Below are 286,995 nucleotides of genomic sequence, written 5' to 3'. Positions count from 1 at the left end.
AACAGCAAGTGCCAAAGCTGCCTGTTGGCACCAGGAGAGGATTAGGTACCCCCTCATCCTCCATTTTGCAGGAGAAGCTGGGGATGTACATACATGCATTCAGTCACCTGCTTCAGCCCTGTGTGGTTTCCTCTGGAACACTAAGATTGTCTTGTAAACAAGAAAGGCGTTGCAATGTGGATTTAATAACCCAAATTTGCACTTTAACTGTGAGCCCATGCTCCTGTAGATTTAAGCCTTGAAACTAGGACAATTGTTGTGATGTGGGTAGAATAAGCCCCAATCTCTTATGGTAAAATGCTTAGAGCAGTAAATATTTACTATTAAGCTAGCCAGGATCCATTTCCTCTAATTAAAACATTTTTATCCTGGTGCTGTTTCATCCCTTACCACCAAATGAAAAATGTATTGAAGTCAGCACTGCTCCTGAAAGTGATCCCATTGAGCTGGAAGACTACAACTTCCCTGGACTGTAAAATCAATCAGAGATCATCTCCTGAGGGGCAGCTGATGATACAAGCCCCATAGTGTGCCAGGGAGCAGTGAAGTTCCTTGGATAAGGACTGAAGTACCTACATGGGAGGAAAATGAAAGCAGGTCCATTTTTTCTTGAATTTACCACTTGGCTTCCAAGCTCAAAGCTCCAGCAGGATTTTTTTGCCCCTAGCTTTAAATTTGTTGCTGCTATAAAAGATGTTCTTGGGGTTGGAATTGAACATATTAAACTTCTTCATATAGCTCAGGAGCTTAGAGCCTATCCTTGCACCTCTTCATGAATGAAGTCCTGCCAAGTCAGTAACTACAAGCAGGACACAGAGACACGGTGTTTTTTACAATTTCTTTTCATTGCTCATGTCCTACCCAATGCCTGCAGTGATGAAGAGCACCCTTAGCTGGCTGTATTACTCCACCAGACACCACCATATTATATAATGGGAAGCAAAAATAATACAATTTAAATACAGGATATTGCATAAGGAACAGCTAATGCTGCACGCCTCTGAATTTATGGTGCCTGATTTCCTGTAGCTTCCTCTGCTGTGGAGTTTACAGTGTTTACTAATGCAGCTCGGGCACACTGCAGCCTTCCTCTCTCTATGGGCACCAATTCTTTTCCAGCAGCTGCCTTTTGCCAAGGAAATTGCATAATGGCAGTTCTGCAGCTTTGACAAAGGTGACTGAGGTTAGTCACACAGCTAAAACATAATTTTTGTAAGAGAAAAAGTGAACCAAACTCATTGACTCAGGAAATGAGTGTGCTGATGTCATTTTTGTGTCCCCCCAAAGGCGTTTATGTACTTTTTGTACCACTTTAAGTGGTATTTCCCAGCTACTTCTAAAAAAAAAAAACAGGAGGAAATTCCCATAGAAGTTGAAAATAATTTTTCTGTTAACTTCATCTGTTTATTTCATTGCAGCTAGGATTTCTCCTCTGATTTCTGCCGTATGCAGAAATTCAGTACAAACTGAAGATGGACACTTGTAACTTGCCCTCCAATTCACATGCAAGGTTTGTAAGGAGTTAACCAGATTGTGGCCACCAAGAAGTGAGTGAGTGACAATACTTGAAAGTCAAGTGAACAAACACATCAAAAGCACCCACCAAAAAGCAACTGAAGAGAACAAAGCTACTTGATATTTGGGAAGAGAAATATGACATGAACAAAAGACATGTAAAAGTGAAATACTTCAACCACAACTGAAAAAAATGGCCTGGCTAAGGCAGGGAATGCAAGGTGAAGAGACAAAAATCATGGAGCCAGGGACTAGGAGGGAACGAGAAACGTTTTTTATATGGAGCTGGAGGAGAAGTCACCAACACTGGGACTGGCCCCAGCTGACCAGAACTTGAATTGTGCATTAACCAGCATAGATCCTTCTTCTCCCTTCTGCCTTCCATGAGATGCACTTGCTATTTGCTTGAAAGGCTTTTTTTAAACCTCATTTTAAGGACTTAGGGTGGAGTTCCTACTTTCCCACCATGTTTATCATGCCAAGTTCCATGCCAATGTAATTTTTACAGTAAATTCTAAGTGCTGGTACAATAAACAGTAGTGAGCTACAAGGGATATGGGTCACATGAGGGAAATAGCAGACAAAAATCATTCTACCTGCCAGACTTCTGGCTAAATTGAGGTACTTTTAAGAGCTCAGGGAACATGGGAGTAAAAAGAACAAGATATAACTGGGATGCAACGCTGAGTTTTGGGCAGTCAGGAAAACAGTTGTCCAGTCATATAGAGAAAGCTCAGGAGGAGTTAAGCAGCAATGTAAACCACAAATGAAAAATCTGTGGCATCCCAGTGCCATGCTAGTGCAACACCACAGAGAGGCACATTGAAAGATGAGGTTGTGAACCTTCAGTGCATTTGTTTACAACATTATTTAAAATCAAGTTTACCCTCAAAACATATAGCCCCTGTAGATATAACGAAATTAGATTTCTTTCCCAATGCATTGAAATGTTACTTGTTACAAAAATTGAAATGGTTTACTTTTGATTCAACAGTTCATGTCATCCACTGCAAAATCTGTGTGTTTTGAACAATTTTTTTCTTCACGGTACAGGAAAAAAAAAGAGATAAAACCAGCTAAATGCCTATCATGAAAATACAATTTTATTCCAAATTTAAACCTGGAAGTAAACTTACATTTTCACTCATGAATGAAGAAAGTTTAAGCATACAGTAAAGGCCAAATATATTTCCTTTTTTTTTCTCTAGAAACCAAAAGTTGGGATTTGAGGGCTGGCACAGACTTAAAATAATAAAGAAACCCCACCTCTGAAACACAGATTTATAAAAGCTAGAAAAAATATTATTTCCCAGGTCAACACTTGCTTGGGAAACAAAGCAGATGATGACTTTCATACCACAGTTTGTATGCTTGCATAGTAGCACAAGGCAAAGAAAAGGAGACTTTGCAACAAATCAGTGGAAACCTTCTGGCAATACTTCAATTGGTCCAACACCTTCTAAAATGTGTCTTCCAAAACGAGCCATGTTTGATCCGTTCCCTGATGAAGGAGTGACATGTTCTGTATTTTGAAGAAGACAAAGACTTCTGTGGAAGATGTAAATGACAAAGATGTGTCGGTGAGTTATGCAAGTTATCTGAAACAAGGGCCAAAATTCCTTTTACTGAATCATCACACACTCTGCATATTAGCTTCCTATAACCCTGGTTATATATACATCTCCCAGCCTTGCACAAAGGAGAAAGTAAAAGCTATTTTAGAAGTAATTTAGGAAGCTTAAAAACCAGCCAGTCACAGTGAAATTTATTAGCATCTTTTCTACGCCTCACTTCAACTGCCACTTTATTGAAAAGTGTTATTCTAGTAAAATCCTTAAAAGGAATGTCTCGAGGCTTTCAATGACTACAAAGGACACTTGTAAAGTTAGCTGTTCTCATTAGTATACAGGGGCTAGGGTTTGGGGAGGAGGAAGGGGGGGAGGGAAAGGAGATGCAAAATCGATGCATAATTATCAGTGGCAAAAAGTTCAAGTCAAACTCGCCAGCTTTCAGAATTCCAGCTGACCCCCACCCATATATTTTTAACCATAATTAACTATTCAGGCTCCACCAGCTATGCCCAGCTTTTAGCATGTTTCCTCCAGCTTTTTTTAGTAATTAAACTACTCATCCCAGGGTTCAAATTCAGCATCTACACAGCAAATACCTACCTCCCTGAGCATCTAAAGGACAAATACAAGAATAACTAGTTCTTCAATTGTGGCTAGTGGTTATATTCTTTGTATCTGCTGTTGAACTTTTTTTCCTGGAGAAAGAAACAAGAAAATTGCAAATAAAAATTCATTTGAAGGATAACCTACACAGTACATTATTGTATTAGAGAGCAAGAACTAATGGCAGATCTGAATCTTTTCCAAGTTGTGCAAAATGCCACGAAAGCAGCCCAAGTTATGAGAAAAAGGACTTCAGATGTTAGTAATTAAGGAGGTTCTAAAATGCACTGAACTTCTTTTTTTTTTTTGCATTTTACATGCTTTGATATGGAAAAACTGCATTCAACTTATAAATTAGTCTAGATAAAGCTAATAATAACAACACATACTGGTCCTAATGCAAGAGGAATTCAATGAGACATCATAAAATGCTTCAGCATCAGTTTCTAGTAGCAGCTGTGGCAGAGAAAGAAATCTAAAATATTTTGTGGATTTAATGTATTCATAAAAGAACTAATCACACAAGTAAACATAGCTGCTCAAATTGCTCTCTTGGACAAAGGCAAACATCTTCCATTTTCTTTCATGTGGGATTGCTACCTTCTTCAAAGGAGAAGCTTTTACCTCAAATTGAGTGGGGGTTGGGAGATTGTTAAGCTCCAGTCTGCCTGATGTGCTCAGTTCTCATCTTGAAGCTCAATGACTCCTAAAAACCCAACACAGGATTTTACAAAGGAAGCTATTCATAATAGGTATTCAAACTTAATGACCAGCATCGAATTATCAAATTCTGGTTTACAGATTTAAAAAAAAAATTTGATTGCTGCCTAGACCTTTTCTCGAGTCTTTTTCCCCCCTCTATCCTCAGAGAAAGAAAAAAAAAAATTAATCAAAACAACCCGAACAAATGACCAACACAAACCACGTTCCTTCCCCAGGACAAAATGCCTAATTTTTGTTTCGGTATGATTTGACTTATAAATTCCAACAGCCACATTCTGGGCTGCTCAAGGGGCGTCTCATGGCTCACGAATGAACGCTGCTGGCAAACAAAGGGGCTCAGTTGCATCTCTGTGCATTAATAACCGGTGTCCCACTGCATCAGACTATGCGGATTGTTGTGGGGATTTTTTTTTTTTTTTTTTTTTTGCTTGCAAAATGGAGATCTTACAACCGAAAGAAGACCAAGGGGGAACGAGCCTACACAGTTTTGTTCTCAGGAACCAGAATTCATTTCCCCTTAACAATGAGACACAGACCCAAAAATAAAAACAAGACCACGTTTATTCAATACAGACAGGTTAATTAAGACAGTAAGTCCTGTAAATCAGGAACACATTTCAAACGCTCCGGTACGAAGTGCATATATTTAAAATCAACAGCTGCATCTTGTACTTGAGCCATTGAGTTTGTCAGGGAAGGGTGGATTCAGGGTTTTTCTTTTTGGTAGAAAAAACTTGTTTCGGCTACCTTATGTGAACAATGCATCTCAGGCTCCATTCACTCATTTGTTATTAAGTCCAGCTGCCTTCCAGCTTTGATATTCACATTTTTTAAAACTGCTTCATACAGTCACAACGAGAAATAATAACAATAAACGTTAAAATAACAACAAATAAACCCCCAACAAAAAACCAAACCAGCCCGGGAGGGGAAAGGAAACACCTCCCGCCGGGGTCAGCGAGGATTATTGCAAATGGCTCCTGGGAGACGGAGCAGCTCCGCGGCAGCGGGGACCGGCGGCGGGGGGGTCCGCGGCCCCGGCCGGGCTGCCCCGGCGGGGGGAGGAGAAGGAGGAGCTCCCGGGGAAGGCAGACGAGGGAGGGGGCACAACAACAGCTCGGGGCGGGCGGCTCGGGGCTCCACGGGCTCCGCGCCGCGGGTGACCTTGGGGCGGGGGGGCTCGGGCACCCTCCCGCCCGAACCGGCACCGGCCGGGGGGGCCCCGCCGCCGGGACACACTTACATCCTGGCGGAGCCCGCACCGCGCTCCCGCGGCCCGCCCGGCGGGGGCTCCGCCGCCGCGCTCCTTCGCCCCGGTCACCGCCGCCGCTCGTCCCCGCCGGCTACTGCAGGGGCTGCACCGCCGCCGCCGCCGCCTCGCCGTCCGCGCCGCCGCTCCCCGCCGAGGTGCTGCCGCTGCCACTGGAGGCCGCGGATGCCGCCGCTGCCGCCGCCGCCGCCGCCAGTTGCAGCCGCCGGACGGCTTCTTTGATGAGGTTGCCGGAAAGGATGAGCTGCTGCAGGAGCCGGTGTGGGTCCTCCTCCTCCGCCGGCCCGTCGCCCGGCCCCGGCGGAGGCTGCTTCCTCCGGCGGGCGGCGCTCCGCAGCCAGCCCCGTCCGCACAGCTGCTTGGTCACCCGCTGCTGCCCGCTCCGGTCCGGCCGCGGAGGCTCAACGTGTTGCGAGTGGGCTTGCGGCGGGGCCGGTCCCCGCGGCGCCAGCAGCCCGGCCCCAGCGCCGCTGCAGCACCGCGGCGAGTAGGGAGCGGCGCGGTCGCGGGCGCTGCCCGGCCCCAGGTGCTTGGGGGCGCGGGGCGGCGGCGGCGCCCGCTGGGCGCTCAGCTGCAGCACCTCGCCCAGCTTGGCCACCAGCGCGTCCACCTCCTTAGAGCCCGCCTGTCCCACGGCGACCGGGCGCTCCAGCAGCAGGAAGCGCTCGCCCGGGCGGCACGGCATCTCTGCCGGGTCCCCGCCGTGCCGCAGCCGCCGCAGCGGGACCGGGGCCGCCGCCCGCCCGCCGCCCCGCGCGCGCGCGAGCACACGCGGCTCCGGCGCTGCGGTCGCGGCTGGAGCTCGGCCCGCTGGCGTTGGTTTGTAAACAATGGGTGACGCGCGCACCCGGGCGCCTCCCACTGCGCCGGCCGGGGGGGGGAAGGGGGGCGGCCCTCCGGACCAACCGCTCGCCGGCCGCTCCCGGGGCCGATACCCCGCGCGGAGAGGGCTCGGCCAACAGCGCGGGGGCGGCTGCCGTCGGCCGGGCGAGGCCGCCCCGCGACCACCGAGTGCGACGGCGCCTTCCCGTCCCCTTCCCCCCCCCCGTCTGCGCGCCGCGTGGACCGGCCCGCTTTCAAACCCCGCACCTCGGGTCTCGGGGGCGGGGCCGATGTGATTGGCAGGAGGGGGCGGGGCGCGCGGCGGAGGGTCCCGCGCCGCCTCGGGACGATCGCTTGGAGGGGGCACGTGGGGCACGGGGGAGCGCGAGCGGCGCCCGGTGAGGGCCCGGTGAGCGCCCGGTGAGGGCCCGGCCGGCGCCGCTCCCGCCCCGCCGTTAACCGCCCCGGGGCGCCGGTGCGGGCGCGCGCCGGTGCCCCCGTGAGCGCCCGGCGGTTCCGCGCGTGCGGCTCTGCCGCGGTACCGCGCGCCTGGAAGCGGAGCTGGCGCTTCCCAGCGGAGCGCGACCGGCCCGCGCCGGGAGCGGCCGCGGCTCTGCGGGTAGTCCCCATTGGCCTGCGCCGTCTCCCGCACGGTTCTGTGCCGGGATCGCGGCGCGTTCGTTCCGCAGCGCCCGGCTCTGACCGCTCGGCTCGCGTCTCTGCCCTGCTTGCTGTGCCCGCTGTGTGCCCGCAGCCGGCAGCGCTTTGGTTCGGGGTTTAGTTCCTTGACACAGAAATGCCTTCGGAGCCTTCCTTTGTATTTGCACACGTGCAGCAACTCTGTGCAGGTGTTCCTCAGCCTGCGGTTTACTTCATCACCTGCATCGAGGCTCTGCCCTGTCTCTTCATGTCCCAGTCCCATTCCTTCCCTTGCTTCTGTCACTGCATCATTCAAGCAGAGACTGAAATTTCTATGATGAGCCTTAGAAAAGGTTTTCTGGGTGTTAGAACTCTGGGGACGTAGTCCAGAACACGCTTATTCACGTGACGGGGCATGCGGTCGGTTCCGCTGGGAGCAGCTTGTAAAGTGTGAGTTGCTCATACACATAACTGCTCTCACCACTGTGCCCTTGATTAATCAGTAAGCGGTTGGCAAAGGAGAGGCCGTGTCCTTTGGTCCGTTTGTCCTCATGTCCTCCTGAGCTACTTCCACTCGCTGTGGAGAGCAGGAGACCCTGTGCATCACTGCGCGTGTTTGTGAGCGTGCCTGCTGTCTGCACGTGGTACTGGTCACTCCAGCCTGGGCCTCCAAGCCCATTGCTACATCCCCTGCCAGGATTTGTATCACTGGGCGTAAATCATGTTACCTAACTGCATATTATTTATTCATGTGCGTACTTAAGATACCGAGATTTTCTTAATTTCAGCACCTTTTTGGTAACTGTCAATTAAAACTCTGATCACATTTTTCTACGGATGATAAAAAAGTGAGATTTTGTTGCCTCCTGCCTGCTCCCAAATATTTTTAAGAAAACACTTTCACCTTTTTTCCTTATTTATGCGGTAGCTATTCAAAAGCAATAGAAGCAGGCCAACATAGATGCAGTGGATGGATCTACTTCAACTCAAGGGAGATCTATATTCAGATCACTTCTGAGTAGGTAATCTGGTATTCTATACAAGCAAAACTGCAATAAACCAGTACAGCTTATTCCAGCCTTTTCTTCTCCCACAAAAGCAAAATAAGCGATACCAGCAAAAGCTCAGTGCTGCTTGTGATTACATCTACACCTGGGGCTTTCATGAGCCCGGGAATGATAATCACAAATCGTGCTTCACTGCATCCCTAACCAACGGTAGTGCTGGGAAAAGCTTGCAGGATCCTGCAGATCAGTGCCACAGATAGGGAGGGAAGAGCGCAGTCATTGGCAGAATCCTGATGTCCTCAGATCTTTTTAAATGCAAAATTTTAGTGGTCACTCGTTGACAATGGACTGAGTATCTGCTGAGGGTTTTAGGACTAAACATACTGCAAATGTTTACACTGAATGCTATTGATCAGGTTACCAGCTGAACAAAATGAGATTTGTGGACATTCAGGAGAAGAGTGTTTCAGATTGTCCTCCTAGAGGAACTGGGAATCTCAGCCATTACTTAGGTACTATCTACTCTTTTCACTGGATGATGAGAGAAAAGCTAAAATGCTGGAGAAGATCATATATCCTATATCTGTGGTTCTCCCTCAAAGATTTGTTTATGTGGGAAAACTGTACCAAAGAGGGCTCAATATGAATTTACATCATAATCGTATCTGTGGAATGGATCTCAGTCTGTCAGCACCCAGAGACCTTTCTGGGACTAAACCCCAGTCCATGCCAGGGCCAGATCTAAACTGTCTGCAGCCATTGTCGGGTGTTCCTGGCAGAAACACCACAGCTGTTTGCTAGTGCCTCTCCAAAGAAATGAGAACAACTTCAACTAATAAAGGGCTGTCATAGGTGTCCTGGTGTGGAGCTTGTGAGCATAAGTGGCAGGGTTGGCTGCCAGGTCAGCCCCAAAGAAGCTGAGCCTCGTCAGTTCCAGCTCTCAGGTCATTTGGCCAAGTCCTGAGTAAGCTATAGCTTACTCACTGTGTTCTCTTTTTAATTAGGAGAATCACAGCCTGGTTATCATACTTGGTCTTCTACTGCTGGAGATGAGCTCTGCAACACTGCTTTTACTTTAGCAGTTTACCAATTAAAAAAATCTCCAAAACCCCAGAGCATAGAACACTAAGGATAGGGGCAGGTTCTTTTTAAAATGAAAGTATAAAAGGAATTGCAAAACTGTTGACAAAATTTTTCTGACCCCTGACAGTATTTTTCTGAGCAGAAAATGACCATTGCTGCTATTCTTTTTTTTTTCCCCAGATGCATTTCTGTGTATGGTCTGCTGGGATTGCCAAAATTCTCATGGCAACTTGTTGTCTAAGTTATTCTATTAGCAAGATATTACAGTTGAGAGTAGTCATTGGTCCCTATTTATGATTATTGTTCACTTGCACTCTCACTTTATCTGTTCAAATGTTTAGAAAACAGTCTTTAAGATACTTTTAGTAATACTTGTCTTTCAGATATTCCTAGCAGAGGACAAAATCTGAGTTTCATAAACAAGTACTAATTATATTAATTATGTGTCCATCTATAAAAATTCGATGTCATTTTATCGTGTTTCCTGAGGATACATTTTAATTTCAGAATATAAAGGTCAATTTATATATTTTACCTTTTATACTGATCCTGACAACATGGTTGTGCATTCAGAGCTTTAAACCTGTTAAAGACAAAGAAAGAAAACCCTTAAATCCTTTAAAGTCTGCATTCCAGTGTAATCTCAGTCCTTTGACTACATGTTCAGGATCATGCACATGTTCTAATCTGTTATGGAGACCCTGTAACCCAGTCAATGTGAAAATTATAAATAATAGTTCATTTATGCAGGTGTTTACATTTCAAACCCTTTTGCTGGAGCTGCAGACTTTGGCGTGTGTAGAAATGAATCAGGTTGATAAATTCATGATAGAGACTATGTAGTGTTGCATCACAGTGTTCAAGTATTTATAGTGTTGTTTACAAAACAGTAAGACAGCTTTGAACTGGGTGAACCCAGTGACTAGCAGTTCTTTCCAGTCCTTTCTTTCTCCAGGCGTTTCTCACATCCTTTATTTTCTACAGAAACTTCTGTAATATTTGTTTAATATGCAGAGTTTCTCTTCATAACAATAGTGTCAGTGAAGGGTGCTTGTGCAAAGTAAATTATTTTCCTGTGCACAGTTCAAATGCAGAATGCAGAGAGGCCAGAACACCATCCAAATAAGACAAATTTAGATTCCCCAATAATTGTTTTGTAATCTGCATTTATAATAGATTTCCAAGAACAAAAGACATTCCTGTAGAAACAACTGAGGTTGCTAAGTGACACAAATGTATTTACTGTGTCATAACTTGCAAAAGCCAAGGACATTAAAACAAGAGCTTTAATAAGCAGCAGTGTCATGAATCTCACCTTGACTCCCAGGGTAAATATAAACCTGTTGGCCAACAGCTTTGCATGGTTTGGGATGCCCAGTCTGAGACCTTAATGGAAACAGGAAACATTAGTTGTTTTGGAAAATACAGACTTTCATTCTTAAGGAATTGAAATATGCATACTTTGTCCCAGTGGATGTTTGGGATTTGTTTCTTTTGTGTATTGTTTCTGTTTGTCCTCATTCAATTACCTAAGAATTTGCATGTAGGGATACTGCTTCCTAACAAGGCTGGAAACTGCAGTCACTTGTGAGGCTGAGTTACTTCTTTTTGCTGAAGTTATCACTGTTTCTTATATCTTTTAGACACAAAAAACCCTCTCCAGTCATTTGGGGACAGCAAAAAGCTGGCACCTTCTTTTGTCTTCTCACCTTCTTCTCATGTCTGACACAGCAAACTGCTGTATTTCAGCTTGTCCAGGCAGTCAGAACGCAGGGCCCCTTTGGAGGGACCACAGTAACATTCCTTTGGCCTGATAAGCTGATGCTTCTCTTTCCCTAAGCTGCAAAACCTCTTTTTCCTCCTCTGATGCACACAAGCTGCAGTGGATGCCCTGTGCCTGCAGCAAATGTGCAGCAGTGGACAGTGCAGGACTTGTACCTGGTCATTAGGAGCTGCCAGGCTGCCTTGCACGACAGCCTCTGCTAGTTCAGGAATGAGACAGGAGGCGTGGGAAAGGAGCCTGCAGACGTCTCAGGGATGCACCAAACTACAGGGCAACCAAGTCTTTGTTTGTTTATTCAAATAATTGACTCACTTCCAGCTTTCCTAATAACTGGAATACATTTTAATGGTAACCTGTATTATAAGTAACAAGCCTGTGTAATCCATTGTGTGGGCTCTCATAGGTTTTCCATATAGGCAATATTCCTGAGAATAATTTCATTTTGTTCAATCTTTACAAATATTGAAATACAGAAAGCAGAGATGAAAACAATGTATTGAACCACTCCTAAAATGTCATTAAATGGACTTTAAGAACATCTCTTAAAAAATACCAGATTCAAGAGAAATTACCAGATTCAAGAGAAATGCCCTTTCATCTTTTGTCAAAATACCCTGCACATTTCTGTATATCCTGGCAAAATCCCTGTGCTTGTTTCTATACCTTCAATTGGTAATTGTTTGTTAACCAGACACATCTCTTGACAGTTCTGTTAAAACAAGCCTCTCTACAGTGAATACTGAAAAGGCACGATCAATAAACTAGTATATAATGATTACAAGTAATGCGTCTCACTCAGCATGTAGGGCAAAAAAGAAAAAAAAAAGACTCCTGTCTAATTATATTTGAAGTAGACTTGTCTAAAATTAAGGGAGCACTTGTCCCACAAGGACTGCAGCCAATTCCACTGAATCAATGGAACCTGGGCAGGACTGCCAACTTTCCTCATTGAAATTCCTCCTTCAAGCATACTCTTGGCATTAAGCCATTAGAAAAAGATGACTGTTACTTAAAAAGAAAAATGAAGACCAGGCACTACCTGAGATTTGACAGCTCCTTCTTGTTTTGAGTCTGAACTGTGCTCTTAGTGCAACTTAGGCCCTGGATTTGCTCCTCACAGAAGCATGATCAACCTTCAGGTAAGAAACCTCTTGGGGCAGCTACAGTGGTTATAGATGTGGTCACATTTCCTTCTCTTGCTCCCTGACCACAGGAAGCTCACTTTTTTTCTTCTTCTTTTTTTTTTTCTTCTTTTTTTTTTGGGTGGGGGGGGTGGTATTACTCATCTCATTGTGAATTCCTCAGTTTTCCTTCTTAATCTAATCCTGCAGAGTACTGTGAGGTTCACTTGTGGTACTCAGTATGATATTTAATGTCTGCCATTTTTCCTTGTGAGAGAGATTAGTAAAAGATTTTAAAATCAACAAATTTCATTTTTCTCAAGACTTATTGGTCCTTTATAACAAGACAGATAGATCCAGCTTCTTGAAACACCTTTCCTTCTTCTCTCTAAAAATATTATGTCCATGACAGCCTGATTCCACTGCACATGCTCCTTTCTGTTTTACCTAAAATAGTCCTTTTGATCTGTTTACAGTCATTTTTTTCTTTTTTTTTTTCTTTCTCCAGTAACTTGTATGTATCCAAACACATTTCATAGAATCGTGTAATGGTTTGGGTTGGAATAGACCTTAAAGATCATCTAGTTCCAGCCCCCCTACTGTGGGCAGGAGCACCTTCCACTAGATCTGGTTGCTCAGAGTTCCATGCAACCTGGCCTTGAACACTTCCAGGGATGGTAATCCATTGTGTGGGCTCATTCTTGAACACTTCCAGGGATGGTAATCCATTGTGTGGGCCCATTCTTGAACACTTCCAGGGATGGTAATCCATTGTGTGGGCCCATTCTTGAACACTTCCAGGGATGGTAATCCATTGTGTGGGCCCATTCTTGAACACTTCCAGGGATGGTGCATCCACAACTTCTCTGGGTAACCTGTGCCAGTGCATCGCCACCCTCACTGTAAAGAATTTCTTCCTAGTATCCAATCTAAATCTGCTCTCTTTCAGTTTAAAGCCATTCTCCCTTGTCCTGTCACTACATACCCTGGTCAGATGTCCCTCTCCAACCTTCTTTTAGCCCCCCTTGAGGTACTGAAAGGCAGCTCTCTCAGCCTGTCCTCACAGGAGAGGTGCTCAAGCCCTCCAGCCATGTTTATGACCCACCTCTGGACTTGCTTCAACAGGTCTGCATCTTCCTTGTGCTGGGGGGCCTGGAGCTGGATGCTGTACCCTAGGTGGGATCTCACAACAGTGGAGTAGAGGGGCAGAATCACCTTCCTCAACCTGCTGGTCAGAGTGTGAAGAAGTATCCTATTTTGAGAGGTTTGGGATTTTTGTTCTGCTATCTGTGTATTTTATCTTCCAACCATCTATTAGGTTAGCCTGATTTTTCCCTTTTTAAAATCAAGCCTATATATTTAGACAGTGAATTTCCCAACAGCAAAGTCAACAAACAACACCCATAAATTATTACACAGTAATAATTCCCATCACATTAACAACTGTGTTTTCCTGTATCTTTTTTTAGTGCTAAATTCACCCTCAGTGGATGAAGAAAAACAGCCCTTTATGTTGCAAACCTTTCAGCATATAATGTTCATCACAATAGATTTCATTATATCCTTGGGTGCTATTATACATGCATAATTTAGAGTAAGTATCACAGGTCATGTTACTTACCTCCTTCTGGTGTAGGGTTCTCAAGACTTTTGTGTAAAAAAAGGTCTTTGGCTCACAATAAAAGACACGGAGAATGTTCCTGCCTCATTCCATTTTCCTCTCTCCAGGGTCCTGCTGAACCACCACAGTTCACAGCCAGGGGCATGCACAAAAACTGGCCATGATTTTAAATTGCAGAATCATAGAATACAGGTTGGAAAGAACTGACCTCAAGGAACATTTCATCCAACTATCTTGTTTAAAGCACAATCTAGACAAGATGGCCCAGCACACTGGCAGCCAAATCTCAGGAGTGTACAGTATTGGGGATCCACCACTTCCCTGGGGACATTATTGTGAACAATGGCTGATTGTTCTCATTGTGAAAAGTTTTCATTGTGTGAGTAGCTGTAACATCCCCAGGAGTAACTTGTACCCAATACCCCCTGTCTTTTTCATGTGACTCCTTGTAAAAAGGGAGTCTCCATCTTTGCAGCCACCCATAAAATAGTGATCAAATAGTGGAACATGGTGATAAGGTCTCCCCTAAGCCCTCTTTCCTCAAGGCTGAACAAACTCTCTCAGCCTTTGCCCCTGTCACAGGCTTCCCAGTCATTTGATCATCTTTGTGGCTCTTCTCTGGACCCTCTCCAGCCTGTCCACATCTTTTCTGCACAGCAGGGACCAAAACTGTGCACAGTATTCCAGTGTGGCCTGGTGAGCACTGAGCAGAGTGAGACAATGACTTCTGGATCTCTGCTGGTGATGCCCTGTTGGATGCATCAGCCTGGATTTTTTGTGCCCATGGCTGGGGGCCCAGCAGTGCTGGTGCAGACAGAGGTGAAGGAAGCGTTGAGAACCTCTGCCTTTTCAGCATTGTCAGTGACAAACTCACCTCTCTTATCAGTGGGACAGTATTTTCTTTCTCTTCTGCTTGTTTATGTATCTGGGGAACTGTTTCTTTTAGTTTTGAGCAGACTCAGAAGCATGCAGTTAACCTGAATTTTAATTTTCCTTTGTAGCAAGGCTTAGATTTGTGGCAGTTCTGTAGTTGCAGAGGAGCAGACTGAGTTGCCCCTGAAGCAGGAGAACTGGGCAGTGCAGAAGTGGTGGGGAGAGGCTCTTTCAGCCATCTCAGTGAGAGCTTTGCCTTCCCACTTGGGTTTGGAGGGCTGTGCTCAGATTGAGTGGAGACCTCTGGAATGAAGATTTACAGGTAAATCCTTAGGGGAGCCCCTGCTTTTTTTTGCATGATCTGAATTGTTCTTGTTGGACTCCCACTGTTGCTTTAGATAAATGTGCTCTTCTACCTTTGAAAACATTCAACACTTTGTAAAAATTCCCTCTCTTTCTTCTGTATAGCATCTCTTAGAGCAGCAAACCAAAATTCCTTCCAACTATGAAGAAAGTTTTTTTACACTTTAGAACCAAATATCTACAACTTTCCTGTCTCACTTTGTGTTTCCTCTTCCCCACACTGCTTGCTACAAGACAACTATGATTGGACATTTTGATTCCTGTATTCCTGTGTTACATCCTTTTTGCTGAAAGATATGACTGTATCTCAAAGGAGTGAGTTATGGGGATTAAAGTGGGTTTCAGGAAAATTACAGCTGGCTGCATTTTTGGGGGATTTAGAAGTGTTCTATGTGCTCTTGCATTAGGTTCCTCAAGTCTCTTGCTAGTTTATGAAGGGGCATTTGCAGCCTCTGCCCTTGGAGCATGTCTTTATACCTTCCCTTGTGTCTCCTGCAGTTGTCACAGCTTCACAATGCCACATGTTTTTGTTTTAAGCTTTCTGACCCTGCATGCCCCCTGCCATGCCCATGTTGCAGCCCTCATCGTTGTGCTGGAGAGGTGTCTTGTGCCACACCAGGAGCCACTGAGCTGGTCTTTAGAAATGTATCTTTTTCAGTACTCCAAAAATACTGGATCAGCAGAAATGAACAATGCAGGGGTAGAGGAGGGCAGGACTGAGGAATGATGTTGAAATGGGAGCACTAAAAGCAGGTTCTACCCTTAAAAAACTTCACAAACCCATGCCCCAGGATTTCTGCCAGCCTTAAAGGTTCCTCGCAGTACCACAAGCTGGTGGTGCTGTTCATTCTGAGGCAGGCATGGGCAGGAGGCCTCTGGCAATAAAGGAGGAGGAATGGAAAGGCATTGGAGGAATAACATCATTCAAGTGGTGGAAAAATGTCCTCATAGGACAGAGTAGCTGACAAGGCAGACACTTCAGTATCAGTCTTTATCCTCCTATTAAACTGGCTGCCTCAAATCAAAAGCAAACACGGGCTTGAGTTTCATATTTTTTGTATAGAAAGGATTCCAGTTATACCTGGAATAACTTACAACTCAGGTTAACTTTGCAGTGAAATTGAGTTTAAAGAGCTTATAAACAGAATTCTTGACTGCAAAATTGCTTTCAAACTGTATAAAGTAGTTCTGTTGGCACTATGCTATTTTAGCAAGGATGACAGGACCCCTAAGGCCGACATTTCTAATGCAATTTGTCCAAGAAAGAAACTCTTTTCAGTTAATGAACCACTTTATAAAGAACTTAATATTGTTAGCTTTCACTATAACTTTCCTGTAAAATACATCTTCAGCTAGGAAGTCATCCCTTAGATTATGTACCATTGGCATAATGAGTTCATATATTTTAGAAGTTCCCTCCTTTACTGTTTTCACAAATTTACCTTCATGATCCATTTCCAAATGGTCCCTACCTAAAGTTTATGTTTCTTACTGAATGTCAAGCTGCAATAAGAAAATTCCACCGCATTTACCAAAATTCGTTGGTGTTGCAGCCTGGTGGCTTTTATTACTTTCCTTTAACGTTCATTTGAATGCGATAGCAAATTGGGCAAAGCAGTACTAAAACCAGAAGTTGCAACATGGTTTGTGAGGACACAAACTTAAAAATGATCAACAAGCCAGCAACCAGGGAAACTAGATATCATCTGTCTACATGCTTGAGTATACCTTTCTTCTACTTCAAAATCACACCTGACTTGAAAGACACTCACACAGCAACAACAAAAAAATTAAAATATCAAAACAGTAAACAACCATGGCAGTTCCAGCTAAGTGATTACTTTCTTCCTCATGGCCTCCCTGCTCTTCATCTTTATCAGCACTGGGCATTGCAGTCTGCTACAGCAAATTGTGGTACATCAGAGTAGGAATTGCACTGCAGAAAATAAAATGTTAATGATGATGATTAAAGCTTTCCTGGGATTCCCATATGCACTCATTATCACTGCTGCCATCATTCACTCTGTGCTGTGCTCATTGAAGGCTCTGCAACTGACGTAGGTAGGATATAATGAAACTGAAATCATTTCTTGAAAACAATGTGAATCTAAATTCCTCTTCCTTCACAGAATAATTCTGAAAGAACAGTGCAGTCCCAAAATCCCAAAAGAAAACCTCTTCTAAGATACCAAAAGAGGAATTTGGTTGCATTGCTCAATAAGAAACCCCTTGAAAATGACAAGCAGAAGGGAGTGACCACATGAATATTTCCTGTGCTGAGGTATCCCAGCTTTTGCAGGGGTGTTGTAAGGTGACTTGTGTAACTTGTGGCTAGTCTGGATGGCACCTCATCCTGGAGATGGCATTTGATAATGACCAAACCTGACTAAGCCAACATAATGCCCAGCTGCCTTTGAAAGCCCTTCCCCACCTGCTTGCCTTTCTGCGTTTCTGACACATCCCTTGTGCTGTCTCTGGTGCTCTTTGGAGCTACAGGCAGTCAGATCAGAGGGTCCAGACAGCAGAAAACTAGGCCTGCAAAAAAGCATCGAGTTATAGATCAGTTTAGCCTTCTGCTCTGGATTATTTATGGTTTGATGTACATCCCTAGCAAACAGCTTGCAGAAAGCCTGGCTGGCAGATAGGAGAGGGAGGGGGACTTCTTTCAGCTACTAAGTCTGGTTTACCTGAATCATAAACCTGCAGGAGGAGTCTCCCCAGTACACTGACTTTGGTAGTGAAGCTGTTTCAAACAGTGCCTGCCATGCTCCAGGCCCAGCTGACTGCTTTGCTTTTGCTGAAATTCATCACCTCTCCAGGTGTGTCTGTGAAATCAATCTCTGTGGAGCTAGACTATAAACTGGGCTGTGGCTCAAGGTACATAACTTCTGATGCAACAGCAGAGGTGATGAGCTGTGGTGTAACACCAGGAGTGAGTGGCTGGAGGTCATAGGCAGGAACTTTACCCACGTGGTCTCTGCAGCCAGTCTCTCATGAAACTGCATTTGGAGTGGTCTCAATGGCTCATGTTCCTTGCACTCATCAGCACCTGCAAGTCCTCTGTGCTTTTCAATTAAAGAAGATGCTCTGTGTGGCAGCTACACTAGTGGATTGAGTGTTTTTCCCAGAAAACAATCTGCTGAGGGAACAAATTACCACATAGCAATTGTAGCATGGCATTGTGGGTCTTGTATAGGACAAGCTGGTTATCCATAATTCAGTGTTGCAGCATAGACAGGCATGGCAGAGAGGACACCACTACAACAGCAGTGCAGTTACTGGGGCTTACTGGTGTCACAGGTCTCCTTTGCAGAATGGAGCCAGGCAGATCTGCTCAATCTAGACTCATCAGCTGACACTACAGACTGTCAAAATCCATTGCTTTTACCATCATTAAGGAATAAAAAGAAACCAAATTTATTCAATGCTAGCAACAAACATAGGTTATGTTTAGGATAAAAAACACCTTAAGAGTGCCTATATTTAGCCTTGGTCCAAAGTGCCTGAAGACCTGGTCTTCATGGGTGGTCTCACTGTTTCACTGGAGTTTGCATGCAGTCAAGTCTCCAAAAAAGTGTGATTCTCTATGCAACCATATGACTTGCAGAAGTGGTGTCAGAGGCAAGGACCAGTCACAATAAAGATCTCTCTCTGTTGTGGCTGGTGTAAGGGATGAGTAAACTTTTTGGACTTCTGCGTCTGAGAAAACATTGTAAAATGCTTTACTTAGAATACATTTTCTTCTTGGAAAGTGTGTCAAAGTTCAAACTGCTTGTCCACTATGAGAGAACTCTTTCTTTTGAGTGAACTCCTTGGCTCTTTGAATTGTCCAGCACCCAGTGGATGCCTTCTCTTATTACAGCCAGGACAAAATGTGTAATGGATTTTAGCAGATCCCCTCCCACCCCTGCCAATAGGTAAAGGAGGCTAATACTGCTTGTGAAAAAAAAAAAAAAATCATGCACATAGTTTCTCATTCTGATCACAAGGCAAAGCCAAGTATGATGGAAGCATTTGCATTTTCCCTCTGAACTGATTTGTTGTATATATATTACTGTTTGCAGCAACAAAGATGCCATTGTAATGTAAAAATGTCAGTCATCAGGTTGAATTTGTAGTTGCAGTTATCTGATTATATAAAAAGAAATGCTGAAGAACTATAAAACTCTCAAATATTTATTCAGCAAAAAAGCTGAATCCCATAGACTCTTCCTTCACCATGCCATGTGCATGTTTCTTGTATACTATTCAGTGTGTACTGCTTTTTATAGCATAGTTTGTGTAATTTGTTAGTTTGATTTACTGTATTATTTCCTGTGTATGGAACTATCCTGAAGTAAGTGCCATTTTGTGGGTAGCAAAGTATTTGAGTGCATCTCACCACCTCCAATGTGTCAGCTAGATCTATTGCACAACTATTAATGGCATGTTCAGAAGAACTTTTACACTAATATTGAAATTCTTTTAAGACCATATTTAGCTTTGGCAAATGTTTCCCACATGTCTTTGAGAGGCAGTCCATCTTTTGATGTTTATATTTGCCATCTGGATATGTCAGCTTTGTGCAACAGAAGTATGAAATGGTGCAAGTAAATCTCAAGAAGTGGAAAGAACATTTTAAAAGGTTTACAAACAAATGTACCCATAAATAGTATAGAAAAATGAATGCATAATGGTGTGGACATACTTTTTTGGCAAGTCACTCTACAGTCTGAATTTTTAAAAAATCTTATTGCTACAGATATCCCAAAAGGAATTTTAAGGAAATTTTATAAGAGAAAGAATATACATTGTAGCTTTTTGTTTGTTAATTTTATGCATATGATCATATGTTCTGTATGATCAAGCTCACATTTCTTCCAGTACTTCTTATAAAGAGGCAGATTTCCTGATTTTCATACATTTTCCCACACAACTTTTGTGGAAAATATTTGAACAAAGGATAAACTACATATAAAACATTAAAAAATCCTTGGTTCCTCAGACAGGCAAATGCAAGAGTTATGCATTATGCTGTTGCCATTACTCTTTGTACTTACAAGAACTGAATGCAGAATCTGTTTTCCTTGTACTCAGCTACAACTCAGATAAGCATCAGGAGGGATTAAATACAACCGTGTAAAGGACGTAACCTCCTGTTACGCTGCAGTAGGTTTGTTTTGCCACCAGCTACTGCAGGATAACATGAAATAACAGGTAGAACACATCCAGTTGAACTTCATAATTTCTGTAATGTGGAATATTTGAAGCCATAGCCATGTTAAGTATAATTAGATGCAACCAATGGTTGTACACCACACAACAATTAGCTTGCAGAAAGCCTGGCTGGCTTTCACTAGAAATGTGTTAAAGTTCTTTCCAGTTATTTATGCTGTTGAGATAGGCAGAGCCATATACAGTTCTCAGAAGTGATATGCATTCATCTGTGTTTATATCATCAGGAAAGGCACTGCCATCTGCCCTTAGCAATTCTCTCTCTACTCTTTGCTCTTTGTAAGATGAGCCCAGCTTCAATGTCATGTTACAATTTATTGCTAGTGATCTGCTTTGAGTTGTTTTCTGGTCACCAGTAGTTTGTTTGGATTCCATTTTTTCTTGTATGTTGCCTGGTGTCACTCTGGGACTTGGGCTTGTCAGACTTATTTTATACATCATTAGCTCAGCAGTGCAGGGGATGATTACTTTCTCATAAACAAGTAATTCTTTCTCGGAAGACATGTGTAAATCTTGGCTGTTGAGACAGTGCTTTTTGCAAATTTCCTTGAAAGTCAAAAACTCAGGATTTTATTCTTCATTGCCTCACACCTCTCGCTGTCATTTAAACTCCTGCCAAAGAACATCACTGAAGCAGCAGCTCTGCACTCTGCATCTTCAACCTTTGAGACTGCTGCTTTGTAATCTTGATGTCCTTGTACACAAGTCTTGTTTACTTTTCTTATGTCATCCCAAGTTCATTTCCTTTAATGATCAAAAGTCCATGGCACGGTTTAGCCCTGAAAAGGACTGATACTACAGCCCTTGCTGCATTGCTCAGTGTAACTAGAGCAGAGGCCAGCTGGGCAGCAGCCAGTGCCTGGCTCCAGCATTTGAGAGCTGGGAAGCTCTAAGGTGAAACATTATTGGACACACTTGAGAACTAGAGGCTGTAAATAGAATAAAGCAAATAAAAACATTCAGAAAAATGAGAGCCGCAAGAACTGGGCTCTTTCCAAACACTCTTCCTTTTTTGTTTTTTTACAAAGTCTTCATTTCATTTGTAGGGTAATACAAGTTCTAGATCTTGGCTCTGCCCTTTCCACAGCACAACATGTGCTCAATTCTTCTTCTGTCCTATTTCTTCTTGTGATATAGTTTGCTGAAAGGCTCTGGTATGTAGCTGTTAAAGTTCATAACAAAGTGGCTGGTGGGTCAGGACACAGCAATTTTACAAGTGTATTTGGTGGGCCTCAGTGGTCATCTGCCATTTGTGCCCCAGGGGACTCATTTTCATAATTTGAGAGCTGCTCTGTCATTGAAACTTATAAGAACTTGGAGCATTCACTGCTGCTCCATATTTCTCCAAAGAGAAACAATCAAAGTTTATTGTAGAATAATTTCTCCAAAGTCCTGTTCTGTTCCTGTTTTGCTGGTGTTCTCCTACTACAGCAGTGTCTGCTGTTAATAGGGAACCCAGGCTCACAGGGAAACAGGTACATTGTGGCAGCAGCAAAATTGTCAACCATCACTCCACAATCCAAACTCGTCAACAAGCTTGTATTAACCAAGCTGTCAGCCTGACTCAAAGCCTTTTCCATTCAATTTTTATGTCTTCTTAATTTCCCAACTTCATTTTTCCACAATGAGCTCTCGCCGTCATTATCAAGAGCAGCACTTCCTGGAGTAATCTGGAAGAAACTTTGTGATTCCTTTGCCTTCCATTTATAACATTTTATTTTAATAAAAACTTGATTTTTTTTTTCAATCTCCCTTCACTGTAGCAATATCATTGAAGGAATGTGTGTTCTACTCATGTAAGGGAAAATTGTTCCTCCTGTCATTTATTTGTGAAATTCCAATAGTGTTTGCTTTATTTAATGGCTGCACAAATTACCTCCCAGGGGAGGCTGCAGATTTAATAAATCTTATGTCCCTTGGCATAATTAGCTTCTCTCTTGGCTTCTTGTTAGCCATTCATCCTTGTGCAAGGTGTATATCCACTTTTAGAAGGAGTATATATTTGGGATTCAGAAGCATTTCACCTTCATGCACAAAAACTTACAGTGACCCTAAAGTCATGCCAGCAACACTGCACTTCTGGCCAAAGCTGTCTTTTGGTGTGACCCACTTGCAGAGGTGACTGGCATACCTGCAGTGTAGAACTACACAACCCTTCCAGATGTGCACTGGCCCTGCAGGAATAGACAAGTCATGATGGAGAATCAAAATCCTTACCAGTGGAGACCAAGCTGGTAATCCCTAGAGCAACACTTCCACAAGCACTTCAGAGAAGTTTACACCCTTAGGTCCCCATAAAGCACTTTTGTGGCTGAGATTTTGAAGGGGACAGAGAGTCCCTTGGTGGAATTGTGTGGGAGTGAGCATACATCATAGCCAGTGGGTTCCTACTGTGATGGAAACAGGTCTCAGACCACGACTCCATGAAAGGAATCATCAAGGCACTGATAACTGCAGGTATTTGCATCTCTGACATTTGTCTCTGTCCCTGCCAGTGCTGCTGCAGGCTGGCCCTTTGGTCTACCAGCTTAAAAAAGCAATTCTGGGGGTAAATAATGTGCTGACTTTTCAAAGCTGGACCAGTTTTTCAATCACTCCCACAAAGAGCTGGATTGGCTTCCCAATGGAGTGTTGCATTGTAATTTGGGGACTGGAGACTTGTGATCAAGATGGATAGAGAAGGATAGAGAGGGGCTCTGTGGTTTTGCAGCCCATCTTCTTGGTGGTTATGTTCCAGATATGGAAACATATTCTTACTGAAGCAGATTTACTGGGGTGCTCAAGAGAGAATGACTGTTCTGCAGTCTGTGTGTAAGGGTGAGCTACCACATAACATGCACAGGAACTACAAAATGAAATATCCAAATGTATGACTGCCTCTGTTCATGCTTAAAAACACACTTTAAAATATTACTTCATGAGAGGCTGCAAGAAAGAAGCCAGAGCAAAAGGAAAAACTGGAATAATTCACAACTGTCAGTTAGAAAGTGATGCAGTATGTCAAAAAAGTAGAGACTTTATGAAAGCCAACTACGCACTGCAGTCATTTATGCTTAGTAAAGCTTGTAACTATTGCTGTACATAGAAGGATAGCAAATAATTAACATAAAACTGGTTAGTTATTACTTGGGCATGGAGCCAAAGCATGTTATGGCTGATTTACTGTAAAGGCTTATCTGCACTCGAGCTGTTCCCGCCCTTGTTCTGGTACCAGCATGGCTTCACTTGTGGCTGCAATTGCAGGAGCTCTTGTTGGACCAGGCAGGGGCACTTTTACTGCCATGTGGCCCAATCTGCTTGTGCAGCCATGTGTGCAGAGAGCAGTGCACGGGTCTGTGTTTTACAGCCTTTCCTTTAGTATGCACACCAACAGTCAGCACATAAAAATAATTTCCATCAAGTGATTTGGGGATATAGGAAAGACAGATTTCAAGGCTTGTTATTATGCTACTGTGATGGGCTTTAAAAAGGAAACATTTTTCCTAGCATGTTATAAATATCTCATCATGCCATTATGATCAAAGACTAGGAAACCATCACGGCTGTGCGTGAGAAAGGCAACATTGCAGTAACATAAAATCTCTCACTCTCTTTTGTTTTCCTGGTGGATTGTTGCAAGAAGGAAAACTTGCTAATGTCCAGACATTTTCTTGCCCTATTTTAAAAATCCGATTTTTTTTCTTGTTTACCTTAGAAACTGGGGCTTTGTTTATGGTGTGTTCTGTGCTGTGAAGCACATGGAAATACATGCAGTCCCTGCTTGAGCAGGCTCCTTACTCACTGATCTACTCTAAGGCTATATACCCACAGGGGAACCTGGGCTTGGGTTTGGTGATAAAGCAACACATGTACGTGTCTCAGAGGACTCAGGCATTTGAGAACATAAGCTTAAGTTTCTAAAAGTAAGCAAGGAGTTAAACAATAAACCATATCAAGTAGCCTGTTTATTACCACATGGCCGTTTCCACTGCTGTTCTCCATAAAGTTGTGCCAGCACTTTCATTTTAAACATTGTTTTTCATTAGTTTATATAATACAGCTGTAAATATTGTTTCAGGCTCAAACTTGGAATTTAAAGGGAGAAACTAGGAAAAAACCACACCCCTAACTACTCTGCATTTGAATGATATAAAAGTGAAACTGCTGGGAGTATTGCATGGGATGGGTATGTCCATGCCAATAAAAGCTTTGGATAAACAAGTGGAGGATGTACAAAGCCATCTCTGCAGATGTCCTCTATGAGGCAGATGTCCCAGAAAAGACCAGGGAATGAGCCTGTATGTTGAATCTTGAACTAGAATGGAAGAGCTCAGTAAACAAAATACCAACACAGTAATGCTGAAGGAATATAATTAGTCACCACATTCTTGACTTGTGCTCTCTGGTATTTCCATTGTAAACATGGATTGTTTTCATCAAGCATAAGGACAACCGTGGATACAGCTGTGTGTCCTTGTGTAAGTGGCAAGCATCAAGGATCTGATCACTGAGGCTGACATCATACAAGACAACTAAACCATCGAACAGCCCAGTAGGAACCTAGCCTCTTCTTTACCCAGCCTGCCTAGTTTCTACCAGGCTAGTGAGCTCAGTTACTCTGGTGAAGCCTCCAAATGCTAGAGCCAACACAAGTGAAATGGCTCAAGCAAAGACCCTCTTGACAGCACCTACTGATGTAGCTCAGCTTCTTTGCATCACCAACCTGGGGACATCTTCCAAGGGGGACATTTTGTTGGTAGCAGTGCTGAGCAGCTGTTTCCCCTTGCCCTGCACCCCGTGCCACCTGTCTGAGGGGCTGGCACAGCTGTTTGTGCAGCCAGGCAGTGAGCTGTGCCAGGGAACATCCCTGTGCTGGCTGTTTCCTAAGGCACTTTACTGCATGGTTACACAAATTGTCGGGCTGGTGCAACTCAGGAGGCTGCAGGGAGGCACGACTGATCAGCTGATGGGGACAGGGTAAACAGCAACTGCTAGAGCCAGTTCCAAAGCAGTAGTGAGACCAAAAGCCAAACCACAGGCTCAAGTTATTTACAGTCCTTTCCATTGGCTTCAGTGAACAACAGTTAGTCCACCTGTTGCAACATCAAATCCCAGTAAGACTGAAATCAGTGAACAATCCTTTTCCCTATGATTTCAATTGATCTATACTTAGAGTAAAAAACTTACTGAAGTTTTGATGTGATCTGTAAAGGTCCCATCTGAGGGCATTTGGAGTGGGTACTAAAAGATCGTTTGGGTAGCAACCCATAGATTTTTATCCCACTTCCTGGCTCATTCACCATGGTCTCTGTTGTGACTAGGGATGATGTAAAATAATATGAAAGCAAGTTCCTTCAATCTCAACCATAGGGGAAATAAAAAAACATGGCTGACAGAGGCTCCTATGCATCCAGCTCAGCTGAGAACACAGGCTGGGAAAAAAAGCACCTGATATGTGGGACATGTCCACTGAAAGAGAGCATCCAGTCTTCCTCATGCTAGGCCACATACTCTGTGATGGTGTTGTTTTAGCAGTTGTGCAGAGAAAGTCCCATGCGGGGTCCCTAAAAGCCATCATGGACTTGACCACCTGGGTAGGTCAGTACATTAATAAAAAGCCTCTTGCATTAAACTGAAATGAAGAGCAGCTCTCCAAATCCATCAAAGGAAGCCCAACACATGGGTGTTAAAACAATGGGCCCTTTAGGTGCATAGCTCTTGTCTACAGCAGGATTACTAAACCTCATTTATTTTTGACTTGTTTTGAATCTAGGTGCCCACTATCCAGGGCAAGTATTAAAGTTTTGGCCAGGAACGCCCTAGGTGTGGAGATACCAAATTATAATTCCTGCATCAGCCTGTGAGGGCTTGGTTCTTTAGAAGGAGGTTTCAAGCACCCCTAGAAAAAAATCAGAGAAAACAACTTGATGTCTTTGGCAGGAAGATTTGTTTTGCAGTCCCATTTTTCCCATCTGAAAAATGCCTACAATTACACCTAACCTATCAGAAAAGCTCTGAGGCTTGATTAGTGTGTGCAAAGCCCATCAGTGTGTACATGGAGAAGTCTGTAGCCCTGAGAAAGGAAGGAATGAGGTGGCCCAATAACTCTGCAGTGAGTCAGTAACATTACCTAATCTATAGTACAGCTGTGGCACACAGGATACTCTCCATAAACACACTGCCTTATCACCTGCTTGTTGGGAAGGGTGAGCTGGTTCAGCTAAAATAAGAACAGGAATAAACCTGTGTCCAACAGCACTCCCATCTTACCTCCGGTTATGCTCCAGTGCTCCCTGTCCTGAGTGAAATGAACTCCCAGAGGTTTTTTTTCCTTTAGGTATTAATTATTTCATTGAACAAAAGGAGGGAGGATGAAAATAACCCAGAGAAATGGATGTTTGTGCAGTGTTTACGCCAAGGTTTCCAAGCTGATATACAGCAATAAATATCAGGGACCAGCTGCTTCCTTTCTTACGAGTCCACGTGGAGATGGCGACTCCCTCCAGATCTCCCCTGGGAAACACTGGATCAAAGCATTATTTTAAAAAAGAAATAAAGGATGTCAGCAAACAGAGGTGGACTTTGCATTATTCCTGTCTTGTTTTCCCTTTTATAGTCCACCAAGTTCCATGGCTGCATTCATGGGGACTCATGAAACCATCTGGCCCACGGAGGCTTTGCCTCCACTGGAGTTATGTCCTGCTTCCCACCACGCTGTGGAAAGAAGGGGACCAAACATTGAAGCACAGCACAAGGGCTCAGCAGATGTTGGTTCTCAAGTCTGTAGGGATATGTTATGTGTCCTGTGTCACATCACTGTAGCTCATGTGTGGTGTGAGGGTAAGAGCACCTTGTCACCTCTGAAGGATGCTCCAAATTCCTTAGAGCTGGGTAGGTGGATGATCACAGAGAGAGATGCTTAGGAAGTGCACGACTCCAGACATCTTAAGCCTGCAGGCAACGAGTGCTTTATGTATTATTTTGATTACTATATGGCATTTTATATTGCAGGAGTGATCAGATGTGCTAGAAATTATACAAACTGATAGGGTAGTACGGTCTCTGTCACTAGGGAACATTTTTAAAAAATAAAAGAGATGAGTCTGGGGGAAGGTAATACTCTGTCTTACAAATACGTATCAGAGTAATGATGAGAGTTCTTGCACTTGCTCATAGATCTCACCCAGAAAAATATACTTGTAGCAGAATTGTTAATCTTGGCTTTCCTGCTGGGATCTGTTTTGTTTAGAAATCCAGTTTTTTAATCAGAAACAGATCATCAGAATAGAAATGAGAAGGAGAGGAAGGGCTAACTAGTAAGGGTATAAGAAAATAAGAAAATGGGAATAAGGAAGGAACAGAAAGAAAGAAGATGAGTGCAAGAGGAATAGAAAAGCTTTTCATTTGAGAACATTAGCATAGGGAAATTACAGAGTACAGAGTTAGGAAAGGTGCAGTGTAAAGTAGGGACAATTGCCATTGGTAGTTTAGGAAAAAAATTAAAAATAGCCAGAATTTTAAACATGTGTAAATGGTGGCTTCATGAGCTCTAGAGGCATCAGAAAAAAAACTGGTGACCACTGGGACTAAGACTGGGGCACTACCTGAGCAAGGACAGAAGAGGATGCTGCTACCCCTTCCCACACTGCTTCCCATCAGCAGCACCCTTTTGTTAAGTCTATTCTTAGAGTAGTTGCTCCTAAGACCACCTGTCTTGATCCAAGCAGTCTTGCACCCCAGTGCTGAGAAATGTGCAAAATACAAAGTAAATCCATTTGCAGTTGTCCTTCATTTCAGTGAAGTCCCAAACCAAATCTGGGTCTATGCTTGAGTTTTAAGAGGAACTGATGCCAGGGACAAGCATTTCTTAGGTGCAGTTTTCCTCACTTACTGAATAGCTCTCCAAAGTCATTTTTCCCTGAGCAGTGCTCAAGAAAGCCAGGCCTGTCCTTCCATAAAACACCACTCCCAAATCTTAGTTTCCTTCTTACTTCCACTAGAAATGACATACCATCTCTTCTCTGATTTTTCTCCTTTCTTTCCATTTCCTATGCACATGCACCCTTCAGTCTGCAAAGAGTCCTAAAAAAGCTCTTTGTACTCAGTGATGCCTCCTGCTTGGGTCACTCTGCATCCCCACTGCCACTTCAGAGGTATCAACCATCAAGAAGGAATAGGAAACTGCTCCAGGTGTAAAGCAATACGCTGAACCTGGGAGACTGGGAGAGGGGGAAGGAGAAGCACGGTCATTTTTAACCTGGATTGATTCCCTTGCCCACTTCATGCTGCAGCCTCACAGGCACTTGCATCAGTGGAGCAGGCAATGGCATGGAATTGGTGGGTGGGGGATCTGTGCTGCTGGATGTTCCTTGCCAAAAAGACAAAGGTGGCACATGGACGTGCTCTGCCCTGCTCAGCCCATCCCTGCTGGCCGGTGGCTTCTGTTGCGCTTCTCCAAAACGAACCCTTCCTTCCTCCTTTCACGTGGGGAGTTCATGGCAGCTGGAGTTGAGAGTTTTTAATTCCCACAGAACACCAGGGGTGTATAAGCTCAAGGTGACACTGTTTTAGCTGAGTTGTGTTGGCCCATCACACAGATGAGGGTGTGGTTGACTGTGCTGACTGCTCTTACAGCATTATCTTAAGTTTTGTCACATCAGGTGATGTTGGTAGGGGGCAGTTGTTGAAATCAGATGATCATATGTTAATCCCAGCTTTCTTTTTCCTTTCTTAAAGCAAGCTTGTGGCAGCAAAATAAGGGAAGCCTGACAGCATGGCACAAAGCCTGAAACATTTGAAGACCCATAAAACACATTTCAAATGAACACATTTTGTAAAATCTCATTAGTTTTTGAGGCTTGATTCATGACAGCTGAATCCTCAGGACTGGCAATATTCATATAATGTAAAAGAGCTATAAACATTAAAGAAGTAAAAATGCACAAAGCTTCTACATCAGTCACCAGCTGCAGCCAAGCTATGGCTCATTGGAATTTATTGCAGCGTCTTCAAGCGGAGCAAGTGGTGAAGTGCTGCTATTACTTCTGATTACAAATGGACTGGGTAAGAGCACTGGTGCTATAAACACCCCATTACAGAATGGGCTGCACAGTACAACACCTACTATATTAATAACATTCACTTCTTCAGATTCAAAAATAGTGCTCTTAGGAAGAAAAGCAATTGCATTCTAGTCTGACACCTAAAAGGAAATGTGGGAAGGAAATAACTGTAACTGGCACAGCTAATAATGGATTATGATGTTACCCTCCTGGGAACTGGAGGGAATTGTCCTGCACTTTAGATTGGAACTAGCCTGCTTTCTAAAACATAAATCTGTGTTAATCCTTCTAAAAGCTAAAAAAAAAAAAAAAAAAGCCCAGGTGAGCTTTTGGTTCCCATGGAGCTCCTCTGTGCCATTTTGATGAAAGAAAAGGATCAGAAAGCTGCCACTGTGGTTCATCTGAAAGCACCCCTCTGACAAGAGAACCAGAGACATCCCTGCTACCTCCCCCCCACACAGTGTCTCCACACCTGCTGACAACAAGAAGAGGCTGGAGCAACATGCCCTTTGGTAGGCTTTACCTAACACAATGATCCCTCAAGGCCTTTGGCAATTCCAAGATTAGAGGGCTCGGTTGAACACAGAAGCTGCACCAATTTAACTTATATCATGGCTTTGATTTGCATTCCCAGAGCCAGCTCAAGGTGTGGTTTCACAGATTCCTCTGTTCCCATCCCCTTGCCAGAGGTCTGTCTCTCCCAGCAGAGCTGGTGGCCATGGCCCTGGGTGCTCATCTCAGCTGGTTTTGTGCAAAAAACCCCACAAACCTTCCCACACACCTGCCTTCATCAGCCACCCGTGGGAGGGCACTGGACTTTTGCCCTGGAGGAACTGGGGCACAGGGAGGCTCGTTTCTGCCAGCTCACAGCACGATGATGATGACGGCAGCACAAGCGCTGAGTAAACACCTGAGGAGGGGACTCCTCCAACATAGCAGCAAGGGTTGTCAGACTTTGTAAGTCAGCACAGCTGCTCCACAGCCCCTGGGAGTTCAAACCCTTCCTCTCCCACACCCCAGCATCATGCCAGGCCACATGACTGTGGGATAGCAGGAGAGGAAGGGAATGCTCTCTGTCTCATCCCATGATTCTTTAACTGCTGAAATTCAGGCAGGAGGAGCAAAGTGAGGCTTTAGGTATCACTTCCCACTGGTGGATCTCAAAGGGGTTTTGGAAGTAGATAGTTTTAAACCCATTGCATAGACACTGCACCAATGGCATTGAGCAGATGGCTGATGTGATGAAGGCCATCTAGCAAGCAAATTACAGAGCTGGGAAAAAATGTTACCTTAGACCCTTTCCAGTAACCCACTTACTTCACAGAGCCTCCAGCTATGAACTCCTCTGGCAGAGACAGAATAGTTAAATACTTGCATCTCCCTCCTGTCCCCTATCCAGGCATCAGCCTTTAACCAAACCTGCCCTATCCTTGCCTAGGCCCCCTTCCACCACCCAGATCATGCACAAGGGGCCTTACATGACTGCACTCACCCTCATACACCCTGGAGGAGTGGGACGGGACATATTCATGCTTTTAGACACACCAGTTTATTCATCCCAGACCAACCTTGCATATTTGGTTAAATTGATGAGACATTATACATGGGCTACAACAAAAAACCCCATAACCTCTGGGAAATAAAATGGCTGAAGAGAGGCCTAAAGGTTTGTTTAAACCTTTGTCCTGTCATTTTTTCAGACTAAGTAGTGCATGAGCACAGCTGAAGATCCAGCCTATTTTGTAGCAAGTGTAGATTTAATAAATCTGTCTCAACTCCAGTTGTACAATGAGAAGCTGTTATAATAGGAGGAAATCAGCTGAGCTCATATTCTTCCCTGAGACAAAAGTTCTGGGCATAGCTAGATGAGAAAATAGCTACAGCTTTTTCTAAAGAGCCAGTGAAATAAAATCACCAGAGGAAGTACTCCAAAACCCTTCAATACAGCAAACTATGTAGGTAAGCAGTACAAACAAAGATTACATCATTGCCAGAAACAACCAAATAGCCCCATCAAGGTAATTACAAAGTATGAGGCAAACAGCTGGATCAGGGTATGAGTAAATATTGCTAAACCAGAATACTGAACATGTTATCCTGGAGAACAGAATGGGAGCATTTCAAGGCATATGTTAATTCATCAGCTCTCACCAGTATGCTTGATCAGAAGTGCTTGTGTTTCCATAGTGCCTTGGGAAGCTGTGAACATCAAAGCCCAGACATACACACACATCCAGGTCCACCAGCTCTACCAGGCAGGGATGAATCTCCAGCAAGCAGATGATAACAAATAGCAGGAAGCCCATGAAAATACATCTTAAGCTAGCTCTGGGAACAGGAATCAAAGCCACAGTTTAAGTTACTTTGATTCAGCCTCTGTGTAGAGACTAGAAACTGAAATCAAAGTGGGGCTTGGTACCTTTTTAAAGGAGCCAATTCATCACAGCCTAAATGAAAAGAGTTAGTAGCTCCCACAGAAGTGCAGGTACAATTCTCAGCTGAGATGTGAGAAGCTCTTTTCTCTTTTCAGAGCTGGTTACACAAAGAAATTTACTTTGAAACATGTGGTGCCTCAATGTAATTGCTTCACATAAACCAGTGTGCAGGAGCAGCCTCCAAATGAACACAGGGCTTCTTCCCGAGTCATTGTTTCTGCTTGGAGAAAAAGAGCGAGGATGCTTCAGCTGGGCACCAGGGTACCTGGTGGAGTAGCTAGGTGTGGGATAGCTACAGTGGCACCCAGTGGGGCAGGTGACAGGGCATAGCCAGAAGTCACAAATTTCCACCCAGATGTTCACACCATCAAATCTCTGTGATTCACCTTCTGGGTGTTGTCATTGTTCAAGTTACCAACAAATCCCTATGAAGAAACCAGCTCTCCCCAGAGTAACTGGGGGTGGTGGCCATCACTGTGGGGACACTTGGCATACCAGTGGCAGACAGCTGCAAGTTTTCCAGACAGGCACTACTCTTCCATATAATTTTAGCTGCCATTTTCCCAGCTTCATCTTCCTCACCCAGCAGCAGTGCCACAAGTACAAGGATGCAGAGGAGAAGCAGAAGGAGTTCAATACAGTTCTCTTCTGGTACAAGTGCATTTCATATGTCTTCCCTCCTTGTTGTGAGCTTGGGAGAATGGAGAGGAGTATGCTGAGGGCCACCACTGACCCACAGAGCGTGCTTCAAGGTGTGAAAAGGCACTTTTCTCTTGTATTTGCAGGGTTCCCCAGATGGAGGAGGAATGATGCATCTGACTCCATGTTCTTAAAAGGCTAATTTATTATTTTATGATACTATATTATATTAAAGAATACTATACTAAACTGTACTAAAAAATACAGAAAGGATCTTACAGAAGGCTAGAAAGATAATAATGAAAACTCGTAACTCCTTCCAGAGTCCCAACACAGCTTGACTGTGATTGGTCATTAAGTCAAAACAAATCACATGAAACCAATCAAACAACCAGCTGTTGGATAAACAATCTCCAAACACATTCCAAAGCAGCAAAACACAGGAGAAGCAAATGAGATAATCTTGTTTTCCTTTTTCTCTGAGGCTTCTCAGCTTCCCAGGAGAAGAATCCTGGGCAAGGGGATTTTTCCAGAAAATATGACAGTGACACTTTTCCACATGCAGTTACCTGAGAGATATTGCATCAGACTGTCTACTCAAAAGAACACAGCCATCACTATCCAGAAAGGTGGTGTCAAGGCAGCATGTGGAAATCCCCAGGTCTTGGAGTATTGTTTGTGTCACCTGTGAGGGTCCCTAATTTCACTGGCCTGGCACAGCCCTTGCTGTTGTTATGCCTGAGCCAAGGCTTGCTCTTACCAAATACAACCAGGTGCAGGTATCTGGGTGCAGCCCTGGCCTCGATGGGGCAGACCACCCAAGAACAGGATCATTCCTGCCTCCCTGGACCAGCCCCGTCTTGGGCTATACCACTGATGATACCTCAAGCCCCACAGCTTTCCAGTACAACTTCATGTGGGAGTTGTCTGCTCTGCTTCAGGCCTTCTGAAAACCTCAAAAGAGGTCTTGGCTTTACAGTGTATGCAATTCACCAGATTGTCACCTGACTCCACTGCTGGAAAAAAAGAGGACTGACATCCCACCTAAAAGTGTCATTAGCACTGCCAGGGTTTCTTCTTTAGTTTTAGAAGGTTCTGTGAACACCCTCTATGTGTGGCTCAGTAAGGTGTTGGTGGGACATCTGGGCCATAGAAAAACCCATTTAATGACTGCAGGAGCAGTGACAGGCCAGCAGCACAGTGCAGTTCCCCACCACTACAAGCTGTGTGGAGACCCCAGCCAGGCTCCATGAGCTGAGGGTGATTGCTCCCCTCACTGCACCAGAGAGAGAGGGACTGGCCTCAGCTGGAGGCCAGGGTTTAGATGCTATGAGGCTGGCTTAGCAGCCTGTGTTCATCCATCAGAGTGGCACTTTCCAGAGCATGTGTCAGACAGCCCTCCTCCACTGATGCTGAGAGCAACACCTTGGATACAGGCCTGTCATAATACTGGGAATATTTGTCATGATTTATGGTATGCAGTGTCACTAATACAGGGACATAAACTGATGAGCTCTGTGAGACCTCTCCTTTGCTATGATGTGCAAGTTCTGCATGCTTGGCAAGCTTTTATTATTTTTAAATAAAATGGGGGATGTCAATTAACTGTGGGAAATATGTCAGCCTTTGTTAATGCACTTTGTACTCCTTTATTAATTTTTCATACTGCCATGGATGCAAGTCTGCTTGGGGAAATACCAGTCCTACACAGTGCATTTCCCTGCAGGGTCCTGTGTTGGGAGGAGGGAGTGGAGAAGAGGGGGAGGCTCTCTGTTATTGCTCAGTAAGACTTTCAAAGTGCCTGTGTACACTCATGGGTGTATAAAACTGTGCAACTTGTGCATAATCAGTTTGAGTGCCTGAGTCCTGGCCTGTGGGGCCTCTCTCCCTGCCTGCAGCATCATTCCAAAAGCTTAGGTTCTTTTCTAGGTCATGATCAATTTTATATATTGGATTACATGTTGGATAATGCTGGTGCATTAAAAAAAAAGTAAAATTCAGCTTTAAAATTACAAATATTAGAAAAAAGTTTATTCTCCCTGGAAAGTGCGGTGCTTTAATGCTGGGCAAACAGAGCAAAGGCAAGGGGCTTAATAAAGGACAAAGGAGATTCTGGTATAAGAGCTGAGTGCTCTTGACATGCTATGGGGAGTCCTGCAGTGTGTGTGACCAGCTTTCTTTTCCAGGAATTTTGGAAACATGTGGCATGGTGTGACGTGGCTCTGTAATCTGCTCACAACATCAAAGGTGGATCCACCTCCATGAACAGTTTTTGCACTGGTTCTTTGACAAGGGGGAGATCTTTCTTTCATTCCCTGGACTCTGCTCCTCCCAGAGCATCACACCCCTGTCCTGCACATTTCCACATTTCTCTGGGCTCAGATAAGGTCACCAAATATTTCTTTCTTTGTTTTTCCCTTTCTTCATTCTCAGGTCCTCTCAGGCCCAGATCTTGAGATCTGTGATCTCAAGGAGTGTGAGCCTGGAAAGGAGCAAAGTCAAAACCCTGAATTTTGCAAGAGTGAACATCCAGCTCTTTAAGGACTTGGTGAATAAGATTCACTGGGAAACTGTCCTTAAGGACATAGGTGATGACCAGTGCTGGCAGCTCTTCAAGGCCCCTTTTCTTAGAGTGCAGAAGTGCTCTTCCAGTGTGTAGGAAATAAGGCAAGGCAGGCCAGAAACTGACATGGATTAGCTCCTCAGACTGAGGTGTAAGAAAGAAATGCACTGCCAGTGGAAGCAGAGACAAGTGACCTGGGGAGAGTACAGGGACACGGTTCATATGTCTAGGAATGGGGTCAGGACAGCCAAGGCAAAGCTGGAACAGGACTTGGCAAGAGATGTAAGGAATTACAAGAAGGGATTCCATAAGGACATAGGTCAGAAAAGAAAAGGCCAAGGAGAGTGTAGCCCCTGTGATAAGCAAAAAGGGTGACAGTGTTATGGAGAAGGCTGAGGTAGTCCATGAGTTGTCTCAATCTTCACTGACAGTCAGGCTTCCCACTTCTCTCCAATCCCTGACCCTCTGGGTGGGTAGGAGGGAGTGAAGCCCCTCCCTGTATAAGTGAAGAGCAGTTCAGGATCACTCAATGAAGCTGAATAGCCACAAATCTACAGGATCTGAGGGGATGCATCTCAGGGTCCTGAAGGAACTGGTCAATGTTGTTGCTAACCACTCTCCATCATATTTGAAAACTCATGGTGGTCAGGTGAAGTCCTTGGTGACCAGAAAACTGGAGTCATCACTCCCATTTTTAAAAATGGGAAAAGGAAGATCCAGGGAGCTACAGAGCAGCTGATCCTGGGAACACCATGGTGCAGAACCTCCTAGACAATCTGCTAAAGCACATAAAAAAGAAGGAGGTGTCAGCCAGCACATCTCTACTGAGAGCAAATCACGCCTGATCAATCTGGTGGCCTGTGTTGGAGTGATGGCAAGAGTTGATAAGAGAAGACCAAAAGACATCAGTTATGTAGTCTTCTGTTAGGCCTTTGGTATGGTCCAACATGATTTCTTTATCTCCAAATTGAAGAGACATGGATTTGATGGGTGTACCATTGAGTGGATAAGGAATTGGCTGGATGAATGCAGCCAGAGAGTTGTGATCAATGGCTTTGTGTCTAGGAGGAGGCCAGCAAGGAGCTGTGTCCCTCAGGGCCCTGTCTTGGGACCAGTGCTCCTCAGCATCTTCATCAGTGACACAGACAGTGAGGTCAAGCGCACCTTCATCATGTTTGCAGATGAGCTGAAGCTGAGCACTACAGATGACCCAAAAGAAGGACAGGGTCACTTCCATGGAGACCTGGACAGACTCGAGAAGTGGCCCATGAGAACTTCCTGAAATTCAACGAGTCCAAATGCAAAGGGCTGCACCTGGTTCAGAGCAATCCCAGATTTAAGCACAGATTGGAAGAAGTCATTGAGATCAGTCCCACAGCAAAGGACTTGGATGTTCTCAGGGATGAAAGCTGGGCATGAGCCAAGAGTGTGTGCTCACAGCCCAGAAAGCTGACAGCATCCTGGGCTACCTCAAAGGAAGTGTGGCCAGCACATCAAGGGAGGCAGTTCTCCCCTTCTACCCTGCCCCACAAGGTCACCACCTGGAGTACAGCTGAGAAGAAAGATATGGACCTGTTAGAGTGGGTCTAGAGAAGGGCCATGAATATGGTCAGAGGAATGGAGTACCTCTACTACAAGGACAGGCTGATGTTCTGCCTCAGCAGAAGGAGATAGTAAAAAATTGGGGAACCCAGAGAAGGCACTGTGCTTTGGGCACCTGAAATGCTGCCTGCCTCCCTTGCAGCCCTGCTCTGAGTCCAAATGGCCTTTAATGCTGTTTTTTCATGAATCTAAAGGCTCATGGAAGTAACCTTATCAAAGCCTTACCAACAGGACTCTGCAGTGTATGTCCTACTTGGACTCCCTACACTTCTTCTGAGAGAGAAATATCACTTAAAAATTGTTAGCAATAGGTAAATGGCATGACAGGACAATGAGACAGCTCAGGAGGGTGAATGCCAGAGTGCAGGATTCAGCTTTAACACAACATGGAGGTATGGGAGGAGGCCCACAGGGAACCACCAGTTGCCACAGGGCAACTTATCCTGGAGGGTTATTCAGGGTTCTCTGAGTTGCAGTGCTCTCTGTAGGTGTAGATGCCCTCCTGGCCCCAAATTAAATGTGTATCCGTAAAAATACTGTGCATTTCATAGGTGACATTGCTGTAAGGAATCATGCCTTTCAGTGTTGTGCAGTGTTTGGATAGCCTAGACACCTGAGAGATGCTGCACAGCCTGCTCTGTGAGGGCTTTGTGGCAAGATCTTTAAATGTCCTGGCCTCCCCACGCTGGTATTTAAAGGTCAGTTGTATTCTGAAAAGTTACCTTGATAGGCATAGTGAAAATTTGTCTTTCTAATCATCAAATTTCCCTAGCTAACAACAGAATATGTTAATTTCCAGATGTGCCAGTTCAGGGTAAGTTCAGCAGAGAAAGCCAGAGCAGCTTTTTCTGCGTCCTCAGTAGTAAGGTCTGTGTAAAAAAGGCTTCCAATTCTGCAAATGTGACTGGAGTAGAAATGTGCTATCTTGGGTGAAGAAGTTCTGCAGCCTTAGCTGGCATAAAATGTAGCAAATCCTTATTTTAGCGAGTGAATTCCCCAGATGTGCCTGGGAACAAGTCAACTGACTACAAAAGATCTATTTATCCACCATGACTATTTAGAGTAAAACTGCACTTTGAAGTTTGGTAGGCACTTCTGCAATAGAGGGGTTTGCCCTGATGTCCTTGGCCAAAAATAGTGGCTTATTTTTGTCCTGCTAACACATGCCAGCTGGCTGCCACCCTCCATTCCTGACGCAGCTGCATTTCAGTTCTGCTGTTTATGTAAAGTTTGTGCAGTGTGATTTAGGGTCCTTTGGGATGAAATGTACTATGTAAATATAAACTCTTATTTCCAATGCCTTTCTGTAGCCATTGAGGGCCTTATTCATCCCACCACGCAGGGGTTTACACCAAGACTTGGCCCAACAGATGCAGATCCCAGCATTGTCTGGCACCCAGTGGTTCAGTGTCTGGGGGAAGCTCCCCTGAGCAGCTTCTGGAAACACCACGGGGCTGCTCAGTGTCCCAGCACCCAGCCCCAGCTTGGCCCAGGATTTGGAGCATCCAAGTGGAAAACTCTTTTGAAGACAAGGGTTTTGTTTGGCATTTTACTACATAAGCTTGTTGTTTGCTAACAGATTAGAATCTCGATTTGAAGCTTTGCATATTCCTTCACACTAGGCTGTAGGATAGTTTGGATTCATGTGGTTAATTTACCAATACAGCTGAGCAAGTGTTAAGGAATAGGGTAGGCTACAGCCATGTAAGTGCTTCTCTTGCAAGGTCAGATATCCCCATAATTGGGAATAGTGTGCAAATATATTGCTTTCAAGCAAATAAACAAAGAAACATGCCCTGCTGAGGAATTGGAAGAACTGTGAACCTGGTCCAGTTTGATTATATCTTGCCATCTCTTGACAAGTATGGGCCTATCCCAGACTACATGCAACACATATCCATAATTCACACTACACAATACCAAATGCAACATTTGCAACATAGCAAAGCAGATAATCTGCAAGATATAGCTGCCTATTTAAATAGTGTCCTGAATATTTATCCATAAGAATTTCCATGTCACTTCAGCTGTAGAGAGAGTGGAAAAATGTGGGAAAAAAAAAAAAGGCAAAGCTTGAAAGAAAGTCCAGGATGGAAAACTCAGGGGTCTAGGATCACCTGCCTAACACAGCCTTCCAGCAGTTTAGTCAGGGATGTTCAGCATCCCCTGACTGCAGCAGAAATTACTTTGAATAACAAGAGATTTCCCATAGATTTTAGAAGCTACAAAACATGGAGCAAACTTCATGTGACTTAACAGCAGGTGAAGTTGAAATTTCACCTGTGCCCAGCCAGCACCAACTTCTACCAGTCCAGACAGAGCCTGTGACATGAAATCACATCCCCATATTTGTGAGTTGATAAGCAGAATGGTTTTCAGACTTCCAGCTACACCTCCTGCAGATGATTCAACTCCGGTGAATGTCTCTGCCTCCAAGAGCAGCAGAGTGGGGCAAACCTGAAAGTGGGCCTCTTTCCCCATAAGTCTCTCTCCTTTGTAATGAATTCAGTTTTCACATGTGCAATAGCAGCAGCACATACTCTCAGGCTGAGCCTTTCATGTGCACTTTGAATTGGCACTGCAGCCACACAAAGGGCAGGAAAGGGGAGCTGCCTCAGACAGAGGCTGCTGAGGATCTCCTTGTCAAAACTCAAACATGAAAGGACACTTGTGGACTTCTGTCCTAGGCAAGAAAAATTACAGTCAGAAGGAGCTTGCTATGCCTGGTACAAAATGCTGATATTTGCTCATTAGAGCAGGGAGGTGAGGTCTCCTGCTTGCTTCTGGGAACACCTTGGTCACCCACAAAGCTCCTTGTAAGCATTGGGACACCATTTTGAAGATGACCAGACACCTTTTTCAGACAGGCTACTGGGACTTCACAAAGCAGGTGGGAATACTGCACCAAGAATTAAAACCTGGAGCGGCTGAATTTACAACAACCAGTAAGATTACACTGAACATTGAAAATGCAGAGTAAATATAATCCAGATCTCCAAGCCAGAGATGCCATCCTGCTGCATTTATGGGATGATGCAGCCCACTCCAGCAGAACCTGTCCCCCTCCTGGAGACGGACTCACTTGTCTAAAGGCAGAGATGCCATGCCCATCAAACCTGGATCAACCCCATCCCCAACTCCACCTGCTGTCAAGTCCCACCAAAGCCCATGTAATCACCTTTTGCAGTTTCCTTGAGCCTGACTGGATTCCCATTGGCTCCCACAGTATGTGCTGGAAGTGAGATCTGCTCCCTGTGCTATTCTCCACCAGCAGGACACACTGTGTCTTGTTTCCCCCTTGCAAATTCAGGGAAAGAGGGAAATTATTGGATTTCTTCAAAGGTGCCCATGACTGTTTGAGTGGTCCCTCAAGGGAAAAAGATGGAAGTGTTCTGTACCCTTTCCCATTTTTCTCTGTATCTCCATTGCTGCACCAATCTTTGAGCATATTAGCTAAAAAGGAATTGCAGAGGAGCTTAGGAGACTATTTTGAGTCGAAATGAGCTCAGAACAGTGAGGAGCAGACACTGGCTGCAATGGTGATGCTCACAGACCTCCAGGACTGGGGTGACTATGACCCCCATGCTGGTCCTTTGGCTTTAATCTGGTACTGTGAAATGTCAACCTGTCCTTCAGACAAAAATAAAATTAAGTATTGCCAGAACCCTGTCATATCCAGAGAGAGATGAAAGACTGTACTGCATATTACCTGTGCCTTCCTGCTACAGAGGTTCACAGTGAGCACATCACCATCACTGAAATACAGGACTGGTGCCAACATGACACATTTTTAGCAGAAGTGCACAAAAGGGAATTACCTCTTTTAAAAAACCCCTCTTCCTCTCCCAGGAGCAATCCTAGCTCATTTTTTGTCTCCAGGATTCCCTCTCCTCCTTACACTCACAATGTTTTTAGCTTTTTTTTTCCCCTGTTTGGCAAAGAAGAGTTGTTAATCCTCATGGGAGTTACAGGGCAGCAGAAGGTGTACCAGAGGCTGCCGAAGGGGCAGTGGTGTGTAGTTTGCCTGTCTCTGGTGTCAGCTGGGTTTGGGATGAGTCAGGAAGATAAGTTAGGTAACAAACAAGTGGGAGAGCTAATAGACCAGTTGGTAGCAGCAAGGGTGCGTCCGCTGCTGACTCAGAGACCTAATCAATGTCTTATCATTTCTCACGCCTTCCAGCTCCAGCCTCAAACCTCCAAGGGTTCTCATCAGGGCATTAATTCCTCCTTCTCATCTTCATCAGGAGCATGCACTCGAGCCCTCTGCGTGGGAAACAGACACATCTTCTCCATGAGACAGAAACACCCAGCCATTGGTTGCACCCATCAGCTAATGGATGGACAATATCCCAGCCAGTTGTACCTAGGTACAGAATGCAGATTTATTATCCCCAGTTGCAAGCACTATCAGGAGCCCAAGGAATTATTTGATATATTTTATAATGAAATAAAGAGATTGTAAGGGAAATGGAACCTCAAAGGAAGAAGTTCAGACATCCTGAAGACAACAAGCAGAGGTACCTAGGAGGATGCATATTATGCTTAAACACAAGTCCGTCAGAGGCAGCTGAGTCCCGTGACACAGAATAAGATCACCTCTTATCACACACCTTGGTGTCATTCTAGGAGAGCTGTGAAGATTCACCTGAAGATCCATTGTGAAGGCTGGAAGTCATGTTGTCAAAAGACTTGTCCTGAGAAGAAAGACACAGGATGAATTCTAACCCAGTGCTGTGCACGTGAACCTTCTTGTCTGGAAGGGAGCCATGCTGCAAGACTCCCCAGCACCAGGCTCAAGTAGGGCCCTCTTTGGCTCCTTGGTGGCACACATGGGCACCTCCTCAGGCTCTTTTCTTGCCCCTGTCTTTTTCCTCACCTGCTCTCTGTGGCCCTTCACTCTGGGCAGGGTTGTGATGGTTGCTGATTGCTGCTGGTCATTTCAGTCCTTTTAGTTCCCTCAATGTGTCTGACCCTGCCCTATCCTGGACACGGCTATGAATTATGTTCCTTCTTCATATGTTGCCCCAGCTTTAGTTCTATTTTCTCTCCCTCTCCCTCAGTCTCCAAAGTGCTTGGCATATGTCTTTCATCTACCTGGTGTGGGCTCCATGGGTATGCAATGGGCACAGAAGCTAATTAGTGACTGATGGGTTTTAAATTTAACCTCATGGTGCAGCCATGCCTTGAATGTAAATGAGGCACGTGCTTTTGGGTGAACATGTGGGGTCCTTTGAGAGCACTTCAGAGGAGACCGACCTGCTGCTCAGGACAGGTAAGACCTTTGCAAAAAACCTCTGAAATACTCAGAAGACTTAATGTGTGCTACTCACACACTGCTCTGAAAACTTCCCTCTGTGCTCAGCTACTTGCAGCAGAAGTGCATGAAAATGTGAAAAGTGAAAAATTTACTATGAATCTTTAGAAAGGGATCTATGGGCAAATTTGGAGGAGTTGGTCGAGCTTTTAGATGTCATCCATTTCTGACCCCCCTCTGGCCCTATTTACTCAAAGAAATTGAGTTTGAACAAAGGGAGTAAAATCAAGGAAAAGATGCTTCTAAAGTGAAGCTATTAACAATAAATAAAAATGAGAAACCAAATCAGAATAAAGTAAGTGCATCAAGATGATCTCAATAATCTCAACACAAAACCAGTTAATCCTTCTAAGCGTTAAGAGAGGCTCTTCAGGAAGCAGCTGTCCCTTTGGTTACAAACACACTAGAGTCAATTTAGCATGGAAACTGGAGCTGCTTAAATAGTTTACTTTTGAGACATTACTATCTAATGTTCACATCACAGAGCCAGTTATAAAGCTCCCGTCTTAGATTTCCGTTCTCACATGGAAGGTAACCCTTTCCTCCCCTCTGCCAGCAGATTCCAACAAATGACAGATTGCAACAGAACAACTCTAATAAACAGATTTTTGACAGGTCATATTAGCCAGAAACTATCTGGGGCAATGGCAAGGGCTCTTTTAGCACAAAATAATTTTTCTTTATGTGCCAACATTTAAATCTAAAATATTTTCGTCAGAGTACAGGTTTTAGGGACAGACACATGCATGCATGCATGCACACAGCAATGCTTTCATGGCATAGAGTGAAGTCTAAGAAAGTCCAGAAATTTCCCAGACATCAAACACACAGAGCAAACATTGATAAAGAAGCCACTTCCCAGAGGACTGGGCCTGGAGCTGCAGTCATGGACACAGCAGATGTCCTCTTGGCTCAGTGCTTCTCCTGCACAGACCTTGTTTGGGCACTGAGGAGTCAGGGACAACACAGTCAGCAGAGTTTTGACAATGTCTCTTTAAAACAACTGTATTTGGGGGGACTGGAGATCCACTCTTCTCTCAACAGGCTCATTGGCCTTAAAGGTGAGATATCCCAGCCTGGCCCTTTGGGCTGGTGAACTTTGCTTCCTCGGCCTGGTGACACCTCCCTCCCCTGGCTGCAAGCAGATCTGCTGCAAGGACTGATTTGGAGCTACCCCAGATTTGAACTTAGCAAGTGGCAGGTTGGGGAAAATCCCATTTACATCCACAGAATAAAAAGCATTTGCTGCCTTATAGAGCAGACACTGCACGTCTGCAAACAATTCCCTTCCCTAAGCCTTCGTTTCCCTCTCTCTCCCCTGTTTTGTAATTAAAACAAATTGACATGCAAGATGTTTCCTGAAGATTTTGGCATAGTCTTATCTGGATAAAAGGTCTCATGATGACTCTGTTGCCAACTTATAGAAATTTCAACACAAAACTATTCTATAAAAATAGCTGCTTGCCAGGGTTTGTTTGTTTTCATCCCAACCACTGCTTGACATTCCCTCATCTGCAAAAATAAACGTGTACAATTTATTACTTCTGTCATCATTCTTCTCCTAAAGAAGGCAACTTACAGTCAGCGTTCTATTTTGGAAACAAGCTAGAAGTCAAGCACTTTGTCTCTTGTACACTTTGAGAGTAGCAAAACTTGCTAGTTATTTCTTTGCTGACTTAGCCACTGAGCAGTCTTGGGCAGGCTGCCTGAAGCTTCCACAGCTGATTCCAAAACCTCTTGTACCCCACCAAGAGGTACAGCAGCAGCCCTTTGCAGAAGGAGTGGCCTTGGGGTTTCCAAGGGGCTGGGATCTTACCACCATCCCCTGAGGAGACTGGCCTGGCTGAAGGGCAAGGGACAGGGGGCAGGGGCTGAGCCCTGAGAGCCTTGCCCAAGGGCGATGCTTCCTATTCCTGAGCACAGCCCTGCTGATGGGCACTGAGCAGCAGTGATGCAGTGTCACCCTGTACCATATCCTGGGGAAAGGCAGAGAGAGAGAACAGAGCCATCATGTTTCCCCCTCCACAGCTGGCTGCCCTTCTTTCCCACATTTTGGAGAAGCAGTGATGATAGCACCACTCCAATACTGTTATTATACTACAATATAATAAAAATGTTTATTCTGTGCTCTGGAATCCTACATTCTTGGCCTTGCCCTGCAGGATAGAATCCTTGTCTCTCATCCAGACACTTTGGAATCTGAGGGTGAACAATTCAGTGGGTGTGGGTGGACTCACTTTTCTGTCCTCCATCACAGACTTGTTTTGTGACAAGGAAAAGATGTTCAGAGCTACAGAGCCCAGTTGGCTCATCCTTTGAAAACCAGACCCTAAACCTCTTGGGCCTGAGCTCTCCATCTTCAGTTAGTGAAAGAAACACTTCCCTGTGTCCTGTTGAGAAATGTATTCAAGACTGAGGAGCACTTGGTGGTGGGGACAGATGCTCCCTGTAACCTGGGGTTTACTGCCTTAGGGTGTCTGGGTGCTCTTGGTGGGTCAGGACCACCCCCACTGGTGGACCCTGAGCCCCTGCTGCCACTCTGGCTTTGTGGGGCCACGAGGAGCAGAGGGATTTGGTGGGTGAAGCAAGGGGCTGGAGGTGAGCTTCACCCAGGGCTCATGGCAAGGGCAGCCCCAGCAAGAGGAAGCAGGCCCACAGCTTCCTCACACCAAAGAGGAGGGAAAGAGAAGATTCAGACCCAGTCACCTGCTATAAACATTAAAGGGATTTTGCATGTTTATGGTTTTTTTCCTCAGAGGAAAATTATGCTGCTTTAGGTTGCCATGGTTTCTGGTTTCCCTGGTTACCTCTCAGTATGGAGTAGGGGATGAGAGATGAGGGGAGGGAAGGAGGAGCCAAAAAGACAGGGGCCAATTACAAAGATCCTGAGCAAGGCAGATGATGTCAGCAGGCCTTTTTTCCCGGGAAAAAGAACAAAAAGAATGGATGTTTCTCGGCAAGGATGGTGGCTGTGTTTTGTACCCTTTGATGTTTTATAATTCAAAAGGGGGAGAAGATTATACAACAAAATTAATCACCAGTGAAAACCTACAGCCTAGTGTTTAGTACCTCCTTAAACTTAGAAGCAAGAGGATCATTGGTGAGAGAACCGTGATGGAAAATAAGAAATCACAGCAATGGGAGTACCTGGGACCATGTGCAGACCGGCAGGCAAGGCCAGGCTGCTGGTAATGGCTTTTGCAATGAACCATTGCAGCCAGGCAGGAGAAAAGTGTTAATGCAACTCCAGCTCCAGAGAGCTCCAGCACAGCACTCCTGGCCAGCCCCACCTGCAGAGCCTCATGCAGATCATCTCCTTCCAAAAATCAACAGGACAATGTATGCAAGAAAGGCTTCCTTACATGGCCAAGTCCCCAGTCCTTAGTGAAAGTCCCTTGCTGCTTTCAAGTGGTCAAACTTTGAGTAAGGACTAAACCAAGCCTGTGTAAACCCTCTTTATACAACCACATGTTTCAGTGGCTGGACAAGAAATCCAATCTGATCCCAGTGGCAGGATGCCAATAATCCTCTCACCTTTCTCTTAATATCCTGTGACTCAGTGATATATGTCAGGCCATTTAAGCCCCAGCAGCAGAGTTCAGGTGCTGTGCCAATTATATTGAGTGGATGGGGAGATATGCTAGTTGAACAAGAAATAGGTCAGAGGAACGATTTGGCTAATAAATTATATTAATGAAAAGTTCTTTTGGGAGCTGTTTGGTTTGTAGTTCTGCAGAGGAGAAGAGGGTCAGCAGGAGCAAAGAGAAAAATGGGAGGACCTGGCAGTAGACCTCAGCAGAGCAATGAATGGGCAACGGAGAAGATGGGAAATAGGATGAACTGAGCACATCTGGTCCTTGTGGCACAGACCCTGCTATAATGGCACTGAACAGTCTCCACAGGGCACAGAGGTGCTTGGGCTAGCTTGTGTTGAGGGCAAAACTGCTGCCCTAACTGAGCTTCTCTGCCCAGGCCAAAATAGACCGTTTCTCATCAAGGCTACTTAACTGGGATTCAGTGTCTAACCAGCACAAGCAATATGGGCCTCCAGCCCAGGCACTGTCTCACTTAGCACAGGGCATCTTTGTACAGCGCTTCATTCACCCCATAGAAACATCTACATCCCTGTCCAAAATCTGCTCATGTCAAGTCTTTCCAGTGCTGGGCTTTGAATCAAATCCAAGTCTGGTGTCTAGATATAGAGTTAGAAAAACTGAAATAGCTGCCAGGAGCACATAGAATCCTTAGGTTGCCTTCATCAGCAGCTCATTTTGAAATGATTCCTAAGGACTGCTCTGTTGTGTTCTAATTGATGGGGTTTGGAAGTGCAGGAGAGAGTTTCTCTGCAGACTCCTGTGGCTGTTTGTGTTCTACCTGTAGATAAACCAGGACAAAACACACCTTCCAAAGGTACTAATGGCAATCTATTGAAGGTCCTACAGGGAGGACAAAATGTTGGACAAAAATTACAAAAATTAATAAAAAAGGTATCTTTGGAGTTTCAAAGTTATGTTGTCATCACCACAAAAGAAAGAGTAGAGATTAGTGACATCTAATTTTAGGTGTTTTGAAGTTAGATGACTGCTGCCAACATTGAGAGGAGGGCAGCCGGGACTGTGCACCTTCGAGCTGTCTCTCCTGGGCACCTCTTGTAGATTGGGATAAAGCCTCTCCTGCTGGTGCCTGTTTCTTTCCACCATTTTCAGACAAAGCCCAGCAAACTGATTTTAGTTATCTGATGTTGAGTGCACCATGTCAGATGTACAAGGTCCACCTGTACATTCTGTGATGGCTGTTGACAAAGGAGCGTCCCCTGTCCCCAGAGCTCCTGCTGATTATGCCCAGGCCTGAAACTCCTCCTGGCAACCAGGGAGAAAACTGATGCTAGCAGGAGATGGGCAGGGAAAGGACCACCTCCATACAGAGAAGATAGTCTGGATTTCTAGTTTCTCATTTCTGTCTGCCATACAGCATCCAGTCCACAAAGTTTATTGCATATTGTTGGTGAATTTAATTTAGGGCTGATGCTGAGTGAACCACAGAAACAGAGGCTTCATCAGAGCACTTATTTTTGTAGTGAGATTTGAAGAAGTAGTTTGAAAAATAATCTCCAGCATTCATGAGCTGTTATAAATTGGTTCTTTTATGTATTAGAGACAGGGCAATAAATGCCAAAGGGGATTTACTGGTTATTGCTGCTCTGATAAAAGGGTCATTAAGAGTTGTAAAAGCCTAAACGATAATGGGGAGATGTTGTAAATGCTGTAAGTGAATAGAATGAAAGAACATGATATACCCGTCAGCTGAGGTCACTTCCTAATAGTTTATAACCCTCCTCCAAACACTGAAGAGAAATCTGGGTTTGTCCAGGCAGGCAACTGAAAATTCCCATCAGTCACCCCAAGCTGAGCTCCTGGAGCTTCCTAAGCAGCAGCTGACTGACAAGCATCCTGAAAAAGCCCAAGGCTGCAGAGTAAGTCTCTATACCTTGTGGGAACTGCTCTCTGAAAGGGCAAGTATGGGGCATGGGGGTGTGTCATATGTGGTACAGCACCAGGGGCTGTTCTGAGAAAGGCCCTAAAATGGTCGTGTGGAAGAACAGACCTACATGCCCCAAATCTTCACCTCTGATGCAGACAAGCCTCATCCTCCTCTTAACCAGCAGGTCTGCCAGCTATTTGCTTCATCTGCTCTGCACACAGCATCTAACCAATAAATCCCATCAAAATTTAAATGTGAAAATCGTTTTAAAATGAACACCATCAATTCCCACAGCTTGTTATTAGCAGCACTGCTGAAAGCATCTGTTATTAAGGCCTTCAGCATGTCCCTTAGGAGCCTTGTTTTCTGTTGTTTATGATTTTGTCAAACTTGAACTAAATTTTTTCATTCTGAATCTCTGTCTCCTGCTGAATTACTGTCGAACATTTCAGACAGAACACTACAGCTGTGAGGCTAGAGGAAAAGACATCATTTTGTCTGTGTTAAAGTAAGACACTAGGTGACTTTTTCTTTGAGGAGGGCTAATTTCTCTGTACTCAGAAGTCTGTCATGATAGCATGATTTATTTTCAGTAATCTGCTTTTCTGCAATTTCACAGGGAAATCAGGGAAATTATGTTCTTTGGCAGTTAAAAAAATCAGCAGTACATGACATCTGATTTCCTGGGTGTGCTCCAGCCCAAGGTGGCCATGACCTTACCTGCAGGTACAGTAGAGAATGTCAGTCCAGCAAGGGCTAGATGTCAGATCTAAGGGGAGATTGTAATTTTAGATCCCTAATACAAGCTGTGAATGTAGCCATAAAGAAGAAGTCGCCCAGTATGAATGCAGAGCTGTGAGAGATGATTTACATCTCTCTGATTTACAGAATATAGGTGGGATAAGTTGTGAGGAGAGATAAAGGAAGTTTACATCAGGGCAAGAAATTGTGGATGGAGATGGAGAGTCTGTGCAGGAGGCTTTGAATTTGCTGGTGAGTTGGGTGGGCTTCTCTGCAGTAGCACCCGAGGGAACTGCCCTTGGTTTGCCCTCCCCACTCCCTTGTGTGGGTAAACCACCCCCTCTCCTACCCCTTGGGAGTGTTATTGCAATTGTCAGGTCAAACAGCTGCAGATGGGAAATGATGAGGACTCTGCACATCTTGTATTTTGCTGAGCTACTCCAGCAATACAATCATATGAAAAATCCTGATAGGAATAAGTAGCAGTCTCCAAAGCAGGGTTTGAAGAGTGTACACTAACCAAGGGCTGGGCACACTCATCACAGAGTAAACAAACAGCTCATCCTGAGCACCAGGGCAGGAGAAAACACCAGTGGGTGATCATGTGGCTAGAGATAAATATATCATAAATCATTTGCTACCAGGAAACAAATGTCAGTTGAGTAAGCATCCTAATTCTGGCATTTCTTAAATTTTCAGTGTTTGCCTTTGCAACCTAATCATGCTTTTGGCTTCTGTGATACATTTGATATCACTGCATGTTGAGACACTGCAGACTGTCTCTGACCTAGTAAGTGAGGCACGTCAGATTTATTCCCATAACAAGCCTTGAGCAGGCACACTGCAGACCTGTTCTCTGCAGCAGATGAGCTAAGGAGCTTGGCATTTCACCTGGCCTTAATTCCCCCAGACCAGTCAAGGCTCCTTGTGACACCTGATGGAATGCAGAAACTCTCTGGAGCCCAGCTTGGTTAGTAACTTGTGTGCTCTGGGAGGTACTGTAAGTACCTTGAAATATCGATTTCACACACGTAAACTAATCTGAAGAGGATTAAAAGATTGGTTGGCATTTGAGCAAACAAGAAGGATAGTTTTTTCCTAGGGGGATCTATGAGTCATCTTTTATTTGACAAGACAGACAACTTTCAGATATTACAATACATCTTGAAAATACTTTTAAACCCTTGATTTATTTTAATCCAAAGAGAACTGTTGTTGACTAAACCTGGTCTTAAAATCTTTTCATGTTTTGGTCAGGAGCAAGTACAATGATGCATTTTACAGCTTCACTATAGAATATAAGGAATAAATAATTGCTGAATGTCACATGAAATGAGAAGTTATTCTTTGAATTATTTACAGAATACTCACAAATAAGGAATTTGTGTAGAGAAAATAGGGACAACTATGCATACACAATAGGGGAAAAGTTTGTCAATAAAATAGTATGAACAGCTATAAATTGTAAACAACTGTAAACAACATTTTAAAAACAAGTAACAGTATCAGAGGTTTCTCAGACAAATATCTTCAAGTAATTGACTAATTATGACATTAGTCAGAAAAAAATCAGACCAGTCCCAGCCCAGCAAATTATCAGCATCCTCAGATATGATAGCCTCATTTCCAGGGCACCACTGAGAACAGCCAAACAAGTTGGTTCTGTTTTACATTTAAATTTTGTTTTCTTGTTGTTATAAATTGTATGCTGTTGATTTGGTTTTCAGCGCTTATGGTTACGTTACTTACAAGCAGCATGACTGTAACTTCATCCAAGAAAATGATTGTGGATTTATTTACAAGATATTCATTTACACTTGTGTAATTGAGTAGAGAATTCTCCTCCAACCTGTATGTTCTCACCTGGCATTCTTCCTGTTTGCTTGCTTTTAATTACTTCTAATATGCATACTAATGCTCTTAATAACTTGGCTCATGAAATCTACATCTGCAGTGGGCTTTTAATTTACAGCTTGAGTGGTATTGTTTTAATTTCCTTCTTTCCAATAACAAAGCAGCTACTGATGCTTCAGATGTGATCAGAGGATTAAAACATTCCTTGGGTGTGCAATGGGGTGCTCGTTGCTGTACCAGTACCTTTCCTGGAGTGAGGCTGGAGCACACACAGGACAACCCTGCACTTGTAGTGGTCAGCACTTCATCCACTGACAAGCCCTGGGAGTCCTTTGTGCATAAATGAACCTTGTTCCAACAGCTGTTCTCTTTATCATGTATGCTTCTTGACTCCTGTGTGCCTTTCCTTTTCCACATTTAAAACAATCTCACAACCTTCATGGAAAGCCATCCACCACCTCTGCCCCAAGCCCTGCCTGTGGCTGCTGTTTGTCCCTTTACTCAGGTGGCAGTGTGGCTTTCACAGCCCACAGCATAGCAGGAGCTTCCCAGGCACCAAGGAACCTCTCATCTGGGCATTGGCTTAGAAGGCAGGAGTGTAACATAATGGGGATACATTTGCTTTCATGGTTTCAAGTCTTTCCAAGTTTCTATCTAATCATGAAGGTTGGGAATTTGCTTGCATTTCTTTTTTTTTTTTTTTTAAACAGAAGGCAAATCAGAAGTATAACTGAGATTATTCACCAGGCACGTGACTTCTGGAATGTGAGTTAAAAGCAAAACATAAAATGAATATAATGCTTCAGAAGTCAAGAGAAGTAGAACCACTGCAAAGAATAATTTGTGGATTACTTTTATTGTGTTACACAAAAAATAATCAATAAAAGTAAATGAATTCTGAGGTCACATAACAAATAATGATTGTGACAGATAATCTACACTGTAAAAAGTTCTAGGTTTGGTCCAGATTTTTAAATATAAACTAGTTTTCTGAGAAACAATGTTTTATATACATGCACTTTAAAAGCTCTTTAACTCTGCTGTACTATGTGGAGTAAATAAAAATCAGGCTCTGTATTTACATACACTGAATGTGCACAGTAATGTGTTTTGAGAGTTAATAATGCATGAAGGGTGCTCAGGGTAGAGGTAGAAGCTTGGCCTCTGGTTGCTGAAAACTTCTGAGATGCAAAGGGAGTCATGCAGGTTTAACTGTTACCTGAGAGCTTCTTCTGGGGTTTGCTGGTTTGTTATTTAAAAATAAAACAATTTTAAAAAGTTTTTTAGAAAGCAAAGTGAGAGAAAGGTTTCAAGTGAAACAAATACCAGCTTAAAGAAAGATTATACCACAATGTAACAAATTTATATTTATTTTCCTTCTACATTAAATATATTGTAATTAAATAAAATAAATCTCTTAAACTACTGAGAAGATGTTCATAGAAGCTTTGTGAACTACTCCATCAATAACATACTAGACAATGCATGCTGTATAATCTCCTTAGCCCCCTATGTACCCTTGACCAGCAATCTGTGCTTGCTGGTGTTAAGTCTTTTTCTCTCTTTTTAAGCCCCGAAGTTGTGTTCCTCAGGCACAATTCACGTGGTTCCTCGCACTTTTGCCAGCCAGCTCCCTCAGAACGGGGTGAATGACTCCCAGGAAACTCCTGTCCCTCTCCATTTGCTCAGGGGGAGCCGGGATGATGCGCTGGAGCAGCACACAGGCACTCAGGATAGGAGAGAGGAATCCTACCCCTCCTCCCAGTAACTCTCATTTCCTGGTTTTCCCAGGATTAAACAGTGCTGAACTGTTTGGCCCCAGAGGAAGAAGGAGGAAACAGAACAACAAAGGAGAAATCTGATTCCAGTGGGAGCTGTTGATGAAAAGCATTTAGGCAGAGCTTTAAAAGGGAGGTAGAAATACTCACTTGTGTCTCATTTCAAGTGACACACATCAATAAAGCAGTGCAAAAGCAAAGAGATCTGCTGACCTTCAGAGCAGAGCTTCCATGGGAAACACATTTTCTGATTTGGCTCAGGTATGTCAGGAGTCATTAAATCAGGAAATTATAAAACTGAAGGCTGGTGCTGTTGGGAATCAGAAGGGAGCACAAAAATGGAGGAATTCTGTACTGATCAATTTAATAAAAAATAGTTGCAGTTTGAGAGCTGACAAGCAATCAAATAAGATCAAAGTTCTCCCACAATGGCTAGCATCAGATGGGGCATGGAGTTTGCTAGGTGGGGAAGGCTGCCCTGCCCTTCTCCACCAGGAACATGTTTGTTGACAAATATATTAATTCAAGGTCCCAAATGACTTCAGTATTTCAGGCCACTAGCCTGATCCTCAACTCCTGTTGAAGCTTTGTTTATCAGTGCTAACAATCTGTTTTGCAAGGCCAGCCTTTATTTTGGCTGATATACTGTATTCCCAAAGGCTGATGTAACATGGGTCACAAATGTCTGGTGACAAATCTCTTCCATCCTCTCTAATTTCCATGTGAAATCAATTTACATGTATCTCAGATTATATACAGCCAAGCAAGGAGACGGTGTCTTGGCACAAGCACGTTTAAATCCCCCAGGTGCAAGGAAGGAGAAACACAGATTCATTAGAGTAATAATGTTTCAGCCTTCTAGGGATGAGGTCAAATGAGAGCAGCAGAGCCCTGGCTAACAGGAGAGCAGATCTTATGTACACAGGAGCTATCACTAAGCCTTCTGACATGTGTCTGTTGAGGGAAAATATCCACCTTATCACTGAACATTTCACAGGGCAAGAAATGTTCATTGGACAGTGTCGCATGAGTAGGATTTTATTTTTTTCAGTCTAAATTTGCTTTCTTAGCTTATTTACCTTTGAACCTGGTCAGCAAGTAGTGAGTTCTGTCAATCTGTATGTTTACTCCAATTGAAAAATGCTGTATTATTTTGGCACTTAGCAATTTTGTATTTACTGAGAATCCTTTCTTTGTAATGATGGAAATTCAGTGTTTAGGGTAGGAACTGTTCACTGGAATCAAGCCTGGAAACTGCAAGGGTGCATGCCAGAATGCTGCCCACTTCTTTAGAGTCAATGAAAATGTGCATTCTCCTTAATACACTACCACACATTAGTATGGTTTTTATAGACTAAAAGCTGCTGCTGAAAATGACAAAGCAAACTGAAAAGTGCCTCTAATATCTAGGTTGGAACGTGTTGCCAGAACATTCCTGAGAAACTGGAGCCTCCTGGGAGCAGTGTAGGTGGCATTTACTCACTTTGGAGCCCCAGTGTTTACACCAAATTGCATTTCCTTGCCACTGCGCATGCCAGAGCCTGCCTTAATTTAGACTCTGCCCTCATAAGACCCTGAACTCCCTCCACTGCTCCCTATTGCAGGCACAAGCAGCAGCCAGAATCTTTCAGGACTGGTCTCAAAAGCCTCTTTCCCCTTCACTCAATTCAGCAGAATTTCATGACATATACATTAACTTGGATTTAATTTGATACTTCTCCAAATGCCAACTGCAAAAACAGGGCTGAGGAGGAGGAGGAGGGAAGAAAACTCCACAAGCAAGTGTGATACCTGCAGGCCAACAGTTCCATTAACCTTCCCAGGCACTCTTGTTTTCTAGCAGTCTATCAGTTTTCTCCCTATTTATATGTACTCTTTGCCTGGGTCATAAAGTGTCTAAATGAAAATTTGTCGTAGGGACTGGCTATTGATTTGCAATCCTGCACATCTGGAAGACATGACCCTAAAAGAATGTCCATTCTTTGAACTAATGAAAATTTAAACTCTTGCATAAAATAAATTGTTTCAGGATAAAATTACCTGACATTTTGAATGAACACCGGGTTTGTTTTATAGGTAAATCCTCTTTACAAAATACACCAGAGAAGTTTCAGTGATATTTGTGGGGCTGATTGATTGAATTCAGTGAAGCCACACTGGAGGCTTACAGCAATTAATGACACCCTCCTAAGTATATTGCAGAGAATGGTTACATGACAGCTGCTTCTCAGGGTCCCTGATGCCAATGGGATGGATACTATAGTAGTCTCTCTTAAGATCCAGAATTTTTTCTGTGAATGAAACAAGCTAGTCCATGACCGAGCAATTCAAGTAAACTCTCCCTCTGGGAGGGAGTCCAGGTTTCTCCCTCTGTCACTTTGTGTTTCATTCAGTCAAATCTCTGCCAAAACCACAGAGTTCAAGGACTAAGCGTAAATTTCCTGTCAATTCCTGTCCAAGTCGTTGCTGCTGACATCATGACTCACTGAAAAGGAAGATATTATCTACCTTTGTCAACAAACATCATTCTTCTTGCAATTCCTAGGGCAGGACCAACTCTTCTCCTGTAAAGTCAGAGTTATGTAAAGTTGGGAAGGATATTTAACAAATTACTTTAACATGATGTACACAGGAAAAAAAACAGTGCAGCCAGCTAAGGCCAACTACAAAGCCTGGTTTCATCAGATTCTCCCATCACAAGAACCATACAAACATTTGGCACTTTCACTAGCACTGTGCACCAACATGTTGACTCTTTGCTCATCTGAACTGTACATAAATTAATTTCTCCATGAGTTTCTGTCCTAGGCTGACGTCATGATGCTTGTATCCCCATTCATGTGTTCTGTTTATGCTGGATATCATGTTCTGTGCCTTCAAGACTGGCTCTGAAGAGTGAAAGTTTTGTTTTGGTTTCTTATCAGCCGCTCCCCCACGGCTGGCGAGACACAGAGACGGGGCAGTACATAGTGCTGCTTTTGCTTTTTTGCTTTTGCTTTTTGCTTTGCTCTCTCTCTCACTCTTGCTTCTGCTTTGCTTCTGCTTGCTCTTGCTTCTGATTATTAGCTAGTTTAGCTAAACAGTCCAAATTTCTTCCTGGACTGTTTCTCCTTTCCTTTTTCTGGACCTACTCCAACCTGCTCCAGACTGGGACCTGGGAACACCGAGCGTTTGCACCCTGTGGCTGCAGCAGCTGCCCCAGCGCCGGAGGGACTGAGAACAGAGCGACCACCCCCAAGAGAGACTTTCTGAATTTGTCATCTTTTTCAGAGTGGTGAAAGAGTGGTGTCATCTGGTACTGTTCATTTTGTGTGCTGGGGGGTGCTGTTAAATAAACAGGTTCTTTCCACTTCCCTCCAAGGAATTCTTCCCGAACCGGTTGTGGGGAGGGGCCATGTAGGTTTGCTTTCTGGTGGGCCCCCCCGCCCTCCCCCTTTGCAGATTCTCTCCTAAATTTGCCCTAAACCAGGACAGTTTCTTAATGATACATCTTGTAGAAGCTCAAGAAGAAATATGCAACTGCAAAAATGAGCCCAAGGTGAGTGGCATAAAGGGAAGGAGGGGGATACTTCACATGGAGGAGGAATAAAAGAGTCAAATCATGGTTTGTATGCACAGATTTGTTACCCCAACTGATAAAAATGCATCTTTCAAGAAGAGGATGAATCAGTCTGCAAACAAGCTAGTGATATTCTAGTAACACTGTGAGACTTGACAAGTGGAGTAAATCATTCCACTTCTTCAGACAACCCAGTTTTATCACTGGATCTATCCCTCATCTTCATTAATTACTATTGAAATTGCAGGCAGTAATCCATTTACATAGAACAAGCAGGAAGCTGAGTATTCAAAGTGTGATGAATCAGTGCTTTAACTAGCCAAAACATGACAGGCAAAGCTTGCTGCCGTCACTGGTGATTCCCAAGAAAAGCATCTATGTAACTGAACAGTTATACATAATTACACAGTGACAGGCATCCTGCTCACACACTAGGTCTGTTTGTTCTCTGCATTTCTCATAGTGCCCCGTGTCTCATAAAAGCAGTTGTACAGGCTGATACCGGTAAAATTAATAATTTCAAATGGGGTCATTCAACTCAGACAACTCCTGGCTTGGAAAGCATCAGCTCTGGAAATGAAGTCAAGGCTTGGCAATGCTGGCTGGGATTGAAAAAAAGCTGAGGAAACTGAACTGCCCTTCTAGAGGAATCACACTTCTCTGTAACAAATGGCCTGGCTTATGTTTCCTCCTTGGAAAATTACAGCTGGGATTATCAGAGCTGCTTCAGAGTCAAGAATCTGCATCCCAGATGGAAGTTGCGCTCTCCCATCCCTTGCCAAGTATAGTCCCATTCACTTCTTTTTCTGCTGTCTAGGAAATCCTAGCAGACAAGCAGTAGCTTGGTAATAGCTAACCTGCCTGGTAGGAGTGCATTTTGCCTGTGCTGGAGTCATTTCTACTCACTCCAGTGAAAAGCAGCACCAGCTGCAAAGGGCTGCTTCAGCCCAAGCTGTTTTAATAACACTAGATGCAGCTTTTGAGAAGGGATCTCGTGTCTGCTTAGTGTTTGGACTATGACTTGTATTACTGATTTATAATCTTCAAGTATCAGGCCAAATTGCTTCCTGCTTAAAGTTGGAAACCCATCAAAAGCAGTGACATCGCCCTTTCTTCTGCCAGCTGTAACATGGTCAGACAAGAATGTGGGGCTAAGACTGCTGGTTGCTATGTTGGGATAGGAGATGTGCCTGACCAGAGTATTTAGTAAGACATTAAGATATATTAAAGATCATATTGCTCCACTTCTCTGAAAAATACTTATATAAAAAAGGCCAGCACAATATTTCAAGAGCAATTTCCTAGATGCAATCAGTCATTCCTGCTGATGTCAGTACCAGGGATGGGGTTTCAGTGACTCCAGTCATGCTAGGCCTGCCCTTCAGGGACAAGAGTGGCTGAAAAGAGGCCTGAATTCTGGTGCTAGCTTTGTACCAGCTGAAGTGTTTGCTAAGCCCTCATCATCAGCACCTGTGTGATGACACCAACTCTCTGCCATCACTCAAGGTGTGTTACCACTGGAAGCTGGGGAATGTGCTGCTCCTGGTCAAGCAGCTGATGAATGGTGAGGATGCTGCACAGGGAGGCAAGGGATGAGGCTGCCTTTCCATGTTGGCAGGGCAGGCTGTGTGGGGACCAGCACCTTCACCCTCAGAAATGCAGCCCAAACAGCTGGGCACCAGAGACAAAAGAGCCTCCAGACTCTGAAATCTGCAGGGGATGTTTAAAAAAACAAAGAGTATCAAACCCGGGAAGAGTGAGAAAGGGGAAATACAGCTCTGACCAATCATAGAGAAAACAAGCATAGCTCTGACTCAGCAGAAATTACAGTGAAATCAAAGATGTGGGCAGCAAGGGTTGTTGTCATTAGTAATAAAAAAAAACCTAAGTGCAGTTTAGTAAGAGCTGACCAATATACTAGGTGGCAAAGTATGAGTCAAAGCAAGTGCAGAGCTGTGAGTCATCCACCTCAAAGGGCTTTATCCTTGGATAAAAGTCAAAGAGACAGTTCAGGGAGAAAAAAGGAGTGTAGGAAAGGACAGAGACAATTGCAGAGCAATGGGCTTCCTCACAGAGCAGAGGCCACGTGGAGGGCAAGGCAGCTATCAGCCAGTAATGCTTCCTTACTGTTATTTCTGTATACGTTTCACAAATACAGGGGTCAGCCTCCTTCTCTGGGGAACTTCACCTGCAGCACAAACAAGAAGTAGAGCAAGATCAGAAAGAGGGAAGTGGTACAGAAAGCAAGTCACATCACTAAGGGTGTGTGTTTGTGTCTGTGTGTGTTTGAAGGAACAAACATTTATCAGGACTTTTCTCCTGCAGTCCATTTACCAAGACTTTATTACTGATACAGTGCTCTGCAGGAGCAATACAGCAATTAGTCAGCTGACATGGCTTTGTCTTATAAAGTAAGATGAAAAGCAAGAAACTAAATTACAGGTCAGATAAAGGCAACTGTGATAAGGATCAATGCCATTTAAGAGGGTGAAAACACAGAGAAGGAACTCTTTCAGGTGGGATGGAGAGAGGAAAAAAAAGGGATGGAGAAGATGATGAGATGGTTAGAAGGACGTAGAAGAGAAAGTGCACAGGATGAGAGGCTGTCGAGCATCACACATGTCTAAACACAGGGTGACATGAGTTAGTTCTAGATTACAGGGAAGCACAAGGAGTGACAGGAAGAAGCAAAGAAAATGAATATGCAGGATCTCATGCTGCTTCAAGGACAGTAAATACAAGAGGCAGGGTAGAAAGAACAGGAAGATGGTCATGGCAATCACATCTGTAGTGTCTTCCATCTGCGGAGGGACTGTTTAAAGAAATTCCAAAGGCCTTAGGAGAAAACAAAACACAGATTTACCACCAGAGGATTGAAGCTAAGAGAGAATTGAGACAAAGCATGTTTCCATGTCCACAGCTCAGTTTCAGAGTCCAAATCTAAATCAGCTCCCTTGATTTAATGGGTATTTTCCATGTTTTACAATACAGCAGATGACCATAGAACCTGGCTCACTTACATCCTAGGCAAGGCAGGCATGAACTCAAGCAATCAAAACCAATGGAGGCTGTGCTGAAATAAGATAGGAAAAAAATTAAATAGGTGGGGAAAAATCCCAAAGGTTCTATATATTTTGTGTAACTTAATTTTCTTAAGACTTCCTAGGTCCAGTTTTCAGTAATGCTTCCACATTATCACTATCCCTCAATATCCCCTCACTTATTCCCTTGCAGTCCCTGTATCAGGTGGGAGCGCACACCTTTCCAACTTTAAGCAAAATTCTGGTCCCACAAACACTTTTGTAGGCAGTACTTTTTTACACTTTGATAGAAGATATACAGCTTTGGGGAGAGAAGAATGTGAAATAATTAAAATAAGGAAAATCTTTGGATACTGAGAATCCAGAACCGTAAGTTAGCAGCCTGAAAATTAACCCTACAAAAGGCTGAAATTAGTAGAATGGGTGAAATATCCACAGTTGTTACCTGATTATTGAAACTTTACAAATATTTTTAGGCACGGGATTTTTAACATACAAAAATATAACCTGGTTTGTTTACAAAATAAACAACTACATATTTTTAAAAAATTCTGTGTAATAACAAACATGCCCAGTATTAATGCATTACACTAAGGTCTGTATCTGTCTCCTGCCAACAATCTCTAAAGGAGAGAAAGAATGATTGTTAAACTGGAAAGCATCAGTACCATGAACTTGTAAATAAAAAGGAAAATTATGTCTGCAGGGCTTAGAAATAATATGTAAACAGAGAACAAATGCCATCATGCAGATACATGATGCATGTTTGTACAGAGAAAGCTTAGAAAAAGAACACAACATCCTCGTATTTATTCATTGTAATGTATTACAGCACAATGTTTAGGCCACATAATAAGCTGTCAAATGAAATAACTTTCATATATTAGTTGAGGAACGTATTTTGGAAGATTGAAGTGCAACAGTAATAACATTTTCAACATTACCTTAACAATCATTTCAGCATGTGCATTCTGGGAGAAAGAAACTTGCATGAAAAATGATTTTTGATTCTCCCACCTTCAAATGTGCAATTTTTTTCCTTAGGAAAAAAGGAAAATTGAGTGAGCAGGCTGGATTTTTCACTTCTCTGCTAACTATGCATGTAAATAACTTGATATGCATTTATAATTTTACTGAAATCAAGGTGTGGGATGATCCATATTGGAGCATCAGAAGAAAACTGAAGTTGCACAATAAATGCAACAAGGTACACTATAAAACAACAGGTACAAAGAAGGCGTAAGAAAAAACATCTAGAGGACAATGGAGCAATTGTTTATTTTATGTCTGTCCATGTACTGATGGTCTGAGCACAAATATTTGAAACAATTACTGTTCTTTTCATTGCAATGATTATGGTTGCTTATTCCAGTAACTTTAAAAAACCCTACACAAACAAACAAAAAACCCAGCTTGAACATGATGCATTAGAAATGCAATGGATAATTTGTGGATCATTAAAAACATAAGCAACTCCTTTCACTATTCAATAAATCAACAACTGCAGAAGTATTTTAGATTTTATTAAAAAATCCAGGAAACTTATAAATCTCATTTTACACTCCAACAGGACACACATATTGGTTTAGTTTTTCCTTGCAGCTGCCAGACAAGCAATCAGTTTTCCAGCAGCTGCTCAGCCATTGGCCTGACTGTAGGTCAGGAGACATGCAGCATCCAAGGGGCAATTCCCACAAACCTCCAAGGGACAACTCCCACAGACCTCCAAGGGACAATTCCCACAAACCTCTTCCATAGAAGAGTGACCAGTTCTTTAATCACAGAATCAATTAGTTTTGAAAAGGCCTCTGAGATCATCGAGACCAATCTCTGACCAAACACCACCATGTCAACTAGACCCGGGCACCAAGTGCCCCGTCCAGTCCTTCCTTACACACCTCCAGGGACACTGATTCCACCACGTCCTAGGCAGCCCGTTCTAATGTCTAATCAGCCTTTTTGTGAAAAATTTCCTCCAGATGTCCAACCTAAACCTTCTCTGGCACAGCTTGAGGCCCTGTCCTCTCCTCCTACCCCTGCCCGGGAAAAGACGCTTCCATGGCTACAACCTCCTTTCAGGCACCCGTAGAGAGCCTTAGGGTCACCCCGAGCCTCCTCTTGGCAACGCTCTCTGGAGGCCCGGTCCCTCTGGAGCGGCACCAACCGCGGCGGTTGGGGCTGCGCGGCGGGGCGGGCGGCGGTGCCGCGGAGCTCCCGCACGGGAGCCCTGAGGCCGCCCGGCAGCGCCCCGGTGCGCCCCTGCACGTCCGCTGTGCCCGCTGTGCCCCGGAACGCCCGGTGCGCCCGCTGTGCCCCCGTACATTCGCTGTGCCCCGGTGCAGAGGGGCCCGGCGCGCCCGCTGTGGCCCTGAACGTTCGCTGCGTCCCGGTGCGCCGCCGCTCGGCTCCGGCCGCCCGCCGCGCTCCGCAGCCGCAGTTCCGGCGGTGGGAGGAAGCGCGGGGCCGCTCCGCTCCGCTCCGCTCGCCGGGGGATGCGGGAGCGCTCCCGCCCCCGCGGCCGGCGGGAGGCGGGCGGCGGCGCGGGCGGGGCGGACGCGTCGCCCCGCAGAGAGCGGCGGGGGGAGCCAGCGGCGGGCTGCGGGCACGGGCCGGCCATGGAGGAAGGTGAGGGGCGGCTCCTCAGGCCGCGGAGCCGGAGCCGGGCGGAGGCGGTCGGGGACAGGCCAGGCCGCGGGCTCGGGCCGGCGGTGTGGCCGCCCCTCGCGGTTTGTGCCAGGGCACGGACGGAGCTGAAGCACTGGGCTGCAGGACACAGGCGGCCTCCCGGGCCCAGCCCGCCCCGGCGGCCCCTCGGGCCCCAGCCCAGCCCGAGGCAGCCCGTCCTTTGCAGCCCCAAGAGGGAGGCCGGGCCGCTCTCTGGTGGACTTGGGGTCTTTTTCTCTTCCCTCGCCTGGCATTGTCTGTGGGCAGAGCGCCCGGGGCAGCATCTCTGGGCTCCGTGGATGCTTCCGTTAGTGTGCTTTCTCTTTGGGCATCCTTCCGTATGTTTTAGTCAGTCTTCTTTCTCGTTTCGTTAAGTATTAGAGAGCATCCAAAAGAGGGCTGCGAAGGTGGTGAAGGGCCTTGAGGGGAAGCTGTATGAGGAGCAGCTGAAGTCACTTGGTTTGGTCAGACTGGAGAAGACTGACGGAGACCTCCAGCTTGCTCAGGAGGGGAAGAGGAGGGGCAGATACTGATCTCTTTTCTGTGGTGACGAGTGACAGGACCCGAGGGAATGGCCTGAAGCTGCGGATGGAGGGTTTAGGTTGGTAATTAGGAAGAGGTTCTTTACCCAGGGGCGGTTGGGCGCTGGAACAGGCTCCCCAGGGAAGTGGACGCAACACTAAGCCTGATAGAGTGCAAGAAGCGCTTTGACAGTGCTCTCAGGCACATGGTGTGATGATTGAGGTGTCCTGTGCAGGGTTAAGAAGTGGACTTGGATCATCTTCGCAGGTACCTTCCAATTCAGTGCATTCTGAGATTCTGTTTCATTTTAAGCCCCTACACAAACATTTTTCTCCATGTCTTTTCAGTGCAAACCCCCTTTTTAGGGGTTATGAGATGGCATTTAGTTTTCTTGGAGAAATCAGCAGAAATAAAACTGTTAATAGGTACTCAGAAAAATGCAGAAGCAAAACAAGCATATGCAAATCTGTCCCATGGCATATTCCAGCCTCCCAGCTGTTCTCAGCAGGGGTACTTTCTGAGTTGCACATGGTTTCTGTATGTTTAGGAGTCTCCAGCTGCTTGTCCTCCACAACTGTGTCCGTATTCTTATGAATCTGTGCAAACTCTTGGTTTACAGAACATTCTTTCAGTAGGAGTGTTCTGCGTGAAGGTGATGTGCAATGAGCTGGTTCTTTTTAGCATGACTCATTAGGTTTGTTTGAGAACTTTTTGTATTAGAAAAGGTGAATCACTGCTCTCTATTCAGTGTGTTTGTGCACTTCACTAACTAGTAGACGTCTGGCATGTTTGTGTTGGTCATCCTCTTTTCTAGACTGAGGCATCTTCAATTTGCTTCCTTGTTCCTTGTATGGAAGCCATTGCACAACTTAAATCACCCTCATGGCCTTTCTCTGAATGTTTCCCAGCTCTATCTTACCATTCTTTAAATGAGAAGACAAAAATTACAGACAGTGCTCAATTAGTAGGTGGAAAGTAGATAAGTATAGTAGCACAAAGTAGGAATGAGTTATGTTTTTCTGCAATAGAAACACAAAAATAAGTGGAATGCATGTTTTCTGAACAAGAACTTGTTCAAACTGGGGACTTACAGGGAACTGTAAGTTCCCTGTAAGCAGATGAGAAGCAGATGAAAAATTATGTGCTGGATAGAGAGTTACTAGAGGCTGTGTCATCAGTTCAAAATTCTAGATAATTCTTAGTTGTTACCTTGTTTGACTTTCATATCACTCTGTTTGAAGGATTTGTTGAAGTGAAAACAGTGTTTTTCTTGTTTGTGGCAGCAGCAAGAAACAGAAGTAACTCACATCTTTTTGTGTTATTGCTTTGAGGCAGAATATGTTGAGCAGTCTTCAAAACCGAGGTGAAGATCTTTTGCTGATTGAGATGTTGTTTCAGAAGTAGAATTTTAAACTGTTACTTCCTTGGGAGCTTTCTCTTACTGCTTGAAATGCTATACTTTATAAGTTTGTTACACTTCTGCTATGGTTCACTTCTCTGCCAGAGAAGCAAAGGCCTTTTCCTCCAGTGTTCTCAGTGCTGTTGCTTTGGTCATAACTAGAATGACAGGGGCACTCACTTGTCGTTCCAAGCACATATCTGCCCACTTTTGTGATCTAGGATTTTCTTCCAGTGTGCTTTATTTTGCATGGTACAAATGATTTTTAACTGCAGTGCACTTGGTGTTTGCATTGCTGATAAACTTCTCATATACATGTCATGAAGAGATGCTGGTGTACGTTTCATTTTGGATTGGCATGAAGATAAATGTGATACTGAACACCCTAAGCCTTGTGTTGTTTAGACTCTTTCCAGTTCTTGTCTTGTTTAAGAAGGTAGACATTTTCTGTTCATTCATGAAAATGTTACCATTGAGATCTTGGTTTGCTCAGAATGATTTATAATTTGCTCTGTTAAGACACTGGTGTCCTATAGAGGCAGACATCACTTTAACCATTTATATTTCTCTCTCTAGTTTCTAACTTTTAGATTTAATAGCCGGGAATTAAAAGTAAACTGAATTAGAATTGAAGTAATTAATATACAACCAGAGTACTTAAAAGCTTTGTTGTGGGGTGTGGAGATTGACACTTCAAGTTTGAAATTGGATGGATTTATGAAGGAGCTGTGTTAAGTCCAGAGGAAAATTGGTGGCTGCAAAATTTCAAGCAATGTTGGACAGTAGGTCAAGCAGGAGAGCTAAAAATTCTGCAGCGTGAATTACAGTTAAATCTTTACATTACACTTCCAGAATGATGTAAATGTTGTGGAATATCTTTAATATAGGAATTATAAAATACTTTTTGCAATGAGTCTTTTTGTATTCACAGACCTGCAGTCAGTGAATTAGCCTCATTGCCTTTCAGACTGTAAAATAAATGGACCAGGACTTCAAATTGCTGCTGCTGCTGCTCACAAAAAAGTGAACAGAAGCCCTTGGTCTTGTGATGTGATCTATGTGACTGAACTAACTGGGCTTTTAAATTATGTGTTAGACTAAATATTCGTAAATCTGCTTAGTTCCAGTAGATCCAAAAGCAGGAAAAAAGTGATATTACATTTACTTTATAAAAGCCTTTGCCATATAAATAATAGGCATCTCAATTTAAAAGTAATGGACTAGTCAGTTTTTGTATTACACTGCTACAGCTGCAGAAAAACTAGGATGAGGAATTGGCACCAGTTTCTCCCAGTGTCTGCATCAACTTATCTAAACTACTGATTTTCTTCATTTGTGTTCACCAAATGGAATAAACCAGTTAGCTTCCAGTTTGGCTTTTGGGTAATCCCAGAGTGTGGCCTCAAGAGAATACTGTCGTTTTTTCTAAGGAATAACATAAGAATTGATTTCTATGGTGTTATATTATTATTTTAGTTGGGCATATGACGTCCTTTAATTGAGTCTTTGTCACATATATCATCCATGGGATTGAATCAGTAGCAGCAACTGGCTGCTACCTGCTGCTGTGTGGATTTCCCAGTGTGATTTTATGTATTGTGTTGCAATAACTTAAAAAAAATGTCTTCAGGGGCAGCAGACCTGCGACAGAGAAAGAAACAAAACTGCACAGAATCTGACAAAATGGCTCCAGAGGAGAGAAACAAAGAAAATTCAAAGCTGGGAAGGTCGCCAAAATGTAAGCTACAGAATTTTTAGCTGACTTTTGATTGTTTTTTTCATTATTCTCTTACATTTTATGGGAAGATATTTGTAGCACAGTAATTTATAACACACTTACTTTGAATTAGGTTTTTGAATATTTTGAGGGAAAACAGGCATGCACATTGGAGTTCTTTAATAATGACATTTTATGCGTTGGAGGGTGAAATGGTAGTCTTGGACTGTTTCAGGCTTGAGGAGGTAGAGGCAGGGGAGTTAAGAAATTTATTATTACTATTTGCATACAAATAAATATTTTTATTGTTTCTGGAATGATCTTCTGGTTGGAAGCTGATACCATGAAGTAATGGTACTGAAACAAGAACAGACAAAAAGTCCTTAGAGCTTTTCAAGAAACAGAACTAAAACTAGGTATAATTTTAGGCAAGTGCTCACCAAACTACCAAAAGCTTTTATGTTAAAAGTACATACTAACTCAAAGGAGATACAGGTGTAGTAGACACCCTTTGAATGAGTTTGGTAAAATTCAGATCCGTTTGTTCTTATATTCAAAAACAGAATGGAAAATAGAATGTCTCAGAAATTATGTTAGATGCAGTATACCACCTCTGTCTGTTAATGTCTTTAAGAAGTTTGTGGTGTTTTGGGTAGAATCTAGAGTTTGCTCTGTTTATCTGGAAGAGGCTTTTCCTTCTTGGAATTCATTTGACAACAAAGCTTGCTGGAGAAAATTTGCAGTGTAGTGTGTTGAATATTTTGTCTGTGAAATGATAACAACTGGGAAAGAAAACTACAGGACGGGAGTAACAAACCAGTTTTCAATGTATCTGTGCTGCTGATGGTATGATAATTCTCATGCCAGTAAGTTCACTTGTTGTTCAGAAGTAAGAGTCGTGTTTAGGCTGTGCTGTTTGTTTCTCAGTGCTCTGGACTATTTTATCTTTCCCACTGTTCATTTTCAGATATGTTAATCCAGCGTTTTGCAAAGCTTTTCTTTGGCTGTCTCGCGGCAGTCACCAGTGGGATGATGTATGCTGTGTACCTCTCCACATATCATGAACGGAAATTCTGGTTTTCCAGCAGGCAGGTAAAGATAAACTACTGAAACAAAAGTCAAATTGTGTCCTTGAAATCAAATCTGATCCATGTCATGTTGAAACTACTTGCAGTCCTGTGTCCTTCTGCTGAGGCCTCTGTCTTTGAAACAGCTTCTATTTGTCTTCTTTATTTTCTTTTTTTTTTTCCTCCTGCTAACAGTTGTCATAGTTTGTCATGCTTTTGTATGTTTTTCCATGTCACCCTTTATCCTTAAAATACCTTTCTAAAATATAAAAAAGTAACTGAAGCATACTGGGATTGCAGAAGCTACTCAACAGGAATATGTGTTGGGCTTTTTGGGGTGTTTTTTGTTTTGTTTTGTTTTTGGGGGATTTTTTGTGTTTTATGGTTGGTTGGTTTGGTTTGATTTGGTTTTCTTAAGAACTCCATTATTAAGTGAAGTATAGAAAGTTGAATGAAATTTGAGCTTGTGAATATGAAAAGATCCTGTGGATTTTGTGCTGACTTACAATGTGGATTTGAGTTGCTCTGATTCCAAGCATGTTTGCTAAGTTACAGAGAGTATTATGTACCTGGTAGAAATGCTGTGAAGATTAATGTTTTGTGGAATATTTTGAAGATGTACAGTGAAGTCATAACCATGTACCATGTTACAAAACTGGTCTATCTGGAAATATATTGTCTTTGGAAAGAGATTGCAGGAGATTAATTTCTTTTTTTTTTTTCTAGGAACTTGAACGAGAAATTACATTTCAGGGTGACAGTGCCATTTATTACTCATTCTATAAAGAACTGCTAAAGGCTCCTTCCTTTGAAAGAGGTACAAAACTCATTTGTTTTATTAGCTTTGAAAAGTCCTGTTCACTTTGAAGACAGTAAAAAACTCCTGCAGACTGGGGAGACTAATTTTATTCTCTTATGTAGGTATATTGGTCAGATAAATGAAAAACCACACACTGTCCTAACTTTTCAGTGCCTTTTCAAAAGCAGTATTTAACTATCCTGTATTCCAGCAGATTGCCTTTAATTGATACTCTAGGATAGGGTTAATAATACTCTTATTATGCCCTGTGTCAGAATTATCATTGGGTTTGCCTGTGTCACAATAGTGGATTTTTCTGCCATGTAAATATAATTTATGTTGAATTTGGGAATGAGGGATGAAAATAACTGTTTTCCATCCTCTGTCAGAAGACAGAACAGTTTCTGTCACAAGCTGATCCGCTCCATCCTGTCCCTGCCAGAAGTTTTTAATCTTGTCAGCTGTGATGGATAGATGCTGATGAGCACTGAGTGGTGGGGACAGAAAGGAACAGGAAGGAGAACAGACTGGGTGACAATGATCTCTCCTTCCTTTGTGCTCCTGCTCTTTACCCTGCACTGGGTAAAGAGCTCTGGGGCTCTCTGGCCCTGGGTCCCTATACCAAAAGGAAACTAAAACAGTGAAAAGAAAGAGCACTTCCATGCTTGTTCAGTGAGTTCAGAATGCAGTGCACTAGCATGGGACTGGAGCTCAGGAGAGAAGAGGATGGACTGCCCTATCTTGCAGTGGTCTGCCACTGAATTAGTTCAGTCCTTTTGTGAAACCTCACTGAAGCCAGTAAAACTAAACTTTGTGGTTAGTGTTTTATTGGTTGAACAGTTTCCCAGCTGAAATGTAGCACATCAGCAATATCTGAAGTCTTTGGTACACTGAGTGCCTCATGTCCTCTGGGGATATTGCCCATGCTGTGAGTGGGTGGACTGCAGGCCTCATTCAGGGATGCTGTCTCTGCAAACAGGTAGACTCGTGAACCCAGTTGTAAATCCTGAAAGACCTGGTTTGGCCTACAGAGAACCAGCTGCAGACCATACACCAAGATAGGCTCAGAGCTGGAAACAGTTGTCTGTCTGACTATTGTATTGTTTTTGAGGCTTTTGTTCTCCTCCCCCATATCTTGATTTGGGTTGGTTTTGCTCTTCTCTCTATTGTTCTAAGTATTGACAAGTCTTTTCTTTATTTATAACATTTTGAAATGATCTTGGAATGATCCTTCAAGTATGGCAGCTTCAATTCCACCTTAACCCCATAGAAAGGCACATTGTGTTTGGTGAAGGATTCTTAGAAATCTCAGAAATGCCGAGCTGAAAGGGGTGATGAGGCCATCATACCTCACATCCTTCTGGAGACAGGTTTAACACATCCTGCTCATCCCTGTTAGATCTCCTTAAGGTCTTCCTGTGAAGGTGATCTCTAGGAATGTAGTTCCAGGTCTGCATCAATGTGTTACTGAAAAGGCTGTGCTTCAGATGATAAGTTTTGGGCCTTCTATTTAAGGACTAGATGAAAAAAGGGTAATAGCTTTCTAGCTAGATCAGTAGGTGGAATGACATCTAACACAGAAGTTTCTCCTTCCTTTTAAACTAGGTGTGGTGAATCAGTCCCTGCCTTTGAATACACTTTAGCCTCTTTTAGGAACAGCAGTAGTAAGTGATTCCAGGAATAATTTTTTTTTGTCTGTAGGTGTTTATGAATTGACGCACAACAATAAGACAATATCACTGAAGACCATAAATGCTGTCCAGCAAATGACTTTGTACCCAGAGTTGATTGCCAGTGTTTTATATCAAGCATCTGGTAGCGAAGTATGTGCATTTTTCCTACTTTCTGTACTTGCATTATGATTGTGTCTCTATGTGTGTGTATGAGACTTTCTGTGCTGTATCCAACTAATACATACATTTTTTGTTGAATGAGTTGAGCTAAGGCTCTCACCAGGTCCAGATTCTCCTCAGTCTCAATTCTGATCAGTCTCTGGCATAGGACTTTGGGGGTTTAACACTAAGCAGTAACTTTTTCTCCTATTCTTTACTTCTACAGACTGCTTAGAAATGTCAGGAGTATTTGTGCTATCCATTAAAAACAGGAAAGTTAGTTAACTCCTTTGGAGTACAGAATTCTGTTAATAGTGGTACCTGTCTGCCCATTCTCATAGGGAAAAACACTTCTGTAGATGAACCTTTTGTCAGTTTCTACTCTACTCAGGCTTTGTTCTGCTTATGCTGTGTACTTGTGTCCGCTCTCATTATCTTTCCTTTTTTATTATTTACTTTTTTTGGAATCATTTTTGCCACATCTTTACTTCTTCAAGTTCTTCCCTTTTATAACTTCTACTAGTAGTCCTCTGAACTTCATATCCCACTGTAGGCATAGATTTATTAAATCTGACACATAGAGTGTTCAAGCTAAAGCAAATTCAAAAATCATGGCACTGGCAAGCTGAGTCCTGAAGTGTGCACTTAATTCACACTGCTTTGTTCTTCCCCATGTTTTATTTGAACCCCAAATAAAGGCATGCCCAGTACTTTTCTAAAATAGGAGGCATCTCTTACCTGTTTGTAAAGCACCTAGCACATTGTTAGCAGTAACAAATTGTAAATAGTAATAATTTCCAGCTTCAGCTCAGTTGCCACTATGTCTCTTCGTTTTTATTTGTAATTTCAGGAAGTTATTGAACCAGTGTATTTCTACATTGGTATAGTTTTTGGACTGCAGGGAATTTATGTGACTGCATTGTTTGTAACCAGTTGGGTTATGAGTGGGACTTGGCTGGCAGGAATGCTGACTGTAGCATGGTTCATTATTAACAGGTAAGAAAAACATCTTTATACAATCTAGTTTGTCAATAAGGAATTTTAAAATATTAGTGGATTGAAGTGATTTTAATTAGTGGATTGAATTGCTTTTATTAAGCTTTGTGTTCTCACTGTGAGAGCAAAATCTTATGGTGAATAGAAAACATTTCTAAGAGATTAATTGATTCTCATGATGATTTTTTTAATGGAAAGGCCTCCTGTTGTCCAAACCATCCACATTACCAGTTGAACTGACTTTATGTATGTGTGTGAATACAGGAGTATTCACGTACAATTTCATTTTTCAAAAATATTCCTCAGAAGGTTTAGTTTTGTGCTGATGAAGAATGAAGACAAATACCCAAAACAGCTGTAAAACAGAGCTGCACTCTCTGGCCAGCTCTAAATGTTGTGGCAGTTTTCTGGTAGCATAGAAAGAAATGATCAAGTTGCATTTTTTTGGTAAAGAATATTTGATTTTTTCAAAATCTTCTTTTTGTAGTGGGTTTTTCCTGCAAAATGATATTTTCTTAGATAATCTTAATATCAAGACTTTTTTATTTTAAAACAACTCACTTGGAATTCCCCTTATGAAGCCCCACAATAATAAGGAGCCTCATTTGAGCAATGAAAACCTATGTTCATGCTCTTGATTTGTCACCATGGAGCTCTGGGGCTTTCTGTGAACTTGAGAGCACTTGAAATAAAAGAACTATGGAGCAAAATGTTAAAGATATACCTTTAAAGTTGAACTGTTGGGAAGCATCTTCTAGGAGTGTGAAGTCATCATGACAGAATCTGTGATTAGTAGCTGAAAATACTGTTCATCAAGCTGGTGTGAACAGTGGAAAGTAGGAAAAATGGTGAATAAATCTGTAATTTTTTTCAGCAGTGAATAAGATTAAACAGTGTCAACAAAATGAAAGGTTTAGTAGTTAAAAAAGCTTTGAATATGCCTCTGTAAGAGGCTTCAGAGGAAAAAATGAAAGGTAATGCTTTTAAATACCTAAATGATAAAGGAGCTTGAGGCTCCTTTTTAAAGGCATAGTAGACACAAAGCAGACTGTGTACCTCTGAGACTGGTGCTTTTGAGTACATTTGAAGCGTGGCTTGTGCTTCTGAGTCACTTTAGCACTTTTAAAAACTTTCATCTACACCTCTAATTGTGTGGATACTGTCAAGTCATTCCATTAGAAAACCCTGCATGCTCCCCATCCGTCTATCTCTTGTTTTGCTGGGCAGAATTTTTCCCTTTAGACAAAATATTTGCTGCTGCTGCTGTGAGGGAGCACCAGTTTGTATCTTGTGTTGTGCTCAACTACCTAAATCACTTGTTTAAAACATATTGTATAAGAAATGAAAGGAATCTATTCTCTCAGTTATGAGCTGATTTTCATTGCAGGTCAGAAAAGGCTTGAGGCAGATTGTTTTGCCTTCAGTCCTAAAAATGCCAGCTAACATGGAAACCTGCTAAATGGATGAGTAAAGATTGGGCCTTTCATGCTGTTAATAAATTGGTGAACTGTATCAGCAGCAAAATTGTGTCAGTGTTACTTTGCACCAAAATCAGGAAAAGTTTGCTTGCAAGGCCACATTTACAACTAGAAGTGGCATTTAGGCTTTCCTTGATATTCTTGTACAACAAATATTTTAATATTTTTGTTTCTTTGTACTTTATTCTAGAACAGACACAACAAGAATTGATTATTCCATACCATCAAGAGAAAATTGGGCTTTGCCATATTTTGCATGTCAAGTAGCAGCTCTCACAGGCTATTTAAAAAAGAACCTAAACTGTTCTGCTGAGGTAAAGCAAAATTAGTTTTTTAATAAAGAGCTGTGGGTAAAACTGTACTCTAGGTTAGTTACTTCTGCTATTGTTGCCCTTCTGGGCAGAAAACAGTAGAAGTTTTGTTTCTTCTTTTCAAAAAAGCCAGTTGGATTTCACCTAGGCATGTGCAGTTTTTGCTAAACAACTTGTGCCCTACCTTATTATGTCCCCAGGAGGGTTCAGAGAGAACAGTGTGGTAATGGGCCATGTGCTGCTTGTTTTTGAATAAACAGAGGCAGAATTTTTCTCATGTAAACTGCTTTTTTTGAAAAAGATGGTTGTTACTTTCTTACCTCGACTCTGTCTTTAAAATATTTCTTCTGATTGGCTTGAAATGTTTTTGAATATTTCAGTAATTACTTTCTTCCATCTGAAAGTTAAGCATGTCCAAAGTCAGTGTTTTAATTATTTCCCAAAACAATAATTAATTTCTGTAGTTTATGTTTTAATGATCTCTCAGTTACTTGACAGACATGCATGGGTACAAAATTAATGCTTTTTCTTTTCTTTTTTTCCTTCTAGAAGTTTTGTTATCTTCTGGTGAATGCCTCAACATACACCTTCATGATGATGTGGGAATACAGTCATTATCTCCTGTTTGTCCAGGCTGTTTCTCTTTTCCTGCTAGACAGCTTTGCCCTAGCACAGACAGAGAAGGTATTGGAACTTTTCAGCCTCCTGACAGCTGGGGACTTAGAGGCAGCCTCTGAGGTGCCTGCCATTCCTACTGCACAAGGCTGAGTGACGAGTGTCTTGCAGCCTGGGCCCAGCTGAAGTGCATGTGATATCCATCAGAAGAATAAAATAACTTCAAACTAAGTCTCTTTTGGACTGCTGTGTTTGGGATAGAAGCTAAACAAAGCTTCTGAGACCTAAAGCATCCTTGGAGAGCTAAAGAGTGATGAATGATATTCCTCCATTTTGGGCTAGCTGCCTCTTCTTTCTCCTATTCACAGGAGGGTGGGCAGACCAAAGATGTTCTTTGTTGGCTCTGTGCAGTTAAAGGGCTCATTTTCACCCTCAGTGGCCTGTCCTGCACTGCTTTGCCAATAAATAGATTTGACAGATGTTGAGGGAAAATTGATTTTTTTGAATACAAGAAAGTATTTAAATTTATTCTGCAAAATGGCTCTTAGAAATGTTGCAACAATAAGGTGTTCTTATGCTGCCTGTTGCAGTTGTAAATATGCTGTTTTGTACATGCATGCTTTTTGGTTTTGTTAGATATCAAACTGCATGCAATTCTAATTCTTCACCTCTTCTTTCAGTTTCTTTTTATTCTGTTCCTCAGCAGTGGGAAATGTTTGATCTATTGTAGTTCAAAGCAGAACATATAAGGGAAAAAATGGGTATTTTGGTAAAAGTCTGAAGAATCAAGCATCAAGTTTTATAACATCTGCTTATCAAGTAGTAAATAACAGCAAGTATAGATAACAGTCTGAGAATTCATTCCTGAGACAGGTTAATGAACAAGTTATTTTGAGGGCAAGAAAACCACCTGTTTACAGATGAGCTCTGTCACAAACTGTGTGTTCTTACTGGTGCATTGTAGTTACTGCTTTGTGTGCTTCATTACTGGATGGGGAGACCTCCTAAAATACTCCTGCTTATGGTGTTTTTACAGAATTACTGTGAAGTGATTGTCCTTTAGTTAGTGAGGCTGACCAGGATCATTTTGATGTGCAATGCTTTCCAGAGCCCTGCTAGATTCATGAGTTGAAGGATTGAGATCCATTAATCTCCTGATTAACAGGGGAAGTGAGCTATCTACTGGTCTAAAAAATAGGATTTATATCCACTGTAGTTTTATCTTATTGTTTCTTTTTTTCTTCAACAGGTGCACGAGGTATACAGAATCTACCTGTTTTCTGTCATTGTGGGGTACCTTCTGCAGTTTGAAAATTCAGCCTTACTAGTGTCACCATTACTGAGTCTTGTGGTAGCTTTAATGCTCTCCAAATCCCTTCAGGTAAGTAGACTTTCTTCTAACGGTGAGTCTAGTTTTAAAATTTAAACTGAACTCCAAAATTATACAGCATTCTTTAAATATTTTTGCAGATGAATATGAAAAAAAGCACATTTGTGTCAAGATTGCTGAAAATAATGTATATTTATTTGGTACTTACAGTAGCAGTGACACTAAACTTCTTATTAAAGGTAAGATTCCTCTGAAAAATTGATTTTAATTTCAGAATCTAAATTAAAAGTTGCAGATACATCTTGAAAAAATATTTTGAAATGTTGCTTACCTTATTGATATGACAGTTCATAGCTTAATTCATAGTTAGTATGAGTCCTAAAAATTGAATCATTTTGTAGCAACTCAAACAGCTTCGTCTTGTTGTGGTTTTGGTCTTCTGGGTTGAAACAGTTTAGAAATACTCTTTTAAAGGACATTTTATCTGTTTCATAAATAAACTTGAATGGCCTCTACAGACTAGTCTGAATATTAAAACAATATTCTTGGGCATGGTGACACAATAGCCAGGAGCAAGTATGAGTGGTCCTAGGGCAGATATTAGTTTTCAAGTACATTTCAAGTAGAACATGGGAGCAGAGGCTTTCCCTTTGTGTAGGGGTCAGTTAGGAATTGAGATTACACAGTGGGATTTTAGCCTGGTCTTGTATTTTGATTAGCAATTCCCTCTTGCTGACCTTTTACACATATTATTGTGTTTTTCTTCTATGCCTCAAACTCATCATGGTTGTGTTAATTAACAGTATGAACTTAAAAGTAAAGAAACTACTGAACCCTAGAAGGCTTGAAAGAATGCTCACATGTAATTATTTTCCTCTGCCATTCAGAATGACTAGCCTTGCTGTATCTCCAGGAAAATAAAATCCAACCTTGAAAAATAGGAGCTAAATTACGGTTTTGAGTAAGAGGAGTAAGTTACAGAACTTTAGGCAGCTCAGACAGTCTGTGTGAAGATTACAAATGCTCATGACTTCTGCTCAGCTGCAGTTTTATTTTCTAGTGGAGCCAAGCACAGCACTCTTAGGCTTGCTTGGGAGTAAGTCTGGGCCTGTTTTTCATGATCCTTTTTACACTGCTCAGTAGTCTTTTGACAACTTATTGGCAGCTTTTCACTTGTCCTCCTGATGTGGTATGGGAGTGGAATGAAGGGAATAATATTCTCAAGGAAACCCTAAATGTAGATTTATTGAAGATTACAATGCTATACCAGTACCTTAGTTAGCACACTTAATCAATTTTGTTAGTTTTAACTAAATCTTGAATAGTTGATTGTTACCTGACGTTTTGTAATTTGAATGACTGTGAAAACTGTTTCCAGCATTTTGTGTGATTTTTCTCTGCTAAATTAATTTTCAGATGTTCATTCCTCATAAAGAAAATGGGCATTTGCTGAAGTTCATTGAAGTAAAACTTGGCTTAAACACAACTAAGTAAGTTTATTTAAACTCTTTACACTTCCCAAGATATCAAAACTTTTGAAACTGCTCTGAGAAGTGTAACATTTCAGTGGCTTGTGAGAGTTTTATAGAGGAGCTAGGGAAATAGTTTAGTTATTTGTTGTCTGGTTTTAAGATTGAAGTAAAAAAATATGCACATACAGAATTTACTTAGGGTATTGAGGTTTCTGAGGCACTTCAGTATTTTTCATGCCTTAGGGTGAAAGCATTTCATGGATTTTTGTTCTCTTGTGATGTTGAAGAATGAAAACTTTCTGTATCCTGTCTAGTGTTTCTAATAAGACTTGAAAGCAAAGATAATAGGGTAAAGGTGGCAGTATGAGCTTTTTATAGCCTGGAAAAAAGGCTCTGGAAAGAGTCATGAACTATTGATACTATCTCAAAAGAGGCTTGTGTTGTGGGTACCCCCAATATTCCCTTTATGTTTTGGAAGAAATTAGGACAAGGGACATCTTAATAGTCAGAGGGAATTGTGATTCTAAGAAAAAACATTAGTATCTGTAAAAGAGTTGGATGTTGGACTGCAAGATGTCATGGCAACAGATTTTCTGGAAAACTTCCAGTGGAGTGTTAGTAAGGACTGACACACTCCTGGACCCAAGCCAAGATTTGCAATTCCATGCAGGAATTGGAACTCTCTCTGAAGAACTGCATCTCTCTTACAAAAAGCTACTTCACAGCCTTTCAGGGGAGCAAGTGGAAAATGACATCACACCCAACTGAAACTGTTGGGGAACTTTTGGAGGACAAGATGTAGGGATGTTGACTGTGATGCATCGTTTATCACACACACATACTCATTCTTAAGTGTTTTGCAAGAAAACAAAGAACTCCTGGTCAGAATTTCAGTTTATTCAGCTCCCAGGTATTAATAGATTTTCCTCTTTTTCCCCCTGGGGCCTTGCTAATATCACTTTTCAGACTCTGCAGTGAAGCCAGAGACTGAGACAAACTGGGTGCCTTTACGCCTGGAACACTGTGTAACTATGTATTGGAATTATGATTTGCAGCACAAGAGCTTCAAGATCTCTCTTTTAAGGCCAGCTGGGACATGCCCACCTGTTAATCTTTAAACTGATTCTGTCTAATTGAAAGTGGTTCTGTCCTCTAGTCTTCCCTTGGGAGATAATGAAAGAGGGAGGGAAGCAAAACACAGTAAGACAAGAATGCATTCCCAGCACTGCGTGCTGCACCAGTTCCAGTTGAGAATACACACTGACAGTGCTTCTGAGCAGAGGGTATTATCTTCCTGCTTGCTAACTGAGGAAGAAGAATGATGAAGTGGCTTCAGCTACAGAACTAGAATTTCAACATTAAAGATTTTATTCCTGGCAGTGTCTCAGGCTTCTTTGTGATCTCAGATGACCACTTTCCTTTCTTTGTCTCCTTGTTTGGAATGAGGACAAGCATACCTTCTTGCATCAATATCTCTAAAATCTTAATCCACGGTGACAACAAGATTCTTTTGGTCCCCATAATGGAGTTACGTAGGAGGTTGGGCTTTTGTGATATAAAGGATTTGTAGTCTGGTCTCTTCAGATCACAGATACTTTTTGGGAAGATGGACTTTTGGCAGTTACTTTAAAGAGTATTTGCAAAGCAGTTTCAAATGATAAAAAGATAACGTCAAAGATGAATTTCAGGTAGTTTCCTATGACATGAATAGGTTAAACTGCAATTGTTTTGCGCTGGGTTGTTGGGGTTTTTTTCCTAATCTATGGGATATTATTATTGGTTTTAATGGAATGTTTTTGCCTTACTAGGAATTTTACAATGAATTGGCTCCTTTGTCAAGAATCTCTTCAGGCACCCTCCCAAGACTTTTTTTTGCGACTAACACAGTCATCACTGTTGCCTTTTTATATTTTAGTATTAATTATCTGCCTTTTTTCTGTAACTCAGGTCATTTTTAGGAGAATTTGGTAAGTAACTTGTTTATGTGAAAAATAAGTTAAAAATAAGAGGCTCCTGGATGCCTCAGGGAATGGTCATCATGTTTGTTGCTCCAAAGTTTATTTTACCACTGAACTTGTCAGGGTGTGAGTGCCAGTGGGAAGGCCCACAAGAGCCTCTTAAAGAAAAGCCTTTTAGTGAGGAGGTTCTTGAGCAACCCTCCTGTCAGGACAGGGAGTTGTCATTGGTTTGTTTCCCTGCAGATGTAATTCCTGCTGAGCTCTGGCTAATGTTTGCTGATGTGTTTGTCTCTTCCCACTGACAGAGAAATATGTTATATCTGTAATTCTCATTCCAACAGCAAAGTTATCCAATTGTTGCTAGAATTTGTTTTTCTGTTTTTCATTTGGGATTTTTGGGTTTTTTTTCAAGTTTACATGTTGAGAAAGATGAGATGGGTGGAGCTGAGAGGGCTTTGGATTTCTAATGCTTCACTGTTGGTTTTTAAAAACACTTGTTTACTGTGATAAAATCCACTAGCCTTTGCTGCTTGGAACAGAACTGAAGTAAAACTGACTCAATTAGTTTTAGCTTCACAGTGATTCACAGTTGCCTTGAGAGGAGGGGTAGTGGAACTGTCCTTGTAAAAAGACTAAGAATACCAACACTGTAGATCCTAGTATAATTTGTCTTGGAAACTCAGTGGTTAGGAAATTATCTCTTCCCGGTAGAAGATGAATGGTGTAACTTCTCAGATACTGGAACGAATTTCTCACTTGTCTGCAGCAAAAATCAATAGGTTTATTTCAAGGATGAAGGCTTCTAACAGATAAAGATTATGCTGCTGTAAATGAAAATGTTTGTCAGGTTGGATGTGTGATAGGATATTCAGAACAACGGAGCAAACTTCTTATTGTTTGCTAGTGGTTGAAATAACTATTTATTACTTTGTAATGAGCAGTGACTACATTATGTCCAACACCTTTTTAAAGAAAATCTTAAAATAAACCTTTTCCTCTCTCTTTTTTTTTTTAATTTTTGAATCAGTTAATAATCTCAAAATATAATTTCTAATTTTCATAAGGAAGCTTATTATAAAAATGTAAACAGAAATCACATCATAGTAGAAGGAAGTGTTATTTATTCTATGCCTTGCTATCTTGTTAGTAGAAAACCTTTCACTGCAAGATTTTGGCTATGATTTTTATTTATTATATATAATTAGACTTTATAATAATGTGACTATAAGCTACTTTTGTTGTCTTTGTTGTACACACATTCCATACACAATTATCATCCTGCAGATTCTATAATTCTTTACCGTGCTATTGGTAAGAAGGAGTGTGAAATGCATGTTCAGCATGATTTGTCTAAATGTTTGTAGAGTGTACATGCTCTTATATTAGACTGTCTCTTGGTGCTGGATTACCTTAAAGTAAGATTTGTAGTCATAAGCAGTGATCCCATTGTATTAATTGACAGCCATTGCTTCAGAGAGGTTGCAATCTAAATCAAGGGACAGTGGGTACTGATAGGTCAGTGATCAAGAACAAAAAGCAAGTGAACAGTGCAATAATATTAGATGCTATGATATGGAATGATCTCAGTGCACTGCTGACTTAAAAGTATTTTTATTGGCACCTTTTCCTGGGATAATATCTGAATTAAGTGATGTCTCATTTTCTCCAACTGCAGTGGTGAACCACTGAAAGAGACAGTTAAACTTGAGGATGGTCGAATTGGAGAGAGGCCAGAAATAGTTTATCATGTAATTCACACAATTTTGCTTGGTTGTCTAGCGATGTGTTTGGAAGGGTAAGTCTGATTTTGATGTATCTCTTTTGAAATCAACAGAGTTCCTTGCTGGACATGATGCACTGTTTACCCCTTTGAAATCACCCTTTTTCAGAAATAATTTTGGCATAGAGTGATACTACTAAGGAGTAGTCAAAATAATTTTGATTATAAATTTGATATGGCTATATGAACACTTGTGCTTGATCTCTTGAACATGTTTTCCGAGCTTTTATGCAGCCAAGGTCCAAGACATTAATTGAATCACATTTAAATCACTTTCCTTATGGTATTTAGTATAGAACTGTGCTGTAATTATTTTTAGCAAGAACTTGTGTAGTGTTTTGATGAACAGAATAGTGCTGGAATATTGGGACGTGGAAGATTCCTTATCCATCTTCTTGTGTGTAGGCTACCACGAAGTGTACCTCTGCTTGACATGTTAAAGCAGTAGCAGAACTAGTTTCAAAAGTATTGTGTTAGTCCTTAAAGCTAGAGAATCTGATGTTTGGAAGACATTGTTGTTCTAGTCTTTTTATCAGCTTAATCAGCTTGAAGATGTCAGACTTGTGTTTTTATTAGGCTCCTCATCTTAAAATCTAAATATTCACAAATGTTGCCTAAAGTGAGCAGACTGTTTTGTTATCCTGTAGTTTTTCTAAGTTGACTAGTCTACGCTTAAGAGTTAATTAAATATTTTCCTTTCCTTTCTTCAGGAAGTCCCTTATAGTACATTGTCTGTACAGCTTTGTCAAATAGCTGCTTTTTATCCCTTCTTGGCTGGAAAACCAGCCTAGTGACTCTACTATTCTCTTTGTTTTTCTTTCATCCTCCCCTGAGCTCTGTGAAGGATTTTGTCATCTTTTACCTTGGATCTTGCTCCTCCATCTCACAGCAGATAATCAGGTGCCAGCTCTTCTGCTAGAGATTTCTTGGTTTACCCTCCAGTACCATCAAAGTTGACCTCAGATTGTCTGAACATCCAGACTGTTACTGGCATGAGAAAAAAATCAGAATGTTTTTATAATAGTTTGAGTACAGAGGCATACACAGGGTCCCAACTAAGTTATTGCAGTGTTTTCCAGAATGAAATATCTATGGACACCTTATGTTTGTATGCTTGCTGCATTTGGTGTGTGTTCTCCTGAACTTTGGATGACGCTTTTCAAGTGGCTTCGACTGAAAGCTGTGCACCCAATACTGCTGGTGAGTTGCTGTTGCCAAAGTCGTGGAAAATACAGCTAGCAGGTATATAGCTTGGCAAACAAGAAGTACCTAAGACCCATGAAAGAACCCATGAAAGCAACAGGTTGTTCTGTGAGCAGTGGATTGCATATGGTCTGCTTTTTCTGTCTTTTCTTCTTAGTGTCACTTGCTCTCTGGTACCTGGTGATAAAGTTGCGTTCACACTACAACCTTTCCTCATAAAAAGCAGAGCTGTCTTCATCTGCCTTTCACTCTTCTCAATTTCTTTTAGCAAATATTTGAGACCTCAATCTCTCTTTCATATCTAGTTGGGATTGGTTAAGAAGGTCATGCACTTTTTAGGAGGAATGCAGGAGAAAAAGTACTGGTGCACAGGGAAGGCGTAAGCTTTGTTTCACTGAGAAATGGGTCTTTAAATGGTGTAGTAAGGTGAATATAACTGCTGAGAGTAAACTGCTTCACAAGAAATGGTAAGTTGAATTACTTTGTATAAGATTTGTTCATGTATGGCCATTATAGAGAAGTGTTGTGACTGAAGATAAGCTTGTGTTACAGAGCAAACAACTCCCCTGCTTCCAACCCTAGCTTTATTCTCAATATGACAAAAGTTGCTTTGTGTGATTTTTAGCAGATTTGTGCATTGGTTTTAATAATAAAATAGGGATAGGATATTGTTTACCCTAAATTCAAGAGGCTTATAGGAATAAATATATTACACTTAGATGTTCATTATGTCTCCTGTGAAAATACCATACACTGCTATATCAGAAACATTGACTGTGTTCTTTCAGTCAAGGAGTAACAATATGTTCAGCTACATGGTAAGCACATTCTTTTATATACTTTGTGTTTTCTGTGATGTAGACCTGTTTTTTCACTATTAACACAGTAGATGTGTTAGTAGCTTAATATCAAAGGAATGTCTTGTGTGCATTCCTTACCAAATGTTTCTGTACCATAGAAGCTATTTTCTCCTTGCAAAGCAAAAATTGCATCAGCTAGAATGATGGTATGCTGAGAGATGGGTTTCTGGGTCTTGCATATCAATAATGCTAATCTGAACAAGATCAGAGGTTTGAAATGCTTGGTTTCATAGCATTTGAATGTGAGGTGTTTACCTTCTTCTGTTCCCTACGTCACGTGCACATGGAATCATTGTTAATTACTTCAGTAGTAATTAACTGTCCCTAAAGTTGATGGTAAAGTTTTTGTGAGTCAAATGAAGCCTTCCATGGTAAATTAGGCAAAATCTTGTTTGAGGAAATTTTTTTGCCTGATAGAAAACCACAAAGATTCACCTACTGTCACTCTGAGGTTTCAGGCATAAATATTGCTATAAATATTGCTCACTGAATGAGCAGAATCAACAGACACCTCAGAGCTGGAGAGTGGTGCATAATCCATTTTCTCTAACATGTACTTTCTAGGCTCTTATTCTGAGTATGGCAGTTCCCACTATAATTGGATTCAGCTTGTGGAAAGAGGTAAGAAAAGTTCCTTTGTGGAGTTTTCTTTGTATGTTGGCACAATATGAGTCAAAATGATGAGCAAATATAATGAAATGTACTCAGTGAAATTAAATATATGTGAGGAAATTGAAGGTGTCATCCCTTGAAAATATGTTTCATTAAAAAAAAAAAAACTTCACTTTTTTCAGTATAAGGTATTTGACAGTTTAATTTTTTAATGATCGCTTATTGTAATTAAATTTAAATGAAGACTTTATTATAGTCAGCTGTTAAACTTTGGATGTATAAACTGACTCAACAAAGAAAATGCTGCCAAATGAAAACTCAGGATATTGAAAACTATGTTGCCTCAATCTTAGTTTTAGTGAAAAGGCATAAAGTTAGATGAAGTAAAATTACAGGAGGCTATATGCAAATAAACTGTTTGCAAAGCTCCCATCAAATTATAACGGAGTTAAATTCTTTGTGCAGACCATTCTGTCGAGGTATGTACCTACTACAATACAGGGGAAGAAAAGACACAGATGTTTCCACGTTTAAAATGAATACTTTATTGCAAGTCACAGACAGACTGGGAGTGGAGTATTCGGAAATTATTTTTTAAGCTCCTGTGAGTGCAAAAAATATGTGAAACGTCCCATGAAGTGTAATCCTCTGCTATACTGGCACAGCTTTAAAATAGTTTGACTAGTCTGAGAATTCATATATAGAAGCCAGTATTGCCCGACAGTATTTTAACAGATTTTGCAACATCTATCTTACACTGCAACTAAATTTTCTATTGTAGCCTGACTTTTTACATGTTTTTGATGAAGCAATAGATACTGTCTGTAAAAAAAGCTAGAGTTGCTCAAAAGAGTTATGAAATCTATTACAATAGAGGAAACGAGTGTAGTTACCCAAGTAATTCCTTTCCAGATTGTTTTAATTAAAGCAGTAGCAGTGTGGGCTTTTGGACTCTAGAGGGCTTCATCCATTGTTGATCCAGCTTCTGCTTTTAAGCAGTGGTGGACAGTTTGCTCTCCAGGCTCACAACTCGTCCCTGTGGTTGGGAATGTTGATTACAAGTAACAGAGCAGCAAAAATGCCTTGAGCATGATCTGTTACCGTGGCTATACAAGGCTGTCTGTATAGCTCAGTATCTTTTTGCTTGGCTGCCTTCTGTCTGTGTCTGCCATAGTCCCTCCTCTAACTAGGTTTTTCCAGGTGCTGTGATGAGTGAAGCAGGTTCTCCTTGGGGTGGCAGTAGCAGTTCCTCTTTCCATCCCTCTGTTCTGGGAGTAGTTCCAGTGTATGTGTAACAGCAGTGCTGTTTGTCCCTGACACAAACCTGTGGCAGGTCTTCTTGTGCTGATTGTAGACTGCTGCCACTTGAGAGCTGAGTTGTCCAGGTAATGGGGGTGGAAAGTCCTCAGTTAAAAGCAGGCTCCCACTTCTGTCTGTCCACTGTGGCTGTCCCAATGTAAGTTGTCTCTTTAATATGGCAGAGCCTGTAAACTTCATTCTCTTCCAAAAGAGCTGACATCCAGAACTTAGCATTTACAACAGCATGTACATGTACCTGTTCCAGCCCCTCAAGGCTGGCCAGTTTCCAGCCATGGCTTTTTCAGATAAATGCACTAAATGGCTCAAGGACTTACAAAATTTCCCATCTTAGTAAAGAAGGACCTCAAACCTGACAGGGTAGGGAAGCCATGATGCAGGGCTGCAAGCTGGCCTGGTTTGAAAGAGGTGGTATTCTATCTCACAGAATCCCTCCTTTTCCCAAAATGTTTTTCAAGAGCATAAACTGAGATATCCCACTTCACACTATGTAATGTGCTCGTCTTCACTGCAGTGATTGAAGTCAGAAGCGAGTCTGGGCACATTACCAGGGCTCTTCTAGGAAGTTTCTTCTCTTCTCTCTTGCTTGCATAACACCTTTCCTTCAAGTCACAATAGTCCAATCCTTCCTGCTCAGGCAAGTTTACCATGAGAGATTTATCATCTTCTTGGTTTAGTGCCCTTATTTGTAGGCATTTGCATATGACCACCTGAACTATGGTTTTGATGCATTTAAGGCCTCTTGATGTTCATGAAGGTTGTTGCTGCTACTTATTTATTTATTTTTAATTATAAGTATTCTAATGAAAGAGAGAGAGAGAGATGAGAACTTTGGTTTAACATACTTATTTTGGAGAGGGACTTCTGCTGTCAGGTAAGTAAATGTAAGCTGAGTTTTGCAAAATACTCAAGCAAAAGTACCAGTCAGGGGAAAAACTGTTGAAACCCATTTCTGTTGTGTCAATTAAAGCCTTAATGTAATGTGATGCTCTGTAGAGAATTTTTTAAACTGTAAGTAACCAAAAACATTTCCATCAGTTTTTCCCTAGAATAATGACAGAGCTTACAGAACTGCAAGAATTCTATGATCCTGATACAGTAGAACTTATGACATGGATAAGGTAAGCATAGAGTCCAACATTTCTATTTTACTGCTTTTTGTAAGGGTATTTTTATCTCAGCAGTTTGTGGAGCTACCTGTGTCAAGCTGGGTTTTCCCTTGGCATTCAATGATGCATGGGGGAACAAGTTTTCTATTTTAAGTGTGGTATTGTTCCCATAAAAGAAACTGGAGTTTATTATGGATTACAAGAGAAGATCCTGGAACACACAAGCAAGTCACGTTTAATGTTGTTGCAGACCTAGTTTCTAAATAGCAGGATCTTAGATCTTGCTAACATTTAATTAGATTACAGGATTCATGTTGATTGTAATGCCAAAAGCCCTGAGATGTTATGTGCCTGAGCCAATAAAATGAAATGGCTGAATGTGAGGATTTAGAGACTTTTGTCAGGATACTTGTGTTATTCAGACTTCCCCTTTGACCACAGCTAGTATGGAGCTATGTTATACAGCTCATACTGAGCATATACACAGCTAATGGCAAGTCAAGTTATTTTCACAGATTTATTTTTTTTACCACCAAAGGTTTCAGAATTGCATTCTGCCTCATTCAATTTAACTTCAAACTATGTCATTAGGAACTGTGCTTTTCTGAAAATTAGATCCCTTGTGTTCAGATAACTTAGCTTTAACTGTATTTTTTAGAATATTGCTTTCTATATTTATGTAGTCTTTAATGTCAACCTGTTCATCTTCACAAAAGGCAGGGCTGGTAGTGTTCCAGCCAATTTCTTCTTCTTGTTGTAGTAGTGTATGTTGTTTGTCACTGCTGTAGCTCTTCAAGGCAGCAAGTGGAATAATGCCAAGTACCTAATGGCTTTTATGTTAGTCTGCATATACTTCAAGTACGTAATTAATCATGGTGAATTTCATTGAGATTCACTCGGCTACAAGCAATTTGACTACCCTTATCTGTAGCAGCTGTTCTTATTTTTAAACAAAATAAGGATTTTTTTTTCTTATGGATATACTTAGCTATCCACATTGAAATTTTAATTCAATGTCATTATTACAGTATATTTTCTCAAAGTCTTCTCTCTGATAATACAAATTTAATTTGAATTTTCTCTACAGAAGTTGCTAAAGTCTGTAATAAAGTGTGACAATGACTGTTTTCTTTCACTAATACAGAAATACAAATAGTCAAAAAATACCAAACCCAGAAACCTGATTACTGTAGACATTATTCTGCATGCTGACATTATTTTCTCATAGATGATGAAATACATGATCAGAGCTTACATATTAAATACATACTAGAGGTCAAGTTACAACAATCACAAATCATTCCTTTACAAGATAACATCATGTTGTTTCTCCTTGTACCTACCCCCTCTCTCCCAAGCTTGTTTTGTCACGAGTTGGCAGCCATTCAGAAAAGCAGAACTTGGATCCATTCCAGGACCACTCTGAATGGTGCTCAGTGGATTGCATGAGGGGAGAACAACCATGAGCCCTTGCCCCAGCAGGAGCCCCTCCTTTCAAACTCCTATTGCTGCAGGTCTGCCCTTTCCCTCGCAGAAAAAGCACTGCCACAGCAACACCATCACCAGCTGTAATGAGAGTCCCAGTGATACTTTCACCTGCTGCAGTTCATTCTGCAGCCCCCGGCAGATCCCACACACAGTTGATAAAGTTGTTGGATGAGTGCATGCAGTACTCAGGTTGTGTTGGTGTTGCTTTTGCAGACGCCAGGCTCCCGTGGCTGCTGTGTTTGCAGGCAGCCCACAGCTCATGGGTGTGATTAAGCTCTGTACAGGATGGATGGTGTCGAGCCTGCCTTTGTATAATGATGATGATCTTCTGAAAAGAAATGAGAATGTGAGTATCCAATTCCATAAATGTGGCATCTCACAGGAACTGTCTTCCTCTTCACTCAAATATAATGCAAAAAAATCGAATGTATTAGAAGGGAAGAGGACATAGGAGTCCTGTGGACATGGAAGGGATTATCAAGTATATTATCAGTGCTTCACTCTGCACAGAAACAAATCATTATCAAAATATCATTTCTGAAGACTTTTCAGACCACTTGGAGTATGTAAGATGAGAACTTGCCATCATCAGAGATAAATACTTCCCATTCAGCTGGCCATTGCCTCACTGATTTCAAAACCAGTCTTTTTATAGCTTGTGTACATACAGTTTGTCATTGCAGATAGGTCATTTTTGGGGGGTGTGTGTGTCCCAGTGTTTAAGGTATTGCTGATTTTTGCATTGCATGAACATGTTTTCTTAATTTATAGATTTATCAGATCTATTCAAAGAGGTCAGCAGAGGATATTTATAAGATACTCACATCTTACAAAGCCAACTTTCTGGTTATTGAAGATTCAATTTGCAATGAAGTGGGACCTGTAAGAGGATGTAGAGTTAAAGATCTGTTGGATATTGCTAATGGTCATGTAAGTATTGGTGAGAAGAAATGAATGTTTGAATGCATAAATAATTAAATTGAAAATAAATCTTATAATGCTGGTCTTATTTTTCTTATTGTAATTGACATGTAGACAAAACTCAAGTTTTAAAGGTGATCAGTTAAGTTTTGGATTGTCTATAACTTGTAATCTTACCTGATTCTATTAACTGCCCTAATCCCTCCTAACACATGAGTATCTAGCTCTGCTCCTTTTCTGACAATCAGTAAATACCATTTAACTATATATAAATATTCAAGACTGACACCTGAATAGGTTGTTACAAAAGCAGTGAAGTCCTGCCTCAGAAGGCCTTCTTTAGTAGCTTTGAAGATGAAATTTGGATAAACTAAAATGGATAAACTCAGTTCTTCTAAAACTGGCTGGCATTAGAACCAGCCTGCCATTTAGTTCAGTACAGACTGTTTGGTTCTGATGAGGGTGCAAGTCTATTCAGTTCAGCCTTGCAGATGGGTTAGCACACCAACAGATAGTTTAAACTACATCTGCTAGAAAGGCTGGTTGAATAAACTGCACCATGAATGCTGCTTCAGTCATTGACATGTTCTGTCTCTCTGGATGTTGGTAGTGCTGCTCTTGCTGCTTAAATAGGGAGTAGGATGGGGTTTATAAGGTGATCTTACTGCCACTTGTTCATTGGCTTCTTGGAAATCCAGAAAAAATTTTGGTTTTATAAAGGCAGGGGGTGGCCTTAAACTCACTTAGAATTTCATTGCTCATTCTCACATCAACAAGAAAGAGGGAGTTGCCAGTTACCTCTAAGCAATATAGGAGTGGTATGTTATTAGGGGGTTACTCTATATTTCCCCAGGAATCTACAGCTGGTGTCAGTTTCATTTCTAGGTTTCCTAACTACTTTATCCATGAAGGATATTGTCCCCATTTTTCTTTTAACTTCCTTACCATTGCTGAAATCTATTATTTCTTTCCTAGTCTTGCTGCTAAAATCATGTATGCTGTGATTATTGCTGCTAAAATCATGTATGCTGTGATTATTCCAGGATATATCCAATATACTGTACCATAACTGTGTGTGTCTGAATAACCTCCATGTTTGTTAATCTGCATGTTACCTCTCAGTTTCTTCTCAGATCTGTGTTTGCATGAGTAAGTTCCTGTTTCCTCAGGATTCCATGCCCACATACTCCTGCATCTCTCATCTCCATGCTTCCTGCATGCTTCTCTCTCACACATAAGCTTGATAATCCTTCTTTTGTTTTTTGTTGTGGTTTTTGTTTTTGTTTTTGTGGGGAGTGGTTGGTTTGGGTATATTCGGGTATTTTTCAGAAAACTGACATAATTTGTTCTGTAAAGTTAATAAAGTTTATTGTCTCAGGAAGCTTTAAACAAATCTCTCAGTTTGCTTGCTAACAAAATTTGTTTGAGTCATATTGGAAAATTATCAAGATACTCCAAAGTAGTGGAAGCTAGTGAATACATATTTGGAAACTGCAGTGCAGCATTTACTTACTCCCAAAGTAGGTGAGACAGTGGGCAGACAGTGTGTTGACAGGTCTGTGGATGTGTTTTGAATTGCTGTGTTTAAGAAGATAAGTACTGCTTTATAGCTTGTGCTACATCCTGTAGTCCTAGTCCAATATCTTGTTTCTGACACTGGCTGAGAGCACAGGTTTACTGATAGGGAAAGACAAATGTTTTCCAGCAGTCTGTTGCTGAAGGACTGTAGCTCAGGGCAATTATCTTTGTGTTTGGAAGCCACTGGTGGATTTTTCTTCATGAGTTTGTCCTACCACGTTTTTTTTTAAACTGTGTAAATTTGTGGCATCAGAAGGAATAATGAAGGGATTTCTTCAGGGATATCAGACAGTAGATCCTAGAATGCAGTTTGCTTCCAAGTCGCTTGGTTGGAAATTGTAGGGAGATGTGTGTGTGTGTCTTTGGTCTTTATTAGGTATGTCAAACTTACTGGGCCTGGGAAAGGTAATTGGGATTTTAGTTTCCTTCATACTGGTATGCCCTGTGCAGGTCAGGTTTGAACTACTGGGAAAACAGGGCACGTGCATAATTTCCACTGCTGTTTTCTTTATAATATGAACCAAGTACACTGGTTTTAATGTCTGCTACCTTGACAAAGGGATTAATTCCTTTGTCAAGGTAGCAGACATTAAAACCAGTGTACTTGGTTCATATGATAAAGGCTTTTTTGCGTGGTTAAACAAATTACAGGGGAATATGTTTTCAGTTTATTGGAACTGTACAATGTGGAAATTAATTGTCTATCATAAATGAAATTTACAGAATACAAAAGTTAATTAAATGTACATGATTACATTCTGTAATCACTTATCTTCAGTACTGTAATTAGGTCTTTTTCTTTCTGACAGGTGGTTTGTGAGGAAGGTGACAACTATGCCTACTCAAAATATGGACGATTTTGTCATGAAATCAAAATGAACTATTCTCCATATGTGAATTACTTCACTCGAGTATACTGGAATAGATCCTACTTTGTATATAGAATCAACACTGTGATATCCTTCCAGTCCTGAAAAAGCATGCAAGCTTCTTTCTGAGGATTGATTGTGAATGAATTTCAGTTGGAAAAGTTCCTTTTGAGCAAGGAAGTCTATTTTTGCAGATAGATGTGTACACATACAGTGTACTGACAACTTTACTCTACCAAACTGAAATTCTTTGATCTACAGATCAGCTGACACATATACCATCCTTGAAGGAAACGGGAACATTTATCAGTTTTACAGTCTCTACAATGTGCTACAGTCTTCCATGTTTTTACGTTTTTCTTCCCATTAGAAATCATCTTAATCTTCATGTAAATGCGATTTCTAACTTTAGCGTTAGAGAGTTGATATGCAGAGACATCAGTAAATACAGAAAAATTATTTAAAGAGCTTGTTACAGTCATATAGCTTTTAATTTTTAGCAAGAAAGCAATCACTATCCCAAGTCTTTTCATGTAAGTGTTTGGATTTTTAGTTTGGGGTTTCTTTTTGTTTTGTTTTAATTCTTCCTGTCTTCCATGATAAACATTTCTGTGTTTCTCAAACACACATTTATACATCTTATTTGTAGCTATATAGTTTTTATAAATCATATAAGGAAGATTTTACTTAAACCACACTTCACTGATTAAGGCACTGATCTCTACATTGTTGTCTCTGTTGTCTACAGAGACATGTTGGTGGAAATGCTAGGAATTAGACCTAGCAATGGGAGCCAACAAGCTCAGATCTTCAGTTTGGAAAGAACTTGTCTTCAGCATTTCTCTACACTTAAGTGTTTGTGTGTGTATGCATAAGTGTGTCTTTCTTAGCAGCCACCAGAATGGGCCAGTATACCACAGTATGCCACACTTGTTTTCAGGCAAGTGTAGCAGGACAACCAGGTTTGCTACTGAGACTTCTGCACTTCACTTTCACCCCCTGTGTGTGTGCTGGTGTGTGCGTGTGTGTGTGTGTGGACAGACGGGTGATACTCATTTCATTCAACTTATTATGCAATAGCTATATTAAGATTGTGCCATAACTGTCATTTAATCTACTATAATCACCACCATTAATAAATAATGGTACAGGTGTTCATAGCTATTTTTATATCAATTATGCAAATACACAGATCTTTGAAAATTTGGCAAAGTATTCTGCGGTTTTGCTTTCCTCTAAAATTTGTTCTATGCCCCTCTTTGCCTCTACAACTCCTTTTCTTAACAAATGATCTGTTCATCCTGTTTGTTGCTGGCTGATAGACTTTCAAGAAAATGAATGATGTTATAATTACAAGTCTGGGCCTAAACCTAGTGTTGAGAATGGAAACTCCAATAAAAGGTAACAGTAGCTTTGCTTAATGTAGGTGTAACTGGACAAAAAGACAGGACTAAGTTTTGGAAGAAGTTGCTCACCCCTTAGGAGTTACCTGCAGTTACAAATTAATGTAACACCTGGCCCAGTGACCAGTCTATCAGGCATGTGGGAATGATTCTTTGGAGCCCAGATGTCTTTAATGAAGGATCTGGGAAAATAGGATGAACCCTCAGCTGAAAAATCTGCAAACCATTCTGCAAGTGGAAGCTGCAAAACAATCCTTAGTGCAAATTGGAGATTTTAACTCTGAAATTATTAGGAACTGCAGCATGTTGTTGTATGTGCATGATTCTTCTCTGCTCTATGCAGATACACTTGCTTATTTTACACTGACACATAGTGCTGAGATTTTTTTAAAACTTGTTATCACTTTTAGAGTGATTTTAAAGAAAAAAGCTTTATTGTTGTAAAAGCCAACATGTCTGTAATCTGTTTTTTACTTTCAGTTGTATTTTTAGGCGTATGAGTCTTGACAAAATGTTAAATTATGCATTTTATTTCAAAGAATAGATAAATCCATCGACTATATGGGATGTCACTGAGAGAAACACTTATCCATATAACTGAGTTACAAGTTATAAGTAAATATCCTTTCTGGGCATACAGACATCATGTTGGAGATAGTGTGTACCTGTGTGTCTGCTGGAGTGCAGGCTGCATGTATTTGCTTGTGCACAAGTGCATGTTTTACTGCACTGGGCTGTTTCAGACTGCTCAGTTATCATATACCAACAGAAGCTTATGTATTAACTTGAGCTATGGCAGGCCTGCAGGAACCCCTTCTGTATGTGTGGATATAGATATAATATTTGAATGTAAGTTTACAGTTCCTTTTCCAGTTTAGGTTTATTTGAATCACTGTCAAGATATTACATGTCTGTGTGTTGGTCATTTAATCTCTTGAAGTTAGAAATTCATGAATATCACTTCATATCAGCAATAAGGCATTCCAGGTGCAAACTTCAGGATTACAACTGTACTTGGGTAGATGAAGTTGCAGAACTTCTGGCTTCATGCCTTAGACTGCCATGCTGAGATGTAACATTCAGCTGTCCTTGGCTGCCTGTTGTGTTTCACTGCAATGTTGTGTGTGTTACCATGTAGAACATAGTTTGAACACATACATGTAGAGCACACATATTAAGAAAACCACAACTGAGGCCACCCACACATCTAAACAAAACTGTCTTGTATCATGTTGGCCTTTATACATGTTTAAATGAATGAGTTGAACTTTATTTGAACTGTGACATAATTACTGTTATTAATTTTGTCATAGTTTTTAAGATGTATTCTTGATACTTCAATTGATTCTGCTTTAGGAGAATCATTTAAGATTTTTACCTTGCTTTTTATATTAGAGAAAATTATATTGCAGCACCATTGGCACAGCAGCCTTAAGTAACAGAAGGAGCCTTTTATTTAGGACAGCATTGTGGTTGTTCCTGTAAAAAGGTATAATTAAAACAAGTGACTGAAAGAATCATATTTTACAAAGAAAGTGAATTAATTTCTTATCCAGCCATGGACTAGCAAAAATACTGTCTAATCTCTGGCTTCTGTGAAAAATAATAATCCTCAGTGGGATAGGGCAAAAAAACAATAGGGCATAATTACACCAGACTTGTGCAGACAACCCTGGCTTGGTTTTCAACCAGAACACAAGTTTAACTCCCTGAAAGAGTTATGGGAAAGTTTTACAAATTTTGATCTGCTTTGCTGTAGATGTTGCAATTCAGTTGAAACATGTGCCTTGCAAGCTTTTATTAAACAAACAAAAACCTCAATTCATGTTTCTTTTTGTGAAGATTTTTTTTAAAATTCCTGTCCCTCTGATTTCTAGAGTTTCTGTTGTGTCTTAATATGCCAGCCTCTGAGGATGCCCAGGTGATGCAGCTGGGATGTGTTCCAGCCATCTAACAGCTGTTCACTGGGAAGAATGAGAATTGGAATAGCAGTTTGTGTGACTGTTCTGCTGGCTTATTTCCTCCTTCACATTTCCACTTTCTGATATACTTGATCTTAGTAAATGCAACAAAATTACCTTGAAAAAATAAATTAGTATAGTATTTTCAGGCACCCACCTGTTATCCTTAGACTTGTGAATCAAAGTTTGACCAACCCACAGCTAAACTAACATACACAGTTTGGTCTTAATCTTAAAAAAATGCTCTTTCACTTCCTAAATTACCACATACTTGAACTCAGATTTGACAGGAGATGCTTGAGACTAAGGAAAGGTATTTCTGAGCATAAACTTCTATTCATATTATTTTAAAAAACATTGATTTAATTTCTTCCAAAGTAAATGGAAATGCAATTTAATACAACACAATCTTAAATACATTTTCCATGGGGGTTTGGGAATAAGGAGAAGATACACAAATGTGGAAGAAAGAGGGCCAAAAGGTTTCACAGGCATTGAAAATTCTTCCAACTGTTTGCTCTGGTGGCATTACTATATACTGAAAGGTATATAGTAGGCTAGGGACCAAATCTTGTTCTTACCACCTTAATTTCACTAAGTCATCTTCAAGTGTCCAGACCTTGTGACATTCCATCACCTTTTCCATGTGATTCACATGAAAAGGAGCTGCAAGATGAGGTTGTAGGGATTGTTAGTTATCCTTGAAATACTTATTAAAACTTCATATAAGCTGTCCTTCAACCAAAACTCCAACAGGAGAAGGTGTAGGCTGTGCTTGTGAATGCCTGGGCGTGTGCACACATGATGTGTTTGCATCTATAGGTGTCTCTTTTACTGTTGTGTTTTGGAGATGGAATGAGGAACTTCTCTTATCCCTAATGGGGATTGAATCTGTAAGTCTGGTAAATATTGATGGGCAGGTGGACTCTGGAGTAGTGTGGTATTGGAGATGAAAGAGAAGCAGAACTTTATTCCAACACAAGCAATATTTTCATGTGAAGTAATACCTCAACATAAATCTGCAGAATCATGCTTTAATATTCTTTTTAAAACCTAACTTTAGAGGGGAAGAGTGGGAATTCTAAGACATGCCTTGTGTGTTATCTTAATCTTTTCTACTTCATCAGTACAGCTAAAAAACACCATTATGTTGCTGCACTCTATGCCAAATGCAGAGCTAGTGATGCCTAAAGGTCTTCTGAATTGTATTGTACCTCAACAGTGTGTTTAAATGTAATTAATCTGGCAATGGTTTTGGTTTCAGCACAGTTAAATGTATGTATTTCTGCCTTTCAAGTGATGTTTAAGGTTACCTATTTATTTGAGGGGACAGAAGGTTTAATGCCTTTCAAAGATTCAAACTTGTTTACTTCAGTAATGCAGAGGAATTATTGGTGGTGCTTTACTTGTTCACAGTGACGTTCAGCAGTAATGTATGTGGCATATGGACTCATCTATGTGCAGCTATTTAATAACAAGTCTAAGGAATACAATTGCTTTTATCCTGTTTGTTGTCTTGGACAGTTTTTTATCAAAATAATGTATACATAGTAAATATTTTTCTCTTGTAACAATTTTTTTTTTCTGTAGAAAAAAAAATTCAATAAAAGCCAAGTCCAGAAAGTATGGATTGTTTGGGACACAAACCATTTTATCCTTTGAGAAATCAAGGGAAGACTGTGCAACATGGCTCAAAAGTCTGTCTTGACAGGCATCATAAACAGTCTTGCAGCTCTTGAGGACAAGCAGCCTGCTCAGACTGGATCCATATGTCGTGCTGACTGTGGCTGCCTGTTGAGACATACTTGTGTGACGATGAACAGCAAAATGTGAGCTGCTTCATATGGAATTATTGAACTCTGTGACTTTCTCTCTAAAGATCTTCCTACAGCAAGCACGTCACCTGGAAATAAAGTGCTATGCAATGTCACATGCTTACTGATTTAATTTTTTTTAATCTACTAATGTATTATCTGCCTTGAATTTTTACAGATCATGATTACATATTTTAGAGCCCTCTAGTGTTTTATACAATATTATTAGTAGGAATCTTTGAATGAATATTACTTTGTAATAATTTAGCATGTAATGATACAAAATCTTGATTTTTTTTTTTAGTTAAATTCTAAAGACGGTACAAATACCCTACAGAGCATATCTCCAAAACCAGATCATTTAGCACCTGAAAAAGAATCACATATTTACATCTTTAATTTATAATGATTCTGAGTTTGAGCATTTATCAGACTGCTTTGTTTTAGGCTAGTCAGGAAATGAGCTGATGTTGAAGTATCCAAGTTTAGCCATTCAAGTAACAGGCTCTATGGTTGCTTAGCTCAAAGGGGAATGGAGCTTCCTGGCAGCAGGAAATTCATGTTGGTATCTGTGTACTTTTCTGTGCCTTTATGCAAAACTGAGACTGTAGTTACTAGCTGTGAAACAGAGAACATTCTGTTACATATAATACAATTTGTATTGGTATATGTCTATAAATAGATGTTTTATGTGAGTCTGTATCTCTGTACAAAATACATATTCTGTTTATAATCAGTGATTCAGAGGTATTAGGTAAAAGTACTGTTGGTTTGGATTATTTTCCACCTAAATAGTGGTTCTGGAATCTGTTTGTTGGACCTAGTTTCCCAGATTTTTCAACTTTTGCAGTGACCCAGCCTATCATACTTCAACCCTTGTATGCTTTCAGGTTGCTTAGGTAATAAATGTCATGGATGTTTTTTAATGGTGATGAGATGCATCTTGTTATGGATTAAACTGCATATATAGAATATACCAACATTAAGCAATCCTGAGAATTACAGAGCTATTCAGTGGGTTGTAACACACCATCAGTACATTTGCTTTCAGAACCTTGAACAGCTTTACAATGCCTTAGAATTCTTCTGTTTCACAGTTACACTGTACTGTCTGCTGTCAAGCCATGACTCCTGCTGCTGCTGTACTGACTGGGAATGGAAAGATCCAAAACATGTTAAGATTGACTTTATTTTTAAACTGCAATAAATACCAGAGAATTCTGTAAGGTGAGGGTGAATGTAAAGTGATGCCTTAAGCTATTCTCCACTCTGAAGCAAGTTGGAAAAGGACAGGTAAGAATGCAGCTCCATTCTTCACTGCCTCATGTTACACTCTCCATGAGACTCTGAGCACAGAGGCTGTGGTCTCCCTGGAGTTAACTGCTGGGTGCACCTCTGGTTTCCCTGGCTGATCCAACTTCAGCTCTGGGCAGTAAGACAAAATCAATGCAGCAGAAGTGACTAAACCATTTATGCAATTTTGGAAAGGTACATTAAAATCAAGCCTGTTTTTAATTTCATCATGAAAACCTCTTCCTGAAACACACACAGTCCTGAAACATTAACAGTCATTTTCATCTATTTCAGCATTGTTAACGCATTGATAAATGCTGCTCCTTTCTTTTTTCCTTTCCTTTTTTTTTTTTTCTCTCCTCCCAAGTTGGCCCATTTTATGACAATCTGAGCTGCAGTCTGAACTGCTGGCTGTATTCCAGGGGCTTGTCCCAGCTGTGAGGCAGGGACAGAGAAAGGCTGTTGGGCTTGCTGATGTTTTGGCCTCAGAATGGCAGTACTTAGATTTAGTGATTGCAGGTCACAGTACTCAGTTCACTAGATCAGCTTTGTTTAAGAAGAACCCTAAAACTAAATTTCACTATGATTCTTTGGCAATAGAAGCTGACACTGTCCTGAAGGTATCTGTGTTGTTTCAGACAATATCTAAGGAGCTTATTTATTTGTATTTATTTCTTTTCTATATTGTTTCCTATTGAAGCCAAGAACCATCTCCACTGTCTTTATTGAAAAGTTCTTTTGGATTAACTGTGGATCAGTCTCTGTGGATTCTGCTTCAGTTTTGCAGGAAGAGACAAGTTCCTTTAGAAAACACTCAAGTGTGTTTGCATCTCTTTAAATGGCAGGGTAGGATCTGTGGCCACAAATATCTGTACATTTGTTTTGTTGTCACACAGGTTTTGTGTAACTGGATGTCAAAAATAACACAATTGTGCTAGTGAGTATCCACAAGGTGAGCTTGGCTCTGGTTGTGCTCTGTGAGGTGTGCCCTAAATTCTGGCAATGGGAGTGACATGCAGGAAAAGCCTGAAATTCCATCACCAAAAGGCTGTGTTAATGTATTAGAAATACATTGAGTTCATAGGGTGGGAGGGAATACTGTGAATAAAATATAGTTTATATCTTCCCAGGCTGTAGGGGAAAGTGCATGTTTCTACATGCTTGAATAGAAGAGAATAGAAAAGGTAGTGTGTCCTGTAATGTAGGCTAAAAACAGGAACTTGATTTTGAAAGGATTTAATTTGCTTATAGAAAGTTGTGTAAGGTTGAAACGCACTTGAGGAGAGGGAATGCTATGCTGTGTCTCCATACAGAGCTAAGCTTGTCCTAAACTGAACGCTTGTTTGCATGGTCTGGCTAGCTCATTAAGTGTTTTAAATTAATGAGCTTCTAGTGCCTTTGTGAAGGAAGGAATTAGGGCACAAAGAGCAACCTTAGCATACTCAAAGCTTGCTACAGCACATTGACCAGGTAGGGCTCTGGATGGTTATTTTCATGTTGTTACTGGTAAACCATTCTATAAAACTGTTTAGTTTTACTTTTTGCCTTCCCAGTCTGAAATCTTGCATTGTGCCACATTTTAGAAACTGTCATCCTTGAGGGGGTAAAAAATAAAGGTTGGCAGTTTGTAATAATGGGATGTGATCTCCCAACAATTACCTCTCCTTAAAACTGGTAATTCCCCAGGTGGCACAGGTGCAGGTCTAGCAGTTGGTTGTCACCTTTGACTGTTTCCTGTAATATTTGACTAAAGACAAGTGAAATGGATTCTGGCTTTCTTGAGCAGAGCTTCACCTCCAGCCTAGATAGGTCACCTCTGAAGTTATAACACAGCTGGTAACACCTCTGCCTTCCTTACAACCTTCTGGTAAAACTAGCGAGCCTGCTCAAAGCAGGAAGAGGGAGCATTTCTGATGGAACAACACCTAACACAGTTTGACCAGCTGGATGTGGAGCCTGCACAAAAGGCTGCTCCTGAGCTGTTACCATCACTGTGTGAAGGGAGATACTCTTGTTTATTAACAGGAAGATGCTGCTGCTTGGAGTGATGAGAAAATGAGTACTGTTTGGTTTGATGAGCAGTGGTTGACACTGCAGTAGTCTGGCTTGTATTCACACTGCCATTGATCACAGACTAACCAGAGTGATGAGTTCCATGCCCAGATTGTTTTTTGCATATTTAGTGGGACTGATGTGTTTGCTCAGTACATTCAGAAGGAACATTTCAGTCTTGCTCTCAACAACAGCACACACTGTTATTGTCCCAAAAATATTGCATCTTTCCTAAGGAGCAGCAACCTGAATGTGCACTTCTGAGAGGCTGTGCTTCCAAGACAAACCCAGTTTATGACAGAGGAGCATGTCTGCTGAGTGATAACTACTCTTATAATTCAAGGTCCTCTCTCCTTTAGGCAATAGTGCCTTTTTCCTCTGTTTCTTTTATGGTGGTTCTTGTAGCTTGGCTGAGTGGATTTTTTTCATACAGCCTCAGGAGAGGGGGGGAGATTGCCCATTTTCCCCCAGGTCACTCCCCCGGGAAGTGTAGTTCGTCCTGTGTCTGCTCAGCTTGCAGAAGACCTGGAGGGAGCAGCTGGATGCATGTGGTGGTTAGACCTCCGTTGAATGGCAGGCACCCATCAAAGCTGCTCTGTCACTCCCCTCTGCAACTGGACAGAGGAGAGAAAATACAACAAAAAGTTCACGAGTCGAAACAAGGACAGGGAGAGATCATTGACCCTCACGGGCAGTGTGAAATGGGGGAAGATGAGGCATTTGCCAAGCAACATTGCGCGCTTTGCCACAGAATAGGAGAAAGTGAGGAATTTGCGCTTCAGTGTTGCGCGCTTTGCCACGGGCGGGTTCCCCGCTCGACCAGGCGGGGCGGGCTCGGTCCGTCCCCGCCCACGGCCGTGAGTGGCTGCGGGACGGGCCGGGCTGCCCGTGCCGTGTGTGCCCGCGGCGGGAGCGGCGCAGAGCCGGGCTGCGCTGCCCTGCGCTGCGCTGCGCTCGGCGGGATGGGCAGGGCGCGGCGGAGCGGCTGCGGGCTGCTCCCGCTCCTGCTGCTGCTGCTCGCCGGGGCGGCGGGGCTGGAGTGCGGTGTCTCCCCCCGCCTGCTGCGCTTCTCCGGGCAGGTGCCCGAGAACAGCCCGGCGGGGACGCGGGTGCGGGGTTTGCAGGTGCCGCTGCGGAGGCTGCTGGGCCCCGGGGAGCCGGCCGGGGAGTGGGCGCTGGAAGGCGACGGCGCCTCCCGCTTCTCCCTGCAGCGGCGGCCGGGCGGCGGCGGGGGGCTGCTGCTTCTCCGCACCGCCGAGCCCCTGGACCGGGAGGCGCAGCCCGAGTACGGGCTCCGGCTGCGGCGGCGAGCGGGACGGCCCCCCCGGGAGGCGCTGCTGCGGGTTCGGGTCCTGGACCGCAACGACCACCGGCCCCGGCTGCCGCCGGTGCGGCCGCTGGAGGTGGACGAGCTGGTGCCGCTGGGCACGGAGGTGGCCCGGCTCCGCGCCTCGGACGGCGACGAGGGCGCCAACGCGCGCCTCACCTACCGGCCCTGGCCGCCGGGCGCCGGCAGCCACCTGCTCTTCGTGGTGCCCCGCAGCGGGCAGGTGCTGACCGTGGGCTCGCTGCTGGGGCTGCGCCGGCTCCGCCTCTGCGTGGCGGCTCTGGACCACGGGCGGCCGCGGCCGCTGCGCAGCCCCGCGCGGTGCCTGCGCCTGGCCGTGCGCGGACGGGGGGCGGCGGGCGGCGCGGGGCGGCGGCGGGGGCCGCGCTCGCTGCAGCCGCCGGGGGCCGGGGCCCGGCGCTACACGGCCCGCCTGGCCCCCGGAGCGCGGGTGGGCGACACCGTCTTCACCGTCCCGAGGAGCCGAGAGCGGGCGGCGGGCGGCTGGTTCGAGCTGGCCTCTCCCGGTGCCACCCCCGTGGGGATCGACAGGACGTCGGGGCGGCTCTACCTGCGGCGGGAGCTGCGAGCGGGCGGCCGGGCGGAGGTGCTGGTCAAGGTGCACCGCGGCGGCGGAGGAGGTAGCGGTCCGGGAGGGGTCGGCGAGGGTGGCCGGGATGGGGTCGGTTCTCCCCGCGGCGCTGCCGCGAGTGGGTCGGGATGGCCGCAGAAGGAACGGATGGGCATGAAGGGCTGCCCCGAAGGAGGGGGATGCTGACCAGGCACAGCCGTGCCGGGTATTTGCCGTTCGAGGAAATGAAGCCGCGGTGATGCTGCCCTCCGTGGGGCGCGCAGAGCCTCAGGCGGCTGCGGGAGCTGCCCCCCGGCTGTGGGAGCTCGGAGGGTGGCGTGGGAATGTGCTGGCTCTTCCCCGGTACCGCCCGCAGAGCTTCGGCTCCTTGCCTTTGAAGGAGCAGCTGGAAATGAAGGGAATGGTGTTTTGGTTATGCTGTCTTGTAAGGAATTGTTGTCACAGTAGGTTCACTTTTGTGGGACCAGAGGCGTCTGCTCGGGGATTAACAAGCAATTGGGGCCCGGTAAAGAAGGGGCCACGCCACAACAGAGGGCTGGTTTCGTAGTGGGGGCAGCCAGCAGGGAGCCTCTCCTGCCGCTCTGGTTCTGCTGGAAGGAGCTGGGAAGGAGGAGGTGACGCTGTCCTGGGTCTGGGCACTCAGACATGCCACCCTGAACCGCACGGAACGATGCTGGGAGTCAGGCACAGCACTGGAGAGCAGCGCACGGGAAGGGGAAGGACTCGTTACAAAAGAGATGTCAACGAGCCTAGGACAAGAAAAAGAAAAATAAATCTGAATCAGGAATCCTAGGGGTTGGTGTAGAGAACTAAATGGAGATACTGTAGTTACACCTGTATGTCAAGCGTTCATATACTGTTGTGTACGGTTTTCCCAGTAGGACAGCAAAGAGAATGGCTAGACTTGATAAAATTCTTAAATCACATTAAGCTTGAGGTGTATTATGGTTGCAAGAGCCATCCCTTCCATGTTTTCCTTTCATCTTAGAGTAAGATTTAGAGTGCGTTTGTTAGTGCAGCTCAGGTCTCTAATAACGTAACGGGTTATCATTGGCTTGGGTTTATTTTGTATTGTTTGCTTGTCTTTTTTCTTCAATGCTTGCAACTAAAAGAGGGAGTATTTACCAAATTGCATCAATGAATTTTACAGTCTAGTGCTCAGGAAATGTGAAACATAGAGCTGGGAGGAAAACAAATGTGTTGCAGCATGCTGGGGACTGTGATCTTCACCAGACTGCTGTGTGCAATCTGTGAGCCCAGAGCTGCCTGACAGAGAAACTTACTCTTGCAGCAATGGGATGTGCTGTGCAAGTGACAAACATTTAACACTAGAAAAACTCTGCACAGTATTTCCAGCTACTAACTTTAAACAAATCACCTTATGTTTGAAGTAGAACTTCTCATTCAAGCTAAAGATGGAGCTGGAAAGGGGACACACAGCTTGACTGTCTTGCTAATTTATAATGAAAGCAAATAACCTTGTGAACAGTGTTCAACATATGATTGTGTTGTCCTCTCCAATCTGGTGGTGCACTTCATGTTTTTACCACTGTCTGTGTGCTAATAATGTATTGACAACAGATGAGCCTCAGGGAGAAAGGAATTCAATGATCAAGTGGGACAAGGTCATTTAGGCACTCCTTTAAGCTACTTTGAAAATCAAAACTCTCTCATAACTTTGTACAGCAACAAACTTGGGATATCTTCCTGTCTGCTTATTTTACACAAGTATGGTGAAATGGTGAAAGGATTTGAGCATCCATTTTTTTAATCTGAAGAGACCTGGTGAACTGCCAAAAGTCAAACAGAATTGACTTTGGTCTGCTCCTCATTTCTCCTCATGTCTCTTACTAAATGTAATTAAAAATCACTCACAAAGCAATCAATATTATGGAACATGTGCCAAACTTTTAATAACCTCTTTAATTGAAAAACAAAGCTCTCAGACCTTTTTTAATTGCCATCTCTTATGTAAAAAACATGAATGGACTTAGGCATTTCACAGGTGCTGCTTCTCCAGGGAAGTGTGTGTCCTGGGGATTTGGATGCATTTGCCTTTTTTTTTTTCAAGAAAAGAACAGCTTTTTAAAAAATAAGCTTTAAAAAAATTAAACAGTAGGTCACATAGTAACTTAGAGCACTGTTTCCTGCAACAGCAGTCCTAGGAAGACAAGGTATGTCTGTGTGCAGTTGAAATACTGAAATAAAGCTGAGTGCAGAGTACAAAAACCTTCTGAATCTTCCCAGCTGCTCAGTAGCACACACAGCAGTGATAGGGAGGGGGCTGCCATCTGTTTTGTGGGGACCCTGTAGCAGGCACTGTGAAAACACAGCTGTTCTCCCATTGAATATACACATGGTACGTGGACTGTGAATGGTAAAGATGTTGGCACAACTTCTGTGGCTTGTCTTATTTACCTCCACAGAGCAGTTTGCATCTTCCTTAGGAATCTGGCAGCCTCCATCTGCCTGTCAAACCCTTGCTGTTCTGGGCTCTGTGCATGGATAGTTATGGATTGGACCTGGAGTTTAAACAAGAAGTCCCATCCTCCTAGATTGCTTTCTTCAATTCACCATTGTTTACACTTTTTGGGCCCAAAGCTGCAATGGTGTCCTTGGTTCTCAGGTTGGAAAAGGATTGTTTTCTCTAACTAAACTGTGAGGAGAACTTGCTAACACTTTATATGAAGTTCACAGTTATACAATAAAGCAGTACAGAATCTGAAAAATATGAAAATATGAAGAATCTGAAAAATATGAATCTGAAAAATATGAAAGCTAAATCTTAAGGCATCAATACAAAGGTATGAGTTGCAGACCCAACATTTCTCATCCAGATTTTCTTTTGGGACATTTCACATCCTGGAAACACTGACTGCACCATCAGAACAGTGGGTGGCCAGAGCATGGAAAGCTGGAGGAAGAGTTGAAGCTCCCTTTCTCTCCCATGTCTCTCTCTGTTCATGCACACCTACAAGTACCTACACAGGTTTTCATCCTTCTCATACCAACTTTCACAGGGTGGGATGTGCAGATGCTGTTTTCTCTTCTGCCCCCTAAGCTGCCCTCTCTGATGCTGACAATAGGTACTGGTGCACACTGTGTAGAATTTTGAGGTTTAGGACTTTGTCTATCATGCTTCATACCCCTGTTCTCCAACTCTAGAAGACTTATAGTTCTCTCTTTGGTTTGGTTTGGGGGTTTTCTGGTGTTTTCTTTTTTGGTTTGGTTTTTTGTTTATTTTGGTTTTTGTTTGTTTGGTTTGGTTTTTTGTTTCTTTAAACTTAAGAGCCTGTCACAAAGGGCTTACAGAGTGCACACTGCCTTGGCTTGGAGTAGTGAGCCCCAGTGGGAGATGTCCATGTCCCTGCACACACTCACACTGCAGATACACCCCACATGCTCTCTAACTGAAAACAACTGTGTAAGAAGTCCATTATCTACAGAGGGTAATTTTGTTTGGCAACAGTAGGAACTCAAAAAAGCATGGCAAGACAAATCTCTTCCCCTCCCATGTGTGTGCAGTGCACTGAAAGGTTAAAGGGTCAGTGTTAGCAGCCCTTTCACTCTGGGATGCCTCAGGACATCAGAGAGGGGTGAACACCACAGGTAGTTTTAGACTGAAGTGAGTAAAACAGTTGCAACTGTTCAGTATTTTCCTGGCTTTGGAGGTGAGATGGATACCTCATTCCCTGCTCTCTTTCAGGTGGGATAGCAACTGTTTACTACTGTGAGTGAATTCCAAGGAGATGGATCTTAAATCTGACTGAGGAGGCTGTAGCATGGTGCAGTTCCTTCAGTGCAGTGTCTTATGGTAGAATATGAGCAGTGCTGAGCTCTAAGGACTCACTGGAAGCAAACTGCATTTTAAAAAGGCTCCTGTCAGATCTTGACATTCCTTTAAATACTGCACATGGAAAGAATATGTGGTTTGAGTCCCTCCTACTTTCTTAGGAAACTTCCACCAGGATGCCTGCTGGGATGAGAACCCTTTCAGTCCATGTAATACAGCTTTTGTAAAAGCTGACAAGTAATTAATGTATGTTGCTGGCTGTGATTTCAAAACAAGACATAGCTTAGGTTTGGGGATCTTTTTTATTTTTTCTTTTTTCAACAGACCCAGAAATGTCCCACTGCTTCCTGGCACCTCCTGACATTTTTAGAAAATAAGTCTCACTCCAGAAACACAAACTTGACTTGATCAGCCATTGAGGTCACATTATATGCTGCCTTTTTTTTTTTTTTTTTTTTTTTTCCTGGGTGTCAGGGGGGTGTTTCCTCCTGGTATCAGACTGATTAAAACCATCTGTGGATGCCATTAGTGTGCCTCCAAATTCAGGACCAACAGAAAAAGCTTGCTTCACTTAACCCATGAAACCACTTTAATGGCCAGGGCTCACTGGATGAAAGAGCAAGCTCTGGGATGAAGGTATGAAGGTTGTTACTTTACCATGTCTGCAAATATCTTTGGGAAAACCTTGCTGTTAAAAAAAAAAAAAAAAAAAGAAAAAAGTAAACATGCATAATGATGCAGAGGCTATAAATTAGTCTTAAGAATGTCTGACAAAGTCATTAATTTTGAGAAGCCTACAAAATGCTTAGAACTGGAGAGGTAAATGTAAAGCTTATGTTACAAGTATTCTTGTAAGTTACACAAGCTATTTAAACCATGAGAAAACCTCTATCATAACAAATTTGAGAGAAAAGCAGTGGGAAAACTTAAAAATAGAACATTCAGCCCTTTATTCTTGAGATTAGCATCTTGAATCCTTTTATACAGACTATGATTTAGTATTTCTGAGTTTCATTACATTTCAACAGCAGGAAGGCATTTAAAAATCTGGTTTTAGACCCAGACCAAAGCTGCACCATGCCAGAAACAGCCCTGCATGCTCCTGGTGCTGTCTCACACTCCAGGAGCACTGTGAAGTGCCCAGCAATATTTGATTTTCATTTACTGGCAGGAGCCAGCTGACCTGGGGCTGCCTTTACACACCTGCCTTTCACATGGGAGGCCCAAAATTCACACATACCACGTTTGCTCAGGCACTGTATCCATATTAGCAGGGAGAATGTGCACAAAGCCCCCTCTTTGGGACCACGACTGAAGTGGAATTGAGCTTCCTCCTGCTCGTGTGTCCCCAGTGGGCTTGGAAAGCTCTGTCCTCCCCAGAGGGCAGTGGCTTCCCAGCTGCTGCTTTGGGGCAGGCACTGGGGGCTCCTTGCAGTACTGCAGGCTGAGCACTGAGGCTGGCCTGATGCTGGAAACTGCCCAGAAGTTAAGAACATGTTAAAGCAGAAAGTTTAAGAAAAGCCTTTAAAAACCTGACCTGATGGTGGAAAGGACTTGGAATTCTGCTTCTGCTGTGATTGTTGCTGATGGAATGCCCTAAAAGCAGTGCTTGATGATAACAAAGTAAGGAGCCATTGGTTCCTGTGGGTGGACACCCCGTGTGGCATAGACACTGATCTGGGAGAGAGAAGCAGCAAAGTGCCAAATGGCCATGCCTGTGGAAGAGGATCTGTTTAGAATCTAGAATAAAAGGAGAAGTGGAAGGTAATCTAGCAAGTTCTCATTTCTGAGGGCACAGCAGAGCAGCCAGCAGAGAGCTCCTTTGGGGGCTGCTGCTCCAAACACCCCAGTGGGTGCTGCTGCCCAGCCTCACCAAAGGGGCTCATGCTGGGGGTCTGAGCTGCTCCTCACAACTGCACCCAGGGGGGTTAAAGGGGTAAAGCTAATATTGCAAAGCTCTTTGGCACCTTTTTGTACATATCAAACACATTTGCTGTCCTAAAATGATTGTATTTTGCTGGTGGCATGAACTTTTTAAGTGTTTGGAAAGAAGTTAATAGATTTTAAGCATGGTCATAGGAATAGCTCTTACTGCATGAAGCCTCAGCAAGCTACTTTTTATTTTAAAAATGTTTGAAAAACCTTCAGGGAGAAGAGACTTAACTATGTTAAAGGACAGCTGATAAATGCCTGTAGTTTTTCCACAGGAAAACTGAACATCAAAGCAAAATGATTCCTAACCACTGAAGCAATCAGACTCTGCTACAGCCTCTCAGGAACAAAGATGTTTTTTATGTCCCACACAAAATACTTTAAACTTAATAAGTGCCACTTGAATGAGGAAAAGCAGGTGCTGTGCTGGGTAGGATGACAAGAAGACATGATTGTAGCTGTGTCTTACTGCACTTTCCTTCTTCAAAAGCCATAAAAAATCCCCCAAATGCCCTCTGTGCTGTTCACTCCTCGGCTGTTCTTACTATGTTGGTGTGATCTGACTTCCTCATCAACTGATGTGCCTGCAAATAATAAATTTTTTATAGTATTTAATAACATTTTTACTGAGGATTATTCAGCTGTGAACATGGCAAACTGTAATAAAAACTTGTTTTATGTGGAATTCTGCTATATGGAAGCTTTTGAGATCCTGTAAATTGTTGTGTCTCCTACCTTCTCTGTGTCTCTAATTCTCCTGATTTTGTGGTAAGGAGCAGCTCTTGGCAGATACAGTGGATTTAAGGGTTGAGGCAGAAATGCTACTTCTATAATCACAGGTCTGAGAGTGCTTCAGAGCTTTCCTCTGGAAACAGACAACAAAATTAAAACAGATTTGAAAAACTAGAGGAGGGCACCACAGGCAAGATGATGTGATAGCAGTAAAAATACAATGGATTTTGAAGGCCTGCTCCTATAACTGCCTGCAGCTCTTCCTGTGGTGTACAGCCTGAGGAAATGATCTTTGCTGCCTGACAAATGCTGTGGTTCTCAGACACCCCATGTGAGGGAGGTACCCACTGCAGCTTGCACTCACACAGAAAGGGAAAAATTGGCTGAAGATTTTCCTTTGCTGTCCATGTGTGCAGTGGCACCTGCAGTTGCCTTTCAGCCTGCTGGTCCCACTGGGTGAGTCCACAGGTAGCACTGAGAAAAGCAAGACCTTGCCTCCTAAGCTGGGTGAGGATGTGTGTACATAGAAAATGTGTCCCAGTGCTGGTGTCTATTAAGAAACATGTAATAGATACAATGCAAAATGATCTCTGCAGGCTGCTTTTTCAAGCTTGCTGGTTGTGGTTAACTGAGGAGAGGAAATGGAAAGCTTCAGCTGGGGCAGCTGGCACAGTCCCATTGCCCAGGTGTGCTGTGCCTGTGGGCTCTTTACCCCAGGCTGCTGCAGGGGTTTGTGAACTTCCAAGGGAATAAAGAGTCCTATTTCCAGAACTGATGGTGAGGGTATTGCCTTGCCTTCAGGACACAGTACTCACTGCTTGGTCCAACATGAGTCCAGTCAGTGCCCTCATTTGTTGCAAAGGAATGTGTTACTCCTGGGCATTGTACCCAAACCTCAGGAGTACTTGTGAGACACCAAATCTGTTAATTAATGAAAGCATCACAGCCAGGAATCTCTCATCAATGTTTCAGTTGGAGGTGACCCATCATGTTCATGACAGCAGACTAGCTGTACTAAAGATGCTCCCATACAACTTTTCTTAAGGGAGTTGGGGAAAAGAACTTAATAAAAGTAAGCCTTCGTTTTTGAGGTGGAGATCTGTGTTGTGAAGGCTGTCCCCACTGTGAGAGCTTCTTCATGCCCCTGCACTTCTCCCACATGCTGTAGCTGGGGCACAGGCACGAGCATCATGGGTGCTGCTGACTGGATTAGTCCTCAAGACCAAGTTAAAGCTGCTTTCTCTTCTCCTTTACCTCATACCTTTATTGGGAGTGCTCATCTTCGGGCCAGCTGCTGATGTTTGAGCTTGTAGGAATAATTTACCACCAGATTTGAAAGCCCCTTGGGCAGGACAGAGTGGCACAGTGGACAGCATAACTGTGGAAATGTCACTAATGATATCATTAAAATGCAGGGGAAAAAAAGCATTTCTGAAAGTGATGATAAATTCTGGTTAAAGACCAAGTATTGCCACAAGGAATTTTGGTTTAAGTTTAAATATGCCCAGGTAGATTAGCCAATGGTCCTGAAGATGACAAGGGGGGGTTTAGCATTTAAGCATTTCTCAGGTGGAGATTTCCTGGCCATGGTTCAATGATGAGCCAAAGCTCCTGATGTCCTGCCCTGCACTGAGGACTCGTGCTGTGGCCTGAGTGGGGGCTTTCTAGGCATCCCACCTTGGACTTCTGTTTCAGGCACTGCAGACGCTTCTTCACATACCACACTCTCTCTTTTTAATTCAAATGATTCTTTTTGCCTGAGGGGGTAGAAATAAAATATAAACTACCATTTTTTTATGCACACTTTTTAGTTTTTAATTTTCCAGCATTAGTCCCCTCAAACCCACATCAGTCAGTGCAGCTCTAATTGTAATCTTAGGAAAAGACATTTCTCTTCTCTTCTCTTCTCTTCTCTTCTCTTCTCTTCTCTTCTCTTCTCTTCTCTTCTCTTCTCTTCTCTTCTCATGTTTCTTCTTCTGGTGAGGGAGGAAATGAAATGATCAAAGGAGTGAAATTGATACAGGCTTGCAAGAACAGCCACTTGCCGTTTCAAAACCCTTTCCAGTTCTTTCTTTTCTTTCATATTATTGTCCAAGGAAGGTGTGGGTGTATGTGCTCTGATCTGCTGAATAATGTTTAGCCCTCCAAGACACAAACTTAGCATCTCTTCATTCCCTCACTCTTGCACTTGCTACATCCTAACATTTTACTTAAGGTGCTCTCAACTGGTGATTGATTGACATCCCTTTTGTTGACATATCTTTTTTAGATGTAAGCAGGAGGTAAAGCTGAAGCCTTGGGGATACACCAGTATCAGGAAAATCAGCACTCCTTAGTGTTCTCTTCCAGACTGACCTTACCAAGACTCTTTCCAATGTGTAGTGCAGAGGCCAGGCCATCCTGTTGATAGTCTGGTTTCCTGATTATTTCCTTCCTTGCAGTGGATAATTCATATTGACAAAATTGGGTGAACTGCAACATCGCTGGGTGATGTTGCATTCTGATTTAATAGGATGCTGTGGTTGTGTCAGGAACAAAATAAACCACTATTGATTTCAGAGGCTTGATCTGTTAATGCCTTTGCAGCTATGACAGTTGAAAACCCAATGCATTCCTGGGGAAAAACTCTACTTTGTCAAGGCTGGTTTTGTTTCACTGACTTGTTTCAAGACAGTGTGATAATTTTACACAGTGTCTGATTGCCATGAGTCTGAAACACCTTAAAATCCTTGAGTTTCTCACACCTGGTGTGTGTGCAAAGGGGAGTGACCAGAACAGAAATGTCCCTACTCATAGTGCTGCTTCTGAGCAGCCCTTTCTGCATGATAGGGGAAATTAGGGAAATTAGGGTTAATCAGTGCTGTTTGTCTGACCTCCTGTCAGTTTCAAGACCATGTTCAACACTGCTTTTTTAGGGTTTTGGATTTGAATTGATAAAACCTGTTCTTTGTAACTATATTTTCTTCCATTTATGCCTTGCTAGAATTAGAGCTCTGATCTATATAGATATAACCTGGACTGTTTTGTCAGCATGCTTGCAGGTTACTTCAATTTAAATTTTGTTACTTGCATGGAGAAAACAGCTTTAAGTCTGAAAATCTGAAATAAATGCTGAGGGCCTAAGGGAGTGAGCCAGGTCTCAGCTGCAGAAAGATATTCCACCCTATAGCTGAAGTTTATTACCCCTGCTGCTGTACTACAGCCCTCCAGGCTTAGCTTCATCCCATGTTTTTCCTTTCATGTGTGGTGCTGGATGTTTCTAGACTGCCATTCACTCCTTTTCTCACTTCTTACCCTTAAGCAAACAGCAAAGATAAAACACAAAGTCCAAAGAATGTTTATGTTAGAAGTTCCTTGAAGCTGCAGGGGAATGAGTGACATGTGGACATATATGCCTCAAAAATCAATGAGATGCAAAAGCTGAAGGGCAGGGAGATTATTGTGTGATGGAAAGGATTTAACAGTCTTGCTGGTTCTGTGCCCCTGCCTAGGGGCAGGTTTTGTCACAACAAAGTGATTGCCAGCAGATATTTGTCTAGTCAGGTCCTAAAGATCTCAGTGCTGGAGGCTGTCTCACCTCTCAGGCCACTATCAAGGGCTCCATTGTCCTTACAATTAAAAACATGCTGAGGGATTCTGTGCCCAACATCTAATGCCAGTCTTTTCCTTCAGAATGAGAGCTAGTTATTTTTTGGTTTGCAGGTTACAGAACAGCTGGCTGACTTCATACCTTAGTCCTTAAGCCTCTTATATCACTGTTTGCATGTCTCTTGCAGTCTCCTGAAAATCTCCAGGTCTTTTCACCTCTCTTGAAGGGCATTCTTTCTGGTTATGCTCTTGGCTTTTCTCTGGACACTTGCCAGCTGGTCCATGTCTTTCTTGAAATCCAGCTCCTAGAACTTTAGTTCACTGGATTGCCCAGGGAGGTTTTGGAGTCTTCTTCCTTGGAGATATTCAGAAGCCTTGTGGATGTTTTTCTGAGCAGCCAGCTCTGGGTAGCCCAGCTTGAGCTGAGTGGTTGGACCAGATGACCTCCAGAGGTCCTGCCACCTTCACCCATCCCATCAGTCTGTGATCTGAGGCTTTGCTAAGTGTCACGGTTTTACCAAGGTCCAGTGAGGGCTGAACATGAGCCAGCAGTGCCCAGGTGCCCAAGAAGGGCAATGGCATCCTGGCCTGGATCAGCAATAGTGTGGCCAGCAGGAGCAGGGCAGGGATTGTCCCCTGTACTGGGCACTGGTGAGGCCACACCTCAAGTGCTGTGTCCAGTTCTGGGCCCTCACTACAAGAAGGACATTGAGGGGCTGGAGTGTGTCCAGAGGAGGGAAACAGAGCTGGGGAAGGGCCTGGAGCACAAGTCCTGTGAGGAGAGGCTGAGGGAGCTGGGGGTGTTTAGCCTGGAGAAAAGGCTCAGGGGTCACCATATTGCTCTCTGCAACTGCCTGAAAGGAGATTGTGGCCAGGAGTGGCTCGGTCTCCTCTCCCAAGTAACAAGTGATAGCACAAGAGGAAATGGCCCCAAGTTGTGCCAGGGGAGGGTTAGATTCAATATTAGGGGGAAAATTTCTCACAGAAAGGGTTGCCAAGCATTAGAACAGGCTGTCCAGGGAAGTGGTTGAGTCACCATCCTGGAGGTATTTGAAAGACATGTGGATGTGGCATTTAGGGACATGGTTTCATGGAATTGTAGAATTCTTAAGGTCCAAAAAGACCTTTAGGATGATCAAGTCTGACTGTCAACCTAGCACCAGCACCATGTTCACCATTCAATCATGTCCTCAAGTGCCATGTGCACATGCTTTTTCAACATTTCCAGGGATGGTGAATCCCAGGTTTAGTTGTTAAGTTGGCAGTACCAGGTTAATGATTGGACTTGATGATCTTAGAGTCTTTTTCAATCTAAATTCTTCTATGTTTCTATTTAAATACACCTTTCATAGAGAGGTAAGGTGAAGTGTTTGTAAAAGTACAGAAAATTATGGTTAATTTGAGCAATACAAATATTTTCCCTGACATGCTGTCCTGAACTCAGTGAAATTTGTTCCCATGTCTGTCTTTTTTAAATCATAAATCTCTGTTTTACTGCTGACTTTTGGTGGGTTTTACAATACCTGCAGCAGGTTTAGGACCTCATTATTCATTGGTACTTAAAAATTGGATCACCTACATGGAGCAATATTAAGAAAAATCTGTATAATTACAATTTTTTAAATAATTCTCCATGTTTCACTATATGGGAAAAATACTTGACTAGATATTCAGTCTCTGCAGAAATTAGAACTGCCTGAATTAGACGAATAAATGAACAAAATATCTTTAAATGCTCATGCCTACAAGTTTTCATCCCTTTACTAGCAAAATAACACTGTCTGTAACAGGCTGAATTAGGACATGTATTTGTCAACCCTCCTTCTTGGCTATAGATAAAATAGTGACTGCTCCAGCTGCTCTTATGAGCTACTACCTCATGCTATGGGTTGTGCCTTGTCCTACACAGCAATACAGAGAAAACAAAAAGTGAACCAATGTTCTCCTGTATGAAGTGCTGGAGAAAACCAGAAACCATGTAATCTAAGAAAACTAAGGAAGCCATGTCTTAAATGATTTTAAATACTATAAAACCCTGCAAAAATTCAGTAAAGTTTTTTCCTTCCTGGGAATGATTATCTCTGGGAAATTTGTCTAGCATGTATTTTTACTGCGGGGTAAGGCTGCTTGTAAGTACAGGTCTGGTGGGTCAGGGAATGTCTGTCTGTGGGTAGCCTTTTATTTAGTATCACATCCCTGAGACACACACCTAAAATTGTTTGGAATTTCTGGCTTTTGGTGCTGGTTTTGTCCACGTGCTCCTGCCTTCTTCCATCCTGTGTGAAATGGCCTTCTTGAAGGCAGAGTTGAAGGGTTTCCTGTATGAGACACACATACACCTGGGTGGATCTTTCATTGTGTCGTGATGTAGCCCTTAACAGACCTGCAACCTCAGTGCAGTTTGTTGAAGTATGTGATCATATTTTAACAGGCAGAAAACGTACATTTCTCCTATGTACCTTTCTACATACCCCCTTTCTACATGTAGTTTCTCTTTTTATTCAACTTTATTCCCTACATTCCATAATATATTCTTTTTAATTTGTAGTCAAATCTTAAGGCCGCTTTTAGAACACAAATGTTCTTAGGAAAATTTCTTCAAGAAGCCCATATATAACTGTTAGTGACTTGCTGTGAATTAAAAAGGCTTGAAAATAGGTCTCCCTAGAGGTGAAAAATAGTGTGATTAAATCTCTACATGTCCTTTGCAGTGGAAGCTTCCTTCTCAGATACTAATGGATAAGATCTTAACGTTAAGCTGGTGACCAAGCTGTCTAGAAATGGGTGTGTGTTTTGCAGATGATGACTGGTACCTGTGCCACGTGACTCTCCTTGCCCCGGAGGAGGAGCTGCTGTCCTGGGCCATGTACCCGTACCCGTACCTGGCGCGCGTCGACCCCGATGCGCGCAAGGGCGCGCTCGTCTACCAGCTCACGGCACGTTGCAGCAGCCCTGGAAACACCTCTGCTGCCATAACCTACACTCTCATTGCAGGTAGGGCTGGTCTGAACACAAAAGGTGAAATTCTCTTCAGTTGCAAATGTTTCTTACCAAGTTTACAATTTCATGGGTAAATTTTTCCCTTGGGGAATCCTTAAAGATACAACAAGTACAGCAAACAGAAGCTGGAAATGCTGTAAGTAAAAGTTACATGGATGGGAATCTTTCTTCTTGCCATTTTCTTTGCTTATTTTGAAATTGATGGCAGCTTTACTGTTAGCTTAAGGCTCCATTTCTTATTTGTTCTTGTCTCTGTTACACTGCTGGTCAACAAAACAGTATGTGTGAAAGATAAGGTGGACAACTGGAAAGGTAAAAAGAAGTGCATACAAGGACAGAGGTGGATGAGTTGAGGATGGCTTACTTTGAAATGGTGGAGGTGCCAATGTTCTTGCTGTGGGGCATGTCTCAGAGCAGCTTTGTGCATGTGTTGGTAGGTGGTGACGAGCGATTCCGAGTGGATAAAGACACTGGCATGATCATGACCACTGGTCTGCCTTTGACGTGGAACAAGGAGTATGTGGTGACTGTGGAAGCCTCTGATGAGCAGGGCAACAGAAGCCCCTACGCCTCTGTTTCCATCCTGGCCGGCTCCCGCCCTCCACAGTTCACAAACATGTCCTACAGCGTGTTTGTCCCTGAAAACACTCCAGCAGGAGAAAAGTGAGTTGGACTTGGTTGGGTGACTCCCTCCCTGCAGTCTGAGAGGAGCTTCACAGAGCACAAGAGGGTGAAACTGTTGTGATTTGCTTCTTAGGGCCATGCATATGCATTTGTCTATCACACTTTAAAAATAATGTTGTGTTTTCTAAAAGAAATTATGCCTCTTTTGATGTTTCTCCAGTATGACATGAGTCTCCATGTGTCACATGTAGTCTGGGATGCTGGAATTATTTTAATGCTTTTGGGATTTTAGTGCATTGCATCATGAATTAGAACAGCCGAACTACTGGCTATGCATCTCCTAGGGATTTAAACAAATGCTTGAAAAATAGTCTTTTAATTAACCAGATCTGGAGTTGTTTGTGTCCTGTTTGACTTGTATTTAAATTTCTAGAAAGACAAGTCATTTCCAGAGACTTGAGATAACAGCAGCAGTGTGAAGTACAAAGAGATAAAGCTCAGTCTCCAAGGGGCTCTGCTGTTGCATGGAGAGTGGCTAAGCCAAGCCACAGTGGGGAGATGCTCTCAAGCTGGCTCTGGGTTTATTGCCACTGTTCAGCTACTTGAGAGCAGAATGGGCTTTAAGGCCTTAAGGAGCAGGTGGAACAGTGCCATAAGGCCTCTAAGGAGCAGGAAACCTCAAAATAAACTGATGACCTAGGAAAAAATTGCTGGAGATGTGCCACTAATCCTTAAGAGAGACTGAATGAGAAGGAGGAGGGAAATTTCTCTACTTCGCAGGAGCTTTCAGTGAGATGAGCTAAAAGTGTGTTGTGCTGGTGAAAGACTGGTGTGAGAGGTGGAGCTTCAAAACATAAGTCACAGCAGGGAGGCAAATATTCCTTTGATATCCTGCCAAGGTGGACAGCAGGATCTGGAAAGCTCTGTGCTCCATGGGTTTCCCATCCATGTCTAAACCCATTTCTTTTCTAAATAAACAACTACAGAGAAACTCAGAAGTATAGTAGATCACTTATTTCTGAATAACTGAGAAACTGGCGGTAAACTAGTAACTGCTGTCAAGTATTTAAAAGGCTACAATAGGAAAGAAAAAAGCGTTTTATTGTTAGTGGGGGTTGAAATGGGTTGTTATTTCAGCACTGCTATGCCAGTGAGTAAGTTTGGTGAGAGAAGAGAAGGTAGATGGGCTCCCTGTAGCAAAAGGGGTTTCCAGTCTGGATACAAAACTGAGCCAAACATTGACAGAGAGTGAGCAAGACAGCTTTCTTCATCCTATGCTCCTCTAGGTGCTGAGGAGACAGCTTTTGTTGTTAATGTTTTGAAGCAAAGGGTTGTTCTCTCGTTCTTTGCAGAGTAGCAGTTGTTGAGGCTGTTTCTTTCCAGAGCCAGCCTCTTTCCTACACTCTCCTGACAAACCCCTCTGGGCTGTTCCGGGTGAGGCAAGAGAGTGGAGAGCTCAGCCTGACCCACCCCGTGGACTACGAGAGCGAGCACCACCTCTACCACCTCCTTCTGAGAGCCATGGAAGCTGAGAGCACTCTCAGCAGTGTGACTGAGGTACAGGAATCTCTTCACTCCTACCCATGGTCTGCAACCCCTTGATCCAGGACCAGTTACACAGATGGATAGCCCAGTGAGGATGCTGGGCAGGGGGGAGCCTTGTAGTACAGGCAGAAATCTGGGTTCACATCTGGGCTCTGCAAATACCTCTCGTATTACTTTTTGGCTTTCAGTCCCATCTTGAGAGTGGAGGAGAACACACTTCTCTGTGTGTTACAGGAGTAGTGTGAGAAGAATAGCATCAGAGGTGTAAGGATGGGACAGCAGCAAAAGCACTGAGTGCCACTGCAGTGTCCAGAAAGAGGTGCTCCTCTAGCAGTGTAGGAGCTAAAATCCACTCTCAGTGTGTCCTTTCTCCTTAGGTCATGGTCCATATCACCGATGAAAATGACTGTTCTCCTGAGTTCCAGCGCTCCATTTACAGCAGGGACAACGTTCCTGAAACCATTCCCGTTGGCACATCTGTTCTGCAAGGTGGGGACCATCCTGTCATCTCTCACCTCAGTCCTGCCACAGACCTGCTAGTTTGTTGCCTTTCCATGTTCTGGCCATGAGGAAGCGCTCTCTTCCACAGGCACTGCCTTGGTAAGGTGTGGATGGCAGCTTTCCTGGCACTCTGTGGATGACTTTTAGCTAGCCTGGAAGTAGAGCTGTGAGTGTCTTCAGGTGAGGATCACTGCACTGTGCCCAAGGAGAGATCCTGTGGTATCCAAGGGCAGTTAAAGCAGCTGATAGGAAGTGACTTCATTTCCTTTAAATGTTGTAGCTGTCTTTTAACTCATCTTGGTAATCTTTTTGTGTGCCAGAAGCAGCTACAATTAGTTTTACTTTCCTTAATGTGTTAAGAAAAAAAACTGGGCTTTTTAAAATGGGCAGCTAGTTTTGTCAAATAGGCATTAATGCTGTATAACTGACTTGCAAAGTGTTAAAGAAAAAATATTTTGAAAGCTTGTGAACTTAAATTTATGGTTGTGGCTTACCAGTCATCATCCCATGTTTGTTTTTAACACGGCCATGTGTCACTTGCATATAAATCCTGAGTGCACAGGTGACATTTTTAGAGGCTAAAATAGTATGCTAATAAAAGACTTCAGGGGGTATGGACTCTGAGAAATGAGTATGTGCCAAGGCAAGATACTTAGCAAAAAGATGAAAATATAAATTTCCCAAAGCTGGAGCGGAACTCTGCAGGTTGCAGAGGTGATAAGAAGTCTAGCTTCCCTTGTGTAAGGGGGCTGCAGGGCCTGCTTTCTCTAAACATTTGCAAAGAGAGTTCAGAGCTTGTCAGACTTAATTTTTAGATTTAATTGCTCTTGGGAAGAAAGAAATTGATCAGAATAACCAAATCCTAAAATTCCTAAGCATGTGATTCTCCTTAAAGAGATGAATATCCTTCTGTCCAGAGGACTTGTAAAGCTCATCAAAATTCTACTTGTGGGGGAAAAAATTTATGCCTCATGTCCAAAGAAAGCAGAATGTCAAAGCTGTGCAATTGCATCCCACGTTGTTGTCTTGCCACATGGTGTACATTTCAAGAGGAACAGCCATCTTAGAAAAGAAAATGTGAGGTGGAAGTATAGTGGCAGTCAGTGGAAATGGGTGTGTGAAGACTCACTTGCTGTGGAAGGGCTGAGCAGGGTTGTTAGTGGCTGCAAGGGAGCTGTACCTTGTGCAGATGAGACCTGGGCCACTAACTCTGACTGCCAAGGCAAGTGCCTCAGGAAAAAAAGACAAAGATCTCTTACTCTCACTATAGCTCCTTGAGGGATGGGATGTTGCAGCCTCAGAATGACCCACAAACAGAAATAAATGCAAATATGAGAGCTTTTGCCATTCTGGGCCTGCCTGTATCTGTTGGTGGCAGTGAAAAAGGTAGTGTGATAAATGCTTTTGTTAAAACTGTGAGTGATACCAATGTAGGTTTCAGTTTTCAGCTGCTTTTATTCTAGCACACTCAAAGTCTGGAGCATGGAGGGTGCTCTCAGAAGGACCCTCAGCCTTCAGCTGCACCACTGTGCCAGCAGAACAAGGCTTGGAGCTGTAGCTGGCAGCTCAGTCAGCTTTTGAGCCAGAGTTAGCTTGCACTAAGCTAGTTCAGAACATGTGCAAAGCCAGCACAGAGCTGCTTGTGCCTGGCATATGAGCCTTAAAATATCCTTTGCAAGGCACACCAGTTTCCAGGATGGAATGAAATGGAGGGGAATGGGATTCCCAGGTGCTATTGGGAAGTAAGGCACATTTCTGTCATGTACAAATAAGTGCCACATTCCCTATTTGCCAGAAAACGTCTGGGGGAAAAGAAGCATATCGTTAAGCACATAGAATATATTTCTGTGAGTGGTTAAATGGCTCACTAATGGCTGTAGATTAAATCTGAATTTTTCAAATCAAAAAAGTTTTTCACATTCTGCATGCCTTTCTAAAAACAATACTTAACCACTATATTAAGCAGATTTAAATCACTGTCATTTTAGTCTTTGCATTTTTAATATATTTTGTCTATCAGTGCAGCAAGAGAGTGATTAACACTAAAGCCCTCGATTTTGTAGTCTGTAACACAAACATTTATTCACAGCAGTATTTGGAGAGATTTTGAACAAAATGTTACAACCACTCTAAATATCCTTGTAAACAATGACACAGACAGATGCAGTCAAAATTTTTTGCAACTAAGTAGAACAGTTCTTCAGTGTACTTTTGAAATCATTCTCTGCTCCTTTCATATTTTGAGTTAGTATTCTGATAGAGACAGGTTGTTTCTGCCACCCCTCTGTGAATGATGCTGCAGCTGTTTGCTGGGGTGTCCACGCACTGCAATCACTGTTCTGCTTCCACAAGGCTGTGTGCTACCGCAGTGGCTGCATCTGGATCCTACTGGTAGAATAAGGAGTTTGTTTATTACCAGTGTGGGAATTATGTGAAGCCTCATTGTTAGGCTAGAAAAATTGCAAGGTAATTGGAGAGGTGAGCTTCTGCTTTTAAAAATCACTTTTGATGCTTTATTGTGCTGGTTTGCTGCTCCTGAGCAGATGGGATACTCAGTGTACTGAATAAACACTTACTGGGGAAGAATGCTTAATCACTCTTCGTACCTTGAAGCACCAGGTAATTAAAAAGTATATAACTAGCTGGGAGCTAATTAAATTTGAACATAGCATTCCTGGGACAAGTGAGGAACCAGTTTATGACTGATAATGTTAACCAACATGCATACTGACTGTGTGCTAATTACCAGTGTTGACTGCTATTTGTGCAAAGCATTTTGTGCAGTGCTGGGATCACAGCTCTTGCAAATTCACCTGACTGAGATCACTCGGGCTGGGTTGGAGCAGAGGGAAGAGTTGTTTTGATTTTTCACTCCCAGCCTCCTGCTAAGTTCCCAGATGCTAACCACAAAAAACAACAACAACGCAAAAACAAAACAACAAAAAAAGACTTTTATGGATGAAACAGATTTAGGTGATGCCTGTTCTCAAAAACTAACAAAAAACCAGAGTTGGCTTGGTGGTAAACAGCATAACCAAACCTCCTTTGCAGTATGACCATTCTGTTAAATGTGTTCTCTAACAGTGCTTGCAACAGACTGCGACTCTGGCTCCAACTCTGAGATCTCTTACTTCATCCAGAGCACTGATTTTTCCATCACACGTCACGGGGTCGTCAATTCTAACCAGAGGCTGAACTTTGAGCAAGCCGACCACATGTACGAGTTTGTGGTGATCGCTGTGGACAGAGGACACCCCCCTCGCACGGGGACGGCATCCGTGCGCATCCGCATGGCCAACGTCAATGACGAGGCTCCCGTCTTCTCCCAGGCCCTGTAAGCACCCTCAGCACCTGCTCTGCTCGGAAATGATGCTGTTCTGACACGTAACCTTATAGCACTTGGCTAAAGGGTCACTACTTGTTTTGTGCAACTGTAAATACCGGTGAAATTGAAGGGTAATTTCTATACAGAAAGGCTTTAGGAGTTGGACTTTCATTTCTAGATTGTATCTAAAAAAATACATCATTTGTGATACCAGTATATTGACTTTATAGAGAGAGAACAGAATGAATCAAAGACCTATCTATACAGGGAATGATTTTGACTGTCTTGACTCCTAGGTCTCAAAGTGATTACCCATGTATAAATAGGTGACAAATAAATATGGTAGATAGCAAACTACTACCAAAATTAAATTTTAGCACCAAAAGACTGTATTGTAAGCTAATTTCATGAGCCCCTGCTTCTTTAAGACTCCCTTTTCTTTCCTGTCCTCAATCAAGACAATTTCTATTCTTTGCACAATTTTGAAGTCTGAACATATTTTAAATACAAAACATACATATATTTATTTACAAAATTAAATACTTTTTTACATTTCATCTCTGTAGTATCTGATGCTTTCCATTAATATATAGGGGCATAAGAAACACTGCATGGCAGATACTAGTCCTTTTACTCAAATTTAGTAGATAGATGATCCTGTTTTACAGTACAACATATTATGGTGCACATTGTTATCCTCCAAAGGCTCCTTCAAAATTATGTATACCAAAAGTACAGGATTACAATCCTAAAATAAGTACCAAATATTGAACAAAGAAGACCTAAGTCATCTCTTGAACCAATTTAAGATTCCATGATTTGCATGCCCAAAGCTTTAAAAAGCCATTCATAATGAGTTCATACTGTTGCTGATGGTTATTCTGATACTTTGTGTGCTGCCATTGCTCCCTTGTGTCCATCAGTTACAGGACCTTCCTTTCAGAAGATGCTGGTCCTGGCACCTTGGTGGCGACTGTTCGGGCAGAGGACCCTGATGGAGACGGGCTGCTCTATCTGATCACAGGGGGCAATGAGGAGGGCAACTTTGAGCTGGATAGCCAGAAAGGTAAGGAAAGAGGGTACAGAACTCAGGTATTTACTGTCTAATATCTATTGACTCTGCCCCACCTGTATGTCAAGAACCATAAGAAAGCTCCATATTTATATAATCTGCAGATGGGAATGCTTTGTATCAGTGAGCATTAGTTCTTTGATATGATGGTGTTGTTCTTCTATTATTTCTCTAGAGACTTATAATGATATTATCAGATTTCTAAAGTCCATACCTCTTTGGTGTATTCTTACAGCTGCCAATCTTCACTGACTCCTTCTGCTGCATGCTGTTCTCTCTCAGGCCAGGGCTCCTCCAAGACTCTCCCTGACTAGCTAACCCACCCCCCCTTTTATCCCAGTCATCTTCATTGGTCACAGCTGCAGCCCAATTAAGGACATCACAGCTGCAGCCCATCAAGGGCAACCGGGACCTCTGGGGCAAAGCCTCTATACAGATATTCAAATACATTTCCTCTACTATATGATGGTTGCTCTTTAACTATCAGCCAAAACTTGGGATCCTGGTCCAAGCCTGTGCAGACTAACATGAACAGTTACTGTGCTTTGCTACCAAAATACAAACTGAGCCAGCAATACAGTGACAGAGAAATGTGATGCTCACTTGATTTTGTGTGTTTACAGAGTAAATTAACATGACACTTTATGCTTCCAAATTCAGGTATCATTAAACTCCGCAGAAACCCACCACCCAGTCTGAAAGGGCCACAGTACACCCTGAATGTCACGGCCATAGATGACAATGCCTCAGGGGGACCCACTCCTCTGAGCAGTTTTGCTGAGGTTATTGTAGGAATTAATGACGTTAATAACAACAAGCCTGTCTTTAGAGAGGTAAGATGTCTTCCTGCAGATACTCTTTTCCCATCAAAACTATAACTGGGGTAATAGTCTCTATTGCTACTGGTGGCTGCTGGTGGGCTGAAGGTTCTGTATGTGCAGAGCAGAATGAACTTGTAAGTGAACAGAAGACAGTTCTCTTCCTAGAGGAAGTGTAAAATCTTCATCCTCCTTTTTCCTTCCTCTCCCTTAGAGATTGATTTCTTTGTGTGCATAAGTAAGAGTAGTGATTTCCTTCCAAGTTTTTCCCAGACCTGCTGGAAGAAATATTGACACTGTGCAGCAGATTCACGTGACTCTGTGTAATATTTAGGGTCGGATGTTTGGGTGTGTTTTTAGTGTGCTTACTACAGTGACAGCACCTGGGTTCTGGAGAACCAGCCTCCAGGCACGCGCGTGCTGCAGGTGGAAGCCTATGATGCAGACCTTGGCATCAATGGAGAGGTGAAGTATGGGCTCATGCACCGAGATGGAGCTTCCCTTGGCTTCAGCATTGACCCAGACACAGGTCAGTAGCTTCAGGTTACTGAGAAAAAATGAAAATGACATGGTATTGTAATGAAAAGGCTGCTGTATCAGTATGTTCATGTGGGCTCATGCTTAACCATGTAACTGCAGGGTGAGCTGTGACAGTTGATAGGATAAACACTGGTAAATGCTCAGGGTATGTAAATACCCCTGCACATAGATTAGATAGGATTGGATTAGATTAGATTTAATGAAGGTTGTAGTGATTCAAATCATAGTATCATAGAATGGTTTGGGTTGGAAAAGACCTAAAAGATTATTTATTTCCAACACCCCTGCTGTGAGCAGGGACATCTTCCACTAGACCAGGTTGCCCAATGCCTCATCCAACCTGGCCTTGGACACTTCCAGGGGTGGGGCTTCCACAGCTTCCCTGGGCAACTTGTGTTGGGCAGTGTCTCACCACCCTCACAGTAAAGAATTTCTTCCTAATCCAAACCTGTTCTCCCTCAGTTTAAAGCCATTACCATTTGTCATATCACTATATGCCCACAGACCCTCTCCAGATCTTGTGTAAGCCACCTTTAGGTACTGGAAGGAGCTGTAAGGTCTCCCTAGAACCCTCTCTTCTCCAGGCTGAAAAATCCCAGCTCAGTCTGTCTTCACAGGAGAGGTTTCCAACCCTCTGATCATCTTCATGTCCCTCTTCTGGATTCACAGATCCACATCCTTCTTATATTGAGGGTTCCAAATGCAAATTAAATAGGGAAACCAATCCCAGTTCAATAAGAAGATAAAAATGTGTTCCGTATCACTTACCTTCTTATTTGGATCAAGGGTAGCTATAAAAATGCAGAGCAGAAAGTGTGATTTTTACAGGTTAAGTTTATTCTTCCCTATGATGTGGCCACAGTTTATTTCTCATTTCATGCACAAATAGGAAATCCAGTGCACTGCAGGGAAAACCCTTATACCAGAACAGGGCAATGATGTATTTATATACAATTTATTTCAAATGAAGATGTTATGTAGTTGTTGATGTTTCTATAGTCAAAATAGGATAATGGGATATTGTTATCTCCAGGACTGTGCAGGAGATTGGAAAGGACTACAACAGAGCTGAAGAACTCTGAGTATAGGAGAAAAATAAGTCTAGAAGTGGCCTCAAGAAGGTCAGTTTGAAATCTGCTAACCAGAAGAAAATAGCTGAGGTAGGGAGAGACTTGATTAGTAGGGAGGAAAACCTGAATATTTGGAGAAAATGGTTTGATTTATCTGCTATATGATTTTACCCAATTTTAATCTGCTCAATGAGACAGCCTCCAACTCCTGTAGCAGAGGTTACTTTGGTCATATCACTTGTGTCTTCTGTGGTGTGACTCTTCCTCAAGTAATAATTAACTGATTCAGTTACTTGGACTAAACCTAGAGAGGCCCTTCAATGAGAAGGAGAAAGTCCTGTGCTCCATGAACCATGAGATAACAAGATACTCAGACTGAGCTTCTTATCAGGGCAGCAGGAAAAAGGTGGCATGTGAGGAGAGGAGAAGCAAGAGAACTGGAGTTGGTCTAGTCCAAGAATGCCTTGCAGGGTCGGTGAGGATTGAGCTTCATGGCTGTGCTGCACGTAGTCAGAGCTTCCTTTTGTGCAGGAGATGTGCAGGTTGGTCTCTGCAGATTCAGTCCTGAGGCTGTGGCAGGCAGCACAGGAGGTGTCTGTGTTGGCAGGGGTCATCACCACCACGCAGAGTTTCGACCGGGAGAAGCAGCGGGAGCACACTCTGTCAGTCACTGCCACGGACCAGGCGCCGGAGCCGCTGATCGGCGTGTGCCAGCTCACCGTGCTCATCGCCGACCTCAACGACAACGAGCCCACGTTTGAGAACAGCCGCTACCAGTGTGAGTGCCAGGCACTGCCTGTCCCAGCGCTGCCGCGGGAATTTGTTAGCAGGTTATTCCTTGTAACAGTGGTCAGTCTGTGAGGTCACCGATCTTCCTTTGTTGCCCGCTAAGCCAGCTACTGTTTAACCCATCATCAGTAGAAAGGAGCAGAATTAACCAGTGCTCCTTAGTCACTGCAGTTCTCTTAAAAACATTTACATACTCACTCCTACAGATGAGGCAGGTCTGATCCCTTCTCTTTGCGGCTTTTCTCTGCCCAGCTTTTTTCCACGCTAAATTTTTATTTGATGTCCCAAAACAAAACATGACATACTAGCTCAGAAATCATCAACCCTGACTAGAAGTACAATTGTCATCTGTGTCTCTGTAGCATGGTATCTCTGTTTGAATAGACTGAAGTGGCATTTATGTCTTGTCAAACAGCACAGAATCCTTGGTTTCTAGGCTGCCTTTGGCTGGGAGCCAATGCCTGCTGTGTCTGTCCTGCTGAGCTAGCTTTTCCCATTTGACCTGGTGACATTCCCTTTTTCATCCCCACATGATATGCTTTATATCAGTCTTTTGTTTAATTTGACTGGATGCTTCTCCAGTAGAATCCTGCATTTCATTACACTTGGACTCTCTACATTAAATGTCATACTCAGTCATGAGTATAATCTCTAGCTGTTGGACTGGAACAGGTCCTTCCTTGCATAATTGCTTGAAAATGGAAAAAAAAATTGTTGCTGCTGCATCTGCCAACAATTTAATGTTGGAGTTTTTTTGCCACTTGTGTGGAAATGTCATGGAGGGCAAAGCAGTGACCAATGCCCTATTAAAATGAAGATGGCTTATAAGAAAATTGTCTTTAATATCACAGATGCCAGCATTTTAGAAGGATTCAAAAATAAGTTGGATGTTTGTATTTTAGGAGTTTAACAAGAAGTGACCTGCTGAGAAATATGCTAAATATACATCCACACTTCAAAGTTATGTACAAAGACAGAAGGAAAATTGTGTTGCACCTTTTAAAGTATCTTGTAGTGACTAATTCTAAGTGCCAAATTCATTAAAATGTGTAGATTTGTAATAGCCATTTCTACAGTCTTACCAGTGTCTTCTGCAAACCTGGCCAAAGCAGCACTGAGAAGTTGAGTAGGAATGTTCTTTCTGGAGAGAAATATTTTTGAGTGGAGCAGACAATTCCTGAGGTAGAGGTAATGTTTGTGCAAAGATGAACCTTTCCATTCCATCATCACACGTGTCCTTCAGGTGAAACTGCCCAGGATTCTTTTTCAAAAGCTGTGAAGCTGAGAGGTTGCATTTGTAATTATGTTGGCTGCAGCACTTTGAGAAACAGGCAGGTTTTTTTTTTTCTTTTTTTCATGAATAGAGGGTACTGGCAAAGGTTCTGAAGAGAGGCAGCTTTTTGAGATGGCAAACCTGCAGATAATGAGGTCACCTTATGCCTAGCACTTTCCCAGTGTCTCTACATAAGTAATCAATGCTTGAACGTCACAGAATTAAAAATAGCTTTTTCCCTAACAAGATCAAAGGCCATTAGTCATAGGTTTCTATTCATCCGGGAAACTGCTGGTTCTTTACTCTCAGCACTAGGATGTTGGTTAAATTCCTGATTTAGCCATGCATCTTATCATCTGTCTGCAAAACAGACATTAAAGAAATGCTAAACTGTAGTAGGAAGGCTACAGTAAATGTTACAGTTGTGTCAGAAGCAAGCAAAGCACCTGAAATGAGAGACTACCACCCTTCCAAGTAACTTTGTCTTTTTATTACAATGCAATTTAACTGAATTTGGCTGTTAAAGACAGCATAAATACACAAACACACACACACACACACACACACAAGCCTAAACACAAAAAAGGAGAATTTTACAGTGATTTATGGCAGTTAATTCAATTTTCATTAATCTATCTTAGTGCTGGTAAATCTCTTGTGAGATTTGTTTGTTACTTGTCTGTTACTGACCTACCGAAGACAAGAATCCCAGGACAATTAAATGACACAGGGACAAGTGAAGCCAATTAAATCTCAAATTACTGCTCATAGAGGAAGTGGTTGCTGCTGTTTAAAGTTGTACTGCTCCACTACTACACACTGTAGGCATTAAAGGAGAAGACCAAAACAGAAAACATGACTGCTCCATAAGTAGTGTGCAGTTCTGATTATCCCACATCAAAAATGCTAAAGGACACACATATAAGGGAGATCAAAGATATGAAATAGTTTCTGGACAAGACACAAATGAACAGACTGACTGGGTTGCCTCAACCCAACTGCAACAGCCTTCCCACTGTCAGTTTTAATACACTGAGCTGGTGGAGCCTTAGTACAAGGAAACAGCTCAAAAACACAATCAGGCAAGCACACATAGCTACTTGAAAGAGGAATTGGCACTGGATGGCTGAGGATAGAGGGAAGAGCTGGACCAAAAATCAGTGTAATGTAAAGATGAGTGTGGAAGATAGCAGGGATGTGATAGTTTCATATGAAACTGTGCTTCACAGAGTGGAGGGGAGCAGAAAATGACTGCTCATGATTTCCCATCATTTTGTTGGTGTCCCTTCCAGAAATCAGGCCTTAGGAAGACAAAAATAATTATTCTTCTGTGCAGTGGGCTCTTCAAATGCCTGACTTTGCCACCAGATTTTTAGATGACAATTATGTGAGCAAGTTCAAAGAAGGATTGGTTTCTCTAGAACTACAGGCAGAAAGACACGATCTCTGACACAGGTGGATTTCTGGGAACAGGGAGTGAAACTTAAGGAAAGACACATACATAAAATGATCCTTGCCCTTGCCCTGGGCAGCTTTTCCAAAACACTGTGGGGCTGGAGGCATTTCTTCTGTGACCTGAGTCTTTGTGCTTTGCAATTACCTAGTGTCTCCCACTGGCAGTGCTGCTGGCACCACTCATATTCAAGACTAATTCAATTCACACAGAATTCCCTTTGATACCAACCTGCTTTTATCATTAGCTGAGCCCAGCAGGCTGGGCTGTGATCCAAAGCAGTGGGCATGTGAGCTGCTGTGGAGCTTGCCAGCACCACCCTGGAATGGCACCCGTGCTGGCAGCAGCAGTGTCAGTAAATCTGCATCACCAGCAGCTCACTTAACAACCCAGCGTGGCAGGGGAGAGGGAAGGGGAAGCTGAAAGAGAACTATAGACACTGTTGGTGACAGTACTTTACAACCTGTTTCAGTACAGAAACATTTAATCTCCCATGAAGGGAACAATGATGTTTTACCGGGGTATTTCTTTACAAATACAGCCTGCTAAACCAGAGCAGACCTGCTGACAGTATCTTTGTCTTTTCAAAGACTTCCTCAGCGAAGACACTCCGGTGGGGACGAGTTTCCTCCGAGTTGCAGCTCACGACAGTGACCAGGGTGTGAATGCTGCTGTCACATACTCAATGTTAGAGCATCAGCTGGAATACTTCCAGATCAACCCCAGCACAGGCTGGGTGTACGTGAATTGCCCACTACCCCAGGTAATGTGAGAGTCCAACCCCTCAAATCCATTGCAGAGGGTTAATTGCAATAGTTTTCAAGCATCCTGTGCCTCTGTTTCCCAGACAATGCTCATCAGCCGCTATATTGTAGCGACAGACGGCGGGAACAGAAGCAGCAGCGTGGAGCTGACGGTGACTGTCACCAGTGCACTGAGCCAGCCACCCCGCTGGGAGCAGAGCTCATACTGGGTAACCATCCCCGAAAACACCATCCGTGACACCAAGATTGTGGTATGTTAAAAGCTTGATTACTTCCCTCCCTCTTCATTTCCACTTCTTCCTCTGTTGTGCTCTAAGTCAGAAGTTCACAGATGCCTGCTCTGCAGCCTTACTGCATTGCACTGTGCCCTTATGAGCCTTCACTGCCCTGTACCCATTAAAGTTGCTCAGGTGTACCTGTCACAGAGTAGGGTGGCATTTCAGCTGGCAGCAGTTTTCCCAGTGAATTCTTACATTAATGGCCCTCAAGGTGTGCTTCCACAGGAGCAAGACTTATGTGCTGCCAGAGAAGGAAATTCTTGTGTGTTCCCGCCAAGAGCCAGCTCCTCACTCCTCCATCCTCATCCTCAGCGAGCTATGCTATTTGCTTGTGTCTTTCTTAAAGCTTTAAACTAAGTTTAGCACAAGAGTGTGGAGTGACATAGTTTGCTTTGGACTCTTCTAACTCAAACCAATTCCTTTTTAACCCATAGAGACTTAGTCTTTAAGGACAAAAGACTTAGTCTGCTATATATTGCCACATAATTCCTGCCTTCCTCCTCCTGCATGCAATATTCAAGCACTTGGAAATAATTTAGGGTTTGAGTTGTTCTTCTGTAACTTGCTGAGTAAAATGTACAATTCAGTGGAGAAATTGTCTCCTTATCCATCAGTCTTGCTTTGGAAGGAGGAGAGAGGAGGGATTTCCTATAGCTCTGCTGCAGTTCTGACTTGGAACATTTACAGGCAGATGAATTTCCTGTTGATTAAATACCTGCACCAAACCTAGATATTGTAAAATAAAACTCAGCTCTGTAAATGTTTCTATTTTGTCTGTTACCCGAGTCATACAGGCGAGTATGTTCTTGGAGAACATACACGTGTGTATGTTTCTGCCATCAAACTCAACACCTAACACTTGCAACCCCGTGCTTCATGAATGTATGTGGTGGCTCTTTTCTTCTTCAGACCATCAAAGCCACATCCCCTCTTGGTGATCCCAGGGTTACGTATAACCTGGAGGAGGGTCAAGTGCCAGAGACTAACATGCCAGTTCGTTTCTATCTGAAGCCAAACAGAGCTGATGGATCTGCTTCTCTTCTAGTCGCTGAGCCACTTGACTTTGAGACTACTAAGTTTTTCACCCTGACAGTCCGGGCACAAAATGTAGCAATGACTCCTTTAGCTTCCTTTGCCACTGTTTGTGTGAATATAACAGGTAAGCTTTGCTGCTGTTCAGAAAAATATTCGTATTATTTTTAGTATAATGCCATGAATTAAGGTAACATCCATGAAATGCCAAGCCACCTCAGAATGCTTTGTACATTTCTATGCTGTAAATAGTTCTGCAGTCATTAAAGAGGTCTGTCTGAGGCAATTCCTAAGTACAGCCATCAAATGTGGAGATGTGATAGTGCAAAAATGAGCTGTTTGAATGTTTAGGCAGCACTGTTCCTGGTTCTGTAAAGGTACTTAGAAAGATTTTCTTTTGAAAGGAGGAAAAATCTAGTACTTGTTCCCAAGCTATTGAAAGGAGATGAGTATTACTGGAAATACTCTGTGCTATAGAAAGAGAAACAGCTCAAATAGGCTGGGTTTGTGTTGGATATCTGTTTAGGGGATTTTGTTACATTCTGTATTTTCCATTGCATACTGAGATTACAAGTACAGAAACAAAACTGCAAGCATCCTTATGATAAGTGCAATTTTCAAAAATTTGATCCAAACCTCCTCATAGTAGGATCTTTTTGTAAGGTTCTGTTCCAGTAGATCCACATAAAACTATAAATCTGATACTAATTCCTGCTTTTTGCAGGATTAGTGGAGTTACTTTTGTTAGGCAAACATTCAGATGAAAATAAGAATAAATGAAGTCTCCAGCAAAAACATTTGTCTTGCCCACCACCATGGAAATGAGAATGGGGTAGTAATTTGAAAGGGAATCCAACTTTCCTGCTTCACTTTATCCCAGCATTGTCCTGTCTTTCACAATCCACCAATGCAAAACCCCTCCAAGCTGTAGAGCAGGGTCTGAGCCTCATTGTAGGTTATGGACCCTGTCCCAAAAGGTTTTTCCTGTAGTGCAATTTGGCAGCAACTTTATTCTGCTCGCAAGAAAAAAATCCTTTTTTTACTAATTTAGCTGTGGATGAAAGCCCTCCTGGTCCTGGCATTCATGGACTTAGTAAATCTCTGGTCAAATCATTAGCCACTATCTCAGCTGGGATTAGGCCACTGTTTCCCAGAAACTGCCCAGTGTCTATAAAATGTCTCCTGACTGCTACCATGAGAATGGGAAAACCCAGAGCAGGATTGCTTATTACTATAATCAATGTAAGTTCTTCCTCCAAGCAAAATACAACTGTGGGGAAAATACCAAAAAAACACAGTAAACAAAAAAGTTTTAAAATATTTTCTTACCATGATCCTCATCACCTCCTTTTTCAGATGTCAATGACAATGTTCCTTTCTTCATGTCTTCTAACTACGAGGTGTCTGTGCCAGAAGGAGCAGATGTTGGCACGTCCGTGGTTCAGGTGTTAGCTATGGACTTGGATTCTGGCCTACATGGAGAGGTTTGACCTTAATCCAGTTCTTTTCCTCACCATACTCAAGTTGTGGTCCTGTAATTAGTGAGAATGGGCAGGGTAATGAGCCACCAGCAGTTCTTACAGCACTTGTCAAGCATTTGTGTGTCTTATGGCTGGTGTGCATCTCACGGGATGCAGGCGGCGAAGATGCCAGCAGTGACCTCAGGGTCCTGCAGCGTGGCAGCTCATCCTGATCCAGCAACCATGACAAAGCACTGCTGCATGATTCTCAGGGCTGCTCCCATCACAAGACCAGTGGATATGGCTGCAGGACATGTTTTCAAACTCCTGCCTCTTTAGCTCATTTTTTAATTCACCATCAGTGATTATTGTCAGTTATTTTCAGCCTTTTAAATACGGTTGATTAAACACCATCATTGGTCAAACCAGCATTTGACCATCATAGTAATAATGACCCAAACCTAGGAAAAAGCAGAATTCTGAAGGGAATTGCTCATTTTCTTTGCATTTTCCTGAGCCATTCTAAAAATCCTACTAGCTCTTCTGTGAAGAAACTCTAGCTAGAGGAGACTCTGGGAACTCTGCTGTTCTGGAACTGTCATTTTGTAGCTTCTGAAGAGCAACCTGTGTGGTAGAACAGCTGGTGCTGCTCTGGGCATAACTTGGGAGTGGGGATGGAACTGGTTTTTTTTCAGAGAATGACTTTTAATAAAGGGAAAAATGTGAATAGCTTTCATTGGTGGAGGTTTTCATTTATTCAGTCTCATTGAACAGGACCCAAATTATTAGCTTGTTTGGTTAGTTGGTTGGTTTTGTTTTGTGGGGGGTTTTGTTGTTGTTGTTTTGGGGTTTTTGGGGTTGTTTTTTTTTTTTTTTTTTTGAAATCAGAAGCACAGTGAATTACTAGAAGCTGAGGAGACACCAGGGAAAATGCCAGTCCATACATTCTCTCTCCTTCTGTTATTCATGATCTTTCTTAACTGCTCCTACTGGCCACTGTTGGAGATTAGATACTGGGCTTGATGGGCCTTGATATCACTGGTACAGATGTTCTTCTGTTTGAGAATTCTGCACTTTTTATATAAAAATAAACAAAAGACTTAGAAAAAATTTGTTCAGGTGATCTGTCTTTCCTCAGAGTGTTGCTACTTTGCAGACACAACCAGGAGGCTACTGAGGAAGGGGGAGGTCACAGCACTTGGACATACAAATGAAAATTGAAAATGTAACCTCTTTTAACGATTTCCTTTTCAGGTTCACTACTTAATATTAAAAGATGCTAATGAGGATTATCAGTTCTTCACCATTGAACCTGAGACAGGAATTATTTACACCCAGGCATCTTTTGACAGAGAGAAAAGAGCCTCTTACTTGATTGAAGTGCAGTCTCAGGACTTATCAGAATCTGCTAGACCTGGTGTTCATGGGCAGCCCAACACAGGTAAAACTAAGAAGGAATTCTGTATTGGGCTTTTTAACTTTCACAGGCTTGGCAGGTATGTGAGCTGTTTGGAATAATGCAAGGTATTCCACCTCTGCCATTTCTACTCTGTGTGTTCCTCTTGCATGTCCTTCTCAGACACAGCCTACGTGAGGATTTTTGTCAGCGATGTGAACGACAACGCCCCGGCATTTCCTCAGTCAGTGTATGAGGTCAGCATGGATGAGGACAGGGACGTGGGAAGTCCTGTTGTGACAGCAACAGCAGATGATGAAGATGAGGGTGAGTGGCCCCTGCATGTCCTTTTAAGTCCTGTTCATGTTAATGTATGTTTGTGTGAAGGGCTACATCCTACATGGTCAAACAGCTCTCTGCACTCAGGAGATAATTCCACATTTCAAACATTTGGAAAAGTGGGGAGAGAAGTTCTGGGTGTATGTGAGTGTTTTCTTTAATTAGATGCTGAGGTTTGTAGTGCAAAGGTTAAGTTAGCTGGCAATGTCTTTGGGGCAGAATGAAATCAGCTGGAATCACAGCACTGCTGTAACTTTGTGCTCACTCTTTCCAGAGCACATGCTTGCTTTTTGGTGACTCCTGTGCTTTCTTTAATTAGCTCCCTAGGAGTCAGTTCTATTTAGCACTATTGTAAAAAAAAATCAAATGTGTGCTTTTTGGTGTGTTAGTGTGTTTAATATGCTTGTGGAGGAATCTGACAAACAGTGGAAAATGTGGGATGGCATGGCCAGAAATGAAGTCAGGAAGAAAGGGAAAGTCAGACCTTCCATTTGGGCTCACCCTGACACCAGCTCTGATGGTGTGAAGCTGCCCCTACAGTGTGGTGAGACCAGATGGACAGAGCCAGTCCAACAGCATGTACAACATGCTGACAACACTCAGTCCCTGTCTTAGCATTTTGGTTGCTTTTGTGAGCTGGTCCAGCTCAACTTGCTGAAGAGAAACAAATCTGGTTAAAAGAAGGCAAGCTGGTGACAGAGCCCAGATGAGAGCCAGAGGGACGTGTTTCTGGGAGCAGGTGAGAGCTGGCTGTTCCTTTCAGTGACAGTGCTGCAAAGCCTTTTCACTTTCTAGCATCCATGTTGCTCTAGTCTTGTCATCCACAGCTGACTCACAACTTAAAAAGCTGGATGTTCTTTTTGCTCCTAGCAGCTCACCTATTTAATTTAGGAAATGACTTTGTATACTGGAATGTAATTTTTTTTTACCTTTCCAAATAAGTAAACAGGAAGCACTAAACTATTTGTTGTTGTTCATAAAAGTTTTGCAGCAAACAAAGAGCTGTTGTTGCACAGGTGGAATGTTGGAAGATGAATTCTTGCTCAAAATAGAGGACTTCTGTTATATTTTAGCACCACCCAGTGGTTTAAAAAAAGTTAAGGAATACTGGCATTTGAAATGAGAGGCTTAGGAAACATTGAGTAAAAATAGCTTCTTGTATTTTCAGAGTATGTTACTTTTTTATTATTGGCAAATGAGTGCACGATAATTTAGAGGTACACAATCTCTCCATTATCAATCAATAAGTGCTTGTCTGTGTCTGTAAATTATACTTGTAAATATAAATGCAAACCTAGCCTCCTATCTACCATACACAAAACCTTCAAATTACATACACAGATCATTCTGTGTGTGTTTTTATGCTTTATCTGCACAACAATCTTGGAAAATAAGGTTTTTCTTGGATACATGTCCATCGTGCATAGCTGGATTGAGCATTTCATAGAGAGAACAGGGGCGAATTGTTTCTTTCTCTGATAGGTGCAAATGCCAAACTAAGGTATCAGATCACTTCAGGAAATGTGAAAGGGGTTTTTGATGTGGAACCTGAGATTGGAACTGTATTCATTGCTCAGCCTTTGGATTATGAACAAGAACAACATTATGAGCTCCGGCTTGTAGCTTCTGATGGAAAATGGGAAAACCACACCCTTATCATCATCAATGTTGTCAATAAGAATGATGAAGCACCAGTCTTCACTCAGAATGAATACCAGGGCAGTGTCTTGGAGGAGCTCACTGATCTGCCAGTACTTGTTCTAAAGGTAAAGCAATTTCCACAAAGCAGGGCAAAACCTGGCTTTGTGTTCAGCTCAATCCCATCCATTCACACAAATCCAAAAAGATAGTACATTTAGGGTGGGTGAGGTCTGGTATTAGAATGTAGCTAGCAACTTTCTGTAAAGACTAGAATAAAGTAAACCTGGTAATTTTTCGTTGTGGACTTGTTCTCTTCACCTACATAAATAGCGACTGGTTTTGATTTTAAGGGTTTTTCAAACTGATTTCTAATTATTGAAAAATGTGATAATTTCCTTTACAAAGAAGATTTGGCACATTTTGAGTAACTGTATAAGCACAGAATGGTTGGCATGTGTACTTCATGCATGTAATGGTTAAATTTATGCTACCAAATAAATTACCAGGGATTGTTCTTTGACTTCAGCTCAGTCATCTTCATTGTTTTGTTGTTAGAGCAGCTCTTGGTAGGCCCAACTAGCAATCTCCTAAACAATCCCTGGATGCAAATCAGGAGCTGGGAGCTCTCTCTGGCCTATGCTGATCATCAGCTTGGATGTATGGCCTGTTTTCACAGCAGTCTGTAAACTCAGAGAGAATCAGCCTCTGCTTGCCTTTGTATTCCAGCTCAAAAACTTTCATAAGAAATATTTGCTCAGCAGAACTGTTATTATTTTCACTAGATTATTCCTACAGTTTTTTCTCTTTCCAAAATAAACAGGGAAGTAGAATGTATTAGTCTGTGGAAATGTCCTGGTTTTGTTTCTCTAGGCTGTCCATAATATTTATTGAAAGAGTACCTGAATGACTCAAGCCAATAGATGCTTGCTGTTAAAATTCACACTGTTCATTTAGCCTGCACTGTAGCAGCTGCCATCAATGAGAGAAGTGTGATTTCCCTTTTTTTAAACATAAACACTTGCCTGCTGTGGCTTGTTCCAGGTTTCTGCAATGGATCCCGACCAAGCAGCAAATCAAGCTGCCATTAGCTACTCCCTGCACGGGCAGGGAGCTGGCAGCGAATTCAGCATCGATGAGAGCACAGGTGAGATCAGAGCACACACCAGGCTGGACCGGGAGAAGCGATCCACGTGGCGCTTCCTCGTTCTTGCCACGGATGAGGGCGGAGAGGGCCTGACGGGCTTTGCAGACGTGATCATAGAAGTGAGGGACGTGAACGACAACGCACCCCTTTTCCTCTGTGTGTCGGATGGCTGTTTCACAGGCCTCATTCCTGAGGGCTCTCCAGCTGACACTCCTATCATGGAAATGACAGCAGTGGACCTCGATGACCCCAAGGCTGGTATAAATGCTGTGCTAACATACAGTATCATTCAGAACGTCAAGAACGAAATTAATTTGAACTTGTTCTCAATTGATTCAGTTAGTGGCACCATCTCTACAGTGCTTGGGTCCCTGGACCGTGAGAAGGAAGACAAATACCTAGTGGTGGTTGAGGCCAGAGATGGAGGAGGGCTCACTGGGACAGGCACTGCCACTATTTTGGTGACTGACGTGAACGATCATGCTCCAGTCTTCCAGCAAAGGATCTACACAGCATTTGTCTCCGAGAATGCGAGTATTAACACTGAGGTGGCAGTGGTGTCTGCTGTGGACAGAGATGAGGGAGAAAATGCCATGGTGACATTCAGCATCGTTGATGGGGACAGTGACCGCAAGTTCTCCATAGAGACAGATGAACTCAACAACTGTGGGTTTATCCGACTACGCAAACGGGTCGACTTTGAGAAGCCTCATGAGAGGGTATTCAATTTGACTGTGAAAGCAGAGGACATGGATTTCTTCAGCATCACTCACTGTGTGATTTATGTGGAGGACTCCAATGATCATGCTCCTGTCTTCTATCCCCAGTTCTATGAAGTGGCTGCACTTGGGGAAGATGTACCAGTTGGCACCAAAATTATTCAGGTTTCTGCTGTGGACTTGGATTCTGGCCTGAATGGGAGGTTTTCTTTCCACCTGCTAAACAAGTCCGATCCAGGTGGCCAGTTCTCTTTGGCTAGTGATGGGTGGCTGATGGTTGCAGGATTGCTGGATTATGAGACGGTGGCTCAGTACCAACTCATTGTGATTGCCACTGATATGGGACAGCCCCCTCTGACTGGCAGTGCCACTGTTTTGGTGACTCTGCAGGATGTAAATGACAATGGGCCAGAGTTCGAGGCACATTATAACCCAGTGGTCTGGGAAAACACAGCTTCTCCACAGGTTGTCCAAATGAATGAGACCTCCACACTGCTGTATGCCAAGGATCGGGACACTGCTGTGAACGGAGCCCCTTTCTCCTTTCGCCTCCTCAGTGATTTGGATAGCCTGACCAGCTTCAGCCTGCAGGACCTCCACAACGGCAGTGCCGTGCTCACCGCCCTGCGCACCTTTGACAGGGAGGTGCACAAGGCGTTCTACCTGCCCATCCTGATCACAGACAGCGGGATCCCGCCCATGAGCTCCACCAACACGCTGACCGTCAACATCGGGGACCAAAATGACCACCCGCATTCTGCTGGCTACATGGAGTCTCTCATTTACAGCTATGATGGTAAATCACTCCCTGCTGTTTGCTTCCAAGTGTGGCACAAGGCCAAAAGAGGCAGCTTTAAGTTTTACAGGAAGACTCTGTCCTGTTCCACGTTAGCTGTTAGTAGAGGTGCTACTGAAGTTTGCTTAAACCCCAACAGAGAGCAGTAGGTATGTGGGGCACAGGTCTCTGGGCCGCTTGATTTGTAGAAGAAAGTGAGCCAGCCTTGAAGAAGGAGCATAACTGGCTGCTTTTCTTGGCACTTTTCTGTCAAAATCTGGTTTCAGATACAGTTTTTCAGCAGCATTAACATATCAGGGGAGAAAAAATTACCAAAGTTCATAATGTTGCTGAGAAACGATGAGTCTGAATGCTGAGAACCTTTTTTCTCCTCCTTAAACCATTTTCCTTCTCCAGACTGCATTGAATTTTAATGAATATGCTTAAACTGAACTCATATGTAAACTGCTGAAACATTCATCTAAGTCTTCAGCTGGAAGATGCTGTTATGGGGGAATTTTCTGTGAATGCTGGCTGCATGCAGTGTGAGAGAAGCCTTCTTTCCCTTCTTGCTTTGGCAATTAGGCAGCAGTATTCTTGTGATCTGGTGCCCCCCATAATAAGCCCATCAGGAAAATAAAACACACAGGTAAAAATATTTTGGGATGCTTGCATCCATGTTGGCTCAGGGCATTCCTTCCTCTTCTACTCTGCTTTGTGTTGTATGGTTTGATAGCACATTAAATAGATTATCTGTTGTGGCACAGTAGGAACTACTTCTGAGTAGATGCTGTTTATTTGTACTGAAGCCTTGTACTGCCTGTTGCATAATTACTCCAGTTCAGCTTCTTGTTAAATTGAAACCAAGTCTGTTTCTGTTTGCTGAGAAACTCTGCCTGTAGCTTAAATACCAAACATTTTCATTCAAGCCTGAATTCCATTTTAGTTGTTTCTTTCATCGGTACATCGGTTAATTTCTGAGAGGGACTATTCAAGACCTCAGATCTTTGATTAATTAAAATATAAAGGAGAGACAGAATCAAAAGGCTACTATCACATTGTATGTTACATTCATATCCTGTGGGAATCAAACACCAGGGCATCCTGCATACTGTCTCCTGCAAAATATCCAGTGAATTTTGCCACAGTTGCTAGAGGTACAGTTTCCTCTCCTTGCATTCAGTTCCTCGGTTGTCAGGGTCTGTGCTGCTCCTTGTCATACGGTGAACTCCTGCATTTATCCTTTTTGTGTATCCTTGATTCTTTACCCAGTAGGTTTATGAATTCAGAAAACTATTTCCTTCAGAAGTAAGGAGGAACCTTTCCTTTAGAAGTAAGTTTTGTAAATCCAGAAAATATTAATTTGTCAGTTTTGCTGAGAGGATGCAAAACAAGCAGAACACATACTGCTTTTCATCTCACCCCAGTCTCACCATTTACTCAAAATAAGCCTGGCCACTGTATTTTGGGCATCCTCTCTATCTTGCTGTAATTTCTATCTTGTAATTGCTACTGTTTTTGCCCTTTATAACCCAGTCTGCATTTTGGTTTTTTGTCCTGCCAAACACCAATTCCTGTCTAAATCACTTTGTAAGATGGTTGAATAATGCAGATAAAATAGTGAAAATTCTCAGAGGTGGCTTTTCTTTTTAAATTCCCATTGCTTTTCATTTCAGTCACCTGTGGAATGAAATCGATGTAGTCATACAGCAAACATGTGACAATCAGGGCACCATGTAGCATTTGCAAACCAGTGTATATCTCTTAGAACTCTCTTGAGAACTACCACAACTGTTTTTGTAGAGGTCTTAGGCTTAGACCATGTGCTTAGACACATGTGCTTAGACCAGAACATGTCTGTGTACATGTGAGAGCTCTGACTGTGCCACTTGTGTGCTATGTTGTTCCAGGTATTCTCCCAACGACTGTGCTAGGCCAGGTCAGTGCCCCTGATGCTGATGACTGGGATCGCAAAATCTACCAATTTGAAGGGAAGACATCAAGGTATTTGGAGAGAAAAATGGAAGTTGCATAAATTTTATGGGGAAATTGAGCGCATACAAAATCATAGCAAGTTTTTACACTGACTCTTTTTTGAAAACATGAGTATAAAATAATTTTGTTGGTTAGATACTTCAGTGTGCAGATCTCCAAAAGCCCTTCTGAGTGTGAGGCTGCAATAAATAACACTGAATGCCTAACCAGTCTGCTGCCCATTGCCTCATGGGCCAGAATTCTGAATTCCTGTTCACAGTCATTCTCACAGTCTGTATCAGTGAGCCGCTACAGGAAACATACCTACTAACTTCTAAATTCCTTCATCCAAGTTCCTGGTGTTTCCATGTCACCATTGGTTTCAAGACCTTTTTTATACTAGATGTACAGACTTGGGAGTGTCTGGAGTGTGACTGGAGCTGAGATGTCCATGTGCCATTCAGAGGTTTTGACAGAGGTGTCACTCTCAGTGAATGTATCTACACTAGAGTTTGCAATATTTCCAAAGTTATGGCTATTGCAGCTTAAGTTTTCCTACACAGTTAATACAGCATAGTAGCAGGACAAAACCTTCATGATACACTGGTGAAGAGTCATTAGAAGCCACAGGAGACAATGTAAAAAAGTTATGTTCTGCTCTGTCCCTTCATGAGAGAACACATCTGCTTTCTTTGATAAATAGAAAGTGGTTCAGAAAAACCACCAGTGATGATAATTAGTACTTAGCTTTTTAACTTCTCATAGCTTGTTCCTTGGCTTAACTCTTATTACAGGTACTTTATCCTTAATGATAACTCAGGTTTGCTGACTATTAAAGAAGGAACCCCACCAGGAACATACAACATAAGAGTTAGAGTCATTGATGGAGTCTGGCCAGATGTTATCTCCACTGTAAAGGTTATAGTGAAGGAAATCAAAGATGACGCCCTCCGTAATGCTGGTTCTGTACGAATAAAAGGTAAGCAATGTGCTCAAGTACGGTCTCTAGGTCTGCAATGTTCCTGCTGTGATATTTTGAATTCTGCTTAGAATGCTCTTAATGACATGGGATGAGAATTAATAGTTTTCCAGTTTAGGATTTGAAAATGCATCTTTGCATGGTCCTCTGATGCTGCATGTGAAGGGGCACCTATGGAGAAAATAGACAGCAAGGAAAAGTTGTCTGATTTCCACACCAACTTTTAAAAAACCAAGCAACTTATATTTCAGAAAAAAAACTTTATTTGAACAAGTGTCTGCCCAAAAATCACCAAATCCTTTCAACCTTTGTGGAAAAGTAAAATCTTCTTAAACATGTTTCTGATTCTAAAAAATAATTTTAAAAAATTGGAAATTAATAAAAGTCTAAAAAGTTTCAGAACGCACAGGTTTAGCAAAAGTGAGCACGGAAAATTTCAGAGCCTAAAAATTACAATACTCCTGAATTTGCAGTTGAGTCCATTTTCTGCAACCTTATGATTTATTCTGTGCTGCTCCTGTCTTCTATTGCTACAACAGTTGCAAGAAATGGGTGTCAAATTTTCAACTGCTGTTACAGGTATCACACCAGAGGAGTTCATATCCCAGTCCCCTGAAAAACAAAGTAAATACTACCAGATGAAGAAGCTGCTTTCAGAAATTATCTCAGTTCAACTGGAAAATGTTCACATTTTCAGTGTACTGAATAGCCCGAGTCCAGTCCGAGGGGTTGATGTTTGGTTTGCAGTTTATGGTCCACCTTATTATAAAGCAGAAAAACTTAATGGCAATGTAGCAGCTTCCAGAGCCTGGGTAAGTATCCATCCTGTGTATGACACCACAGCATCTTCTCATTGTGTCTATTCAGGTAATTCCCATTGCCTAGTGAATGTGAACAATTAGAATGATTGAGAGAGTAATGTGTGATAGTTTTAAATAGATAGCTTAAATCAGTAAAACCAAACAATCCTTTTGCACTTATACTAAAAGTTTCAAATTCTAATGTTCTGAAAGCCAGACTCTAAATACATATTAAGTCACCTAAACACAATAAGCTTTTAGGACTGTGAACACATTTTTCCTATTGAAAAGACTGTAAAACACTATATAAAGAATGTGTTTGGCCTTTCTACATGATGCCTTAATGTTTCAATTTTTAGTTCTCTAGTTGAAACTCCCAAACCAGCCACACATTTCAAGGTTCTAGACTTAAAAGAGCAAAGTGGTAAAAGAGCCACTCTCCAGTACAAAACCAGTGGAATATGTGTTTAAAATTTAGTAAATTTCCTTTCCCTTTAGCAAAAAAAAAAAAAAAAACCAAAACCAAAAACAACAAAACCACCAGTGAAAAGAGTTAAATTATTTGCTCTGTTGGAAACATGTTGGTGCAGAGCTGTACAACCTCATTCTTGACAGGAAAGATATTTCTTCACTATCCAGTGCCAATTCCCAGTATCTTTAAGTCAGAAGCTCAGATTAAAAATATAGTTTAGATGCTGTGTAAATAATGCATCAGAACTATTAGTGATAAAAAATTTATCCACTCAGTCTCTAATGAATATTGACAGTATTTTTGCCCTTGAAATGCTTATTCATGCTGTAATTGACTTACACCAAGGCTTTGGCCTTAACAGATGCCAGACTGAGATGCCTTTGGCTGTATAGGGTGAGGAAGATATTGGAAGGAAATTGCACAGCAAGCAGTTTTGCAAGGAAATAAGACTTGGGCTTTTCATTGCTGTCATTGGTGAATTATTGGAAAAGTCAGATGAATGCAACTAATTATTCTTCTTCAGCTGGAAAGTATTCTGGACATAAATATCACCCAGACTGGCATTGATGAGTGTGTGACTGCAGACTGCACTCACAGCAGCGGATGCATCAGTAAGCATGAACAGAACCATGTACCAACCATAACCACAGCTGGAAGTGTTTCACTGGTGTCTGTGACAGTCCTCAGTCATGCTGTGTGTGGCTGTGCTGCTCGGGAGAATCCTCATCTTTCCTGCTCCTCATACCAGACAAACCCTTGTCTCAATGGTGGCACATGTGTGGACACTGATTTGGGCTACAGGTTGGTAAAGCTCCATAAGGTGTGCAAACACAGTGCATGTAGGAGTGCATACTGTAAGGAGGATGAGTCAAAGCTGCAGGAACCATCAACTGCCTGTCTTCCCACTGTGGCAAATCTAAGTTTTGTTATGCTTCACGCACATGTCTTGCAAAAGAACCTCTATTCTCAGGAACATATATTAGGTACATACATTTTATGTTCAACATAATCTCCAGGAAAACCTTGGGAACATTCCAGGCTGCACTAGCTCCATTAATGGCCCCCTGCAAAATGCTCTTAGTTTGTGCAGCCTGCCTTAAACATTTTAATGCTGCTAAATGTTTTATCACATCTCTTATGTCACTTAATAACCTCTTCCCCATATTTCTTGCCTTATTTGTTTCTCCAAAAATGAGATCTCATAGATAATATAGTATAAAGATGAAAAAAAAATTATAGGACTGTACTAGCTCAGAATTAGCCTGATCCCATTCCAGAATGTGGCTTCCAGCATGTTTGCTTAAAAATAATCATCCCAATATAGGAAAGCAGAAACACTGGCCAGTGTCTTCATAGCATCCTTAGCAGAGGTGAAAGGACTCAGACTGAAGCTGCAGAAGCTCTTGTCATGCTAAAGTTTTTATTGCTACTCAGGTAGAATCAGACAGTGAAATTTTGCTGCCCAGAAACTCTAGGTAGGCTCTGTTGCCTATCATTTGTTCAGCTCTCAGGTTTCTTTGCTTTTGCTCCATTTCCAGTAGTTTTGGGTGTCATCTTTTCCTGCATCCTAGCCCCATCATTCTGCTCTCAAAGGTACTAGCAACCTATGGGAAACAGAAACTCAGAAATAGGAGCCCAGCTGATCTTCCTTCCTGTCTCTCTGCCCATTTCTGTTGTTCCTTTGGTTTCCCACTTACAGGTTCTGTTACTGTCACACTGTGGCTACTTTTTTCTACAGATTATTAAGGAAAGAACTCCAAGTGTCTCTTGTTTGATAGTGTAAAAGAAATAAACTAGCAAGGATCTTGCAATAAACACGAAGAGGTCAAGATTTATGACTGCCACATCCCACTTTTTCTGGGTGATATTTCCTTCCCACACCCTTCCTGAGGAGACTCTGATTGGACACAAGCAGAATTTCTTTCCCAATGAGAATAATCAACCATTGTATTAATCTCCCCAGGGAGGCTGGTTGGTTGGCTGGTTGGTTGGAGGTGGTCTGCCCAACAATGGACACTACCAGGATGCTAGGCCATCTTGTCTAGATCATTCTTTTGCCAAGAAAAGTTGGACCAAATTATACTTGAGGCCCATTCCACCTGGCATTCTGTGATTCTGTGATTCCTTTGCTTTTCCTGTCAGCATTACAAAGTCTTCAGACAACCTGATAATGAAGTGAAAAACATGTTTTTCTTTTTTTGTGCTGAAGATGTAAGAGGTTTTCATGGGCTTTATATATTACAACAGGTCCATCATTTACTCACAGAATATCCTTGCATAGACATAATTTAGCCTAAATTTATATTGTGTTTGTACAAACAAGTCAAAACAATTTTTGACAGAAGTTTTGCTAGTGCTTTAGCTGTACTATGACCTAGGGAACATGGAGTCCTGTGTTCAAAGTGGAGAGTCCTGTTCTCAGAAGAGATCTTTGTATTTTCTGTTTGCATGGTAGAAATTTGCTTTTATTTTTTATTAAATAGATGCAAATGTGCTGCAAAGTTTCATGGACCAGACTGCCAGCAGACAAAACACAGCTTCAGAGGCCATGGTTATGCCTGGTTCCCTCCTCTTCAGCCCTGCTTTGAGAGCCGCATCTCCTTAGAGTTTATCACTGAAGTTGCTGATGGCCTTCTGTTGTACCATGGACCAGCGGCACCAGGGCAGCCTGGAGAACAGGAAAGCTTCCTTGCTTTAGGTTAGCACCTTATAAAGTATTTGTGTTTATGTGAAGGTGAGATTCTACTTAGTTCACAGGTTTGGGGTTTTATTTTAAAAAAGGCTCAGAAAGTTACTTCTGGAGAATAAGGAGAATGCACAATAGTTTGCCTAATTCATATCTTTGTGTCATTGTTGGAAGCTGGACTTTTTTTAAGCTGTCTAAAGATCTTCTCCAACTAAGATCTAACTGCAACAGTAATTTCAGCTTCATTTGAATGGGAACATGGTTACTGCATATCCAATAAGAGTCTTTCCTTTGCAGAACTCTCTGGTGGTGTCCCGTCTCTGACTGTGAGCCACAGCTCTGGTGAGCTTTTCCTGCAGCTGTCACAAAAAGTTAATGTTGCAGATCGCCGCTGGCACAATATTAAAATTATAAATGATGGAAAGGCAAGTGTAAATATGACACAGGCAGTCCTGTGTAAGCATTAATTTATTTATCTAGTTATTCCTTCCAAATCCTTCCTCCCTTCTGTAGAACTCAGTCAATCAATTTTCCATCATCTCTGAAATGGCAGGGGTAGGAGTTTGTCAGTTTGGACATCCTCTTAGTCTTGAAGCAGTGAAGCAAAACAAGGCCTGGAGAAGTCTGATGCAGTTATGAAACTGGCCATGATATTTCCTTTCTTTAGTTATCCTGCCTGCTGCTTAGACAACAGAGTTGTGATAATCCAGGGGCTAAATGCTTGCTGATGTGATTGGGTGAAATATTTGTACTTTATCTGAGTGAGAAGCCCTGCCCCAGCAAGAGACTTTAGATGTGTAGCACAAAGGAGGTAGATGCACTTCTGTGTACAGGGAATATCTTGCTGATACAACACTGCTGAAGGCATCTGCTAGGCTGCCCCTTCTCTCCCACATAAGACAAGCCAAAGGGCAGGTCAGGATCTGGGATGCAGCCTGACAGACCTTCTGCTCTGTTAGGTTATCTCTCTGTGTTCTGATCTTGCAGAAAACTCCAAGCTCCCTCTACTCCTATGCTCCCTCTACTCCTATGCTCCCTCTACTATGCCAATGACTTGGCATGGTCATGGCAGAGTCAGACCTTTCTTTTAGTTACATGCCATGTGCAATAACTTTCCAGATTGGTATGTGGAGTATTTTATTATTTTAACAAAGTTTCATGCACTGTAATTGCTAGTTACTATTCTATCTTCTGAGAAGTGAAAGAAAATATGGAATTAAAATATATGCATGTCTCTGGATATAATTTTTTTAAATAATGCATTTTTCTAGGAAGTGAAGCTGATCCTTGACAACTGTTTGAATGTCTCAGTTAGAGACAATGGCAGTGTCACTAAGAAGATTTCCCAAATGGATCTGTCTACCTGTGAAGCCTCTGGAGAGATTGTGGCATCTCAAAGGTAAACAAAAAGCCAAAACAACAAACCAAAAAAAAACAAACCCAAAACCAACCAACCAACCAACCAAACCTCCCCCCCCCCCCCCAAAAAAAACCCAACAAAAAAAAAAAATTGAAACACAACTACTCAAAAGAGCTACAGAAAAAGGTGGGGGTGGGGTGGTAAAATCAGCCAAGCTGTTGTATTTTGCATGGCACTAATTCTTTCTTTCCCTCCCTCCTCTCCAGCATGGGAAAGCTCTTCAGTGGCCATCAGCCCCTGCAGCTGGGTGGAGTTAAGACCTTGCCTTACCGTGACTCCCAAAGGCACTTCAGAGGGTTTGTGGGCTGCATACGCAACGTCATCGTTGACAGTAAGGTAGGGCCACGGACATCACTTTTGGGTTTACTGCTGGTAATTGTAACCACCTGCTGTGATGGTTTTCTTTGACCTTTTCCAGGTCTATGATTTAGAGCACCCTGCAGAGTCCCTGAACAGCGCTCCAGGCTGTGTCCTTATGGATGAGATGTGTCAGAGTGGTGGGATGGCCTCCTGTGGCACCCATGGCAAGTGTGTTGGTGGCTGGGATTTCTTCCACTGTGACTGTTCCCCAGGATATGCTGGATTAGCATGTGAAAAAGGTACTGCAAGGGAAAAATTTATGGTGAGGATCTGTGGGAACAGCATCAGACCCTCTGTTCCAGTGTTCAAAGTCATCCTGCCATGACTTCGAACTGAATAGAATAACAACAGCATGCTGTACTCTGGGAAAGATTTAGATCTTCAAAGATGTAAAGATCCTACTAACTCTTGTTAAATAAATATAATGTCACAGATGAGGGTTGTGTTTAGAGCTGCTTTATTTTGCAGGGTAGGGAAATGGTCAGGTTGTTTTGTCATTTTTATCACTAACTTATTTCTCAGTGGTGAAAGGGGAAATACTCTGCATTGTGCCTTTTCCCTCTGCTCAGGCTGATCACAAAATGAAGTTTAATGAATGTATGAAACCTGTGGGCATAACCCTCTTGTTATCTTCAGACCCCATTTCCCATTTGTGAAATGGTGATAATTGCATTTGCATCTGTCATTAGAATGAATTGCAAGTTGAGCAATGCCCCTAGACCACAGCAGTGGGTGTATGTGGGGGCATTGTATCAGGCTGCCTGCACCAAATGTGTTACCCTGTACAAAGCCACCATGAAATATGTATCAGAGAACAAAAGTTTCCCATGGTGGATAATGAAAACCTCTGAGATGTTGTAAGAAAGTGGAAAATTTTAGCACAATTAAAAAACGTAGGAAATAAATTATTTAACTCCTAGTAGCCCACATCCATGTTTGGGGTACAGGGGATATACACTTGAAGTTGCCTTTGTCCTCTCTATCTTAAAACCTTCATCAGCCAAGCAGGAATCAGAAGTGAGTGACAGATGTTTATTGGGACTTCAAGGGCCTCTAGGTACAAGGTACAAACAACATGGTTGATCATAACAGTTTGTAAAGAGCACCAGTGCCTCGTAACTCTGGGGGCTTTTGTTGGAAGAGAATTGTCTCCCTCAGTCCTGTAGTTTGACTGAGCTACAGGTGAGGATGAGCAGCAGAGAGCAGCTGGAAAGGAGTGCTTACAAGCTAGTGTTGGATCAATATGTTGGAATTAATGAACAGGACAATGGCGCATTACACATATCCTTTCAGCTCAATGCACTTAATTTTCCTTCTTGTATACAGAACAATAACACCCTATGCAGACAGCCAGACCCTCTTTTCTTTCTCCATCTGCCACACAAGACCTAAAAGGTTTGACAGTAAATTACTGAGTGCAAGGCCTGTCTGTCCAATGAGGGGGAAGACTGGAATTGTAACTGGCGTGGTCTAGGCCTGGAGCATTCACTGTTTAAGGTGTCCATAATGACCAAAAAATTGGTTAATATAGTTAAGCTATTTGTATTACAGACAGATATACTGGTTTATAAACATCTGCCTGGATTCAAATCACACCCTGTTTTGCATTATTTTTAAATACTGCTTCACAAGCCCAGCTGCTGTATTGGTTCTACCCCTCATTACTGTGGGACAAACCAAGGGCTCAGAAAGCAGTTGTTCAAAATCTGTAAGTCATATCCTGATGTAACAGAAAAACTTTGATAGGCACCAGCTTCTTCTAATATATTGGGCTGCAAAATGCTGGTGTGCAGCTGGTGCTTTATGCATGACTGTGACATTCTCACAGCAAGGAGCAGACAGCTGAGGACAGGAGTCACTGGAGCATACCAGGCAAACCCATGCCTGCTCATCAGCTAGAACCTGTAGCTGCAGAGACAGTGAACAAGAAAGAACTGGGTTAAGAAAAATAATGTGGGGGGGAAACCTAGAGGAGAAAAGAAAACATGCTTCAAGAAAGGAAAGAGAGAAGACAAACAGTGAAAGGAAAAGAGAGTGCAGAAATTAAGTCTCTTGATCATTTGATATTTCATGTCCTGGGAACCAAACTAAATGCCCCAGGATGAGCTGGGTACTCTTTGCATTTCTACTTGCACAGCATTGACATCTGATGAGCTGTTGGTGACCCAGTGTCTGTCCTGTCTGTTAACTAACTTGAACTATCTCTTTATCTGGTGAAAAGAAATTTCTTTTTTTCAAATAAGCTTGGCCCAAAACAGATCTAGAATTGCTGTTAGCTAATGAGACTGAAATAGGGGCCTGCTCTGTAAGAGCATCAGGGCCTGGGTGGTTTAGTGGTGTTTGATTTCCACAGAAGTATGCAGTGCAACTTCATCAAACTCTGTGCTGGACCCTGGGTTCCTCAGAGGGATAGGAAACAAATAATTTCAGTACATTTTCCCTAGTTAAAACAGTAAACACTAACTTGATCTCCCTTTGTAGTTAAAAAAGTACTGTGCCTTCCCTGAGGCTTTCTCTTGTGCCAACTGAAATGGGAAGTGCATATTTTCTAACAGTAGGGGTTTTAACCATGGGACTAAACTACTGAAGGAAATATTTGATTCTTTTCTTTGGTTGGTTTTTTTTGGAAGTTGTTTGGTTTTTCTATTTTTCAGATCAGCATAAGCTACTTTACTGTAAAATATGCTTCAGATCTAAAAAAAACCCAAAGTGATTTGGGCACAGTGTAGGAGTGATTGGGTAGAACATATAGCTTGTAACAGGCAGACTGCAAGAGATAGTATCTAATTGTCCCTTTCCTGCCTAAATTCTGAATCCTCAATTTGTTGGTTTCCTCTTAATTCCCTTTGAAGTGGGACAGAGGTTGCTTTCCGATGAAGATACAATGAAGATATGCTTCATCGTATTACCAAAATTCCTTAAGATCTAAAACTCTGACATTCAGATCTAGTAAATTCTCCAAGAGCAGAAATCTGAGGGAGCAGCCATTTCTGAGGTTTTCACTTTGATTTTGTGTGCTGTGCTCAGTTCTTCCAGAGTGGGCTTTCGGAAGGGACAGCTGGATCCATTATGAGCCAAGGCGCACCCGCAGCGCTCGCAGCACGCGGGTCCAGCTGCTGGTGCGCACCCGCATCTCCCACAGCACCCTGCTCAGCCTGGCCTCTGCCGATGGCAATGGACACATCCGACTGGAGGTGAGCAGAGCTGCTCTGCTTGAGGCTCTCAGTTTGTCATGGAGTACCACAGCGAGAGAAAATCATGCAGTTTCTGGTTAAAGACACTTGTTCTGTCATGTAAAAAAGAGCAAGAATTTTCCATATGAGGGTAACTACTCTCATTTGTGTTGTCCTTCTCAGTATTACTCTTTGCAATAAATTCTAGTTTGCACTGCGCATAAAATGTCCATGTGATGCATGTGAATGAAGAACATTGTTTTGCTTGTCCTGCTTGCTTTTTCCCTTGGCCTCTCTCTTTCCCTGTCTGTCAAACTTGCCTCTACATTTTTGTTGCTGTTGAAAAAAGCTGTGTGGACTATGCTAGCCAGAGAGAGGCTAATTATTCTAATTGAAACAGGAGGGTCAGCTGGGAAGACTTAGAGGTAGCTATCAATAGGGAGAAGACTGATTAAAGAGTTCATGTGAGTTAGAAGAGTGGCCTGTGAAAAAAAGATTCCTCCATCTGTAGTTTTCTTGTGGTAACTTTTATCTGCGAATAAAGCACTTAAAAACAAGAATGCCATTTCCATTTTAAAAACTCACATCCATTTCTTGAGGCAGGACTGTGTAATAACATTTAGAAGTGCAATTCTGTTATTAAAGATCTTTATCATCTTCTTCTAGGTGGTCGAGGGTTTCTTTAGTGTTAACTTCAGTTTGGGGGACAAAAACCACTGTTTGAGAATGAGAACATTACGTATAAACAATGGCCAGTGGGTTCTTCTGACCATGGAGCGCTACAACAATGAATTTACCCTGCGTGTTAACAGTGGTGGAGGGGATCAGGAAGTCACCTCTGCCTTGGGTGTGACTAGATGGTTTGAAATGGATTGGGCAAGCATCGTGCTAGGAAACCGCCTTCCCAATCATTCAGAGAATGATTTCCAAGGTAAGTGATATGATGGATTCCTAATAGGGGGGAATTAAAGCCTGAAAGTGGCATCTTTGAGTGTATTGGATAGTCTACAACCCAGGTAACAATTCCTATATGGACTACTATGCTCTTCCTTTACTGGGGAATTCAGTGTTCAACCCTATGTGCCATTGTATCTGGTTCTAGTGAAGGCGTGAGATTTCCTGTAAATATTTAAAAAATAGCACTTCAATTTTTTGTTTCATAGAGTCATAGAATAGGTTGGAAGAGATCCTAAAGATCATCTCGTTCCAAACCCTCTGGCAGGGGCACTTCTACTAGATCAGGGTTTCTCATGCCTCAAGCAGTGTACTCATGGTGTGATCTCCTGTTTTTGTCTTGGAAGGATCTAAGGAACAGGCAACGCAACTTTTTGCAGGAAGAGAAAGAATTACAAGGCAATTTGTGGTGCTCTCTCCATTTCCTGGGGTTGCATGCTGAGACAGATTGTTGTTAACAAGAAGACAGCTTGTTAACAACTTTTCCCATTCTGTTGCTCTTTATTCAGCCCCACTTTTAAGATTATATCTTAAATCTAGATTAATTTAGTGGAGCTGTTCTGATTCATAGCACCATTCTGCTGAACTGTGGTATTGGTACAGTGCAGCTCTCCTGCAGAAGTATTGTCAATCTGCATATTGACCAGAGCACAATAGACATATTTTCTGTTGCTCTCCTAAAATAAACCTGAGGAGTATAAGGATATTTTTAAACAATGTTTTAAGTTTTCTTCAATGCTTTAAGTTCTCCCACTTATGTGCTGGGGGCAAGGCTTGAGGTGGGGAAGAAGCTAATGGAATGGGCGTGCTCCTGTGCTTTGTTGCAGGCTGTATGCGCGATGTCCAGCTGGACGGACAGCCGCTCCTCGTGGAGGGCAGGAGCACAGAGTTCGGACTGATTTTGAGGCGGCAAGGGGTCACCATGGGGTGCCACTCCAGTGCCTGCAGCAGCCAGCCCTGTTACAGCCCCTTCCTTTGTGTAGACCTTTGGAGAAAATACGAGTGCCGGTACATGCAGCTTTTGTTTTCATCCAGGGATGGCTGGGAAGCTCTTTCTTTCCACCTTTGACCAGGCAACATGCTTCTAACAGTGAAATTCCCTGTGGCTGCTGGCCAGAGAGAGACATTATAAGAACAAATTGTTCTTTCCATCTCATCTCCTGTCATGGACTAGACTTGCCTTTCTATGCAAGTCTGATATGCAGAAAAATTACTAATTACTCCACCTTTCTTTCCATGGTGAAAAGATCACCAGAAGGCCAGTGAGAAAATTAAATGTCCTTTAATAAAAGGTGGATTGCAAAAGCTTTGCTCTGTCCTCTGTATGAAAATACCAATATAGTGTATATATACACTTATAGTGTATATAGACAGTGTGTGTGTGTATATACACATCAATATATACATACATACATGTATATAAAATATATATATTTATAAATATATATGTATATTGCAAATACATATTTACATATATTTCTTGTAAAGAAGTTGAAATTAATAATAATTTGTATGAAACAATGAGACTTTCAAAATTAGATTGTCACAAAACTGGATTCTAGAATTGGCTTCCCAGGGCCAGAGCCAAAGCCCAACAGCTGTTCTCCTACACAGTAAGTTTCTTGGAGAAGATCTGATATTTAAAGAAAAATTTCAAAATATTTATTAAAATATGCAAATCAAAATACAGGCATTTCTGTTTAAAAAATCCAAACACAAATACACGCAGGACTGAGAGGAGAAGTCACTTGAATTCTTGGAATTCAGATGAAATTTGGCACTTGTGAAGTCTGGTGATTCTTTGCTAGAAGAAACTGTGAGATTGTTTTAAGTGTGCTTGGGGACACTCCATTCTTCAGACTGCTTCTGAAAGAACAGTATGAAGTCTTTGCCATTTTTTCAGTACAATTTTTTCTTTAGATTGCAGAAAGAAATCTGTGACCTCACACTATACCTCCAGGGCCTCTCCAATTACATGCAAGAGGAAATCAATCCTAAAAGACAAGACGAGTCATTCCAAGGAGGTCAATGATATTTCTCCCCAGGGTCCAAAGGAACATTACTAAACTTATACCACGTGCTCACTAGCTCTCTGCCTATTGATCTCAGCTGTCCATTTTCTTTCAGGGGCTTTGATTAGAGCATGGATTGAGAAAAAGGGTTAGTCAGAAAATGATGGCTCCCTCTTTTAAGGAAAGAGTGAAGCTTTTCTGCATAGCTTCTGGATCAGGAAACCAGAACATGTGTTCATGTTTTCATAAGTCTACTAGCTCACTAAGTTAAACTTTCCATGTATTTCAAACTTGCAATGTGGATTTGTGGTTTGCTTGAGAATAATTAAACTTTACTTTAAGAAACATTAACAAACTTTGCACAAAACAACATACAGCTCCAGATGCTTTGCTTGCCTATAGGATATCATCTGCTTTGGTTGTTCAGGTGCCCAGCTGGGAAAGTAGAAGTGACTGACACCCTTACAGGGCTCAGACACTGTACCTCATCCCCTTGTGGACATTGGACCTGTAGGAATGGAGGTACCTGTGTGGCTCAATCCCAAGACAAGACTATCTGCCAGTGCCCTGAAGGTTACAAGGGAAGATGGTGTGAAATTAGCCAGGTGAAGGCTGGAAGACCTGTTGGACTAAGCTCTGGCTCTATTCTGGCAATCAGCATGTGCCTCCTTGTCTTCCTAGGTAGGAGATCATGTACCCTTTTTCCTTATTTTTAATCTTGTAACTTGTTCCACTGAATTAAGTCTGCTTTACCTTTGAGTGTTGTGATCAGTATTTTGCCTTTTCTGGAGATCACTATTTGAGGAAGCTAAGAGACAAACATCAGCACATAGTTACAGTTTACTTGTTTTGAGGACAGTTCTAGCAAAGTTAGGACTTTTCCAGTCACTTACTTTCAATCCTTCTTAAGTAAGAGCTTTCCATCTTTGTGTGCAGCCACATCCATTTGAAACTCCCACCTGCCCTGAGCCCTTACGTTTATAGTAGGTAGAACCTACAGCTACATATGCTCTTCACATATTAGGAAAGAAGAGATCTAGAAAGTTCATGGTCTTAAAAGGCAAGCCTCATTAAAAGCATGGGCACAGAGAGATATTCACAGTGTGTCCTTTTTCAGCTGCACTTTGGCTGAAAAATTAGTAACACCATAAATTAATAATACCATAAAACTGTGTTGATAAACTGCACAGACATCTCAAAATAGCAACGACTCGAGGATTATATTACACTTGTAACCTTCATTAAAACAGTGGTTTACTTACTTTGGGTATCTTATTTACTCAGGATTGGTGAAAGGCCAGAGATTGGCCAAAATGCCTTCTATTTAAATGGATTCCTTTAGGTAAGTAAAATACCCTTTTAATGAAGTTTATGATGTAATATACATAGATTATTTTTACATTCATGAATTTTAGTTGTTTGTATATTAATAATACTCATTTCTTACCTGCAAATTTAGTTGTCAAATTAAGAGTTGATTTAATATCTCAGGAATTATATAACTACTTGTTTATCATGCAACATACCTTGTCATACCTCATATAACAAATATGTGTCTTTATTTCTTCCAGCACTCTTGGTTTCCTACACAGTGTGGAGTCAGTGGGGAAGTTCAGGGTTTCGGAAAGGAGGAATTTACCACATTCCTGAAGAGCGTGAAAGCTGGGAGGATGTTAGAGAAAATGTCTTCAATTATAATGAAGAAGGAGGTGGAGAACGTGACCAGGTATGATCCAGCTTCAATCCTTTGCAAATCCAACATCTCCTCCTTCCCAGACCTTTTAGTTAACTTCTTATCAAATTGGCTTTTTTCTTCTTCTTTTTTTTTACCTGAAATCCTCTTAAGTGGGAGGCTTCTATTTCAGCCCCATCTGTACCTTTAATGATGCTGGTCATGTGTGCCCACTTTCATGGGTGGGCTTTGGATGCCTCATTGTTGATTTAGCTGAAAATTATCATTACACAAAGAGATTTGGTATGATCTGAACTTAGTCCTCTGAACTAGGCACTATCTTCTTCAGCTTGTAGAAAACTCACAGAATTCAGTCTTGTGTTGCGTTGTGTTGTAAAACATTTTTTCAATCAGTTTACTTTTGAGTTGTTTCTCTCTGATATTTGCATTCTCTTTGTTTCCAGAATGCTTATGATATAGATGAACTGAAGAAACCTCTCCATAAAATTCCCCGCTCCTCCTCGCGAGCAGCTGCTCCACACTCCAGGACACCAACTGGCCCAAAAAGAGATTCACTCCCCAAACATGCACATCAAAAGCAATCAATATCAGCTGTTACCAGCATCCCAGACTTCAAGGAATATGTTTCTCAAATCATACGGGATGCAGACAATGATCTAAAGAGTCTTCCAGCTGACACTATTCATTTTTACTGCTTGGAAGGGCAATGCTCTCTAGCAGGGAGCCTTAGCTCATTAGATTCCATCAGTGGAGATGAAGATCTGAATTATGATTGCCTCCAAGAGTGGGGGTCAAAGTTTGAGAAGCTTAAAGAACTCTATGCAGTCTCAAATGAAAATTTATAACCAGAGTCAAAGGAACTTGACACATTGTCATGACATATGGACACTACTTTTAAAAATGTCCTTTTTTATATATAAGTTACATCAAGTAACTTACATGATGCAAGTTTTTAGGTACAATAGCATGATATATTCACTTTTCCCAGGAGTGATAATCTGAATAATCTTTTTATATGCACTGTACAAAGTTATTTCATTATATAAGTGCAAAGACTTTTAAAGCATGAATTTTCTTGAAAACTTCGGAATGTAGGATAGCTATAGAATAGTATTATAATATCCTTTTTTATTTATGTAGACCACAGTGACTTACTAGAATTATCCTGGATGCAAGAACTTGAATTATTTTCTCCCTAGTATTAATGTGAAACCTATCAGGCAGATAACAATGCATAGGGCATTCTTTTTTAAAGTTGAATTAATTTTAGACTGTGAAATAATTATTACCAATGTTAAATATAAAACATTTATGATTTCTGGTTTCTTGTCAGCTTTTATTGTATCCTCCTAAACTCTGCTCTTCCATGACATGACACACATCACCTCACTCACAGGCTGCCCAACTCTATGGAACTTTTCCTGTCTGACCCTATTTCTAACTACCTGTACCAAGGGGAAAAGAGTAGCAAGATCCCATCTGTGAACATGACTTTGTGACAATTTTATACTCTTAAAGGTAGTTGTAAGACCTGGAAAAAGTTTCTTTTCAGTAAACTTCTATGTCCAACTTTGCTTTTCACATGGAACCCTTCTTCAAAGTGTGCAGCTGGAAAACAGAAGAGCTGATAGCAGGTGTGAAGACAAGACAGAAGGGCATCCAGGCAAAAGTTGGAACTGAATTCTTTCAATCAGGACAATCATTGTAAAAGATGGGATCCTCAAAACAGAAAGCATGGGAAACCTAGCCTCTACTCCTTTGTCTTCTCCTGCTCTCCAAAAAACAACTGGTTTTAGTATGGAAAAAATGGAATCAGAAACTTCTGAAATCTGACATTGACTTGAACACTCACCTCTGTGACCATGGGCAAATCACCTTGTTCTTTCTCTCTTAACTCTCTGAAGCTGGGGCTCCCCTCTTGGGCAGCTCCCAATGCATGGGGTGATGTGTGACTATTAATAGGTGCTTACAGAGTGCTTGTAAGCTTTGAAGCACCAAGGGGTTTTTAACTGTTTTCAGTTCAGTGGGATTTTTTAATTACCATGATACTCAACATTTGGTTTTTTATCAAAGTCTTGACACTTGCTTTGATTTATTATTAATGTTTTAAAATTAGATCTTTCATCACTCTTCATCATTTTACTTGGCATAAAGAATGCAAATGTAAATTAGTTTTGTACCTAGAGGGAAGATTTTGATACTATTAGAACAAATAGTTTAGATAAAAAATAAACTGAACAAAAGTACTATGTGAACTGAATGAAACAATTTGCAGTCATTTAATAAAATTATTTGTGTAAATGACACTAAATTAGTAATATTTATTAGAAATACTTGGAGGAGTCACCATGAGCCACTCCTTCATGCCAAAACCTCACATGGCTGGGCACTGATCATTCTTACGAAGTCATAAAAAATAAGTAGGGTGGATATATTAGCATATAGCCACATATTGTTTAATGTAAATTTTTCCTCCTTTCTAAAGATGTGTAGCGTGGTAAGAAACTACAACATTTCTTACACCAGGGGATATTAATATGTGATTGTTGCAAATGAAAACTGCTGAGCCACAGAACTTCAGTAACATGACTCTTACAAGTTTTGAATTCTTACAACAATTTCATGAAGTGGATATACATTTTTATTGCTCTTTATTAAGTTGCCTCTTCTGAACTTGGTATCAAGTAAAGCTTAGCATAATTATTGGTAAACTGTCTCTTCCAAAAGAGACTAATTTGAACAATGTGCTACAAATCATGCTAACAGACTATGATCTCCCCCAGGGTTATTTGGTAATTCATATTCTGAAACTGAACAATTTACATTTGGATACATTAAATAACTCAGGAAAGCTGAAGCAGGACTTTATTTTTTCCCTCAAAAAACTGAACATACAAAGTAACATGCACAACAGAAGATAAATTGCATTGAACTCAGGACATATAATGGACTTCTCTCTTTATGGAAGGCGAGAAAGAACTTTCATCTATCTCCTTGGGTCACTTATAGCAAGAATGCTTATAGCTGAGAGCTGCACATGACAGCCCCAAGAGGCACACTATTTGCCTGAAAGCATGGTCCAAACACTTCTTGAACTGCCAGACTTGGTGCTGAAACCACTTCCCTGGGTAGCCCATTCCACTGCCCAACCACCCTCTGGGTGAAAAACTTTTCCAGTACTGTAATATTATTGTATGTAATCATATATCTACATTGCAAACCTCCTGTGCAGCCTTTGTGAACTCTTCTCTTGGTAAAGTATTACAGAAACTCAGCCAAATTACTGAAATAGATAAAAGCTTCTGTATTGGAATAAAGATCCCAATATTGCCGGATGGGACGTGCCTGGGCTCGTCTGACCCTTGCTGCTGGACCAAAGGCGGCAGCTGTGGTGTTTCACCTCAGAGACACCTTTGGCTGGCTGGATATTGCAGCTGGGTGCTTGGAACAAGTCCAGGCAAGCAGGAACTCAGGTTTACCTCTAGTGGAAAGGCTTTAGGCGAAGTGAAGGAAAAGGAGACGGGTCCTGCTGGAGGGTTTTGATCCAGAGCTTTATTCGTAGCACACAGACCTCTGAACGGCTCCAACAGAACACAAAACCGTGTGGTTGCTGTGTCTTTTAACCCTGGGGAGAGGGGGAAGGAAGGGGTAGGGATCCCACCAACCAGGTGAGAGGGGAAGAAGTCTCAGGGGACAAATGACATCTGGATACCCCAATGAACCCAGGGCTGAGAGGCTTTTGAACTTCGCCAATCATACAACGTCCTTGCTGGCATACCGAGATTGACGGACAGCTCTCAGCAGAAGGCAAGGGGAAGGGGAAGGGAGAAAGTATTGGCACACCTGGGAAAGGAACTGGGATAGCTGAAACAGGGTATTACATCACACTGCAACACTTCTGTAGTCAACCTGCTTCTCCCCAGGACATGTATGTTCTAAGAACAGGGATACCTGAAAAGCTTCAGAACCAGATCCTGGCTAGTTGCAGTTGAGAGAGTAGCACAGTTGCACATGGAGTGTCATGCAAATACTGACACCTTAATAACACTGGAAGCTGTTACTGCTAAGATGGACATGGAGCAAGTCCAGAGGAGGGCCATGAAGTTGATAAGAGGACAGGAGCATCCCCACTATGAAGACAGGCTAAGAAAGTTGGAGCTGTTCATCCTGGAGAAGAGAAAGTTGTGTGGAGACCTCATAGCAGCCTTTCAGTATCTGAAGTGAGCCTACAGGAAAGCTGGAGAGGGATTCTTTGTCAGGAACTGTAGTGATAGCACAAGGAGGAGTGGATACAAATGGAAAGAGGGGAAAATTAGATTAACTGTTAGGAAAAAATTCTCAACTGTGTGCATAAAAGCCATGCTATGAAAAGCTAAAGTCCATAAAGGAGGCAGAGGAGTCCTGCAATTTTATTCTAATAAAGGGAGAGAGTCACTAGGCCAATCCCCCACAGGGTCTCTCTTGAGGTTTTGGAGGACGCAGCTTCCTTTCATCCTAAACTCCCGACCGCATGCTGCCCTCTTTGTTTGTTTCCCCACTGGCTGAGGTACTAGGAAGGTACAGCCTTCCCAAACCACCTACCACATATTCCCCCAAAAACATGTATCGTCAATTTACCCTAAAGTTGGGAAGTTCAGACTGTCTAGGTTCTGCAGATCCACCAAAAGTTCAGACCATCTGGGCTCTGCAATAGACTTTGCACAGATGCATTTCTCCTAATACTCTGAAGTTCAGGAATTCAAAATGTCTGGTCAAAACGCCTGGGTTCTGTCACAAACCCACACAGCATGATGCTCCTAGAGACACATTTCAAAGACAGTAACACCCATTTCTCCTAAATCTCCTAAATCATCTTCTCATTAAATAATTTGTAAAGGCATTAGCACCCATCTTTCCTATCAGCTATGAGGGTGGTGAAACCCTGGAACAAGTTGCCCAGGGAGGTTGAGGATGTCCCAACCCTTCAAGTTCAAGTTCAAGGCCAGGCTGGATGGGGCCCTGAGCAACCTGGTATGGTGGGAGGTGTCTGTCCACGGCAGGAGTGGTTGGGTCTCAATGATCCTTAAGGTCAGTTCCAACCCCTTAACATTCTATGATTCCGTGATTTAAATCTGCCTCCATGGATCGAAGTCCTCAATTCTTTACCCTTTCATGAGGCTCATGGGCAGGAGTATGGAGGGTGAGCCATTTATCGGCCTGAAGGCTCACAGGGAGCACTGCGGGGACAGGACCGCAGTGGACGCAAAGGCAGAGGGACGGCTGCAGGGATAGGCAGGGATATGCGCCGAACGAGTGACTTGGTAAAGAAAACCACCGATTCCATGAGGCAGCCAGGCTGCTCTGCCGATAGGCCCGCTCCGCAGGGCCGCCCCACGGGGCCGCGCTCCCCGCGCCGCGGCGGGCGGGGCCCTCACGGGCCGCCTCCGAGGGGGCGCGGCCGGCGGCCATCTTGTGCGGCGGCGGCGGCGGCTGCGGGGCTGGTGGGGGTCTCTGCCGAGCGCCCGGCATGAGCGCGGAGGCGGCGGACCGGGAGGCAGCCACCTCCAGCCGGCCATGCACGCCGCCGCAGACGTCGTGGTTCGAGTTCGTGCTGGAGGAGGCGCTGCTGGAGCAGCACCTGCAGAAGCCCTCTCCCGGTGCGTGCCCTGCTGGCCGCCGCCTCCCCTCGGGCCCGGCCCCGCTCCCCGGCCCTTCCTGGGACCGGCTCGTTCCGGGGGCTGTGAGGCGGCACTGCGGGGGCTCTGCTGCGGTGCTGGGGGGAGCGGGGCAGAGGGAGCCGGGCACTGCCCGCGGCCGTGCGGCGGCATTTACCGCCGGCAATAGGGCGGGTTTTCTCATTTTACTTTATCCTTCCTATTTAGTAACTTAATTTCTTTGTCTTTCTTGTCTGGTTGATCGCTTTTCCTTTCGCGTATGTGAATGTTGTGTGCGGAAGTGTTGTAGTTTGTTTATTCGGTGGGAAGTGCTGCTCGTGCGCATCATTGCAGTTGGCAGCTGGTTTTCTGCCATTGGAGTCCTGTTAGTGGCAGGAGCTGAAGTCCTCCGAAAGGTTCAGTGCTGAAATTGCTCTCTGGACCTGGAATAAATAGAAATCTCGTCTGATGTATTATAAGAAAGTGGCCATATTTAAAATTACCTGATCTTTTGACAGTCGTAAGTGGTAGTCATCTTCTTCAGCACCCGAATTCTGCGAGGAGGTGGAGGAAACAGGAAAACCTGGGCCGATGTTGCCTCTACAAAAAGTCAATTTAAGCAGAATCTGTTTTGTAATGAATTAAGTAATTTGATAATACTTGCTTTATGTTTCACAAAGTTCAGTGAGAGTGTAATAGCTATGGGTTGACCTCCTTTTTCAAAAGAGCTGAAAGGAGTTGGCTATCTTATTGTAAGGGAGAGATTGGGTGCTTTTTCGATGCTGCTTTTTAACCAATCTGAAAGTATTTTCTAAATGTATTCAGAAGTACCAGCAATTGCTTGTAAATATACTTTATGTGCAGAGGATATAGTTTTTGTATCTTGTCTTTTCATTAGGCAGCATTTATTTTCAGTAGATGCAGGTATCAAAACATAATTAATACAAAATAGTGAAAATAAATAAAAGTGTGAGAGTGTGGTTACCGTGGTCAAGTGAACTTTAATGTTAAGCAAAGATATGTTGATAGTCTGATTTGAGTCACACATGCAGGACACCATTTGGGATTAGAATCTTCCAGGTAACAATGTCAGCACTATAAACACCAAGGATAAAAGAACTGTGTTCATAGCTAGGGAAAAAAATAATTTCTGGGCTTATAAAGAATTTGAGGAGTGGCTGTGTTTTCTTGCAGACCCGCCACCTGTGCAGCTAATTGTTCAGTTCTTGGAACAAGCTTCAAAACCATCAGTGAATGAACAGAACCAAGTCCAGCCACCACCTGATAACAAAAGAAACCGCATTCTAAAACTTCTTGCTCTCAAAGTTGCTGCTCATCTGAAGTGGGATTTGGATGTATTAGAAAAAAGGTATAGTCTTCATGCTAAGTTTACTAAATTGAAGTGGCCTGAGAAATTTATTTTAAAAAATAGAAATTTGTCTTGCTCCCTTTTGGGTGTGATAATTGAAATCAAGTTTTGTTTTAGCTGTAAGTTACAAAACAGTTTTGATGAAGGCAGTGCATCTGAACAAATTAACAGTGTTTAGAGAGGAAAACCAGCATGTCTTAGATGTTAAGATATGTACATGCAAGCTTCATAAAGATGAATTTGAGGTTATGTTTTCTTCAGTGACAAAACTAGCGTGAGTTTCCTTATTCTGACATGCTTGAAATTGGAAGTCTTGCTCCAGTGTTGTTGATGTGAATAACTCCATGTATCTCTGAAATGACTGTGGTTAAAGTAGACAGACCCCAGCTTTGCATCTTTCCTTTGGAAATTTCAGCTGAAAAATGGTCTGATGAGCTAGAACAGTCAAGAACTACTTCACTTTGGCAGTGCTATGCACATTAGGGAGCTGCACTTCACAGAATCACAGGATGGGTATGGTTGGAAAGAACCACAGTGGGTCATCTGATCCAGCCTCCCTGCTAGAGCTGGCTCATCCCAAAACACACTGCACAGGATTGTGTCCAGGTGATTCTTGTTCACACTTGGCTTCCTGTTTGCACTTAGGTAATGGCAGAAGTTCCTTATTCATTCACACAGGTCTCTTGCCCCCTTTATCTGTAATTTAATGTAAAATCTAAGCGGACAATAATTGCCCTGGTTCTAACTTGAATGCAATTGTAGAATCATTTAGGCTGGAAAGGAGCTTTAAGATCATTGAGGGCAGCTGTTAATTTGACACTGCCAAGCCTGCCACTAAGCCATTCCCTAAGTGCCACATCTGCATATAATTGAAATACTTTCAGGGTATGATGGTGACTCAGCCACTTCCCTGGGCAGCCTGTTCCAATGGCTAAGCACCCATTTGTTGAAAAACTTCATAAAATTCAATCAATTTCATAAAATTCAATCTAAACCTTCTCTAGCACAACTTGAGACCATTTCCTTTCATCCTGTCATTTGCCTGGAAGAAGAGATTGACCACCCACTTGCTACAACTTCCTCTTGGGGAGTTGTAGAGAGTGGTAAGGTCCCCTCTGAGCCTTCTTTTCTTCTGGCTAAACAGCCCCAGTTGCCTCAGCCACTGCTTGTAGAACATTTCTGATAGAACACAAGACCTAAAATTTGTTAAACAGATATCCTGGCTTTAGCTGCCAAAAGTGTAGTTTCACTGGTTGTTTTCAATACTTGTTGCAAAGCATGCAAATTTTTCACAAGATCAAAGGTACTTTTTGGCAGTAGCTGATCTAATTTCAAATAATGTCTAAATTAGTAATAATATTTTAGTTGTGTTAAATTATACCACAAAAGCTTGGAGCAGTGGAGTCCAGCCTGCATATCTTCTCATTTTATTAAGGAGAGTCCTGTCCCAGCTAATGTATGTTGTACTTACCACTATTCAAAAAGTTCCTAGTCTTAACTTTATGTGAGTGAAATTTCATTTGTGATGGAAATGGGGTTGCTTACCTTCAGGGAGTATGATCTGGGGCTGCTTTGAAAGAACTTCTTATTAGCTGGGTCGTGCTGTTACAGGTGACTGGATTATTCTGGTAAGGTGCCTGTGTGAGTAATGCAGTGGTGCAGAGTAGCAGTTCAGCTGTCAGGGCAGCTGAGCTACTGCTTTGGCCCATCCTCTTGGGCTTAATTTATGCAGCTAATACTGGTAACTGCTTTACATACCTCATCTCAAATGCTGAATAAACATCCCTGTGATGTTAAGTACTGAATAGTACTTAATAGTATTCAGTAAACTGTACTGAATAGTAGTGTACATTGTTTAGCATTCCATAAGTAGATTCACTCTATGGAGTATCTGATTCTGTCTTTTATTTTTTAATAGCTTGTCTGTTCCTGTCTTGAACATGCTATTGAATGAACTTCTGTGTATCAGCAAAGTTCCCCCAGGAACTAAACATGTGGATGTAGATCTGTCCAGCTTACCTCCAACCACTGCAATGGCAATACTACTCTACAACAGATGGTAAACTGCTACATGGCAATAATATAAAATCATTATGGAACAAAGCAATGCTTTCTTCTATCTGTATAATTGTATGTAGATGGAGAAAGAACCTTAAAGTACTAATAAGTGTTGTGATCTGTTGCTAGGTTATAGTGAAGGAGCTGAGTCTGAAAAGCTGTTCTAGAGCTGGTTTTCTTCTCTAAAAATAGTCAAGATAATGATTTAAACTCTCTCCTTACAAATATAAAAATCTTCATCTTTCAGCTTCTTATGGACATAAGAGCATTTCTTAGCTGCTAGATGTGCTCTTGAGTAAAGGATGTATTCTAATGGTATAATGTTTCTGAAATGGTAAACTGCTATTATCAAGAGGCCTGTAATCTGCTTATTACATTTCTGAGGCTAATACCATTCTTTACATATTTTTTCCCCTGTGTAGGGCCATAAGGACCATCGTTCAAAGTAGTTTTCCTGTAAAGCAAGTGAAACCTGGTCCACCTCAGTTAAATGTGTAAGTTACAGATATAATTAATTTGGATGTGATAGGTATTTTATAATCAGGAATGTAATTTCTAAGTGGATTGAATCATGATAATAACATACAGTTTCTAAAATGTCTAGTTGTTACATGGAAAACTTGGATTTATTTCAAGTCTATTCTCACTTTCCTGTCAGACATGCTTGGTACATATACTTGTCTGTTGTTCCGCTCTGTCAATGTTATAATCTCTGTGACTTTGTCATGGCATGAAAACGCAAGAGAGGTGACAATTTCCCTTGGCAGAATGCTTATGCTCTAGTTTAGATGGGGTACATTTCTTGCATTCTTTTGCATCCCTAACTTTCAGTAGTTTGCTTAATACGGTTGTTTTATTACACCATTTTGAAGCATTGTGTGTGATAACCTTAGAAATAATGAAGTATTTGCTTCATTAGGCAATAATTTGTAATTTAAAATCAATTTTGCGTTTTGCCTTCTAGAAGTTGTGAGGCTTTAGTAACAACTGGTCCTTGACTTTTATGTTACAGATTTCTCCAAAATTTGGAAGTAATTAAGTGGTGCTTTTTATATGTTTTTCGTTCATTTTACACTTAAGTGTTAGACCATACTTGTTTGAGAGAGTCTGTTTTTAAACATATTCCTCTTCCTCCTCATTTTACCATAGATCTTATATTGTCCTATATGTATCAGAGTCTGATCCTGAATAAAAAAAAAATCTGTGTGGGAAAATAATTGAAAAATACTTTTAATTTTTACATACGCATGTGAACATGCTTCTGCCCCTGACATGTTTGAGAAGATTTAAATGTTGAAGCTTCATGAGACTTGAGGCTGTGGAAGGTTTCTTCATTATTGTTTTGCTGTTGAATTGGTGTTAGCAATCTGATCTTGAAAAAAGGCAATGATAACTTTGCAATTTTTTGTTTTATTGAACCACATTCTCATACAAAACTATCTTTTCATTATAGGAGTTCTGTATTTCAGATATAGATAGATAAGAGCAGTCAGTGGTCCTGCATTATGATGTTCAAAATGTAGTTAAGCAATACCAAGCATGAATGAATTATTGTGATCGAGTACATGAAGTAATATGCAGATCTGCCTTATGACTGAATGCTTGACCTCTTGTATCTAACTTGCAGTATGAATCATATTCAGCAAGAAAAGGAACTAACTGAAAATATTTTGAAAGTGGTGAGACTCTTTTCCCTTCATATTTTTGCTCAAATTTGCATGTAAATATGAATTTCTTTATTGTACAAGAAATACAAAAGCCAATTCTACATTGTATAGAATTTTTAAAGGGCTTTTTTTAAAACTATCCTTTTACTGAGCTGTTTAAAATGTAGCATTAACTGAAACCCAGAGTTAAACTCGAGACCAAGAGGTTAATTCTTTAAATGCATTTGAACTATTACAGTTGAAGGAGCAGGCTGCTGATTCCATCCTGGTCCTGGAAGGAGCACTTAAATTAAACAGAGATCTTTATGTCCATACTATAAGAACTCTGGATTTATTGGCCATGGAACCTGGGATGGTGAATGGAGAAACAGAGAGTTCCACAGCTGGACTGAAAATCAGTGCAGAGGAGATACAGTGCCAGGTAGCTCACATTTTGTACTACAGCTTTCAGTTTATACGGCTTTCAATTTATACTTTTTTCTTTTAGAAAAAGTGTTAAGTAATAATTTTGAGGTAAATCATCTGGTTTTTTTTTTTTATTATTATTCCTTGTGTTATTTTGGGTTTGATTTTTTTTTTTGTTTGTCTGTTGGTTTCTTTTGTAATGCAATGAAATAATACTGGCTTCATTTTTACATTTTAGAACTTTTTTTAACCGTTGTAACTGTTGTTACTTCCCACTAACCTCTCACTTTTGCCCTCTCAAATCCCTGGAATAACCCATTATATGACAAGGACAGCTTATTGCATTGTTTTCAATGATTATGGGGAAATCATTCTTTAATTTTGTAATGCTTGTGCAGAATTACTCAGACTGATAAAGGGGAAGCAATTGAAGTATGTGGGGTAAGGTGTGTAGTGTATCTTGGTAAATTAGATAAAAGTAGGAATAGTTTAAAGTACATGCAACGTTTGAGCTGAAATACTTAATTGACTTGGAACATGATGTCCAAGACTGTGTGTTTGATATCAGTGCTCTTTGCAGGTTTGCTATGATTTGGGTGCAATCTATTTCCAGCAAGGATCCACAAATGCAGCTGTTCATGAAAAGGCTAAGGAAAAGTTTTTCAAAACAAAGGAGTTGATTGCAAAGGTAAGAAGTGTTCTTTTTGCATGTGTATTCAACTCTTTTCTAAGAAAACGCCTTGTCTAAATTATTGCTTCCTTCTTTAGCAGTTTAATAACTCTTAATGGTACACAGAGTTTTTAAAGGAACTTCCTGAAGTTTTGAGAGTAATTTTTTTCTCGTTGTGCCTGGTTTGAAATTATATTAATTGTTTGTAATATATTGCTGCTTTGTTCTACCTTTTGTAATGAATAGTCTTTTACACAAATTGTATTGATGCAAAAAATGTAGAAATGACATCTCCAGTGCTAATAGTAACTTGACTGAACAGTATATCCTGTGTCCATAGTGATGATGTGTTTTTGAGGAAGGTAACCATACAGCACTTCTTTTTTTCTTTTTTTTTTTTTAAATCTGACTTTCCCTTGGAAATCAGATTCTCTGTGTTCTAACCTTTTAAAGAAAGTTCATCTTACTTTATAAGTATGGTTTGCTTCCTTTTTTTTGTTTCATATTCATATTTTCAAAACTTCAAAATTCCAATTTTTATTTAAATGAAGTGTGTAAATGTACATTCTTTTGTTCTTTTGCTGTTGGAAATTGTGAGTCTCTGTTTCTGAATTAAGCATATATTTCATAATACTTCAGCTACTAAGATCTGCTGTAACTCTTACTTTTCAGAATGGCTCATCATCACTTCATTTTACCATAGATGAAGAACGATTAGCTGGGTACTGTCAAGCTTGTGAAGTTCTTACCTCATCTGATGATGCATCTCAACAGGCAACTCCATACAGTAAAATCCACAGCTGTATGAAATCTGGCAAATACCAGGTAGAATGCCTAAACAAACCCATGTGTATATGAGGGGGGTTTTATCATTCTTTGTGGAGGATTCCACTTGAACTGGTATGGATTTTAAGAAATGTTAAATGGCAATTTAACCATTTACATACTGTTTTAAGTCCTATGTGTTCAGGAATATAACATAATCTGGTACATATTAGATTAAAATATCTTGGATTCCATACAATGGTAAATAATTCCTGCCAGCTGAGATAAGAGCTTTTCAGGTAATTCTTTGAGTCTTGAGAATTACTCTTTCAGCTAATTCTCAGGTTCTAATTCCTTGAGTTTCAGAGACTGTTGCTACTTACATGTGCAAGTTTGTTTTGGTTTTTTTTTTTTTTTTTTTTTTTTTTTTTTTTTTTTTTGATTATAAAGAACTACTTCTGTTACTTGACTCCTTTTTGATTATTCAGTTAATTTAGTATTAAATATGGATGTGAGATGCTTCTCTTAGTTTCCTCATTTTTACCAGATAAAATAATTTTCTGTCTGGTTCTTCTGCATTATGCATTCACTATTCCAATTGTTTTTGTTATAGGACTTAGTGAAGATATTCCTTGAAGACAACCTAACCCTCAGTTTACCTGAACAATTCAGACAATCAGTGCTGAGAGAACTCTTCCAAAAAGCTCAGCAAGGGTGAGACACTAAATTATAATCAATGTTCAGTGAAGATGAAGAGCAATTTTCATTGGTTATATTTTTTGTGGAAAGTATGTAAAATCTTTTAACAACAAACTACTTACATCCATGAAACTTCTGCCTTCATTTCTATTAGTGGTAGTCTAAACTACATTTTACATCACGCCACAGCTCCTTGGTTGTATCTCCCTGTGGCCATAGATGGAAAAATGTAATGCACAGTTAATTTTATGTTAACAGTTAATTTTATCACTTGACTGATTCTTTAAAAATTTTTTTTCCACCTGCTGTGATACCACTCTTTGTGTGTCAGAGCTGTCCTGTGATCTTCAGTTCTGTGTTCTTGCAGGAATGAGGCTCTGGATGAAGTCTGTTTCAAAGTCTGCGTGTGCAACACAGTCTGCGATGTATTACAAGGTCGAATAATTGATATTCAGTTTTGTCAACTGTTCCTGAAACCCAGCAAAGAGAAAATAGACTTCCTTCTTGAGGTAAAACTTTAACCTAAAATTGGAAGTGAAAATGATATTTAGTGAGAGATTTCTTGCCCCACATAACTATTATTATTGCAAGTGATGCTCTTTCTGAAGCAGAGAAAGGTCACTTCTCAAACATTATTCAACTTATTTGCAGTTAGTACAGCTCCACTCAGTGATCAGTTCTGCATCTGTTGTTCTTAGCTCTGTTTCCATCTGTCAGGGAGGATCTAGTGGAGAGCTGTTGCTTCAGGCTGTATTTGAACTCACTGCTATTCCTGACATTGTTCCACTGAAACAGATATTCAGCAATATCGCTACATAATTTAACAAAGAATCAAATTCTCCAAAACAGAGAGAATGAGTAGAAAAAGTACCTGTGGAAGGGGGACCACTTTTCCCTTATCAGCTTTGTTGTAGAAGTTAGCATGTGGTAAAGTGATCCTGAGTTACTGCTATGTGTGAGACCTACACTGTTACCCTTAGTGAAGCTTTTTAGGAAACTGATATTGCTTAAACGAAACTTAATCCTTTTATTGCTTTGCTGTTATTTTAATGTCTTTTATTAATTTGAGCCTAATTCTTTTGCTTGTCTCTTCAGTCATTTGGCAAAAAATTAACTGGTGTTACTCTCTACTGCAGAGCAAGTAAAAGCTTACATCAACTGCTCTGATTGGGACTGAAACATGCTTCTAAAAAAATTATTGCAAGCTGACAGATTCAACTATCTAGTTATTTTTCAACTGCTAGTTTAAAAAAAAAAACCCTAAGTCCTAGTGAATCTTATAATTTTGCACTTAGAAATACTTCATTTTTAAACTCATGTGCTAAATGATCTTGTGTGGCACTCAGTGTCAGTGCTTCTGTATACCAGGGGAGTAGGAAAAAGGAGTCTGACAGAAGATGACAGTTGCCTGAAACATCCTGTCTTGTGTACAGGTTGAAGGAAACTGATCCATATGTGATGGCAGTAGCTTTTATCAGGTTTACTTCAGAGACAGTCTCATTTCACACAGTTGTACTGAGATTTTGTCAGTCAAATCTTATCTTACTTTCTTTGGCTTACAAGAAACCCTTGGGAGCTGGTCTCATCTCTACAATTAGAGTAACTGAGTCATGACAGGGTTACACAGAGCAAAACAGAAATATTTGTTTGATTCTAGATTAATTAGGGTAACCACCCAGCAATGCTGCACTTGGTTCCCACCCAACAGCACTTAGCAGATTCAAAAATTGCTCTACAAAGTAAAAACAACAGACAGGCCAAAAGAGTTGGAATTGTTCAGGGTGGAGAAGCAAAGGCTCCAAAGGGATCTTGGAGAACCTTCAGGTTCCTCAAGGGGACTAGAAGAAGCTGTTTTGCATTTTGTTATGGGACAGGACAAGGGTAATAGGTTCAAACTCAAAATGGCAGATGAAATATTAGGAAGAAATCCTTTACAGTGAGGGTGGTGAGGCACTTGAACAGGTTGCCCAGAGAAGCTGGATGCTCCATCCCTGGAAGTGTTCAAGGCCAGGCTGGGCGGGCCTTTGGGCAACCTGGTCCACAGAAAGGTGTCCCTGCCCATGGCAGGGCTTTTAGAACTGGATGATCAAAACCATTCCATGATTCTATAACTTTGTTGCCTCACCTGAGAGAGAGGTTTACTGTCTGTTACTACTTGTGAGACAGAAAGCTGGTCAGTAACACTGGCTGTAACTAAATATTATAAATGTGCAAGGGGGCTGCTTAGTTATTTTCTGCTTTCTTTTCCAGGTTTGTTCAGGGTCAATAAACTTGGAAAGTGCTTCTGAAGAATTGAAGAGAAGAATGGCAGCATTTCTCAAGTATGTACCCATATTAAGATAACATGAATTTGCAAGCAGTATAATACAGCACAATAAATATTTCAAGAACTTATAACTGGAAAAATAAGCACTTTTTTCTGGCCTATGTACTAACATTTTGATTTGTTTAGAAACTTGTGTTTGGGCATGGAAGATCTTCAGTTTGTCTTCATGATTTCATCTCATGAGCTTTTCATAAAACTACTGAAAGACGATGAACGGAAGCTGCTCATTGACCAAATGCGGAAGAGATCTCCTCGAATCAATCTGTGCACAAAACCTGTCACTTCTTTTTATGATATCCCAGGTAACTTTCACAGCATTTTCATTAACTGCAGACAGTGTCCTATTTCCATGATGAGAACCTTGAGGTTACAAAGTGCAGGTCTGTTCTCAAAAAACTTTAGAATGTTTTTAGAGGCAGTACTTCCTGTTGTTGGTTGGTGCATGTCCCACTTGTTCAAGAATTTGGCTGCTACTTGCTTGTTTCTCAAGTTAGTGTAATACATAAGATCAAATGAATATGTCCTGGGTGACAGAGTGAGAGAGCATGGCATTAGTTTGAACAAAATGTGGCTGTGGCAGCTCTTCCCAGAAAGGGAACCCTGCCTCTGGACTTTACATACATTAATGATGACGTGACTGTGTGGTAAGCTGGACCCAGGAGTGCCATCTGAATGAAATTTTTAACCTACCAAAGTGAACCAGTTAAATTCCCCAATACAGCTGGCTGGTTGTGCAGCTGCACAAGTCAAAGCTAACAAGAGGTGCCAAAGGCCTTACCTTTTCTGATCTTGAATCTTTGCTCTGCTATAGCAAGAGTGGTCAGAGCTGCTGGAGTGAGGAAGGGGATTGCAAGCAGCCCTTTAGGTCAGGGTGAAGGTAGCACAAGGTATTTGTCAGAGGACACAAAAGGATGTCTGGACTTACGGAAGCATGATATATCTGCTGTTCTTACTATGTTCTGATTGAAGTGTTATATACTAAAGAATTGGAAGTATCTATATTGAGAAGAAATGTGCTGAAGACCTGGTTACTTTTCTTCCAGCTTCAGCAAGTGTCAATATTGGCCAGCTTGAACATCAGCTCATACTGTCAGTGGATCCTTGGAGGATTCGCCAGATCTTGATCGAATTGCATGGTATGACCTCAGAACGCCAATTCTGGACCATTTCTAATAAGGTAACTTAGCTCATGTGCTCACAAGAGACTATAATTCAAGGACAGGTTAGGTATCATACTGCAGTGAACAAGAAACATTTTCTCATAGATCCTCAGGGTGACTTATCTTTTCTCTCTCTGCATAGTGGTGGTTTAATAAGAATAATGATACATATCTTAACACACATTCTATGTGAAGAGTGTTACAAAAAACCTATAGCCTTTGTTTTAAGGAATTACTGGCTGTATCACAAGCTTTCCTTATGAGAAAAGATGTTTTTGTAGCTTGTGCTTTTAGTGTTCTGACTACATAGCAATATTGTTTTAGCTTAAATTTCTGTCATTAGAAGGTGGGAGCAGGAGAGAAGAGGACTTTGTTTAAGCAAAGATTTCTTGTCTTTTTTTTTAGCTCCTCCCTTTAATTACTGCATATTCAGAGTGTGAACAAAGGGTTATCGGGCGTTTTTATCATATTTCTAAATGAACCATGCATTACTTGTGATGAAATGTAAAGACAGGAATTGGCAGTAATTTTCAATATTTGGGGTTTGTTTATGTTGTTTTAAACAGTGATGTGAATTCTAAACTTGTTTCTGTGCAAATCCTATGCATTTCTCTCCCAGTGGGAAGTACCAAATGTTTACGGCAGTGTTATTTTAGGAATCAAAGACAGTCTGACTAGGGATTTGGTCTACATCCTGATGGCGAAAGGATTACACTGCTGTGCCATTAAGGTGAGCAAGCCATATGAGCTTACTGGTTGGTTTGGACAATTGAATCTTAATAAAATGGAAAATTTTAAAGCCCTTTTTTAGAAAAAGAACTGAAAAATTGGGTGGTGAGGGAGATATTGTGACAAGCTCCATGTGTTGTGTAATGGATAAGGATTTCTGTCTCTCAAAGTTTCATCAGCAGAGCAAAGATGATGGCTTTCCAGTGAGTTGGGCCTGGAGATAATTTCATTCATATAAAGTTTTGATTATGTTGTTCTAGATCGTGTGGCATCTACATCCAGTGGTGATTTGATTTACTGATATGAAGTGTGGTTCTTTTGAATAAGTGTATTACATAAGGAATTTATTGGAATACTGTTCTGTTTTCCTTGTAATTGACAAATTTGCTAAACTGCAGCTAAAACAAAATTGTACCAAGCCTACCAGTAGTTGGTTCTAGCATGTTTTTGCTTAAACTCCTTGTTTTGTTTTCAGAAGATCTGGAACTCTTAAGCTTAATAGCAAGTCCAAAGGACTCATAAGTAGACACTGTGAGATACTTGAGCAATGCTGATGCTAATGGGTGCTGAGGCTGGTTCAGCCAAGATAGAGCTGATTGCACTTTAGCTGGTAGTATTTCCCCTTATGAATTTGTTAGGAATCATTAATGCATATAATTTTTATTGCAGGATTTTGTCCATGCAAAACAGCTTTTTGCTGCTTGTTTGGAACTTGTGACAGAGTTTTCTCCAAAGCTCCGTCAGGTCATGCTCAATGAAATGCTGCTTTTGGACATTTACACTCACGAAGCTGGACCTGGTGCTTCTGGAGAACGCCCTCCTTCTGATCTTATAAGCAGAGTCCGAGGATATTTGGAAATGAGAGTACCTGGTAAGTACATTACTGTCTTTCTGAGGATGCAGTAAAGCACAAACCTTGAGAGAATGGGAAAAAATCCACAGCAAAATAAAACAACTTTGTATTGCAGATGAACCACTTAGGTGTGTAAGTGGAAAAACAGACTTTCACACTGGTTTTAGTAAGTCTTCAGAAGTTTTATTAGTTTTTAGAATTTGGAAGTGAGCATGATGCCTACCTGTTGCTAAACATTGACAGTTTCTATTCAGTGCCACTTAAAGGACTTGAACAGGATAAAGATCTCTGCACTTCTGCCGAAGGGTTTTGCCAGTTGTTAAAGCTTTCTCCTGGTTTCACAAGAAGAGAGTAACATGGTACTGTTGTGATTAGGTGAAACCCTTGTTGCTTCTGATTTCCAGAGGTGAGGTCTCCCGTTGGGCTAAGCATCATATTTTCCTGTGATAGCTGTGGAGCAAAAACAGCTGATTAGAGGGAATTGGATATGCTTATTTTCATACAACACCATTTTACAACACTGTTTTCTCAAAAATAAAAAGTTAAACAAAGAATCCCTTTCCTTTTAGATATTCCTCTTCGACAAGTTATAGCTGAAGAATGTGTTGCCTTCCTGTTAAACTGGTGTGAGAATGAGTATTTGACCATGCAAGTTCCATTACCTCTGGTTCAGACTAATCCTTATGTGAAGGTAACAAGTGCTCAGTCTCAAGGCTTTCTCAGACTGTAATTGACTTTTTTTTTGTTGAAGTATTTTGTACTTTTCAAAGCAAGTACCCTTCTGCTTAAGAGTGTGGGGCTCTGTGGCTGTAATGAATTAAGTATGGGGTAGAACATAGTAGGGCTAAGCAACAAGCATGTTTAGAACTTGACAAAAAACATGGAAGCTGTGCTGCAGGAGCACATGAAATCTTGGCCCTTGTTGTCTGCCAGCTAAGGTTGGTTCCATCAGGGGTGTGTGGTTATGATCCATGGTTGAAAAGCTGTAGCACTTCCTAAAGGACTCTCCTCTCAGCTGGAATTCAGCCTAGGTTTATGTAAGAAGTATGAGAAGTGTGCAGATCTCTGTTTTCAAGTCTGGCTTTCTTTCTGTTCCTGAGATACTTGTGTTCCAAATGCACTGTAAGAGTTCTGGTTTTTTACCCAACGCTGGTGTTTGAATTTTTGGAGACATTCAAGCCCTGCCTTCTTTGAAACTTTGTTTTCAAAATTGTTTTGCACCAATGTTTCTACTTCACAGTTAGGCCATGGAGCAGAAGGCAGGTTGTATTACAGGACAGGTTCGTTTTTACCCTGCTCTACTTACCTATGATACTTCCTAATTTCTGTTCTGAGGTTCAGCTTTTTTGTATAACCATTGTGCCAGTTTCAGTTAAGATTACTTACTATATGGAAGTTAAATGAGTTCTAAAGAGACAGTCTTCATTAACCCATATTTTATGGGGGTTAGGTTTTATGTAATTTATGTTTGTTTTCTGGAGCTTTTAATAATGAAATACACACCAAGGAAGCTAATAAATGGAAAAATGCTCTGTTTAATTCCTGTTCTCCAGCTTCTTCATCAGTGTTCTCTGCTGCAAAATTTAGTCACATTCCTTTGTAGTTCATAATTTAAACTCACTTGCTTAGCCATTTAAAGGCCAGTAATTCCTTTGCTGTAGATGATATGCAGAGGAGCCTTAGTTCCTGTATTTTTTCTGTTGCATTGCATAGCTGGGCCAGTTGCTGGCTGCTACGTGCAAGGAACTGCCAGGTCCCAAAGAAAGTCGACGCACAGCTAAAGATCTCTGGGAAGTTGTTGTACAAATCTGCAGTGTATCCAACCAGCACAAACGTGGCAATGATGGAAGAGTGAGTTTGATAAAACACAGGGAGTCTACATTGGGTATTATGTACAGGTACGGTTCTAAAATTATTTTTGAAGATGGCTTGAATGGTTTGTTTGATCCCATGTTCTCGTCAAAAATTGTCTGGATTCCACTATCAGAGTGATGGCAGCAGCTAAAGATCTGAGTAAAAATCCTGTCCACTGTGGGAGTTGAGTATTAGGAAGGATGTGCTGGCTTTCCTTTTCAGAGGCAGAAGAGGAGTGTGTGGGATGCAGCTCTCCCTGCAGAAACTGAAGCATATGTGGCTGTGCTCCCATTATAACCAGTAAAGTCAATGGCATCTAGGGGGCAGTAGAGCTGATGGCTGGAGGTATCTGCTTTGCAGCAAATTGAATTATTGTGTATCAGTTTTATACTTTTATAGCTGTATCAGGCACATACCTCACAGCATGGGTATCTATACTTAGCTTTGTTTGTGAGTCTAAAGTTAAATGTTACTCAGTCTTGAAATGAAATTCTAATTCAGCTAAACTCTGCAGAGTAAGAAAATCAAATTACTCTGCTCAAGAGTCTTCTCTGTCAGACACCTTAGCAGCCTTAGCCTCAAATGACTGATTCAGAACTCTCTGATTTGTCCAGTGCTGGCATCTGATTTGTCCAGTTCTTGGCCTGTTCTGAAGTCTGAGCCATATAAGTTGTCTAATATGGTACAGTTTGGCTTGTGTGACTGTATTGAGCAGCTTTCCACGTTAAAGCCTTGGGAGAGGTGCCTCTGTCAAACCTCTGTGTCTTTGCCTTCCTTGTGCTAATCAGGTTAAGGTGAGCTAAAGGCCAGCTGCATTTGCTTACGCTGCTCTGGGGCAGGTGTAGGGGGTACCAACGTGCTGCAGCTTCCAGTTGTGTACTCTGGCAAGGAAAAGGAGTACAGCTGTACTCCAGGTTACTGAACCTTTCCTCATCCCTCTGATTCAAACAAAAAGGGCAAGTAAAGGGCAGTGACCCTGTTGTTATTATGGAAAAAAGTAGTGAAAACTTTTCCGAAGGTTGTCCTTGTCTTGATTGTCCTGTGGTGACAATTTCTGATGTTCATTACAAGGAAACTGAAGTACATTGTAAGTGATCACTGTGTACCCTCTTCTGTAAGTGTGTAGGTCATTGCTGCAAAGCTAGCTTGGGGAATTGCAGTACAGTTCAATTGATTTCCCCTTTAGAGTCAACCCTTTGGTTGCCTTCTGTGATTTTCATGCCTTTTATAGCTTGGTAGAAGAACATATTTAACCTATTTTTGGTGTAAAATTTGCTAGTAACTGTATTAAAGTGAATGGGCTGGTCTAACATTTTCATTTACATGCCCTACATTTTCAACTTAGAGGTGAAGGGGTATTTTAGCAGGTGAAGAATTTTCTCTACTGACTCTTGTTTTAAGTCTGCATATATTCTTTATTGTGGATGATTACTTACACGGTTATTTGTGTCCCTAATTTAGGAGTGAATTGTTGTCCTTCATCAAAAAGCTTCGGGTAAGTCAAATGGTGTTGAAAATATGTTTGCAACCAAAGCATCCTTTTGGTGTAGTATTTTTCTGGAGTTTTTGTGTTAAATTCCAGAAAATCTAACAGTTATATGGGTGCTTTGTATGGCTGAAAAACGTCTGAGTTTGCTATACCTGGCATACAGCAGTGTGGAATAGCTTGTAAAAAAATTACCCTGAATTCTGATGGAGATCTGTTTACATTGGGAGTGTATTTTATTGCAGCTGTCACAAAGCAAAGCATTCCTTTTGGAGGGAGACAGAAGCTGCTACATGCATCATACTAAGCAGCAGAAGTAAGAAGGAGGGAAATTGTTTATAGCTTCTGGGTTTGTAAATGCATAGAAAGTTGTAGTAAACCTAGCTTAAGTTTAAGGTTAGGTAGTAATCACAGAAACAACATAAAGATGCATAAAACAAAAGTAAAGTTTACATTCAAGGAGTCATTCAGGAAAATCTGAAGTAATTAAAAGCTTTCTACACAAACATTCTTGCAGTATCCTTGTGTTGCAGATCTCTTAACAAAATATTGTCCTATTTCAATAGGGAACTGTAATGAGTGCATAACTTCTTACATAGTTTTAAAGCTTAGGGAAGAAAGTGGAGTTTTGTCAGTTCATGGGAATATTTTTTTTTCCCCCTGCAGGAACCATTGGTTCTAACTACAATATTGTCCCTGTTTGTCAAACTTCATAATGTTCGGGTTAGTATATATTGGCAAAGTCTTTCTTGGTTTTCTTGAAATGTTTCTTGTTCTGATTTCTCACACCATCTTTCTTCTCTTAGGAAGACATTGTGAATGATATTGCAGCAGAACACATTTCTATCTGGCCCTCATCCATCCCCAAGTAAGATGATGATTAAAATCACTTTTTTCAAAATGCTGTATGTGATGGGTTTGGTCCCAGTTACTGTTACTGTGGTTTCTCCAAGTAAAGGCATCACTGCCCCCATTCTGTCTCTGGGAAGGTTGGTTTGAGGACGTGGAGAGTTTTGTTCCTAGTTTGATGGTCCTGATGGAGATAGGGGAAAGAAGAAAGAGGAGAAGAAAAAATATGGCTTTTAATCTGTGTGCTTTATTGAACTATATGTTCACTATATCTGAACTATATAATACTTTAATATGGAATCACTAATATTTTTTGAGATGTGTTTGAATAATAGCCAAAATAGGAAGTAGCAAATGGTACATATTGATTTATTCTGACTATATTGAACTGCATTTCTCCACTGAAATTTAGAGGCTCTGTGGGGTGGGATCTCAGAATCTGGTTTAGTTCTGGCCTTTTGTTCAAGCCTGTGAATGCTGTATTTGTTCAGTCAGATTTACTGTATTGTAACAACAGTAGTCTTAGTCAACACAAAATCCTTTCTGGAGTTAGTTATGCTTCACACTTAGGGCAAGGTGCTTTGGACTTCAACTAGAGGGGAAATCGTTAGTGGTTAAAAAAACAAAGCAGTAATTTAGGAATTATTTTTCTTTCTTTTTCCTTTTAGTCTTCAATCAGTGGACTTTGAAGCTGTAGCTATTACAGTAAAAGAGCTGGTCAGCTATGCCTTGACTATCAATGCAAACAACCACTTCTGGTTAATTATTCAGGCAGATATTTATTTTGGTAAGTGAAACCAATGTCTGTGTTTAACATGTGTAGAGGAGCCTTGCTGCTCTGAGATTTGTTTGACATAACCTTCCTTGTATTTCCTTTTATGAAAAGAAGTTTAAGTGATATATGAGTTTAAAATCTTCAGATGCAGTGGTGTTGGTGGATTTGTCTGGGAAGGTGTCTAAGCCCAGAGATAGCCTGAGCTTCTGATAGGTCATGCAGACTTGCTTTTAGGGTAAGGAAAACTTTGATAGTTACCCTTAACTTCACTCTTCTAGTGCAGTTGGTCCTTGAGTGGTGTAATTGTGCAAAACCATTCAGTGTTTTATAAGTGAATGGAAAGTTGTGAATAGTGGTTGCTTTTAAATGTGGAGATCAGCTTCAGTGGAGCACAAGATGAGCAGAGTGGAGAGGATCTGTATTTTATATAGGCAAGTATCACGGGTTTGTGAATGAGGAAGTATGAGGAAGGGTTTGTAAATGAGGAATAGCTACAGCTTTATAACCCTTGGGGTAAGAGGAGGAGTCTTAATGCAGTGCTCAGTGCTGTCATGTTACATGTGGGAGAGTGATTCAGGGTTATAAACCTGTTTTCCAGTGTTTATTGCCTGTACAAAGTGCAGCAGCACCCCAGAAGGAGGACATTTATGCAGGGAGCCTCAGAGCTGGTGTTTGAAAGAGCAGTGGTTGGAGCAGTGGCAGTGGTCTGTATTTCAGCAGCCATGGGCAAGGAGGCTGCTCTGCCACAGAGCCCCAGAGGCTGCTGCCTTCTCTGCAGCGCAGGAAGGGATTTCTGGGAGTGAAGTAGTGCGGAGCCATGAGAGTGCTGTTCTCTCACTCACACCAACTCAACTCCTTCACTACCGTGTGTGCTCAGCTCACTGAAGACAAACTTCCACTCTAAGGCTGATGGATTCAAGATCAACTGCCTGAAAAAAATAAAAAGTAATCTCCAAAAGGCAGAAATTTGCCTGTGGTGCTATTTCCCTGATTGTATAGTTTTTCCATCTACCGCTATGTAACCACTTTGTGTGTCCATGCGTTTTAAACAATGAAGCACAAGTCATTTTCCCAGTAGAATTCAGCTATGAGATATGTATCTGAATAATTCTATAAACAATTAATCTGATTATTAAATAACTGCTGTATTTACTTTTGAGACCTTATTTTGCTTTTTTCCCTTGGCAGCAACTAATCAGTATTCAGCAGCCCTTCACTATTACCTACAGGCAGGAGCTGTATGCTCGGACTTCTTTAATAAGATGGTGCCACCAGATGTATACACAGACCAGGTGAGCTGAAGTGGGATTTGCAGAAATCTCTCTTTGGATTCAGTCAGCATCCTGATTCTATGTAGAGGCAAAAGTGTCCAGCACAAATACTTTCCTGTAGCATGTGAGGTGTTCTATCTTGATGCATTTAGGAACACATGTCCTCAGCAGTCCTTTTCTTTTTTGGCTTGTTGCTTGAAAGCCAGAGAAAATCTGAGCCTTCTCCTTTGCTGAACCACAGAAGGCTTTTCTGTTAGTTCATAGAGCCTGCAGAGCTGTATGCTGGGAAAGCACCGCGGGACACCAGGGCAGTGGAGAGCAAATGGAAAAGCCCAGAGCACCATCAGTGTGTGGTGTGACCATCCCTGGCTCATCCCTGCAGAGCCACACCGTGCTGGGCAGGGCTGGGGCCAGAGCTGCTCAGGACAGTGCAGCAGCCCTGCCTCACCAGCACTGCTCACCTGAGCTCCAGCTGCTGAGAACATTGGATCCTACTGTGCTGGGAATCCCTATAGTGATGAATAGGGATGTGCTAAAGCCTGGGAGTTCTAGGGGGTAGAAGAATGTAGATAGCTGTTTAGGTGGTTCCTCAAAGTAAAAAAGAAAACAATAAAAATTGCAGTTTGTTCCAAAACAAGCATTTCAGAATGTGTTTTGTTTTTAACCTTTCTGTAGGTGATAAAAAGAATGATCAAGTGTTGTTCTTTACTCAATTGTCACACCCAGGTAAGATGCGAAACATGGCATTTACTAAAAAATTTGCTTATAAATATTTATATAGGGGATAAATTTAAAAAATACTAAATTCAACTTCCCTTGGAAATACAAACTCAGTAGAGTAGGCTTTGTTACCTTTGCTTCTGGGTCGGTTAGAGGACTAAAATTAGTGAATAAATAAACACATACTTGGAAATGTAAAAAGTAGAAGTAGTCTTGGGCTGTTTTGCTCTACTTTTCTCTGATAATATAGACCTTTTTTTTTTTAAGAGAGGAGGTATCTGTGGGGTGGTGTTGGGAACCTGGCCTTGTCATAACTTAGGTGCTGTTGCTGATCCATGGGGTCATTCTCCAAGAAGTAACAAAGCTTGTACTGCACTCTAAAGCTCTTAAATGCACTTGGAAACCTGGAAGCCAAGTCACTCCCTTCTTGAGTCAATCCCCTTTTCTTGTAGCTGTTGCCACTGCTGTGTGAGAATGATCTGTGCTCAGGTGCTCAGAACTTGCTTGCTCTGGTAACAAGGTCTAGATTAGGTCTAGAAAAGGAGTGGAATGAACAAGGCATTGTGTGGAAGGTTTGTTTGTGGGGAATTGAGGCTGCCAGAATCACTGAGTCTTTCCTTACAGGTAGCTATTTTGTGCCAGTTCCTCAGAGAAGTAGACTATAAAACTGCTTTTAAGGCACTGCAGGAACAGAACAGGTAAATGTTACAACAAAGTTTATAGATGCCTAAACACAGTATGTGACTCTGTCAGTTAACCTGCTTTGTCTTTCAGTCACGATGCCATGGATTCTTACTATGAATACATCTGGGATGTCACCATCTTGGAATACTTGACATGTATCCTTTTGCTGGAATACCACACATACTGGGATGTTGACAGCTGAGAAAAAGTCCATTACCTACCTAAGTGACTTTTCTTAACTCATCCTCAGATCTCCACCACAAAAGAGGAGAGACAGACAAGCGGCAAATAGCAGTGAGTTAACCCAGGGTGCTGGGACTTCTTTAGAGAGTCTTTCCCTGTCTGAAATCACCTCTGCAAAGGTGGTTTCAGTTCCAGTATTAATTTCATCATACAATTATTTTAGAATCTGGGTGCTTACATAAAGTTGTGGCTGAAGGGGTGGGGTGATGGGGCATACAGGAAATAAATACAGAAATAAATCACCCATGGAACTAGTGCTGAAAGTGCCTTGAAATTAAACAGCTCTACTGGAAGGCCTCATGTTGGTTGTGTCTCCTCTTTTGTTTCAAGATAAAAGCCATTGGCCAGACAGAGCTGAATGCCAGCAATCCCGAGGAAGTCCTACAGCTTGCTGCTCAGAGAAGGAAAAAGAAGTTTCTTCAAGCAATGGCAAAACTTTACTTTTAGGCTAATGCTGGGAGATGATTACAAAATGTATAAAAGTGGAAAAAAATCTTTCAAGACTTTATTATTTTTAAAAATTCAATTAAATTTTTGTACAACATTTACAGTTTAATCTTTCTTCTTAGAAATAGATGAAATCTTACAATAAACCCCTTATTTTTACAAACTGTACAGAAGGCTGGAAGCAACTGCAGCTAGTTCCACAATGGCTTGTTTGAGAAGACATGAATTCAAGTTTGCAAAGTTGTGAGTGTAAAGTGGATGTGGGTGGCACTTGATGCTCTAGTGCAGCCTCGTGGGCTGCTCAGTGTAATCTAACACTTGTCCCTGGGTGTGCAGCACGGATTGGAGCATCATGAAAGAGGGAAGATGAATGATACCCTTCTTTCCCAGTACTGCCCTTCATCACAGAAGTGACTCGGAGGTAGTGAGTATTCCGAGGAAAACACAGTAGTTAATGCTGTTTATAAACACTGCTGGCATACAGCTCCACAGTTTAAAATACTGTTCCTATGACATGCATGGTTGCAGAGTACCTGCGGCTCCCTTTGTTCCACACCTTCTCCAGTTCTCATGCTTTTCTTTCTTGGTGCAACGTGGCTGGCTGGGGACTGTACTTCTTCCAGTTAGGGTTACTGCAGCAGCAGGTTCTTTGCTGGTACTCTTACCTGAGGTCAGTGATACACTAAAACTGAAGTTCATGGCAGGCCTAAAGGGCCTTAAACACATCAGCCTCCTGTGGAGCTGAGGTTTGACAGAAGGCTGGCTGCAGTGTCCTGCACACATGGAGTGGTTTCAGAGACGTGAACTGCTTACCCACAGGCCCCTGTAATACTGCACCTGAGCTGGGGGGACTGACTGACACGAGTGAGCTCTGACCTTCCCAGGAAAAGAAAAAGGGTCAAGAAGAGGTAATACGTACAAGCTGTCAATATTCTCCTGCTATCTAACCCAAATTAAAGCAAGTCTGCCATATAAGCTTGAGTGGACAAATCTTGCCACCCAGCCGTATTTAAAGATGTTCTTGAAAGTCATAAGTTAAGAATTCAGTTCTCACCATTACGTCATGTCAGAATAGACCAAGGTGATCCAGGCTCTTGTGAAAGCAGGGTGCAATGCTCAGCTGAGCTCTTTTTGTCAAGTCTGTAGGAGGATGCTGGTCTGTTTCCATCTGCTGTGTCTTTTACTGCCCAAATCTTTAATAGCAGTGAAGAGCATGAGTCACCCTTAGTGTGGTCTTGTTCTGAAGCACCAAGTCCTGTTTCTGAATCTGTTCATGACAATTGACTGTATTTCATTTCTTCTCTGTGCTTTTGGGAGGGGTTATTATTCCTCCTGTTAACACAGGTGATAACTGCCCTGGGGCAGTAGACACTACTGCACTGTTCACTTCTTCCTGCATATTGGGGAAAGAAGACAGCAGTTAATACGTGTGACAAAGTCTCTTTTTTTGTGGCAGGAGGAGGCAGCAGTGCTTCCTCATGCCACTCACACAGCTCAAGTGCTCTAGAGTCAGGATACTGAGAAAACCAAAGTGACATTGCATAACAAAGATACAAACATCTCCCCTGTACTGGTAATGCAAGTGTGTGCTGGGAGTGTTAGGGTAAAGCACGTGTTGTTTGTTTACAGCAGCACTGGTGGCTGGGCACTCACTCACTGAGGTGAGCCAGGCCGGGTGGCAGCAAGGAGGTGCTTTGGCCACTCAAAAGCTGCCTCGGGACAAGGGATGTGTAATGAACTCTCAGCTGCCCAAACTGCACATCCACAAACCACATACCAGCATGTCCAGATAATTTGTGTGGGTCTGGATATTGTGTCGATCTTCTGCTGCAACCTTCTTAAAGTTCTTCAGCTTCACAGGGAACTTTTTTGCCACATTCACAAAAGGAACCATCCATTGTACACACTCTGAAATGCTGTCCCAATCTAAGCCTGAAGGGTAGAACACCAGAATATATTTAGAAATCATGAGGCAGTTGCAGTGTTCCCATATGGCCATGAGTTAAAAAACACAATAAGTAATACTGCAGATAACAACTCAGGAACATCATCCCAGAAACAGCCAACATTTCCTTATGCTTGTTATTTAAAAGGGTGGTGGCTAGAGGGTGAATGGAGGGCACAAGGGTTGTTGCTCTCCAGGGGAGGCTGAAGTGACTTGTGGCTTCAACACAAGATTGTGGGTCATGCTATAAAAACACACTGGCTGTTGCTGACAGACATGCACGACTGCTTCAAAACTACATTTCAGGAGAAAAAGTGGCCAAATATATAGCTAATGATTCCCCAAACACTTGGAAGCCATAGAGCAAATATTAGCCCACAAGCAAGAATAAATGTTTCAATTCCTCAGCAAAAGCTTCACTGCTGGTGTTTCCTTCTTCTGAGTCTTTGTAACATCTGAAATAGTGATAGGAAGTGAAATTAGAAGGAAAAGAAGCACACAGAACAAATATTAGTGTCCATGTAGGTTTTGGTCTTTGCAGCTTGGTAAACCAATACCATCTTAAGCAAATTTGGGTCTGTGACAGCTTCTGGAATTCCCTGCCCCACAAGGCCAAGCTTTGCAGAGGCATCTTACCTGAAGCTTTCTTAACTATTTCGATTGAGGTATAGTGGCAGAGTGCTGCAGCAGCTAGTGTTCTGTACTGGAAGTCCAAAGAATTCACATCCAGAATACACAGGTCTAAAAGCTGAGGACATGAAGAGTAACAAGTGTTAACAAGCTGATACTCTAGCATGATCCTTTCTCAGAGAGAGCTATGCACACAGCAGTCCTCCTACAGCCTGTGCCCCAGAACAGGGCTGAGCTCCAGGAAGGTATTGTCTTCAAATTTAAACACTACCTAGTGCAGTATTTACACCACTGAGCTACCCGGCCTCAGTTAGCCTCTCTGAGGCTGGGCACAACACATGCCTGTACAAACAGAACCACAGCTCTTCCAAAATAGTCAAAACACTCCCCAGGCTGCCGTCTTGGCAATTACACAGAAACACTGTTAAGGGCAGCACAGGTAAAAACAGCCTAGAGTCCAAAATGATCCACCTTCCTCTCAGAGCGGTCACTACTGTTTACAGAATGCTGGAGTGATTGAAGAAATAAAATGGATTTTTTCTTTTTCCAGCACACAGAAAAGTCTTAAAGTATGTGAAAGCAGGGAGATGAGAAACATGGGGGTAATTGTCCTCAAAACTGAATTTCTTTGGTGGAGTCAAACTTGCACATTCCTTAACAAAGTAACAAACAGGTGAGGGAGAAACAAGGGAACACTTAGGACAAAGTGGCTTTCAGGGTGTAATGTTCAGTAGCACTTGTCACTGCTCCAAGAACCATTTTCCAACATTTTACTACTTACCTGGGCTATTTGAATGAATTTTTCCTGAGAATACTGAGGTAGCAGTACTTTTGGAACATCCTTCAGAGCATCCACTTGAAGATAGAGGTTCAGCCAAGAGACAATTGTCACTGGACAGAGTTCCCATTTTAAAGCCTGCAAATATTTAACAAACAGTTAAGTGCCATAAACCACTCAAGGACAGTTTTGTGCTCGGATTTCTTCCTATACCTCTCCTGAGATTATTGCACATATCCTTAAAAGACACCAAAAATTATTTACAATTTTAAGTACAAGTATTCTTTTTGGGTTGCATTCTCACTGCTTTTTGAAAAGGCTGTATTAGGATCAGCACAAATCTGTATCCTTTCACCTGTGCAGTGGATTTTATATGTCTTCTCCATTCAGAAGCTGGGAAATTAATATTTTCTCAAGCTTTTGGGCTTGCTGTGTGAATGTACAGCTCATATCTATTAAGGAAGAATAAATATATAGAGTCCTGTGCTGGTAAAGATAGATCCTTTCCAACACGAGGAGCACCAAGCAGTGTGAAGTTTTTGCCTGTCTCTCCAGAGCAAGTCCCTGTTCCTGGACAGCAGGGGATGTTGGCACTGGATGTCTGCACTGTTGAGAGCTTTTACATTCACACAAGCATGAGAAACCTGCCCTTTTCTACCACTCAGGGATTGCATCCCTGCTAGGGTGTCAGAGCTCCACACACACACAACAAAGGCTCCACTATTGTACAGAAACAGGGACAAGTTCCTTTTCCTAAGCAAGTAAGTGACATTAAAACAGAAGGCTCAGCTGGAGGGTCTTTCACCCAGCACTTACAAACACAGCAAATTATTACCTTTAACATAATAAGTTCCATTCTTACAATATCTTCTTCACTGCAAGCACCATCAGTGACATAAGCAAATTCCTGTATTTTAGGAGCATATATTTCCTTTAAAGGGAGAGAAAATGAAGATGAGTGTACCTTACAGTTCTAAGAAAGGTTGAGAAGATACTGGGAAATACTTTTCTGTCCATATTGACATGTTAACATTTCTTATGCTACAACAGTGGTTTTTTTCATTATATGAAAAAACTGACATAAAACTTACAGACAACCTACTTGGATTTTAGTATCTGTTGTACAGTGCAATGGATTATTGCAACCCTTTGAGCTTCTGGGGAAACAAATGCTGACCAAGCAATCAGAACACCCTATCATTTATAGATCTTTCTACTCAGCCATTCCAATGCTGTAAAAACATACATCATCCCAATTCTCCTACAGATGGCTGACTGGTACAGTACAACACTGTCAGTGTTGATGTAATTGCATCAATTAAAAAAAAATACAAAGAAAAAAGCTGAAAAAAAAAGGAAAACATCCCACAACCAGCCACTGCAACTGTCAAAATCCATGGTGCAGAGATGGTCAAGGAAATTTGCTAAGCCAGTCATGCCAGCTGGGGCCAAGCATAGTTTGGTAAGTAGAAGAGAGCTTGCCAGCAAAAGTGCTTCCCTACCAGCTGGCTCTGTGACCACGATGGCCCCATGCGATTCCTTAAGATAGGAATGACTGCTCATATGTACAACCTTGCTTTGGGAACCACAGTGACATCTGGGGGTTCCAAGATAAACCCAAGTTCTCCTGTCAGTCTAGCCCATTATGCATCACACAAAAGCTCTTGGCCCATGGATGTAGCACACAATGTGAGGTATCACCGTTGCTGCCCTCAGGACTCACACTCTGCTAAATGGAGAATGTTGTAAGGGTATCAGCCTGATGTACAGGCAGTTTGAGACTTAGGCTTGGTTTTGTTCAAGTCCCACACCCATTCCTGAGATTGTCTGCCAACTGCTGTATATTTGGAAAAAGACAAGACAAAACAAAACTACTTCTAGCACATTTGCATGCCTTTAAAGTTTATGTGGTCTCTTCCCTGCTGCTGGAGAAAGGGAGGACAAAAACTACTCTCTGAGAGACTGACAAATGCACAACTGAAGGAAGAGAAAAAAATTTCCCCTTTTGACCTTCAGTGTTGTACATACACCCCCAAGGTTCAAAGGATTCAGACATTAAATAATTGTTATCACTGTCTTTTTAGTTACTCCAAATTCAATATCCTCCTCCCTGTAACAGAGCTTCTTACCTCAAGTTTGGAGGCAATAAATAATGAGGTAATTCCTATGAGCTGAAGCATGCTCTTGTTAATGTTCTTTTGTGTCAACATGAATCTATCAAAGAAGTCTTGAGCTAGGTAGAAGGTTTCCCGGTGGAGTGCATACACCTCACACACCTACAACAGGGGAAAAAACCCAAAAGTTCTGTTATAAAACTCTGTGTACACACACTGGAATATTCAAGCTTTAACAGCAAAATGCAGGTTCATCTTTTGCACACATAAAGCTTCACATACCAAGGTATGGTGTGATGCAGTGGTTAGCATGGGATTGGAAAAGGTATTTCCCATGTTCCCACCTAAATGTGAATTGCCTATGATGTACTAACAGACTTTCAAGAAATACTTTTTCCAAATTAAATAGCAACCATTTTTTCCACTGAAAGAAGAAAGCCCGTGGAGGAAAAAACCCCAATAAAACAGCAACACCTACACATACACACACTAATTATCTTGATTAAGAATACTCTCCAAGCCTCAAGCTGAAGTCAAATCCCCACTGAATTCCCAGTAGGTCTGTCCCAGGGCAGAGCCACTAAAAAATAAAAATCTTGGGCTCTACAGCAAAAAAGCCTGGAAGTTCCTGCTGGAGTGGGCTGTGCTGGCAGGCCAGGAGCACTGCCTGCAGCCCCTCAGGCACACCAACAGCCTCACTAAGCAGGAACAAAACTGCAGGAGCCGCCATCTGTTCCATCCCATTGCTGGTTTCCCTGGCAGGGAGAACTTTTAATACTCGCATTGTATCAAAGTGTTTCAAACGCCAGTTCAACAAAAAAAGAAAGGAGAGTGCCCAGACCTGGAGATCTTAGGGAGAGCCCTACTTTTTCATCTAATCTCTAATTGAACTGGGAGGGGCTACCACATATCCAGCTCTTCTGCAACTCCATATCCCTTTCACAGCTAGAAAGCAGTTAAATATCCATTAATTACTTACAATCTACTTGCAGTAAAGAACAAGAACAGAAAAGAACATCCAAGGAATAGATCCCAGCCACTTCATTATTTTACTTGGATACAACGTCAGAATATAATCTTGCTACTACAAGCTATTTCTCAAGATAAGGTTGGAAGCTCATTTGCAAATTAAAGCCCTTCCTGACCACCAAAAATGCAACTGATTGGCAGAAATAGCACAGCTCCACTCTTTTAAACCTGTTAAATGATGTGTTACTCTGATACTATTAACAACTGCTCTAAAGAAGATTCAGCGCTAAAACTGCATAGACCAGGCCTGCCCATAAATTAATGGCAGAATTTCTATACAAGTGTAATTTCCCAATATAATAACACTTGGTCATGTTAAGCAGTATCTGTTATAATGTTACAGAAGACTGTTGGGAACTACTGAAGAGGTCTCAAAGTTGCTGGGATTTAATCCACTGCAGCATATAGAACCACTGAGCAGGACAAAAGCAATGCCCCTGTTGATTGATTGGAAGTTGGATGATTTCCTAGTTCAAGATTTAAAAAAAAGCAACAAATTAATTTAATGGTGACATGTGAATTCCACATTAGAGGAACTAGTGAAGCATACAATTGGAATAGTTTTTTTAATTGAGTGTATTAAAAAAAAAGAGCTTTAATTTTTCTTGAAATTCCTTGCTAATATATTTGTAACCTTTTCACATAAGAAGCTGTCTGTATCAAGAACCTTTACCTGTCAGCCATTGACATATTCTGCTTTCTTCCTATGATAAAATTGAAAATTTGCTATGAAATCAGAAAATAGCATCATGGGCTGACACTCAAGAGCTCTTGATATGGTCAGGTCATAAATCCTCAACAGATGCAGTTTTCTCATGGCTTAGATACAGCCTACCCCGTAAGTCAGAGATCCATAATTTCAATACAAGTGTCTCAAAAACAGATTTCTCTCCCTTGCAGGATGTAGGGTGCCATGAGCAAAAGTTAAACACTGCTGCTTACTGTCCTGGGGGGAAGTTCAGTGCCTCCTGCCTAGGAAAGCCTGGATGTAGCTTACCAAGAGCATCAAAAGCAGTCACTTGTTCTGCTGCAAAATAGTTCTGCCATTTTTTATAACTGTGCATGCTACTATGAGATCTTTATGTAGAAGCTGTGCTTTTACCTGCCTACTTCACAGGCATAACACATGATAAAGTAACTAAAGATACACACCTCTAAGAGCCAGTCTAGCAGTATGGATCTCATGTGAGGTTGCAAACTAGAATGTAATGATGTGAAGTGTTTGCAGTGAGCATATCTGTTTTCCTTCGTCAGGATGTTGAGCCAGACATCTTTGGAATTGCCCCAGCTATGGAATAAAGTTACACAAAGCATTAGTAAGTATATGCACAATTCACAAAAAACCCCAAACACATTATTTATTATTTACAGACATTCAAAAAGAAAAATTCCATACTATAAGATCCTTATGGTAATTGGAAAACTGCAGGAATATTTGGAACATTTTACATCACCACAACAGCAGCTTGGCAAGCTCACCAACAAGCCCAGTTGTACAGAACAGGCAGTAAAACTGAACATGTGCCACTCAAAGCTGCATGTGCAACTAGAGTTCCCTAGTTTGCCTAGTTTGGTGGCTGTTCAGAGAGAAGATAAAACCAAACCCTCCCCCCTGAAAAAGAACAACATACTCCTTAGGAAACATAAAGCATACATAAGCTTAGCTTGAGAAAAACTAGAGATAGTGTTTAAAAGTCACTCATCCATCCCTTTATTTTCTAGCTTACTTCAAGGCTCAGAAGCAAGCTATTTAGAGAAAAAATACATTCTTCTTTATTGCTAACTTATAATTTATTAGTGCTCCAGTCTGTTTGGGAAGATGATGCCTATATCATCAATATGGCTTTATTTGTAATTGTTACTATCAATCCATATGGGCTTTTTCTTAGATGCACTTCTCATCCTGCAGGTACTAAGAGGAAAAGCATGTTAACCAATGAAATTATAATTTCCTACTGAAATTTTTGGAGTTATGTATTTACCTTTCCTCAAGCAGAAGGGGAGAGAGAGCTCATCACGGGTATTGCCTACATATTTTAACCCAGGTCAGTTTCATTGTGTTGCCCTCATAAGTTAGAAGCTGAGGAGATATTTGCTTGTTTAATACACAACTCTCTCCACTTAGCAGACAGGCACTGAGAAATGAATTATGATCTTCTTACAGCAGTTAGGGAAGGCTGGAGAAGGCAGGAGAAGTAAATTATCCTCCAATTCAGCTAATCAGAAAGGATGGAGTTCAGCTTTACCAGATGCCTGTCAACAACAGGATTAAGCACCTTGCATGGCTCTGTATCTGAACAGGTCTTTGAGGTAAAGCATCACCTGGCAGCATCTTGAAGTTCTGATCCAGTTTGGGCCAGCACAAAAAAACCACCAAGGTATATCTATAGAAAGGTTCTCTTAAAGTAATGCTACCTGTTCTGCTTCTCTTCTCATTTACCTTGGCAGAAGTTTTCCTTAACATGCTGCAGTAAATTTACCACCTCTTTCATTAAACTCCAGGCTGATACAAACAGCAACTGGGTACTTCTCTAACACAGCCTGATCTGAGCTGTATCTCTCTGCAGAAGGGCAACTGTCTGAACTGTGACTACACCAAGCACATTGCATTGTATTAGCAAGCTACCTGCACAGTGATATTGCCACAAGTTTATTTGAACACTTTAAGTTCTTTAAGCAAATTTTGTTAAATATTTTTGGCCACAGTTCCAATAGCACTGAAAGAAGTTTAGTTTAACTATTATGTGCCTCTTAACCCTTAGAGTGTCCAATGTTAAGTTATAAAAGGACAGCTCTGAAACGTGAAAACTGTCTGGTGTGTTTGTAAGATCAGGGAAAAAATATTCAAATAACCAAACCCAAGAAATTCTGTCTTTTGCCTGTACATCAAATTTTATGTGAGATAAGGAGACAAGTAGAGGTGTGTATTACATAAGCACATACAAGAGATTTTATTAGAGTAGTTCAGACATTAACAGTTACTGCATCTGTTAAACTTACTTGAGTTCTGGCAAAGGTGATGGATTTATGAAGAGGTTCCTGAATCTGTATTTTTTGAATCTCGAGAAGTCAGTGGTTACTGACTCTTTGTGAGGTGTTTCAATAATTATGCAAGGTGAGATGCCTCCTGTTATCGTGGGGGGCCAACAACTCTGCAAAATAAACAAGGTATCTTTTAAATGCTTTGTTTACTATGAGAGCAAGAAAGGCAATAAGTAGATTACAGTAACAGCAACAATATACGTAATGTACATTAGTCTTTCTAGATCTCAGCATTGATTCAAGTACTGAAACCAAGAAAGAAGAAAATTAAATGCCAACGAAACCTTTCATAGCCAAGATGGAACATATATAAATAAATTGGATGCATTTGGGAACTCAGCTTTGAGGAAGATGACCATCTTTAGTTTCTGAACCCACAAGTAGCCTATCCATTGCTTGAAAAGCTCAGTTACAGTACAAAAGGCAAAGATATTAATTGCTACTAAAACACAGGACATTAGGTTGCTAGTCCAATCTACTTATCTATTCAGAGGGAAAAGAAAGGAGGGGGTGGAGGTTTTACTGTCTCTCAGTGGAAATTCAGCAACTTGTTATCTTCCAGTTTAGTGCTCCAGAGAGGAGCCACCCATCTCAGCTCCAGAGCTAGATACCCACTGAGCAAGCAGCAGCTGTGAACTCTCTCTCAGCTTGCCAGTGCCAAATATAGGATGCAGTGACTCCAAATGAGAAGACTGCAAAGGTATTCCTGCAGAAAGCCTTAGAGAAGGAATTCTAGATTACTTTGGTTAACTGTAACTTGTTTCACTAATGCTTATTTGGTTGTATGTAACCAATGAGTAAGGGGGTATCAAATCCCTAGAGCACATGCAATGCTGTAATGGCTGACAGCCTTCAAAATGGTGTCACACAACTTCAACTATTCCCTGTGGAGTTGAGAGGGAATCCCATTCACAAAGAATGGCAACACTTGTCCCTGAACACAGAAGCTTTTCCTATACAGCTGACTTGCAAGGTAAGCTACACAGGATTCCTCAGTATATCCAAACCTATTTATAGCCAGACTGAAGTACCCCAAGAGTGAAGTTACATACTCCAGCAGAACTGACCTTAATGAACACAACCAACAGAAAAGGCAGGTCCTACATCTTCTCCTCTCCTGTGAGCATCACTGCCCAAGTTCCACTCCAATGCTTGCCAGACCCTCTGCTGGGTTGACTTAATTCACTAACCTGGCAGAACTTTAACTTATTTTCTAATGCCAAATTAGCAAGATGAACCTGCCTACTGCTTTGTTCAAGGAATGGAGCAAGGCTGGAGATGGAGTGCACAGCCAGCTATCAAGGAAGAACAGACAGGGAGACAGGGACACAGGATTTCCCCCTTTCAGCAAAGTTGAAACACTTAACACTTAAGCTTCACCCCAGGTACAGCTGAAGTACTTATGCAGCATTTTTCCCTACTCAAGATTTACAAAGAAAACTTCACAATCAGAAGAGTTTTGCTTCACCATAGCTGTTAGTCTCATTTACTTTACAAACAGAATAATTACAAACAATATTGTTTGCAAGATAAAGTTATAATATTTTACTAGTCTGCTTTACAACAGAAAACCATAAGGCCTGTTGGTTTTAAGAGCTTACTGTGTTAGTGAAAACACATTCCTAAATTGACTTAAATAATCAAAAGAACTGTTAAATGAAACTAAGGATGGCCCACATGGTTATGAATCTTAACTAAATGGCCATGAAACCACACCTAAAGTTAAAACAAGTGCAGTGATCTTGTTTAGACTTGCCTCTAGGCCTAACCTGCTCTGTATATGGAATTGTTCTGAAATATCAGGGTCATTCTCTTTTTTTCACCTAATCTTACTCTGCAGTGGCTTTTACATTGAAGGATCTTTTATCTGCAATCAAGTCATGTGTAAAACAGATAAAAAGGTGCTAAGCTCCCATAGTTTCTAATATTTAAAAATACAAACTTCCCCTATTCAATACTTTCTGGTGTGGAATGCATGATTTCACACCTACCAACACAAACCAGACAGACTCCCTTACCTAGTTTGAAATGGTATTCACAACTGAATTACCTTAATTTCGTATTGATGTTTTTTTGCAATTTTTCCATCTTCTCTTTTCTTAATCTCCTGCTGAAAAGAGAGATACATCAATACACTGACAGTGACCAGCACACCCTCCTACAGCTCAGAAAATCTCTTGCTACCCCTGCCTCAGAAAATCTCTTGCTACCCTACTGCTTTGCCATTTGTAACATGGCAAAGTAAAGACTGTCCCATCCAAATGCACTGGAGAGCTTTCAGTATCATCCAACTTTCCAAGTTGCTCAAATTGCTCACCTCTGCTGTTCTCCTTTTTCTGGTCTGGAGATAATCTAGTGCTTGCAGTTCTTGTGGAGCCTCTTCTGGACAGGACAGTGGCTGCTGCTGTTTGGCTTGCAAACGACTACTGCAAAGAGTAAAAAGACATGAGATGTTAGGAGAGCAGCAGTTGCTAGATTAGTACAGATACTCTTAGTACAATGCTAACAGCTTACCTGCGCCTTGACATCTTCTCTGGGCTATGAGATCTCTACCTGGATCAAAGTAATAGGATAAGTTCAGTTAGCGTGTCCTCACAAAATCAGAACTAAGTTCCCTACTTTGTGTCATGAACTCATCACAAAGAGCAGCATGGTTCACACAGCTCAAACAGAAGGGCACAAGTATTCCCCTGGCCTGAGGAATGCCTAAGCAGAGCATGACTAGGGTGTATAAGCACACGCAGCTCCATGTCCTGCTGCAGGGTGCTCATGTATGCCAGCAGTTTAGCTCAGGCTGCCTGGGGGTGGGGGCAGGGAAGTTGTAAAGGGACATTTCCCACACAAGAGGGTGTGGGGGGTCCCTGGGGCTGTGACCCCTCTAGTCCCCCGCACCCTCCATTCCAGGCACCCACTCAGACACACGTTTGGACGCTGCCGCTCCCTCAGGGGCGATGCCCCCCACACCTGCCGGGATGGCGGGGCCGCGATGGGCCGGGCGCCGCCGCCCGCGCTCCCGCCGCGCCGGTTCCGCGCCAATTTCCAGCGAGCGGGGAGGCGGCGGCGGCCTGTGCCGGGGTCAGGCTGGGCTGGGGGCACCGCCGGCTCCCGCCTTCCCCTCCCGAAGGGCCGATCCGACACCCACCCGCTCCCGAGGGTGCTGAGGGGACGCGGGAGGGGCAGGACCGCTCCCCCGCCCCCCCCTCCGCGCTCCCGCCTGGCTGAGAGCGCGGCTCCCTCCAAAACCTGAGGGGGAAGGAAGGGGCTGCCGGGACGGCGCCTCACACGCGGGGACACCCACCCCCCGCCGGGACACCCCTCGGCGGGACCCCCCAGTGCAGGGACCGGGGCTGTGAGGGGATGTCCCCACAGGCACCCCGCTCCAAAGGCCAGGGCAGGGAGCCGGGTCCCGCCGGGGTGCGGCGCAGGGCGGGCGGTCGGGGTCAGCCCGCCAAGCTGCTCGGCCGGCATCCCCGCCCCCAGCGCGCCGGGCTCCCTCCAAAACCGGGCAGCCCGCCTCCCGCGGGGCTCTCCGCGCTGGGGCGGGGGGCAGCCGATGGCGGGATCTCGCCGGCACCCCGGCCCACCGCACTGCTCCCTCCGGGGATGCCCGTCCGGGCCATCGCTACTCTCCGCTCCCTGCGGATGGGGCAGCCCCCGGGGACATCCCCCCCCAGGCTCTCCTCAGTCACTCTCCCTCCAAAATGCTGCCCGGGCGGGCGGGCAGGCAGCCCGCCTCACCGCTCCCGGTCACGACTCCCGGCCACCTCTCCCGCCTCACCGCTCCCGGTCACCGCTGCCAGTGCCCCCTTCACACCCCCCACCACCGGCACCGTGTCTACCGGTACCGCCACCACCACTACTATCATCACCACCATCCTCAACACGGCCACCGCTCCCATTAGCATCGCTACCGTCATCACTGATGCCATCATTAATATCATCATTATTAACATCATCATTATTATTATGATGATCCCCCAGCCAGCCCCCGTGCCCACCGGCGGGACCCCGCTCACCTCCTCCGCTGCCGCCCGGGCCGCGCTGCTCAGCTGGCGCCGGCGCCAACCCGCTATATAGCGCGGCCGGGCCCGCGCTGCGCATGTGCGAGGGCGGCAGGCGGCCCCCCCGCCCGTCCGCCGCCCGTCCGCCGCCCGCGCCCCGCTCGCCCCAGCGCCGCCCCTGTGCGGCGGGGCCGCGCCGAACCCCGCGCCCCCGGAACACCCCGGAACGGCCCGGCTGCTCCGGCTCCGCCGGCAGAGCGGCAGGCAGCGCCGGGGGGAGCGCTGCCATCGCTGCCCCCGCCCGCTGCCCCGGCACCTCTCTGCCGCCCTGGCCCGCTGGCGGGGGGCACCCCCGACACCATCACCCCGCTCCGGTCCGCTCCATCGGGCCCCGGGCCCCGCCGAGACGGCAGCGGCTCCGCCGGCGGCCCCGCGCGCCCAGCGGCGCTCAGCCCGCCCGCCCCGGGGCGGGGCCGCCGGCGGAGCCGCCAATGGGAGCGCGCGGAGCGGCGGCAGCGTGCGGCGGCCCGGGATGTAAACACGGCCCCGCCCCGCCCGCCGCCGCCGCGGCTGTCAGCCCCGCCGCACCGGCCTGCCGGGCCCCCCGACACCCTGCAGGGCCGGTACCGCCCCGACACCCCGCACCGTGCACGCGGGTGGCCGGCGGCAGCCGCAGGCTGTCATACATCCCGCTGCACGATGTATGGCGGGGTGGAGAGGAGGCTCAGGAATGGCCTCATCTCTCCCTAGAGCCACCTGAAAGGAGGTTATAACCAAGTAGGGAACATCCTCTTCTCCCCGGTAACAAGGGACAGGTCAAGAGAACAGAGTCTTAGGCTGCACTAGGGGAAGTTGGGGTTGGACGTTACAGAGAATTTCTTCACAGAAAAGGTGATTAGACATTGGAATGGACTGTCCAGGGAAGTGGTGGAGACACCATCCCTGGAGGTGTTTAAGGAAAGACTGGATGTGGCACTTAGTGCCACGGTCTAGTTGACATAGTGGTGTTCCTTCAGAGGCTGGACTCGACGATCCCAGAGGTCTTTTCCAACCTAATTATTTCTGTGATTCTGTGCCAGCTGGACAGGCCTCCCCCAAGCACAGCCTCCATGACATCACATGGACAAGCCCTATTCCCTGCAGAGCAGCTTTCCACACCTTCCAGCCAGGCCACCTCAGCGTCCCACCGTGTCCAAGGGCAGCAGGGCCCACTGCAGGAGCACCCACCCTGCAATCCCCTTCTCCAGCAGATGATGCTGAAGCTTACCCTCAGCACCAGCACACCTCCTGATAACATCACTCAGTGGTTGCATGGAGTTTTCTTAATACACATTCCAAAACACCCCCCCCAAAAAATCCACAGTATCCCAAAAGCAACCAAACCCCACAACACCACATACCTAGCAATGCTGTAAGCAGGCACTTTTCTTTAAAACACTTTAAACACTTTTCTTTAAAGCACTTTTCTTTAAAACAATGCAGGGCACCCACAGCCATTTTGCTGATAAGGAATGACTGGCACTTTCTCTCAGTGCTGAGCAGGTGTCCTGCAAAACAGCACAAAGAGAAGCCATGTCTGCCTTCAAGTAAATCTACATCTTCTTCTTTTTTTGTTCTTATTTTTCTGTTTCCAAGAGGAACATTATTGAAAAGTAAGCAATAAGGTTTGCCTCCAGATATGTATTCTAATAATTAAACACAATAACCAGGTGCTTCTCCTCTGGTAGCTTTGCCATTTTAAAGGGGGCAAGAGAAAAAGCAGTGCAGCCCACCAAGTCAGAGGTGTCACAGTAGGGTCACTGACAGCAGTTTAACAGGTCCCAAGTTTTGGGCACTGAGGACCATCTCTCAGTTGTGTGTCCTTACAGAACCTGATGAAGTGGGGCCAACAATTCCTGACAACTTGAAGTAAAGCACTGACATGTGCAAGATGGACATTGCAGCCAGCCAGCCACCTCAGCTCTGCAAAATATCTGTTCTAGACCTTGTCATGAAGAAAATCTGCTGGTTGTGGCTCAAAAGGAATGCAAAAAAGCCCAAAACAGTGTCATTTAAGCAATCTTTTGTCAACTGAATGTATTGCATTGGCTCATTGCAAGAAATCTAAGCCATGTCATAGTTCAGGATGCCTGCAGTAGACATGCAGGTATCTCTTTTAGTTGACTTCCACTGAAATCCACCAGCAAGATGCATCCTGCTGTCTGGAAGTTCATCTCCTACTCCACTGACTACAGAGGAAAGGCGGTCCCCTGAATTTGGGCAAACTTGACCTAACTGACTTCCTGCCTTTAGCTGACTTGTTGAAGTTGAAATACTACCATAGCTAATTTGTTTGAAACACCTGAAACTTCAGCTAGCAAGAGAAGAGAGACAAATTATAATTTTTCCCTAAAAGTCCTCTAGCCTTCAGAGATGCTTGATTAGGGTTTGTTGGCAACCAGGCTCCACACAGCAAAGTGGGTTTGGTACATCAGGAATAAATTCCATGGCACACTGTGAAAGGAGAATACTGTAAAGGGAATGGTAGGTAAAAATTGAATGGGTCAGGTTGGCCATGAAGAGGTCTCAGCAGAAAGACTGTAATGATTATGCTGCTCATTTTTCTAGACCTTTTGATGTGAGTTGCTGCAGGTCACCTGCCACATTGTTGTGGTTTTGATTCAGTAGTGGAATATGCACCAGGTCCCATGAGCATTCCTCATCCTGGCAGCAACATTTCCCATAAATTTTCATCAGTGAAAAAATCCCACAAAACAACCAACCAAACCAAACCAAAACCCCAGAAGCTAATGTGCAATTGAATCCTGCAGCAGACAATGAAATTATGATTTTAATGTGAGGTAACACACTGACCTTTTGATGTGGCAATAAAGCTGAAGTGGGTTAGTCCACAATGGGACATTTCCAAGTGGATTGACACATAATACATCCTCTTTCACCACTGTGTGGATGCCTCCTTAGGGAAGATGAATGTAAAAGAAGATTTTTTAAGCTTCCAGAAATATACTACTGCTGAGCAGTGTTTGTGTTGGGATCTGGCAAGTCCTTTTAGATATCTAGTGGCTTTCTTTTTTTTTTTTTCCTTTTTTTTTTTTTCCAATTACCACTTGTAGGTATATTCCAGAGAAGGTGTTAAGGCCTTCCTTACAAGTTTACACATCTGAGGTTGTTTTTCTTGGTTATCCCTTTATGGATTTATTTGAAGGACCCTGGAACCTACAAATGATCTAAAATGCACAGATCTAAAGCTATGAGGATCAATCCAATTTCTGTGTGCTCAATACTGCTCTTCTGCCAGGGAGCTTCTGAATCCATTTAGGTGTTCCCAAGAAAAGAAGCAGGATTTCATTAGAACATTTGTACACAGCTCCACTGTGACCTGGGCACAAAAATAACATGGAATATCATGTCCCATATTCCTCCTACCTTGCAGTTAATGTATTGTTATGGTCATCTGCTTGTGCTGTCGGGCTTTGTCCTTCTCAGTCACAGCCATTTTGTGAAAGCTGTTCTGTAAGGCAGTTAAGGGGAAGGCCTGCTCTTCTGTGGATGGACTTCACTGGTTTTAAGAGGAGTTTTAAGGTTATTTATGGCTTCAGCTACATAGCCTAAACAAAGCACCATTAAAGCTTCATACCTCCTCAAGAGAAATACTTTAGCAGGAAGTTACACCCTTCCATAAAGGTATTTTTTATGTTGAAGAGCCTGAGACAGCTTGAAACTCTAAGGTTTAAATACTTCTTGTTTTCTATTAGAGCATACAATGTTCTGCTTTCCTGCTTGTTTCATTCAGAGACCTTTTCACAGAATCACAGAATGGACAAGGTTGGAAGGGAGCACAGTGGGTCATCTGGCCCAACCTCCCTGCTCAAGCAGGGCTATCCCAGAGCACATGGCACAGGGCTGCATTCAGACAGCTCTTGAATATCTCCAGTGAGAGAGATATTTACAACCTCTTTATTTTTAAACGAGGCATGATGCAGTTTAATATGCATTAGGGAGTATTTTTAAGACCCTACAAGATGAACTAATTTTGTGGGGTTTTTTGTTTTTGTTTTTGTTTTTTATGATTTGGTGGGGAGAGAGCTCATATTACTGTTACTAAGAACCTGTTAGCTAAAACATAGCAGAGTAAACCTTTAGTCATAAGCAAATGAATATCTCTTTCTAAGGCAAATTCCAGCAACAGAGAGCATAGGCAAAGACCAGCTATTGATAAGCAGCTTGTATGACAATCAAATCAGCTTAAGATATCCAAACTAAGATTTTAACTAAAAGATAATAACTAAGAATTATTTTAATAATAGAGGAAGAAAACTCAAGTAGAGATCAAGAATAAGTTACTAGTTCCCTTACAATTTACTGTGTCAAGCCTTGAACAGTATAGCATGATACAAGGATTTCCTCTTTGAATTAAGTTTTTGACAGCAAGCTTTTAAAGGAGGTGGGGAATCAGTCACCAGCCTTTTAAACTCACATTCAGAAGGTAGATGCTGTCACTTCACAGCAGTTAGAAAGCAAACCAATGAACTATGTCCTTCTGGCTCTTATTAGTAGCCTCTTTCTTTTTGAGATCATGCACCTTTCTTATCAGAAGGAAGCATGGAAAAAAACATTCCCTTGTTCTGAAAGCCCTTTTATGCAGAAGGCACTTTATTTGTATCCATGAGAACTCATATTCATGTCAGAGACCCATAGCCTTTCCTGTACATAGAGATTTAGACTCCTGCTGTGAACACACCAAAGATGAAACACCTTTAAAGAACAATTCTTACACCTAATCTCCTGAGCAGAGCCCACAGTCATACCCCAGTAGGGATAGTGTCTCTCTAGTGAGAAGGAGCACCTGTAGTGGTGGTTCATGTTCAGCTGCTGTCATAGAATCATAGATTATGGTGAGTAGAAATCATCCACATCATCAAGTCCCACTACTGGCCCTGCCCAGGGCACCCCAAGAATCACACCGAGTGCCTGAGAGCATTGTCTAAACAATTCTTGAACTGTGTCAGGCTTGGTGCTCTGACCACTTCCCTGAGGAGTCTGTTTCAATGTTCTCTATCCTCTGGGTGAAGAACCAGAATTTTTCTGATATCCAGCCTAAACCTCCTGGCTCAGCTTCATGCTGTTCCCACTGGTCATGAGAGTGAAGAGATCAGTCCCACCCCTCTGCCTCCCCTCATGAGGATGTTGAGGTCTCCCCTCAGTGTCCTCCAGTCTGAACAAACCTACCTCAGCTGCTCCTAATAAAGGTTCTCCTACAGACCCTCCACCATCCTCGTGGCCCTCTTTTGGACACTCTCTAATAGTTTAATGTCTTCTTTGTGTTGTGGTGCCCAAAACTGCCCCCAGCCCCCAAGGTGAGGCTGCCCCAGCTCAGAGCAGAGCAGGACAATCCCCTCCCTTGCCCTGCTGGCGATGCTGGGCCTGATGCCCTCCAGGACAGGGCTGGCCCTCCTGGCTGCCAGGGCACTGCTGACTCACATTCAACTTTCCACTGACCAGGACCCCCAGGTCCTTTCTGTGGAGCTGCTCTCCAGTCTCTCGTTCCCCAGGCTGCCCTTACATTGTGTTGCCCCACGCCACATGCAGAATCTGGCACTTGTCCTTGTTAAACTGCATACTGTTGGTGATTGCCCATCTCTCTAGCTGAGTTCTCTTTTCAGGGCCTCCCTGACCTCAAGAGAGTCAACAGCTCCTCCCAGTTTGCTGTCCTTGATAAACTTACTTAGGATTTCTTTAAGCACTGCGTCCAAGTTGGTAATAAAGTTGTTGAAGAGAACTGGGCTGAGGATGGGGCCCTGCAGAACCCCACTAGGGACAGGTCCCCAGCCTGGTGTCACCCCATTCACTGTCACCCTCTGTGCCTGACCCCTGAGCCAGCTGCTCGCCCATCACACAATGTGTTTACCCAGCTGTGTGCTGGACATTTTGTCCGGAAGGACCCTGAGAGAAAGAGTATCAAAAGCTTTGCTTAAGTCCAAAAAGGCTTTCCTAGATCAGTGAGGTGGGTTACCCTGTTACAGAAGGAAGTCAGGTTTGATAAGCAAAACTTTCTCCTCATGAAGCTGTGCTTGGCTGTGACCAATGACTGTGTTGACCTCGAGGTGTTTTTCAATACCTCCCAGAATAATCTTTTCCATTATTTTACCAGCACTAAAGTGGGACAGACAGGTCTCTATTTTCCAGGGTTCCCCTTCTTGCCCTTCTTGAAATCAGGCCAATGTTCACCAGCTTTCAGTCAGCTGGAACCTCTCTAGTTCAAAAATCATCAAGAGAGATTTTGTGATGACATCAGCTAGTTCTTTGAGGATTCTTGGATTAATCCCATCAGGCCCTATAGATTTTTAGGGATCCAGCTGGAGGAGTAGATCCTGCACAAATTCAGGGTTAACTGGGATTTGATCATTGTCACAACCATGGTCCTCCAGCTCAGAGCACTGAGACCCCCTTGGTCCATCATCTGTGTAGAAGACAGAGGCAAAGGATGCATTAAACACCTCTGCCTTGTCCATGTCCCTGTTTGTGAGGTGCCCATCCACATCCTGTAACAGGTGATGTTATTTCTATGCTGCCTTTTGCCATTAATGTATTTGAAAAAACTTCTTACTGTCTCCCACATTTCTGGCCAGCTTCCAATCCAACTGATCTTTAGCTGCATGAATTTTCTCCCTACAGTGGCAAGCTGCATCTCTTATTCTTCCAGGTCACCTGACCTTGCTTCCACAGGGCACACACCTTCCTTTTTTGCCTTAGACCCAAAAGAAGATCCCTGTTCACCAAACCAGTCTTCTGCTTGACTTCTGACACTGGGGAATTGCTGATCCTGTGCCCTTGGAAGGTGATGTTTAAAAAGTGACCAGCACTGACAGACCCCAGCACTATTGAAACATTTCCCAGGGGACTTTTCTTACTAGGCCTAAAGTCTGCTCTCCTATGTCCAGAGTTGAGGTTTTCCTGCACTTTTCCTCCTGTCAACAAGGATTTTAAACTCAATCACTTTGTAGTTGCTGTGGCCAAGATGGCATCAGTCACCACATTGCTCACAAGATCCACTCTGATGACAAACAGCAGATCCAGGAGGGCACCTTCCTGAGTCAGCTCCCCCAGTACCTATTCCATAAAGTTGTTGTCCACATCTTTTAGGCCCAGGTTGTACCAGCTGTGTGATGCTCCCAGTTAGTTTCTGTCAGGTTGAATTTCCCCATAAGGACAAGAGCAGTTGATTTGGAAGTGTCCCTTAGTTCTTCAAACAATAATTTGTTGATGTCATCACCCTGCCTGACGACTCTATAGTAGACTCCCACAATGACATCCACATTGCTTGTTTGCCCCTTGATTCTTATCCAGAGTCTGTCAACTGTGCCATTGCCAACTGTGAGCTCCACACATTCCAGCCCTTCCATTACATACAGTGCTAACCCCTATCTCTTCTGCCATGTCCAACCCTCTCAAAGAGCCTGCAACCATCCAAACCTGTCAACCTGCAGCCTCAGGTCCTTTTCTGACAAGCCACTTTCCAGCCACTCTTCCCCAAGCCTGCAGCACTGCACGGGGTGTTGTGATCCAAGGATCCAGCACTTGGCCTTTCTGTATCTCAGACCACTGGCACTGGCCCATCAATCATTCCTTGGGCTCACACCACAGATAGAAGAGCTAGAATTGAAATCCATTGCTAGGAGTAGACAAGGGGATACTTCTGCTCATGTCAGTCCTCCCTTTCTTGATCAAGATCTCATCTCCTTTGTTTACCTTGCAAAAATTGACAGCTCTTGGATGATAACCACATACCCCAAAAGCCTGAGGCCTCCCTTCTCTTTTCCACCTCTCTCTGCTGCTGATTCTCTGTACAGCCTCATTTCAGGGAATCTACAATTCTTTTAGCACTCTGATAGATTTATTTTTGTGCATAATGGTAATTTTTTTATTATATTGCCTAAGTCACCTTGCTTGGACACAACAATTTGAAATCTATAGAGGAAAAAGTATAGACCTATGGCACAGCCCATATCTGTAAGCTGAGATCTGAAGCCTGCTCCTGGACAATAGCCTAGTTTTGTTACTTTTAACTATTTGTTGGGGGAGGGGGTGTTATTGTTGTTGTTATTATTCCTTTTCCCTAGCTTACTCATGAAATTGCAATACTTAATTTGCCTTATTAAGGTATTTGAGTGTTGAGCTATCAGTCTGCCCACAGAACTTTTGAACAAGTCAAGACTCTTCTGAAGTATTAGTTATACAGCAGTAACTCCAGAACAGTATTTTCATCAAGAAAAAGCTGGCTGCAAAAGGTATCCTGTTAAGTCTCAGTTCAGTCTCATTTACTCTAAGACTGATAGATCATGACCACACTGTGGGAACAACAGTGCCACAGCAGCATCAGCATGTTCTTTTGATGAGTCATTCCTACATGTTCCAAAAGCCCAAACCTTCCTTGCAAATATCACTTGATAACATTCACAACATTTATTTGTGGCTATAAACATGCACCAGAAGTGAATGAAACAAAGAAAGCAGATACCAAATTACTTGATGAGGAACCAGAGTAGTAATTATGGTTCTCTCTGACATTTAACACTGATGAAGGCACTGTATCAGAGACATACAAGGATTTATATAGACAGAAAACTAGAGTGTAAATTGAGAACTTAAGCCAATAGTTACACTAATGCAACCCTTCATACAAACATTTTTGCTTCAGCACAGAGAAGTTACAAAAGACACTAGTTCCTGGTGTTTTGGAGACTGTCCAAGCTAAATTTTAAAAGTTGCATCAGGTCTGAAATAAGCACCCCCAAAAGGAACACTATCAGCTTAACTATGTTAGGCTATCTGCATAGATACAATAATACAAGCATAATTGACCAAACCTTCTCCTGAAGAATACTGTACAGCTCTCAGCATAGACTTGCTGCTTTGATAAATGTACAGGACAAAATCTACATTTCAAAGGGAAAGATTTTACTCAGTTCTTGCTCTGAGAAGATCAATGCCTTGTTGCACAAATACCTTTTCACTGCTGTCAGTTAAAGAGATCATTTTGTCACCCTGCTTGTTTGGTGGTTGAGAATTAAATCAGGAACTACTTCTAACAACTCAGCCCATACAAATCCATGGAAGCCTGTATCCAGTGTGCTGAGAGAGCTGGCTGATGTCATTTCAAGGCCAATCTCCATGATCCTTGGAAAGCCAGAGAGATCAAGGATCCCCAATAACTGGAGGCAGAAATCCCCACTCATTCATATAGTTTCAGAAAAAGCCATAACAGCAACATGGAGATCACTGAGCCCATTTCTTACATTCAAGGATTTCCTGCATTTCAGCTTGCACACACTGCCTTTTGTCCTTTCTAGGCACCACCAGAGAAGAGTCCGGCTCTGTTGCCTTTATTGCCCCCTTCAGCTGTTTCTATACCTTGACAAGACCCCCTCTGACTTTTCTTCCCCAGCCTAAATAATCCCAGCTCTCATCCTCTCCTGGTTATTTCAGTCTTCAATCCTGTTATGCCCTGGCCTCTTGCTGGATACCATCTAGTGCATGCATGCCCTCTCCTCGAGGGAGCCCAGCACTGCACATGCCATTCAGATGTGCCTCCCTGGCCCAGGGTGGAGGTGCAACACCACCTCCTCCTCCTTGCTGTCAACACCCTGCCTGCTGCAGCCCAGCAAGCTCTGAGTTTCTGAGCCAGCTCCTTCACCACTTACAGGCGCATCCCATAAAACTGTGTACAGTGCATTTCTTTAAGCATTTTTTACCTTGAGACTTCTCATCCAAGGGTTGATCTTCATTGCTTTCACATTTCCCACATGTGCCAGGGGCCTGCAGTCCCAAAGGTGGTCTTCCCAGTAGACACCAAGGCAAAGACATGGAGTACCTCAGCCTTCTCCATGTCCTTTGTCACATGGATTCTGGTCCCCCCCACATCCCTTGCCAAGTTCAGCTGCAGGTGGCTTTACTTTGTCTTCCCTAACCCTATCTGCACAGGGTCTCTGCCCCCTCACAGGATACCTGTACCAGCAGCTTTCCATACAGATTTTTTCATGGTGGTGCATGGCAGGGAAATGATAGGCAGTGGGGTATGAACTGAAACAAGAGAGGTTCAGCTAAGATACAGAAAAAAAATCCCCCCACGATGCACATTTCATGTGGGTTTTATCTCTGTCCTGTTCACCTACAGAGTTCCTGCATGTTGGTCAGGAAAGGCAGCAGTCAGCAGAGATCAGCAGCACTGCTCAGATGCACATTGTCACCAGATCAGCAATGCAAGCCAAGGCCCAGAGCAACTGCTGTACTAGAGCAAGCAGTGAGAGACACAGTACCTGGACCTGCCACCTGCACAGGATGCTCAGAGATTTGGATTTTCACTAACCTATAACATTAAAGAACAGACTGACAACTTTTAATAGGCCATTTTTTATTGAGTTAAGATCATGTTTCCCCACAGTGCGCAGAACGCACCATGAAAACAAAATACAGAAGATCACTTTAGTAAATACACACTGGTTAAGCAATGCTACCTTTTTTGGCAAAGTGCTGTATTTTGTCTGTTTTCAGCTTGTGTTAAACTATTAAAAATAAGAGCCACAGATTCTTCCATATCAAAAGGACTGCTACAAATAGAGAAGTGGCTCCGGAGAGAAGCTGCCATATATGCATAGACTGATGTACAGTATTAATCCCAACTGAAATGTCCCTTTTGAATCTTCAAGTTTGCTGTGTAGAAGGCACAGTTTAAAATGCAAATCTGTCCATTGACCAATACATATGAAAATACAATTTCAGCAAGATTCATGAATATCAATCAGTATGAGACAGTGCAAGGCCTCCACTTTTACAAGAAAAAACACACACTTTAATACAATTCAAAAAACCATATAAAAAGCCACACAGCTCACTATTAAAACAGTAAACCAAAACAAATCTAATTGCCCAATAGCTCCAGGCACAAAACAGGGCTAGACCAACATAAATATGTAAAACAAATTAACAAAAAGCCATTGATGTAGTACTATCTCACACAATAATATGGTTTCCAATATTACAAATTGAGAAGCACAGCTTTGTGCAACAAAATAGTTTATATCCTGAAAGATATAGGTTTTCATCACCAGAAAGTCATCTAGTAATGCAGTATAAAAAGATCAGTATCTCCCAATTGTAGGAGCAGTCTAAAGTTGCATTTACTTGCCTACTGAGAAGAACAGACCAAGGCTCTCATTTTAATGCCTGGGAGCCTTATACTCTCAGCTCCATCTCCCCATTAGGAGTTAAGGGATTACTTACTCCTTCCAACACAGGGAGGTGGAGACTCCATCTTCCTTCATTGCACTTTAAGAAAATTAAAGCTGAAGGAAAGTAGTTACTTTTATATAAAGAAAAGTAATACAGGAAAGCAAAGAATTTTCCTGAGCTAGAAAGTTGGCAGCAAGGATAAGGAAGTTTAAGCTAGACAAAAAGTTGGAGTGATAAAGGTAGGTAGATAATCTGAGGCAAGTAAGAGAGACTGGTGAAACTACAGCTATTTGCAGATAAACCAAAGTATTTGGACCACATGAGAATTGTTGTATGGACATGGGCACACACTGCTAAAACAGCAGTAACAAAATCTCTTTTGGAAAATCCTGGTGTGACCAATTTTGCTTTCTTTTAGTGTCCATGTGAATTCAATTTGTCAAAAAAAATCACCAAACAACAAAACCCCAAAAACTAGTGTATCCAGGAAAGCACCTCTTGCTTTTGTACATTTAATTATTTTCAATATCCCTTTGTGACAATCCTAATTGCAGTGAAGCAGCACATCTGCAGTGAAACATAGGTTATGAATGCTGTTCCCTGTATGCTAAGTAGGTTCCACAACAATTTCAGCTGCAGAACACACAACAGTACTCACTACATCAAGGTCAATTTGAATTGCTGGGGTTTTGCTTCAGTGAAATTGAAGCATCTGGCTGAATTTAAATACTTCATAAGTCTGGAACAATTCACATTATCAACCTTGTCTTATTTCAAGGACTCCTCACATGACTCCTTGTACCAATTTATGTGTAAGGATTACACAGAAGACACAGCTGAGTGTAATGTTAACACTGTAATGCCCTAGGCACTAAACACAAGGGAAAACAGCAAGTCACATTAAGCACTGGCAGAAAGGAAGATAAACTTACTTTTGGTTTCCCCCCTTCTCTCACTGAAGATTTCTGCTTCCTTACTTCCATTCTCATTTAATCCACTTCCCAGACTGATCTGGATCTATCAGGGTCCAGCATACCACTGGCTGCTGTGTAACACAGCTTTTGGTAACAGGTGAACTTTACTTGTAGTTGTAGTTGGCACTGCCTGCCAACTTCCAAAACATCTTGCTCAGTGCTCTTAAGAAAGCTACTTGATTGTTTTGAATGGCTTTTCTTTCCTGTTGGCCTGTGGAATTGCTATTAAATCCTTCTGCCTCCAGTGGGCTAGGAGAACAACCACAGCTGATTGATCAATTTTTATACACTGTTATCACTGTGTTTAGCTCAGCATCCAATTCGTCCTACCTCACACTGCCCTTCATTTCCAGTCCCCATTAACTTGGATTTCATTTTCATAAAGAATGAGAGAGAAAATTAGGAGAACTTTGAATAAAAGCTTCCTTCTAGCTACTTCTGAGCTACTCTCAATCTGTGAATATGAGACAATCTAATAGCAATTTGTAGCTCAGAAATAGCTGTCTATCAGCCTGACTTCTTTGAAGAGCAGTCAGCTACTGATAGATGGTGGACTGACCATTCTTTTAACCTTTCTCCTTTACCTAGACTAGAGATTAAATGAGATAGGGTAGGGGAAATACATGCTTCAAAGACAGAAATAGTTACAGAAACTCAAACTTTATCTGGTAAAGCTGCCAGTTCAGTTCTGTGTTGTGCATCTGCACGTTACCCAAGGGTTCACTTTTCTTCCCACTCCACTGTGAGGTACTACATCTGTAACACTGGTGCCATATTGTACTGCAACAATGTTGGTGGGACATATAACCCTCTTTCAATATCCATATCAAGTACCCAGCACACCTACACAGCCCCCACTAACACAGTAAGTTCTAGGAATTTAGGTGAGATGTCCTTCTTGAAACAGCTCAGCACAGCTATGTAATATCCACTGGCAGCTATAGAATTTCCTTGTCAGAAAGTAATCATATATGCTGAATACAGACAGATACACAAACTGTCAAGTACTGGTCATTAAAGCACATGACTAATTTTCTAACTTCGTTTTGATTAATGCAAAATGTAACTCATTTCCATCTCAGTTAAATTTCTTTAAAATACCAACTAAGAACCCATCTATACATCAAAGTTTATAAAACAGCACACAAACTATCATACTGATAGGCTTCCAAGACACTGATATTTAACATCAACATTTAGAACTTGATGCAAGATGATTGGAGACTTAAGAGTCTTTTGAAAATAATGCAACACTAGTTACGATTGTGTTTGAGGGATTGACAATCAGCTTCAGATTGACCACACTTACCTACACATGAAAACAAAAGCAACCTAAGAAACAATTAGGCCATAGATTAAAACCACAAGAGCCATCAGTAATTGAACTGACGCTGGCAAGGCTGGTGAACAAACAGTCCGTTGTGCTTGATTTGCCGAGAGTGGCAATCCCTGGCGAGGTTTTGGCGACGGAGGCTGTTCCTGTTGAGACAGTGTCTTTCATTATGTTCTTTTATCCAGTGGGTAGGACGAAAGCTCTTGTTTTTTTCCAGAAAAGTTGAACTAGTAGCAAGAGCCGTGACATAGCAGTGAACACGCTGTCCCATTTCATTTGGGGCCTCCTGTCTAGAAATGTAACAAGCAGGTATCAGTCACCACTGAGGTTCATTGAAAGGACAAGCAAAACAAAGGGGAGAACGGGGACATCAGCATCCAGCACTTCAAAAGGGAACCCTTATTCTACTAGACAGAGATTTGGGCTGAGGTAAGGTCAAGCCACTTACCACACTGGTAAGTAACATGTAGTGCTGCTAAATCACTTTCTGTGTGAGGGCCCCACAACAGCCTTAGGACTTTTGGCTCTTACTCTACTGTGCTCTTTCTTCCCCACACCACCTCCCTAAGCCCAAGATGCAACACAGATCAGAAATGTAAGGCAATGTGTGTCACACTGCTCCAGCTTTAGAAGACTTGAGAGTTTTCCACTAGGCAAAGTTTGGTTTAAAATCATCTTGAACACTGGTGGTTCAGCCTGAAAACAGAAGCTAACACTAACAAAAGTGCATTTCAATTGCCAGCCACACAAGTAAATCCAAACAAACAATGCTCATGCAGAGGAATGGAAAGGTAGACCAGTTGTGACACACATGAAAAATAACTCAGAAGGATTTTTCCTCAACCAGCCCCCTAAATGTCATGAGCAGTGAGTCAGCAGTTTTGGCAAACCCTTGCTTCATCATGCACTAGTGAAAAACAAACCAGCAGCCTATGCAAGCAGCGACTGACATATTGAAAAAGGACTTCCCTACTTGACAGAACAATCACTGGCATTTCCTGAAACTTCCAAAGTAAAGTTAAAAATAGCCTAGCCATTTTAAAAGCAAAGCAAAACCCTAATCTGAGTGCTACAGCTGGTATGAGACCAGTGGCAGCAGAGTTTCTTGCCTTCTCTCTCCCCACTCAGGGCCCAACAACCAGCTGTCAACTGGTCAGTCATGCCCAGGAAAGATGGCTGCAAGACCAGGAACTTGCCCAGGCATGAGCAAGAGGTCTCTTGGGAAGTCTGTCTTTCAACATTAGCATGACTTTGTCATACAAAGTCTCTTCTGGAAGAGCTTAACTTGCAATTATTGTAGGATGTCTCTGTAGACGCAAGTCAGGTCTGCCATGCCCATGGTACCCTTTGTAGCCTTACTCTGGGAGGCTGCAGGTGCCTGACATGAAGTAAACTCTTCTGCCTCCTCCCACTGCACACTGGAGGGAAATACTCCTTGTCATCAAGGGAATACTCTCTCCCTTATACTTTTTTCTTATTTCAAATATCCCAATCTTGCTTTTGGATCCTTGGGTAGTTTGATACAAAGGACTGAAGAGTAGAGACTGCAGAACAGTCATATGTGACATGCTGGTCTTCCCCTGTTTTTCACTGGATATTATCCTATACCTAGCACTTGAAATACCAAACAAAAAAGTGAGTAACAAGCACAGATCAATCCACAGTGCCTTGTAAATACATTCTTTGCAAATTACACCAGTTTAATTTACATGAGGGTACCTGCAAATATGGCACTACTATTTTCCTTGTGGAGTGATCCCTTAGTGCATCCAACAGTGCTGGAGGTGGAACTGCAAGTGAAGCCTTTCTAGGGAAAGCTATTACAGAGGCAGGAAGCCACACCAGTTATTGCAACCTGTATTTCCCAAGCATACCCTTAACTAGCAAAGGGCAGCAACTGTTAATTCAAACTGCTGTGGTTTTGTTATGGAAAAATATGACTAATCTGACAAATAGGGAAGTTTATACAACATCCTTTGGCTTTGAAAGAATTTAAAATGAAAAAAGAGATTTCCTCCACAAAAGGAGTAAAACTGGTTTAAACTTGCTGGCTGAAAATACTTTAGCTTTTTTCTCCCCCTCTTATCAAATACTCTTCCAGCAATGGTTTGCAAACCAACACTCTATTTGTCATCAAAGTGACCCTGGGATAGCAGAGGTGGTTTGAATTAGCTAAACAGCCACATACTCTTCCAAAATGCAGCCTTTCAGTACCTTAGGTGCATTTGGTAGGCTGGCACTAGTGAGCTCCATGCACTGAGAGAACAGGGTTGATGAGACTCCCTCACATTGTCAAAATGCAGTTTTAGAGGGGCTGTGTCTTAAGCCAGACCATCACTACATACAATTGCTGCTGTGCTTCCAGTGTCTATTCTGCCAGAAAGCAGAAGTGTCCTGCTCATCGTGCTACACAACCACAGCTCACAAGAAACATTAAAGGCTTCAGACACCCAACCCAATCATTTCAGTAATTTTTCTGCACTTAGCATTTTGGCATGTTAAAGCAGATGTAGTTAGGCTTGATCAAGTAATCATTTGGCACAAAGGTTAGTCCTAAAACCAGTATTGCTTTGGCAGACAAGGCTCTAGAGGAAGCGGTGTTGCTAGCAGCCTGATCAAACAAAAAGCACTGTTCCAAAACAGTAGTACTTACTGTGCCAGTGTGCCTTAAGCAGCTTTTCTTGGCCCTACAATATTAAATGGCCAACCATTAAACCACTAGAGACTTCATAACAGCTTTTGAAACTTACTCTAGTATCAGTATAACCAATGTTCCCAAATTCTGCAGTCTACCTCAGCTTTAGACTTAAGTCTCACCCCAGTTATCACATAAAATATCCTGTACAAGAGCCTGGATCCTCTGACAAAGCAACAGCACAGAGTTCACTGTGAAGAAACTTAATTACACACCAGCTGAAGAGCACACCTCTAGCTTCCCCAGGCACTGAAGCAGCTTAACTGTGCTGTGTAACACAAGACAGGATCCTTCTCTGGGTGAATTTACATCAGGATCCCCATGTCAAGTGACTGAAAAGTCAGTATCCAACTTTTGAGTGTTACTATTCACTGCAAGTTGTATTTTAGATAAAGTCCTAGGGCATGTCCTGCAGCCTAAAGCACTCTTGCAGATTCCTTCAGACTCTCATTTTAAAGGTGCTGTCTGCTCATAGTTTCCCCCAATTTAACTTAAACTAGACCCTGATGCTTAACATCCTAAACTGTCCTCCCCAAATAATTATACAAATCCCACACCAAGATCAATAGTATCAGCACTATATTTCAACATTATACAGCAGTATGTAATTTCAAAGTCACCTGGTTTCTTTGAGCTAAAAACTTAAATATGGCAAGGGGTTGATTGGACAAGTCAATAGGCATCTACCTACAGCAACTCAAGTGCTATACTAATTTCTTCCTGTATATCAAAGCTCAGTATACTGTGATTTTTTTTCTTTAATACTATTGTTTCTAAACTTAAGAACTAGATGTAGAAAAAGTCAGTCTTTGTTACTAACTGGGATTCACAAAACACCCAATTATTTCAAACCCAATGAACACACGGGGTCATAATGGCAAAGGAATCCTCTATTTGCATACAGCCATGTTCACTGTACTGAAACAGGGGCATACACCAACACCAAAGAATGGCAGAGCATGGCAAACATGCCTCTACAATAAACCCACATGGATAGATTTTCAGGACCCAAAAGCACTTACTTTGCTAAAAGTAGAAGGTTGCAGCACAGATTTTCACATTGAGGAGACTAAGTTTTGTGGAATCTTTCAGCTTACTTTTGCTCCACAAGCCACTTGCGGGCAAATTTAATCCTGTCCTTATCACTAGGTTGAGGAATGAAAAAAAAACCCACAGAAGCCTCCCACCCAAACCCAAAGCCACTTCCCTGTCAGGATCATTAAAGGTCTGTGTTTCATCTCACAAGGTGACTGAAAGAATACTGACTAGCAGTTATGAAAAACACACGTAGCTGTGAAGGGGGCAAAGTGCTTTCATATCTACATTACTGGCTATACAATTAACTGCCACCAGTTTACACAGGACTGGAACATACTCTGCAAGGGAGTAACAAGGCTCCATGAATGTTCACTGCAGTGCCAAAATGCATACCCAACTGTTTGCCAACACTGTCATCTTGTACAACATTTTTCTGAGCAGGCAGGCACCTGACCACTCTACACACCTTGTGTGGTAGTCATGCTTTATTCACCTCCCTGAAATAAGCTGGAAAATTCAGTATTAAGTGTCTAAGCTGATCAAGGAGAAACCAGATATTTTGAGCACCAGAGCTCCTTGACAAGAGAATTCAGCCATACCTGGGGCTACCTGGGCTGTGAAACTCCTCATCCCCACAGGCAGCCTCATTAAGGCTGTGACAGGTGTTGTGGACAGCATACACAGACATGCTGGGATGCTCTATCAGGAGGTTCTCCATGGGACTGGTCTCCACTTTGATAGTGGTTAATCCACCTGCAGTAAAACATGGGGGAGGGGTAATAAACCAGCTCTCCTCCATAGGACATGACTCAAACTGGATGAAGCAGGACTCGCTGGCCTCCGGCAAGTGTTCCAGGGGAGATGATAAACAAGAGAAGACGGGCGAGCTGTCCGTGGCCGATGCTTCAACGAGGTCTGCTTCCTCCACGGAGCAATTAGTGCAAGTGTCTGCTGCAGGGGACCAGTCATCAGTGGAGAGGAACCACGGATGTTGGTGACAGCAGAAGGTCGAAAACAACACAGTTGCACACAGCCAGAAATGGGATATGAAATAATAATAAAAAAAAAAAAACCAAAGAAAAAGAAAAAAAAGAGCCCTGTTAGCACATACACAAATTTTTACTTCTTAAAAGCAGGGGAGGGGAAAAGGGAGCTCCCAGACAAGCCATGTTAGACACGTGAAACAACATTATCAGTAAGCTATATAATTGCGAAATAAGTCAAATAGATTTTATTTGTACAAGCGGTTCTGCTGAAGCCTGTGTCAGGCTTATAAACCTGACATCATTCTTCTCACCAATTTACACAACATGTAACATTTGTTTGGAAGACACCCTACACTCTAATCCCACACTGGTTTTGCTGATATAAAGTTTCCCCAATATGCTGGTTTGTTCACATGGAAGTAAGACAAGCAAGAGCCAGAGCAAGACAAAGGCAGAACTTATGTCTGACAGACATCTTACCTATAAAGTCAACCAGAATCCACTCGTCATCTTCCTTCTCACTGAACTCTGGCTCTTGGCTGGACAAGCTGTCAATCTCTCCCACGAGCATGTTATTTAATCTCTGGAACATTTTTAAGGCAGGAACAAGACTTTGGCTGGTAGGTCTTTATATCCAAGGTTCAAGGCACAGCTCACACTACTAGCAGAGTGGTATAGACTTGAGATTAAAGTGCATAGATGCTTTATCAGCTTAGGTACAGGACATGCAAAAGCATGACTTGTAAACAGTTTACGTGAAACCTGTAAAAAATGATGACAAGCGTCTTAATGACAAAACCACAGGTAACATCCCTAGGGAAACAAATCAGAAGCCCCTTGTTAGTGCAGTCTGAGGTACCAATGAACATTTTTCCCTGAAGAGAGGCAGCTTCAGTGGCATCTGCCATCCCCTCCCAGCTAGATACAAACAAAAAGCACAATCCTAGGTCTCTCCTGGGAGCTGATTGCCTTTGTCTCAGACCTCCTTCCCAAAAAAAGTTCTGTTTAGGTGTCAGTCCCCCCTTCTCCTAAGGGAGGAGGTATATAGGACTCTTGTGTCTACACTCCCCCATCTCCCTCCATGTCAGAGAGACACCAAGGGCAAGGGCAGGTTTTCTGCTCCATACACTCACCTCCCCTGCTGACACAGAGGAGCCCCTGTGAGGGCTCCCAGGGAAGCCCAAAGCAGTGTTTCTCTGTTCCACCCAGACTGCAAGTTAACACAGTAGCAAGGCACATCCTGTCTTGAGGTTCAAAGTACACCACAGAGTTACCAGCGAGATCATGTTCACAGCAACCGCCCAACTAGTCATGTATCCTAAGTCTAAGGAACATGGAAAAGCATTGGATGTGTTTAACTAAACCCAGTGCTTATTGCTCAATTCAGTCCCCTAAATCTACATATCATTGGTCACTGTAAGCCTGACCTCTGCATTTGGCAGTTAAGATGAAAAATCCCATTAGTACCAAGAAACAATGTTTAAACACCCCAGAACTGCCTTTGATATTTATATATGAGCCAATAAATAAAAGTCATTAAAGCGGGTAAAAAAAAGCAAAAACTATGGGGAAAATATTCACCAACTTAACAACAAGTTATTTTTGCCCATAGCAATATTTGAATCATTACAGCAGGTCAGAACTATTACAGATTAAATACCTGTTTGATAATTAGGAAAGAATATATCCATGTAAGAAGTACCTGCATTCAGAAAGGGAACAAGACACATGACAGTAGACAAACCCAGATACTAAAAGATACAACTCATGAAGAATATTATTTATATATAGATCAGTATACCTTGCTTTACCCTAGAACTCTCAGGCCACACCAAAGAGTTGTTTGGTCTCCTGTGTCACCTTATCCCAGGACACCAGACCCCATCACCCACTTGTTCAAGGTAAGGACAAGCACTTGCTCCAAGCAGCACTGCTCCTGTACACATTTATGCAGCTTCCTCCTTGTTCAGACAGCACAGAAGGAGAGGAGCAGAATTTAAAGTAGTCTTCAGAAGCAATATGAAAAGGTACAGTGAAACTCAAGGAAGTTATGCTCAAGAGAAATGACTGACTGCAGGAAAACAAGATTAGAAACAACAGGCTCAGCTGCAATAGTGATACAGGTCTATTTTTAAGAAAATGAAACATCAGGTCTCTCCTAGAGAGAGCTACAAAAATTATCAGAAGTCTAAAGAAAATCAACAAAATTTTAAAAATTGTAAAGCTTAATAGAGGGAAAGAAGAAAGTATTACGTGAAGAAAGAGGCAAACATTTATCGCCTTCTTTTATACCCAGAGCAAGCAGAAGTGGCTTTAACTGCAGCAAAGCTCAACTTTCAGTGGTTATTAGTAGGAAACACTTTTAACCATTAAGGTCTCTAAGCCCTGGATGGGTTACCTAAGGAAATGCCAAATGCCTACAGTGTTCCCAAGCACCTTCTTGGGAAGGTTTCAGTGCTTCAGTTATAGGCAGAGCTTACTATGGATAAGGAAATGAATTCTAAGTGGAAGCTTGAAGCCTGTAGTTTTCCAGGCACCTTCCACATCCTTCCCTAACTCTCTCCTGGCTCCAGGCCTATGAAAAAATGAGATTGTTTTTTCTTTAGGCTAACTAGTAAGCCATTGTGTGGCTGCTGATCAGCACTGGCTTTCCCTGTACTCCCACACGCGTGTGTTGCCTCTTTCCTAGATCAAGCCTGGAGGTACCTTCAGGCAGAGGCTGCCTTTTTGTTCTGTGCAGAGTGGAGCAAGATGAGAGCTCACACTCCTCTAGTAAGGCTCCCAAGGCACCACAGCAACATAAAATAATTACCCTCTAACAAGTAAGAGAGAGATCCCTGCTCCTGAGAATGTGAGCTAAACAAACCTCAGCTTTTGACCCACAAATGACTTTCTGTGGATCAAAAGCAGTTTGTCCCATTTTTCCCTTCCCCCAGCCCAAGGAGGATCCAAAAAAACATCTGAATCATTTTGTCCTGGTTTCATCTCCAGCTGGGCTTAAAACCACGGCACATTTAGAAAGTGGTTAATGCTTTGACATCCTTTTGGACAAGCGCCTTTAAAAAAGGCCACACTCGTGTGCTATTGTGCAAGTCAGGCAGCACAAGAGAAGTTAGGCTGTTATCAAGGGCCATCGTCCGGGGAGGAAAACAGGACAGAGACCGAGAGAGGCTTTCGGGTTCTTAGTCAGGAACTGTTTGCGGCAGGAAAACACAAGCCTGGGAACAACTGACTCAGCGACAGTAATGATTGAGAGGCTGTTACAGATAACACACCGAATGAATGTCAACAATACAGTATCGCTGCAATACAAAAAGTATTTTTTTCCTTTTTTATGTTTTTTGTTTTGTTTCTAACCTAGCAAAGGAGATGAGGTATGTGCCAAGCAAAAAGAAAACACAACCAAAGAAGCCACCCCCCAGTCGGTCCCAGAGCAGCTCCGAGCCAGAGCCGAGCCGCCGATGCCCCGCGCCCCCAGCCCGCAGCTCCGCGGCCGCCGCCAGGAGGCTCCACACGGCCGCGGCCAGCGGCGCGGGCTCACCCGGCACAGTCGCGGCGGCTGCGCACCTTCCCGGCCCCGCTCCGAGGCTGCCCGGGGGGCGGGCGGACGAGACCGCCGGCTGCTCCACAGCCGGGAAATCGCCAAAAGCCCCCGGCCCCGGCGCCGTCCCAGCGGAGAGAAGCCGGGATGGGCGCACGGGAAAACGGGGGCTCCGCCGCTGCTGCTCTTCACCGCTCAGACAGCGGGAGCCCATCCCACCCGGGACACCGGCAGCGCGTCCGGTGCCCGCAGCCCCCCGCGCACCGAACTCACCCGCACCACGCTACCCCAGCCCCGCCGCCTCCGCGGAGCCCTTTGTTGTCAGGGCCCGGCGCAGCTGACGGACCAGCCGCCGGCCACGCCCCCCCGCCCCTCCGCCAATGGGCGCCGCCGCCGCCTGTCGCTAACGCACGTGACGGGCGGGCGGGGAGCGCAGGGGGTGGGGCCCTGCGCCTACGCCCCGCCCCTCGCCCCGCCCCCGCGGCTGGGGGCGGATCGGGCGGGCGGGAGCGGGGCCATGGCGGCGTTACCGGACCCTGCCCTGACAGGGACAGCTCCGCCAGACCGGGCTGCCCACAGCCCCGTACAGCCTGGCCTTGAGCGCTCCCAGGGATGGGGCAGCCACAGCTCCTCTGGGAAACCTCTTCCAGTGCCTCACCACCCTCACCGTGGAAAACTTCATAGTCTCCCTGGAGCCTGCTCATGGCTAAACAATCCCAACTCTCTCAGGGATTGTCTCTTCTTCATAGGAGAGGTGATCCATCCCTCCAGTCATCTTGGTGTCACTGCCCTGAACTTGCTCCAACAGGTCACAGAATCACAGAACAGGTGAGGTTGGAAGGGAGCACAGTGGGTCATCTGCTCCAGCCTCCCTGCTCAAGCAGGGCCATCCCAGAGCACATGGCACAGCACTGTGTCCAGATGGTTCTTGAATATCTCCAGTGAGGGAGACTCCACCACCTCTCTGGGCAACCTGTTCCCATGCTCAGTCACAAGTTTTTCCTCATGTTCAGGTGGAACTTCTGTGCATCAATTTCTGCCCACTGCCTCTTGTCCTTCGGCTTGGCACCACCATGAAGAGCCTGGCCTATCCTCTTGTCGCCTTCCCTTCAGAGACTGATGGACATTGGTGAGGACCCCTCTCAGGTGCCTCCTCTTGAGGCTGAACAGGCCCAATTCTCAGCCTTTCTTAATAAGAAAGATGCTCCAGTCCCTTGACCAACTTTGTAGCTCTCTGGTAGACCTGCCCCAGGAACTTCATATCTCTCTTGTGCTGAGGTCCATGTCCATCCAGGACTCCAAGTGGGGTCTTAGGGGAGCAGAGTATAGAAGAAGAATTACATCTCTCAACAGTTATTAGGCTGAAGCACCTTAGCTGGGCTGTAAAGCCCTAGAGAACTCATGCACTAGATCACTGACTCCATCTTTTTAGGAAAAAGATAGAAGAGGCAATGAATGTAAATGCAACACTTTTCATTTTAGCTGCTCTTTTCTCAGAAAGGAATTTCCAGACAGTGAAATTACAGTCCCGGAGAGCTGGTGTGGTTGTGCTGCACACCTTCAGCCACTTTATATAACCGGGTATATCAGAAAGTTAATAGTCACTTCAGACTGCAGTGAGTGCTGGATGGGCAAAGATCTGTGTCCTTCAGAAGATGCTGAAATAAATCAGTGATATATAGGTAAACAGCATTTTACATGCAGCATGTCCTACCAATTTAGGATATTTCACAGTTTCAGTTGTGCTGCGGAACTTGGTTTATTACAAAATAATAGCATTTTGTCATAAAATACTGTGTACAGCTTGAGTGTGTCGGTTGCTAGAGTCCAGATAAACTTGATCTTTTAACCTCAATGTTTAATGATATCTTTTTTTCTACTTTTTTGCTTTCTCTTTTTTTTTCCCCCTTCATTTTCTGGTAAGGACAAAGCTTCTCTATGTAAAACAAAATAAAGTAGACTTTGGAAAAAGGCTGCAAAGTGCCTTCCTGTGGCTGGGAATAGGTTGTGTGAGTTGACCAGGAGACTGCCTAGCTGTACAATCTGCAATATTTTTGCAAAAGCTTCAATCAGCTAGCATTTGATGATACTTTTCCATGCAGAACTAGCCATTCCTGAATTTAAAAAATCAACTTTATTTTTATAACATCAGCACTATCAAGGGACATAAACAAATAGTATATTTGATTGAGTTTCAGTTTATAAGTTGAACAAGAAATGAGAATGCTTACAAAGTCTCTTCAGGTTTCAATGATAGTTGCTTCAGGAAGGGGGAGGGGAGAAGCAGCACATATCTGCAAATTCAAGATAGGCGAGACAGAAAATTAAATGTACAGAATAAATGCCCCAAAGGACTAATCTGTATTGCAAAATTACATTGTGTTAGAACACGTTAATTAAGGTGATACAAACCACTTAGTGTAGACAAGAACTGTCATGTTTGGCAGCTGGGTTACCTTGGGTCAACAACAACCAAAAATGTCAAAGCCTTAGTCTTTCTTTGTACTGACTGTTATATTAAGCATTAAATGTTAATCAATTAACATAATGTATTTTTCCAGTGTAGGCAAGCCCTAGGAAAGCTTGGGTTTTATTTGAGCCACAGACTCCTAATGAAGATAAAAAGTCACTGTTTATATTTTTGAAAGTCCCCTGAGAAGTAATTGAAGGAATAGAAGCTCTCTTCTTCCTGTAGTGTTGCTCTCAAATTCTTCCATTTTCATTTAACTTATTTCTTAATTTTCTATTGTAACAAAATGGTGGAAACAATGAACTTGCTTATTCTTTCTCTCAAATATCATTGCTGTTGGCAGGAGAAAGGCAGTTCTGAAAGCTACTCTCTTTCTTAGCCTGGCAACCATCACACTTTTGTTCCATATCTGACAAGTACTTAAGTATATGAATGGTTTATAGTGAAATGAATTGTGTGTGTGGACTCAAATACCTGCTGAGCAAGAGCTCAGGTATTTCATCCTGCACTCACTGAGGTCAATCATAAATTTTCTGGTGGTTGCAGTAGTGCAGGTTGTGGCCTTAGGTGCTTTATCCAAAGCCTTTCAAATCAATTAGCCTTTCTATTGATTCTAATGGTTGTTAGAGCAGGCCCTCAGCAAAAGAGATACAGTTGCTTGGACACAAAAATGTACCCAGAAACTGGCCTTCCTTTGAGGAATTTGATGCTTATATTTGTATTAGAAAAAATATTCGAAGAGATGTCTGGAGGAAGGGAACCATTCATATTTGCAGTAACACGTGCCCATGCATGATTCTGGATTTATTGGTATGAGTTAGCAGCAAGCCCACTGTACTTTCTGTGTGCTCAGTGGCAGCTTAATGGCACAGCCATTGCTGCTCTGTGTGTCCTGGGAACAGTAAATGGCTGGGCAGCAGTCCCCTGTTATTTGAATTGTATTGATTTTTCAAGATCCTACACATTAATGCAAGGCATGACCTATTGTCTGGGTTCCCACTGCGATGAAATACTACAGCAGCATTTAGCAGGCACAATATGTGTCTAGCCATGGAGTAGAGAGTGACCTTCCTACCACAGGACCTGTGAGTTACAATGAGTGCATTGAGCCCACAACAAAGCACTGCCATGTGTTGTGCCTCTTGGAGAGGCCCTGATTCCACAGCCGTGCCTGTTTCAGGGGTATGTGAGAATGCAGATCTCTCTCTGCATTAGAAATACTGAGTAGCAGGAGGGAGAACCACACCAAACAGAGCTTGCACATACTAAAAAAATAATCTCCCTCTAAACTTTGGACAAGATATATCCTCCAGACAAAGATAAATAAGAATTCTTTCCAAACAATGTGTAAAAACCAGCTTGATATCACTCTGATTTACATAAACACACCCATTGTTCCCACACAGAAAAAACCTGGCATATCAGTACAGGAACCTCCACACCAGTCACCTTTGCTGATGTGTGCCATTGTTTTAAGGTCAGTCTAGCACAGCTACCAAAATGGAAGTTTCTGTTTAATGGTAAGTTATAAACTGATGTCCTGAACTTAACCCTGGTTAAGACGAACTCTAAAACCTTTTGCCCTACAGCTTCCATCTGGCTGTGGCAGAAAGTCCTTTGCTGTATGGGAAGAGATTCTGTGTGATACTGCAAGATCACAGCTGTCAGATAGATCCTGATCTGTCCTACTGAATGCATTATGCAGAAACAGCCAAGGTTTCTAATTTAAAAAATATCTCAAGTTTATGATTAACCACAATGAAATACTGTTGTGTTGGTTTGGATTTTTTATTTGTTTTTCCTATGGAGAAGATACTAGCTACTGTTCAAAAGAGCCCAAACTCTTCTGTCCAAATTTAGGTACAAACACTTCAAACCTGCTGTTTAAAGCATGAACAGTCTAAACAGATCCAAGCCTAAAAAAGCACAGTCTGACATTTGTATGCTTGTACAAATGTCAGTCCCATTTTTGAAGTGGACTTCGAGATTTAAACATCAGTCTCAACTAAAACAGGCACTGACTTTACTGCTCTTCTTCCCCTGACTTTATTTAGTGCAAAGATTTCTGCAACACTGGCTTCAAGATGACAGATTGATTGTTTCTGCTATAAGTCACAAGTTTCTAATGCTATTTTCCCAAACATCAAATTACAATTTGAGTGAAAGCAGGCCTTTCCAGACTTTTATGCAAAACAGGTGTTAGAGACCTGTTACTGTATTCCTACAGCATGAATTCAGCAAATTCAAGAATCCAATTTAGACATGACTAGAACACTCATGATTTGGCTGAGCAAGATCCAAGGAGGCAGAAATTACTGGATATGATCCTCTAAGACAGACTGAAAAAGTTGAGGGATTCCATTTTCAGAATAACTATTATCTTAACACAATCTGTTTTAAGGCAATCTGTTGCCCTTTTCAGCAGAGTGCATTTTAGGAAAAAACTCATTTTCCTTCAAAACTGTCAAAACACAAATCCTGCTTTTTGTATTGTTTGAGAGCAAAACCAGGTACAACTCTGCCTTCAAATTGCCATTGGCAGGAAGCCATTATAAATCATAGCCAGATTGAAAAAATAATGGTAAGCTTTAGCTGCACTTTTCTTCATGTCAAAATAAAAATCCTCTCAGAAGTGGTCTGAATAACTCTGTTTTTTTCTAGAGCACCCTCAGTGGCAGCATTTGAATTGTTAGCTTGGGCTAAAGTGTGTTGGGCATCACAGTAAGGAGTGCTGTACGACAATGGCAGCCAGCAGAGAGCCAGAGCCAGATGCCTCTTCTTGTCATTATGGGAATGATTTCTCTCCTGAGCCCAGAGGCATTCATCAAATATTTTCCATTGGGATTGTCTGTCCTCTCTCATATTTGTTTCTTGTACTAGAAGTCCAGTGCATTTTCACTATTCTTGCCTGAACCTGTCCTCTCCTTCAGCACTCAGTAATAAAGGACTCTATTGTACCTCTGGGTACAGCCAGGAATACTCTTCTACTGTTCTCTTCTTTGCCATGTGATTAGAGAGCCTTTCCAGAAGCAAACCTCCCACCTAACACAGCCAAGCAAAGTGTTCTTAACAACCAAAGGGGAAATGACCTGTGAATTTTTGACTGTGGCATTGAACATGAATTTGTTACATTTATTAAATTCTTGCACGCTTCAGATGTTGATGGGTTATTACCATGGTTTTTAACCCTTCATTTTTTTTGTTCTTCATTTCTGTGGTGATGTCAGGATGATCAGCACTCCACAGTCAATGTATAGGCAAGTCTGCTTTATCAGTTAATACAGGTTGTTTTGGAGGAACTTGCCTTGGTCATATAATTTATTTTCCTCAGCTGGATATTTCTTTTAAAGACTGTCAGATAATGTTCAGTGAGAGAATAAGCAGTGTCTGTCTGTATTATATCTTTTGTTTAAATCACATAGGAAGGACGGACAGCGTACAAGATCACTTCCTCCTTAAATTGTCAGCTCAAAATGTGGGTTTTTTTTGTGTGGCTAGCCATGCTTAAAACCCTTCCTTGAATTTTTTCTGCACAACCTCAGAGTCAGCAGACACACACTGCTCACATCTCTGAGGCATTTTTAGTCTCACCAGTGATCCATTTGTTGCCTTTTGGCTCTCCCACTGATTCATATGCTTCCTAAAATAGAGCTCACTATCTTTGTTCTGTTGTGACAAGTTACAAAAGAATTGGCAACATCAGTTTAGCACCAAGTAATATGAATCATATCATGCTTAGATGTGCTTGAAGTTCAACTATAAGATTACATCTAAGTGTAAATTACCATTATTTTTGAAAGATTTCTTAGTCTTTTCAGGGTACAAAGCCACACGCCATAATTCTGCATTGTTATTCTTTTCAGCCATAGATGTTTCTTACAAATACTGAGCCCAATGTTCCTCACCATAGCTCAGACCAATCCCAATTAAAAAAAAAAAGTCCAAAGGCTTCTGAGAGTAGAAAAAATAATGTCTATTGCAATGGAGGCTGAGGTGATCATGGTGCATAAAAAAGACACGAACTTTCCTGCACCCAGGTCTCAGGCACTGCATTTGTAACAAAGCAGTCAATACTTCACAATGTCCTTAGCTTGCACATTCCAATTCCATTTTAACATGGGATATATACAAATATATATGTGTCTTTGTGTATTTAATATTTTTTTTATGCAGTGCATTACAGCATATATGCATGTTTCTGTAGCTCACACACAAGAACACCAGCACTCTGTGCCAGCTGAGTGTGGCTGAATGAATAAATAATGTGGGAGGTCTTGTCTGTGGGGTTAAGCATTTCACAGGAGCCAGGTGTGAGCATCATCCTTGCCTACTGAATCTCTGCAGCTCAGGATCTGGTATTACAGCTATTTTTTCAGATAGCATTTCAAATTGGTCCTGGATAATAATGAATTTATGAGGTCTTAGTCTCTTCAAGATTTGTGCTAATGAAGCCTTCAGGCAAGGGACAGATTGTCCCTTCCATGTGCCCTTCCAGCTTGGAAGAGGTAATGTTCACAGATAGGTTTTGCTTCCCTACATAACAATATAACTCCCCAGGTGACAGCAGAGGTTTTAGTAAAAGTCATGTTGTGCAGCCATTGCAGTGAGAGAGCTGTAGCTCCAGGTTTAGCTGTGAACCTGTTGCGTGGCTTTGGGCAGACTGTGTAACTCTGCCTGAGTTCCTCCTGTGTAGGATGTGGTCGGGCAGCCAGGCACTCCACTGGGATGATGCAAGAGAGCTGTTTGCACTTAACCCTTCCTACTCTAGGCTGCCTAAGAACTTTTCAAATGGCTGTAAGTTGCTGGAAAGGTTCTTGGGTAAGGTGAAGTAGAGCTGCTCCTGGGATAATCTTCCAGCTGATAATTCAGCAGGTGTGAGGTCCAAAACATAGAGAAAGTAAGTTAGTATTAAATTCTTAAACAAATACACCAAAACATGAGTGACAGTATGACAGCAAGTGACAACTTGAGAATGATGCCTTCCTAGCACCTGGTATTTCCCAGGACTCAGCCCCAACAGCTGATGTGGTACAAACCATTTGTCTCACCTATGCCAGTGCTTCAAGGCATGATACCAAACATATTTTAAAGATACACCTTTCATCCTGCTGTAGTGAAAGTGCTGAAGTGTAATAAATAGCTTTTTATGAAAAAATTTCTGGCTGAAGCAGGGCCTTTCAGTGTCTTCCAGGGTTTTTGAAAAAACACGAGTGGTTGTGACAGAGTGTGGAATGTGTTGTGAGAAAACAGGCAGTTCAAGAGAACAGATAAATAAAAGACTCTGAAGTTGAAAGAACCCTTTTTCTCTGGATCTGAATTTTGGAACGTAATATCACTCAAATGTCAGTGTTTGAGTTATTAAAATGGTGTAATGAGATGTAATGGCCAGAGCTGCAAGGACAGTAAACACAACTGCACTATTATCAGGACAAGCTGAACTTCCAATGGTGCAACAGGTCAAACAGCTATAATCATAACACCGTACCTGGAACATGCTAAGGGGAGGCTGCACATGAACATAATGTACCTGGGCTCTGGGACTATAAATGGAGCAAAGTTGGAGATTTATAGATCCCAGGCATAAACCAGCATGATAAAGTTTAAAAAAATTTGAAGGTAAGATGGAAGAAACATAAGCTTAGCATTCAACCAAGCAATTTCACACCAGTTAACTGCATAGCTGAAAAAGATAAGAGGTTATTTAAGACTAGGAAATCCAATATTTTATGTCTGGTCAAGAATAATCCTCTGCAAGAAACACAGAGCAAATGAGTAGGGAGCAGCCCTGATGAAATATTCTGGATGTTGCATACTCTATCAAAAAAAGCAAACCACATAGTGAGAGGTACAAATATAAATAGAGGCAATAAAGCACATGAAGTGATTCCTCCACTTTCCCCAGTACTGGCAAAGATCAGTGGGAACTCAGCAAGCCTGGCTTGGGCAACCATGCTTGGGAGAGATAAAACATTCATCAAGCTACAGAGGAGACCAATGTGTATGATAAGAGTTCTAGAAAAAAATTACATGGGAAGATGGGACAAACAGGGGTGCTTGTTCTATTGAAGAGAAACCTAACAGAAATGTGAGAGCAGTCTTCAAAAAGAAAGATATTACAGATTAATAAGACATTCCATTGCAGCAGAAATAGGCTTTGGTTAGACATTAGGAAAAACTTTCTAAAAATAAGGCCAGTGATGCATTAGGCAAGATTGCCTGGGGATTGTAAATCTTTTTAAAAGAGATCAGATAAAACTTAGTCAGTAATGACAGAGATAAAATTTATCCATCTGTAAAGAGTGGGATGGTATAGATAACTTCTTGAGATACCTTTTAATCTCTATTTTCCATGTTCATCCACAAGATGAGTGTTTGTTTTTTTTCGGACTTGCTTGTTTATTCATGCTAGTCACTTGCTTCTTCATCTTAGAAATGGAAATCCCATTATTCAGTCCCAGTCAGAGCTGAGTTCAGGTTTTTCTTGTACTCTGTAGCAACACAATGTGACTGTTAAAGGTGCAAAGACATAAAGACAAAATTTAAAACTGTGTTAAATTAATAACTATGAGCAAACAATCATACCAGACTTATCATTGGCTTCAAATCAAAAGAGTTTATGAAAACAAGTCCTAAGTCGTGAGTCTTAGGTAATTCACATGGTCCCTTTGACACTTCAAAGAGACTGTGATGTTTGGATGAGATGTGCAATTTTACTGGGACAGGCAAGGCAGAGTCAGGAACAAACCATTTGGATCCACTCTCCAAAGCAGCTGTTCCCACTCTTTCCACATGAGAAGTAGGAGATCTGCCATGGTTTCACTGTGCTGCCAGCACCACTGACACTTTTATACATATCCACATCCACTGCCAGCAACATGGAGTCCCTCTCACACAAAGGAGGTGGCAGGTGGATTTCAAGAGTGCTCCCACTGAATCTCTGGGGTCTTCAGCAGAACGACTTGAGATGAGCTCAGCAGCACAGACCTCTTCCTGCCACCATGGATGCCTTTGGTGGTTTTCTTCCCCCAGTGCTCCTACAGCAGTGGAATCGAAGCATTGAACAGCTGAGCCTTCTGCCTGTATTCTGAAAAATTTGATCAACATTTGACTATGTTTCTGTCTCACTGCTCAGGATCTGGTATGACAGCTATAATTTTGGTTACTACTGAGAGAATTTTAGCTTGGCATCAAATTATTTAAACTCCATTACAGTGATCCTTGTTGGGACATGTTAAGGCACTTACCTCCTGAGCAAGTGCCTTACCAAAAGGATAAAATGCACCTATCTATTATGATTAATATTATTTTGCTAAAGATGGAGGGCACTTTGGCTGCCCTCTCCCCAGGTTGCTACAGCAACACACATCTGCAAAGAGTCATTCTTCTAATTGTGCCAATTAGGCTTATATAAGGGTATTTCAGTGATCCAAATGCTGTGGAAAGCACAGTCTGAGGTCTGGCTGAAGACAAACCTCATGCTCCAAATGCTAATGAAATTATTTTAAACCTCCTTCTGGTGTAACTGCATTAGTCACAGTGAGCAAGGAGCAGTGCAGTAGCTCACTGAGCTGGGCAGGTTTGCTTTACTCTCTGAGGGAAAGAAGCACATCAGGAGACTTCTGAAATGCTTCTCTGAAACAGAGGAAAAAAGTGAGCTTGCATTTTGTTTCCAAACATTATTTTGCTATCAAGAAAAGGAAATGAGAATGCAAACCCAGCATGTAAAGGGTTAATGAGATTAATGATTAATACTTTACATCCAAATGGTGCCAGATTAATGACTAATGCTTTGCACTATACATAACTTTTTTGAATAAAGCTAAATTGTGAAATACAGAGAGGTGCTCAGGTCAGCAACAGTGAAAGTGCAGTAACTGTCTGATTGACCCCTTTGACTGGAGCAATGTGGAAGCTGCAGGGCCACATGGAAACTTTGCAGCCAACAGCAGAGTCTTTCTCATGCAAGAAAATTAAGCATTCTACACAATAAAATTAAGCTAAGGAGTTTGTAATAACTTGCTGCTTATTTTATTAGCTTTATCCTCCAAGGGTGTTTTTGCAACCCAGATCATTATGTGTGAATAAGAAACACTTTTTGAAAACCTGGACTACTTGAGATGGTTGTCATTAAAACATTAGCAAAAGACACTGACTTGCTGTTATGTGACATTATAACACCACACTTGACGTGTTTTGCTGATGGTGTGACTCATCATAGGAGTTTCCTTGAGACTGGCTATTGGAACACCATCCAATTGCAATAACTGCTGTCTGAAACCTCCTGAAACAAAGAAAATGATATCTTTAAAGTGAGACAACTATGTCTAATTACAGCCTGTGATGGTCTTAAAATAACTGTCCAAACATAACAGTACAGTTGTTCAAATATGCAATTATATTAATCCAAAAGAAATTTAAAAGGTTCAAAAATCAACATGCTGACTCTTTCCAATTCTCATCATCTGTAGCAATGGGTTTACTGGTCAGGCTGGATTATTATTATTGTGTAGAATATGGAGATACAGGCTTTGCATACAATGTTTTCAGATTATACAGTCACAGAATCATAGATCAGCTTGGGTTGGAACGGACCTTAAATATTATCTAGTTCCACCCCCCTGCCCTGGGCAGGAACAACTTTCTATAGGAAAGTATAACAATGTCACTTTGAATAAAAGTTTATTCTCATTTTTTTTTCCCACTAAGTTGTTGGAGGCCACAAAGTAACTCACAAATGCATATTTGTATAAGATGGACCTTGAAATGTCTTCACATTAAAAGGTGATAGTAGCTTATATAAGGTAAAAGATGACAAAAGGACCCCTTACAGGAGACAAATCCCAATGCTACCTATATTTAAGAACTTCCTAACTTTAGGCTGAAGTATGAATCACCATGTTGGAGCAATTTATTTTACCCTTGCATCAGGCTGCCTAGGGCTGCAGCTTTTGACTAGGAATTAGATTGGGGAGCTGAGTGTGAAATGAAAACGCCAAAATGTCCCTTTGTCAAAGAGGGGGTGAGGAGGAGGCAATATGGTGTAAGAAAGCAACCAGAGAGGTTCCCCAGCTTATCATTTCCAGAGCCAGTGCTGACCTACATTGACTTGCCTCCCAGAACCGAAGCTCTGCCATGCTGGTGCTGAAAGGATTACTTCCCCATGGTTTTCAGTTGTCAATCTTCCAACCTAAAGCTCCTTTCTCCTTAAGATTCTCAATAATTGTTCTGCTTCAGCAACCAGAGAATCACCATAAATCACCTTTCTACAGTACTTTTTCCCCCTTCTGTGCTCTCTCAGGGTGTTTTGTCATTGATCTTGTCTGCCCTGCAACTCTTTTCACTATTTTAGCTGCATTTAATTAGCATGGCCATTTATAATGCTCAGAACTGGAGTGTTTGTGGATTTGAAAAGAGCTGATTTCTAAAAGGTGTTTTAGAAATGCTTTGAGATTCCACATCACCAGAAAAATGTGGGGAAGTGAAAAGCAGGGCAGTAGCTAGGCACCTCATTCTTTCCAGCAAATGCTGTACTCTGCTAGTTACTATGGCTGGCTGATAAGGAACACTTTTGAGAGTGATTGTTTCTACTTACCACTGCAAATTTCAGTATCAAAATTCCTATGTATACTTGTGCTCTGAAGCCTTCTGCAGAAGATCCTCCTGGCTTCTGCCCAAGTGTGTCCCCTCTCCTAGGCCCCCTGGATCTGACAAATTACTTTGTCCAAGCAGAGCTGAGAGGGATTCTCTTTGAGAGTAAGAACTATAAGAATGCATCTGTAAGAATGCTCTGTAAGAATGCTCATGTGGATGGTTGAAAGAGTAGGATCCCACTGTGAGATGGAGCAGAACAATGTGACAGGGTGGAAGCACTCTGTGTAACCTCTGAGGAACCAGGCTGAGTTTCAGAAGGGGATGTTTCAGAATTTACACCTGAGATAGACTAGGCAGAAAGCAGTTTGACTGGACAGTCAGGCCCAGGTTGTTGATCTGAGGAGCTGGAAGTGCCCAAGTTTTTGTCACAAAAAATACTTAAGACACCCAAGATCCTGGTTCTGCATGTGGCATTATCTTGGTACAGCTGGCTGCCACAGGACCTCTGGCACATCAGCATCCCTTACTCACCTCAGGAACCAGGCCCAGGAAACCTCATATTCCCTCAGCAACCATTTTAAAATGAATACAAATAGAACAAATGCTATCTCAGGAGCCTAGGCATGTCTCTTTACATTGTATTCTGCAGTACTGTCCCTACAGTTATTCCTTATGGCCTACATGGTATAAAATTGTCAGATCATTTAAGGGTGTTTTAGTTGGGTTAGCAACCCTGCACCCTTGCACAATTGGTTTCAAAAAGAAACTTTTCAAAAAGAAGCTTGCAGGATTTGGGGCAGTCTCCTGCTAAGCAGCTGACTCTACAGCCTGTTCTCACTGGGACTGCCAACACCTGCCATGAGGGTCTGGGATGTACACAGGAGAGAGGAGGAGAGGCTAGTTTCATATCAGGGGTGGGGAAGGAGACTGCCACTGGGACAGAGAGCAAAAGTCAAGATGCAATGAATCTGTTTGTGTCCTTGCAGCTCTACAAGTTTTGAACATGTTGCTGCCAGTCATTGGTTACAGGTGAGCTTTTCAAAGCATTGTCTTATCCCTGGAAACTGGCACACTGCCTGGTCTGCAACATCCTAGGAGTGTCTTTTCTGCACAGAAAGTTTTCTCTGAGCCCTTTTACAAGCTGTTACAAGGGCCTTGGAGGCAGCAAGGGTGCATTGGTTGCTGTAGCACTGCCAGCAAACCTGTAATGTTTTGCCCAGCTGCCTGGCAGCACACCCAACCCTGAAAGAGTTTGGAGCCTGGTTAAAGTTCTTGGACAGGTCAGGGGTTAGGCTGAACTGACCATAATAAAAATGGATCCCCTCAGGCCACCAGTTTTTAAGCAGCAGAAGACATCAGAAGTTCCTGGCTTGTGTCTGGTAGAATGTATCCAAATGCCAAAACATGCTGTCATCTTGGACTCTGCCAGGGTAACCAGTTTATGAATTATCCTTGCTGACTAACAAGGCTCGTGCAGATCAGGTGAGGGATCCTTCCTAGCTCTTGCAGACATAGACCCCATATGACAAGCAACCAAAGGAATGTGGGTCCTAATCCTGTCCCTTCTTTTGGTGAAATGGCATTAGGTAAATTCCCTTGCAGGTCACTCCTGATGCCAAGTTCTACCCTTTACCTCATTCTAACACACAAAAGTAACAAGCCCCAGCATGCCTGCTCAGGGAGCACAAGGCAGAAGAACAGTAGAAGAGGGAGCCACAGCAAATGCTGCTGGTCTCATCTGCCTCAGTTAGCAAAGCTGGACATAGGCCTGGAAAATCTTTCCCAAATGGGACAGCTCTCATACCACCCTGTATCCCCATTAATATGCAGTAGTGATGTGCCCTGTGCACCAAAAAGGCCCTTAGATGTGAACACTAAAGATGCAAGTCAGTTAAAATGACCTGGCCTAGGACCATGAATGGTCACCTCTCTCAGGGATGACCATTGCAGACAGTACAGACAGTACATGTGTAGCCACAGGAACTCAATGACAGGACTTCAGAAGCCCGGCTGCCAACTTTGTGCTTTAATTACTCAATAATGGTCCCTTCTGTATTTATATGTTCCTAAAAAAGAAAACATAGGGAAGTATGGAGACCTCAGTAGAACATGATAAGGTTCTGGAACAAGTTCTCTTTACTGTTGTTGCCTTGCCCAAATGCCTGAGGCCTCTCTCACCATCCTGTATCTGCTGTCACTTCTTTCCAGGTTTGTCAGGGATAAGTCCTAGTGATGCAGTTTCTCATTACTCACCTTCCCTCCTTCTGAATGCTAGTCTGGCTAGTGCTAGAGGTCCAAGCAAAGAAATATAAACAAAAGCAGTGTACACAACAATTAGACCTGCTTTCAACACAACAGACACAACATTTAGGTCAATTTATCTTCTGGTGAAGAAACATTCACTTAGTGAAATCATTGTTATATTTGCAGTTGACCTCATCTGCATGCCCCAAACAAGTTTGCACACCCTCAGCTTCCTCTCTTTCTTTCTTTCTTTCTCTCATCTCCCTCCCAACAACTTCACAAGAATTTCAAAGAAAAGGCTGGCAACTTGTTGAAAGAACACAAAGACCCTGTCCTTGCTAGCCAGAGAGAAAGTGCTGCTACCTGTCTGTCAAGAACTTGTGGCTTTTCAGTTTGCATATTTCTTGCTAACAGTGTTTATCCAGGTAGCACAGATGGGGCATATCATTTGGCAAGCTTACCCCTAAGCTTTTTACAACAAGGATGATAACAGGTGCAAGATAAGGGATACAGACAAAACCAGGAGTTCATTACAAATGCATTTGCATCCAAAGCAGCAGTAGAAGGACTTGGCTTTCATTTATCTTAAAAGCACACACTTTGTGAATTCCATTCAAATATTCACTGTATTTGCATTTGATACTGTGTGTCACCCAGACAAACAACATGGAACCAAACTGTGTTTGTGTGGGCTTACACTCCTGTGCAAGGGTGGCCAAGTAAGTAATCTCTTCTCATGGCAATACGGAAGTTTTACCATGGATGCTGAAAAACTACAGACAAAATTCCAAGGAGAGTACATTGTCCCCCAGAGAACAGGATTTTTGAAGGAACTTGTTAGATTAATAGCAAAGGCTTCTTAAGGTCTTATTTTGATCCCAAAGTTGAAGTTGGACAGTTATGATGCACTAAAGACTTGAAAACTTGGCCTCAAATTCTGCATTCGTGTGTTTGTGAGTTCAAAGAATGTGGCACAGCTATGGAGAGGTTCCTGATCAGAAACAGTCAGTAATCTACAGCAAGGAGAGGGATGAAGTTGATTAGCTGAAGCTATTCCTTATTCTGAACTACTTTCTGTAGAAGTCCTATTTTAATCTGCCGTCTGAAGAGAGATGAGACTAACCTATCAAAAGCTAGGTATCAAAAAGTTGCATAAGACACTGTTTCACTCACAAGTCTGCATGCAGTCGGAATCTGAAGTAATTGGAAGTCGGTAACATCTGTCTTTTACTTGATGGTGCATGTAAAGTGTGTTGATAGATCCATCTGTTTCATGGGAGTGTACCTGAATCCCAGGTAAAACCCCAGGAGGCTTGGGAATATCAGATGAGCAGCCATTCCCATTGAGTGCAGTGGCATATGCTCATGGCTGGCAAAGGTGCCAGGGGATAATGAAAAATTGCTGTTTCCTTCCCCTCTGCAGGACAGTTGCTGCAGCCCAGTCCTGCAGCCCAGTCCTGCAGCACAAAGCTGAGGAAGCTCGCAGTGGTTCTCACTCTCCGTAAATCACTGAGACCTTTGTCTCCCACTGCTGTTAGCATGCCACCTTGTACAACCCCATTTGTGCTTGAAACTGGGAAGTGAAAAAGCACAATAATAACAAGAAAAAAACAAAGGTTTACCAGCAATTCATCTACAGAGAAATGTACCAAAAATTAAAAATGCAGCAGCAAACAAAGATGAAACCCTTTCACTGCAATGTCCTTTGGGACAGCTTTTCATCTACTTCCTAATTGAAGACTGAGATGTTTAAAGCATGAAAAATGGGGAAAATGTGTTTTAAAGTGGCTCAGTATTTATTACCACACACATGAATGTATTATTCTTTGACCAGGACTTAAATGACTGCCATTAAACTAATTTTCTTAGTGTTCTCCTTAAACAAAGATTTTGGTTGAATACTTTTAGTAGTTCAGGTAACAATAACTGCATATGCCTGTTCCCTGTAGCATGGAACTCGACAGGAAACACTATCGTTAGCACACACAGATTTTTCCTTAACTCTGATATTGGAATTAAGCCAGGATTATTCAGAAAATGAGAGAGAGGGAGGATATATCCTTGGCCATGTGAGTATGGAGAACTGTCAGATCACTTTCTGCTCTTGTTGCTAGAGATGAGGGATCCCAGTGACTGTCCCCCACATCCCAGTAACTCCCAAGCCTCCAGTCCCTGGATATGCTGGGGGAGATCTCTCTCCTCCCTGCTCTGTTCTCCTCAGCATGGAGACTTTTGTGTCTACATGAGTAGATGTAGACTCTCTAAACTTCAGCCTCTGTCTGGCCAATGGGACAGCTGAGGGCTCTTTTCCATTTCTCTGTTGACAAATTGAATCTGGATCTTCTTATAACAAGGGTGGGCTATAACTGATCAGTATTTCCTTGACACAGAACTTGGGTTTTTTTTCCCAGAAATGCCAGTTTAGAGTAATAACAGAACTATCTCCGCCCAAACCAGCCATTGCTATCGCTAGCACTGCTGCCCAAGGATTTCAGAGTTTTGTCTGAAGAGTCAGTGGGACAAAATATTCACCAAGAAGTACACATCAGAGAGGTGGTCACCTTTCAGCTTCTGAGAAATATTGAAAAAGGTGGTGGAATGTGCTTTTTAACACAGATAATGAAAAGTAAGTTTGGAGATGACTCTTACAAAGCTTCAATCCTTTGCCAAATCCTTACTCCCGCTGAGCTGGTGGCACAAAAAGCTAACTTACTAGAATCTATACAGTCTTGAGGAAGATTTTCAATAATTACACATGACACTTAAAATATTTGTTTAAAGAAAAAAGAAGTACTTTAATAAGAACAGTAAAGGTACAGAACAGTAAGAAACAAATGACTGAGAACAAGGTCAGGATTAATATTTTATATAAACATCTGGTTTATTCCTTTCTTACTATGAGTTTAAATCAGTTTAGCACCCTTTTTGTTCAGAGACTAAAAAAAGTTAGTATTTTATAAGATTTATTTATAATACCCTTGAGGTTTAGAGTATGTTTATGTAACCCTTCAGCCAGGAATTGGCAGCAGCTGAAAGAGCTGGATTCGTTTATCTAGGGGTTCTCCCTGAAAACTTAAACAACAGCAGTTTCAGCCTCCACCCAAAGCTAAATGACCTTCTTTGGGTGCCCTGACAAACAATAAATCCTGCTCAAGGCATAGCAAGGGTTTAAAACAAGGTTCAGAGTTTCAAGACAGAGAGAACTTTAGACATGAGAAAAAGGGAAGAAGAAAGGCTCAGAGTAAGCCCACAAGGGCCATTAATCAATAAAATAAATAATGTTAAAGTGTGATCCCTAACCTCCTTCTCTTCCTTGTCTCTGTGACACAGAATAAAGGCTTGCTCTGATTTCCAAATAGATGCCTTGTCCCTTGAACATCTCTGCCCACTCAAAACTCTCCCTGTATTTGCTGCATGGCTTCACTTTGCAGCTGAGCTAATGAACATATGTATTACTGCCCACAGCCCAGGAGAGCCCACCCTTTCCCCAGCCCACAGCCCCTTGCCCAGCTGACCATGCAGTGAACTAACTGAAGGCACCAAACTGGCAGAAAAAGAACTCATGAAAAATGAAAGTGAGCAGTGGATGTGTCTCTGCTGATTTAATTCCCTGTGCCATAAAATGAAGATCAAAATTGGCACCAAGGAAGAGGATGGCACGGCTGGGGATAGAAAGAAGAGCCAGACTGCTTTTGTGCCTCTTCTTGCAAGAGCTAGATTGAGCTAGTTACTAATAGGTTGGGCTGGTGTAGTTTGAAGATGAAACTGCTGTTAAGCATAGTATGACTCTGCAGTCTTATCCTCATATAGGCCAAACTTTGAGGAAGCTGTTCTGTCCATGACTACATGGCTAACAGAGCCATTCTGTCTCTAGTTAAAGTCCAGCCAGCCTGTATGGTGAGGAGGAAAGTGCTGCCAGCTAAGAGGAGGAAATAGGGCTTGTGCTGCAAAGCTTAAACACATTTTACCAAGGATGTGGCCCTGGGGCTAGTTTTGTTACCTGGGCAGAACTGCCTTTCTGCCTCACACAGCACACTTGTGGCTTTTCCCAGTCCCACAGCCACTCCTATGCCACACTGACCAAAACAGGGAGGTTTTACAATTCAGCCTCCTTGACTTTTTTGGGCACCAAGTTTAAAAACTTAATCACAGAATAAATTAGGTGTGAAAAACCTCTGAGATCATCGAGCCCAATCTGACCAAACACCACATCAACTAGATCAAGGCACTAAGTGCCATGTCCAGTCTTTCCTTAAATATCTCCATGGACAGTGACTCAACCACTTCTCTGGGCATCCCATTTCAATGTCTAATCATTCTTTCTGTGAAGAAATTATTCCTAATGTGCAACCTAAACGTCCTCTCTCACAGCTTATGCCAATTTCCTCTTGTTGTGTCACTTGTCACCTGGGAGGCCAGCCCCACCTGGCTACAACCTCCTCTCAGGCACTTGCATGGAGCATTAAGGTCCCCCCGAGTTTTTTCTTCAGGCTAAACACCTTCAGTTCGCTCAGCTGCTCCTCATCAGACTTGCGCTCCAGCCCCTTCACCAGCCCTGCTGCCCTTCTCTGGACATGCTCCAGCACCTCAATGTCCTTCTTGTAGTGAGGGGCCCAGAACTGGACACAGCTCTTGAGGTGCGGCCTCACCAGTGCCGAATACTCTCACTGCCCTGGTCCTGCTGGCCACACCAAGGCTGATGGATGCCAGGATGCCATTGGCCTTCTTGGCCACCTGGACACACGCTGGCTCATGTTCAGCCAGCTGCCGGTTAACACCCCGATGTCCTTTTCCGCTGGGCCTTTTGCAGCCACGGTGCCGGAGGAGCGGAGGGATTCGGCTCGGGAGGCGCTGGACGCTGAGGCGCTGCCGGCCTGTGCCGGGCGCCATTCGCAGCGCAAACAGCGCCGCGCGCCCCCACAGCGTCCCGGCCAAGGGCGCCCCCCGCCGGCCCCCGTGCGCCCCCTGCCGGCCCCCGTGCGCCCCCCGCCGGCCCCCGTGCGCCCCCTGCGGGCGGCCCGTGCGCGGCGCGGGGCGGGGCGGGGCCGGGGCCATGGCGGGCAGCATGGCGCGGGCAGCGCTGCGGCGTGGTGGGATCGGCCGCCGCCTTGCGCGGCCGCCGGCGCTCGGCGGGAGGGCGGCGGCGGCGGGCTGGAGCGGCCCGGCGGCCGGAGGAGCGGTGCAGTACTGCGCCGAGCTGGTGCGGTGAGTGCCCGCCGCGGGGGGCTGCAGGCGCGGGGGTGCGCGCTCCGCAGAGCGGGGCGGTGAGTCCGGCCTGGAAAGCCTCGGCAGCGCTTCCCAGCCGACGGGAACCCTGACGACTTCCCGGAAAGGATGGCTGGGATTGCCCAGGCCGCCCTCGGGCTCTCCGGGCCCCGAAAATAGCCCGTGTGGCCGGTGGCGGTGGGCAGCGGGACCGCGCCGTGTCGGGAGCATTGAAACCCAGCGCATTTTTAGGCCGCGTGGATGATTCAGTCTGCACACAGAATCACTGATTGGTCTGTGTTGGAAGGGACCTTCGGTGATACCCAGTCCAATCCCCGCGCAGGCAGGGTCACCTAGAGCAGGTTACACAGGAACGTGTCCAGGTGGGTGTTGAATGTGTCCAGAGAGGGCCGCTCCCCCACCGTCCTGGGCAGCCTCCCACGGCAGTACCCTCCCCCTCTGTGGCTGCGTTTCTTCAGAAGAACGGAACGTTCTTGTTCCCTTGTATCGGTGTTCTGGAGAGCGAAATCACCGAAGTGGGTGTTTAAAAACATTGGCAGTTTTCAAATCTTGGCTACTGAGAAATAGCCATGCTTGCTGAGCGCTCCCTGGAAAAACGGGATAAAGCAGAGGACATCTGACCGCTGGAACAGCTCAGTACCTTCTCTGTACCTTCTCTGTCGTAAACGCAAGAGGAGGCCTATGTTTCCAAAACATCCTTTTTTTTTTTTTTGTCAAACCCAAAATGCTCCAAGAGGAGCAGAGTGCAGTCAGATACTTCCAGGTCAGGTCACTTTTCCTTCTTGGATTCTGGGCTGTAAACAATGTGTAGGGCCCCTTGGCTGCTTTGGAATTGCCAGGAATTCAGTTCTTTGTAAAGTAAGATGTTAACCAAGTTTCTCAGTAAAGACCTAGGTAACTTCTCTTTGGATACTGTTTTTCCAGATGATTGACAAAAGCTGGGAGAAGGTTTCCATGTGTGCATAGAAAGAGTGGAACAGGATTATCTTCTCCAAACTGGTGCTTGTAAAAAGACAGAAAGATGTGTGTGGTCTGCAGTAATGTTTGAGGTAGGAAAACTAAGGGAAAGAAATGGGACAATCTTAAATGTTCAGTGCAGCAGCCAGAAGCTGACCTGTACAGATGTACCAGAATGCACAGCCACATTGCATTTTTCATGATTTTCAGAATACAGCTTTCTTTTCCTAGTTATTCTACCCAGGATTCATTTCCCTGATACTCAGGAGACCAGAGGCTGTGTGTACAGCCAATATACAGGTAAAGTTAAACTCTGCAGGTGAAATGTTTCCAGTAACAAGCAATTATGAACAGGATAGTTAGGTTCCAATGAGATGGTTGAATTAAAACTTTTTTATATGTATTTTTGTTAAATGATAAAAGGACTAATTAGAAAAATACACAAGCATTCAAAATAGTAAAATGAAAAGTGGTTATGCTTTTGGCATTATTTAATTGAAGCTGCTGTTCCCAGTAGTTCAACTATTGCATGGAAATAATAACTATAAAAAATAAGTGGAAGGGATTATTCAAACAGTAACAAAACACTTGGGGCTATGCAAGTGTCAGCAACTCCCTAGTGCTGAATTTGAGTCTCCAACACATGAGGAAGTACAACTGAGTTGTGCTTTAATAATGTATATTTGTTTTTGGAATATAGAAGATGCCCTTTCTCTTTGGTCCTCCTTTTTCTTTAAACAACTAAATTCACTTCAAGCTATTTGACTAAAAAAATGTTTTCCTTATAGGTATGTTTTATGTCTCTTACTGTCAGGGATCCCTGGTCTCAAAGACAAGCTTGTGGGGATCGATAGCTTTATTACACATTCATTATATAGCAAGTCCAGTTATGACCAATACTAATTTTTCTTGTGGCTGTGGGTTCATATATAAGCTTATACTTATTTGAAAAACCTCAACTTATTTATCAAAAAATTCAATACCTGACTTAGGGTCGTTCCTTCCTTTCTACATTCCTTACACTCATACATGAAGAAGGTTGGGGTGGAACGTGATCTACAGCATTATCAATTTTATTTTACCGAGGCTTAATGGATTTGATGCACTAAATTTTTGAGCTTGGAATAATTGAAAAAAAAAAGCAACCAAAACCCCACCATATCAACAGCATTACCAGAAGGAAGACAATTTTCTCTAATGTGTTGCTCTGTACTTTGTGTAACATATTTCTATGTTTCCTTTTTGAAAGAAGAGGCGGTTCTGTGTTGTGTGAACAACACAGACAGACTGGAACTGGGAAAATATGGCTATAAACCATGCAGCTCCAACTAGGGTGGACAATACTGGTATTTCTACAATAAGTCTTGAAAAAAATACTAGGCTTTGAGCTGATAATATTTTTCAAAAAGTATCCTAACTGAGGGAGATTTAACGTATCTGTTCTGTAATATAGTGTCCTTTAAAGCCTACTGCAGCTCAAAAATGTAAATATTTTTGGTTGATATTTCTGTATTTGCATCGAGGTCTAAAAGAGTCTGACAAGAGTTGTGGAAACAAAGCATTTGCTAGTTTTCAGCTGCTGTGTATTGTAGGGTTAAGCATCTGTTAAACTTCACTTCCTTTTTGTTTGATGCTAAAAGTAGCAACCCTAATAATCCTTGGGTTTAGTTTGGCTTTCTATTTTAAGATCATATTCAAAAGAAATATGAGTACATGCAAGAACAGCAAACTTAATGAAAATGAGCGCATGTGTTTTCCTTGACAACCTGCTTCTCCACCCTTCAGGCCAAACTTGGGAGCTCATCTTGTTCTAAGGAAGAATCAGGTTTCAGGCTTATCAGAAAGTACACAAAAATGTTGTTCAAAACAAGCAGTTTAGCTTTTCAGAAGTGGTCAGGTGTTTTTGTTTGCTGGAGTGATTTTGCAGTTCACGGTTCTGAGCACTGTGTTTTTAATTTTGTGGCACACCCACGTGGCCAAACGAAGGCACATCACTCTGGGTTGGCCAGGAGTTACCTGCAGCAAAACTGCCAACTCCCTGAGGTTTTATGCTTTGAATATAGTTGCCAGTAAACAAAAACTTAATGGTTAAGCAAGCACTCTTCTGCCAAGCTCCAAAGAACAGTCTTTTAAAGAAATGTGGTTTCGTGTTTGGAACAGAAATCTGCAAGTCGGACAATCTGGATTCTATTTGCAGTTCTGCCACAGCCTTGCTCCATGCCTTTAGCCAGATATCTTGAGATGTGGAATTCAGAGGTGCACTGAGAGTTCAAGCAGCCTGCACTCTCTCTTGGAGTTGGTCTTACTTTAAAACAAGCCTAAAAGCTGCTACTTTTGCAAAGTCAGAGTTTTGAGCTATAACTTACTGCGACTCTTTCAGGAGTTCAGAATAGCACATCCAGTTGACTTAGAGCTATAAATAACAAATGTGCATTTTGATTCTTTTATAGGAAGCGTGACTATGAAGGGTTTCTGTGTTCTCTGCTGCTGCCTGTGGAGTCTCGAACCTCTGCTTTTGCCTTGAGAGCCTTCAATGTGGAACTGGCTCAGGCAGGTATTAAAATACATTTGTGAAATCTGGAAATTCAAAATAAGAATTTTGATACTCTAAGTTACACTTGTAAGTACTCTTTCTGTAGTCAGTGGTGTTTTGCCAAGGTTAACTTTTATACAGTCAAGGGTCATGAATAAATAGTGCAGTACAAACCTCCAGTTTTGAATGGCCCATGGAAATTACCCAGCCTGCCCTATTACTTTGTTTATGTGTATAATTTTAATGACCTTTATGCATTTTAAAATCAAGTTATAGCAAACAGGCAGGGGTTCTTGATACTGTTATGTGATTGCATCTAAATCCTGGCTTCATGTGCAGTTAATGGGTAAAGTGCAGCTAAATCCTAGCTGTAAAAGGTTGCTCAAAAAATGGGATGCTAAAATCAGGACCAAGCCTTTGTTGGCAGAAAGGTGATGAAAAGGCTGCAGGAGGGAAGTTTGTAGTTAGAGAGTTGTGGGAGAGGAGTGGCTGCAGTCTCTGATTTGCAAGGTGCCCAGAAACTGCCAGTGCAACCAGGAAGGCTGGCAGTGCTTGCCAGAAGGGAGTGATCCAGGAAATGAGCTGACCAGGCAAAATCCCTGACCAGCTTCTGTAGGCTGTGCTTCTGGCAACCCATGGTGTGCTGTCACCTTTGCATTTATTCCTTTAGGGAGGAAAGCTAAAGTGAGGGTTACCCAGCACTTAATCTCTGTTGGTTTTAAATCAGGTTGTGGTGAAGATTTCGCATTTACTCTGTGCAGTGTTCCTAAGCTTTATGAGGAATAAATGTCAATTCAGAACTGAGCTCTTTCTCTGCTGAGTTTGACTGTGTCCTGTGTCTGTCTTTTCAGCATAGATAGACCAAGTGTGTTAGAGACACTGAATTTCACTCCAGATGTATCCTTTCCAGATTAAAGACTCCATAACTCAGAAGACGACAGGTTTGATGCGGATGCAGTTCTGGAGGGACGCTGTGGAGGACATATACAGCAATAACCCACCACATCAGCCCGTTGCTACAGAGCTGTGGAGGGTAAAATACACCTTTCTTATCCTAATATCTGCTTTAATATTACTGTAGGAAGTAATGTCAGTGTTTTGTGTGTGCTGTGCGGCATCTGTTCTAACTGACAACACTGTTTCCAGCACAGATCCAGAACACAGCGCCATAAAAGTGCTGTGAGGAAAATTAACTCTATCCCAGCCTAAACCAGTACAGTATTCAGATAGAAGTTACTCTGATTCTGTTTTACCAATTGCAACCCTCTCCAGTTGCTAAGACTGCCAGACATACTCCCTTCTCACAAAACAGAAAATTGGTTTAGAAGTGGAAGAAGAATGGTCTTTGGTGAGATTTCACCTGAGGTATGATTCCTATAAAGGAAGACCAATATAATACATTCCAAACAAAACTGCTTGGAATAAGATGATGAAAATAAGATGATGAAAAAAAAAATTATTCAGAAAGTATTTTTAGGAGCTCTGATAGCTCTAAGCACTGCAGAGCACTGGAGTGAACTAACAATTCAATGTGACTTGGTAACTTTTGCAGTCAAGATGGGATTTTATTTCCTTATTTCAGCAAATACCCCAAGATGACCTGTTTGAAGCCCATGACTTCACAAATATGCAAGAATGTCATTGCAATTCTTAGAAAAAAGGATTTGGAAAGACACCTGAACTCAGAAGTATTGCAGAGCTGTTAATAGAATTAACATGTCTTTGCACAGCATATTCTATGTATATTCCTTTGTTGCTGTTGAGTTTATATGAGGACAATGTGATTTTCCAGAATAAATTTAAGTTATGATGCTTAAACATGTTCCTGAAGTTTTGTATATCCCAGAATACTTGCATGTAGGTTCCAAATTTTTATACACTAGTAAAGTAGACAAGTAGCCTTTAATAGTATTTCTAGAATTATTAATAGCTCACCTCTTGGTGACTTTAATATAAACTTACACAGCAACTGTATGATGTGTGATCTTTTCTGTCTATTTTGAACATATGAAAAGTGAGACTTAATTCTCTGTTCATTTCCGTGGAAGAAGCCAATTTTTCAAACTTCTGAGAAATGAGGGCCCATGTGTTTGAATGAAGTAATGGATGTAATGTACAAATTAGGTAATTGGTCCTTTAAGTCTTGACCTGTTAGTATTCCAAGGATTTAATTTACAAAATGATATGTGAGGTGAACAAGTGAGACTAAAAAACAATATTTATAGTTATAACTTAAAATTTTCCTTTTGATATACCAAGTACTGTCTCAAGCAGAATATATAGAATCTAGAAGATCTGGTCTTGTAAAACCTTGAAAAATATTTACTAATATGATGGATGTAAAGAAGTTGAAAGTGAGCAATGAGGACTAAACCATGAGGAATCTGCTCCCTAAATTTTGTTTATAGATGTTTTCACATGTGATTGTAGCCTTTCTGAAAATGTGTTCTGAAAAATTCAAAGTGTGGAATTAAGAGGATTGAAGGTAAGTTGATAGAATGAAATGGCACAGGAAGGAAGTCAAGTATAAGACAAGAACAAAAAGAAGAATGTGTGAATATAGATGCTGTGCAATATTTCTTTAAACAATCCCATATTAATTGTATTGCTTTGTTAGCATTCTGTCTTTACAGTACATGTTGGTATGTTGTGCTGACACTTTCTTGAGAATTTACAGGGGAAATATTTTTATTGCTAGACTCTGGAGGAAACTCTGTTCTTTTTGGAAAGTGAACATAGTTATCTGCAAATATTTTGTGGGAACATATGACTCCAAGAATAAATTAATTTCATAAACATTTTTAAAGAAATGCTTTTAGTTTGCTGGCATGATGTCTGGTATTTCATTTAATGTGTGCAGCAACTTGTTGTAAATGCCAGTTGAAAATTTTTGTATTTGAAGAAGATTCTTATTTTCCACTGACTTGCCACTTTGATTTAACCCAGTGAATACAATTCTTGTATTAAATACCTAAAATGTATTTCAGCCTTCAGAATGCACTACTACCATCACTTTGTATACATTGACTAGGAGGTTTTATTTTATAATTTTCAGGCTGTCAAGAGGCATAACTTGACTAAAATGTGGTTCATGAAGATCATAGATGAAAGAGTAAGTATTTACCCTTCAGAGACTGATTCTGGCTTTAGTAATATTTGGGTTTTCTTTTCCTTATTTTTATAGGTTTGCGTGTAAAAAAAAACTTATGTAATTTTCCAGACAGTAGTATTTATCTTTAAAAATTATACTGCTACATTTTAAAAAATTCTCTCTTGATGCTACTCTTCATAGTTTCTGTTCTTTCTGCAAAAATGGCTAATAGAATAATTTGTTTATTTTTTGTCTTAAATTGATGTAGTTTGTGAATTCACGTGGATATAAAATCTCAAAATTTAAATGACCTATCTGAACCCTTCTGCCACACTTTCATGCTACTCCTTATCATGGCTGTGGAGTTTTTTCTAAGCAGTGGTGTAAACTGGAGCATTCAAATCACATGAAGTTTAAAATAGCCACCTTTTTTCTTGGGAAAAACAAGGCTAAGAACATCACTGGTACAGTGATGTTGCTACAAACTCTGACACAAGGACAAGAATGAAAAGCAGAGTGCAGGAATCTCCTAAGCTAATTTTGCTGCTAAAGTAAGTGTCTCATGAAGCTATAAATTGAGCAAGTTGATGGTCAGTTACTTGCAGAGGGTCATTGCTATGAAGGACTTCAGACTTTCTTAATGTTAAGACTTTTTTAGTCTTTAGAGTGGTATATTTTAAGCATAGAAACCGATAGGACAGGAGGAATGCTGGAGGATGTTACAGTTGTATTGTATTATTTTGGATGTATTATTTGGATGTATTATTTGTTAGCACCACTAAGTTGTTCAGAGGGCTGGAGCACTTCTCCTGTGTCTAGGCTGAGAGATTGGGCGCTGTTGATTCTGGGGAAGAGAAGGCTCTAGGGAGACCTTAAAGCGCCTTCCAGTACCTGGAAGGGTCTTACAAGAGCTGGAGAGGGACTTTTGATAAGGGAATGTAGTGATAGGACAAGAGAGAATGGCCTTGAGATGAAGAAGGGTAGGTTTAGATTAGATCTGAGAAAGAGGTTGTTTACTGTGGGGATGGTGAGACACTGGAACAGGTTGCCCAAAGAGGTTGTGGGCTCTTTATGAGGTGTTCAGGGGTTGGGTGGACCTCTGAGCAACCTGGTCTGGTAGAAGGTTTCCGTGTCCATGGCAGAGAACTTTGAGCTACATGATATTTAAAGTCCCTTCTAACCCAAACCACTCTATGATTCTATGAATCTATGGGTTTTTACATGACTTTAACACTTCTGTGCATTTCATAGATTTATTTTATGTTTTTAAAAAATACAGTCCTGTTTATCTAAATTTCTCTCTGCTTCAGATGCAAATTAAATATTGACAACCCTATAATGTAAGAATACCATATGATGTTTTGGTTTTGCTGTTTCCTTTTTTATGGAGAATTCTGATTTCATATTGCAGAAAGTTGTATTTGCTCCTTGACTGCAGTTGAGCATAGTTATTTGTTAGGCTTGCTATAAGCTTTAATGAGTGCTCCTATCTGACTTTATACTCTCTCTCAGTCTCTCAATTTTGTCCTTTTTTGTTTTTGGTGGTGCATTGGATTGACATGGCTGTAGTAATAAGCCTGTACAAACAGCAGTTATGTTTGCATTCTACTGAAGCTCCGTGTTTATGTTCCAGGAAAAGAATTTGGATGATCGGGCATACCGTAACATCCAGGAGCTGGAAACATACGCTGAGAACACTCAGAGTGCTCTCTTGTACCTCACCTTGGAAACACTGGGTAGGTGTTTTCCCCTTTCTAGGTTTTGCTGACGACTCATTAGTGCAAGTACAATATTTACTGATATTTCAAAAAGCCTTTTCTTTTCCTACTGGAGTTTAATTTCAATAAAAGCTGTCCTAGGTAGAATTTCAGATATCTTTTGAATGCTGAACTATAGATGTGGAATTGTACTGCAGCTGTCCTAGAACTCTACTTTCCTTGGAAGCTGCTCAGTGCAGAGCTCATTGAAGTGCAGTTTCCTACTGTTCTTTGTTGCTTGGTTTTCTCTGTTCTTGCTCCTCCTACAGCATGTGGAAAATTCAGCTCTTCACTGTATTTCAACTATCCTACTTGTCAGAATACAAAGTGCTGTAGGTACCCTGCAGCTGTTGTTCTGTGTTGCAGTGATGGACACTGATTGTCTTGAAACAGCCAACTTCCCAACCTATAAACTTCCTTTGGTGATGTTGTAAATTTGGGTCTGAATCCTCCCCTCTTCCTAGAAGTAGGTTAACTATCAATAATTGAAGAGCTAGAAAAAAATGCAACAAAATGATTCCTGTGATCAAGAGCTACTGTCTGTGTCATGTCTAATGTAAGAACCACAGATTGGGAAAGAACTATTCATTTGTAGTGAAGAAAAGGGTAATTTTCATTTAGGTATCTCTTGCATTATGGAAGTATCTGCAATATGAGCTTGGATGTAAAAAAAAGGTGAAAAAAACCCCAAATTATTATTAATATTATTAATATTGTTATTATTATTATTTAGTGTTTAGTATTGTAGTAGCAGTATTTTCCTCTTGCTTGTCAGACTAATTGATGAAAGGCAAATACTGATGTTAAAAGTTAAAAAAAAATAGAAAAAGGAGAAGTAAAAAGAGAGGTGGTGAGTACATTCTTCTTTGTAAGAATTGAGGAACTTATATCTTAACATCTGATGTTCGCTTCCTCAGTAGGAAGTCAGTGAAATGTTGCGAATATCTTTCTGAATCTTTTATTGAAGAAATGTAGGACCATGAGAAATGCCAGTGTCTTCCATTCTGAGAAATCCTGAATAAGTTCAGTCATGCTTGGATCACTCACTCCTTGTACAAATCAGATAAAACTGTTTTTGAAAATCTGTATGGAGAGTCTGGATATTTTAAGTCTTCTATTGTCATATTTAACGTCTCTTAAATATACAAATGTAACAAAATACCTAAGCAAAAGTCTCCTCCACTGCATATTAAACAGTTAACTTTTGTCAATTTTCCCCACAAACTGAGAAACTAATCAAATATAGCCCCTTTCTTGGTTGCCCATCAGCAGTGTTTTCTAGACTAGGTGGACCTGGTTTCATTCAGGTCATGTTTGCTAAATTTCTTGTGCTTTTTAGACTCCTTATTCCTGACCAGTCTCCTGTTGCATCTCTCCCAGTGTGTACTCTCCCAGTACTAGTGCTGTTATATTCTTGCTGATTTCAGGTTATTTCTTTTGTCAAGCTCATTTTGGCTGGTAATCCTGTCATCAGAAGTCCTGGTACTTCCTCTCAACTCCTGTAATTTAAAAATACTAATATTTGTGCTCTCTAACTAATTACTTAAGTAGTTAGTAAATAATATCCATTGATTCCTCCAAGCCACACTTTGCTTTCTGCTGCCATTGCTAAAATCAGTCCCTGTAGTGTGGGTATAGTCACTCTTTCACAGAGGATTCTGAGACCCACTGAAGACCCAGACAGGCTTCTGCAGTGAATCTGGTACCCCCAGTGTTATTTCCAGATGTCAGTTAGGCTCATTGATCTGTAATTGCTGTATCCTCATTGCTTTCTTTGTAGAATTCTGCTTCTGTTAAGAGTTTTTATAAATTTTAATTCAAATTTTCATTTTATCCCAGCTCAGTTTTATAATCAGTCTAAGCCAAGCTTGTATGATCTTGCCATGAAGAGCAATGGTGCTGCTCTGCCCCACTCACCTTCCTGTTTCAGTTCTCACAGTTTATGTGACTGTGCAGTAACTAACATTAGTTTTCTGTTGTTTTGTTGATCTGATTCAGTTTGCCTCATTGCTCCTGACAGCACAGGGGAAGGGGCAGAGATACGGGTTTGGGGGATGAAGCATAGGATCATTGCTCTTTGACTTCACTACACTGATGAATCAGCTGCAGCTAATCATGAAACCACACTGAAAGCATTAATGCTTGTCAGAAATCTCACACTTGAATGACTTTTTCCGGCAGGAAAAGCAGTTCTTGGAATACTGTTATCCTGGGAGAGGATGTGCCCATGAAAGTGAGTTTGTGTACCAGTGTGTTATATCTGAATAGGTGCTGCTCTGCTAAGAACACCTTTTGCAGATACTGCAACAAGAGGCATCTTGCTCCTGAATGTGGAAATGAATGAATTTTCCTGCTGTTTTGCACCACTGAGTTGAGATCTCAAGGCAGTTTATGCACATGAACAGTTCTATCATGGACCAATGAATGTAGCTTTCCTAAAGTATGACTGTGATACACATCAGAGAAGACCATACCCCTCAACAGGCCTGACTGCATGTTTCTAAACATATTGTTTCTGCAATTTTAGGTGTGAGGGACATCCATGCTGACCATGCAGCCAGTCACATTGGGAAAGCACAAGGCATAGTTACCTGTTTAAGAGCAACTCCTTATCACTGTACAAGACAAAAGGTCTTTCTTCCCATGGACATTTGTATGTTGGTAAGAGAAGCAAATAGTCTGGAATTGAACAGTGTAGTTTTTCTGTCTCTGTTTCTCAAGGCTAGGTATGAGATCATAATTTATTATGCCAGAAATAAATGGTATGTTTTTTCTTTATTTTTACTCATTCTGCTGTGTCCTGCTAATTGTCACAGCTTTATATCTTTTGGGAAGTGAGAGGAGTGATCTTCAAGAAACTTCAAGAAATTCTAGATTTCCCTTAGGGGTTTGTTTGTTATTATTAAATGTATTAATATTTTAGGTTAAAGGATTTTTTTCCAATAATGTATAAAAATGCATGTACAGAATGGGTCCTGGGAGTTTGTGTTTTGGAGTTGGGTATGGGTTTTTTCCTGTTCCACATTTTACAGTTATAGGCCTATATTCCATACATTTCTAGGGGATGGTATAGCCCTCCAATTTAAACTGTACATCAGATTTGCACTGGAATTTAGCAGATCTTTCAGTTTAGGTAAAATGAGATTAAAGCTCAGAATTTTTCATTAATGTTCCATGGTTTAATCTGTAGGCATCTCAGCTATTAGTCCTTCATTTCCAGTCTTTATTTTTAAATGCTAATGCTGTTCTTTTTCAACTTAACCAAAATTTACACAATTCTGGTGATGCCTAAGGTGGTTGTGTTAGTATTTTCTGAATATAATTTTAATACAGTTAAAAATTTGGATTGGAAGTCTAGTAATGTAGGTAGCTGCAAAAAATGATGAAATGATTTTAAGGTACTAATATAGGTCGGATACTAAAGATACTAATATAGGTCAGGGTTATAAGACCACAGAAAGGAATTGCCCTCTCCTTTCAGCCCTTCTGGGACTGCATGTTATGGGAGGCCTTCCAAGTTTTCAGCTTTTCAAACATAGCCTGAAAATTCGGTCATTCTTTGCCATGGAAGGTATTCTGCAGTAAAAAACTGTAAAAACTGTAAAAACAGCTTGTATCCCTTCTGTGCAGACAATCTTGTAAGCATTTCAGCTGCTGGCAAGAACTGTGGAGTTCTCCTGAGTCTGTACCTCCTGGGAATCCTTTCTGCCCACCTTCATGCAGCTCTCACATGCCTCAGTGTGGTTGAGAGGAGTGGGCAACTGGTGCCATTCTGCATATGCCATATCCTGTCTTAACATTGGTCACTATAGTCAGAGAATAAGTTTGGAGTTGGCTTTGTGGCTCTTTTCTGGTGGTTCTGGGGTTGGTTGGTTTTTGGAGATGCTTTGTTTGATGTTTTGTTGGTTGGTTTGTTGGTTGTTGGTTTTTTGTGAGCCTGGGATGTTCACACCAATCCCAAGACTCAAAAGCTGGCATGGCTTCTGTGGTAGCTGTTACTGGCTTTCTTCTGCTGAATACTGATTCTTGGATTATGGTTATAAAAATTTGGTATCTAAACTGATCTAAATCCTCCAAACTTTGAAATCTGACTTTGTTATCTTACTGACCACAAAATTTTAGGAAACAAACTTGTGCAGAGAGTCTGTACCAACTGTTCTCTTTGTTTTCTTGATTTTTTTTCAAGTGACTGACCAAAAGAAAGGGAATCAAAAAATGAGAGAGCAGTGGTAGAACACTTAGGCTGTTTTGGTCTTTAGTCTTTAGCTTCATTGCTGGGACAGGTTTTTGAGAAGCAAAAATGGAAACTTGATATTTTTAGAGGGTTTTTTCTTTTTTGATTTTGGTTTTCCTTCCTATGTCTAGCATGGAGTTTCACAAGAGGATTTCATAAGAGGCAAGCAAGAGAAAAATGTGAGAGATGTAATTTATGACATCGCCAGCCAGGCCCATATTCATCTAGAACATGTGAGATTCCTTTCCTTTTATTTATCTAAATAAACATAACTGATGCTAGTCTTCACAAAGCATTTGTTGTTAGAAGACTTAAAGCTGCATACTTAATTTCAAATATTTTGCCCTTTTTTATTTTGAGAGTTTACATTAAAAAAATCCTACCACATTAAAGATTCAAACATTACAACTACTTCTGTATGAATATTATCTTTATGTACAGGAGACAGTGTACTCACAGCCAGGTCCAATTTCATATATATAAATGCTGCCTAAAAGAATTATTACTGGAAGAGAAACTAAGCAGACTTTTATAAATGCAGCTATATGCCAGCATGGGATGAGCACCATAGAAAGAACATCTGCATATGGATTTCACTGTGGAATGGCTGCCAGGAAAACAGAGCATGTTGTCTTTAACTGCTGGTTCGTGTGTGTGGGAGGGGGGATTCATTCCCTGACATGACCAGCCATGCCCAAAGCTATGTTGAGAAAGGTGCTTTCTGTTTATTTCTTTTCTGGCATGCAGCCAAGGCAATTATGAAGTCTGTTTGGTTGGAACAGTGGATGATGGGCCCTGAAGAACTGCAGAGTCCTACTCTATTTGTTCTTTCATGCTTTTATTCTAGCTGTATTATGAGATGCTTGCCTAATGCACAGTACAAAAGCAGAAGAATGTTTTATTGGCAATGCTTTGTCTTCTCTAGCTGGAAACCAAAGCCCTACAAAGACTTTCTTATGTCTACAAGTACATGTACACTTTAGGTATTGCACCCAGTGGTTCCAGTCAAGGTAGTCTGGAAAGATAACACTTCAGAGTAAAGAAATGCCAGATTTATCTCTGCATTTGCACCATTAATATAATCCTCAATTACAGCATTACCTGTGATCACAGCATCTTATGTAATTGAAATAGGAGAGCCCTTCATCTTTTTTCTGAAAGTCAAATTTGGCATCCCTGGTTTGTTCAGTCAGTGCCTACTGAGCTGATAAATGTTTTTGTTTTATGTTAAGAATGTGTATATGTTATAACAGCCCTCCAGTACCTAAAGTGAGCCTACAAGAAAGCCAGAGAGGGACTTTTTACAAGGGCATTAAGGACAAGGGGAGATGGCTTTAAACTGAACAACAGCAGATTTGGAATAGATGCTCGGAAAAAATTCTTTACTGTGGGGTTGATGGGACACTGGCACAGATTGCCCAGAGAAACTGTGGATGCTCCATCCCTGGAAGTGTCCAAGGGCAGGTTGGATGGAGATTTGAGCAGCCTGGTCTAGTGGGAAGTGTCCCTGCCCATGGCAGGAGGTTGGAACCAGATGATCCCTTCCAACCCAAAGCATTCTATGATTCTTTGTACCCTTTGGCTTTATTTTTCATCGACTAATTATAATTCACATTTAAGGCATTCCTGTTCATGTTGTTTAACCTGATGTCTCTGTTTTTGTGGTCACGTGTCCAAGAAAACTGTTTATTCCATTTAGAAGCAGGGAACAGAGACAAGGTACAACATCAAAACTGTCAATTATCTTTGTTCAAGCTGAAATATTTTGATTTTTTTTTTGTTCTCCACCCTTCAACTCATAATGTACAATGCATAAAACCCGTTGCCTTTTGGCTAAGAAAAATGCCAAATGCATGGCCTGAAATGCCTCATATCAAGGATGGATGACATGGAAAATAAGTAATGTGTATTTGTGGTCCACATATTTAAATTTGGTTGCTGGTATTGTATGAAAACTTTGGGATAGAAGCAGAAAAAGAATTTGGTTCTTCAGAACCTTTCAGGTAATTTGATAATTCATAGTGCATTGGTTCCCTAGTTCCCAACATGAACCTACCAACTTCTGAAGAGAACAGGCCTCCTTTCTTCCCACTTCATTCCTAGAGCCCTGCCCATGTTATGCACTGGGAGAGTCCTGTGGAAAGTATGCAGTGTGATCATGTAATTGGAGACTAAAGAGAAAAGTACAAATACAAAGAAACTAGATTAGGGCAGCATTAGCATTTTATTCAACTGAATGTTCATCCTGGCACTCCTCCCATTTTCTTTCCCCTTTGTATGTTTTTTAATGGGTGAATTATATCACCTTAATTAAATTTTTTTAAAAATTCCTCTCTGAATATTTTTTTCTAGTTTCCCATCATCAGTGAATTGTTGACAGTGCAGGAACTGTAGAGTGTTCAAACCACTTGAACTGGCCATAGCTGGCAGCAGTTACAGAATATTGGCCTCCTTCATAATCACATGGTCTCTGTTAATGCAAGGACAAGGATACTTTCTGCCTAATGGATGAAATGGGCTTTTGCTAGCAGCATTTGCTGGGTATTTCAGGACCTTAGGTAAATCTAATGGGTTGGTGCCTTTAAATGCATCTGTTCTGCTGTATAAAATCACCATTTTGTTTTGCCTGAGGGTCTTCACAGCCACTTATCCTTAGTTTTAGTTGGGATTACAGGGTATGGTAATGTTCAAACCTGCAGAGAGGTTTCAGCTATCTCAGCATTTGTTACACAAACCATGTATTTTAGAGGATGAGAGTAGCAATTACCACCCCTGTTTCACAGCCAGAAGACACCTAAATCTGAAATGCTGAATGGAGTCTCAGCCATGTTACATGAAGCATATTGTAGTAGCGTGGCCATTAATCTTGAGAAAAAACTTTCTGGAGTATGTTCAGGTCTTCCTGACACTGCAGCTGCAGACCAGCAGGTGGCAAAATATGATAATGAAGATTGCAGTTTTGCTTAGGAATTGTGTGTTTTATCAGCATAAAAGCATATAAGGAAATGCTCTGTCAGTCCCCCAAAGTGTTCCCCTTGAAAGCCTACAAATACATTTGCACATTCTTCTCCCTCTTTCTCTTCAGCACCCCTTCCCCAATTCCTCTGGTGAAAAAGGGTCTCCCTTTTGGCTTTCTGCATTTGTCTCTGTTGTCCTACATCATTATGGGACTCAGTTTATCACAGGAGATAAAATGCTTTCTGAATTACATGTGACCCATTCTGGGTTGAGAAGGTCAAACAAGACTACTTTATTTTTTCATCTTGCAATTAATAATAGAAGGGCAGAGCATTAGATCAGGGAAAAACATTTTTCTATTTTAGAAATACATATACACACACACGGGTGTTATTATAGCTCAAAATTTTAAAATAATTTGTCTTCTGAAAAGATTGATAATTTTTTCCTCCTAAAGTTTCAGGCTCATTTTCTCAGTTGTCTGGAAAGGTCCATGAAAAACTAAACTTTACAAACTCACACATTCTTATCAGTATTTATAGAGAGTTAGTTTGTTTTAACCTGTAAGAAAAGGCAAAACAAGAAGGGATTTTGTTTTTATAGACAGGCATTACAGGAAGACTTGTTCAGCTCTGTTAGATGTACTTGAATATGAGTTTAAACTGCAGATTTGATACAGCCATGCTTCAGATTTTTATATGTGGATACTGAGGAACTGAGATCATTTCAATGTCTCAGATACATAACCAAAGCATTTACAGATGGACTCCTGGGACTGATGGCAACATTGAACCAAAAAGATGCACTCAGAAAAATGCATTTCTGTTCTTCCATCATATCTGTCTATTGGGGAAAAAAAAAAAAGTTAAACTGTATTTACTAAACTAGATGCATCTTGGGACTTTGTTGGAACAAGGCATGCTAATTTACCTTGGTTTATAGTATGCAGTCTTGAGGTCTGTCAATTCATGTAAGGATTTTTGCAAGCCTCTGCCAGTATTACATACTTTCGTTTAACTACTTTTGTACACAGCTTTCATGGAATGAAATGTTACAGTTTCAGGATGTCAAAATAAAAAGGGGTAACGCTGGTTATGCAGTGTGTTGCCTCTAAGCATTATATATAGTACTTGATGTTTAATCAGAAATGTTAAATTCTTCTGATAAGTACTTTTTTTTGTGTTTTGTTTTTCCCTTTCACCTTACCCCATTTACTTTTAGGCTAGATCTTTCAGTAAGAAAGTTCCTGTGAAGGCGTATCCTGCTTTTTTCTGTACGGTGGGTGTGATATATGCACTCTTTGAGTGATGGACTTATAACTGTGCTGATGCATTTGTGAAGAGTATTCAAATTAAGCATGGGGAACTGCCACTTCACCTATCTTATTTTGGGAGGGTGTAATACCTAAAACTCATAGAAATCATAATGTGTCCCTGACTGTAGAACCTTACAGTTTTGATCAACACTTCTAATCCTTCCCTTTTAACTACATCATTCCACCCAAGATGTCTTTACTTGTAGACTGCTGTTCTAATGCAAAAGCCCCAAATCCTGTCTATTTTCATAATGTGGTGTTTGGTCTACTAAAAGATAATGCTTCTCTTCACAAAACTTGACTTTTTTATATGCTTGGAATGTGATGATTACACTACCATTTACTAGCAAAGGCAAACTGTCGAGCCTTTTTTGCAGTTTCTCATTCGGTTTCTTGTATTGCTTTTTAAACTTAATGCCTAATTACTTGTGTGCACCATGTGTATTAAGCCTTTTTCTTCTTTTCTAGGTTGCTTTAGATGATTATTTATATAACTTGCGGAAAGTGGACTTCAATATATTTCATCCAAGCTTACAAAAGAAGAGTACATTATTACCATTGTATTTGTATATTAGATCTTGGAAAAAAACATATTAAAGTTTGTTTGGTTATTTTAATATGGATTCAGAGTGCTGAGTTTTTTTCTTTAATGTCTTAGCTTGCTAGAATTGCAAAGTGTCTGACTTCACACTTCTGCAAAATGCTGTTCCAGGGAAACAGCAGATGCACATGAACTGTAGTTCTCAGCTTGCTGGCAGTAGCTAAGTTTCTTCTTGGAATATTAGGCTAATATCTCTTTTTCACTTGTCTGCCAAGTCATATGTCCTTGTCTGAGATTGCTTTTCTTGTCTTTCCTGTAATAACAGCAGTATGACAGAATTCTTTGAGAAATACTGTGCTAATGGATACTTCTGACAGTTCTGATTCTTTGCCGAGGAAAGGAAATAGAAAAAAAGACTGCTGTGTTTGTTCCCAAAAGCAGTTACAGTAAATGCCCTATAAATCAGCTAAGTAGTTCTATTTAGTGCAAGGAGCAGGCTTCCTGCAAGCAGTGGTGATGCTTCAAAGTTGGAAGAATGAGCATGTATATTTGAATGCAAGAAAACTGTCAGGAAAAGCTTTAGCAGAAATTATTTAACTGTGTATTGAGATGGAGCTTTAGCAGAAATTATTTAACTGTGTGTTGAGATGGAGCATTGAAGTGACTGTAGGTAGTGGGAGGATAGCTTTGCATCCAAGGAAGAGAGCCCATACGTTAATATGTATGGATCAGCATGGATAAAACAAAATACATCTTTTATCTCTGGTGTTTTCAATCTGCTCTTGGTTTGGCTGTATCTTCCTCCTGGCTTTGTGTCTGTTGTTGCCCACAGCTGTCATTGCAATGTGTTTTTGACTCCCCTTTGTTCAGTATTCAGCACATCTCTCAGGACATACTCCTGTGTGGCTTCCCTGAATTCCTTTTCTTTGGTATTGTGGAAACATTCCTGAATGTTTCAGGTAATTTTCGTCCTCTCTCTCTCTCTCTAAAGATACTGGTCTGAGCTTTTTTGTGGGAAATTACTAGTAGCTTTGTACTCAGCATCTCTTAGGATCAAGGTAAGTAAGCACTTCTGTTTGATTTGTTTTATGGTAAAATAATGCTTCCTAACATTCAGATTGATCAAATTGCACAAATCCGGTCATTTGTTCCGCCTTCATCCTAGTTCTAGTAAATAGCTGCTTTTCCTAGAGATTTTTTTTCTTAATCAGGGCAAATCACCCCAGATGCTTGGCCGTGTAACAACATCCTGTATTTTTGTGTAAAATGTTACATAATGAATTTCTGAGAACAAGATTTGTGGCTTTTTCTATCACAAACTGTCAGCATGGTAGAAATCTTAGGAACCTGACATTAAGTTCTTCATTTGGTGATTTTGCTTTACATATTTTAAGTTGGCTTGTGATACAGATCTTGGTTAATCTGCGGTTTTTTATTCCTGAGTAGGACATTTCTCTTTGAATTTGTTCAGCTCAGGATCCTGCTTTCTGTATTACTAGAGGTGGAATAATCAAGGTGATATAAAGCAAAAAGAATCAGTATGTAATGGATTGGGAGCATACTGGCTGTTTTCTTAATGCAAAATCTTTACAGGTTCTGTCCACTTTTCCGATCAGCTGCAGTATCTTATCACTGATGTTTCTGAATGTGGCAAAGAGGTCTGGTGAAAAGAAAATGTTTAATTCCTATGCAGGCACTGCGACTCTTTGTGCCAAATGAAGAGCAAAGGCTTAGGCTCTGTTGCTGCTACCAGGCCAGCTGCACATTCCCTCTGTTTATTTTGTGATCTGGAGCAAGCATTACAAATGCCTCTTTCTGCACTTGGTCATGTTTTGTTCCAAATGTGCTGAGTCAGGCCAGTTGAGGCAGACCTGTCTGTCCTCTCAAAAGGAATCACTCTCCTGTAAAGTCTTCTCCCAGGCAACTAGCGACAAGATAAGAGGGCACAGCCTCAAGCTGTGCCAGGGCAGGTTTAGGCTGGACATCAGGAGGAATTTCTTTGTGGAAAGGGTTGTTGAACATTGGAACAGGCTGCCCAGGGAAGTGGAGGTGTCACCATCCCTGGAAGTGTTGAAGAAATGACTGGATGTGGTACTTAGTGCTGTGGTTTAGTTTACAAGGTGGAGATCAGTCAAAGGTTTGGCTCAATCTCAGAGGTCTTTTCCAACCTAAATGGTTCTGTGATTCTGTAATATTTCCTTTCTCATCATGGCAGGTAAACAGCAGCTTCCTCTGCCTTGACCATCTTCCAGCTCTTCAACGTAGCAATTTCCCAATATTTTTCCTCATAGCAATATCCTCTGAAGGCAGGTCTTCTCCAACATTTCCCCAATCTATCCAAAGCTGTAGCTAGGCCTGTTCTTGACCCTTTCCCCAGCTGTAGCCTAGGGTGGCAGCTTCTTTCCTACAGGGGACTGGGGTAACACTGCAACTCTGTGGGATCTCAGCACATCGTTCCCGATGTCCAGAGATGCCAGGAGAACCCTTGGGGGTCTCGAAAACCCTGGAATGTTGCCAAGAGTGTTTGGTGGCTTGATTTTGATCCATCCACAGAAGTAACAAGAGTCTGAGGACAAGAGAATCACTTTAGAGTAAAAGGTGTAAAAGAGACACATTTAGAGGGTGAGATATAGACTTTAAGGTTTTTGGTACAGGGGGGTTATGGAGACAAGATGGAGAGATCGGGGCGTGTCTTGTCCTTCTTCTTTCTTCTTCTTGTCCTCCATCTCCTGTGATGATGTTGGCACTTAGAGATTGGTTTCTAGTGAAGGTGCACTTGCTAACATGGGCGAAAAGCATTGGGAAATAAAGGTAAATATTGTATACGTAGGTTTTAGTATAAAAAGACATGACCGCCCCGTGGGTGGTCAGAGAGTGCCTGTGACTGCCTGCAGATCAGACCTCTGTTGGGCAGACAGAAAATTTTTGTAGATAAGAAATAATAAACAACCTGAAGACCGAAAGCTGAAGAGTCCAGACTCGTCCTTTGCATCGCGCCCACCAAAGAACCACTCTACCCGTGTCGGGGCAGAGACAGACAGCCGGACCCGACACAACTCTATGTATGCACAATTCTAACACTGGATTTTCAAAGAAATTGAGAAAAGCAAGTATTAGTATTTTGTCCAGGATGAAATTTTGGTCACTAAACTTCGGGTTTGAAGTCATCACTGCTGAAATCAGTCCTTTTCTGGTTCCTATACATAAAAACATGCAAACCAAAACAGCCCCACCCCAGTCCATCAAAAAACTGCTAAGACATTAATAGCCAACATTACTAGGAGGCTATTTTAAAATGTAAAAAGCCCTTTTACATTAAAAATTAGGAAGAGAAACCAGTCTCCTAAAATGCAGATCACTAAAAGCAAGAGGAACAGTCCACACCAACTGTGGAAACAAGTCAGTCCATTACAGGCTGAATTATTTCACAAGCTAAATATCCCTCTCATAATTGTTTGAATTGGCATCAGTTAACAACCAACTGAATTTGCAACTGTACAAGTATCAAAAAATGTCCCACTTTATTATTAACAAAATTGAAATCAGACTTACTCTGAGCTCAGTGTAATCCAAAAATGCTCCCCATGTGTAAATTTTCTTTGCTTCCTCATCACATACTTGTGATTCTCCTTCCCCCTGAGAATATTTTGCATGAGCCATAGGGTGTACCCGCAAATCTGCAGTGATACAAATGTCTTAAGTCAGGATTTCTCTTTGTTTGGAATACAGTATCAGTGAAGTATCCCATACCTGGAATAGGTATGTCTCTGCAAAAACAGAGAGAACTGTCACCATATTTTCACTAGGAAATGCTTGACTTTTACTTTCTGGCAAAAGTCATAGCTCCATAAAAATGAGAAACTTGGATACAAAAAAAAATGCACTAAGGAAAAATGCTATGTTGCCATTACAGCACTGTACAGTAGAACTCCAAGTAATTTAGGTTAGGAAAAAAATCTTCAATTGCAAGCTTTAGGACATAATTGTTCTATTTCACATGTGACTCTGGGTCCACACTGCTTGAAGTACAGCTTTTTTACCTTACATTGTTCATTACTGGGAAGTTACTCATAGAAATGAAAGCCAAGAGATTATTTTTCAATTAGGTACTGTTTGAAAACCAAACTGCAGAATCAAAAAAGCAGCAGCTGCTGAAAAACAGTTTGGCCAGTATAACTAGAGGGGCAGCAGGATTATGCAAGAAACTGCTGATTTGGGAGAGTAACAATGGATTAAAGAAAGCCAAAACCTAATAAATACTGTAACTGCCCTTGGGAAAAAAAGGAGCTAAAGATCCAATTTGACTTTTACTTGCTATTTGAACCTGCATCTTCAGAAGTTTGAGGTCTTTGACAATCTGACGTTTCCCTCTCCTTGCTTAGGTGTGACTGTTTAGGAGATGTGATACTCTTGTTTCTGGAAGGAGACTTAACCACAAAGATCACTTTCTTTCCATTTTGACCCATTTTTCAGTTGTCTTTGACATTTTAATATTCTTTCACGTGAATATTCTGGGGGGATGCAAACTGAACTTTCCTGGGAAAAGAAGGAAGAACACAGTTATCTAAGCCACTGAAATTAAGCTAAGAAGGAAATTCTGACTCATTGAGGCAAGTTTACTCTGTAATTCTCCTGACTCAGCTAACAGCAGGTAATGAACCATTTCTACACCAAGAAGTAGCTCTCAGGAAAAAAACCCAAAAACACAACAAACCAGCTTTCACAGCTAAAGCTCCCTTCCCAAACTCTTTTCTTGTGGACAGTTTGGGCTCAATAGCCATTGAAAATTACTGTGGCAAATAATAAAAACTTAGTGTTTCATGAAAAAAACCAAAAAAATTGAATTAATTTCAAAACTAGTTCAGTGACCAGCCTCCAAAAGCCCATCTATAGCATGTGATGAGGAAAAAGCAGAGGTACTTAATGCCACAGTCTTTAACGGTAAGACCAGTAGCCCTCAGGGTACCCAGCCTACTGAGTTGGGAGAAGGGAACTATGTTCTTCCTTCTTTTCCAAGGAATTTTCCCCCGGCAACATACAGTGTTTCACTGGATGCTGTCTAAGATTGATGAGAAAAAAAGACTGAGTGTTTATTACAGGTACTATAAGATAGTTTAATTTATCCTGATAGTGCTGATACCTCACACAGGCGTTTTAGGAATCTGTCGAGCATCATCACCCTGTCACTTCCCTTCATGCCTGAGGGCCCCAGGTTGGATTTGACACCTGAGGTGCAGAGAAACTTGCAGGAAATGGGTGTGCAGGAAATGGAGAGGTTGGTGACTAAATTGTTTGTACATGCATTTGAGCATGCACTGCAGTCAGCTTTTTTTTCTCACAGGCAGTTGCCATCCATTTGTGTTTATAATATGCTGCAGTACTGCCTGTTGCTGCAGAAAATAGTCTTCTAGAATTTCTTCTGTGGATGATTCCATCATGGGAGTGTGTACCTAACGTGGGTATAGGCAAGGTAAGGTATATCTAAGGGAAAAAATGTAATAATACCATTAAGTTGTGAATGTGACTGTTATCTGGGCTTTCAGATGAGAACTAAACTTGGTCATACTTGCACAAGTATTTGCTGGAGTTATGCCCTTCTGATTTTCCTGGGATAGAAACCTCATTAAACTGTATGAAATAATAGGAAAATCTTTGAAAGCAATTCTTCTGTTCTTTCTCATGCCACCCACATCAAAGCACAGATATATCTTCTGCCTTTTTTCCTCCTTCGTTTATTTACTTTCTTTTCCTCAGCCTCTGACTGGCATCTCGCCTTTGTCCTGTGACAAAGACTCATTCAGGACCAGTGTTAACCTGCAGTCTTTCAGTTTAAATCTGCATTTCTAGCAGAAACAGTAACATAAAATATTTGTACTGGTTCACTCTAGAGTAAAGCACGTCCATCCTCTACCTTCCTTTTTGCCCCATGGTGATTTTGCTCATGTTTTCCAGGTGCTTCTTTTCAATGAATTCACCAACTGCCCCATGTCAGACACTCATCTCCTCCTATACCATAATGATCTTCTTACTAAGTCCTAAATGCCTTTCAGGAAATTTGGCACCCCAACAGAAATGGTGTTGATGTCTGACAAGATCTGACAGCTGAGTCAGGGTCTTGGCACATGTCTGGCTCTCTGCTATCAGCAGACTATGTAAAATCATGGTGAAGGATGGGACAAAGTAATAATGATAAAATCCACATTGTTTGATTACACATAATGCTTTGATGGATTATTTTTCTGCACTTGGCTGTGGCATAATGGAAACACAGTGACAGTTCTGTTCAATTGAAGTTCAGAATCTCCTCTTTAGACATACATCCTAGAAATAAAGTAATTGGAAACAATTGGCCTCAGACATGCAGAACAGTGTATCTTTTTGGACTTGTTAAACAGGAATTTTAGGGTTTTTTGGTGGTTTGCCTTTGCAAACAGACTACCTCGACTTGTTCCTGAAAGCAATTTTGGCCTCTGATCATAATTGATATAATTTCTTGCATTAATAGCAAACAAATCAAACCCTTATATTAGAAAGCCAATGCAATTCAAGGGAAAACAAAACATCAGAAAAATAAAACGAAAAACCAAACCAAGTGCACCTTCAAGTCACAAGCCCTTGCTCTTGGCATGCTGTGGTCTTTTCAAAGTTTTCAAATAGCTGCATCCAAAGAAAGGTTTGAGTTATTTATTTATTTACTCACCTGAACTGCTAACTTTGTCCTTTCTTTCACAAGCTCAAATAGCTGCTTTTTGATTACTTAGAAACACAGAAGCTTCGCTGTTTGGTTTTTGTGTTTAGTTTTAGCTCATTCTGTATGCTTTGTTTTACCTTGTAGGGTCTACTTACTAGGCAAAAATCACAAGAGTAGCAAAAGTCCCATGTTTGTTTCACATTATTTCCTTCATGGAAATATTCTTTTAGATGCTCTTTGCTTTTTAATTATTATTATTTTTTACTAAAAGCTAGTTGTTTAATGACTAGAGCTGGTGCCCTTACGTGAAACTAGACTGTATAAATGGTGGTAATTAGAGAATAATGCATGTGCTGTGATGTCTTGAGAACCTTGCATGCTGCAAGAATTGTGGTGTTCAATGTGTGTGACAGTGCACACATACGGCCAGAAAAATGGGTCAGTGCTTGTCTCTGGGACACCTTTATATGACTGCAGTTGTCTGGAGGAATGGACACATCCTGTGTCCATTGAGCTGCATGAAGTATTAAACACCAATTGAAGAGATTTCCTCTAAAAAATACATATTTTTCTCACTTTCTCCTAAATCAGGGAAAAGGAATTTAGCAGTATTTACTTAGAAGTTACTTACAAATTTGATATATGATCATTTAAACATTATTAATTTATTTCATATAAGGATAGGACTTATTTGTGTACTTGGTTTCATTGTCTGGTAACTGATTAACTGAGAAAAGAAGACTGAATGTTTCTGTTGACTGAAATAATAATGTTACTAGAGTTCTACTGTGAGCTTTCTGCTTGGAGTGATGGTCTTTATTCTCAGTCTTTAGCTGTATCAAATACATTAGCTGAGAAGTTGCTTTACATTTTCTGCTTAGGTCAGATCCAGGCCCCTTCAGTTGCTGGTCCCTGCTGAGCCTACTGAGTCGGACTTGCAGTTACCAACACAGAAAAAGGACTTTTTATTTTCATGGTTCTGGGTTCTGATGGGTTTTTTCCCCCAAAAATATGTCAATGGCTGAATAAATGGTCCTAACATCATTGAGAGAGATGGTGAATTCCTAGAGCCTTTGAGGCATAGGAGCCAGCCCTACCTGTGACCTCTATGACAATGACACTTTTCCAGGACTGTAAACTTAATGCAAGTAAAATGAATGATAAATTAATTTTTAAATCCCTGCAGTTTTAGCAAGTAATAAATACATCCCATCTCCCATCTTCTCACAGTAGTCTCCTCTTGATGAACCATTATATACCATTTTCTGGCCTGAATTCCTGACTTCTCTCCTAGCCAGTAATTTCACCCAGAGAGAAGTTAGTGGCAGAGGTAATGTGATAGAAAATATTAACCCACTGGACTTGCACCATTTCTTTAAGCAAAGGTGTTCTGAAGACAGGCAGGGAAGGGTTAGAAATCCAAAAAGCCTCCATTTAAGTGGCAGTAGATGAGAAGGTGTTTGAGCTGCAGAGGTGAGGCAGAGATGCCACTGTCAGTTGTCTCTGTATGATTTTCCAAGGATCCTCAAACAACCTGGTGAGGTGTTGTGAGCACACAATATTGTCCTGAAATTGCACCTGCAGGTTCAGGCCAACAACAGTAACAGCAAGGAAAATTAATTTCTAGCTGTCAAAAAATTATTTTTTCTAGCTGTCAAAAAATTATTTTTTCTAGTCTGAGCTACTTTGTTAGTTCATCTAGTGACCATCTGCAGAAGGAAAATTGTTGCCTCCTCCTTCTTCTGGTGGTGTGGCTACAGAGAGAGATTTGGCCTTCAAAAATGTCAGTGTTTAGTTTAATTTGGAGTGCTTTGAAATGTGGTTTATTCATTAATCACCAATCTCTAGTCACCTAGAGATTGGTGACTCTTCACTGTTCTAGAGAGTGGAAAAGAGACTTGTTGAAATATTAAATCCAGCCAGCTCAACATCTTCAAAGATTACACCAGTGAAATCCCCAAACCAGACAGTATTGCTGTGTAGCAGAAACTTCTGGTACTATTGAACTTCATGCTCTCAATTCCAGATCATATTCACCCATTAATTATAGACGGGCATTTATAGTGGATTGTAACCTCCAAAACCTCCTTAGTTTGGATAAAAATTAATTCATCAACAATTATTCTAATTATTGACAGGTATTGGAACAGTGTTTCCTCCAAGCTGAGGAACATCTCTCTCTGCTGAAAAGACAAAGGGACCTTTTCAGTGAGAAATATGCAGATTGGGGATATAAAAGACACACAAATGCTGAAGTCTTCCTCTTGAGCTTCTATAACATTTCTATTGTCATAATTCTGATCAGTCAGAGTCCTCCTCAGTAACTCACAGTGCAGTAGTCAGTGAGCACACAGATTTGGACAATAAACATTAAAAATGTGTGTCAGGTACCAGTAGAGGCCAGTATACACCAGTTGAAATCCATCAGTAGGTCTGGTAGATCATAGGCTAGAAGGGGTGGAAGCAGACTGAGCCTTCTGGTGTGTTCTACACTCACAAAGCAGCAGCTGTCCTGCCTTCAAGCAGAACCTTGCACATGTTGTCAGGTGTTATGTCAGCAGCTGAAAGGAATTTGGTGTAAGCATATGCAGAAGCAAAAAAAGAACCCAGACCAAACTGGGGAGGAAAAAACCCAGGGAAATAGTGACTGTTTGAAATTAATGTAATTTATTTTGTGTGAGCAGATAAATGTGGCCTCAGCCTTTGGAGAGTTGAGCTGGAAAGCAAAGTAGCAGTGTCAGCTCTGGAGAGTCAAGGCAGCAAGAAAAAGAGAAAGAAAAAAGAACAGCAGCAGCACAGGAAGCAACACATTGGAAATGGAAGAGAACTGGAAAAGAACCAAAACCACAAACATGGGAGAAAAACAAAAGAAGAACAAAGAAAAAGATGATCAACAGGTGAAATCTTGTCACTTTATAGAATGACAGAGCATAAAAGAATTACTTAATTTCTCATTCATCAGTTCTTCCATCCCTGGAGATGCGTGCTAGTTTTAGACATGCAGATCCATAGGACACACAAACCCATCAAGGCATGGGTATGTTCCACCTGGACTTGACACCATGGGACACATAGCCAGTGCAGGGGGACACCCAGGAAACACACATCCCTCTGGCATCAGTCCAGCATTTACTGATTAAGGCAGGGACACAGAGGTGGAACAGTGCTGGTTGAGTGGGGGGGTCTCAGGAATGCTGGCTCAGCAGGCACAGGGTGCTGGGATGAGCTTGCCAGGGTATGGTCCCCAAAGGGGTCTGTATGTGGGGAGGATGGCAGGAGGTTGGGATGTAGCATGGGATTACGGGGTCCCTAGGTTGGAATCAACATCCTTGGAGAAGCTCTTATGTCACCTTGTGTCTCCCTGGTTGCCTTCAGTTTCTCCCAGTCACTCCAGGACCATTCCATAGTGGCTTTTTAACACTGTCTCTCTTTGTGGACAGGGAGAACAGGAATTTCCCCTGTCCAGGGACAGCTGGGACTGGAGCACCTTGATCTAATTTCCAGCTTCTACTGCTAGTTTCAGTCTAGTGTCCTCTCATGTGCTGCCTGAACATCACAGGATGTGACTGGAGCCACAAGGAGGCTGCAGGGACACCCCCTGACTCAGACCACCCTTGCTACTCCAGGCTTGCCCCCTGGAGCAGGCGCTAAGTCCCAAGAGACACAGAGTGCTGGTGTGGGAAAGCTGGGTTGAGGGCAGATCTTTATGGAAGTGCACTTTTACTGGCCTTTGATCCAAGAAGCTTTGTATCTTTTTTTTTTCCAAAAAGTGCTAAAAAGTATGAGTGATAGCCAGAGAAAAACCACAAAACCAGGGCTCCAATTTTACACTGTCCCCCACACACCACCCCCATCCCAAAACTTTTTGGTTGCTACATACCCATTTTCTTGCTTAGCTGTTGCTAATGAGCTAGAAGGTTCCCAAGCCTTGCAGTGTGCTTTACATCTTAGTCCAAGTCTCTGTTAATAAGTACAAGAACATCAGATCCCAACACATTTAATTTGCTCCAGCACCAGCCTTGATCAAAGCTTTTGTTCCCAAAAAGAAATTCTTGTGTGCACCCCATTTATTTTGCCTTCAAGATGCTACAGCCATACTTTATAATGAATTCATGAACTCATTCTTTTTTAAACATTTTGGTGTCTGGCAGCATCCTATTTCCATCACAGGTCAAAGTGAAACCAAAAATTATCTGAGCAATAACTACCTGTTGGAATCATCTTACTCACACATATCCAGTACCAGGTTTGGCCTCCACAGTCAATGCAGTCTCCAGACAGCTCTTTGGTGTCCAACTGGACACTGCTGATGGAGACTTACGCTGCCCTGTGATGCTACCTTTGTTACAGGGGTTTGTTATAAAGATGGATTTTGCCTCATAAGCACTAAGGCTGAGTTGAAGTTCTGACCTCTTTGTTTGGCAAGTTGAAGTGGAATTCTCACACAAAGTGCCCAGGTCTTCGTAAAGCAGGATCTACAGATTCCAGTCTGCTGATGGCTCTGATTGCCAGAACCTTTCCACTGGCAAAGCCACCCATTAGTGCCAGAAGTGTTCCAACAACTGAGCTAACAGAAAAATATGATTTTCATTCACTGGTTTAGTAAATTTTCTTCAGTTCCACATAACCATTTCCACTGATCCCTCAAAAAGGACAACGATTCAATGATGAGATGCTGATTTGCAAAAGAGTCATTTTAAGACACTAAATACAGATAACACAGACCTTGAACTGATTTCAAGCTTAGTGAATTATTTTCAATTCTCATTTAAAAATCATCTGAAATTCACTAGCACTGAATTACTACTTTTCAGGTTCAATGAAGGTGTCACATCAAGTTAAATAGGTTGTGGTCTTCTTTTCACAAAGATCAAGCACCTTCTATACAGATACAAGACATGTCCCACCTACGAACGTGGTCTTGTTTGCTGGACCATACAGGAGCAAGAGCATCGATCTCATCCAGGAAAACAATTGAAGGTCACATCTGGCAGGCCTACAAGGAAAACACAGGAACACTGACATCAGGAAAACAGCACTGTATGAAAGGGAAAATACATGAAAAACATTATGGTTACAACAGCACTAGAACTGGTTAGTTTGGGGTTTTTTTGAGGGGGATGGTGGTGCTTTGCAAAATTTTCTTGTTTGCGTTATTAATATTTCCCAATACATCCCAAGACTTCCAGCCCCGCAAAACCCCACTGGAAAAGGAAACACTGACAGTCCCATTTCTGTGGAAGGACCTGACAAAACATGAAAAAACTTCTTCTTGAGCCCAGAAAATTAGTTACAACTCAGACAGAACATTTGGCACATTTCAATCATACCTGCTCAAATAATAAACAAAACTGTCATTTATATTCTCCTACCCATTCACTCAGGCAGTTGACACATTTCTCATAAAAAAAGACTACTCCCCCTTCACCCTGGCTACATTCATTAGCAACTGTCTGGTGCCAGCGTCTTTCCAGTCCCTGGTGTACCATAGAATAGGAAATCTCTGCAATTAAGAAAAAAAAAAAAAAAAAAACACACAAGAAAAAATCATAATGGAAAAGTGTCTATTATAACCCCCATCCCTAAAACACACAGCTCAGCTCTCCTCAGCAAAATACTTCATGGATAACACAGCAGTAAAAGTGTGAGAAAAGTAAAAAAGGGTTCCTACACAATTCAACAAGGCAGCAAATGAAATTCATAAAGAGGATAATGTATATGTACACAACACTGAGAAAAGATAGTAACATTCCAGAAGGACACATCCAAAAGCTCTGACATACCAGCAGGGGTATGTCACACACAACACAGTGGAGCCAAACAAACTTCCAGTGCAGAAGCTGAGACCAGGATAACTTAGAAATCACCAGTTCTGCATATTCATTCTCATTTTCACAAATGGCAAGATTTGAGAGTAGAGCATTTAACTGCCCCTTAAATAGCGTTAAATTTCTGGGTTTGGTCTCCCTTTGCGGGTGATAAAGAAGAAGTAATCTAAAGCTGGGAAGGTATTCTGCATTTCCATCAGCTAGAAAAGCCAAGATGCTGCTGCTTCAAAATGAATTTCATTTAATAAAGAAGCAAAAGACAAAGATATTCTTGTCATTGTTTGTAATACTTTTTAATTAGCATTTAAAATCCCATTTCAATATACCATGACTGAATTTTGCTGACCAAGAATATATCATGTTAATAATTAAATCTCTAATGATTTAATTTTGTAACACAACTCAGGTGTTACTCACCTGTAAGAAGCAGATGGATTCTTATTCTAGCCCAAGCACAACAAACACTGCAAGGTTCTAGTTGCAAGTTCTATCTGCAAAACTGATGCTTGAGTGTTTGAAAAAAAACCCAGAGCTTGTGGGAGAGACAAATGGACTTCCATGAAGCAAACTGCAGTTGACTACCAGTAGGTAATTCATTGTACATGAAACTCTAAGGGAAAAAAATCTCCAACTCCAGCTTTTAAAGGCAAGAAACCTTTAAAGGATTTACACAGTAAATCTCTGAACCTACATATATGTTGGTTTCTATAATTTTTTAAAATATTACTTTTTCACTTCCTTAAAACTACTTTTTTTTTTTTAAAAAAAAAACCTCATTCAACAGTGCTGAAAATTTTGGAGCATTTTTATATGGTAAAGAAAGCTGCGACCTCAAAGAGGTTCCATCAGAACTTTGATGTCAACACAAAGGAAACGTTCACAGCAATTTTCAAATTGCTGGAGAGAAACCTGTAAGCCAAGGGAGTTGTAGACAGCCCATTACTGGAGGCTTTCATTAATAGTGTAAATGTCTCACTGACATGATGAAGTAAAAACCCTTACTGAAAAAACTATTTGCATTGGCTCAAGCCCAGACAGATTTGCTTCAATTTTCATGTGACCCTTGTGAAGATTTGAAGGGAAAACACAAGCCCTGATACAGCTGTGTGCAAACAGTGTCCATTCAAAAATCATAAGGCAGCACAGTGTAAGACATGTACTGCAGCATATCACTGCTATTTCATATTTTCTGAAGAAGATATTTCCTCCACCCTTAAAGCACAGCTCTGGCAAACTGACAGTAAGATTATAAACAGAGAGCAAAAATAAATGTCACTTTAGATTACACTATGTTTTGGAAGAAGTTTTTTTCAGCTAAATTAAAATTACAAATAAATAATCACTCTATGTGAAATAGTAAAGTAAATTAGTGTCTACTTCTTCCAGTAGAAAACCCCATGACCTCCCATCCTTTGCCTTCTATGCATCTTCTCTGTACAGCCAGCTTTTTGCAAGAGTGCTTCTGCAGTACTAACAAAGCTGACATATAAGAGCAAAGATAGATAAATACAAAAACACCATTGAAACCAACATGCATGATCTGTATGACATTTCCATATAGTGAATACAAAGCAAGAATTACTGGCATTTAGCCGAGTTTTTGAAAACTATTTAAAAATTAGGTCAAATGTTTACTTTTTTTATAGATACTTAGGAAGAAGTGTTTGAGGATTTGCAAACAGACCATTTTCAGATTTATTTTCCCCTTTTGCTAAATAGAGTAAAAAAAATCCCATTCAGTAGGAAAAAAAGAATTCTGAAGATATAGGAAGATAACAGAAAAAAATTATGGCAGGCTTTCACAGCACTAAAGTTTCTTTGCATGATAACATTAAGTCACTTTTAGTTCCTAGCCTTCCTCAGACAACCTGTTACTTATGTTACTTATTATTAGGTTACTTATTCTTCTTTTAACCCGAGTTAAGGTCTTGTGCTGATTTCCCATGACTACATATGGTAGAAAAAGCATCTCACTGCTGTTAGTTACACTTTGCAAGCCTTTCAGAAAACAATGTCAGTTTGCACTTCATGGTGAGACTTAAAACACAGACATGCAGGTGAAAACACTAGGACTGCTTCACTTTGCCTGTATCCAGCTTTCTCCTGCATCTTAACTCAGCTGGGTGTTACAAAATTATTTGTAAGCATGAAAGAAAATTTAATTAACCATGAAGCTGCTTCTGACGCCAAGAAAATTGATTTAGAGGACAAGTTAAATCTACAGAAATTTACAACACAAAGAGATCGTTTTGGTTCACAAGAACCATCCCAGCCCATACATAAAAGATCCTCTGGTGTGAAGATCTCTCTGCAACTGGAAGTCGCAAAATGAAGACACTCGTGGCCAATTTAAATATTGGCTGTGCCTGAATTCTTTACACATGGAGCACCTGCCAAATATACCCTGCTGCACACAATCTGAGATTTGTGGCTTAAGCCACAAGCACCCGTTTCCAAAAAACTCATGTTAAACAGCTTGGCCCACACCTTATATAAATCAGTGCATTAAGAGTAATTACATGACAGCTCAGGCTGACACACTGGATGGATTTGAGGGGGAAGTGGAAGACCAGATTGTCATGCTGTAGGGTGCTCAGACCTCCATGTCTTGCTCCCTTTCCTGTGTGCCTCTGCCACAGGAGGAGAAACTCAGCTCATTGATGTGGGTCTTGCCTATCTGTGTCCCTGTTTGAGCTGGGATAGAAAAGTCAGCTGGAAGTCACAGAAAGTTCAGCAGTTTCATGATTACTACTGGAAAGCCCCACTACCTATTTTTAATCCCCAGAAAAGCCAACCACATTATTGCTCAATAATGTGAAATTTGAAAAATGAAACTGCCATATTACATATAAGTGAAATTTTCTTGAGGGGGAAAAAAAAAAAAGCCCATTGGGCCATTTTCCAGCGCAGACTTTGGCATTGGAGCAACACCATCGAAGTGAATGGTGCTGTACCCTCTTACCTCTCTTTGCTCCAAAACTCTTCAGAACCTTCCCCCCTCCCCCTTCCCCCCTGAATGCATCCATCAATGGCTGGAAACCCTGGAGGATCAGCTGAGCTGCCGAGCAGCCGGCTAGATTGGGGAAATACTGCTCTGGGTGACTCGATGTGTACACACAAAAAATTCTGACACAGAAGATGGAAGGGGCTCCTTGTGCTTACAGTGTTTCTGGTGGGAGCCCTTCTGCCATAGTTTCTCCAGGCTGACCAGCAACTCTTCAGACTGAAGAGTTACTAATTCCCTTCCATCTGCTGCGTAGAGAGAGGTGGTCAAAAACGTGCCCATCCTGAATTACCTCTGGGCGAGTACACTTAGAGCCACAGGCACAAACACAAACCCGCGATCGTCCACAAGGAACATCTCTTTAAAAAACCTCACGAGGCAGCTATCCTGCCTGGAGCATCCCTCTTCCACGAGGTGCCACTCATGGGTCGTGATCGGCCGAGCCGCCCCCGGCCCGCCCTCCCCGCTCAGGGCGGCTCTGAGGGCAGGCGGCTCGCGGCTGAGGCGCTACTCCTTCCCGCCCAAGATGGCGGCGGCCCCGCCCCGCCGGGCGGTGTCCCAGAGCCCGTCCCCCGGCGCGGGGTGTATGACCGCGGCCGTGCGGCGAATAGGGCAGGCGGTGGCCGGAGCGGGCTGTACCGGGTGAGTAGTGCTGTCCGGCCGTGTTCCGGGCGCCTGGGGATGGGCTTGGGTTGGGGCCGGCTGGGGAGCGAGAGAGAAACTTTCCTTGTGGAGCCCTTCTCCGCCGGGACTCCGGCCGCTCTCCCGCGGCCATGTTGGGAACCGGGGGCTGCCCGGGGCGGGGGGAAGGAGCTCTCGGTGGGAGGCGGCGCTGGGCTCCGCTGTCCCGCCGCGGGGCTGGGGCAGTGCCGCGTCCCGCCGGCAGGGAGGGAGGGAGGCGGCGGGGCGGGCAGGACCTGGGGAAGGAAGCGACGGCGGCGGGCGCTAGCTTGTCCCAGGGCACTGAGGGAGTTGAGGGTCTCGGAAACGACTTCGTCTTCGGGAAAGGGGAGAAACAACAACAACGGCGGCGGCCCCGCGGCGTTACGTAAGTGCCCGAAACTCCTCGACTCGTGACTCCGCCGAGACGCCTTGAGGCGGCGGGACAGGCGGGCGGGCGGAGGGCGCTTCCTGCCCCGGCGGGCTGGCGGGGCCGCGCTGCCCCCGACCCTTCGCTTGCCCGGTGAAACTCCGTGTCGTTCTCGGAGCGAGTCGCCCGAAAAGTGTTGGCACTGTTGTGAAAAAAACAGCGGAACCGCGAGTCGTGCGGCTGCGAGCATAAGGTGCTTTTTTTTTTTTTTTTTTTTTTTTTTTCTCTCTATGAAATTCGCCTGTTTTGAGGGGACTGTAACTAGTCTGCCAGAGATACGTATGGCTCATAGGCTGTTTTCTGAAAGTAGCTCGAGAAAAGACAGCTGCATGTTTTTCCTCTCGCCTCATTTGAAATACTTATGTTCGTAGGCACCGATGTTTATAAATGGCAAAACTGCTCATCACGGCAAGAAAGCGATGGGTGAGTCTGCTGAGCAGCACGTCCTGGCATCGGCTTTGTCCCTACTAAGGGAAATAGCTGTAACTCGAGTTTTGACATGAAGCATCAGTACAATGGCTGTTGATAACCAAAAGGACGTTTTCCTTAACCAGAGATCAAGGATTGTCTTTTGGCTCAATTGATGCAAATGCTTCCAGAAGCATCATTAAGTTCTAATTCAAGCTGTCCTCAGGCTGTGCTAAGAGTTACTGAAAGGGTTGATGCTTATTTGAGAAACACTATAGCTGAAGCTTCAATGTGCCTAACAGCTTAAGGTCAGATGAGGTTAATACAGTAGGCAAAGTGACTCTAAAACCTGACCCACAACACAGGAATCTGTTTCAGAACTGAGACTGCAAATTCCTCTTTCTGTCCTGAAATAAGGAGAACTTAAATATTTAGATCTTAAATTCTGATACTTGTATATTGAATTATTTTAGGGATGCCTGTCTGAAGGAAGTATTTAAAGACAGCAATATAATCAGCGCTGAGATCCTGCAGATTAATTGCTTTGTGTGCAGTCATCAGCATGCAGAATGGAATCGGTTCTTTAGCTCGGAAGGCAGTGCTCTTGCTTTTAGCCTCTAATCTAAATACTGTTGACTAATTCCAGTGGGTAATAGGAATCCCAGTGTTGTTAAATGTCTTTTATATCAGCTCACTTTCTTAAATAATACTCTCCCAAGAGTTTTAGTGCCACCAATTTTGTTGAAAACAACAGTGAAAGTGAAGTGTTGTGTGCCTGAGTCCCAAATTCTTCCTTCTGAATGCAAATCAGCTGTGTGCCGTTTGGTATGTCTGAGTTTTGCTCTGCATAGAAGCCCGCATAGAGGAAGTCCCTTAAATGCTAAATGAGAGCTGGTGTGTAGAAATTTTTAGCTGGAGAAGCTGGTTCAGTTTTCTTGTTGTATTCTGTAGAAAGAGAGTAGCATCTTTTTACCTGAAAAGCAAGTTTTCATTAGATGCAGTGATGAAATAATTTTTCAGCTAGAGTTTTGTCCTGTCTCACTTAAATAAAGGGCTGAGCTTTAACGGTAGTAATTAGACATGTCCCCAGAGTGACAGAAGGATCTATCCATAGTGTCCTAAAACCCTTTAGTTTACAAGATTTACCATTGGCAAACTGTTTGCTATATTCAAAAGGTACGGTAGGTTCTAAGTTTTGCTGTTGTGGTTAGTGGATGCAGGGTAGTTTCAGAGCAGTAAAGAGGTGGAACTGCAATTTCAGGCGAGGCACGATATGACAGAGCATTGCCCAAAGCCCCATGAGAGCAATTATGGCAGAGTACAAACACTGGTTTCATACACTTACAGCATTTTTAGTGGCTTGTCTTCACCAAAGAGGGCTAGAGGTGTTTAAGTGAAAGCTTTGCATCAAGGCATGGCCCATAGATAAGGCAGAGTTGAATTTTTTAGTATTTGCAGACCTGATTTTCTGAAAATGTATGTTAGATAAAATGTTGGAAGTGGTGTCCTAGCAAACAAAATGGCATGCCAGTTTTTGTTCCTAAAGTGCACCTCTTAATGGGTGATGTCAAGTAAGGAAATCCCAGTATTAAAAACTAATACAATTCTTAGATCACGATAGGTAAGAAGTATGAAGTCTTGATTTTGTACTAGGAGATGAAGCTTTATTCTGTACAGCTTCAAATTGTAAAGGTATGTTTGTGACTTATTTCAAGCTGTGTTAATATTTAAGCTTACTTTTTCCATTTAATTTTTGGATTTTTTTTAAAGTTATAGATCGTGCTTATATATGTATATTTTAGTACTTTCATGAATTAATTCAGTATTTGGATGAAAGTATGATATTCCAAAAGAGAATACATACAGGCAAATATGGATTTCTGAAATAGAAACACTTATTTAAAACTTCTCCCTAATGCTGCAAGTGCCAAGTTTGCTATTGTAGGATAACTTTTGTCTTCATGATTCATTGGAGGACTTGTTTTTATAGTTGAGAGGGGTGAAATACTACTCTATGGTAGAATATGTTTACTAAAGATTATTTTATTGTTGTCGTGAACTGTAGGATAGGATTATGCCAGCAAGTAGAGTCCTGCAAATTCAGGGCTGCAGGAGTAGTCCAGTTGAAATAAATGAGTCTGTACACATGAGAAGGGGCTTGATTGAGACTTGTAGGACAAAGATTCTCCTTTTATGAAAATAAATACTATTGTGCAGAAGTGTTAGGAGTGTACTGCCTGTTTTTCAGCCTGCCACTTCAACGCTGCACAGTCAAAAATGCACACATGTTGACTTCAGTTGCATACATTGGTAAGAGTACTGCTTCTTTGGACAAAAACTTTTTTTTTTTTTTTTGTTCATTTCGTTGGGATTTTTTTAGCTTATTAGTGACCATAAATAATTTAAGGATTTTAAAAATGTAATGGAAGGGAGTGACTTTCTATTTTTTCCTCTTTGCATCATTTTTTCTACAGTAAAAAACAGTGTTAAGCGTATTGTGTATGTAATGTGGCAGGATTTTGGCATTTGTCATTCTGTGCCAAAATCGTGCTACACATGCCAAAAGAAGAAAAAAAACAGTTGAAAGTTAAGGATTTTCATTACAGGAATGTTGTTGCTGCATCACCCTGCCCTCCAATCCTCAATGTAATGGAGGTTGTAAGAATGTGGATGAATGTAATAAGATGACGTGCAAGCAGTTATTTACTGTGTTGAGAGGCAGTCTCTTGAGAAATTTCACTGATTCAAGCAGACGCAGGGGCTGCTAAGTAGTGATAAATAGGATCTTTGTATCAGCAGCTTTAACTTTTTTTAAGTGCTTCTTGTGCCTCCAGCATATAATTTAGAGGTAACTGTTTTAAGTGCTTAATATGCCTTCTGAAAAAGGAAAAGTTACAGCATGTTCTTTAACATCTGCATTTCTAAAGTGTACACATAATTTGCTAACCAAATTAACAGTGTACCATACATACAGCTGTTCAGGTTGCCAGCATCTTCCTTGTGTGGGTTAACTTCAGTGCAAACTTTTGTGCAGTTTTCCAATTGTCCTCTGTATAGTCTGTACTCCAGTTGCTTTCCATATAACTAATAAATCAAACACATCTGCCAAGCAGTGAAAGGGAAAAGGGCCAGTGAGTGCATTTCCCAGGAAGTCCATCACCTACAGTAAGCTGCTGTGATTAAGGGGTTCTTTCAGGAAATAACTCCTTGTTTTTACTCTTCTCCTTCTGCTTTAAATTTCTCCTGCCTTAGCTGTCAATACTTGGTAATGTAAAACTTCTGAGAGTGATTTTCAGTGTACTTCTGTGCTGAAAGCTGTGTGTGACAGTGATTAGTTCCCCTTCCACCCCTCTCTCTGATCTAGGTTAACAGCATCGAGGGAAGTGAAATGCCCTTTTAACACACAGGTTATGTTTGAAAAGCCAGTTGCATTGAAGAGTGACAAATTTTATTTATGGTATCATTGCTATAGCTTTCCTTTTGGCTTTTATTAATAGCTGTCAGATGTCAGTTTTCTAGACCTTCATCATTCATCCATGTGTCACCAGGTAGCAGGATTTGATGTAAGAAAGGTCTTATGTCCCTTGCTCAGAAAGAGAATTCAACCCTTCACATATTGGCTTATGTGTTTTTAAATAATGCTGGATAAAGATATTTTAAATACTGCTAGGGATCAGCAGTGACAGGTCTGTGATTGCAGCACTTCAGTGTTGTCAAGCTTTCTGAAAATTGCATGTAGTTTGATTCCAAGCCCTAAGCTGTGTTTTGGCTGCCTGCATCTCTGGGATCTCCTGATGCCAGCGCTGCACATGGTTACTGGGGTATGAGCCATTTTTGGTACAAATTTGGGCAACTTGTTTCAGTGGTTTTAAATAGTAGGGAAAGGATTCCCTGCAACCAGTCATACTTGTCCTTAGTCCATTCTTGCTGATGAACTAGTGGTAGAAGTTACTTGGATCTTTTTTTAATTAAGGAGTGAAGAATTTGAAAGAGTTCAGTATGTCTATATATTCTGTTTTTCTTACTATAATATTGAAAATGTGCTCCAGCAGTGTTATGTCTGATCCTGTTAGGTCAGCAATCAGCTGCCTGGCCTCCTGAAAGTATTTCTGCAGTATGATATATTATTAGGGTTACCCCTCAAAGTAGAAATTTCTTAGCTTAGGTGGGTCAGGAGCAGGAGAAATTTGAGGTGGTTGCATCTGCTTAGAGAGGAGAAGGTTGAGTTTTGTTACTTGGCTTGTCTTGTTTAGTTTTGTGGAAATGCTTAAAATTACTGAGCTGATAAAAGAAACCTCTTTGTTTTGTAACTTCTTTTCCTATAACAGGATTCAAAGAACACATGCAGGTGAAAAAAAATGATATAATAAAAATAAAATAGCAATTATGTTATGCTGTGCTCGTAAATTGTGAGACTCCATGGGAAAACTTTGCTCTCTTTTAAAACAGGGCTTGCTAAAAGTGAAAGTCCTTTTGTGTTGTAGTACTTTGTAGAAAATTAATGGCTCTCATCAGGCTCTGACTACTTGGTAGTTCTCTCTAGTTTGGTCATGCTGTGAATTATTACCTGTCCTCTAGTCCTTGTTAGACTGTTAGTGAAGTCAGTAACTTCTCTCATAATGGTAATAAAAATGAACTGAAGAAAACTTAAAACAGAAAGCTTTTTTTTTTTTAACACTGTCTTAAGTACCTGTGCATAATAAAAATACATGAGCCACTGAACAGGCTGCATTTGTAGGAAAATGCAGGTTTGCATTTGTGGGGGGAAAAAAAAAAGGAAAAGTAAATTCTGTGTACATGATGAAGGTCTTTGGAACATGTAGCTGGTCTGGTAGCTCTCAGGTGCTGAAACAAGCAGGTGCCCTGAGATCTAGGAGGTGCTATTTTTAATGTATACTTGTGTCTTACAGATGTATAGAGATCTTTCTGTGAATGTTCTGCACTTGTCAGTTAAAGTTGCTGCAAGAAGCATGCTGAAAAATGCAATTTATTTCAGTCACTGGAAACCAAATCCTCTTTTTCACATTGACTGAGAGGTCTGGGTAGCCATTAACAAGTTATCTCCGTGTGTGCTGTAATAATCCACAACAACAACAACAAACCACACAGCCAATCTGGTTTTGCAAAATTGCTTGCAAGATGGATTTGGCAGTAGTTCTTGTAGAACAGCTGCATCTGTGTTTTTCTATACTAATGATGCTGTGTCCCCTCCTCAAAAGCATTTAAATAGGTCTTTTCTAAAACTTAAAATGTTGATGCAGTGGGTTCTCTTTGTTACGCGGGGTTGACAAAGCTGAAGCAGGCTCTAGCTTGCTCAGAAATTGGTCAGGTCCTTTTGGCTGGTATTTTTTTTTTAATGCCTCTCACCCAATGTCCATTTAATGTTAAGTGTGTATGTCTGTCGAGTAATTTGCTCGTCCAGGAGTGTGGCCCGGTGCTGCCGAAGGGGGCTCTCAGCATTAAGCTATTCCTTGCAGAGCCGTGTATCGGATGGGAGGGGCACACCCGGCGCCTGTCCGGGCAGCCTGCAAGGGAGGGGCGAGTCCCTGTCCCTGCTGCCAAACTGGAGAGTAACATTTTGTGGGAGAGGCTCTCCAAACAGCTAAACAGTTGGAGTAGGGAAACGTTTAATTGTAAACAGAAAAATGCATCCCAGTGTTTGGTATCGCTGCCTGGTCAAGTGATCTCTTAGGCACCGACTCAGCAGATGGGGTTTGTGTCTCCTGGAGCTTCTTGAGGTGGAGCAGGATCCCAGGCTGCTGTCCTCTGCACAGGCACATTTAAAGTGTTGATCTGTTGGCTATGTTTCCTCTGATGTCTTTTATCTACTTAGAACTGTGGAAAACTTCAGCTTTTTTAAACTTCAGGTCTGTGGAAATTGGTTTTGAAACTGTACTCTGGTGTATGTCCCCAGTGCTTTGGTTAAAATGAAAGATGCAGTTTGCTAGCACCAGAAGTTAAACTAAACCACTGACAGTGCTCTTAAATACCTGCAGATGGCAAGTCAAAATACTGAGGTGTTTTCCCATGACAACAAAAACTTGATCTGAATACTGAACTTTTTTAGTCAGTTGTTTGTTAATTAGTTTTAAAGGGCATGCTTGTGTTATGTAGTTTATTAATACATAATTTTTAGATATACAAAATATCAACCTTTTTACTTATCCCTGTTTTAGTATGCTGACAGCTGCAAGTATTTGCTGTGCCTGTAGTTGCCTAGATCTAGCTTTTTGTGCTTTGAGAGACAAGTTTGTCAAAGTTGAGCACTATTCATGGTGGATCAGGCCTGCCTGTTCATCTCTGCAGAATTCAAGCTTTCAGGGTTTTTGGCTGTGTGCTGTGTTTTTTTGTTGTTGTTTTTGTTTGTTTGTTTGTTTTGTTTGTGGGGTTTTTTGTGTATATTTTTGGTTGGTTGCTTTTTAAATAATTCCTTTAATTCCAGCTATTTCACATGCTCATGCTGGCAACCTTCTCTTTCACATCTTGAACAGTGTTAAGAATTTTCTCATCTAAATGTGGCAGCACCTCAGCTCCCAAAGTGCTGCTCAAAGCCATGCAAGCCTGTGTAGGTGCTTGGGAAATGCTCAGCTTATCAAGAGATGGGTAAGGACACAGAAGTTAGTTTAGATAGCTGCTCTGTTTGCTCCAACCCCTGACTGCCAGGTGGGGGATGAAGAATTAAATGTTTCTTCCCAGCAGCAGCTCTATCACACCAGAAGACAAAAACAGTACCAGCTACCATGGTTTATTGTAAATAGAAGCCTGACAGTGGTAATAAGCAGCTGACTTCATTAAAAAGTTGGGCCACTTACAAGAATTTTCCTCCTGGACTTCTGCAGTGAGGTATCTTCTCTCCTAAGAGGCATTCAGGGATGACTTCTGGTGCTGCAGGGGGACAGGAGGGAAATACAACCCCTTCCAATTGGTCTAGGAGTGCACTGAGGCACTTCCCTGTGGCACAAACCCTTTAGTACTGCTTGCATTTCCATCTTTCATGTTTTCCCCGAGCAGGAGAAGATAGTGGGAGCAGCTTTGAACTTGCTAATTCTGGATTTCTCTGTTTTTTTCATGGGTGCCACATGTTTCTTGCTTGGAGCAGGGGTGCTGCTATTCCTGCACGTGGCCTTATGGCCAAGGTGGTTCCTCTGATCCTTCATGCAGGGCAGGTTTAAAACAGGCCAGACGTGTATGGTGGGACAGCCCTCTTCCGCATGCCTTTCTTTGTGTCTCCTCTATGATTACTTAGAATTATAACCCTTCTGAATGTGGGAGTTGGACTTTCTGTTTACAAGCAGGTTAAGCTGGTGTTCTATTTCCAGCTGAGGTTTATGGTGTTAAATACCAAACCTTGTGAGGAGCTGAGGTGCAGAACTTGGATGTTTTTGCCTGTATACAGCAGCTCAAGGAGTGTGGCGATTGTTCAGCAGAGTAGCCTGTAAAGAGTAGTAAAACAGCTCTGCTCTGCTCTTATTGTGCTAATGCATATGCTGCTTGGCAAAATAAATAGTCTTTTGCTAAGGATAGCTTTCTGTACCCAAATGAGCTTCTGAGTGGGTTAGGGGATGTAAGGTCATACATCTTGAAAGATCTCCCTAGAAATTATCTCTGTCCTGAAGATAGAATTGGCCTTTCTAGGCATTCTTAACTCAGGACTTCCTAACTCCTTTGGATAATGCAAACTTGAAAAGCAATGCACCTGCTGTGCAGGTTTGATAATAAAGTGAGGTTTTGGTTGTTGTTATACATTTAGAATTATTTACATTATATGAGCAATTATTACACAACTGGTGAATTAAAGGGAAAGAGCAGTCCTTGCTTGTAAGATGGAAATTAGAATATACAAAAATTAACTGTAATTTGTAGAAAGAATTACTAAACTATAAGATGTCAGCCAGTTAAAACAAGAATATCTACACTGTGCTTTCAAGAAGAATTTTAGTAGGATTTGGTTTGTGACTGTCATGTGCAGAAGTTAAAAACAAAACAATTAATTATAGTTTGTATGAACTGTCATATGGTTCATTATAGTAATTATAGGTTTATAATGACATCTAACCAGACAAATGCATGGATTTGCTTTTATGACTTCCAGGATGTAGTTGGACATGACTATATGCTGGACTCAGAAATAATCTGAAGGTTTTTAAAGTTTTGTCAAGGCAGAGCGTTCGCAGGCTGCACATTACAGTATGAAGTGATGTGGTTGCTGTTAACATATTTCCGGCCTGGTTTCTGTGGTTGATGCCACAGCACTGGCCAGCAGGTTGAGACAAATGAAGGGTTAAGATTGCTGGGTCATACTGGATATACCAGTAAGGGGGTGCGTTAGCTAATCTGTGTTTCCCCACACTGCAGCCATTGCTCCACAGGCTTGCACAATGCAGGAAGATGTGTCTTCATGGGGGGAAGAAAAAATGCGTTCATATAGAAAATCCTAAAAATCATGGGAATCATAAAATGGGACTTGGGAGAGATCCACAGTAACACCCTCTTTCCTGCCAGTGTGCTACTGATGGCTGCTTACACTCTTTCTTTATAGTGTTCAGAATAAAATGTTGCAAGCATTTCTGCATCTGTAATCTGAAGCAGCCTTGGTGTTGCCATCATCTTTTCTAGTGTTTTATCTTGCAGCTTTTTTGCCTTTATTAAATACCATTATTTACTAAGGGTGTGGGAAATGGTTTGAAGATTCAATGCTTACATTGCTGTAAGGAAAAGGGTTTTTTTGGTCTGTAAATCAAGTCAAAGTTTCTGTCCCACTATCAGTAGCTTTCTGAACACTGCAGCTATTAACCAGGTCAGTCAAAAGTGATTATCTGGATAAAGACTATGCTGAAGTTCAGAGGGATCTTATTGCCTCATTTCCAGCTATCATCTGCAGCTTGATAAAGTCTCTTTAATATCTCTGGTTTTCTTTCTTTTCAGTATTGGGATGAAGCTTTTTGTTGTACTTGATACATCTTTGATATATTATTGGGGCTATCCTCTATATCCTTACCAGCTGGTTATGGTAATGATAGCAAGACTGTTTGTTATATACAGCAGTTTGGGGAATACTTTTTTGAAGAGAATCATTTAGAGAACTGCTTGTTAGAAGGCTGTATTTCTCTTTAAGTGAGAGTTGTTGTCTTATATTTTAAATAGCATCCACCTAGCTCCAGCACAGGACAGGCATTTAGTTGTTAGGCTGTCGTGTCAGCTTTTAGCAGTGATAAGACCTTTAGAAAACATTTGTCATACCCATATCTCCTATCTACATAATATTTTTGTGGGTGAATTTTTTTTATTTCACTTAACTTTATGCTCAAATTGGTCTTTTTACTATTTAATAAAAAGAAAGTGGTAAATAATGCAAATATATAATTAACACTAAAAAAGCCATCAGTTAATTGTTACAAATTTATTTAAATAACTGTAGATAATTGAATGAAATACTAAGAAATTAAAAAATGGGTTGATGGATACATAACACTTAATTTTCCTCAGTATTTTATTTTACATGCTAAATTATAGAAATAAAGTTTAATTAAATGTCTTTTTCTGTATTATGTTTAATCCAGCTGTTGTTATTGGCCCTACTTGTCAAGGACTGTAAAGGTGGCTTGTGCCACCTTTGAATGCTTGGATTCTGATTACAGCCGATGAGATCTAAATCCATAGAAAATGTAATTTTGCCAGCCAGGACAAGAGTCAATATCAGCCTTCTCTGGAAGTACTGAAGGATGCAGGGTAGGAGGTGTAACTAGTGAGGCTGAAGGAAGATTTCAAACATGTTGATTTGTCTTCTCACTTGTATCAGATCTGCTGTATGTGTTTCTAGTTCAGCGATTTTCCACACTAAAGCTATTTTCAGCATGTTAAACATGGACAAGTTTCCTTAAACAGGTTGCACTTCAGAAATTTACACTTGTGTTTTACTTGGCAGTAGTGCATAATGTCAAATGTTGCTCTTAAGAGCAATATATATAATATTGATGGAGGTCACCATACTGTATAACAGTAGTGAGATGCCTGTATAGTTGGAAGTTTGTCCACAAAATCTAGTGATACTACTGTGTCAGACAGGGCTTTAAGTGAGGGATGTATGAGGGTTCTGGGTAACTTAGTTTTTGGTGTTTATGCAGCTGTAACTCAAATTAGCCTGTGTTCCTTGCATAGGTAAAGTGCAAGAGGAAAATTGTAGGAGTCTGATGTGATAATATATAATAATTACTTTAAACTTGTTACTAAAATACTTCCATATAACTAAATGACTGATTATGCCTGATGAACTCTTTTTAGGAAGATTGATGTTTTCCTCTGTGAATATATTTTCCAAATAATGAGTCCTCTTACAAACCAGTCATTTAATGCACATTAGATACCTGGTCTGCAGATAGTTCTTGTCTGTCTTTAGTATACAATTTACTTGTTTCTGTCTTGCAAAAAAAAATTACCCTCTTCTGTACCTTTCATGTATATTTAATTTGTGTGATTTAAGTATAATGAAGTACAATGAATTTGTTTGAAATTTGTTTTATTCAGAACCTTCAAGTTGTGGAGTCAAACATGATAAAACCTGTAACTTTTGCCTGCTATTAAGAGACTTAGAAACTTTAATGAAGCATGTATGTTACCTTTAGGTAAGAAGGATGGTTAATTTGAATGTATGTGGTGTAGCAGAGTTCCTGGTGTTGTTTGTGCAGGTGTGGGAAGAAGGCTCTCTATGACAACTGGATAATTATTTACATGTTATTGCGTGGCAAGGTATAACGTACTTTGATTTAGATCTGCTGTTTCTGTCTTTTTTTCTTTTTTTTGTTCTCCTCCATTTCTGACTCTTTTCTATTCCCTAGATTTGCTTCAGTGCACCCATATCTAGATCTCACTTGGCCATTCTGATGGTGTGGTTAGTGACACTTTTTTATTGGACTTGTGTTACTGAATCTGCCTTTGAAACACCCAGGATCCTGCTGCAACTTTAGGACTGGATGGGCCTCTTTGTGATGAGTTCTGAGCTCTTGTGCTTTTTGCAGCAGCTTAAATAAGCTTTTTTTCTTTAAAGCTGTCACCTTAACTATGAGTATTCATAGGAATGGATAAACTGCCTGTGTCCTGATACCATACTCTGCGAAATACAGACTGCCTGGTTTGTATTAATGCAATGTGTTAAATGTAGTTGTTAGCAGCCCAATAGCTAATTGCAAAGATGATGATAGATTAACTGACAATTATGACAAGGTCAGTAATATTTTTCTCCCTTGAAGGAGTGTTGAAGAAAAATAATACTAAAAATTAGATGCTTATTAATTAACAATTGTTAGCAGGGACTGTACACCGGACTTGATTTGTTCTTGCTCAAGCCAGAAGTAATGGAACACTGCCAGTTCTGCTGTCTTGCTGAAGAAACTTGGTATTTGGGTTGTGTCTCTATCCTGTGCACCCTCTGTGCCTGTCCTACAGCCTGAAGGGAGTGCTGCTGATGGTAGTATGCACTCAGCTGGGATGAGGAAATGTTTTGTGCTGAGCTGCATGCAGCCTGCCTCACTGTGCCATAACAGCTTTTTCATCTCATTTCTCCCCTCCAGCACCTTTGTTACTTGTGGTTCTGCTTATGGTGCTAATGCTAACTGCTACAGTGCTAATGTACTGTAGTGAATTGGGTGTAACTATGTCAGCCAGGATCACATTCTTTTTGGTTGACTCCTTATGTCTGTCCTCAGCTGCAGCAATTCTGTGCAGTTTAGTCTGGTCACTGTCACAAGCAGAGCTAGCATATGAAATAAACATTCTATTTTAAATAAGACCTGTAGAAGAAGCATTGAGTCCTGGGAGAGCATTGGTTTGGTCTCCAGGATACAGTGGCAGAAAGAAAAAATTATGTAGAAAGTGACTTGTAAGTGCACAGCAACCCTAATAGAATTATTTTCCTGATGCAGTAGTTTGGAATGTTAATAACTGTAGTAAGTGTGTGACTTCCTCAGCATGGATTGTGTTTTAGGTAAGTGGATAACTTGTTGGTTCTTCAAAAATTTCAGTGATGTCTATTGTTTGATCACATTGAAGGTGGTTGTTCTCACCAACAGGATACAAGTGTAAAATTAGACTGAAATGGAGGAGCAAGATCTTGATATCAGAATTGTTCTTTCTCTAGAAGCTTCTTGTAGAGAAAATGGATATAACTTAAATGTCAAAACCAGTTCTTTATGTTGTAGAAGAGTCGGGGCTTTCTGTGTCATGAGTATTTTCTCACCTTTATATAGCATATTATGCCATGGAAGTGAAAGCCTTTGCCCAGCATTTTCATCATGAAAGGTACTAAGAGTGTGTGTGTGAGAGGGACAAACTGAAGGTATCGCAGCATTTTGCTAGTGAAGATTTTTTTATTTGGAATGGCTGCTAAACCCTGCTTAGGAAGTAGCTCTTTGTAGCTAGTTTTCTTACAAAGTGATCTGTTTGTGTTCTTTTGGTTTGTTTGGGGGCAGGTTTTTAAATGTTTTGACTAGCAGCTAGTATTGTGCTGCCATCTGAACACAGCACATGAATCTGATGGCTGTGAGGACCAGCAGTCCGTCACAAATGGAGTCCACCTTGCATGAGGGCCTCAGGACTTTCAGGAGTTTGTGTGCCAGAAGTGTGAAATCAGTCACATATGATAGAAGTGTGAATGAATTTCACAGCATCCATAAACTGAGACTATATAAGTGTCTTACTAAACTGTAAGACACTCTCCCCTTAAGTGGAGCTGTCTGACCTTTTATTTCGAAGCCTGTAGTTCTGGTTTATTCTCCACTTGCTTGAGGAAGGATTTGGGTATGTTTTCAGCAATTTGCCATTAATCAGGAATCGCTTTGTTTGATCAGGTCTTGACATCCTGCATCTTCAGGGCAGTAATGCAGTATCTGTTTCTCATGGTGGCCAACAGTAGAAACTTCAGAATAAAGTTTAACTGGAAGAGAGGAGGATATTGCCACCCAGTTCCAGGGCATGATGATCTGCTATCTCTTACAATAGATCTGAATATTCTTTAAGATAAGATTGAAATTTTTAAAGACTGGTAATTGATAACTTTGTTTTTGGACTGTGACATCTTGGGGTTAAAAGTTCCTTTGTGTGTCCAAACAGTATTTAATTTAAATCTCCTTGGTCAGTGTGCTCATGAGAGCAAGAGGTGCACTTCTTGTAACTTTAGCTCTTGTTAGTTAGGGATATCTTCTCTTGTATTTCTATTTTTGTCACATTTCATGATTATTTGTAATCAGGATGTATTTTGGATAGTTTCCCCTCCATTTCTGAACTTACTACCTTTCTTAGAAAAGGCTAGTGAAGGAGTATGAGCATTAGTGTGCATAGGATTTCAGATGTTTTTATAATTTTTAGTACTTTAAAAAATTCAAGAGAAAAATATCTGAATGCTTATTCTAAAAGGTCCAATCTGTTAGTGTGGGAAAATACAATTAATGCCTTGGAAAGGTGGAATTGGCAGTAGCAGTCTCTGGCATTTACAGGCTTGAGGCTGGCAGGTGGGAATGTTTATCCATCACAGAAAAAAGTTTCAATCTAGAAGAGATGCAATTTATCTTGTCTTTCATAATAGTCTTTAACTTTCCCAGGATTCTTGTTTAAGGTCCAGTTAGTGATTATTTTCACAACAAGCTCAGAATAGTCCTAGGCAGACGTTCTGGAGTCGTGTCTCTTGATTTCAAGCCATGATGATTATTAAACGTTCCTGGTTGGAGTTGTTTTCTCTTAAATTGTCCTAGGGAACAGTTAATTAAAACCTTTAGTTTTTTCTTCCTTGTTTTCTTCTCCCAGTGACTTGTATTTTGAAAGGTTTGCAGTGGCCTTGAACTGAGTTTGCAGTTTATTGGCGGGGAGTGCAGTGGCTGAGTTGGAGCTGTGGAGCAGCAACTGCTTCCTACAGGTGGCTGTGACTTCACACCGAGAGCTTGCTTCACTGAAACCCTTCAATATGGTTGTGTTTGTGGGGGTGGGCTGGCAGCAGTGTTCCCCCCTGCAGACTGCCAAAAGCATGTAACTTGCTCTAACTTGCAGATAATTTGTATAAAAGTGTAAGATCATAAGTGATGCATGTTGATTTGTACCTGCAGAAAAATGTATTTTCTGGGCTGTCTGCTTTGCATTCTGATGACTGATATCCTTTCCCACTTCATGGAGAGCATGGGATTACTAAATAACTTCAGACTGACCCTGTGACTGAGGCCATGCTTTTTAAGTTTGAAGGGCTGTTGGTTCAGTTTTGATGTTTGCAAAGGCTGTTGATTTCTCTTACGTTGTTAAATGGGAATGGTTGTTTGGCAGTTAATGGAAATTAACTGTTGTTCCAGATTCTGGACTTCAGCATTCAGGCACCTGAATTTGATTTTTGGAACCTAGGACAGCAGCAAGTACACATAAAAAAGCTCCTAGTTTCTTTTCCGTTCCCTTCTTAGTACTTTTTACTTGGCAGTTTGTATTTTGTCTTCACCTTCTGCAGTTTAAAATTGTTTTGTATTTGGTGGCTTTATCCTAACCATAAAACCAGTTAATACAATACTCATGTATTGTGCTAATGCTGTGAGGCATGTAAAGAAAATTCAAAAGCAGTGCTGAGAAATAACTTTTAGAAGTTCTTCTGTCTTGAATGTCAGACTTCGATACAAGATAATGTGTGCAGAGCTTAAAAAAGGTAGTTATATCTGTGCAAGCTCACTTGGCCAAACTACTTCAGTGTGAAACTAATTACACTTTCAGAGCAGTAACTTAAAATGTGTGTGATCACAGGTAACATATTTATTTAGATGAGGCCTGGTGAGATGTTTCATCCCTATTTTGTAAGGAAGTATCTGTGCTTTGATTCATAGGAGGAAGATTGCCTGGATCAGGTTGTAGCAGAGCGATGGAGTCTGAGCTGAGCTGTGTCTCAGCGCAGTTTCCTCTCAGTTGTAGGCTGATGCTGTACTGATGGCAGGCAGTGCAGATTAAGGAAAAAGTAGGTGATGTAGAGCACTACCCAACCTGGGATTATGTTGTGAAGCACAGGTAGAAGGCACTGGAGTGTTTGCTGCTCTGCTCTTTTCACCGTCCAAAGCTGTGGCTGTAGTAAGGGGTGTTGTGAGCATCAGCCCTGTGTGAGGCATGGGGTAGCATCTTCTGTGTGCTGAGAAAGTCTGTCCATAGCACTTGGCTCTGCCAGATGTCTCACTGCTCCATCAAGCACAACAGTTCAGGTTCATGGCTGCGTTCACAAGGGGTTTGAAGGGAGCAGATCTGGATCAGGTTGGCAGGATTTGCCTTTGCCGGACTTCTGCCTGGGAATTTCTAGGGCAAAAGAGGCTAAAGAGTGGTTTGCCAAGGTATGAATCACTATAGTGACTTCTTAATTTTAGTTCCCCGTTATCTCACACAAGAAAAAAATCTTACTTGCTACTTGGGGAACAACAAGGTGGGGCTTTAATCTGTAATGGGCCCATACAGTTCATTAGCACTTCCTAAAATTATAAGTAATCTTTTTTAAACTTTGAGCTGGTGCAGGTCACTTAGTCTTTCTCAGGAGCAACTGTGAGCTGTGTGGCTTATCCTCTGGGTTGCCTGAATGTGATGGATGCAGATGTGGCTCATGTAGGTGAGGAGACTGTGGGACTCCTGCAAAATGAAGGCAGCAGAAAGCAGGTGATGAGCCACCAGCCGTGATTCACACCCTTTTCCTGGCTCAAGAGTTTGCCATGAAAGCAGAGGTAGTGGGGGGTGCAAGCTGTGGCCTGTACAAAATGTTTCCAGCAGGTAGATTCATGGTTTTGGCTCATGATTTAAGGTTTGCATACTGGAAAAAATTAGCAGTAGTGAGCTAGTTTGGGGAGTGTGGTTTCCTATGTGAACAGCAATTATATAATTTGTTTGTTGTGTTAAAACTAATGTGGGTCTCCAGGCTGCTCAGTTAACTTGATGTTTTTGTAGCATTAGAATTTGAAATGATGGATGATACTTCCTGTTGCCATCTGGAGAAGGTGCAGGAGGATATAAAGAGAAATATGAGCATTAAACCAGGGTACAGTAGCCTTACTAAAGAGGAACTGGTTTGTTGCTGGAGGCTTCCAAATGCAGTGCTGTAAGTGCTGTCTGTGTGATAAAGATAGCTGTCAGCTGCATAGAACATTTTTGCTTTTGGAAAAAAGACTAATCGGTTGCTAAAAATTCTTAGGTGTTAATACTTATTTAAATCTAACCCAAGTCAATGCCTCTCAGCCAGCAGGTCCTGTTAGATATTTTAAGAAATGCGGGGTTAGTACCTTCCTTGGGGAAGGCTGCTTGCTGTTGAATTCAGTCCTCTTGTAATAACAAACTTTTTTTTCTGATTTTAGGATACTTGTGAAAGATGGTGGATCGTTTGGCAAACAGCGAGGCAAATACTAGAAGAATAAGTATAGTGGAAAACTGCTTTGGAGCAGCTGGTCAACCCCTGACTATTCCTGGCCGTGTTCTGATTGGAGAGGGAGTCCTAACAAAACTCTGTAGGAAGAAGCCCAAAGCAAGGCAGTTTTTCCTGTTCAACGACATTCTTGTTTATGGTAACATTGTCATTCAGAAGAAGAAATACAACAAACAGCACATAATCCCACTGGAGAACGTCACTATTGATTCCATCCAGGATGAGGGAGACTTACGGAATGGGTGGCTTATCAAGACACCAACCAAGTCTTTTGCGGTTTATGCTGCCACTGCTACAGAGAAGTCGGAGTGGATGAACCACATAAATAAGTGTGTTTCCGATTTGCTTTCCAAAAGCGGGAAGACCCCCAGCAATGAACACGCGGCCGTGTGGGTGCCGGACTCGGAAGCCACGGTGTGCATGCGCTGCCAGAAAGCCAAGTTCACGCCCGTCAACCGCCGGCACCACTGCCGCAAGTGCGGCTTCGTCGTGTGCGGGCCCTGCTCGGAAAAGAGGTTCCTGCTCCCCAGCCAGTCTTCCAAGCCAGTGAGAATCTGCGACTTCTGCTACGACCTTCTGTCTACAGGGGAGATGACTGCTTGTCAGTCCACTAGGTCAGACTCCTACAGCCAGTCACCTAAGTCATCTTTAAATGATGTATCTGATGATGATGATGATGAAGACAGTAGCGATTAAGGACCAAATGTTTTTCCATGTGTTGCAAGTTGTGTTTCAAACCATACGGAGCTGCTTTTGGGGAAGTCTGTAGTGAGGTTCCTCAGAGAAATCCTGTTCTAGCCATGAAATATGCCTGAATATCTTCAACTGCAATGTGCCTCAATCTATGAATTCTCTAGACAATAGTTGTTTTTTTTCTCCTCTGCAGGGATAGACTGATGCAAATGTTATTAGAATATTTTCCAACTTCATTTACTTGAGTTGTGTCTGGGTTAGACTTTTGTGGAAGATTGGAGAATGAAATGTACTTTCTTAATTTAACAACCCATACTTTCTAATGTTTCACATTGATATGTTATGTGGGATTTTTTTTCAGAACTAGGGAGGAAAACTAAGCATGCACGGGATGGTGATGTTTTTGTTAATCCTGTAGACTGTCTTATTTTTCTAGCCATGGTATATAATTAATTACAAAGTCATCCAATGCACAAACCTAAATGTCACAAAACTTGGGAACTCTTTTTTTTGCTGTTACTTATGACTTCCTATGCCAAGCAGTGCCTTGTACCAATTGTGCTGATCTAGGAAGAAACAAACCTATTTTATGTCTGTATTTGCCTAAATGCTGGTATCTGAGAGATTGTTGGTGCTATTGAAAATAACTGCTGTGTTCAAAGTGGAGCTTTGACAAGGTCATAACTGTACCCCATGTTGGATGATGGACACCCAAATGTTATGTCCTTTATGTCCTCATCTGTGCAGGCAGGCCTGAAGACTCTGCAGATTCCCACAGGACTCAGCAGCTTTCTCCTTGCAGAAGTTCTGTTGTAGATTGGGATCTTGAGATGAGAAACTTAAGAGATTCTTCATGGGGATTTATATGCTTGGTTTTCAGAACAGTTTCTAAGTTTCAAATTTGGCAAATGCATACTGAAATTTTAGTTGGGTGATACAGCATTTGGGTGTGCTAGCCTACATATTTTTGGAAGTAATTCCCAAAGATGTCACAAGTTTTTTTCTTAAAACACTGGTGAGAGTACTGGGTTTTTTCTTTCCCCCAGGAGTTTTATTGGCTTGTTTAAAAATAACCTCATATTTTGAACAAGAAGCCTGCAAGTATCCTTGTAAAACTGGCTTTCCTTTTTACACAGCTGACCTCAGGATAAATGTGAGATGCAAGTTCATTTTAAATGTATACCCAGGACCAAGAGAGATGTATTTAAGGACTGTCATGAAATTGTCAGTGCAGAAAATGTCTCTATCATAGTGTTCACTTTAATTTCTTGAATACAGAAGTGTTATGTTCCCATATAAATGCAGAATTTACACTTGCAAAGACATGTTAAACCCCCAAATATATGTTTCTGTATTTTTATAATGATAACCTCAATTTTGAAGCAGAAAAACCTCTTTGAAATAGTTGTATGGATATAGTAGTGACTGACTTTATACAAAAAAATGTTAAAGCTTTGTATCTGTACATGACAATTTCTGCACTGTTTGCCTTGGTTGGCAATAATTGGGTTAAGTATTTATTGAATAAACAATCAATGCTGCATGTTGCACTAGTCTCCCATTCTGTATGCTGAAAGTGTCAGTCATATTTTTTTTATAAAGTTTAGCAGAGTACTTCAGAGCCATATCCCTCCATGAGATTTCTGTTAGCTAAAGGTGCACTTAGCATCTATAGAGAGGCACTCAACACTCATACTTTGCAAGACATTGCTTCAGGTGAAAATTGCATCAGTATTTTTAGCTTAGACAATTTCTCAAAATAAGGCTTTCTTTAGAAGCACTGAGGAGTGTTTGTTCTACTTGGAAATAAATACACAAAGGGAAATACACTTTGATACAGACTTGGGACCAGGAAGATTCTGTAAAATTGCCAGGTTGTATATATTGAAAGACTAGTGGAAATAAAGAGTTGCATATACTTTTTCCTTGAAAGATGAGAGACTGGGGACCCTGCAGCAGGGAAAATGGGCTGTTCTGAGAAGGCACTTTGTGTTAATAGTGCTTACTTTTTGTATCTTTTGGTATTTCTATTTTAGGAGTGGAGACTTGCTAGCTTCAGTTTTTCGATGGAATCAAAGTCCAAACATCCCTCGTACATACCTTGCAATGACTAACAATTGTTTTCTTCCTTATCCAATTGTTTCCTCTTTCTTAAGCTGTCAAATATTAACTTGTCTTATTAAAGAGTCCCATCTCCTTGTGTACTTTCCCCTTGGTTTCCATATGTTTTACTTTTCAGCACCCTTTGGTGGTGGGAAAAGGGTTTCTCAGAGTTAGATCACATCCTGTATTTTGAGAATGTACCTGTACCTACTTCATATATCTTTTTATCTGTGAATGAAATTTGCACTGTGCTGCACTGACCCCTGAAGCTGTAACCAAACCAATGCGTGCGTGTGGAATTTTTCACCTGAAATTGTTGTATATGGTCCAAGCTTTTTAAAAAAGCATTAAAAAAGGTGTTTTATGGAAATATTCCTATTCCTCAGTGATATTTGTTTAAAACTTTACAAAATGGACTGAACATTGACTTCTCTTGTAGTTAAAACATTCTGAAAGGGCTCATTTCATACTTTGTAATCTTGTTCTGTCAAGTTATTTTATTTACAAATACATGGTATAGCTTCAAGTCTGTGTTTAATTTTCTTTAACTGTTGGCCTTCAAAGGTGAGAGAAAATAGGGCAGCTGGTATTTACATTGACATGTAGTTTAGCAGCAGGTGTTTTCACTGTCAGGAGATACTAATACACTGGGAGCATAAACCTGCAGAAGGAGTTTTAGGACTAATTTTGAAATAAGTGTGGTTATGGATTTAGATGCCAGTTATGCACTTAAGGAATGATTTAAAAGAAGTATGACCAAGCACATTGCAAAGGTTAGGCTTTGTTGGACTGGTGTTGGTTGCTGGAACTGACAGTTCCAGTCACTGGAAGAGACTGGGGGCCCTGCATTTGGAGTGGCACAGCTCCAATGTTACAGGTCTCTGTTCTTGGTCCTGTCAGACCACCCCTGGGGACAAGACTTCTTGGGGTATCGAACAGGAGAGGAACTTGGTACTTTTCCCAAAACTGCTGCACTCTCCAGATCTTAAAATAGGGATTATGTATGGGCAGTCATTGTATTTTGGGTACTTTTTTGGTTGTGGTAGATTTAACCTCATTTTTTTTTTCCAAATTCAATGAAATAAAAGCAACAGTGTGCATGTCTCCTGCAAGGCTCTGCAGTCAGTTTCTGCT

The 286,995-nt window shown here is 41.9% G+C and overlaps 8 protein-coding genes across 25 annotated transcripts; 5 read left to right on the top strand and 3 right to left on the bottom strand.

The window, feature by feature from the left end:
- Positions 1-4,955: 4,955 nt before the first annotated feature.
- On the bottom strand, positions 4,956-6,712 carry LOC139587346 (GSK-3-binding protein-like). The gene has a single exon (XM_071421578.1). The coding sequence runs from the start codon at positions 6,365-6,367 to the stop codon at positions 5,756-5,758; it is 612 nt and encodes a 203-aa protein (XP_071277679.1). The 5' UTR covers positions 6,368-6,712; the 3' UTR covers positions 4,956-5,755.
- A 53,670-nt stretch (positions 6,713-60,382) lies between these two features.
- On the top strand, positions 60,383-94,263 carry DPY19L4 (dpy-19 like 4). 2 transcript variants are annotated; one of them, XR_011678373.1, is made up of 20 exons: positions 60,383-60,881; positions 64,472-64,579; positions 65,526-65,650; positions 66,352-66,442; positions 68,126-68,247; positions 69,107-69,252; positions 70,921-71,044; positions 71,591-71,725; positions 72,906-73,037; positions 73,127-73,225; positions 74,403-74,476; positions 76,267-76,425; positions 78,092-78,211; positions 79,276-79,396; positions 80,824-80,880; positions 83,227-83,309; positions 84,999-85,131; positions 85,557-85,715; positions 88,094-89,554; positions 93,108-94,263. XR_011678373.1 is itself a non-coding variant. In XM_071421577.1 (19 exons), the coding sequence occupies exons 1-19, from the start codon at positions 60,749-60,751 to the stop codon at positions 88,256-88,258; spliced, it is 2,286 nt and encodes a 761-aa protein (XP_071277678.1). In that variant the 5' UTR covers positions 60,383-60,748; the 3' UTR covers positions 88,259-93,447. The 2 variants fall into 2 exon arrangements, 1 of the variants encoding a protein (XP_071277678.1); XM_071421577.1 differs by having other exon boundaries at positions 88,094-93,447.
- Positions 94,264-97,603: 3,340 nt separating this feature from the next.
- On the top strand, positions 97,604-152,976 carry LOC139587344 (neural-cadherin-like). Its single transcript, XM_071421576.1, has 33 exons — positions 97,604-98,644; positions 111,440-111,634; positions 112,078-112,303; positions 113,617-113,821; positions 114,187-114,298; positions 117,395-117,644; positions 118,559-118,701; positions 119,368-119,540; positions 119,886-120,054; positions 121,743-121,913; positions 125,241-125,413; positions 125,498-125,665; positions 126,602-126,851; positions 128,081-128,208; positions 129,439-129,625; positions 129,764-129,907; positions 131,402-131,685; positions 132,602-134,219; positions 136,109-136,202; positions 136,967-137,151; positions 137,731-137,963; positions 138,947-139,224; positions 140,907-141,121; positions 141,407-141,534; positions 142,381-142,508; positions 142,736-142,865; positions 142,948-143,128; positions 145,917-146,083; positions 146,729-146,993; positions 147,844-148,024; positions 149,456-149,709; positions 150,600-150,754; positions 151,165-152,976. The coding sequence occupies exons 1-33, from the start codon at positions 97,639-97,641 to the stop codon at positions 151,564-151,566; spliced, it is 8,598 nt and encodes a 2,865-aa protein (XP_071277677.1). The 5' UTR covers positions 97,604-97,638; the 3' UTR covers positions 151,567-152,976.
- A 3,172-nt stretch (positions 152,977-156,148) lies between these two features.
- On the top strand, positions 156,149-177,481 carry INTS8 (integrator complex subunit 8). 2 transcript variants are annotated; one of them, XM_071421572.1, is made up of 27 exons: positions 156,149-156,357; positions 157,549-157,723; positions 159,642-159,782; positions 160,204-160,275; positions 161,409-161,460; positions 161,687-161,869; positions 162,434-162,541; positions 163,196-163,348; positions 163,902-164,002; positions 164,355-164,496; positions 166,238-166,308; positions 166,440-166,615; positions 167,357-167,490; positions 168,093-168,203; positions 168,872-169,073; positions 169,625-169,746; positions 170,769-170,953; positions 172,371-172,404; positions 173,062-173,118; positions 173,202-173,263; positions 173,913-174,031; positions 175,208-175,311; positions 175,966-176,016; positions 176,635-176,708; positions 176,785-176,849; positions 176,945-176,988; positions 177,268-177,481. In XM_071421572.1, the coding sequence occupies exons 1-27, from the start codon at positions 156,228-156,230 to the stop codon at positions 177,382-177,384; spliced, it is 2,985 nt and encodes a 994-aa protein (XP_071277673.1). In that variant the 5' UTR covers positions 156,149-156,227; the 3' UTR covers positions 177,385-177,481. The 2 variants fall into 2 exon arrangements, 1 of the variants encoding a protein (XP_071277673.1); XR_011678372.1 differs by lacking the exon at positions 176,635-176,708 and having other exon boundaries at positions 177,268-177,364.
- CCNE2 (cyclin E2) lies at positions 177,415-190,898 on the bottom strand. Of its 2 annotated transcripts, none has more exons than XM_071421574.1 (11): positions 189,437-190,898; positions 189,240-189,348; positions 188,973-189,032; positions 186,881-187,032; positions 185,033-185,168; positions 182,867-183,013; positions 181,573-181,668; positions 180,741-180,875; positions 179,966-180,077; positions 179,162-179,316; positions 177,415-178,777 (listed from the first exon to the last, which is right to left on the bottom strand). In XM_071421574.1, exons 1-11 carry the CDS (start codon positions 189,448-189,450, stop codon positions 178,676-178,678), a joined length of 1,218 nt encoding a protein of 405 aa, XP_071277675.1. In that variant the 5' UTR covers positions 189,451-190,898; the 3' UTR covers positions 177,415-178,675. The 2 variants fall into 2 exon arrangements, with proteins under 2 accessions (XP_071277675.1, XP_071277676.1); XM_071421575.1 differs by having other exon boundaries at positions 188,973-189,029.
- A 10,416-nt stretch (positions 190,899-201,314) lies between these two features.
- TP53INP1 (tumor protein p53 inducible nuclear protein 1) lies at positions 201,315-213,109 on the bottom strand. Of its 5 annotated transcripts, none has more exons than XM_071421567.1 (4): positions 212,993-213,109; positions 209,659-209,940; positions 208,792-209,143; positions 201,315-204,749 (listed from the first exon to the last, which is right to left on the bottom strand). In XM_071421567.1, the coding sequence occupies exons 2-4, from the start codon at positions 209,768-209,770 to the stop codon at positions 204,500-204,502; spliced, it is 714 nt and encodes a 237-aa protein (XP_071277668.1). In that variant the 5' UTR covers positions 209,771-209,940; positions 212,993-213,109; the 3' UTR covers positions 201,315-204,499. The 5 variants fall into 5 exon arrangements, with proteins under 5 accessions (XP_071277668.1, XP_071277669.1, XP_071277670.1 ...); XM_071421568.1 differs by lacking the exon at positions 212,993-213,109 and adding an exon at positions 210,312-212,952; XM_071421571.1 differs by lacking the exon at positions 212,993-213,109 and adding an exon at positions 207,113-207,146 and having other exon boundaries at positions 204,597-204,749; positions 208,792-209,140; positions 209,659-212,969.
- Positions 213,110-232,052: 18,943 nt separating this feature from the next.
- NDUFAF6 (NADH:ubiquinone oxidoreductase complex assembly factor 6) lies at positions 232,053-249,718 on the top strand. Of its 4 annotated transcripts, XM_071421565.1 has the most exons (10): positions 232,093-232,229; positions 233,175-233,299; positions 235,658-235,761; positions 236,651-236,773; positions 238,796-238,852; positions 240,465-240,567; positions 243,116-243,249; positions 244,954-245,055; positions 249,002-249,058; positions 249,564-249,718. In XM_071421565.1, exons 3-10 carry the CDS (start codon positions 235,741-235,743, stop codon positions 249,690-249,692), a joined length of 726 nt encoding a protein of 241 aa, XP_071277666.1. In that variant the 5' UTR covers positions 232,093-232,229; positions 233,175-233,299; positions 235,658-235,740; the 3' UTR covers positions 249,693-249,718. The 4 variants fall into 4 exon arrangements, with proteins under 4 accessions (XP_071277663.1, XP_071277664.1, XP_071277666.1 ...); XM_071421562.1 differs by lacking the exon at positions 233,175-233,299 and having other exon boundaries at positions 232,053-232,229; positions 235,658-235,757; XM_071421563.1 differs by lacking the exon at positions 233,175-233,299 and having other exon boundaries at positions 232,089-232,229.
- A 15,931-nt stretch (positions 249,719-265,649) lies between these two features.
- On the top strand, positions 265,650-286,387 carry PLEKHF2 (pleckstrin homology and FYVE domain containing 2). Of its 8 annotated transcripts, none has more exons than XM_071421560.1 (4): positions 265,650-265,801; positions 266,621-266,672; positions 268,906-268,967; positions 282,998-286,387. In XM_071421560.1, the coding sequence occupies exon 4, from the start codon at positions 283,012-283,014 to the stop codon at positions 283,759-283,761; it is 750 nt and encodes a 249-aa protein (XP_071277661.1). In that variant the 5' UTR covers positions 265,650-265,801; positions 266,621-266,672; positions 268,906-268,967; positions 282,998-283,011; the 3' UTR covers positions 283,762-286,387. The 8 variants fall into 8 exon arrangements, with proteins under 8 accessions (XP_071277661.1, XP_071277656.1, XP_071277657.1 ...); XM_071421557.1 differs by lacking the exon at positions 265,650-265,801 and adding an exon at positions 266,214-266,442; XM_071421555.1 differs by lacking the exon at positions 268,906-268,967 and having other exon boundaries at positions 282,998-286,231.
- The last annotated feature ends 608 nt before the right edge of the window (positions 286,388-286,995 follow it).

The sequence above is a fragment of the Agelaius tricolor genome, unplaced genomic scaffold (assembly GCF_023055355.1).
Source record: "Agelaius tricolor isolate 1412-34295 unplaced genomic scaffold, bAgeTri1.0.p SCAF_2, whole genome shotgun sequence".
In the NCBI taxonomy this organism is placed as follows: domain Eukaryota; kingdom Metazoa; phylum Chordata; class Aves; order Passeriformes; family Icteridae; genus Agelaius; species Agelaius tricolor.
This window is presented reverse-complemented; position numbering and strand designations above follow the sequence as displayed.

Coding starts and splice junctions, on each gene's coding strand:
- LOC139587346 (XM_071421578.1), bottom strand. CDS start 6,367: ATGCCGTGCCGCCCGGGCGAGCGCTTCCTGCTGCTGGAGCGCCCGGTC.
- DPY19L4 (XM_071421577.1), top strand. CDS start 60,749: ATGCGGGAGCGCTCCCGCCCCCGCGGCCGGCGGGAGGCGGGCGGCGGC. Junction 60,882..64,471: donor CGGGCCGGCCATGGAGGAAG/GTGAGGGGCGGC, acceptor AAATGTCTTCAG/GGGCAGCAGACCTGCGACAG. Junction 68,248..69,106: donor ATCAAGCATCTGGTAGCGAA/GTATGTGCATTT, acceptor TTGTAATTTCAG/GAAGTTATTGAACCAGTGTA.
- LOC139587344 (XM_071421576.1), top strand. CDS start 97,639: ATGGGCAGGGCGCGGCGGAGCGGCTGCGGGCTGCTCCCGCTCCTGCTG. Junction 117,645..118,558: donor CCCGTCTTCTCCCAGGCCCT/GTAAGCACCCTC, acceptor TGTGTCCATCAG/TTACAGGACCTTCCTTTCAG. Junction 126,852..128,080: donor TGTTTGTGTGAATATAACAG/GTAAGCTTTGCT, acceptor CTCCTTTTTCAG/ATGTCAATGACAATGTTCCT.
- INTS8 (XM_071421572.1), top strand. CDS start 156,228: ATGAGCGCGGAGGCGGCGGACCGGGAGGCAGCCACCTCCAGCCGGCCA. Junction 156,358..157,548: donor CCTGCAGAAGCCCTCTCCCG/GTGCGTGCCCTG, acceptor GTTTTCTTGCAG/ACCCGCCACCTGTGCAGCTA. Junction 164,497..166,237: donor AAATAGACTTCCTTCTTGAG/GTAAAACTTTAA, acceptor TTTCTTTTCCAG/GTTTGTTCAGGGTCAATAAA.
- CCNE2 (XM_071421574.1), bottom strand. Junction 187,033..188,972: donor AACATCAATACGAAATTAAG/GTAATTCAGTTG, acceptor TTTATTTTGCAG/AGTTGTTGGCCCCCCACGAT. Junction 178,778..179,161: donor CAAATTATCTGGACATGCTG/GTATGTGGTTTG, acceptor CCCAATATGCAG/GAAGAAGTGAACAGTGCAGT.
- TP53INP1 (XM_071421567.1), bottom strand. CDS start 209,770: ATGTTCCAGAGATTAAATAACATGCTCGTGGGAGAGATTGACAGCTTG. Junction 209,144..209,658: donor GATTCTGGTTGACTTTATAG/GTAAGATGTCTG, acceptor GGTCCCCTGCAG/CAGACACTTGCACTAATTGC. Junction 204,750..208,791: donor CACAGCCCAGGTAGCCCCAG/GTATGGCTGAAT, acceptor TTACATTTCTAG/ACAGGAGGCCCCAAATGAAA.
- NDUFAF6 (XM_071421562.1), top strand. CDS start 232,078: ATGGCGGGCAGCATGGCGCGGGCAGCGCTGCGGCGTGGTGGGATCGGC. Junction 243,250..244,953: donor CCATGGACATTTGTATGTTG/GTAAGAGAAGCA, acceptor TCCTATGTCTAG/CATGGAGTTTCACAAGAGGA. Junction 249,059..249,563: donor ATCCTGCTTTTTTCTGTACG/GTGGGTGTGATA, acceptor CTTCTTTTCTAG/GTTGCTTTAGATGATTATTT.
- PLEKHF2 (XM_071421560.1), top strand. CDS start 283,012: ATGGTGGATCGTTTGGCAAACAGCGAGGCAAATACTAGAAGAATAAGT.